The 288,358-nt window shown below is 40.4% G+C and overlaps 4 protein-coding genes and 2 pseudogenes across 11 annotated transcripts; 3 read left to right on the top strand and 3 right to left on the bottom strand.

The window, feature by feature from the left end:
* Positions 1 to 1,450: 1,450 nt before the first annotated feature.
* INPP5F (inositol polyphosphate-5-phosphatase F) lies at positions 1,451 to 87,830 on the top strand. Of its 3 annotated transcripts, XM_087432703.1 has the most exons (20): positions 1,452 to 1,654; positions 22,082 to 22,162; positions 40,594 to 40,730; positions 50,567 to 50,695; positions 50,919 to 51,086; positions 51,203 to 51,259; positions 53,822 to 54,020; positions 54,557 to 54,736; positions 55,656 to 55,723; positions 61,250 to 61,374; positions 62,148 to 62,225; positions 63,466 to 63,586; positions 64,829 to 64,957; positions 71,239 to 71,356; positions 72,638 to 72,836; positions 81,111 to 81,182; positions 82,261 to 82,334; positions 83,039 to 83,167; positions 83,751 to 83,838; positions 85,310 to 87,830. In XM_087432703.1, the coding sequence occupies exons 1-20, from the start codon at positions 1,558 to 1,560 to the stop codon at positions 86,463 to 86,465; spliced, it is 3,405 nt and encodes a 1,134-aa protein (XP_087288829.1). In that variant the 5' UTR covers positions 1,452 to 1,557; the 3' UTR covers positions 86,466 to 87,830. The 3 variants fall into 3 exon arrangements, with proteins under 3 accessions (XP_087288831.1, XP_087288829.1, XP_087288830.1); XM_087432705.1 differs by lacking the exon at positions 83,751 to 83,838 and having other exon boundaries at positions 1,451 to 1,654; positions 85,310 to 85,536; XM_087432704.1 differs by lacking the exons at positions 1,452 to 1,654; positions 22,082 to 22,162; positions 40,594 to 40,730; ... (10 more) ...; positions 71,239 to 71,356; positions 72,638 to 72,836 and adding an exon at positions 79,314 to 79,565.
* Positions 74,832 to 76,009, bottom strand: LOC106801489 (phosphatase and actin regulator 2 pseudogene; annotated as a pseudogene).
* A 678-nt stretch (positions 87,831 to 88,508) lies between the features above and the next one.
* MCMBP (minichromosome maintenance complex binding protein) lies at positions 88,509 to 133,809 on the bottom strand. 3 transcript variants are annotated; one of them, XM_087432709.1, is made up of 16 exons: positions 133,525 to 133,809; positions 114,803 to 114,888; positions 114,058 to 114,198; positions 113,886 to 113,927; positions 111,584 to 111,685; positions 107,203 to 107,332; positions 104,641 to 104,792; positions 102,840 to 102,940; positions 101,068 to 101,246; positions 100,583 to 100,706; positions 99,269 to 99,386; positions 95,937 to 96,102; positions 94,861 to 94,994; positions 93,725 to 93,889; positions 91,013 to 91,101; positions 88,509 to 90,390 (listed from the first exon to the last, which is right to left on the bottom strand). In XM_087432709.1, exons 1-16 carry the CDS (start codon positions 133,580 to 133,582, stop codon positions 90,264 to 90,266), a joined length of 1,914 nt encoding a protein of 637 aa, XP_087288835.1. In that variant the 5' UTR covers positions 133,583 to 133,809; the 3' UTR covers positions 88,509 to 90,263. The 3 variants fall into 3 exon arrangements, with proteins under 3 accessions (XP_087288835.1, XP_087288833.1, XP_087288834.1); XM_087432707.1 differs by having other exon boundaries at positions 107,188 to 107,332; XM_087432708.1 differs by having other exon boundaries at positions 101,074 to 101,246; positions 107,188 to 107,332; positions 133,525 to 133,808.
* Positions 133,810 to 138,251: 4,442 nt separating this feature from the next.
* LOC147916911 (uncharacterized) lies at positions 138,252 to 147,919 on the bottom strand. 2 transcript variants are annotated; one of them, XM_087432710.1, is made up of 4 exons: positions 147,737 to 147,919; positions 141,508 to 141,630; positions 140,548 to 140,610; positions 138,252 to 139,647 (listed from the first exon to the last, which is right to left on the bottom strand). In XM_087432710.1, the coding sequence occupies exons 1-4, from the start codon at positions 147,760 to 147,762 to the stop codon at positions 139,554 to 139,556; spliced, it is 306 nt and encodes a 101-aa protein (XP_087288836.1). In that variant the 5' UTR covers positions 147,763 to 147,919; the 3' UTR covers positions 138,252 to 139,553. The 2 variants fall into 2 exon arrangements, 1 of the variants encoding a protein (XP_087288836.1); XR_015552521.1 differs by having other exon boundaries at positions 138,252 to 140,610; positions 147,774 to 147,919.
* Positions 147,920 to 148,149: 230 nt separating this feature from the next.
* Positions 148,150 to 191,140, top strand: SEC23IP (SEC23 interacting protein). Of its 3 annotated transcripts, none has more exons than XM_087432711.1 (19): positions 148,150 to 148,371; positions 153,480 to 154,012; positions 156,220 to 156,442; positions 157,822 to 158,015; positions 162,129 to 162,218; positions 164,140 to 164,260; positions 165,444 to 165,533; positions 166,702 to 166,843; positions 168,244 to 168,452; positions 168,817 to 168,935; positions 169,340 to 169,492; positions 170,859 to 170,954; positions 175,872 to 176,069; positions 180,405 to 180,560; positions 180,951 to 181,053; positions 182,216 to 182,401; positions 183,072 to 183,234; positions 183,990 to 184,091; positions 190,026 to 191,140. In XM_087432711.1, exons 1-18 carry the CDS (start codon positions 148,209 to 148,211, stop codon positions 184,069 to 184,071), a joined length of 3,021 nt encoding a protein of 1,006 aa, XP_087288837.1. In that variant the 5' UTR covers positions 148,150 to 148,208; the 3' UTR covers positions 184,072 to 184,091; positions 190,026 to 191,140. The 3 variants fall into 3 exon arrangements, with proteins under 3 accessions (XP_087288837.1, XP_014641278.1, XP_087288838.1); XM_014785792.2 differs by having other exon boundaries at positions 190,044 to 191,140; XM_087432712.1 differs by having other exon boundaries at positions 183,075 to 183,234.
* Positions 191,141 to 260,663: 69,523 nt separating this feature from the next.
* LOC101393455 (large ribosomal subunit protein eL21 pseudogene) lies at positions 260,664 to 261,217 on the top strand (annotated as a pseudogene).
* The last annotated feature ends 27,141 nt before the right edge of the window (positions 261,218 to 288,358 follow it).

The following is a 288,358-nucleotide window of genomic DNA, read 5'->3' on the forward strand; positions in this document are numbered from 1 at the left end:
ATCTTCTGTGTCCAAGTCCTATCACAAAGATTTGATATAGCAATCACTGCTCTTGAGCTTTATGTTGAAGTGTCTGGGCAGCCCAGAAGGCGTGGTACTTAGAGATTCCAGGACATTTTGTCATCATGGGACCTTTTGTGCTATGGAAATTCAACAGAGAAATCAGTGTGGGCTGGAATAATTAGTAATGTGGAACTCCTTCCTGCTTTTGGGCCTTCTCACTTTTCTCTAAGCAGGTTAAAAGTACTGCCTCCCTTTTCTCGTCTCCTACCCTGTATTTTTTCTTTCCTTCTAAGGCATTAGAAAAGGCAGGAGATAGGAGTAGAAAGACTCATTGATTTATAAAACGGGGAGTGTAATTACAGGTCACTTAGTTCAACCACCATCTGAGACCAAGAGACTTTCCCAGGATCACACAGCTAGATCACACCTGGAGCTGGGCGCCTGACTCCCAAACCCCATTCTCTTCCAAGATCCCACCTGGCCTTTCAAGATAGCTCAGAGATACGCGGGAGGACTTCCTCCTTCCACGAGAGGTTCTCCGGCCATCTTATACTCCGCAGACTAGATCCCTTCCACTTCATTGACTTATTTTATGAAGTCTTCCCAGACGCGTCCTGCTTAATTTGGGACACAACAGCTTCTGAACTTTGCTCCCTTCCTCCTCGCTATTTAGAGCCCTGTGCTGCTAATGCTTGTGTATTTTCTATTGTTACATCTCCTCGTTGATGTGCATTTATTGAATGCCTGCTGTTGTCAAGCGTCACAGGGTTCTAAGAGGAAATACCGAAACAAGAAGACGCCTCCGCTCGGAGGAGAGCCTGGCCGAGAGCCCCGCAACCAGCCCCTTGGTCGCACTTCCTGCCTCGCTTTTTCTGCTTCTCCGCGGGCAGCTCAACCCGGGTAGGAGGGGTTTCACGTTGCATTTACGGAGTCGGCCTGGCTTCTCCCAGGGCTGGTGACAGGAACGAACAACCCCCAGCATGGGAGGGGAGGCCTCATGAGTAGGCTTCTGCTCCAAAGGCCGCACTGGAAGAGGACGGCCAGCCTGAGTCAGCCGCGGCGGGCTCCGCGCCGAGTCCCCGCTGGTGAGAAGGCGCGCCCGGCTGGGGGAGGGGCCTGGGAAGAGCCGGGCTGGGGGGAGAAGAGGGAGGAGGAAGAGCCGAGGGGAGGAGCCGCAAGTGAAACCCGGGAGAAGCTGGAGAAGGCGGCAGGAAAGGGAGCAGACAGGGGAGAGGGAGGGGGCGGAGCAGGGGGAGGAGCCAGAGAGGGGGTGGGGCCTGAGGGCCGGGGCGGGGCCGGGTAGGGGGCGGAGCCGGGAGAGAGGCGTCCAAGGCCGCGCCGCCGCCGCGCCGCCGCCGCGCCGCGCGTTCTCCTCGCGCGGGTCCGGCCGCCGGGGCGCTCCCTTAGCCGCCGCACCCCGAGGCGCGGGCTCTGGCGGCCCCGGCCGACGAGGACGCCCCCCGCGCCCCCCGCGGGCCGCCTGGGTCGGGGGGCCGCGGAGACGCGGGCGCGCCCGGGCCGCCAACGCCGCCTCCCTCGGCGCCCGGGGCCGGCATGGAGCTCTTCCAAGCCAAGGACCACTACATCCTGCAGCAGGGCGAGCGCGCGCTGTGGTGCAGCCGCCGCGACGGCGGCCTCCAGCTCCGACCCGGTGAGGCTGGCGGCCCGGAGTCGCCCTGGGCCCGGCGGGGCGGGCCGGGGGGCGAGGAGGGGGCGCGGCCGGGCCCCTCAGCCGGGGCAGCCGAGCGGGCGCCGCCTGCGGCCCTGGCGCGCGGGGCGGGGCGGGCGCGAGCGAGGGCGCGCGAGCTGTCATTATTTCCTGCCCCTCCGCGGGGGACAAAGGGCCGGCGACCCTCGTCCCTCCGAGCGCGCCTCCGCGCCGAGATTGCTCTGGAGGTCCGTCCAGAGAGCGGATCCCCCGAGCCGAGGACTCCGAGCTGGAGTCGGCCGGCTTCCCCCACGAAAGTTCGATCGAGGTGCTCCTGGCCTTACAGGCCTCTCATACGTCCTTCACGACAAGTTCTGGGTTCGAATCCCGATCTCAGACCAGAAGCGATCGCGCCAGTTGAGTGGAACGTCCTGCCGGAGCTTCACTCCCTGTTGACCTCTGTGTGTTTCTGGTCCTTTATTATTGAAGGCGTGACTTCCTTCTGGTTACCTCATAGGCACCCGATTTAAAGCACCTCTTCTTTCATTTTAGTATTACAATTAAGCTGTACTGTAATGTTAAACTTCTGGTATTTTTGTGTGACTCAGTATGGTGCGATACAGGGTGTGTTGTGGGTCCATGTTTGGGTGTCATGTAAGCGGTTATGAGATGCCTGAGTCTACAATGATTAGTTTGCGTTAGGAAAACCAGTTCGCGGTGGTGAGTTATAAACAGAACCGTCCTGCCCCTCAGAGATCTCACAGTCCAGGGGCGTTGCCTTTATGAGGGGACTCGGTAGCACCTCCCCCTCTGCGGTTGCCAGTCCTTTTCCTTAATCACCTCCGAGATCTTTCACTTTAGGGGAAGTGAGAATAGAGTTCTTTAAAGAAATAGCCAGAGCATTTCAATGTACTTGTAATTCTTGTATGTAATCTAGACAAAAGGTCTAGGTGTAAATCGAAAATAGAAAAAGTCCAAATGAGCCTTTTCATATCACAGCAGTGAACATTCATAGGATGGTTTTCAAGGACCTGGTCTCTTAATATATTATTCTCAATCCTCACAACAACCTTACAAAGCAGGTGGTGGCATCCTCTTTTTCAGACGTGAAAGGTTGAGTAATTCGCCTGAGGTCCCAGAGAGTAGAGTTGGCCCCCAGAACACTTTCTGGCAGGGCCCACTGCTTTCTTATGAAGTCCTGCTAGTTGATTTGCTAGAGCAATGAAGGAGAACTTATTATTTTTCTTAGGCTCTGGGTGTATTTTCTTGCTGTTTCACCTATTCAGAATGGAGGAGAAACTACTGCACCCAGATGAGGTTCTTGATGGTCTTGGGACGGAGGTTGTTGTAAATAGGCTAATTTTGGCCCGTCTCCAGTCATTCTCTTCTCTCTGTTTTTCTTGATTTGACCATTTGCCTGCCTCTTCCCCCCACTCCTCCATCCCACCCTCCAAAGTTTGGATAAGGCTTCAAGTGCAGCTTGAAGAAAGGTAGATTGCAAAATTCCCAGGCTGTCAAAGAGCCAACTCTGTGGATTCTAAGAGCTTAGCTGTTACAACTGGATGAAACTTGAGATCGTCTCCAACACATTGGACAAAACACTTTTCTGCGCCTCATGTCCTCATCTATAAAATGAGGGTTGGGCTTTTTAGTCCTTATACGTAATGAAAGTGTTTTAAAATTACTACCGATTTGCTGAGTGTTTGTTCAGTGTACGTCTTGGAGGACAAGAACTGACGTGTTTCATGAAAACACTCAGGAAATCTCTAGGTGGTCATCTGTCTATTTGGGCAGTGAATTGAGGCATATGTAAATATTGTGGACTGGGTTGTCTCCATTTCTAGGGCCACTCACTCCTTTCTCTTAGCCCCTAAGATTGACAGAGATGATCCAAGATGGTGGAATTACATGGAACAAGGTATGACCATGGGAGTCCTCTGAATAGGATGGGTTTTAAGTGAATTATATGTCATTCTGTTTGGTTTAAGTTGGTTTCTTGTACACAGGAGGCTCTCCAATCCTAATGGCTGCTTGGGGATAAATTATACCCCTCAAGTGAAGTAAATCAACTTTTCTAGGATGCTGGCTAGTGACTTACCCTTCAATGGAAAGACTTAAACCCATACTCTGAGCTAAAGCAGCTCAGGAGCCTTCAAGGAATATTCACAGAGTCACCTGGGCCTGCATTTTGGATTAAGCCGTATGGTTTGAATTACTGTTTATATATCCAAAGTCCATATCAGAAGTCAAATTAAAAACTTTTTTTCTGAATAAAATGGCTATAGTCTTTGCAGTTCAGTTTATCTCACTTCTTAGGATATAGCAGATCACAGACTGAAGTAGACCACAAATCTGGAGGAAGGAAGACGCCATTATGTTTCAGAAGTAACAGCCTGTTTTGATCTTCAGGTTTTCAAGTACAGCCAATGAATAAAGAACCCTGTGCACTTGACTTTACCAAATAGTTTATCCTATCCAGTACTCTAAGATTCTTTCTAAAGAATGGCAATTTAATAATGGTATTTTAATTGGGTAAGTGCCTTTCAGTTCTTTTTCTAGAGAATCATTTAAACTTCTCTTCATTTTATTGGACCTTTTCCCTCTGCTTTTATGGCCAGTTTTGCTGCTGTTTGTAATGAAAGCATTTAACATCATTCATTGTTTCCTATTGGTTATTCAGCTGAATAGTTACTGACCAAGTCCTTTTCTTTTCCAAAGGGCAGTATTATGAGACCAGGAAAGCCTGCAGGCATTGTGGTTTTTATGTTTGTGGCTATTGAACTATTTGAAGCAGGACTTTTCTTTTTCCTAGAGATATCAGAAGAATCAGTATTGATATTTAAGGTTAAAACGACCATTTCCTTAGCCTGGAATGTTTGTTACTGTTAGCCCCCTTTCCTGCCCAGTTTATTCTGTTAAGACCCAGCTCGGATGCCACCCCACCCTGTGCTCACCCTAGCCCACATCCTTGGGACAGGATTATTGGTCTCCCTTATTGTATTTCCAGGTGCTTTATACACTTAGTACACACTTTGATTATAGCCCTTACTGCATCATATAGGAATAGTTTGCTTCCTTCTTCCCCAGTGGACAGTGCATTCCCCAAGGCAAGGACCGTCCTTTACTCCTCTTGGTATCTCTGGGCTTTAGAGTGCTTAGGATGCAGAGGGCATTTTTGGTTGAGTTGACCTGAATTAAGTTTAAGTCCAAGTTTTTCTCTCAGGAATATCATTGCCATAAATAGGATGTTGTGTTATGCTTATTACTCATTTTAGGCTCTGTTTTGAATATCTTCTAATTGGGGCGGAAAATCTCTGTCCAGCTGAGTGAGAAAATAAATGTGAGGAAAGGTGCATTTCTACTTGTGTTATTTTTCTATCTGATTTAGGATTACCTTTTTTTTTTTTTTTAAATCTTTGTGGTAGTATTTCTTATTTTCTTCTTTAACATTGTTTAAATTTTTCAATTCTCTTTTTCTAAATAGTTGAGTATTATTTTTTCTGGTGTTTCCATTTTTTTTTAGGGGTAGTGAGTAGTCTGTATTCATACAAAGCACTGCTTTGTGGTGGATGCTTATGTCTTTATTGCAAGGTAATGACCACCGGAGAAAAATATTTAGGTGGTTTTATTTTATTTTCTACCAGGGAAAATGATGAAGCCCTGTGTAAAAATTCAATAATCTCTTGAAAGTGAAATTTTACTAGCTGAGAATAAGGATTGTAATTTAAAGATGTAAAAAGGAGTATAATACAGTCCACTGTTGGGGAAGAGTGATATGGTCTCATCTCTTCAGTCTTAAAATTGTTTCCACTCATCCTCGTGGCTTCGTCTGATACGACGGTGTTATATAATTTCCCGCTGCATACTGCTTCATTCTATTCTGAGGCTGAGTGACCACGAAAAGATGGTAAAGCATCTGTCATACACATAACATTCATAAGCATGTAAACTATATGTAGAGAGATGATACTCTGATGAATGCCAGTGAACACTTTTTTGGAGGGCTTATGAGCTATCAGTTAGAATTCACAGAAACATAAAGAAGTGTTCTTGTTGTTCTTAGGGGTTTTTTTTTGTTGGTGGTGGTGAGGAAGATTAGCCCTGAGCTAACGTCTGTTGCCAATTCTCCTCTTTCTGCTGAGGAAGATGGGCCGTGGGCTAACATCCATGCCCATCTTCCTCTACTTTATATGTGGGACGCTTGCCACAGCATGGCTTGATAAGCGGCTCCTAGGTCTGCACTTAGAATCCAAACCTGCCAACCCCGGGCTGCCGAAGCAGAGTGTGCGAACTTAAGCACTATGCCTCTGGACTGGCCCCTTCTTAGTTATTTTTTGATAATAAAATTATTTTTAGTATGTCATATGAAGTTACCTTTTTTTGTGTGTGTGAGGAGGACCAGCCCTGAGCTAACATCCAATGCCAATCCTCCTGTTTTTTGCTGAGGAAGACGGGCCCTGGGCTAACATCCGTGCCCATCTTCCTTTACTTTATATGGGATGCCACCACAGCATGGCTTAACAAGCAGTGCGTCGGTGTGCGCCCGGGATCTGAACCGGTGAATCCCGGGCTGCGGCAGCTGAGCGCACACACTTAACCACTTGTGCCACCGGGCCGGCCCCTGAAGCTAATTTTTTCTAAATGAGAAATTATAGTTATGGAATTGAAGTTCTCATAGAACTTTTATCTCTTTTCAGGAATCATATTTTATGAAACGATATTCAGTTTATTTAGAGTTTTGTGTCATTTGGTATTTACTTTGAAAAAAAGATTTTGAACTTTTAAAAAAAATCATCTTTGCTAAAAATTCAGAACTTAGTGTGACAAAATGTAATAGGGCATTTAATTTAAAAATTAGTTATTAAATATATTGCAAAAATCTTTCTAACCATTTTTGTTGTTGAATATCCAGATTTTTTTCTAGTGTCTTTAAGTCTTCAGTTTCTTTAAAATGGCTTACCAATTTTATACCCTGAACTACTTTTTACCCTATATTTTATATTTCTAACATGGTAGCAGTTGGACTGAACAGGTCTTTATTTTTATGAACATTTATTTTTATGTGTGCAAAATAGAAAAGACGCATGTTTCCAAAGTTTTTCCTCCCCTTCTTTGGCTTTCAAAAAAGAAGAAAGACAGGGTCTTTCTAAGGGGACTGATGACAATTTTTCAAATCAGGTTTTACAGATTGAGGGAAGTTTTTGTGAATATTTTGTTGTCTGCATTGTCAATTGAGATTAATGGTAGGTATTAACAACAGCTTTTATTAATGAGCATTTTTCTGAATCAGATACTGTTCTAAGCATTTTATATGTACTGTGTAATTTCATCCACACAATAAATCTCAGGAGGATTTTATTATTATCCTCATGTAACAGATGAGGAAAGTGAGGCACAGAGAAGTAATTTGTCCAAGTTCGCAGAGTAAGAGGGAGAGACAGGCTTCTAACCCAGTATATGACTCCAAAGCCAAATTTTCCTCAATATTGACAAAAATATTTTATAAACCTTCTACTTTCTTGACTAGAAAATTATAGGATTTATATTTTTATGAGTAATATCTGAAATGTATCTTTAGCGATCATAGTCATTATAGTATAGCCCATATATCGAATAAAATAGCCTCTCAAGGGGGCCAGCCCTGTGGCTTAGAGGTTAAGTGCATGCACTCCGCTACTGGCGGCCCTGGTTCGGATCCCAGGAGAGCACTGACGCACCACTTATCCAGCCATGCTGAAGCAGCATCCTGCATACAGCAACTAGAAGGCTGTGCAAGTATGACATACAACTATCTACTGGGGCTTTGGGGAGAAAAAGGAAAAGAAAAAAAAAAAAAAGGAGGCGGATTGGCAGTAGATGTTAGCTCAGGGCCGGTCTTCCTCAGCAAAAAGAGGAGGATTGGCATGGATGTTAGCTCAGGGCTGATCTTCCTCACCAAAAAAAAAAAAAAAAAACCTCTCAAATGTAAAAGTACACACATTGAGGAAGGATCTATATAGAATGAAAAAGGCTGATAACCGGACTACTGGTTTGTTCTTTGACTCTACACCTGCCCTGATTCCTTTCTTGCAAAATTAGTTTACATAGTTACAGGGAATGTCATTATATAATAGATTGACTAGTTGCTTTTCCAGTTATGGTCAGTTTATCAGATTTCTCTTCTTAAGTTTTTAGAACATCTGCAGTTTGGGAAGGGAATAGATATAGGGTGGATTTTTGAGGAGGAACATTGATGTGTACTGGATGGGAACTATTTCAGCCAATGATGAGCAACCCGAAGCCTTTCCAGTCTAGCTTTGAAAGAGTCCTAGATCCAATTTCACAGGCATCCTTTCAGAGCATATAAAGCAGAGAGGGAATGGTAGAGAAGAAGTCTTTAGGGTGACCACCTTCAAAGAGGGGAGGAACCTTTGTAGAATCACTGAATCCTAGATGCTTGTGTTCTGACCAGGCCATAGCCAGCAGAGGCCAGGACTTGCCAAAGGGTAGCTTCAGAGGAGAGGCAGTATCAGCCTTTTAGGGTAGAGCATGCAGGTGCCAGAAACCAGGGTGTCTGGACAGCTTGGTCTTTAGGGAACCTGGCTGCACTGGTGCTGCTCCAGGATCCCCAGCAGCATGGCTCCCCCTTGTCCTACCTGCCCAGCCTAACTAATTCCACCAGGGCATGGAGAACGTGATGCAGATTCTTCACCATGTCCCTAGCACCTGGCCCACAGCAGGTCTTCTGTAAAAACTGTCTTGAATCAGTTGAAATAATTCTAGTCCCTGGTCGACCCTCTGTACCTTGAGCAGCAAAGGGGTTGTTGGGAGGATTAAATGGAGAACATAAGAACAGAAGACTAGAATGCCGCCTCTCTTGCCAAGTAAAAAAACCGTGCTAATTTCTCATTGTCAATTTATTCACTAAAAGGGGGACTCTAACTTTAAGTCTATGGGATTCAATAAAACTGTTCTCTGTTTAAAATGAAAATAAATGGGACCCGAAGACATTTTTATTTTCCTCAAACTGACCCTTATGCAAAAAAAAACAAAACAATGTTGCTTTTTGCTGATTTTTGTCCATGTCATTTATGACAAAATTAGCTGATGTGTTTGCAGGTAGATGCTAGACTATGGGAAAATCAAACTAGTTTGGCTCTGCTATCGATTCAGTGAATTCTCAGAGCCATAGTCTAGCCTTAGTGTGGTTTTATGGGGATTTAAATGTGTGAAATCTTTATAAGCTGTATTACTATCTCTCTGTGTATCTTTTTGTAAACTGTTCTATCCTGTACAAATATGTTTTAAAATATAACCTTTTAAAATCTAGTCTTGCAAACATAAGTCTGAGAAGTAACAGCAATGTTGTAGAACCTCTAACAAATAATTACTCATTAGCTGGTCTAAGTCATAACTGTTATGCGTTAACTGACCATAATTGAGCCGAGAACATTTGAATTAGAGTATGTTTAACAAAATAGAGAAATAATATTTTTTATAATTAGTATAATTATAATGTTGATAATACATTAAGTAATAATGTAGAAATAGTATTTTGAAAGTGAGGATAAACACTGAACACTTAGCATTATAGTACTATCACAACATATACTGGTAGTATCTTAATTAAATCCCATGCTCTGCTAGGATGACTCATTTTCTGGTTGCTGTGAGACCCTTAAAGGAACTGCTCTCATTAAGAAAAAAGCATCCACTCCGGCCTGCCTTCTTTAGCAAGGCAGGTTGAGTGAAATACAGTTTGATTTTAGGCCCGAGTTGTTTGGTGTTTTTTCTTTTAAGTTACTTCCTTTTTTTTTTGTTTGGTTTTTTTTTTTTTTTGTAAGGAAGATCAGCCCTGAGTTAACATCCATGCTAATCCTCCTCTTTTTGCTGAGGAAGACCGGCTCTGAGCTAACATCTATTGCCAATCCTCCTCCTTTTTTCCCCAAAGCCCGAGTAGATAGTTGTATGTCGTAGTTGCACATCCTTCTAGTTGCTGTATGTGGGACGCGTCCTCAGTTACTTCCTTTTAATTTCAGGTTCTTTCAAGTTTAACCTTGCATTTCTTTAACTTGATAGTGGGATATTTAAAAGTACATTCATTTTCTTTATGAATCTTATTTGTGGAAACAGCTTTTTACTTACACTGAACTTCAAATTCCACAGTTTCTGCAGTGGTCGGTATATGCAGTTTGAAACAGTCATAACATCTGAATGTTAGGAAATTTTAAACATGCCATAATACTTTTAATTTTAGTAGTTTACATGTATAATATTAATGATGCTTCACAGTATCATTATACATTGCCTTTATGCCAGAAATACATTCTCCCTATTTCCAGCATAAGATACCTCCCCCGCCCCGCTCCAGGGAGTGGCTGTGGTGGGCAGATCAGAGTTTAGCAGAGTAATAGCTTGCTAGTCTCCTGGGCAGTCATGCTTCTTGACATCCAAGATTCATCTCTAGTGGCTAGTGCATTTATCCCCTTTGCACCTTTTAGCTAGTACCCCCTTTTCTCAAAGAAGCAGCCCCACCTGCCCCCATCTAACTAATTTGGTATTCTATTTCTTTCTCCTTCTAAATTATATCAAGTCTCAAATTCTGTGAAGTCATTTATTTATTCTTTCAACAAATATTTATTGAAGACCTGTTTGCCGGGCATTGTGCCAAAATAGAAAGACGGATGAAACAGTCTCTACCCTAGCAAGGGTGTGGTCTGATGGGGAGAGACACACACAGGATGCTAGACAGATGCTGTGATACAGCCCTAAGACAGAGTTCAGTGGGAGATTTGAGCTGAGTCCTGAAGTTTGAGGTCTCTGTGGTTTTTTTTTTCCCCCCAAGATGGTGAAAACCTAATGAAGAAAATGGGAAGAAAGGTGCTTTTTTATTTGATTCTGTGAAGTTTCTTCCAGCTGTAAATAGACTGTGATTGTTTCTCTCTGTGAATGGAAAGCCCTGGAAGAAACTGGCTGTACCCACTAGTGGACTTTTATGGACCTTTTTGTCTTACCAGAAATAACTCTGTATGCACAATGGCTTCCTCCTAATTGGGTACTCAAAAAAAAAAAGCTCGTGTGTGATTGGCTATTAGGAATGAATAGTGCCTAACTGGCCAGACTGAAATAGTACTGGTTCTCCTGCATACCCCCCACCCCACCCCACAGGACGCTGTGCTGTGGCCCTTGTTGTTTGATCTAAAAGCGGTTCTTCATTTGAGGCCAACTAAAATGGCAAATCCTAGATCTGATGGCAGGTTGAAGGCAGAGCTTTTTGTTGGTAAGGACCTATGGCAGCAGAATGACTCTGCAAACAATCCTAGATGGAAGAGAGTAAGTTAGTTTTGAGCAAAGTTTTTAGGAAAAGCTAGGAAATTATTTAAGCACTGGCGGGGAGAAAGGTTGCATCTGTTTAATGATGGAAGTACTAGTTTTATGTGTCTTGTTTAAGAGCTCTAAAATGAGTTAAGGAAAATACCAGTTGTTAGCTCATCTATGCTCTGATTTGGCTCTCAGAATCCTATTTCTGAAAGTTATATCAAAAGACAGTTTTGGGGAGAGCAAAGGTGAGGGGTACATCCCAACACATTGCTGTGTTTCTTGGGTGATGCATTATGAATTTATTATCCAAGAATTTATCTAATCCTTGTTTGAACTGGTTATATATTCAGCTTCCTAAGGTAATGAGTTTGGAAAGTTGTAATTTAAGCTATACTCCCCTTCATTTATTCCCAAACCGTGTCTTTTAAACATGTGTCTCCTATGCTGGTATTCTTTTTTTTTTTTTTTTTTTAAAGATTTTATTTATTTATTTATCCCCCCAAAGCCCCAGTAGATAGTTGTATGTCATAGTTGCACATCCTTCTAGTTGCTGTATGTGGGACGCGGCCTCAGCATGGCCGGAGAAGCGGTGCGTCGGTGTCCGCCCGGGATCCGAACCTGGGCCTCCAGCAGTGGAGCACACACACTTAACCGCTAAGCCATGGGGCCGGCCCTAATAATTTTATTTATTTATTTTTTCCCCCAAAGCCCCAGTAGATAGTTGTATGTCATAGCTGCACATCCTTCTAGTTGCTGTATGTGGGACGCGGCCTCAGCATGGCCGGAGAAGCAGTGCGTCGGTGTCCGCCCGGGATCCGAACCCGGGCCTCCAGCAGTGGAGCATACACACTTAACCGCTAAGCCATGGGGCCGGCCCTAATAATTTTATTTATTTATTTTTTCCCCCAAAGCCCCAGTAGATAGTTGTATGTCATAGCTGCACATCCTTCTAGTTGCTGTATGTGGGACGCCGCCTCAGCATGGCCAGACAAGCCGTGCGCCGGTGCGCGCCCGGGATCCGAACCCCGGCCGCCAGCAGCGGAGCGCGCGCACTTAACCACCAAGCCACGGGGCCAGCCCATGGTATTCTGAATATACTGTCACGTCCTCACCTTTCGTAATTTTATGGTCCTTCCAGGACCTAATTACCTTCCACCTTTCATGAAAGTCTTTTTCTTTAGTTGTCCTGTGTTCTTTTTTGAGTTGCAGTGGGTCTTTCTTGAGATGTGACAATTAGGACTTCATGCTTCAAATGGAGAATGATAGTTTTTAGTTTGGATATTGTAGATATTGTAGAGTTTAAAAAACAATTTCTAATGTCCTTCATCATCATGATCAAAACTTTGTGGCCCTCTTGCTGCACTGTAATTAGATCCCCTTTTTAATAGCAAAGTCTAGGAATTCTTAAGATCTGTTTTTCCTAGGTAGTATCTCATCTTTTAAGTATTCTTCAGGTTATTTTTTTGAAATGAATTTTTTATACTAGCTTAGATCAGCTTTTCTGTCAACTCAGTATATTTTGACCTCTTTCTGCAGTTTATGGTACTTTATTATATGAAAGAGTTTAAAGTACATGGCGCAGGCATCTTCTTTGAATCAGATTGATAGGGTAAAACTAAGCTACTAGTACAGGGTCCATCCAGTAACTTATAATCACTTAGACCAGTAATTCTCAACCTGGCTGTACATTAGATTCACCTGGGGGAGATTTACAAAATACCTATGCCAAGGCCCCACCCTAACCAGCTGAGTCAGACTCTGAGGAGTGGGCCCCAGACATCAATATTTTATAAAGCTCCCAGATGATGTAATGAGCAGCCAGGATTGACAACCATTGAGCTGGAGTTCACACTGAGAAATCACCAGCTGCCAGAACTTCTCAATTGGATTAGTTTTTTAGCTTGCTGAATGCTGGAAAGTAATTACCATTAGAGAGTTCAGAGAAAGGTGTATCAAACTTTGCATTTATAAGATGGCACCTGAATCAAACTCTTCCTTAATTTGTTTTCCTGGCCTGATTAAATTCTGAGAACTGAAGCATGGATAAGCTAACAATTGAAACTTTTAGTTCCTCATTTTAGAACCTTTTGCTCATCTGTTTGACTTTGGTGATTGTCTTTTCAGAGCAATAATATTCTTTGTCTTGAGCAGGAAATGAGACTTGGATCTCATTATTTATCCATACCCTGGCACCTTTTTTTCCCCCAAAGGCACAGGTGAAACTTCATATAAACTTCAGCAGCTGTGCAAAACCCAGGCTAGTTCTTGGGCTGAGGGTGCGCCATCTCTCTGGGCTCTTGGAATGAATGACTCATGCTCTGCCGGCACACAGTACTTAATCATTTGTTTTCTGTGTATCAGGAAGAGGAGGGCATATGAAAATAGAAACCATGTACTGTCAAATGGATCTGAAATAAGGGTGGAAATGTTGACCTAATGGGTCAGATCAAACAATTGAGCTTATGACGAAATACTTATGTCTTTGAGTGTATGTTACTCTATTTCACTAATTAAAATTTGTCATTGTTTCTAAGATGTTATACTTTTGTAATTTGTAAGCAACTCTGCTCTCTATTAGATAACTTTGATAATCCTAAATTTTAAAACTTGCTTGCAAATTTCAAATGTTTCTATTTTGAGTTTGTGTGCCACCTTGGAATATACCTTTTGAAGGAAGGATTAGAAAGCAATATGTTTGTGGGGCCGGCCCCATGGCCTGATGGTTAACTTCAGCGCGCTCCGCTTTGGCGGCCAGGGCTCCGTTCCTGGGTGCGGACCTATACCACTTGTCCGTGGCCGTGTTGTGGCGGCAACCAACATACAAAATAGGGGAAGATTGGCACAGATGTAAGCTCAGGGCAAATCTTCCTCAAGCAAAAAGAGGAAGATTGGCAATGGGTGTTAGCTCAGGGCAAATCTTCCTCAGCGAAAAAAAAGAAAAGCAGTATGTTTGTTGGAGCAGATTAATTACATGGCTGTTCTTTGTGGAAGGGTGGTATAAGCCCACTCGTCATTTTCTCTGCCATTCAATACCTTCTGCCTTCAGAGTAGCCATTAATATTGGTGACATGGTGTCTATTACTAAGTGTAGTTGCTACATATGCTTAGACTAATATCATCTACGTACACATGGTGTCTGTACAAACAGACTCTGCTAATGCCAACTTATTTTATTTCCTTAGTGAAGAGTAATAGATTAAAAAACACACACAGGTCCAGCCTGGTGGCGCAAGCAGTTAAGTGTGCGCGCTCTGCTGCGGCAGCCCGGGGTTTGCCGGTTCGGATCCTGGGCGCGCACCGACGCACTGCTTGGCAAGCTGTGCTCTGGTGGTGTCCATATAAAGTAGAGGAAGATAGGCACGGATGTTAGCCCAGGGCCAGTCTTCCTCAGCAAAAAAAGAGGAAGATTGGCAGATGTTAGCACAGGGCTGATCTCCTCACACACAAAAAACACACACACACACACAAACACATTTTGAAGTGTCTATTGTGTTCCAGACAGTGTACCAGGGAGCAAGTCACAAAAACACTTAGAGCCTCCCTTCTTGTGCTGGTTACATTGTTTGCTTCAGGCCTTCCTCTGCGGTCTTTTGTCTCTTGTCTCTATGTTGGTACGAGAAGCCGTGGACACCTGCTAGAGATCTTAAGACACTTTAAAGTTTCCCAGAATTTTTAGGTAAATCTTTCATTGTGGGAAATCACATGCTCATCATTTTTTATATTTATTGAAAGATAAATGCTTTTCTCATTAAAGTGCCTGTATAGCCAAGACTGGTGTTTTGGGGCATCCTTTAAAAACAATAAAAACTTAAGATGTTAGTCTTATTAAAAAGTCAATGAAAATAAGCAATTTGTAGGAGAAATCCATTCTTCGGTTTGCTCGTTCATGCTTGCTTTTACTGGTTTATTCATTTGGTTCAATAGCTATTAAATGAGTGCCTGCTATGCGTCAGACACTGTGCTAGGCCACAGCTACCGTGGTAGACAAAATAGGCATAGAATTAAATAAACTGATAGAAGCATTGAGATTTAGTAGTCTGTCTTTTAATTGGTTAGTTGAAACTTTACATTTATTATAATTATTAATATATTAGGAGTTACTTCTACCTTTTATTTATATTTTCTATTTGTTGTGCTTTTTTCTTGTTTTTTTTTTCCCTACCACCTTTTCCTATCTCCCATTAGATATGTTGAATTTTTGTCAGGTATCTTTCTATTGCTGATTAAAAGTTATGCATTCTATTTATATTCTTCTACGGTTTCTCAAGACTTAGGACTCAGTACTTATTTTCACACAGGTAACTAAAGTTTACCAATATCCGTGTCTTTTGCCAAGCATATATATATATTTTGGTGAGGAAGATTGGCCCTGAGCTAACATCTGTTGGCAATCTTCCTCTTTTTTTTGCTTGAGGAAGATTAGCCCTGAGCTGTCTCTGCCATTCTGCTTCCATTCTGCATGTGGGTTGCCTCCACAGCATGGCTGATGAGTGGAATAGATCTGCACCCAGAATCTGAACCAGTGAACCCAGGCCCCCGAAGCAGAGCACAGGGAACTTGAACTGCTCGCCCACGGGGCTGGCCCGCACAAGCATATTTCTACCTCCCGTTAGACTCTTCCTCTTCTAGAGTCTCCTTCTCTCCAATGCAGGGGACTTAGGGGAGGGGAGAAAGCTGGCCGTCATGCTTGGTTTGCCGTTTGGACGTGAATTCGGTTGCTGGGACTGAGACTGGATTCCTAGTTTTGAGCTGCATCAGAGCTGTAGATCTATGTTTCATATTATGAGGAAAAAAAATCCTGGGGTCGTAGCTTGGCATTGAGGTTTTCATAAAACATTTATTACTCTGAGAAGGCTTTCAGGAATGATGGCCTTACCATAAGATTTAATAAGTAAAAAATATTGAAGTTGTGTTTTTTCTTTTTTTATCCTTTCCTTTTTTTTTTTTTTTAAAGCCGTATGTAGACCCTTGAAATAAAAATCTATGGAGGGGGCTGGCCCCGTGGCTTGGCGGTTAAGTGTGCGTGCTCCGCTGCTGGCGGCCCAGGTTCGGATCCTGGGCGCTCACCGATGCACTGATTCTCCGGCCATGCTGAGGCCGCTTCCCACATACAGCAACTAGAAGGATGTGCAACTATGACATACAACTATCTACTGGGGCTTTGGGGGAAAATTAAATAAATAAATAAAATTTTAAAAAAATCTATGGAGAGATTTATTCTGTGATAGGAACCTGGAATTTTAAATACATATACATTTCCCAACTTGAGCTAAAAGTTGTTGAACATTTATGTGCCAGACATTGTGCTGGACGCTTTCATGTAATTCTCTCATTTAATCCTCATAAAAACTCTGTAAGTTAGATGAAATTCCCGTTTACGAAAGAGGAAGGTGAAGCTGAGAGAGGTTCCGAGACTGTAGTAGAGCTAGGACTCTTCACCTGGGGCACCGAACCAGGCTGTGCCCACATCACACCCGCATCTCTTGACTGTCCAGCCTTCCACTTCCAGAGCCAGCCCCAGGCTGCCCTTGTGCATACTATGTGTTGCCTGGATCTCTGGCTTTAGGCTTGCCGTCTCATGTCCATCCTCTACACACTGGTCCTACCGGTCAATCTCAAATGCAAATCTGCCCTGTCTGGAGATAATGGCTCCTGAATGTACTATCTGTTGTCCTCTTGAGCTAGTCCCTGGTAGTTCTTCAGCCTCATTGTTGGAGCTCCCTGCCTTTTACCTTAGGGTCCCGCAGTACCAAACTGTCTATAGAGGCCTCATTGCATTCGGTGAATATTTGAGTGCCTGTTATGTGTTAAGCAACTTGCTAGGTACGGGGCTGACAAGAGCTTTTTTAATGATCCAGATAGAGGAGGTGTTGACCCTGCACAAAGATAGTGGCATTGTGGTTGGAGAGAAGTGAAATGTTCACCAGGCATTTAGGAGATAGAATCAGTAAGTCTTGGAGAGAAAGAAAAGCATTTTGGATGACCCCAGGTAATGGCTTGTGCAGCTGGAATGATGGTGGTATGCTGAAAGCCCCATGCAAATATAAAACGAGAGTATTACACGTGAGAACATTTTGTAGGGAAACCTCGGTGTTAGAGGTATGTTAGAAAGAGCCCTGGACTGAGAGTGGGAAATGGTATTTTCATTTTGACAAGCTGTGTAGTATTGGACCGTCAGTTTGCTTCTACCAGCCCTGATGCCTTTATCTGAAATAGAGCAGGTGACTTTAGCTTTGCCACTTTAAATAGTGAACCCTTCTAACATGATTCAATGCAAATTATCTGACTTCAACTTGCCTCTCCATTCCGTGTCAAAGGTTCATTCGTCCATTTAGCATTTTGGAGCCTGCTGTGTACCCTGCACTGGGACATAAAGCTGAATGAGACTCAATGAGCTTCCTTTTCAGTCAGGGAGACAGGCAAGTCAATAATTAGGGGCATTAAACCAAAATAAGGTGCTATGATGGAAATATGAGCAGGGTTCACTGGGGCCACAAAAGAGATCCTGATGGGTTCTACTGGGTGGGTGGAGTGGGGAATGTGTGAGGGAACACCCGTGACCCTTGTTCTGAGTCTGGAATGAAGAGCAGGCAGAAGTGGGTGGGGAGGAGCATTCCAGGCCCAGCCTGTGCACACTTCTAGATGACTGAAGGAAGACCAGGATGCTGGGGGTGGGGAGGCAGGAGGAGGGTGGACAGGACCAGCCCATGCAAGGTCTACAAGCCTTCCAAGGAATTTGGACTTTGTTCCTAAGGCTGTGGGGAGTGGGAGAAGTTATACGATTGAATTAGCAATGTTCATATTTATTCCGTGTTATGCCTAATGTATTTCTTTCACAATATTAATGTTAGACAAACTAGACTTTAGGGCAAAGAGCATTAAAGGCAGTTATTACATCCTGATAAACAGAGCAGTTCGCTAGGAAGATATAATAATCCTGAATCTGTATATGCCTGACTGACAACATAGTCTCAAAAAATGTAAGGCAAAAATGAAGAAGGAAAAAATGGGGGAAAAAATACACAAAGCATAAGATTAAAAAAAAAATAAGCCCTCTCTCAAAAACTCTTAGGTTAAGCAGTCAAAAAAATTAGCAAATACATAGAGGAATTGAACAAAATAATAAACAAAGTTGATATAATGAGCCCTTACCCCAAAGTTAAATGTTCAATTTAAGTGTTAAGTTAAAGTGTTCAAGTGTCTGAGATCCATAGTAAGAAATACTTTTAAAATCATGACCTGGTGAACACATACATGTATGTATGTACCAGAAACAAAAGTTTAATGAAATGTGTCCTCTTACTTGGTGCAGTTTTTCAATTTTCTGTTCTGTTTCATTGCTGTTAATGCTGATCTTATACAAAATGCAAAATGGATTTCATGACCCATTAATGGATTGACCTTTTTCTTGAAAATACTGAGTTAAAAAAATATACGTGCTTTTCAAGCACACATAGAACATTTACAAATTGACTTTCTGGATTCCTCTCACCATACCAAGCCTCTGCTGCCTCTCTGTTCCCCTCGTTCCCCCTGCTGAAGCAAAGATAACTTTGACTCCTATTTTTACTGAGTCAAGACCATCTGATACATTCATCTGCTTCTCCTCTCCATTTCTATATTTAGCGTTTCATCTTTTCCTCCAGTCTTAGAAAAAAGTAGTACCCTTCCTTTCCAAGGTTAACTTTTATACCTGTGCTTTTGCTTTCATCATCTTCTGTTTTCTTTTCCTCCTTTAATATCTCCTCTGGTTCTCTTATCTAGACATATCTCCTTGATCATCCCATCATGAACTCAGTCTTAATGGGTTTAGCTGATTCTCTCTCTGGACCTCAAAGATTATCAGTGACTATTATTTTTAGTCATTAGACCACAAAACTTGGTCATCTTTATAGTTTTTTCCTAGTTTAACTTAAATTCTAATTTTCTTGAATGGCTGCTGTATTTACAGGGTTTGAAATGCCAAAGATGCAAAAGGGCATTGAGTTAAGAGGTTCTCTTCCCCTTTCTCCTGGTTGCTGTACACACTGTCCTTCCTTTCTTCTTTGCTCCTTCTTGCTCTTCTCGTCCATGTCCCCAGCTTCCCCCCTCAGGAGAGAGTAGATGTTTCATGTCATCTTTGATGTACTCTCTTCCTGTCCTTGGTATAGCTTCCTTGGAGGTGTTTCATCTTCAGCTCTTCCTGTGCATTCTTCACCTGCTGCCCACCTGACTCCCCAAGCTAGGGTAGCTCCATGTCCTTTCAAGCCAAGACTCTTGAAGTAACCTTCTAACTCATTCCCTACACTCAGTGTCCACCTTGTTTCAATGCTGTCAGCAAATCCCTGGCTGCAACCTTGTACTCAGGTCATTATGTGCCTGCCGTGGTGTCCAGGAAGCGCAGGCTCATTAGTCTTTTATTCAAGTCTCTCCACAGTTGGCCTCAGTTTACTTTTTCCAGTTTTATCAATTCAAATCTCCACCATACCCATAGGTCTTCTGTTCTAGACTGTTCACTCCTTTATTTTTATATCTTCTTAGCCTGATACAGTGCCTGGTTCCTAACAGGTACTTGATAAGTGTTTCTCCAATGAAGGGACGAATTCCAGAACAAACCTGGCACTTTCTTTCCTCTGCATTGTTTTTCTTGCTGCTTTCCTTATGCTTGAAGTTCCACTTCTATGTAACTGTCCCTGCCTGTTTTAGCTCTAACTTTTCCTTCTTCTTCCATATTTCTAGAGCTCATTTAGTACCCAAGGGGTAGAGTCTTACAACTACGGTCTGTTCACCTGAGGTCAGGGTGCAGGGTTACGGGTAGCTGGAGCTCTTTCCTGACCAGGAACATCTGTGGTGGCGGATGGTGAGACTTGGCCTGCCTGATACAGGGATTCTGGCTCCCTATTTGAAAAGAAATCAGGGTGTTTTTAGTCTGTACACCAACATGAATTCCAGCAGAGTTAGTTAGATTTTTAAAAATTAACAAAGAGATGAAATTAATAAATACTTTTGATATTGGGTAAGGAACAACTTTTTAAGCATAAAGGTAATGAAAAAAATGATAGATTTGTATAAAAGTTAAAAACTGTGAAAATATTTGCAAACATCTCAAAGAGTTGATGTCCTTAATGTAAAAAGAATTCATAAATCAATAGGGAATATGAAGAAAAATCATTAGAAGATTTGAATGAGAAAATCATAGTAGAAGAAGAAACATAAGCAACCAATTTTATAATTAAATGTTTAATCTTACCAACAATGAGAAGAAAATAAACATCATGTTAGGCAATGGATGCCCTCAAATTAGAAAAATTAAAAAAGAAATTCTAAATGCTGACGAGTACTTTAAAACTAGTATTTTCATATGCTTCTGGCTGAAATTTAACTTGTTATAACCTTGGTAGAAAGCAATTTGGTAATATTTGGAAGCTTTAAATTTTTTTTGTTTTCACCTACTAATTTCATTCCTAGGAATCTGTCCTAAAGCTATTAATTAGGGAGGTAAATACAATATTTGCATAATGTTCATTTATCACAGTATTTTTTATAATAGGGAAAAACTGGAAATCACTTAAATGCCCAGGAGTGAGGAAGTCCTTCATTAAGTGGAAAATTATGCAGCTGTGAAGTTATAATTTTGAAGAGTATTTTAAAGACATGAGAAAATAGTCATGAAATGTTATAAGAAAAGATCAGCATATAATGCTGTATTTGTAGTATTGCAATTAGGTATGCACACAAACCTATGGCCTGAAATGTAGCAAAATAATGACTTATCTCTTCGTGGTGGGATGGGATAGATAAAATATTTTTTTCAATTTTATTCAGTGTTACTTTTATAATAAGAATGCATGTTATTTAAAATGTAAATATTGTCTAATGGATTAGTTCCAAGCATAGCTTCTAAGGGAAGCGCTATAGGAGGAAGGTTAAGAGCACAGGCCATGAGTCATGCAGACCTGGCTTTGAATCGCAGCTCTGCCCTTGATCCATTGTAGGTCACGTTACTTTTCTAAGGCTGCATTTCCTCATCTGTAAAATGGTACCCCGAATACCCAACTCACACAGTTGTCAGGATTAGAAATGATAATGTGTAGAACACATTAACAAAAAAAGTTAATTGCTTATTTACTTTAATTCTTGCAATAAGAACAAAGAAGTCCACTTTTTTTTTGCCTTCCATTGAATATATCATTAACAACAAAGACGTTCAAGACACAATAGTCAAAATGCAAAGGAATTTGGAGACCAAACTGTTAAGTCTGTAATTAACCCATGAGTTACAGATTGATTATAAATTTCACCAAAACAAAATTTAAATGGTAATAATTAAAATGTAATTTTACTTTCCTGCTAAGAGAAATATTGTTTTCATTCTTGCTAATCTTTTCCAGCTGTTGAGCTACCTCTAGTGTTGCATTTATCTCCGTGTATATAACAGCCTTTTGCAGCCTGGGTTCCACATGATAACTAAGCCCTCATGTCTTCAGGCATCCGTTGTGTGTAATGGATTAGCTTCTCTCCTATGCGTCTAGAGTGGTACCAGTTGTGTGCCATCCTTGGGAGAATTGAGAAAACAGTCATCCAAATCATTGTTCTGTGGTTCAGGTGAGGAACCCTGGTTGGGATGCCCGGCACACAGTAAGCATTCAATACAGGGAAGCCGTTCCTATTGTTTTTGCCCTAGGTGTCACATAAAAGAGCACTGGCTTTCTGGATTTCTTCGCTTGGTGTAAGCTTCTTTGGGAAAGGGTATTTCCAGAGTGTGATCCAGTGAGTGGACATCTCTGTGGTGGTTTCTCAGGCCTTGTCTTTGGGTCTGGGACTGACTGTAGCAAGGCCTGTGGGTGCCTCCTCTCCTTTGCCCTCCTGTAGTGTACCAGCCTGTTCCCTCCACTGCAGGGCGCCAGTGTACTCCCATCTGAGTAGAGTTTCAGAATGTCAGCTCAATCCCCTAACTGGTCTTAGTCTTAGTCTTATTCAGGCCTCAGATTTAATGCTTTTTCACATTGCTTGATAGTAATGTATTCAGTTCTGGATGTTCATAACTGCTTTTTTGGGACGTTGATAATTTTTTAATATACTGCTAGAGATATTGTTTTAATATGTTTTCTGATGAATATTTTCTCATGACTGTGTCTTATTCCATTTTAGCTACTGATCTACTTCTTGCCTGGAATCCCATTTGTTTGGGGTTGGTAGAAGGTGTTATCGGGAAAATTCAGCTTCATTCAGGTATGTTTCTGTAAACTTAATCCTGTCAAATTTAATTTGGCATTCTACGACATTTTCTTCTTTGAGGATAAATGTAGATTCTGTTATGGTTTGATTCCTTTGCCTTAATTTTGAGTCTGCCCGAAGTAGGGATATTTCCATATAAGTTTAATGAAATAAAAATAAAGCTTTAGAGAAAAGGAGGCATAGTATTACAATCTTTTCTTCCTCTTAAAAAAAAACACAACTTATCAAATGCCTACTATGTGTCAGGTATTGTGATAGTTGGTAGGACACAATAGTGAGCAAAAACTGACCCGTTGCCACCCTCGTGGAGCTTACAGTTTAGGAGGGAAAACAGACATCGGTGAGTAATCACTGAAATAAATGTATAGTTATTTGATAATGGTGGTAGGTGCTGTGATGGAAAGATATACCGACTGCACTGATTTCAAGAGAGAAGATAGTAGGAATAAGGCTGGAGAGGTAGGGCAGGTGGCAGACCATGACTGGTTGGCTTTAGGTCAGCTGTCCATTCCTGACACGATGAACTCTGACCAGGGAAGAAGATGGGTCTCTTAGTATGCAGTGTGGTCCTTTCCAGTGCAGGCAAATTGATGGAAGGTCTAGGTCGTTCACCATGCCTTCGCTTGGAAGGACAGGCACCTGTGCTCTGGGTTTAGGATTGTGTTGGTGAGAAAATAGATGTTATATAGGCCGGTCCCAAAAGGTCCTAAAAAAGACTAAATGAAATATTTTATGCACTAAATTTAAATATCTGTTTTCCTTTGGTATCAATTTTAATATGAGTTATGAACTATAGGAGGCTTTACCATTATAGCTTTGTAATTGGGAGTATAGCTACCTCTGTAATATTCCCTTTTTTATTCCTTTAAGATAAAATTATTGAGCATTTGGGAGCTAGGTTGATTTCTTTTTTTTTTTTTTTTCCTTTGTGAGGAAGATCAGCCCTGTGCTAACATCTGCCAATCCTCCTCTTTTTTTGCTGAGGAAGACTGGCCCTGGGCTAACATCTGTGCCCATCTTCCTCCACTTTATGTGGGATGCCGCCACAGCATGCCTGGCCTGACAAGCGGTGCGTTGTTGTGTGCCCAGGATCCGAACTGGCGAGCCCCGGGCCGCTGCAGCGGAGCACACGCACTTAACCACCTGTGCCACCAGGATGGCCCCTAGGTTGATTTCTGGATATTATAAATAAAGCATATATTACAGGAGACTATCTAATTTTCCTTGCTACATTCTTTGGTTGTTTTTAATTTGTTTTTATTGTGAAATACTTTTTAGATATGAAAAGCTGTTTATCACAGATATATGGTAATAGGTTGTTGTAAAACAAACACACATATATCTCCCACCCAGCTTAAGAAATGAAACATGACCAGTGTTTTTGGAGCCCTCACTCTGCCTTTCTTCAAGTGTATCCTGCTTCCTTCCCTTCAGGAAAACCTGCTGTTTTGAATTTTGTGCTTATTCCCTTGATTTTCGTTCTTGCTTTTATTATGTATCCCTAAACAATATGTTGCTAAGGTTTGTATTCTGGGGATTTTATGTAAATGATTTTAAGCTGTTTGTTTTCTTTCACTTCTTTTTTCCCCACTCAACTTTATATTTTTGAGATTTATCCATGTTGATATATGAAACTTTAGTTCCTTATTTACACTATTGTATGAATATATCACAATTTGTCCTTTTTCCTGTCATTGGGTGATTGTTTGTTTCTTTTTTGCTATTAGAAATAATACTGCTATGAACATTGTTGTATATTCTATCTTTGGTAGTTTTTTAATTCTTGCAATACAAAAGAGAAAAGCATTTTGACGTTGTGTAACCATGCTAAGTATTTTAGTAACACTCTCCTACCTGTCCACATTTACATATATTTTTAATTCATTTACATGCTGACAAGATAATTTCTGAGTGTTCTGAGTTAAAATTAATTTTCTATTGTTTAAATGAAGTGTATGAAACTTCTGAGTTATTTTTCTTCAATTTCAGTCACATCTTGGAGCAGTGACTAAATCACTGAAATCAGTCAGGAAACCTGGATTCAAGCTTTATTTATTAGCTTTGGGATATAGGGGAAGTTACTTACCATCTGTTTCATTTATCTATTGCTGTATAACAAGCTACCCCAAAGGCTGATGCCCTAAAACAGCAACAGTGTATAATATCTCACGAGCCTGTGGATTGACCAAGAGGCTCTTCTACTCTCTTCTGGGCTGTGGTCGTTCACGTGGCAGCACTGGGCTGGGGGTTTGCCTGAGGTGTTGCAGTTTTCCTTCACGTGGCATCTCTCTCCATGTGTTTCATCTTACAAGGCCTCTCCTTGCGTCCTCTCTCTCTTTCCTGGATACCTGGGTATCTTTTCAGGGTGATAGAAGACCAGTCCCAATGTGCAAGGGCTTATCGAGCCTCTGCTTGTGTCACTGAGCTTGCTAGTATCCCATTGGCCGAAGGAAGTCACACAGCCAAACCCAGAGCCAGCGTGGAGAGGACTTCACTGGGGCGTGCATCCCAGGAAGGGTTCCCTGAGCCTTTACTTTGTAACTGATAAAATAAAAGTAAAAATAACTGCCCTCTTTTTTTCCCCTGGGGTATCATGAGTCTCAAATGAGATCAATATGCCTGAAAGTGCTTAATAAATTATAAATCACTATTTTATTAAGACTCTTATGATTGCAAATACAAACCTATCAGCTTATGCAAAAACAAATTTTAATAAGGAACCCAAGCAAGAAGTGGACACTGTACAGGATCCGAGATTACTTTTTTGTGGGCAGGTGGTCTCTGACCACCACTTGTCCCTATCCATCTCCTTCATTCTTCTCTTCTTTTGACTTTCTCTGTTTCTATGTATGTAGGACAAAATTTCTGCCCTTATATGGTACTCAAACCAACCAACATCTGATGTACCCTGCAACCACTGGAGACTGACTAGCTATCAAGGATTGGGTAGTGAATCTAGTTCAGACTCCTAGGAAAGAGAATCTTTTTGGCCCAGCTTGGGCCAAGGGCCTTCCCTGGTCACAAAGTTCCAACATGCTCCAGAGGCCCACTCCTCTAGGCAGGAGGGGCAGTCAGAGCAGGAGGGTTTGAACTTGGCAGACAACCCAAAAGTTATCTCCTACAAGCAGTGTACAAATATGTTACTGGTTGATGAGTTTATGATGCTATGAGAGTATGGTTATTAGGAGGTGGTAAAGTGTGGTCATCTCTGTGGTCAGCCACCATTTATGTGTACTTGCACTTTTTGCACTGCCTGCCTTTCTTTGGACCAAAAACAAGTGGTTGGTAGGCAGTGAGGGCACCTGTTATATGGGATATATTGAAAGAGGACTATGTGAGGAATAGAGTGAACTGGAGAAAAAGTATAAAAAAAGGAAAGAAGGGCAGGGAAAGTGTCTCAATTTTTCTCTCCTAATCTCTGTACTTTTTCTTTTTCTTCTTGTCATATCACTCACATAAGATTTGACTGTTAAGAAAGGGAGTGGGGAGGAAGCAAAGGAAAATCTTTTCTGGGCCCTCTGCTGTTCTTGTTTCCCTCACCCACGGAGAGAACTACAGCTCCATCCTGTGTGTGTCATTCCACCCCCAGCTCCTTGCCCTTTGAGCATCTATCTCACTCTTCTGTCTTTCTCTTTCTTCATCCTCTGTCCTGCGGTTGCCTCATCCCCTCCCCTCCCTGCACCCCATTAAAGCTCTTGTTCTGACCACACCATCAGCTTGGCCGATGGAAGGTGTACTCCTGGTATGTATTAGAACTGAGATAATCACTTCAGGGGACTTTTCCCATGGGAACATCTTACCTTCCTGGGGTATAGGATGAGGGGAATAAGATGTCTGTACTTAAACTCACTCCTGTTTCCCTCCTACTTATTCTCTACATATTCATGCACAAATTATTGTTCTTGCCTAGTGAGATGGGAACATAAATTTATTTGAACAGATGTCATTGACAGTCAAAAAACGGTGTGGGTGAGCCCTGCACTCTTCCTGACTGTCACTGAACTCTGAGCTCTGTGGAATGCAAGCAGGTGTGATTCAGGAACTGTCTCAGTTTGCTAGGGCTGCCATAGCAAAGTTCCCCAGACTGGGTGGCTTAAACAACAGACATTTATTTTCTCACAATTCTGGAGGCAAGAAGTCCGAGAGCAAGTTGTCATCAGGGTTGGTTTCTCTGAGGCCTCTCTCCTTGGCTTGTAGATGGCCATCTTCTCCCTGTGTCTTCACATCGTCTTCTCTCTGTGTGCGTCTGTGTCCAAATTTCCTCTTATGAGGACACCAGTCATACTGGATTGGGACCCCCCCCCAATGACCTCATTTTAACTTAGTTATCTCTTTAAAAACCCTATTTCTTTACGGTCACATTCTGAGGTACCTGGGGGTTAGGCCTCCAACATATGAATTTTGAGGGGACGTAGTTCAGCTTATGACAGAAACCTAATGTCCACTGGAATGCTTATTACAAAAGCATGTCAAAAGAATTCCGTCTGTTGCTCCTTACCCTTTATTTCACAGTGACGTAGGCCATTCCCCAAATAGCATTGACTAGGCACCTGCCCTAGAGGTGGACTAACCCTGAAGATCACACAGTTGCCTTGGGATCAGGTTACTTCATTTAAGCCTCAGTTGCTGACTATAAGTCAAAGATGATGACGCCTCCTTGATACAGTTATTGTGAGATTTAATAAAACTCACATAAAGTGCTTAGCATGGTTCCTGATAGTGGGAAGCATTCAACAGATGCTGGCTATTAATTTTTTTCCTTAGTTTTATAATTTTATTTATTTGTTTTTTTCCCCCAAAGCCCCAGCAGATAGTTGTATGTCATAGCTGCACATCCTTCTAGTTGCTGTATGTGGGACGCAGCCTCAGCATGGCCGGAGAAGCGGTGCATTGGTGCACGCCCGGGATCCAAACCCGGGCCGCCAGCAGTGGAGCGTGCGCACTTAACCACTAAGCCATGGGGCCGGCCCTTTTTCCTTAGTTTTAAAAGTAACTTAGAGGTGTCAGATGTTCCACTGGAGAACCACTTAAGTTCTAGCTATACAATTTTGAACAAAAATTAAACTTGGACCGTTTTTCCTAATAATGGGAATTAATATTTGCTGAAACTATGATGATATTAACATGTCACTAAAAGACTACATGGTGGGGATTATAAAAGGTAATGTTTTTAAGTAGTAAAATATTAGTAACATTAGTGAAGGTTCTATTTCATAATCCACACGCCCCTTTTAAAATGTGGTTGAAGAATTTTAAAGTATTATTTGGCTGTGGTATCCTTTGCTGATAATTGCCCTTCCTTTTAGCAAGCACTGCCAAAGATTGTTCTATTAACCCTGGTACCTAGAGAATACCTTTTTAGATCCGTTGGCCTTTCTTCAGTTTGGAAGGCCTCTTCCCCAGATGTTTGCAGGCAAGTGGACTTTCAGTCAGGGTGTAATGTAATTTATCTCCCCCCACTTGAATGTGTCTGACTTTGGTTTGATTGGTTGGGATTTATTAACATGAGGAACATAAAGTAGAAGGGACATGTAATGTGCTAAATAGATGAAAGAATAGTAAAGCTCCATGAAAAATCAGCAGTTTTTATTCTTTGTATCCAGGAAGAAGTAAGAATGATAGTCAAATTCTTATCACAACTGTAATTACACATTAATTTTTTGTTTTCTTCTTTTTTGTCTGTCCCCCCTCTGGAGGATAAACTCCAAGATGGGGGCTGTGTCTGTTTTGCTCCCTGCTGTGTGCCCCTGTGCAGGGGCTATTCAAGAATACAAGAATATTCAGCAAATATTTACTTAACAGATGTTTATGGAGTGCCTGCTGTGTGCCAAGGCCTGCACTCAGTACTGGGGATTACAGGGCAAACAAAACTCAAAGCTTCCAGGAGCGTAGAATCGAATCCGAGACAGACGTTCATTACCCGATCATACAGTTTTATCATTAGACTTAAGCTTCTGAAAAAAAACGTGGGATGTTGTGAAGCAAATGACAGAGGGCCCTGACTGGTGTGAGGAGGTCCTGGATGAAAGGCATCCCTGCAGAAGTGATGTCTGGGTTGAGGCCTGAAAAATGAGTAGAGATAATCTGGACAGGGCCAGGGTGAGGGGCGGGTGGGGGTGCGGGAAGAGGAGAGATGGCTCTTGGCCGAGTAAGCAGCTGTGTGGAAGGCCCACGTGATTGATGTCTTTCCTCTACGTATTTTCTGTGTCATGTTGGGGAGATAGCCTGTTTCACACAGATAACCATGAAGAGGTTGCTTTAGGCTGAAGACTTTAAATGGATCACAAAAGCTCTTTCAGTTAGAGATTTTGAAGATTGAATGTTTGAAAAGAGGATAAGCTCAGTTAGGGTAAGAAGTATCTGAATATAAAAAGCAAAAGTATATATTCCATGATATACTCAGAAATAATTTTAAGAGAAAATTGTCAGGAGTCTTGCTTAATTTGGCAATAGAGGCTCTTGGTTTAGTAATTAAGTGAAATACTACTTGTAGTATTGAACAGCCACAGATGCAGTTCACTCAAGTAACTCTCGTTAAACTAGTACTTGCCATCTGCTGTTTCTCCACTTTTGAAGTGATGAAGATGTCTCAGTCATTAAAATGATAAAGTGTTTTATGTATATGATTTAAAAAGTGTGATTTTAGTCTTTTGTCTATGGAGCCTTTCTTGCTATGACTAATGACGTGAAATATTTTATATATTTTAGTGATGAATGAATTGAGTGTCACTAGCGTTGCTTTAGTACTTTTCCTAAAAAGCTATTGGAAAACCCCACTCCTCCAGGGCACTGGAGAAAAGGGAAGAGGAGCCTGGCAGGGCCCCTGAGGAGCTCTCAGCCTCTGCTGGAGGCCTGCTTCTTGGGGCACACATTTAGATATTTCTTCTTTTCAAATACAAGTTTAATTGTCTGTGTACAACTGCATTGTGAGAGAAGCAGAGTGTTTTATTGTCTACTGACAACTCACATTATTAAAAACATGTAAAGATTGTGATGACGGTGGTACAACTCTGTAAATTTGTTAAAATCATTGGGTTATATACTTACAGTGGGTGAATTTTATGGTATATAATTGTATCTCAATAAAGCCATTAAAAACATTTAAGTCAGAAGATAGCTTTTGTTGTAGCCTGTTGTCATTACTTCTGATTTTTTTTTTTTTTTTTTTTTTGTGAGGAGATCAGCCCTGTGCTGACATCTGCCAATCCTCCTCTTTTTTTTGCTGAGGAAGACCGGCCCTGGGCTAACATCCGTGCCCATCTTCCTCCACTTTACATGGGACGCCGCCACAGCATGGCTTGCCAAGCAGTGCGTTGGTGCGTGCCCGGGGTTCCGAACCGGCGAACCCCAGGCCACTGCAGCAGAGTGCGCACTTAACCACTTGCGCCACCGGGCCAGCCCCATTACTTCTGATTTTTATCTTAATTTTTAAAAAATCTGCTTTTTGGTAGTTTACAGGTGATTTTTTTCATGTACTAAAGTTGCTTTGAGGGAAGTATTCTAAAGAAACAGTATTATTTGTGATATAACATTTCTACCAAAATAGAAATGATCTAAAGTGTAATTCAAATACAGTCATTTTATATTCATTTTGGCATTCATGAGGATCTCAGAAGTATTTATTTTGGAGGTAAGATTTTCATTGGTGACTAGGTTCCTGGTTAACCCTTAAAAGATTCTTTAATTGTAGTTTATCTGACCTGTTCTAGTAATGGCTTTGGGTCTTGCAAGCAGGCAGTAAGTGGTGGGCGAGATTCCTTCCTTTGGCGTCTTCTCACCTCTGTCTTTTGCTTCCCTCCTCTTCCTTTTCCTCTGTCCCCAGGCACCTGGGTGCTGAATGGCCTTTCTCTTTGTTCCCTTTAGCCTGTTCCATCACTCTGTGCTTCAGAGTGTTGCACCACCTCCCTTGTCCCTAATCTGCCCTCCAGTCTCCTTGGTGCAGATGGTCGCACCACCCTGGTTGGAGCAATGCTTGAACTAGACACATGAATGTGATCCGTTGTTCTGAGCTCTCCCAAGGTCGTCAGACAGGCATACTTCTTATTTCTGAGCACATCTCTAACTAGCAGATTTTTATATTTTCAGGCAGAGAGATACTTTAGAGACAGGCCAGTTTGCCTCTTCTGCTATTCTGCTATCATTCCATTTTTCTAGTTATAAACCCATTTGTTCTTAAACTCCGGATGTTTTTCTCAGTGATGCCTATGGCGGTGATATTAAAAGATTTTAGCATCAGAAAGAGAAGAGGATTGTTAAGGTAGGAGTGACTGACTGTATATATGGGCTGCCTATAAAGGTGCTTTCTATATTTGTTTCCTCCTCTATATTCTTCTTAAACTTTCTATCTTATTGAACATTTTGAAGTGACTACAATCAAATTATTATCAGGTCTAATTGTGTTTAAGAAAGGAGATTCTTGATAAATATAGTGCGTTCTCACTTACTTAGACGTGGCTAATATCAGCCATCCAAGCAGAGAATGAAGGTTATTCATTTAATTGGCTTGGTTATCAGGTTGTTACAGCCTGTGGGTTTGGATCCCCATGTCGGGGCCAATCGCCTCCAACCTTGAAGCATGCTTATGTCACCTCTCAAAGTATCAGTTTATCTTCATGATGATAAACCTGCATCATGAATAAAAATCCCAATTGTACTTTGTATACTTAATATACTTAATAGGAAAGTATATAATATATGAAAGTTTTCAATAAACATATAAGAAAACATCTTAGCCCTTTAGGAGGATAAGCTATAGTTATCTGGAAAATGTACTTTTATGCGCAAATTCTTTTTGCCCAATGATACTTTATAAGTTAGACTTTTCTAGTTTTCTAAGACTATTATAGATATAAAAGACTTTGTATTTTTATAGAGTATAATAGGTTATTTCATTTTGGCAGGTCATTATTAGGAATTTTATTATTAGAATGAATTTAAATTCATCCTAAGCATCACAGGCTAAGCTGAATATGTTTCTGATTCTACCGTTTGGTACTTTTGAAATGGAGCCTATTAAAACTGCCTCTTGCCCTAGATGCTCTCCTTATGAGTCATTGTCAGTTTTCTCTAAACCCAGACTTAGGAGACTTTAGTAGGCAACAGAGCAAGCAGTTGAGAAACATTGAGTAGTTACTATGTATGGAAGATGAACAAATTAATAACTGGCTCTTTAGTCACTGAAAGCATTAGAAGCCCAATGTGATGTACTTTTAGCTACCAGCTACCTGACAAGGACTATTGCGGTGGTAGTATTACTTATAATTCCACTTACTTGATGTACAATGCTCCCTGAAATATATTCAGGGATGTATGGTGCTTTATGTCCATTAGGAAAAAAAAAAGCTTTTCTCTTAATGTGGTTTAAAAAAGTAGAAATGGCTTTAAATATAAAACAAAAAACTGGGTTAAACATACCATGAATTTATATCTTTAGTATAAATTTAAAGTCATGTGTAAGTTTGCATAAAACCTACTTTATAGACTCATGCTCGTACTCATTTAAAAGTACTAAATGGCCAACTAATAGCTTACGCAATAGGTATCAGTGAAGTAGGTTTTATGCATACTTCAGACTGAATTTAAATTTCTACCAATGATTTGTTAAAAAAAAAAAAGGCAGGATCCTTTAAATTGGAACATAATTTATCTTAAGATAAGCCATTAAGCTATCTGAATTATTAGATTCTCTTAGAATGTATAGTGTGTTAATATAGTATTATATAATGGATCATTTAAAGATATTTCATATGTTTAAAAAAATGAGATCAAAAGAAACTAGTCAGATTCTGTTTCTGACAGCAACAGACTAGCAGTATTTGAAGAGATAATAGCCAAGAATTTCCCAAAATCTACTATAAATACGAGTCATAGTTTCAAGAAGTACTTTTTTTTTTTTTTTTTTAAGATTTTATTTATTTTATTTTTCCCCCCAAAGCCCCAGTGGATAGTTGTATGTCGTAGCTGCACATCCTTCTAGTTGCTGTATGTGGGACTCGGCCTCAGGATGAACGGAGAAGTGGTGCCTCGATGCGCACCCGGGATCCGAACCCGGGCCACCAGCATCGCAGCGCGCGCACTTAACCACCAAGCCACAGGGCCGGCCCCTCAAGAAGTACTTTTAACCACAAGAGAAAGAATATAAAGAAAATCACACTTAGCCACCTCATAATAAAACTGATGAAAACTAAAGACAGAACATCCTAAAAGCAGCCAAAGAAAAAATACACATTAAATTCAAAGGCATGTAGTAAGCCTTGATAGAAATAATGGAAGCCAGAAGACAATGGAATGATATCTTCCAAGTGCCTGTCTAGAATTTTATACTTTCAAAAATTAAGGAAAATAAAGACATTTTGAGACAAACTGAGAGAATTCATCACTAGCAGTATCTGCACTAAAAGAAATACTAAAGAGAGTTCTTCAGGCAAAAGGAGAATGATTCCAGATGGGAGTGTAGAGATGTAGAAAGGAATGAAGATCCATGGAAAGGGTAAATATGTTGGTAAATTTAAAAGAATTTGGCTTTACATAGGGTTTAAAATTAATACAGAATTAAAATACATAACAACAATAGTAACAATAGGGAGGTAAAAGAGGTTGGTGTTCTAATTTCCTTTCACTGTCCAGGAACTGGCAAAAGTACTAGGCTTTTGTAAGTTAGGGTACATGTTATCATCCCCTACAATATAACCACTGACAAGGGCTGGCCCGGTGGCGCAAGCGGTTAAGTGCGCGTGCTCCGCTGCGGCGGCCTGGGGTTCCCCAGTTCGGATCCCAGGTGTGCACTGACGCACCACTTAGCAAGCCATGCTATGGCGGCGTCCCATATAAAGTGGGGGAAGATGGGCACGGATGTTAGCCCAGGGCCAGTCTTCCTCAGCAAAAAAAGAGGAGGATTGGCAGATGTTAGCTGATCTTCCTCACACACACACACAAAAAATGTAACCACTAACAGAATAATAAAAGATTGTAAAAAGTTAATTAAGGGGGGAAATGGAATATTGATAATTTAAAATTTTAATCTAAAAGACAAAAAAAGATATATAGAACAGGTGGGAGAAATGGTAGATTGATTCCTAACTATATCAATAATTATATTATATATGAATGGAGTCAATACTTAATTTAAAAAACAAAGATTTTCATACTGGAAAACCAATAAAATCCATCTATAAGCTGCTTTCAAGATAAACACCTTAGGGCGCCGGCCCAGTGGTGCGAGTGGTTAAGTGCGCGCCCTCCGCTGCCACGGCCCGGGGTTCACCGGTTCGGACCCCGGGTGTGCACTGACGCACTGCTTGTCAAGCCATGCTGTGGCAACGTCCCATATAAAGTGGAGGAAGATGGGCATGGATGTTAGCCCAGGGCCAGTCTTCCTCAGCAAAAAGAGGAGAATTGGCAGATGTTAGCTCAGGGCCGCTCTTCCTCACAAAAAAAAAGTAAAAAAAAAAAGATAAACACCTTAGTTATATGCGTACAGAACGGTTGAAAGTAAAAACATAGAAAAAAGATAAACCACGCAAATACTAACCGATTGAAAACTGATGTAGCCATCCTAATATCAAAGCAGACTTTAAGGCAAGAAGCACAGAGAGAGACGTTTCAAAAATAACAAAAGCTTCAAGTCACCAGGAAGATAAAACAATCATAAATTTGTATGCACCTAAACATAACTTCAAAATATATAAAGAGCACTGAGTCATTTGGCTTAAATTTATTAGTTCAGACTGTCAGTTTGAAATGACAGAGAAGCATAGAAAGTTTTCTTATTGTCAGCTTGACCCAGAAGAAAGGAAAGATGAGCTGACTATTATCTCCTTTCCTAATTCTCTTTTCCCATCTTTATCGACATATCTCCATCCTCTGATATATCTGGTGCAAATACAGACTCCTCTGTGGCTCTTTGAGGCATGATCTGCAGAAGCCCTTTGAGAATTTAAACATTTATATTTGAGTGTTATGTTACAGACAACTTTGGAGTGCATAGTATCCACCTGTGTCTTGGGGATAGTTTTTATTGGCATGTGGATTAATTATAAATTCTACTGTGCTGGCTTCTCCTTCACAATCTACTGTGAGTGTTAAGGCAGTGGGTGCTCTCCACTTCACCGTTTCCCAGCCGCTCCTCCCTGGAGCTCCAGAAGTGGTGAAGGGAGCGCTCTGTCCTCAGGAATATAGTCTGCTGTTTTGGTGCAAGCTAGAGGAGGTCAACACGTGAGAGTCGATAGCAGACTCACCTTCTCTTTTTATTTTTACCTTTGGTCATATCATGAATGATTAGAGAGAGATGCAGAGAAACGGCAAAGTGTCCAAAAGAGCAGTGAGCACAGAACCTACAAAATAAGTTATGGTTGTATTCTACAAAAATAAGTCCCTTTTTTTTCTCTCAAAAAATAAAGTCTTTTTTTTTTTTTTTTAGTGAGGAAGATCAGCTCTGAGCTAACATCCATGTTAATCCTCCTCCTTTTGCTGAGGAAGACCAGCTCTGAGCTAACAGCTATTGCCAATCCTCCTCCTTTTTTTTTTTCCCCCCCAAAGCCCCAGTAGATAGTTGTATGTCATAGTTGCACATCCATCTAGTTGCTGTATGTGGGACGCGGCCTCAGCATGGCTGGAGAAGCGGTGCCGCGGTGCGTGCCCGGGATCCAAACCCAGGCCGCCAGCAGCGGAGCGTGCGTGCTTAACTGCTAAGCCACGGGGCCAGCCCTCAAAAAATAAAGTCTTAAAAAAAAAATCGTACTGAACCAGTTCAAATTAGAACCAGTCTTTGGAAAAAGCCAGAAAAAAAAAAAAAAAACCAGAAAAGCAAAATCATTTCCACACAAATATTTTATTCACTTCAAGTGTCTGGCACATACCAGTATGTACTGCATATGTATTTCTATCGGCAGGAGCTCTTTTAATTGAATCTCACTTAATCCTGTTTACCAGATTAACCAGCATGCCCCACTGCCTCTGCAAAGCCTATTGGTAGATGCACTGGGTGCTCTGAAGGCTGGCGGCTGGTGGGGGACTGAGTAGGAAGCCCTCTTCTTCTGGTGGATTGTTTGTTGTGTTTGTTCCCAGACCTGTTTTACTCGCTATTGTAATCACATAATTTAATTAAATATTAAATAAGCCTGTCAACTATAAGTGCAACAAGAAAGACTTCTTTACTGAGAACTTTTCTTTGAGAATGAGCCACTGATGAGTATTTGGTGGTGTTTACTCTTTTTTTAATGCCACACAGCTTTATCTAGAACTCACAAAGTGGGATTTGGATTAGAGTTAAAGAATTTGCATGGAGTGGGGAATAATGGTCAAAGGGAACTTTAGTTTTGTCTGTAATATTTACTTTTTTAAACAAATGGAATGTATTCATATATTCCCTATCTAATTAACATTAATAAAAATAAAAAGGATTGCTGGATACTCGTTAAATGCTTATCTTTTCTTTTCTGTTTTTTTTAAAATTTTTTTTTGTGAGAAAGATCAGCCCTGAGCTAACATCCATGCTAATCCTCCTCTTTTTGCTGAGGAAGACCTGCTCTGAGCTAACATCTATTGCCAATCCTCCTCCCTTTTTTTCCCCAAAGCCCCAGTAGATAGTTGTGTGTCATAGTTGCACATACTTCTGGTTGCTGCATGTGGGACGCGTCCTCAGCATGGCCAGAGAAGCGGTGCATCGGTGCGTGCCCGGGATCCAAACCCAGGCCGCCAGTAGCGGAGCACCAGCACTTAACTGCCAAGCCACGGGGTCGGCCCTAAGTGCTTATCTTTTCTATCTGATGGTAAGATGGATAGCTGTGTCGAGAAATAGGTAGATGCAATACTTCCTAGAGGTGAGGTCGTGAGTAGAGTGAAAACATTATTTTTTTTCTAAAGTTTGATGAAAAAAATTTTTGATGAAAATCTTTATCCCACAATTGTTTATCCCCTTTTAATGAGTCAGTTACTGTATTGGGCAAGCAGTTGAATCTTTTCCAGGACTATTGTTTTACTTGCCCTGCTAGTCATACTTTTCAAGATAATCATTTCCTAATCGGTTTTCTTATCTTGCTGGGGAAGTCACATTTCCTTGTCTGTCTTTTCCTGGAGAGCCAGTGTTACAAAATTGACTTTTTCCCCATTGTGATATGTTTAAAAAGTTGAAAATGTCTTTATGCCAAAAGACCTTACCAGACTAAATTGCCTTTGCCACTTGGTTACACTGCGTATCTAGATCTCAGTGTGGCGGCTTTGAGCCAAGTTTCTTTTCCTGGTGGGTGATATAAATGAATACAATGGTCTGTATGGGTGGTTTTAAAAATTTTATTACAAAAGTGTGCCTGATGGATACTGGGATTGCTAAACAATAGTGATGCTATACGTCTACATTTTTTTTTTTGTCTTAAAACTCAAACTATAAAAAATATATTTGGATCGTTTAACTCTGTAACTCACAGGCTCATTCTTGCCGGACTTTCCAAGCTTTTGGGGGTTGTTGTGGTGTTTTGTTTCACCAAAGGCAAAATAATTATAGGAATAGAGATTGCTGTTATTTCCCATGATGTTTTTTGTTTGTTCGTTTTGCTTTGTTTTCTAATCTCAGTGATTTTGCCTGGAAATATCTCAGTGTATAATTAGAAATTTTCATTTTCTTTCTATTGTGATAATTTTAATTATTCCTTTGAACACTACTCCGAACAGCTACGTCTTTTCACTAATGTTGATACATTTCAAGAACTAGTAGGCTATCCTAGCTTAACCTCTGTCTTTGGCAGAGAATACACTTTTTAGTTTTGTATTCTCTGCTCCAGTAGGTAAGACTCCTAACAAGTTCTTTTGTTCTTTAGAAGGAGCTTTTTTTTTTAAAAAAAAATTGAGATGTAATTCATATACCATAAAATTCACCCTTTGAAAGTGTACAATTCAGTGATTTTGAGTATATTCACAAGTTTGTACAGCCTTCGCCACTATCTAATTCTAGAACATTTTCACCCTCCCACCTTACTTAGATTATAACTAGTAGATATCTATTTTCTTATTAATTTTACTCTTAGTTTCTTCTTTTTGGTCAATGTGTGAGAGTGAAAACAGTAAGACAGGAAACTCGATTAAAAGATTTGAGAGACATAATATCCCAATGCAATTTGTAGATCTGATTGGAAGACAACTACAAAAAGATGTGTTTTTTTTGGTGAGGAAGATTAGCCCCGAGCTAACATCTGTTGCCAATTCTCCTCTTTTAGCTGAGGAAGATTGGCCCTGGGCTAACATCCGTGCCCATCTTCGTCTACTTCATATGTGGGATGCCTGCCACAGCATGGCTTGATAAGTGATGTGTAGGTCCACACCTGGGATCTGAACCTGCGGACCCCAGGCTGCCGTAGCTGAGTGCACGAACTCAACCACTATGCTACCAGGCCAGCCCCCAAAAAGAAGTTTTTATCCATGGTCCCCACGCTCGCAGCTGCTAAATCATTTCAAAGCAGATTTTATATACGTATATACTTCAATATGTATTTCAACACCATTTATCGACACACCGTCCTTTCCCTCTCTTTATCATCATTTACTAGATGCCCATATACATGGGTCTGTGTCTGTCTTTTCTGTTCTATTCTAGCATTCATTTGTCCATTCCTATACCCGTACCACATTGTTTTATTTACCATAGCTTTATAGTATGTTTTGCTATCTGGTAAACGTTAGCTCTTAGTAGTAATAACATGAATTATAAAAATTACTGTTTAATCTTCACAGTTACTCTCTGAGGTAGGCAGTTTTATTCACTTCTACAGGTGAGAAAACCAGGAATGAGAGCAGTTAAGTATTGTGCTGTGTAGTACATGGCAAATCAGTGATGGAGCTAAAATCTGAGTCTGAGTTCTGACCTCAAAGTCCGGAACGTTGAAGCCTCGCTGGAGAGGGAGGCTGCTGTTTACAGGATTCTTTCTCTGTTGTTTGAGATCATTTACGTGGTGTTTTCTCAGATTTAATCTGCATTATAACTCCCCAGATATATTGAACTTCAATCTGTAATATTTTTTTAAAGCAGTTCCTCAGTTTCTCACCTTCTTTCTATATGAGTAGCTAGCTAAACTCGAAAAACATGCGTATTTTATTTTAAAATGTATTTGACTTTGTAAGTTGAATTTCAATATTAGCAATACCAATGTTTTTTTGTGGAAAAAAGGATGCCTTTTGGTCTCCCAAGTGAGTTTATGTATGGGACAAAACCTCTGTGTTTGAAAGTTAATATTTTTATATTTTGGTACTTTGCCATTAGATGGTTTATTGGAAAGACGTTTATTCCGTTTGATTATGCACATTGTGTTTTTGTCATTGCTGTAATTTATTAAATCACAATTTGTGGAGTTCATATGAAGTGAATCCAAAGTAAGCGGCAGCAAGAAGGGTGAACCAGGATGAGGGCTTCCAGACGTTGGCTCGTCTGGTCAGCTGCCGATATTCTAGGTTGTTCAGTGTAAAACAGAAATTACTCCTGTGAGGTTGAGAGACCTGTGGTAAGGATTTCTTCTTATTTAACAAAATGTATTGACCTTCAACAGTGCATTATGTAGTATGTGCTTTATTATATGTTAGGTTTATTAAGTGTTAGGTGCTTGGTAACCTTGATCCATCCATGCCTGACACACTTCCCAGCACATGGGATGTCCTTGGTTAATGTGTAATGATAGTGAGTAATGAATTGGCCTATAAGAGCCTTTAAACTTTGGAGTAAATTTCCACCCTACTCTATAAAGAATTATGAAATGTTTCCAAACGTTTGTGTTTATGAAATGCCTAAAGCACATCTTCAAAGCACTATCCCAAAAATGAGAGTTGGTTAATATTGGGGAAAAAATGGGGGAAATTGAAATACTATATATCTTTTTTAAAAATATTTTTTCATATGGGAAATATGTATCCATCATGTTATTTGTCTATAATAAGAAATTCCTGAAACACTATTTCAATTATTTTTATTTTTGGTGCTAATTAGGTATTATTTTTTTTAAGAGTGTAACCTCATAAACTGACAAGTTGCTTTTGCATGCTGTCTTTCATAGACTATTGCTCATTTAATTAAAAGTCTTTTGTGAGAAGTAAAAATTGGAAAGATAACTACTAGGCCTCTGAGTGTTCTCTTTCCTTCTTTCTCTCTCGTATTTATTAAAGATTTCTTTTGTTTTACCATCTCCCCCTGCCGCCCCCATTCTCCTCAATATATTTGCTTATTTGCTCAGTCCTAGTGTTTACACATAAAGTAGTTTGGGAATTGCTAACCCATACCCTTCTGATAAACAAATTCACTAACCAGAGTACAATATTGTGTACAGTTCTTTTTGTCTTTATCTTTACAAAATACTGTTTTCCAAAGTTACTTAGGTGAGTTTTTTCTTCCCTGTCTCGTACAGTGTGGTTACATTTTCCATCTGTAGCAGAGTTGGGTTACTGTTTGCATTTGTTTTGGGTTCCCCCCACGTTCTGGTTGAATTGAACTATTTATTTATTTTTGAGGGGATGTGAAACATTACCATGGTTCTGAGAGTCAGAACTATACAGAAGGGTATACTCAGAGAACTGTCATTTCCCCTGATCCCATTATCATTCCTGTTTCCCCCTTCTTCCATCCCATTTCCGCGTACCCCTGTAGGTAACCAATGTCATTGATTGCTGATTTTTCTCTCGTTTTTTTGTACTAATGAGCAGGTATATGCATGTTTTCTCATATCTTTCTTACATAAAGGGTGGCACATTCTAGATACTCTTTAGTACTTTGATTTAGTAATCTCATTATATGATTGTATTATGTACTTATTATATTTATTAATAATATATCCAGTTTATCCACTTAATATATCCAGGAATCACTCCTTATCTGTTCATAGATTATTTTTTCACGGCTGCATAGTACTCCATTGAGTAGATGTGCCATAGTTGGTTCAGCCATTCTATTTCTGGGCAGTCGAGTTGTTTCCAGTGTTTTGCAGCTACAAATTGCTGTGATGAATAGACTTGAGTGTTTGTGCTCTTGTATTGTGTATCTTCAGGGTAAATTCACAAGAGTGGGATTGCTAGGTTAAAAGGTAAGTGCATATGTTTTATTGTTAGGTATCACTAAATTTCCCTCCAGAAACGTTGCATCTGTCTGTCTTCTCACCAGCATTGTATGACAGTGCCTGCTTCCCCACGCCTTGCCAGCCAATGTGCTGTCATACTTTATTTTCCCCAATCCGATAGGTGAGAACAGTATCACTACAATTGAATTTACATTTCTCTAATTGTGAGTGAGATTGAACATCTTTTCACATGTTTAAGGGCCATTTTTATATCTTTGTCGTGTGCTTTACTTTGAAGAGTTGTATCTGATGCACACTTTGTTGTTGTTAGGTTATTCACCCTCAGCTTGCCAGGTCAGTAGCACTTTACAGATACCAGACATTGCTTTTCTCTTTCAGATCTTCCATGGTGGCTTATTTTAATTCGGCAGAAAGCATCAGTGGGCAAACTTCCAGGAGGTCATGAAGTCTGTAAAGTTACCAAAATTGCTGTGCTATCACTTTCTGAAATGGAACCTCAGGATCTTGAGCTAGAGGTAAGGTGAAGTCGCAGGAAATTTTGTGGAAACTTGATATAAATATGATAGTAAATATGAGAATTTGGTTTAATAGACCAGAATCATATAATTTTGGAGCTGGATAAACATCCTTAAAGTAGTTTAATCCTGTGGTTTTCAAAATTTATTTTAGTAGTGGAACTTTTGTTTCAGAATCTGTGAAATCTAGTATATAAGATACACAAAGCAGAGTTGCTCTGGTTGAGGTGGTGATGGGGGGAGTGAATCCTTGGGGCCCTGCCAGCTTGGCCCCTTCTGCCTCCAGGGAGCCCCAGGATTCTGCATAGTACAGCTTAAAAACTTTTTTTGGGGACGGGGGGGAGTCAAGAAGGTGAGACTTAACTTTTACTATATCCTCTTTTATCTGTATTTCTTGAGATTTTTCTAAGCGTATATTTCTTTTGTAATTTTTTTTTTAAGAAAGAAAAACCACTGATCTAGTGCGATCTTTTCATTTTCCAGGAGGAAACCAAGCCCACAATAGAGCGACTTAAGGCCAAAATAATGAGATTGCCCAGGGCCAGTGTTTTTCACACTGTGCCACCGTCTGGTAGAAGTAACCCACAAAAGCATTTGTATTGTGCCTGTTATCGGTGTGGGGAGGTGGCGTCTAGGGATGTCATTGCTCTGCCATAGTCCTAGCCTATTTAGATCACCATGTGATGTGCCAGGCAGGTCCTGAGGGTTACATGGATTATTATATTTAATCCCTCAGGCCACCATATAAGGTTAGGATCCATGTTGTACAGATGAAGAAAGGAGCCTTGGCAAGGATTGAGGCACCCAGCTCGTGTGTGGTAGGGTCCGAACCTGGACTCAGGCCCTCTGGCCCTGTAGCACTCTGCTGAGCTGTCTCCCTGTGACCTGAACAGCAGGTAACAGGTAACATAGCACCCAATGCCCCACAGCTCAGTACATGTTTTTCCAGGCTGAGTTTTTGGGGAGGAAGTTTGGTAACAGGGTTAAATTGTTGAAAAAACTAAGTAAAAATATAGTTATTTTTATGTTCAGGTTTTACTGGAAGTTTGACAATCTAATTTTAAGAAACCAAAATTAAAACGAGTTTAAGAGGACCTTGATATTCTATATGTTACAGGAATCCAAAAGAGAGTAGAGTATGTACTTCTTATTTCCTTTTATTGGCACTGGAGCCAGAATACTCTTCACTACTGCCGATCTAGAGACAAATAAATTAGCTGGCAATTAGGCCTGTTAAAAGCAAGTGCAGTCAGTTTTGGTTTGCATTTGATTTTAGGGAAGAGCAGCCAGACTAGCAAAAATTGTCTTAGTTTACTAAGCCCGTGAATTTGTCATCAGTGTCTTTTGAATGGCTTTGCTAGTAAATTGAAAGATCAGCATGGCTTTCTGTCATCAACCTTTGCCTTGAGGGTGAGGACCTCTTGGGCTGGCATTCTGGTTTGAGCGTTAAGCCTGGGGCCCTGGCAGTTAGATTTAGAGCCGGGGGCCCGCTCGTCCAGCACCGTGTCCACCTGTCAGTCATCAGTTTGTACATTCAGCACTCCCGACCCTGGGGGAATGAACTGTCACTCCTCATGCAGAGAAGCTTGGGACCCTCGTTGGACTTTTCAGGGAGGTGTTCTGATGCCCTTTGTGGCCACCAGTGTGTAACATTTTGACACTAGTAGCTGACAGTTGTATAAATGGAGAGGAGAAAAGCTTTAGGAAATAAGATTTACATGGAATTTTTAAACACAGAAATGTGAATAGCATGAAAGCTTAAAGAATTTTTTTATTCTTCAAACTTTTCCTTTTCTTTCTCTTGTTACTCTCAAGTGAAAGAGATGATCTTCAAATAGAAATGAAAATGAGATTGAGTATTTTTGCAGTACTATTGGACTGTATAAGCTACGGCACTTATCAGGGGCATTAAAGGTATAGTCTGTGTTAATTATTGAAGCTATGATGACCTTTATTAGTTAGGGGTGAATGTAATTACTGTACTGAGTGTATTTTCAGATCCTATTTTAGTGAATAGTTTGGTACACCTTTCTCTCAGGAGAATATAATTTTAGAAATTTGCATGTAAGCCTTTTTTCTCCCTCTTTTTTATCCTGTTTGGTGGTGAAGGCGCTTTACAACAGTGAACGATAGGAGGAAGGGCACAGAACAGCTACGTTGAAAATCACCAAGAGCTCGCTTATTTTGTGTCCTGTTAATTAAATCTTTGGTATCCTTATTTCAATTTCCATATAACTTTATTTAAAAGGAGCTCTTAAAAGCTTAATTTTTGTTTTTTGATTATACGGTAAATTATACATGAGGAAAAGGAAAAAATCTCACCACTTAGAAATAATCATTGTCAATATTCCAGTGAGTTTTAATGGTTGTTTCCACCTGCCCTAAGCTTTTTGGAGGACCACTATTACTTTCAAATTACCAGAATAGTTGTTATTTTCCGCATTTTTACATATTTTTTTCCTACTTAACCCCTATTTTTCATGAACATACTTTTTATACAGGTAAGAAGACTTTTTTAAACAACACTGATGCTTGTGTCGTCTCGGTGTGTCTTTCTGATTTGGACACCCGTGTGTCACTCTGCATACCCACTGCTTTTCATCCTTCCCCACTGGGACCCTTGGGCTCTCTAGCGTGGCCACTGTTCTCACATTTGCTAGGTCCTCGTCCATCTTCTGTAATTGGAGCAGAAGCAATTTTATTTCAGTCTGGAATTAATAGAATGTCTAGTTTTCTGCCTTAGTTGCCTTTTTACCTCAAGTATATGGCTTGCTTGTCAGTTTTTTTTTATAATTCACATACGACTATACAGTTCACCCATTGAAAGCATATAATTCAATGGTTTTTAATTTATTCACAGTTTTGTGACCATCACCACAATCAGTTTTAGAACATTTTCATCACTCCAAAAAGAAACCCTGTGCTTACTAGCAGTCATTCATTTGCCTTCAAACCCTAGCTCCCTCAATCCTAGGCAACCACTAATCTACTTTCTGTCTCTATAAATTTGCCTATTCTGAACATTTCTTATAAATGGAATCATACAATATGTGGCCTTTTGTGACTGGCTTCTTTTACTTAGCAGAGTGCTTTCAAAGTTCCATGCTTGCTGTAGTATATATATTGGTACCTCATTCCTTTTTATTCCATTATATGGACAGACCATGTTTTATCTTTCCATTCATCAGTTGATGAACATTTGGGTTGTTTTCACTTTGGGGCTGTTATGAATAATACTGCTGTAAACATTTGTGAACGAATCTTTGGTGGACATTGTTTTCTTTTCTCTTGGGTGTAAACCTAGGAACAGAATTGCTGGGTTGTATGGTAATTCTATGTTTAACCTTTTAAGGAACTGCTAGACTGTTTTTCAAAGTAATGTGCCATTTTAAAAAAATGATCTATACAAAGGTATGAAGAATCTGTGGAGTTCAAATAAATGAGAACATAGATCTTCTTTCTTTTGAAAAAACATCCTTTAAAGTTTTATAGGCTTGTGTTCCATGTCTGCATATCTTATGTGCTGTATCTCATTGCCTAAATAGATAACCGCATCATTTTCCATACTTAGTTTCCCATTAGACATCTGTTTAAAGTTTTAACTCCAGGTGGACATAGATACCAACTTTTAAAGTAAAATCATTTATTTTCCTTTTCTTTAACAGCAGCATCAGCTGTTAATCTTGGTTGTGAAACGTAAGTTGCTAGAGTGAGAGAACAAGGAGGGGAGCACCGGGGTGGTGGTGTTCTTTTTGAGGTCCTGTGTATCAGAGTTGTGATAAGAACCAGAGCCTGTGCTATCAGAACTGGCTGGGCCTCTGGAAAAGGGAAGGTGACCCCACTGTCAACACTACATGTTGTAATCCCAAGAGCTCTGTCTAAACAAAGCATCTTAGGACTGGAAGGGATCTCGAGAAGTAATTTTCTCTATCCCTGTTTTTTGGTAGGACTGAATTTAACCTTTTTTTTAGAACCACTCAGCAAAATTAAATTCTGGTTTATTGTTGGGCAACATTGTTTCACACATAGATGAAACAGGCCAAAAAATATAAATAGCAATTTCATAGACAAAAAACAGGAAAAAAAGAAACCCTTTGACCTTTTTAACCATCTCATGCATACCAACTACTTGTAGTACAGCTAAGTAGATACACACAATAAGTTACTGATGCTCAGAACTGAATTTAACCTTTTTAAAAAGATAGTGGTCTATACTTTCTTTTCTAAAGGTAACTATATGGAAGATTCTAAAATATCCATTGAAAATGTTTATATTTAAAGTAGTTTTAAATTTCTGTTTAGAAAAAAATGGTTTTAAGAGACAGAGACTTCCAGACAAGATGGCGTAGTGAGTTTGTGCTTTGCTATACAGATCACAATCCTTATCTGAAAACTTTGGGGCCATATGTGTTTTAGAAGTCAGGTTTTTGGGGGTTTTCAAAAGGTTATTCCATGTATTCTATTTGTACCCAGTGAGTCTGGGGTGTTACCCCACAATACAGCACGTTAAGTTTCTTGAAGGTTATATGAATATTCATACTAGGGGAGGTAAATGATGACTATCAATAGCTTCATATCACTTCAGGGCATATTTTGCCATTAAATGAGTTTGTAACAAACTTGAAAGTAAATTTTCAGGTTTTAGAGTTTTTTGGGTTTTGGAGTTGTCGATAAGGAAGTTAAGGGATATTGGGCCTATATCAACTCTGTTCTAAGCCCAGAAAGGATAGATAAAAAAAAAAAAGGAAAAAGAAGACATTGCCAGGCCTAGAGAGAAGCAGCGTCTTCATGGACTGTAAATGGAACAGTAGACGGAACTGAGACCATAGGCTCCTGGATTCGGGATCCAGAAGCAGACAGTGGCAGGTGGAGATTTGGCCCCTACATGGTAAAGGGAACTAAAAGGGCTACATGGGAGATGGGGGCCTGGAGCCATGCTCAATACTTGAAGCCTGGTGCTGGAGTGAGGCTCCCCAGCTCATGCAAAGGAGGCTGGTAGGTTGTCTGCACAGAGTGGGATAATCATGCATAAAAAATGCTCCTGTCTGTTAAGCCAGTAGCACTTCCCTTGAGAAACACTGATCTGGGCAAAAGGTAAAGGATCTGAATTAACACAATAACAATCAGCATGAAGTAGTTGGGGTCGATAGGAGAGATTTTAAGAGGAGAGATTTTAAGAGGAAGAGTAATGGAAGATGCCTCTAAGGTTTCTTGCGTAAGTGATCCAGTGGGTGGTATAGTCATTGCCTGAGATAGGGCATACCAGAGAAGGAACAAGATTTGGGAGACAGATGTTGATCAGTTTTGGAGATACTGAATTTGAGGGACTAGTGTGTCAGTAGTGGGGAGATGTTATATTTTTGGATCATGAGATCAGAGCAAAAGAATGGAGTTAGAAATGTGGAGTTAAACATAGTGGTAGTTAAAATGAGGAAAGAGTATGAAATTTTCTAGACAGAGTGTGAAGAACAGGAAGAGAGCTAAGGATAGAACCTTGGGAACCACCATAATCTTTAGAGACAGAACGAGATGCCAACAAAGAAGACTGAAAAGGAACAGTCAGAGGTGGAGAAGAACCTGGAGAGAGTGGTGTCATGAGGACCAGAGGAAGAGATGGCAGGGGGTGATCATTAGTGTCTTACTCTTGGAGATAAGGTTTATCCTTTTCAGAGTTGAAGAGGCCCTTGTTTTACTCTGCCTGAACGCTTTCATTGGGCCTTCACTCTTTGACCTACTCCAGTCAGGCTATTTGTTGCTAGTGTCGTTGAGTGGATTCTGACTCCTAGTGACCATGTGTACAGCAGAATGGAACCTTGCCTGGTCTTTTTGCACCATCCTCTAACTTCCAGTGCTGTATCAGACAATGCTCCACTGCTACTCATAGGGTTTTCATCGCCAATTTTTTCAGAACTGGGTGGTCAGGTGCTTCTTCCTAGTCTGTCTTGGTCTGGAAGCTCTGCTAAAACCTGTCCACCATGGGTGACCCTGCTGGTATTTGAAATACCAGTGGTGTAGCTTTCAGCATCACAGCAACATTGCAGCTGCCACAGTATGACAACCAATAGATCGGTGATGTGATTCCCTGACTGGGAAACAAACCCAGGCCGAAGCAGTGAATCTTAACCACTAGACCACCAGGGCTGGCTAATCAGACTATAGTTCTCACAATTCCAGCGACTGTGTCACTGTTTGTACCCTGCTAACTCACAGAGAAAATTCCAGGGTTGAGGAATGGATTAAAAAAAGATTCTGGTAAACTTGGATAATATTAAAAGGTGGTAGGAAAGGGGCTAATTGGGGGAAGGGTGGGGGATGATGGGGCAAGGTCTTGATCCTAGAAGAGACACAGCAGGAAACCAGCCTTGCAGGGAAAAACAGCTCCCCTCCTCTAAGAATGAGGAAAGTGTGGGTGCAGACTAGGTATGCTGCTAGAACATTACTTTAGAATAGCTAGATCTTTAGAATTGTCTTTCATATATTCCTGGGGGGAGAGGGGGATTTTGCTGGCTTGAATGCTCTTTTTTTTTTTTAAATTAATTAATTAATTAATTTTTCCCCCAAAGCCCCAGTAGATAGTTGTATGTCATAGCTGCACATCCTTCTAGTTGCTGTATGTGGGACGCGGCCTCAGCATGGCCAGAGAAGCGGTGCCTCAGTGCACGCCCGGGATCCGAGCCCGGGCCGCCAGCAGCGGAGCGCACGCACTTAACCGCTAAGCCGCGGGGCTGGCCCTTGAATGCTCTTAAGGAATAACTATGTCTGACAATGTATAATATCCTGTTTTGGATATTAAAATTGTAGCAATCGATAACTAGGTTTGGGGCATGTTTTCAGATGTTTTAAAGAAAGTGTTATTAATGGGACTAGATAATTAGTAACATTCTATGTAAAAATGGCTAACCAACAATTGCGCAGTGCCACAAGCAGAAGCAGCAGCAGGGGACTAAAGGGAGAGTATCTTAAAACTCCTTCTCTGCTACCCCACTGATTCTGCACCAAGGAAGGTGGGGATGTATGAGGTGTATTCATGGAAGAGGGGAGTGATGGTTTTCCCAGGACTACTTACATGCCTTGTGTGTGAATCTGGAAGTTGCCACTTATATTTGTAGCATCAGAGCCCATTCATTCATTTAGCAAATATTTATCGAGACCTCCTATGCCAGGTACTGCTAAGGCACTAGAAATATATGAGTCAAAAAAACAAAGATCCCTGCCATTTTGGAGATTACATTATAGTGTGTGTAGGGGGGACAGACAATTAACATCAACATCATAATTATATTATGTCATATATTGGGAGGTAGTAAATGCTATGGGGAATAAAAGTTGACCACAGTGAGGGTTGGAGAGGGAGTGGCCAGGGTTGGAGATTGTGGTAAGGAATCTGGGGAGAGGGTGTCTGGGCAGAGAGAACAGCTAGAACAGAGGTCCTGAGGTGGAAGTGTTCCTGACGTGGTGAGGAACAGCAAGGAGTGGAGGAAACAAGGGGAGGAGAGTAGTGGGAGATGAAGGCAGTGAAGGGACGATGAAGGTCTAGTTTGGGACTTGTTGAGGTTGAGTAGAAATGTTGGGATTTGTGATGCTAGAATTTGGTGAGAGAGCTGGGCCGAAAACATACATTTGGGAGGGAGAGGTTGGCATATAGATGGGATTTGAAGCCGTGAGACTGGATGAAATCACTGAGGGAGTGAATGCAGGGAGAGAAGGGGCTCAAGGACTGAACCTTGGGATGCTAAGACAGTAAGAAAGTCAAATGGTCGGAAAGGAAGCGGTGAAAGAGGTAAAGAGTGACGAGTGGCAGCGGAGTGAAGACGGTGTATCAGAGAGGATGAGGGAGTGATGAATTGCTGTCAGCAGTGTCTATATGCTTTGTTCTTCTGTCCTTCCCCATCAACTCAAGGTCTTGTTACTTTTGTTTTTTTGAGGGGAAATTAAATTAGCTTAGTTTTGGCAGGACAACTGTAAATATGTTTCACTTCCTCTTTAGTTCCCTTGTTGTCACTGGTAGGGCAGGAGCAGTGTAAAGTTGTAATCATGTTGTGAAACCCATGTGAGTAGAGTTTTTGATTATAATAGATAGTTTTTGATTATAATAGAGCCATAATTTTGAAAAGGCTTAAAATCCATAAGATTCCATTACATCTGAATATTTGGACCAATTATCAGTCTCCATTTTCAGTTTTTTCCTCAGCTGTATTGGGATATAATTGACAAGATTGTCCACTTCCAAATTTGATTAAAACAGGAATGCCCCCCCTTTTAAATTTTTTTAAATCAGAGCTTGAACTAGCTTTTGTTCTCCTCATTAAGGTTTTTTCCCCCCATCCTGTTTATTGTCTAGTAATAGTTATTTTGTAAGTAAGACACTAATAATAAGCTTTTAGTAACTATTAGCTCTTAACAGGAATCTACCACTTGGTGTAGCAATGAAACTAGTGTTGAACAAATGGAATTAGTCTGCATATGGTTAACAGAATCCTTGTGTACCTTTCTGAGTATTTGCTTTGTGTGTTGAGCCACATGAAATTCTGTGTAAAACCCTTGACTTTAACCAGGTAGTCATCTCTAGAACCTCTGTGCCCTTCTTTTGTCTTAACACGTTCCCATCCTCTTTCTCCCTTTGTCAATTGGAATGCACGTTTCCTTGCGGTCCCTACTTACTGCTTCTTCAAATTTAACTAACCTCTGGACTCAAAGAGTATATCTTTATGCTGATTTCATTAATGTGTGTGAGGATAGGAGGAGAGAGAGCTGTTGAAATGTCCAGCTTTTAAGATTCCCGATAGAGCAGACTCTTGACATCTTCTCAACCAAAACACTCAGTTAACTAGTGTGAATGAGTATTTAGCACCGATAGCTGTAAAGTAATGCCCCTGAAGCATAGCAAATGTGTATTTTGCAATGTTTTTAATCTTAAATGCCAATTTCAAAGCATTAATAAACCTCAACCAGAGCATTTTATTCTTCAGTTATATTAGATAAGAGCTTATTATGATTACAATCCTAACCTGAATTTTCTGCCCCTAAATCTTAAGTGTATCCTGTCCTGAATTCTTGTTTATCCTCTTCTGTAGCTTTCTAATCATTGAAACCACAGCTGTGTTTTCTTTTCTTTTTTTTTTTTTTTAAGGAAGATTAGCCCTGAGCTAACATCCATGCTAATCCTCCTCTTTTTGCTGAGGAAGACCTGCTCTGAGCTAACATCTATTGCCAATCCTCCTCGTTTTTTTTTTTTTTTTTTTTTTGCCCCCAAAGCCCCAGTAGATAGTTGTGTGTCATAGTTGCACATCCATCTAGTTGCTGTACGTGGGACGCGGCCTCAACATGGCCAGAGAAGCGGTGCGTCAGTGCGCGCCCGGGATCCGAACCCGGGCCGCCAGTAGCGGAGCGCACATACTTAACCGCTAAGCCACGGGGCTGGCCCACAGCTGTGTTTTCTGATTATCAGTTGTCTACTTGTCATTTGACTGACTCATGATACTTTTTTTTTTATTGATGTTTTAGTAGTTTATAACATTGTGAAATTTTTGGTTATACATTTTTGTTTGTCCATCACCATATACATGTCTCCCTTCACCCCTTGTGCCCACCCCCTACCCCCATTGCCCCTGGTAACCACAATACAGTTTTCTCTGTCCATGTGTTGGTTTATATTCCACATATGAGTGAGATCATATGGTGTCTGTCTTTCTCTTTCTGGCTTACTTCACTTAACATAATAGTGAGGTTTACTTTTCACAGTGCATGAGCAGTAGAATCCACTTTTGCACTCATAGCTGAACATTTAACAAACAGATATTGATGATGACAAATTCTCTCTCTCCCTAATTATTTAGCTCTGTAAGAAGCATCATTTTGGAATTAACAAACCAGAGAAGATTATACCATCTCCTGATGACTCAAAGTTTCTACTGAAGACCCTTACGCAAATTAAATCCAATGTGTCTGCTCCTAATAAAAAGAAAGTAAGAATTTAATTGATATGGGCTTGGGATTTATCTTTGATTAGTTTTAAATTGAGGAGTAATTTTCCGCCCAGTAAACGTATTTTCAGACCACTCATCTTATTAAAGCGCTGTCTCTACGTGTCCTTGGGGTTATTTTCATTTCTTCCCTAGGAAGTTGTATATTATCCACATAATGCTTTGCATTTAATTCCTGCAGTAATAGTAGATTCATTTCTTATAGGTTAAGGAAAGTAAAGAAAAAGAGAAGTTGGAGAGAAGATTACTTGAGGAATTGCTGAAGATGTTCATGGACTCAGAATCCTTTTACTACAGCTTGACCTATGACCTGACCAATTCAGTGCAGAGGCAAAGTGCTGGGGAGAGGGACCCCCGGCCCCTTTGGCAAAAGGTACCTCTCACAGATCAGACCAGGGTTTTCCCTCAGAACAACTTATGGACCCTTTGGCTTCGGTAGGAAAACTGAAACAATGTGTTTCTGAACTGTTTATTCTCTACCTTTTCCAGGTTGATGACCGATTTTTTTGGAATAAATATATGATACAAGATCTTACTGAGATTGGTGTGAGTAGTTGTTTCCAAAATATCCTAAGTTATTTATAGTTGCTAAGCAACTATTTTTTAATTGTGTTAAAATAAATTTAAAATCTCACTATAATGTTTCCCCTATAGAATGGAATTATTTAGCTAGGGAAAACCGAGGCATTATTTTAAGGCAGTTTACAGTTCCGCTGCCTAGCCACAGGCCAATCTTTTAGCAGGTTCTCATAGGATAGTAGTAATTTAAGGCTAGGGAATTAATGTCCATAGAGTTCCTATAAAAGAGGTATTTTTTTTGCCCATTGGAAATGTTGAAGCCCAGTTTTCCTTTAATGATACCAAGTCATTTAACTTTCCTGTTTCCTCATCTGGGAATTGGGGCAGACAAATCTCTAAGGACATTCCAGGACTGCCAGTATTTGAATCAAGGAAGACAAGGAATATAATGAGATTATTGCATAAGATTCCTTCTGGTTTGATGATTACTTTCTTCCTTTACTGTCACCTGTTTTGGAGAGTTATGACTGTGCAAGGACAATTAATTCATTTACCCAGTCAATCAACAAACATTTTTTTTTTAAATTTTTATTTATTTATTTTTTTTCCCCCAAAGCCCAAGTAGATAGTTGTATGTCATAGTTGCACAGCCTTCTAGTTGCTGTATGTAGGATGCGGCCTCAGCATGGCCAGAGAAGCGGTGCATCGGTGCGTGCCCGGGATCCGAACCCGGGCCGCCAGCAGCGGAGCGCACGCACTTAACTGCTAAGCCACGGGGCCGGCCCCAACAAACATTTTTGGAAGGCCTGCTATGTGCCAGTTACTGTTTCGGACACAAAGCGGGCAGATAGCTGAGTAGTATCACATATTATCTTTTTCTTTTTCTGGTGAGGAAGATTAGCCCTGAACTAACATCTCTTGCCAATCCTCCTCTTTTTGGTGAGGGAGATTGGCCCTGATCTAACATCTGTGCCCATCTTCCTCTACTTTATATGTGGGACGCCTGCCACAGCATGGCTTGATAAGCAGTGTATATGTCCACGCCCTGGATCCGGACCCTTGAACACTGGGCCACCAAAGCAGAGTGCGCAAACTCAACCACTACGCCACTGGGCTGGCGCCTTTATTATCTTTTTCTTAACCTTTCAGAAATTTCAAACCTTTTTCTTCTTTCTATTTCTCCCCCTTGGTAGTGGTTAGTATAAATGATTTTCACTATCTAGTGGTGCCTAACACTAGATAGCTATCATGCCTCTATTGAGAATGAGGCATGAAAATGTCCTTATCTCTCTTTATGATGCTGATCAAACTATGACCATCAAAACTCTGTGATAGAGGATTGAAAATAAGGGTGTCTAAAACGAGTATTTGTCCTGTTTGCTGACATATTGAGCTCTAATATGTTTTGCAGGGTTTTTTTCAGACACTTTGCATTACCATTTAAAACTGATGACCTGCAATAAAGTTGGCATTTGGCAGCATACATTCTCTGTTCCTGTCAAGAGTTTTGCATTTATTGCTAGAACAAAAATACAAATAATGGGAATGGTGATAAAAATAGTGAATGCAGGTAGACCCTTCACTTCACTGTTTTCAACTCTAACCACTTTCCTAAGATCCTATCTGCAGGCTCCATAAAACAAAAAAAAACTGTGAAGTAGGACCTGGAGTATATGGTTATGGAAGAAGAGGTGGATTTGAAGTTGATGCTGAGATTAAGGCTAGTTACAGTTATGGAGACAGGAGAGAAAGGGGCTAAGAACAGCTCTCTCGAGCATTTTTTATCCTCTGCTCTCCCTGCAAATCGGTTGAGAAATCTGAGTATTCTTAGTCTGAAAGACACAGAAGAGGAAATCTCTAACTTTAATTAATACTTTCCTAATTATGTTGAATGACTTGTTAAAATAAGATATTTATGCAAAGGCCTTTTTTTGAGGGTTCATTTACTGCTTGGACTTTAGCTTGGTGAAGTAAGTTTTTTTCTAAACTAGAAAATAGAGGAGACCTCTGTGTTTCATAATAAAGCGATTAGAGTGATTGTATTTTATTAAAGGCATAATAAAGTTGGGGGTTAAAATCAATCTTTAGGCTTTATTTTTTTATACGAACAGGGATAATCATAATAGCCACATTTGTTAAATACGTACTCTAAGGCAGGCACTATGCTAAACACTTTTTACATTTTACTCAATCTTTAAACAACCTTACAAGGTAGTAATTTGTCCTTTTTCACAAAGCAGAAGGTGATGGCATAGTGAGGTTAAGTGCGTCACCTGAGTGAGTTAGTAAGTGGTGGAGCTTGAATCTGTAGCCCGCAGTCTGGCTCCTGTGCTGTGGTTTCTCTCAGGCAGCTCTTTTTGAATGATCACCATAAAGAAAAGGAAAGGCTCTCCCCACTACACCACCCCCTTCCTCCCTCCCTTCCTCCCTCCATTCCCTAGTGTTCTCCAATAAGCAGAAAATATGGTTAAAGAATGGAAGGTTTCTGCTTCCAATAAACCGACAAATACGTGCTAGCCACTGTTGGGGTTTAAGAAAGTAGCAGTGCTGTACAGAATAGAAACAAGGTGATGTTCATATTATTTTCAGACACCAGATGTGGACTTCTGGATTATCCCCATTATCCAAGGTTTTGTGCAGATTGAGGAACTTGTGGTTAATTATAATGAGTCATCTGATGATGAGAAAAGCAGCCCGGAGACCCCCCCTCAGGAGTCCACCTGTGTGGATGACATTCACCCACGATTTCTGGTGGCTCTCATTTCACGCCGAAGTAGGCATAGAGCAGGTGAGTACAAGGCTGTAATAGTGTGCAAATAAAATCAGGCAAGAATGGAAAATCTGTAGATGTGTTGAAATGCTGATGACAGTAATGGATTTGGAAACAGTTGGTTTCAAAGCGCTCAGTGACTCTGTGATGTACTTGGGGACCAATTATGGGAGAGAGGTGAATGGGGGAGAGTTAGCAAAAGGAGAAAGAAAGGAGGTATATACACGGGGAAGAAAAGAAAGTCGCTTGGGATGTGCTTTTAAATATCAGTGTTCCACTGCCAGCCTGTATCACAGTAATAAATCCTCCCCAAGTGCTGACACCTCTGGGGAAACCCTTCTCTTTCAGTTCACAGGAACAGTCTTAGCTTCAACTTTTAAAAAGCAATGATGCATACAGTTATGATTTTGGGTAAGTTGATACTGTTCTGCCTGACAGTTGCACATTAGATCCCCAGGGCTATTCTGAAAGACATAGATTTGGTTAAAATGCACAATCTGGTTAGACTAAATTTTTTTTAAATGTTGCTGTTATCTGTTTTAATTTTCTTCTAGGAATGCGCTATAAACGAAGAGGAGTGGATAAAAATGGAAATGTTGCAAATTACGTGGAGACTGAGCAGTTAATTCATGTTCATAATCATACCTTGTCATTTATTCAAACACGAGGCTCTGTGCCTGTCTTTTGGAGCCAGGTTGGGTATCGATATAATCCAAGACCTCGGCTAGACAAAAGTAAGCATATCAGTTATTTGGTTTGCAAATGATGATTTCAGAGGGAATACTTTTAAAAATATTGGATATTTTATAGATTTGGATTTGCTTTGCCAGATACTTCATTCAAAACAATAACTCATACAGTGAAATTTAGAAAGTGATATAATAATAGTAAGAGTAATAATGGTTGTTGACAATTTAAGTAATTTAACAATAAAAAAATTCCCCAACAAATAGAGCAAAACGTAGCTTATTTCAGATTTTAAATTATTGTTTCTTTGAAGCATACTCTATTGAATGCTTAATTTTGGAAAAGAGTAAATGCAGCCAATATTTGTAGAAGCAGGAAATATCTTAACAAGACGGCATTGACAAGAAATAGCTAAGATGCCTTGACTCAAATGTCTCACTGTGAAAGGCTTGTTGTTGTTGTTTTAAATATTGGGGATTTAATTTTCTTCTAGTATTTTTTACTTGAGCACTAGAATAGCTAAGTCATGTCCATCTAATTAGATTACTGAATGAGGTTGATTTTAAAAATTGTTTACAGAATATTTTTCTCTCAAAACTTAATTTGTATTTGTGAGAATTCAGTAAAACTTCAATTTTTAATATCCTTTTTTTAGAGGGGTTTTTATTCTTTTGTTATAAACCACATGAAACCTCTGACAAGTAGGCTGGATGTGCAAATAATAAATGTCATAATTTCACAGTTTGCACTTTCCATATGTTTCAGTTTAGTCTAATTGGGAAAAAAAGAAATGAGAGATCTTTGGCTTAGCATTTCATTTTAAAATACAGGTACTGGTTTTAGAGAATCTTAGTTTCATTTGGGCTGTCAATAAATTATTTAAAAGTAAGAGTAAAGATGGAATAGACACTAATATCTGTCTTAAACATGGGAAGGAAAAATAGATTTTGTATCACTTCTTTGTAGGTGAAAAGGAAACTGTTGCCTATTTCTGTGCCCATTTCGAAGAACAACTGAAAATTTACCAAAAACAGGTGGGCTCTGATCTAGTAACAAAATGTTCCTTCATATTTAGAAATGGTTGTGTATCTGCTTCTTTAAATTTCATGAGAATAACAATGTACTATTCGTAATTAAGCAAAATGGCATTTATCATGAAGTTGAAGAACACATAAGCTAAGAGTATTCTTAATATTCTTTAAGAATTATTATTGAGTCAGCTACTTTAGACTGTTTTTAGATAAGAGATTAGTCTACTGTGAATTAATTATTACAATCTGAAAAGTATCTAGAGTTAGAAATGAAAGGCATCTCTCAGTACCACCTACAGTTTCACCTCCTGGAGAGACAACAGTTTGATATGTATCTTTCAATATCTTTCTCTGCCCACCTTTCTTATGTATTCATACACTCATGTGTAGGAATGTGATCATATAAACAAAAATCAATTTAAAACTGTGAGGTGAAATGCAAGTTCAATAAGATGACCAGATTTCAGATACAAGATTAATATAGAAGAGTCAGTAACTCTCTCATCCATTAGCAATGACTAGTCTGAATGTGTAATGCCATGGGATGCATTTTTCTAACAACAACAAAAATAAAAGAGGAAGAAATAACCTAAAATGGAATAAACATGCAAAAAAGATACCATATGTATGGAAGAGAGGGGAGAATTACTGAAAAACACGAAAGAAAACCCAACTAAATCGAGAGAAAATACCATGTTCCTGGAAGGAAAGACTCAATATTGAATAGATTTCAGTCTTCCAAAGCTAAGATATAAATTTTGTGCAGTCCCAAAGAAAGTCCCAGCAGGGAAATAAAAAACAAACCCTCAGATTGAAAGAAATGATACAGTTTGCTAATAAGAGATAAAGGCAGGTATTTGGGGGAAATCAGAACTTGCACACTTTGCTAGAGGGAGCATAAGTTGGTACAGCCATTTTGAGTGGTATTATCAATCAAAATAAAATACACTTATATTGTTAACTCAGTAATTTTGCTTTTTTGAATCTATCCTACATACCATATACAAAAAATCAATTCCAGATGGATATGGATCTAAATATGATAAGTTAGAGGGGCCGGCCCCGTGGCTTGGTGGTTAAGTGCTCGCGCTCCACTGCTGGCGACCATGCTGAGGCCGCGTCCCACATACAGCAACTAGAAGGATGTGCAGCTACGACACACAACTATCTACTGGGGCTTTGGGGGGAAAAAATAAATAAATAAAATCTTTAAATATGATAAGTTAGAGAAAAACGTAGAATATCTTTTTGACCTTAGATCTTAAATAGGACTTAGAAAGCACTAACCATAATGAAAAAAATTGATAAATTTGACTTTATACTAAATTTTTAATTTTTATTAAAACTTTACCATTTGTTATTCATTGAAACTTTATTACAATTAAATAAGACTTAAAAAGCACCAACTATAATGAAAAATTGATAAATTTGACTTTATTAAAATAAGAACTTCTATTTATTAAAAGGCACCGTCAAGAGAATGGAAAGGCAATTCATAAAGTGGGAGAAGATATTTAAGATTTTTTAATACATATATATGACAGAAGACTCATATCTAGAATATTACAAAAAACTCTTTTAAATCCATAAAAAAAGATGTACAACCCAAAAGAAATCTGGACAAAAGACTTGATAAGACTCTTCATGAAAAAGGATATCCGAAAGGCCGATACACATATGAAAAGGTGCTCCACTTTGTTAATCATCAAGGAAATGCAAACTAAAACCACCACTCACACATCCGAATGGCTAAAATAAAAATGATGGGAAATATCTTTTGTCAAGGATGTGGAGCAACTGGAACTCTCATACAAAGAAGTTTTAAATCTCCCTGAGAGAAACATGTTCAATTAAGGAAGCATGTACAAGAACATTCATTGCAGCGTAAAAGCAACCTTATTGTTCATCAGGAGGTCAGTGGGTAAATAAAGTATGGCCCATCTGAAGTGTTGAATACAAGTGTTTCAAAACGATGAGGTCGGGGCTGGTGGTGTAGTGGTTAAGTTCACACACTCCTCTTCAGCGGACCAGGGTTTGCAGGTTTGAATCCTGGGCACGGACCTACACACTGCTCATCAAACCATGCTGTGGCGGCATCCCATATACAAAATAGAGGAAGATAGGTACAGATGTTAGCTCAGGGCCGATCTTCCTCACCAAAAAAAAGAAAAAAAGAAAAAAAGATGAGGTCAATCTGTGTGTACTAACACAGAAAGATCTTAAAATCACAGAGTGAGAAAAGAAAGCAGTAACAGCATATGGTATGTTACTATTTAAAAAATCCCACACAACAAAACTGTATCTCGTACATATATAATTCTCTTCCATATATATGTTCTCACACATCCGTGGCATGCACATTTATATAGGAGTGCTTTAATGTGGGCTGAAAGGGGACAGGAATTTACCTCCAGGCAAGGCTGCGGGACTGGGTAGTTTACCTCCAGGGAAGGCTCCAGGGCCTGGGTTGTGGTCAGGAAGGATTTGACCTTTATTCACATTTGCGTATTTTACAATGTGAATAAATTCCTGTATTAGCAATATGTGTAATTATAAATAACTACAAAGAATAAACCACAATTTAAAGGTAACACATAGGGGCCGGCCCGTGGCTTAGTGGTTAAGTGCGCGCGCTCCGCTGCCGGTAGCCCGGGTTCGGAACCCCGGGCGCGCACCGACGCACCTCTTCTCCAGCCACGCTGGGGCCGCATCCCACATACAGCAGCTAGGAGGATGTGCAACTATGATATACAACTATCTACTGGGGCTTTGGGAGAAAAATAAATAAATTATAAAATAAAATAAAATAAAGGTAACACATAATCATTATAAAAATTGAAACAGTTCTGAGGTGTGTAAAGGAAGTGGAAGAAATAACCTCCTCACCCCCCTCATCCCTGCTCCCTGTTGACTTGCAAGATCTGTTGGTACACTTCACTTTTACAGGCGTGTGTACTGAGCAGACGCTTCCTCGTTTCTGACAGTACCTTGACAGTGTTCGCTCATCCACTCTCATCCTCAGAATTGCTCTCTGGGAGGTGGGCCCACCGTGGCCCTGACTCAGTCGCAGGGGTGCCACTCTTGCTTTTGCCAGTGATTAGTTTAGGTCTGTGTCTGTTCATTGGCATTTTGACCAGTGAGGTCTAATGTGAGGGGAAGTCGGCTGGGGGCGCTTCTGAGAAAGACCTCCTGCTCTGATAAAAAGAGATACAGGAACCTGCAGTCCCGGTGGTGGTTGTGTCTGGATTTGACGTGGTACTGCTGCAGCTATGTCAAGACCGTGAGTGACCCAGCCTGAGGGTTGACCAGTAAGCTGAGGATGGCAGAACAAAAAGATGGAAAGAACTGGTATCAGTAACCACTGAATTAAGCAATTCTGAAACTCACGCAACCTCCAGACTTCTTGTTCTGAGATTTGAGTCAGTGATTTGTCATTTGCAGCAAAAAACATCTTGACACATGCGTATATACATATTCAACATTTAAGTCAAAAGAGGGCTATACCATGTGTGTCATTATTCTGCAACTGTTTTCATTTAATAGCTCATGGCTTATTGTGTAACCATTTCTCCATTGGTGGATCTTTAGGATATAGTTTTGCTATTATAAAAATTCTCCAGAAAACATCTTTTTTATATTTTGGGACACTTATGTGCTTTATAGAATAGATTTCTAGAAGTGAAATGGCTGGATCAAACAGTGTGTTTTCATTAAAGTTGATACCTACCACTCTGTTGCTCCCAAAAAGATTATACCAGTTTACACTCTCAGCACAATAGGAGCCAGTGCTCATTTCCCCATATGTTCACCAATGCTGTCTATATTTAGTATTCAATTTTTGCCTGTGTATAGGTGAAAACTAGTTTTCTGTTTTAAAATTTGTGTTTCTTTGATTATTAACAAAGTTGTAGTCTCATGTTTATTGGCTATTTGTATATTTTCTCTTGGGAATTTCCTCTGTATCTTTTACCCATTTTTTTCTTACTGGATTTATAGCACTCTTTATATATTGTTGGTTTTTTTGTTGCAGGTGTATTCCCCTAGGTAGTCCTTTGGTTTTTCACCTTTGCTTATACTGTCTTTTTTTAATTCCCCCAAAGCCCCAGTAGATAGTTGTATGCCATAGTTGCACATCCTTCTAGTTGCTGTATGTGGGACGCGGCCTCAGCATGGCCGGACAAGCGGTCCGTCGGTGCGCTCCTGGGATCCGAACCCGGGCCGCCAGTAGGGGAGCTCGAGCACTTAACCGCTAAGCCATGGGGCCGGCCCTGCTTATACGGTCATTTGTTATAGGTTTTAAATTTTTATGTTGTCACATCTGTCTACTTTTTTTATGCCCTCTGGTTTTTATTTTATGCTTAGAAAGTCATGTCCCATCCTACAATTATGGAAACATCATCCCAAATATTCTTCTAGCTTTCTGTAACATGAAAAAAAATTTAGATCATTAATGTGTCTAGAATTTATTTTGTGGGGCTGGCCCCATGGCTTAGCGGTTAGGTGCTCGAGCTCCGCTGCTGGCGGCTTGGGTTCGGATCCCAGACGCGCGCCGACGCACCGCTTCTCTGGCCGTGCTGAGGCCGCGTCCCACATACAGCAACTAGAAGGATGTGCGGCTATGACATACAACTATCTACTGGGGCTTTGGGGGGAAAATAAATAAATAAAAATAAAATCTTTAAAAAAAAAAATTTATTTTGTGTGTAATGAGATGGAGGGAGCTAAAGTAAGGTTTTTTTCCCCACTATGTAGAGAGTTATCCCAATACCATTTATAGAATAGTCCATATTTTTCCCAGAATGATATTGTTATCATATCTTAGATTCCTCAATGTACCTAGGTCTGTCTGTATGCTATCTGTTCTGTTCTATTGAGTCATTCATCTATTTCTACACTAGTACCACAGTTTTAATTGCTATGGAGTATGTTTTGCTCTCCCATGGGAGAAGTCCTCCTTTATTACTAGTTTTCAAAATTTTTTCCACATATTTGTCCTTCTAGACGAACTTTAAAATTAACTTGTCAAGTCCATAGAAAGATCCTGATCGAATTTTGATTGAGACTGTTGAGTATATAGATTAATCTGGGAAGACCTGACATCTTTACAGTATTGAATCTTGTCATCTAACACCATGATACGTCTCTGTTTATTCAGGTTTTCTTTATTTCAGCAAAGTTTTATAGTGTCCAGTATGTAGGTCTTGTATATTTCTTTAAAAATTATTCTAGAAACTTTAAGTATTTGCTATTATAAAGGACCTCGTTTTCATTATGTATCCTAATTGGTTATTGAAAATAAACAATGTATAAAACTATGAATGTCATTGATGTAAACAATTCTCATTAACTTAAATGTAACAAAGGAAAATCTAGTTTTATAGGGAAAACAATTGATGCTTGAGTGGATTAATTTCTAAGCATGGCTATAAAATATTTCTAAAACATAATTCCAAATAAATTCCTTAAAAATCACATTATGATCCTAATATCTGATTAAACTGAATTTCTTCTTTTTCTTTACTCTCACAGGTTATTATTAACTTGGTAGACCAGGCAGGAAGAGAGAAAATTATTGGCGATGCTTACCTGAAGCAAGTGTTGCTCTTGAACAGCTCACACCTCACTTACGTTTCCTTTGACTTCCATGAGCACTGGTAAGATGGCTTCCTGAGATGAGTTTTGATCAGTTCCACTGTTTGTGGTAGATGCTGCTACAGGGACCTTAGTCTTTCTTCTCTTTATTGGGAAGAAAAATTTCTTCTCCTCATTTAGAGAAAGTGAAGGAGCATAACTTGCTTACTTACTTTTAATTTTCATATAGGTTTTATTTTGGCTAACAATTTAAGTTAATTCTTCCTGAAATATTTTCAGTCTTTCTGTTCCAAAATTACATGAAGACTTAGAGTTCCATTTTCCCTTTTATTGTTCAGTTAAAGAACTCCTGGAGCTTTTTATTTCTGCTTTAGTCCGAGCCTGGCAGAAATAATAGTTTCTTTACTTAAAAATTATCTTGCTGGCTCATCTTATACTCTTTTAGTAATACTTTGTTCCTGTGGATAGATTTCACTAGAGTTTGCTCTGGAAAAACAACAATCTGTGAATCATTTCGATGGTAACCTGTGTGTATTTTGAAAGCAAGTTTCTTTTGTCATAATTCTGGGTCTAATGTGGGTTCATTTACCTAGGTATTGAAAATTTGGTGGGGAAAGAAACTTCAGATCCCTTGATATGTTTCAGTGTATTCTTAAGCATATTTACTTTCACAATGCGGATTAGTTATAAACATTTATAAAATTGTCTATATAATTTATAGTAATGGTAATCTCATGTGTTGATTTTCTTAATTTTTCCAAGCAACCTTAAATATCATAAGTTTTAAAAAGAAATGCCATTAAAGATTTTTTCTTTCTTTTGGCATGTATTTTAGCCGAGGAATGAAGTTTGAGAATGTTCAAACACTGACAGATGCCATTTATGACATTATTCTTGACATGAAGTGGTGTTGGTAGGTATTTCATAAGTGAGTTTGACAAACTCTTGGTCTGTGAAATCATATGTATTTGTCTAGTACCACTAAGCATTAAAATAATAGCAGCAAGCTGAGAAAGCATTTTTGTTTTGCTTCCCAATTCCTATTCTCCTTTTCAAGAGAGTGTTAGTCAATTAGGCAGTGTTAGCTTTTTTTTTTTTTTTGTTGAGGAAGATCAGCCCTGAGCTAACATCCATGCCAGCCCTCCTCTTTTTGCTGAGGAAGACCGGCCCTGAGCTAACATCTATTGCCAGTCCTCCTCCTTTTTCTCCCCAAAGCCTCAGTAGATAGTTATATGTGATAGTTGCACATCCTTCTAGTTGCTGTATGTAGGACACTGCCTCAACGTGGCCGGACAAGCGGTGAGTTGGTGCGCGCCTGGGATCCGAACCTGGGCTGCCAGTAGCGGAGCGCGCACCCTTAACTGCTAAGCCACAGGGCCAGTCCCCATAGGCAGTGTTAGCTTTGAACAGGGAAAAGGTGTCAGATGGTTGGGCAAAATGGAGTGAAAGGCTCTATGACTGTTCTTTAATTCCTTCTGTTGCTCCATGGTCTGCCTTCCTCTTTCTCCTCTTTCTCACCATCCCTAACGTGAGAAGGAAGGATTTGAGGTACTTGGTCTCAGTTTTCAGTCATTTCAAAATTATCAGAGAAGGAAGACAATTCTCAGACTATAGGAGGGAGATGTAGAAAGAAGAAATTGGCTTAAAGGACAGAAGAGAACATTCGATTAGACTTTAAGGCCGCGAGTGGCCAGAGAAATTAGATGAGCAAGGCCTGCTGCATGACTCCTCACTGGGTGGCAAAGTGAATTAGTCTGTTCAAGCGAGTTTAGATGCATTTCTGTGTGGAGTTGGAAAGGAGGGACAGGATGGTGTTTTAAAGTGCCTTCTGGTTTTAAATGTGTAGAAAAGCATAATTTAGGGTTGTGTCAGCTCTGCCTAGTAGTTGTGTGACTTGGGGCAAGTCACTCTTTCTACACCTCAGTTTTGTTTTGTTTTTTAAATGGGGGTAATAATATCTTCCTTGTCAAGTTATTGTGTAAATTAACAACAGTGTCTACGAAGGACTCAATCATGCCTGCCATGTAATAATATTCCAAGCAAATTGATAACCACTGCTGCTGTTTTTATTGTTATATTTAAAGAAGTATGATTTTGGAAAACTTACTAAAGTATTTCATATTGTAAAATAATCCCATACTATTTTTGAAAAGGGTTGATCAAGCTGGTGTAATCTGTAAACAAGAAGGGATTTTTCGTGTTAATTGCATGGACTGCCTGGATCGCACCAACGTGGTCCAAGCTGCCATCGCACGAGTGGTCATGGAACAGCAGGTAATTTGGAGTCCGTTGGATTGTAAATATTCATTTTTATTTTAATGTATAAACGAATAACTAAAATCTTTGTCCTATAGAACATTTACAGCATACAAACATCCTTCTTGCATTAAAACCCAGAAAGCTTTAACCTTAAGTAGAAGTAAGTTGAATCAAACAGTATTTTCTTAAGTACTCTTTTCAAAAATGTGAGGCCCAACATTTGAAAATTTATTGGGTGGCACCGTGTGGTCATATACCTTTTTTCCTCTCAGCTCCAAACTCTCTCTTCTGTATTTGGGGCTGGGAGTCTGTACATCACATTTCTGCTCGGTCGGCCAGCTCCATGTCAGGCTCTGCCAGTAGGGGGCGCTAAAGGAAGACCATGAGGCTGGAGGAGGAAAAAGGAACAAGCTTCTTCACCTGTGATATATTCCTGTCAGCAGCACCCTCTCTGGGGCTGTTGGTTCCTTTGGCACCACAGAACCAGCCTCTTCCCTTTATACCCCAGTTGGTGGAACTGCTTCCTGCAGTTATGATGTCTGTTACTCAGTGTCCCCTTTTAGATCTTTCAGCCCTCCAACACCTGGGTAACCAATTCTCAAGGTGGAAATTTTTAGCATGGTTTCTGGGTTTTTTTGATAGAACCTAATGACTATCCTTTGAGGATGTGAGTCTGTTCCTTCTAATGTCTCATTGAAGTACCACGCTTTTGAGTCCACGCCTGGGCTCTTCCACACACTAGGTGTTGACCTCATGCAAAGAACTCAGCCTCTCCAAACTTCTGTCTCCTCGTCTTTAAAACGGAAGTAATAAGAGTATTGATTGCGTAAGGTTGTTATGAGGAGTAAATGAGATAATTTATGTAAAAAAGCTCTTAGAACCCTAGACCTAGCGCAGAGTTAACACTTATTGGTCACTGATTGTTCTGCTACTATTAATATTACTGTTGTTTCAATGCGCTTTTTTGATAGTTTCACTCCATAGGCAAATTTAAAACAAAGACAAAATATAATATGAGCCTACACATTAAAAATTACACCAAAACAGTATAAATATTTCATTCTATTTATTCTCCTGTAGCAGTTCATAAAACTCTCTCTCAAGTGGTACTTTATTTTAAAAAAGTCTGAAAACACCATTTCTTTTATTTAAGGGTCCTAAATTGTATATGAACATTCTTCCTTTTTCTGCAATATATATTGGATGCTGTGGTTTCCTGGCTTATATGTAGTTAATCTACCAATGTGTTGATTTTAGCTGAAAAAATTAGGTGTGATGCCCCCGGAGCAGCCACTACCAGTGAAATGCAATCGGATCTATCAGATAATGTGGGCCAACAACGGTGACTCCATCAGCAGACAGTACGCTGGGACAGCTGCTCTGAAGGTAAATAGCTGCAGCAAGCATTTGTGGATCATTCTGTGGGACACAGAATGTGGTTTAAAACCAACTTTGTTTTTGAGAGAAATATAGGTGGGCTACGGGTGGTAGGTCTATGTAGTTGACTCCTTTCTGGAATGTTTAGCTAAGGCAAGGGTCACATATTTGAATTCCTACTGGGGCCAGGTAATGTGACTCAAGCAGGCCACCCATTAGATTAAAGGGAGAGATGGGGCTGTGTGGACCTAAGGAAGAGCATATGTTGTCTCAGGAGGGTGCTGTTCTGCTACTTCCTTATGGGGACAGGGGCCCAGTGTTACTAGATCTTCCAGTTTTTCAAGGGAGTTTGGAAATCTGGAATTTTATGTAAAATAGTTTTTAAAACTTTATACAGACAAAGCAAAACATGTCTGTTGATAGGATTTGGTCCCTAGTATGATAATTTGTCTCCTCTGAATTTGAATCCCAACCCTGCCTTTTACTTGCTTTGTGACTTTGGGCAAGTCACTTAACCTCTCTGTGTCTGTCTCCTCATTTGTAAGACGGGAATAATACTAGGCCCACCTCAAAAGACTCTCATGGGATTATATGAGTTAATGTATGTGAGGGCTTAGACCATTCCCTGGCACAAAGTAAATGCTAAATAAATGCTTTATCATCTTTTTAGGGTTGTTATAAATAGTCTTTTGAGGCTCCAACAGGGCTAATCTTCAAAGAACTTAATTTAAATGTAAAATATAGTCACTGGTCACTAAATACTACCTCTGTGGGCAATAGGATGTGGTTGAATTAGTTTAAATTAGGTTTGTGTTAATTTTCCTTCAAGCTAATAGTTTGTCTCAGGATATTTCTTATAACAAATTTCTTATAACATCAAAGGCTCATTCCATCTTTTGGTTGAATGATAAATATCAAAAAGCTTTTTATTAATTAAGGAAATTGAACTTTAGAAGTCCTTGTACAATTTGTTGTTTAAAGAGATATACTTCTTATGTATCCAACATTGGAGCAACTAAATATATAAAGCAAATAGTAACAGAACTAAAGGAGAAATAAACAGCAATACAATAATAGTAGGGGACTATAATACCCTGTTCTCAACAATGGATAGATCATCCAGGCAGAAAATCAATAAGGAAATAGCAAATTTGAACAACACTATAGATCAAATGGACCTAACAGACATATACAAAACATTCCATCCAACAGCAGCAGAATACATTCTTCAGAGGTGCACACAGAACATTTTCCAGGATAGATCATAAAACAAGTCTCAACAAGTTCAAGAAGATAGAAATTATATTAGGTATCTTTTCCGACCATAGTGGTAAGAAACTAGAAATCACTAACAAGAGGAAAATTCACAAATATGTGGAAAAACACTCCTGAGCAAACAATGGATCAAAGAAGAAATCAAAAGAGAAATCAAAAAATATCTTGAGGGGCCGGCCCCGTGGCTTAGCGGTTAAGTGCAAGTGCTCTGCTACTGGCAGCCTGGGTTCAGATCCCGGGCATGCACTGATGCACCACTTGTCTGGCCATGCTGAAGTGACATCCCACATACAGCAACTAGAAGGATATGCAACTGTGACATACAACTATCTACTGGGGCTTTGGGGAGGAAAAAAAAAAATAATATCTTGAAACAAATGAAAATGAAAACAACATACCAGAACTTATAGGATGCAGCAAAAACGGTTCTAAGAGGAAAATTTATAGCTTATAAATGCCTTTAGTAATAAAAAGGAAAGATCTCAAATAAACAATCTAACATTACATCTAAAGGAACTAGAAAAAGAAGAACCTAAGCACACAGTTAGTAGAAGGAAGGAAATAATAAAGATTAGAGCAGACATATATGAAATAGAGAATAGGAAAACAGTAGAAAAGACCAATGAATCTAAGAGTTGGTTTTTGAAGAGATAAATAAAATTGACAAACCTTTAGCAAGACTAACCAAGAAAAAGAGAAGACTCAAATAAAATTATAAATGAGAGAGACATTACAATTGATACCACAGAAATATATAAAATCATGAGAGACTACTCTGAACAATTATATGCCAACAAATTGGAAAATGTAGAAGAAATGGATACATTCCTAGAAACATACAACCTACCAAGACTGAATCATGAAGAAATAGAAAATCTGAGCAGACCAATGAGTAAGGAGATTGAATTAGTAAGCAAAAACCTCCCAACAAAGAAAAGCCCAGAACCAGATGGTTTCACTGGTGAATTCTACCGAACATTTAAAGAACTAATGCCACTCCTTCTCAAACTCTTCTAAAAAATACAAGCGGAGGGAACACTCCCAAACTCATTTTATGTGAGGCCCTGATACCAAAGCCAGATAAGTACACTATAAGAAAAGAAAATTACAGGCCAATGTCCCTGATGAATATAAATGTGAAAATTCTCAACAAAATACTAACAAACCAAATTCAACAGCACATTAAACCGTTAAACCACTGCATGATCAAGTGGGATTTATCCCTGGGATACAGGGATGGTTCAACATACACAAATTGATAAACGTTATATACCACATTAACAAAATGAAAGACAAAAATGATATAATCTCAGTAGATGCAGAAAAAACATTTGACAGAATTCAACATCCTTTCATGATAAAAACTCTCAAGAAATTGGGTATAGAAGGAACACACCTCAACATAATAAAGGCCATGTATGACAAACCTACAGCTAACACCATACTCAATGGTGAAAAGCTAGAAGTTTTTACTCTAAGATCAGGAATAAGACAAGGGTGCCCACTCGCACCACTTCTATTCATCATAGTAGTGGAAGTTCTAGCTAGAGCAATTGGGCAAGAGAAAGAAAGAAAATGCATCCAAATCGGAAAGGAAGAAGTAAAATTGTCTCTGTTTGCAGATGACATGATCTTATGTATAGAAAATCCTAAAGACTCCGCAGAAAACTTTTAGAACTAATAAATAAATTCACTAAAGTTGCAGGATACAAAATCAACACACAAAAATCATTTGCGTTTCTATACACTAATAACAAACTATCTGAAAAAGAAAGAAAACAATCCCTTTAAAAATAGCATCAGGGGCCAGCCCAGTGCCGCAAGCGGTTAAGGTTAAGTGTGTGCTCTCCGCTGCAGCGGCCCAGGGTGTGCCAGTTCGGAACCCCGGCCGCGCACCAACGCACTGCTTGGCAGGCCATGCTGTGGTGGCGTCCCATATAAAGTGGAGGAAGATGGGCATGGATGTTAGCCCAGGGCCAGTCTTCCTCAACAAAAAAAGAGGAGGATTGGCAGATGTTAGCACAAGGCTGATCTCCTCACCAAAAAAAAAAAAAATAACATCAAAAACAATAAAATACTTAGGAATAAATTTAACCAAGGAGGTGAAAGATCTGTACACTGAGAACTGTAAGATATTGATGAAAGAAATTGAAGAAGATACAAATAAATGGAAAGATATCCCGTGTTCATGGATCAGAAAAATAAATATTGTGAAAATTTTCGTACTACTCAAAGCTGTCTATAGATTCAGTGCAATCCCTATCAAAATTCCAATGGCATTTTTCACAGGAATAGAAAAAGCAATCCTAAAATTCATGTGGAACCACAAGACCCCTAATAGCCAAAGCAATCCTGAGAAAGAAAAACAAAGCTAGAGGCATCACGCTCCCTGATTTCAAACTATATTACAAAGCTATAGTAATCAAAACAATATGGTACTGGCATAAAAACAGACACATAGACCAATGGAATAGAACCAAGAGCCCAGAAATAAGCCCACGGATATACAATCAACTAATATTTGACAAGAGAGCCAGGAATACTCAATAGGGAAAGGATAGTCTCTTCAATAAATGGTGCTGGCAAAACAGGATCTTCACATGCAAAAGAATTAAATTGGACTCTATCTTACATCACTCACAAAAATTAACTCAAAATAGATTAAATGGGCCGGCTCCGTGGCTTAGCGGTTAAGTGTGCGCGCTCTGATGCTGGCGGCCCGGGTTCGGATCCCGGGCACGCCCCAAGGCACCACTTCTCCGTCCAACGCGAGGCCGAGTCCCACGTACAGCAACTAGAAGGATGTGAACCTATGACATACAACTATCTACTGGGGCTTTGGGGGGAAAAAAAATGAATAAATAAAATCTTTAAAAAAAAAAAAATAGATTAAAGACTTAAATGTAAGACTGAAACTACAATTTACTCTTACAAGAAAACATAAGGGAAAAGCTCCATGACATTGATCTTAGCAATGATTTTTTGGATGTGACACCAAAAGCATAATCAATAAAAGTAGAAATAAACAAGCAGGACTACATCAAATGAAAAAGCTTCTGCACAGCAAAAGAAACAATCAACAAAATGAAAAGACAACCTACAGAATGGGATAAAATATTCGCAAACCATATATCTGATAAGGGGTTAATATCTAAAATATGTAAGGAACTCATACAACTTAATAGCAGAAAAACAAATAATCTGATTATAAAATGGGCAAAGGACCTGAACAGACATTTTTCCAAAGAGGGTATACAAATGGCCAACAGGTATATGAAAAGGTGCTCAACATCAGTAATCATCAGGAAATGCAAATCAAAACCACAATGAGGTATTACCTCACTTTGGTTAGAATGGCTGTTATCAAAAAGATGAGATAATGTGTTGGCAAGGATGTGGAGTCAAGGTAACCCTTGTCCATTGTTGGTGGGAACATAAATTGGCACAGCCATCATGGAAAACATATGGAAGTTCTTCAAAAAGTTAATACCATATGATCCAGCAATCCCATGTACAGGTATATATCTGAAGGAAATGAAATCAGTATATAGAAGAGATATCTGCACCCCCATGTTCATTGCAGCACTATTCACAATAGTCAAGACATGGAAACAACCTGAGTGTCCAACAACAGGTGAATGGCTAAAGAAAATATACTCTGTGTGTGTGTATTGGGTGGAATATTATTCATCTATAAAAAGAAGGAAATCCATTTGCAACAACATGGATGAACCTTGGGGGCATTATGTTAAGTGAAATAAGCCAGAGAAAGACAGATACTGCATGATCTAACTTATATGTGGAATCTAAAAAAGTCAAACTCATAGAAACAGGGAGTAGATTGGTAGTTTCCAGGGGATGGGGAAATGGGGAGATGTTGGTCAAAAGGTTCAAACTTTCAGTTATAAGATGAATTAATTCTGGGGATCTAATGCACAGCATGTTGACTATAGTTAACAATACTGTATTGTGTCCTTGAAATCTGCTACTATACTTGAAATTTGCTAAGAGAGTAGATCTTAACTGTTTTCACCACACATGTACAAAAAGAAACAATGTAAGGTAATAGATATGTTAACTAACCTTGATGTAATCATTTCACTATATATATATATACACACACACACACACACACACATATATACATATACACGTTATACACCTTAAACTTACACAATGCTTCTTATCAATTATATGTCAATAAAGCTGGAAGAAAATACTTGTTTTTTTCCCTTTGGTATTAAACTTCTTTGGACACAGCAGTCATGTCTCTCTTCTGTAATAGATTCTTGTTGCTAAACTAATATTTCTTGTGAATGACTTGACTAATTGGCAACATGTTCTTCCTAAATTGTCGGTTTTAGGACAAGCCCTGTTTCTGAGATTGCCATGGATAGAAATAGTGGGGTTGGGATGGGATAAAAAGAGACCGTGCTTTACTTGCCTGAAGTTTAAATCACCACCTCTCTAGGGACTTGCTCTGACACCTTTGTTGTGAAAAGCAAGAGAAACAGAACAATTAAATCTTCATTGGATCGTTCTACAGTGATTGTAATGTGCAGCAAGGTACAGAAACCTCTGCTCTCTCTCTGTATACGTGCATCCACATCCACAGGTTAAATTCCATTATAATAAACTAGGGAACTGTCCACATTTTCCCACGTCAGAAATTTGTGGTTTTTGAATGTCATACTAGTTTGAGGCTTGAAAATGTTTTTGTTGTTTGTTATATAATAAGTTTTGACCTGTAAATTCTAGAAATTCTACAGTTTGCCAAGAATTGCTTTACCTTAAAGCGCCATCTAACTGTGAAGACTTGATGCCACAAATAGCATGTTTAGTTATTTGACTAAAGTACTAATAGAGTAAAGTACTAGTAGATATTCTAATTTAACTGCATTATTTGGAAATTGTAAAAACCTGTAGAATTCTAGTCTTGAATTGAAAGCCCACATTGACTTGGAGAACATTCTTGTGTTTGAATAAATTGTCAAAATGACTTTTTTCCTTGACAGGGTGACTTTACAAGGACCGGAGAAAGAAAGTTAGCAGGAGTTATGAAAGATGGAGTTAACTCAGCAAATAGGTATTACCTGAATCGATTTAAGGATGCTTATAGGCAAGCTGTTATAGGTAAGGAACATAAATGCCTTTCTTTAAAATTTGTTATTCCTTCTGTGACTAACGTTTTACAGAAACCAACTTCATTAACATAGTTTATATGTTTTATAATATACTTGTGTTTTTTGTGTGTGTGTGTGTGTGTGAGGAAGATTAGCCCTGAGCTAACATCTGATGCCAGTCCTCCTCTTTTTGCTGAGGAAGATTGGCCCTGGGCTAACATCTGTGCCCTTCTTCCTCTACTTTATATGGGATGCGCCACAGCATGGCTTGACAAGAGGTGTGTCGGTGCGCTCCTAGGATCTGAACCCGCGAACCCCGGGCCGCCGAAGTGGAGCGCACTTAACTGCTATGCCACTGGGCCAGCCCCTATACTTGTGTTTTTATATTGAGCATCTTACCCAATAAATCAAATTAAGATTAGAATTCGACAAATTTTTTAAGCTGGACTAACGAGAAACCACTCATTTCCATACGTATTTGTCAGTTTGCTATTCCTGTAACAAAAGGCAGGGTTGAAGCTCCTGGAATATGGAATAAGGTACCCTAAAACCTCATCAACTGAAAATTCCATATTCTGTTTGTTTTTTCATTACTCAAGGCTGAAAGATGTAACAAGATTATTTTCTTTCCGCATAAGACATTTATCATATGTTCTTGCTGTGGACAAATACACCATCCTTTCCTATAAACATGATTTAATAGGACGTTAGGGTATCAGGTTTAGAGATTATCCTAACCATTTCTTATCATTATTTAGAAGAGGAAATGGAGGGTAGATTGCCCAGTGGAATTCCTGCCTTGGCATGTTTTTTAATTTAATTTTCATGAAAGTATTACCTTGTAGGATTAATGTAAATGTAGAGTGTTCTGGAGTAGAACCAAATATAACAGCTTATCCTGAGAATATTTTTAAAATCCTATTTTTGACTCTGATTATTTATCATACACCAAATAGTAGAGCCTAGACACAGGCCAGTTAGGAATTTGAGGAGTCTTGTGTAAAGAAGTTTGGTTCATTAGCTACAGATACGGTGTGTTCTGACTGGAAAAACGGATTTTAGTAGTTTAGTCAAAGAAAAATAAGATACCTTTTTTCTGTTTTCATCCAAACCTGAAAACCCTGGATTGCCCAAGCAGAGTACGCAAACTTAACCACTGTGCCACCGAGCTGGCCCTATGCCTATGTTTTCTTATAAGAGTTTTATTGTTTTAGGTCTTACATTCTCTTTTATTTTTAAAAATGTATTAGTAAACTAAAATCATGATAGATATTAACACTTTCTACTCTAGATTTGATGCAAGGCATTCCAGTGACAGAAGATCTTTATTCCATATTTACCAAGGAGAAAGAACATGAAGCTTTGCATAAGGAAAATCAGAGGAGCCACCAGGAACTAATTAGCCAGCTCTTACAAAGTTACATGAAGTTACTGCTGCCTGATAATGAAAAGTTCCATGGGGGCTGGGCCCTCATTGACTGTGACCCCAGGTGAGTTGGAGTGGTGTCCTGGTAACTAACGTGCTTAAATTTCTGATGCCGTTAAGTTGTTGTAATGAATAATAGCAGTTGTCCATAAAGCCGTGGGCATGGACGCATGGTGCATGGCAGTTTTAAAATACAGTGCTGGTACTGAGGCAAGCTGACTGAGGCACTTGCCTTAGGTGCAAAGTTAAGGAGGCACTAAAAAACTCAGTAATGAAAACAAATATTTTAATACAATATTTGATTTAAAAAAATTGTAAAACTATGGTTTGCAGCTGGCTGTGTGGGTTTTCTCCCACCGCCAGAATCTAGGTTTATTGTATTAATGCACATAACTGAGTACAGCAAGAGGTGCAATGATGCTAATTACTTTGATCAGTTGTAAAGTGGTCCTGGCCTTGCATAAAAAAAAAATAGACCAACCAGTGCTTAATACTTTTTTAACAAAAATCATCCAGTTTTAAGTGGTTCTTTAAAATATCAATGAATGGCAGGATCTAAATTTATCCACCAGATTGAATGCTTGCTTTTAGGCTGAAATCTAAAATTATAATTTTCAATATTATGAATCAGAAATATTTCAGAAAATTCTAGACCAAGTTCTGAGAATAAAAAGCTCTATTTAGATTTTAGCTTATTTTAAATTTCATGTGTTTTTAATAAAAGGGGCATAAAACAAGCTTGAAAGAACAATGGAATGAAGGTAGTATTTATATGTTAAAATTAATTTTAAAAATATTGACTCTAGTTTCATAATGAAACCTTCCATGACTTTTATTTCATGGATTATTTTGCTTTTATAGTCAATACTATATGTATGGATGCAATTTGTGGACTCTTAAAATAAGAGATGAGGTTTTCCTTACACACAACTTAGCAGAAAATTTCTGTGCTCTTATAAGCCATTTGGTAAAAAGTTTTTTGATTCATGTACCTTAGTTTTTTTTTTTTTTTAATAGCAGCAGTCCAATTTAATGCAGCACCAAAAAAAAAAAAAAGGTAGTACTCTTAATTCTCATCCAGAAATATCTGCAGGTAGCACACCTGCATTTTGCTTAAGTTTTAACTTTGTACTTCAGTTTTTTAAAGGTCTTGTGATTGTCAGTATCATCTTCCTTAGATTAAGTATTTTTATTTCCACTTTGGAGATAATTGAAATAGGGAACGACCAAAAGATTTATTTCTAAAACTATTTTGTAAGGTCACATTACATCTGATTTGATTTCCAGTCCTGTAACTCTTGTGTAAAGTTGGTATCCTTGTTTAGGAGCATAAAAAAAATGTAAAGTGTGTTTAGCTATGCTCTTTAAAGCTTGCAGCAAAATTTGGTTAAGCACACTTGTTAAGTGTCAGTAGAAGTCTCTTGCATTGAAGAAAAAGATGCACGAAAACACTCAAGCTTCTTTCTGGCAACTGAACTCACTGGCACAACATAAATTAATGGTACTATATTGTACCAAAATAATGCTGAAACAAGACTAGTTTTCTAAGATCACGTCTTTAAGAAATCCTTGTTGGGTAGTTAGATTCCTAAATCCCCTAATAAGTTCCCAGCTACCAAATGCCTACTTCAGAAATACAATTGTGCTTCAGTTTTCTCTTTTCTTCATTAACATGATGAAACACTTCTTGTTTTTTCTGATTTTTCGACTCCCACCCCTCTCTAGTGCCCAGCAATTGCACTCTCATTTTACCTTAATCCTGCACTATAAAATTTGGCTTTCTGATAACAGAGAGCCGGTGACTTTCCTCTGCTCATCTTTGGTTAAAGCTCCTGATGAAGAATAAGTTACATCATAGTACATGCTAGACAGCAGGTGTCACTGCATCCTTCCCTTTTTGCTCGTTGGCCCCTTTGGGTTATAGAGGTGAGGAGCACTGTCCAAAACAGCAAGAGCTCACTCTTCCTTCACTGCAAGTTAAGCTTTCAAATTCCAGTGCATTATCAGGTTTTCAGTAAGTGGTGTTACGCCCAAAGATTATCAATGTCTGTTTGCAGATAGTCTCACATTTCATGATGGATGATGAAACCTTTGTGTGCTTCCATTTCTGTGCTTGTAAGTTCATTTAGTTCTGTACTTATTGCTGCCTTGTCTGTAGGTCTTAACCTGGCCCAGGACTTGTGTGCCTTGTGGTCCTAGTCAGGGGAATTAGTGACCTCTACACACTCATTAAATGCCAGGATCCTTCGTGCTTGTAGCTCTGCCACTGTGGGTCTCAGCCCAAGCTTTCTGCTGAGTTTGCCCTTTAGTTCCATTTTTGCTTCTTGTTCTCCTTCTTCATTCTTTTGTTTTAGGATATCTCTTTGCTCTAATTCTTCAGTTGTGGGCCTCTGGCTAAGCCTCCTATTACCAATTTGTTCTTGGATTCCCTGCCTCTCTTCTTCACTGCCTCTCCTCTTCACTTCTTCAGATGTCACTGCAAGGTGTTTTGTCTTCTAATTCTTTCTTAGATGCTTGGTTGTTAAGTTTGATTGTGAGAGTATCCCTTGGCCTATTTTACTTGCCAAAGCATACCTACCACTGCCATCCTTGTCCTCTTCTTCTTCCTCATGGTCATTGGTGGACAGAATAGGCCCACCAGAGTCAGAGTCATGGGTCTAGTGATATTCTTTGACCTTTGTCTTATGGGACAACGAGCGATACTGAAGATTGTCCCATCAGCCCAGGTCTCCTTGGCTGAGATGCAGCCTTCCCTGTCTCGTTAGTGCTAACATGTAAGCCGATGCTGATGGAGAATGGTTCTGTGTGTTGATTCTTCAGTACAGACATTGACTTGGGCCTAAGGAGAAATGGGCAGGGAGCTCCATTGCTAACCAGGACAACAGGAGTGCCTGAGGGAATGACGTATTGATTCTTAAGAGGGGGAGAGTGGCAGTGGGGCCACAGACTTGTGGAATTTGTCTGTGGTCTACTCCTTGGTGGCAGGGACAGACTTCTCAGGATTGAAACTTTCCACTCTGATCTTGGAAGGATCTCCTCTAAGGTTGACCACACCAGAAGTGGTTGCATTTGACAATAGTTGAGGTCTTAGCTGCTTGCTAGTTTTTTCTTGTGCTTCGTGGTTCCCACTGTTACTGTTTTACTAGAAACTGCCTCCATTGAAGCTTTGGGACAGGATGATGTGGATGCAGTAGATAGTGGAGCTGATGCTTTGGAACCAGTGACTTCGCAGGTCATTTTTTGGGCTTGTTGGCTTGGGTAGAAGGCCGGGGCCTGCCTACCAAGTGTCTTGGTATCTTTGCTTTAATGGGAGGCGCTTCACCATGCTGTGGCTGGCCCCAGTGTGGGCCCCTTTGGGAGGAACAGGTGGCTTTGGGAATTAGGTTTGGGCCTTGGAGGAGCTGGAGCAGGAGCTACCAGTGTTTCAGAGTGGTCTTCAATCTTTTCTCTTCTGCCTTTTCTTCCAGAGGCGGTGCTTTTTCAGATACAGAACTATTACCATCTTCAGATTTCACTACATTTTCCTCTCAGGTGGATTATTCTCTGAGGTATCATGTCCCATTTGAATTTCTAAAGCTAACTGTATGTCTCCATCTTGATTAGACAGTTCTTTAAGAACTCTCCTTCTTATTAGCTCCTCTCTACTTTGTCTTGTGGTTATTATCCTTTCTTTTTTTCTTTTTATTGAGGTAACATTGATTTATAATATTGTATAAATCTCAGGTATACATCATCATTATTATCCTTTCTAATACTGCTAAGAGTTCCTTAAATTTGGTATTTTTCTTCATTTGCAAGGCTTAAAGATTTTCCAAATGGTGGATAGTTTTCCCTTTGTCTTGAAGGGAGATGTTAGGAAACCTGCTCTTGGGCTATCTGAGTTGGCTGTAGAACCTTTGTACAATCTATCAACTGAGCTGGAGATGTGGACCCGGAGCAGGCAGCCCCTGGTGGAGGACGGCGAGAGGTAGCTGGCAGAATGGCTGTAGGGGCTCAGGTCCCTGGACAGCCAGCCATCGGTGGGCTTGGGGGCTTCAGCAGCTGGCACCTGCCTGCCTGCCTGAGCCATCCACTCCTGGGCTTGTGTGTATAGTTTTTTAAAACACATTGAGATATAATTCATATACCATACAATTCACCCATTTAAAGTGTACAATTCAGTGGTTTTTGGAATATTCAGAGTTGTGCAATCATCACCACGGTCAATTTTATAACATTTTCATCACCAAAAGAGAAGCCCCATACTCGTTAGCTGTCACTCCCCTTTCCCCCCAAACACCCCCAGCCTGGAGCAACTAATCTACTTCTGACTCTCTGGATTTGCCTATTCTGGACATTTCATATAAATGGAATCATATGATATGTGGCCTTTTGTGACTGGCTTCATTCACTTAGCATAATATTTTCATGGTTCATGCATCTTGTAACATGTATTAGAACTTCATTCCTTTTTTATAGCTGAATAGTATTCCACTGTATGGATACACTACATTTTGTTTATCCATTCTTCCATTAATGAGCATTTGTTTCTACCTTCTGGCTATTGTAGTGATGCTGTAAACACTCATGTACAGGTTTTTCTATGAACACCTATTTTTCTTTTGCGTATATACCTAGGAGTGGAAATTGCTGGATCATGTGTAATTCTCTGAACTTTTGAGAAACCACCAAACTATTTTCCACAGTGGCTACACCATTTTACATTCCTACCGGCAGTGTATGAGGGTTCCAATTTTTCTGTGTCCTCACCAATTCTTGTTATTTTCCGTTTTTTTATTGTAGTCATCCTAATGAGTGTGAAGGTGGTATCTCATTGTGGTTTTGATTTGCATTTCCCTAGTGACAACTGATGTTAAGGATTTTTTCTTGTGCTTGTTGGCCATTTGTATATCTTCCTTAGAGAAATGTCTATTCAAATCCTTTGCACATTTTTAAAATTGTGTCTTTTTGTTGAGTTGTGCCATGTGTTTTTGTAAATATAAGTTTTACAGGGACCAGGGCTGGGAGTACAAGTGTAGGGTCGGATACTGGCTTTATTTAAAATCTCAATGTTTTGTTCATCATGATATTTTTACATTAATTTTGGTTTTTGAAAATACCGCACTGAAAAATTATCTTGATGGCTGGGTTTTTTGGCACCCCCTTATGTTTTGTACTAGAGACCGCTGCCTCATTCGCCTCACTGCAGTCCCAGCCCTGTTTAAATATCTGGGAGAAAAAGAGTTACGGCAACAGTTTACAAATAGCCCTGCGCAGGGCAGCAAGAAGGGCTGCCGTTCCTTCGGAGCCTCGCAGCCCTCCCCCTGGCACTGTCCAGCACAGCCCCGGCCGGTTGCTTGGTTTCTGCCTCCTCCGTGCATACCCGGTGCCCACTCGCGGCGCCGGGCCATTTTCTGTTATTTCCGAGCAGACAGCCTCTGGCGCGGACCGCTCAGGCCCTCCGGGCTCTCGCTGTCTGTCCCTTCCGCTCCTTTGCGCCCCCAGCCGCCGCAGGCCGAGCTCCGGCTGGAATGACGGCTGATGGGCGCCGGCGGGTGTGCTGCGGCCGGAGGGGCATCTGAGACGCCAAAGGAGATCGGCGCACTGTCCACGTGCCCTCCAGCGTCTTCACAAAGCCCCGTCTTGATCTGTCCTGCTCTGTTTAACCCGCTTTCCTACCCCGAGAGCAGATGACCACTTCTCTACCCGTTGTAGCGGAGTAGGAGCAGCCACGCTCTGAGGCATGTGACAGTGCCGCGGCCCGCCCGCCAGCGTGCCCTCGAGCAGTGGGGACTCTCGGTCACTCTGTGCGTGCCAACGCTCGTGGCATTAGGATCGGCCGGCTGTGCGGGGCCTGCGGCCGGGCGGGGCTCAGTCCCTCACCGGGTGCTGGGGGGCGGGCTGCGCAGGAGCTGCGCACTCGCGTGCCGCGGCGGCGGTGGGCGGCCGGAAGCGCGGCGCGTTCCGGGGCGGGGCTCGGCGCGGCCGCGCTGCGGTCGCCGCGGTTGCCGCAGTCGCCGCAGTGGCCGGGGGCGGGAGGGCTGGCGCGGGCGGCGCTGACGGAGCCTTGACTCGTCGACGGACGGACGGACGGACGGACGGACGGACTGCCGAGATGCCGCGCTCCCACCGGCCTCCTCCGGCCGCTCAGCGGCCCGCCAGCAACGCTGCCGAGCCCAAGCCTGAGGGCAGCAGCCTGGCCACGACTTTCAAGATTTTTCTCCTTTTTGCAGGACTTATGGTTAAAGTTCCTGTGGGGTTGTATTTTTCCTGTAAACTACTCCTTTTCCAGAGTCTCCTGTTGTTGTCCCCTGACGACAGTGGCTTTTACGCGACCATTGTCGCAGTGGTCGGGCTGCACGTGGTGCTGTCCGTTTTTGTCTTCATAGTGTGGAAGGAGGGCTGGCCCGACTGGCGGGAGAACAAGGACGAGTAGAGCGGCTCGCGCGCTGCGGCCGGCGGGGGCGGACGCTGGAGGGGACTCTCTTCTTGCTCGTGTTCAAAACGTGTCTTGTGTTTGTTTCAGGGGGAGGGTGGCGGGAGGGAAATTACTTACTGGCCAGAACGTCAGTAAAAATGCGGGAGGGGCAGGGCTGACGTTTTTCTCGACCGCCTGTTCCGTGCCCAGTGCTTTCCATTCAGGACGCAATATTCTTGACTGAGGATCACGGGTGACTGATGTAAATATTAATACCAAAGTAGGAAGCTAGGATTAAGTTACACTAATTAGTAGTAGTAGTAGAATTTATTTCGTGTAAAATATGTGTCGTGACGTAATTTTTATGGCTTGGCTCCAGCAATTTTCAGAGCGCAGGTAAGTATCAATGTGCAAAACTGAAGTACATTCTGCAGTGTTTTTTTTTGTGAGGAAGATCAGCCCTGAGCTAACATCTGCCACTCCTCCTCTTTTTGCTGAGGAAGACTGGCCCTGGGCTAACACCCGTGCCCATCTTCCTCCACTTTATATGGGACGCCGCCACAGCACGGCCTGACAAGCGGTGCGTTGGTGCGCGGTGGCGCCCGGATCCCACCGCGGAACCGGCCCCGCAGCGAGCGCGCGCCTAACCGCTGCGCCACCCGGCGGCCCCTGCGGTGTTTTCTGTACTCGCAGTGAAGCCCTCAGGATCATTGCATCTGTGGTTTTCCTTTTCCCATTGATTGATTGCTTAGTGCTCGTGTTTTGGATCCGTTTGTGTACTGTCTGGTCCTGGCCTCTTATTATCTCATTCGTAGTATTTTCCGGCATATTTTAGGTGAAAATTTAGGTAAATTTGTTGTTTTAGATTAAGACTATTAGAGTTATGCTGCAGCAAGGTGCCGCTGATGTAAAATACTGCAGTTTAAGAATTTGATCAGTTTTTCTCTGCAGTACCGGTTAAACAGTGACCCAATTGTATGCAGATTAAGTGTGTGGCTTAAAATTCCGTCTACAAATCATTTTTTTCCCTACTGTTTACCATTTGTTTTTCAGTAGCATTTTGGTAAGTCTTGGCAAATAGGTATGAAATTCTAAGGCAGAAATGTCCACTCTTACAGTAGAATTTTGAGACCAATATAAAAACACAGATTAATTTCCACGTTTTGATTGGAAAGGCTGTTATTAATATTATATTAAAAGTTTTATTTGAGTTGAGATTCTGCCTGTTATCTGTTGATTATTTGTAGATTTTATGCATTGACCATTTTCTTGTTAGTAATCTTACAAATATGTATATTTTACTGTAGTTTTGGTTTAATGGTTCATTAGCACTTATCTAGTTTCTAACCCTTATTCTGATATTTGATTTTAGAGTGGAGGTGAAATACGGCAAAACAGATTTAGGATAAGGAAATGTTTACTTGTTCCTTAAAAGCCAAGTAAATTAATCTATAGTAAGAAAAATGCAAAGTAACTTGGGTTTGGTTCCATTTTTACATATGAATGTTGTATTTATGTAAAAGTCTTTCAAAGGATGCATTCTACATGAGTGTAAAAATATCCTAAATATGCAGTGTCGTTTTGAAGGTTAGGTCATGTGAGAGAATCTAGACAGTTTCTCCCTTCTCAGCCTCACCCCCCCCCTCCATCCTATATCCTGAGTCCTCCCTCCTTGGCTGCTTCTCTCTGAGGAAGGACCTCTCTTCAACTCCAGTCCTTCCCTCTGCCTTTCCCCACTCCTTCCCAAACTGGATCGTTTTATTTCTTTTAATTTCCAAATGGATAGATTGTATACATTTAACTTCAGAAGTAGGACTCATTGATGATTTTTTTTTTTTTTTCACCTTGGCCAATCTTTTATTATAAGTGGCTCTGCTGTAGAAATAAGCTTGACAAAAATGCAGATGAAAATATTTAATTCCCTGTGTCATGTTTGTTTAGCCTCATTGATGCTACTCACAGAGATGTGGATGTGCTGTTACTGCTTTCTAACTCTGCCTACTACATGGCCTAGTAAGTTGCTTATTGATTTAAAGCTTTTAATTTTGTTCTTTAAATTTGAGTAAATTTCCTTTTTAGAATTCATAAAAAAAATTCAAGAATATGGTTTTGTACTATATTTTAAGAAACTTCAAGGAACCCCCCCCCTTTACCTTACATAACTGTTACATCACTCTGACTTCCTTTTACTAGGTTGAAAATGTGATTTTAGAGTTATAATCAGTGTGTTTATATAATAGTGTTCTTTTAGCATTTAGTAGTATTTTCTGTATATCTCCCAAGTTTTGATGTACTTCATACATTTTTATTATTAATGACCATATATCATTGTTTTTTTTTTTACTATACCTTAGTTAAATGTTTCCCCATTATTAGGCATTGAAATACTTCCATTTTTTTGCTATTATGAATGATATAGCTATCTTTGTGCAGATAATTGTGTGTGTGCGTGTGCACGCACTTCTCTTTGGTTACAAGGTTATGATGAATTTATATGATTTTTGTGGTTTATTGCCAGGTTGATCTCCAGCAATTAACAATGCCATTAGCAAAAAAATACAAATTCTTCCTCCTAGCCTTACCAGAATTGTTTTATTGTTTTCTAAGTAAATGTTTCCTTTCTTTTTGGCCTTGTGTGAACTGTCATTTTTTTAGTCATTGCCCCAGGTGCCTATTGGCATTGGTCATATGGATTTTTCATTCTTGATTTTGGATATCAGATTTAGCTGCTGTGTTCACAAATACAGAGCTTCAGTGTATGTATGTATGTGTGTTTTGCCTTCCTTTTAGGTTAAGTTTTAGGTTTGTTGGTTTTGTAAAAGTTTTTATAAAACTGAAATTATTTTTGCTTTGTAATTGATTTCTTGTAGTGTAAGATCTATAAACTGATTTTCCTTTAGCTATTGAACTATATAATATGTTCATCTCATTTTATCTAGTTTTTAAAATATTTATTATGTTCTTTACCTCAGAATGTATTGTGCTGTGGACGATTTTAATTGCATAGTAGTTGCTACTGTTATACCTCAGCTGACAAACCAAATATGCTTTTGATTTTAATCCTCATTTTACTCCCTTTCCCTTTATCTAGTTATGATGATGAAGTTGATAAAGTAAACCAGTATCAACGGCTAAGTTTAGAAGACCTGGAAAAAATAGAAATAGGTAAATTTTAACATACTAACCAAGTCATAGAAAGCAAATACTGGTTCTTCCATGAGTGGGTCAAATTTTTTAAGCAACTGGTAACATCTTATTAGAACCAGAAAGGACTGTCTATCACTAGTAGTCTATTCTTTGACTCCCTTCTATTCTTTTTTTGTTTGTTTGTTTGTTTTTTGTGAGGAGATCAGCCCTGTGCTAACATCCGCCAACCCTCCTCTTTTTTTGCTGAGGAAGACGGCCCTGGGCTAACATCTGTGCCCATCTTCCTCCACTTTATATGGGACGCCGCCACAGCATGGGTTGCCAAGCAGTGCGTCGGTGCACGCCGGGGATCCGAACCAGCGAACCCCGGGCCGCCGCAGCGGAGCGCGCGCACTTAACCGCTTGTGCCACCGGGCCGGCCCCCTCCCTTCTATTCTTTAGAGATGCGTGAATATAGTCTAATAATAACTGTATTTTTGTTATTACTTACCTTGTGAAGATTAACCCATCGATCAAGAAAGCTGAAATATTTGAGACTGAAGTTTTTTTGTAATCTCATCAAACCAAATTGTCATGATAAGCTTGTATTTTGTGTGCTTTCATTTAGATTATGAAGAAAATGTGCTAAATACCTGATTGATGAATGTGTGTTGGTCTTTTGAAGATACAGAAGAAAGTGAATGTTATGTGAAAGATTTACATATATTCATTTGGGTCTTTAGGTCCTGAACCCACTCTTTTTGGTAAGCCAAAGTTCTCCTGCATGCGATTGCACTACAGATATAAAGAAGCAAGTGGCTATTTCCACACGCTGAGAGCTGTAATACGTAATCCAGAAGAGGATGGCAAAGGTAATGAAGAGTGATGAAAGTGTTCAGTGATAACTTTTTGTCTGCTCTCATAAGCCCAAATGGAATTGAGGACAGTACCTACCATGACCAACTGAATGATTCAGGGAAATAGTGTGACTTGAGACCTTGGAAAAGCAGCTTTGTTACCAGCAACACAGGGAGATTATTTGAATTGATGATGTAGTTTGGGGCAAGGGAACCTATAATGGGAATCCTCAGTGTTTGGCCGCATGGGTGCCAGGGCTTTTCCCACATGTGCGTCTTGTGAATAGTAGTCAGGGATCATGTCTGCCTCGTTCACGTCTGTTGCCTCGGCATCTAGCACAGTGTTTGCACAGATGAGTTAGAATATTCTAACTTTTTATTCCAATTGATTTTGTTCTTTTGCTCTTTATTTACTTTTCTGTTAACATTTTGAATTAGAGGGGGTAGTAATGAATAAGTAGCAGTTTTCTGTAAATTGTAGCAAATAAATTTGTATCTAATTGTAAAACTACAAATTTCAGTGAGTGTTCTGAATTAGAACTGCTATTTTTTTAGTATTTTTTGGAGAAACTGGCAAGCAATTATATTTGGGTTTCAGATACCCTTCAGTGCATTGCAGAGATGCTGCAGATCACCAAGCAAGCCATGGGATTAGATGTACCTATAATCGAGAAAAAACTTGAGAGGTGAGTATACTACTTTGATTTTCTCTCAAAAATAAAGACATTATTATCCAGTCTTATTTCTTTAAATGTATTTGTAAGGGGAGGAGAAATCACATTATCCTGTGTTGGTATTTAGAGAGGGAAGGATCAAATTTCTGTGGATCAAAAAATAATACTTTTTGTTTAAATTATGGCCACAAGTGATATATTTAAGAACTCTTCGATATACTTTCAAGAGAAGGAACATTCAAATTTAAGTAACTTTGTAGAGAAAACAGCCAGTATGTTTTAAACATACTCTACCTGAATTCAGCCAACTTGGAATGTGTGTAGGCAGCAGCTTCAGTTAAGATGCTGTAGGTTCCCATTTATAGTCAGTGTTGCCTTTGCCGGTTGTTTAGATTGTGGATATGATAGACCTTTGCTGCCCCAAATGACCAAAATTTTTTGGTTTTTGTTTTGAAACAAATTTATTCTCAGAATAATGCACAAAAGCACAGGTTGAGGCTACCCTCGGGAGGCTTTGCTCCCTTCTTCCATGACCTCCTCTTCCTCTCTGAATGCTGGGTGGAACACAGTTGAAGGAAACGTGAGATGACAATGATCAACTCTAAAGACAAAAGTTTGGTCCAAAAGAACCAACATAATTAATCCAGTTACTGTGAAGAGCTTCACTGAATATAGGATTAAGATACTGCGGATGTAGTGGTTCCACAGGGTGGCTCTTCAGTGCACCAGGGGGGCCTGCGTGAGGAAGATGAGGAGGAGACGTCTGTGGCCTGCTTGCTTTGCTTGGCGTTAAGGTCACACAGCCAGGCTACCCAGTCCCACTCAGTGCCTGGGGGGCGACTCGTCAATGTCAGTTATAAAGGCTTCTGCTGCTCTGTTGTAAAATACTACGCATTGGCTGTTTCAGACTTAGTATGAAAAAGAATAAGGTACCTCATTAATCATCTTGAGTGTTGGTTATATAGTCAGCCCTCTGTACCCACAGGTTCTACATCTGCAGACTCAACCAAGTGCAGATCGTGTGCTGTTTTTCCTGTACTGCATTTACGATCCAAGGTTGGCTGAATCTGCAGACATGGAGCCCGTGGGTGCAGAGAGCTGACTAAGGGACTTGAGCATCCGTGGATTTTGGTATCCACGGAGAGTCCTGGAACCAATCCCCTGCAAATACTGAGGGGCAACTGTATGTTGAAGTGACAATATTTTGTATATATTGGGTTAAGTAAAATACTTTTTAAATTAACATGCTTTTACTGTGGCTGCTAGAAAATTTAAAATTACATATATAGCTCACCTATTTCTATTGGACAGTACTGTTCTAGTGTCAACTCAGAGGGGTTATCTGAGTTTATCAGTTAGCAATGCACTGTTTTCAAGAAATTGGGGCCAATTTAAATAGTGCAGAATTTTCACTTACATTAATAATTGGAACTCGTATATTGAATTCCATGGGGAATTAACTTTTTTCTCTTCTAATTTGTAGGAAGAGCAGTAAACCTCACGAAGACATTATTGGCATCAGATCTCAAAACCAAGGCTCTTTGGCCCAGGGGAAAAATTTTTTAATGAGCAAATTTTCATCTCTGAATCAAAAAGTGAAACAGACCAAATCCAATGTAAATATTGGCAATCTACGAAAGCTAGGAAACTTTACAAAACCTGAAATGAAAGTTAACTTTCTAAAACCAAACTTAAAAGTAAATCTTTGGAAATCAGATAGTAATCTTGAAACCATGGAAAACACAGGTGTGATGGATAATAAAGTCCAGGCAGAGTCTGATGGGGAAATGTCTTCAGATAATGACTCATACCACTCTGATGAATTCCTTCCAAATTCCAAGTCTGATGAAGACAGGCAGCTAGATAATTCTTTAGAGAACGTAGGGCCAATAGACTATGTTCTTCCTAGTTGTGGTATTATTGCTTCAGCACCTCGAGTAGGCAGTCGATCCCAGTCTCTTAGCAGCACTGATATCAGCGTTCATGTTCCTTCAGAGATGACTATTCCTCATGGAAGTGGGCTTGGAAAAGGCCAGGAGTCTCCTGTGAAGAGAAGTCCTTCGGCTGACAACATACACATATTGACTGGCTTTGCCAAGCCTGTGGATGTTTACTGCCACAGATTTGTACAAGAGGCACAAAACAAAATGACCCAGCTCTCAGAAACCAGGTCTGTTTCTCAGCAGGCTAGTGAGGAAGGAAATCAAATGACCAATCAAGTTTCTAATGAAGAAACCCAATCAGAATCAATGGAACAGATACCTTCTCGACCATCTCAATTAGATGTGTCTTTTTCTGCAACAGGCCCACAGTTTTTGTCAGTGGAACCAGTGCATTCAGTCGTATCTCAAAAGACCCCCGGCTCCGGATCCAGCATGCTTGAACTTGAGACAGGGCCTCATGTAACTCCTTCTCCTGCAGAGAGCAGTAGCAGCAGAGCAGTCTCGCCTTTTGCTAAGATTCGAAGTTCCATGGTCCAGGTTGCTACTATTACCCAAGCTGGATTAACCCAGGGGATCAACTTTGCAGTGGCGAAGGTTCAGAAGAGCCCTGCAGAACCCGAAGTGGTTAATGAAGTCCAGCAAAATGAACTTAAAAATGTGTTTACACAATGCCAGACACGAATAATTCAGATTTAGTTTTTAGCCACAAAGAATCCTTCTGTGGCTTTTATTTAATCCAAAAAAAGGTTTCACATATTAGGCTATTTTAACTTGTACTGTCTTTAAATCTAGGGATCACAAATTCTGTTTATTGGGAAAGGTTTTAAAAGGAGTCTGAACCTGAGCAGATTTCCAAATTTGAGAGCCAAGACAACAGAAGCACATCATCCTAGAATGTGTAGACCTGAGTAGCTTATACACTACAGAGCAGTTTGTCTCTTTGAAAGTAATTCAGGAATAGGTTACTTTGGGACATAACCTGAACCTTTTTTGGAGTAGGGTAGGTGGATGGAGTGTATGAAGTAGACACTTAAAGGATGGACATGGATACATTTAGGGGATTAGCGTTTTTCATAATTGTTTTCTGTTCATTTCTGTGTATTATCTCTACAAGGTAAGGTTTTTAGTGACTTTAAAGTGTTACTGGTAAGGAGAAGCATTTGAATATAAGAAACTATTTGGGGCCGGCCCCGTGGCTTAGCGGTTAAGTGCGCGCGCTCTGATGCTGGCGGCCCGGGTTCGGATCCCGGGAGCGCCCCAAGGCACCACTTCTCCGTCCAACGCGAGGCCGAGTCCCACGTACAGCAACTAGAAGGATGTGAACCTATGACGTACAACTATCTACTGGGGCTTTGGGGGGAAAAACTGAATAAATAAAATCTTTAAAAAAAAAAAAAAAAAGAAACTATTTGTTTAGTTTTGATGGCTTAACCACTCCCTATGAAGAGTTAATTGAGGGTTATTGGCACTACAGTCAAGAAATGTATGCCCATTTGATCTTAATTTCCCCTGTATTCTACTTAAACAAATTTAAAATATTCTGCCACCTTGTACACCCCAAGGTCTAGGAGCATTAGGACTTGTCAGTCATAAAGAAAACTTGAGACATCAGCTATGAATACCAGCACTATTAAGTTTTTGTTCTTTTTTCAGGAATGTAAGAATGTACACTTATTGGATCCTGGTAATTCTTGAAGGAAGGCTTCAAGTTGTAATTTTTTGCAGGGGATATTAAGCCCTTAATATCTTGTGTAATCACAACTACTGAAAATTTAGTCTGGAGCACACCTGTGCTAAAACTGGTTTTATGACTAACCCTGACCACATGGAACCAGAGCCTCTGCTATAAGCCCATACAGTGAAGAAAGTTGCACATTTTATTCCAAACAAGTATTGGTTTGTCTAGTATCTTTATAGCCTTACTGTTGAAGTGATTCTCAGCTAAACATTATGTCTGTTGTAACTTTGATAAGTATTTCCACTTTTGTTATTTATTAGTGGTATTTTTTTTAAGTGTCAAATCTTGTGACTATTTAAAATAAAATATCATTGTAATTTAAAGTGACAACGTGTATGAGAATTCCTTGAATAACATTTTAAAGATAAAGGTTTGATTTTAAATCAGATTAAAGAATTCATAAGCAAGGTAAGTTTGCTATAACTGAACACTTGGTCCCACCCTTTCCAAATATTTTACTCCCTTGGAGTGTTTTCATGACTTTAAAAATGATGAAATGGATCACAAATCATCAAATTTAAAAACCCAAACATTGAAACTGAGTTTTTTATTCTACTCTTACCAAGTTTTCTTCTGAGTCTCGAAAACATTACGTGTCCTACAACATGAGAGAAAATATAAGCCAAGATCATGTGATAAAACGTGTTCAAGCACCACAGAAATTCCAAAGAGATTTCTGAAAACTAAAGAAGGTTAAGTTTAGTTCCAATCAGGGTAATGGAGATGTCTGTTCAGTTTCCTGGTCATTCAAATAGGATTAACATTGCATTAGATCAACAAACTTTCACATCCACACGTGTAGACAAGGGAGAAAGGGCTTCTGAGGCCCAGCGTGCCAGTCTCCTCCCTGAGTGGGACCTGGGCAGGAGGACAGCATGCTGCACCACCTCGCGTACCTCAGCTGACCTCTGATAACGGTTTTCCACCTAGAGTACACCATCTTTTTCCACAGTGAAGATCACATGGGATGAGTCTTCTAATTCATGAAAAACAGCCCAAAATATTAGTAATTTGGGAAGTTTTATTTATTTGGAAGAGGGTTTTCCTTTCAAGGGAATTTTTCTGCAAGACCAAGCAAATTACGTACTTCTCTTTGGTAAATTACAGTTCACACTGGCACAGTAAACACACGGTAACTAATCTACTCTGTTCAGTTTTATTCTCACAAATCCAGTTAAGCCTTCGTTTTATTTCTAAAAGTTTTAGGAAGGTCTAGGCTATCAGTTATAAAAATGAAAACCAGTTAGAATTCTAAATATAAACAGATTATTTACATTAGTTTATAAAAATAGATTTTAGGAAAAGTTAAACAACTAGTAATTTTCACTTCAGTTCATTAGGCATAATAACTTGCTTGATTTTCAAGGCTGACCCTGTTTCCTTGGTTAGCAGTGTCAATTTTGGCCTTCCAGGAGGGGCAATTTAAGGATTTAAATTTAACTGATCTCTAATGTTTCCAAGTAGGTAAGTTACTAACTAAAAGAAATTAATCTTTATATGTAAATCACTGATAGCTTAAAAAAGTAGTGTTCTAACCTTTCCAAAGATTCCTGATGCCAATATTATACTACATAAATTTGCTTTCTAGCTTAAGGTAATGATACTTTTGTTCCTTTAAAAACTTACTGTTATAGCTGTAAGTGGTCTGGGGAAAACCTACCTACACTTTGATCAGGGGGTTCCTGGACTAGCAGATAAGGTGAGTTGATCTAACACATCTGGAACTAATTGGTAAACGTATAAAAGGTTCAAAATCCAATACAGTCATCAAAGCAACTAAATGACATTTATTAGGAAAAGAATTAAAAACCTTTTTTTCTAAAGAAGGCGTTTAAAAAAAAATTTACTATTTTGCTCTTTTCATATTTGGGCAAAACAACTTCATAGGGCAGCCCCCTTAAGTGAGTCCCATAAAACAGTGGTTCCCAAATTCACTGGGGTGAAATGAGAAAAATAAGGACAATATAGTATTTTTTCAAAAAGCTACATTTATTCCATTTAAAGGACTATTTCTTGTTCTGAATTTGTCCTTTTATGAAAAAAAGGTGATGATAATACAGTGATTTCTTTCAGATTACTTGGCAAAATAAATTGGCAACCCTGTCAGCCCCCCAAATTTTAGGAAATATTACTGGTCCATGAATCCAAAAGTCTGGGAACCACTGCCCTGAAAAAAGAGTAGTTTTGCAGGCTGTTAACAACTGTTAAATGGAGAAAAGCTGCTGTGGTCAAGTTTTTGGGAAATGATACTATAGAATTTCACATGGTTATGTGAATGGCACGTATACCCCATTCCCCAAACTTGGACCACTAAACACATTCAGACCCACTGTTAATTGGAAAGACATAAAAATCTGAAGCGAACAATTCCTCTGACTTTGGAATTGTAACAATTTTCTTCAAATGGACTTGACATTTGCATTTCAACAGAGTCTGGCCTATGACTTAGCTGAAGCTAAGGAAATAGTATAATCAGCAACATTATCAATATTAAACTTTTAATATCAAATACATTTTTGTACATCGTTACTAATTTATATCATTATAAAACAAACTTCAAAAGCTCCATAAAATCAGTAAGGTAAAAGCCCTTACTGAATATTATATAAACTTTAGATGTTACCAGGCTTGATTTCAGGAAAAGTCATTGGTTTTTGATACAAATTATCTACAAAACAATGTGGTATAAATGATATTTGAATTTTACAATAATGTGGCTACCGTTTGCCCACTACTCTTTCATAGGTATCAGATCTTTAGAGTTCATTTCCATTGACACATTTCTGCTGTTGAAGCCTGGTTCTTCTCAAAGACTCGAGCTGCTTTGCTCGTAGCCACCGTTCTCTTGACAGCGTTGTCTGACCAGCACTGAGAGACAGAAACCTGGTTTGAAATACAGAAACAAATTTAAGTCTAGGCCTAGAATAATACCTTTTCCTTTCTTTCTTTTTTTTTTTTTTAAGACCTAGGAATACTGGGTTAGGAGACAAGACTATCTGGCAGCTACACACAAGTCAAGAGCCAAGTTAGGGGCCAGCCCCGTGGCTTAGCGGTTAAGTGCGTGCTCTCCGCTGCCGGCGGCCCGGGTTCGGATCCCGGGTGCGCACCGAGGCACCACTCCTCCAGCCATGCTGAGGCCGCATCCCACATACAGCAACTGGAAGGATGTGCAGCTATGACAGACAACTATGTACTGGGGCTTTGGGGGAAAAATAAATAAATAAAATCTTTAAAAAAAAAAAAAAGAGCCAAGTTAGACTTCTACAAAGGAATCTTTTAAGAGTCAAATTTGGAGGGTGACTCACTCTTTGAAGCTTAAAGAACAAGAAGCATGCCTGTTCCACTGGAGTGATCACTGGCCAAACACACTTCCCCCTCAATGGGCCATTTCACAAGGTGTTTTTAAAAGGAAAAAGTTCATTTCCACTTTTAGAAGTCTGCCTCAGTTATTCCAGCACTTACACACAGCTTACTGACAAAGCAATTATGGACATGTACCACTCACCGAGCCACAATGAGCAACTGGTGGAGATCGTCAGCAGTGATGCTCTGAGGATCGTTCTTGCGCATTTCCACGAAGTCATCTTCAACTGCCTTTATCAAAAGAGTAAACCGACTTACGAACTCTTCCTTATGAGGAAATGACAACTGCATTTTGTAGGGAAAAGTAACATGGTCCCTTGACTGATGTAAAAATGAGGAAGTCAGCCCTGCCTCTTAGACAAATGAGACAATATGGGTGAAAGGACTGAGGACCAAACTTTACACATATAAATACTACTACTGATGAAAGTATTCTAAACAAAAGAACAAAACTCAGATTCATTTGAGAAGGCCAGGCAAACAGATACCAGTCAGCAACTTGCACAGCAAACGTGATGCCTTTAAACACGAGGAAGAGTGACGTCAGGGAGAACAGCAGCGTAAGGACCTCTGAACTTCTCTCCACCAGTAAAGGGAACAAGAACACTAGCAAAAGTTATCAAAATCAGCCTCTTCAAAGCTCTGGCAATTAACCAGACGCTTGCAGCAATCTGGGGAGCATTTATTTGAGAAAGACAGATGAGTCTTGGTAAGAACACTGAGCTTTGAGGCGTTTTAACCTGCTCTAGCCCCTTGCCCCCTAAGCAGCCCTGAGAATGGACGGCCTGGCAAGCACTGGTGAGGCAGTGGGGCTGAGCTCTTTCAAAGCACCGTTCGCAGAGAGCTGTCATTAGAGGCCTGACCAGTGGTTCCCTGGCAAGAACCCACTTGCAAGGCTGTCTTGATTTAATCTGACTGGGAGCTTGCCCGAGGAGAAGTGTCTCTGCCCCCAGGGCATTTATCAAAAACAATCAGAAGCTATTATTGACCATCTTAGCTGCCTGAGGCACTGGGTAATAGTTGGGGCAAACAGCAGGCTAACCAAAACCCTTACAAGGTAAAACTGGAGAATGAGATCTCCACAGGGGACTTCGAAAACCGTACATATATATATTCCTAGGAATTTAGAAGGATGCATGCACAGGGCTGTGCACATGCTCAGATCTGAGCAGGCCCTAAGCTCTCACCTCTGAATAACCTTGAGGCTCTGTGCAAGCAGAAAGTGAAGGCTATGGTGGAGTTGTGAACTGCATAGCTGAGCAGTGAAGGCTTGCCCCAACATGGAGACAGAGCCCCTGGGCTTGGACTGGGAGACATACTGCTTCCAGGCATCTAAGGAAATTAAATTTCTATCTAATCTTTGACTGACCACTAAGCAAAGAGCAGAGACTTCAGTGCCACATACAACAAAAAATACAGACTTTATAGAAGTAATTCAGAAAAGTCACCAAACAAACAACAACAAACCCTAGGGAGGGGGAAGAATCTGACTGCCAGAGCAGAGTTCCCACATTATGTTATTTAAAACATCTGATTTTCAACACAAAAAGTAGGAGACATACAAAGAAACAAGAATGTATGGCCCCTTTCATTGGAGAAAAAGAAGTCAACAGAAATGTCCTTGAGGAAACCAAATACTGGACTTATTAGACTAAATCGGCTATTTTAAATATATTCAAAGAACTAAAGAAAACCATGTATATACAACTAAAAGAAAGTTCAGCCAACTTGCAGATAGTGTGACTGAGATTATCCAGTCTGTGGAACACAAAGCAAAAAGAATGAGTAAAAATGAAGAGAGCCTCAAAGACTCGTAGGACACCATCAAGTATACCAACATACATATAATGGGAGTGCCAGAGGGAGAGGAGAGAGAAAAGGGCAGAAAAAAATTTAAAGAAAAAAGATTAAAAACTTACCAAATTTCTTGAAAACTTCCCCAAAATGTGCATTAATCTACACATCCAAGAAGCTCAACAAACTCCAAGCAGGATAAACTCAAAGAGATCCACACCTAGACACATCACAGTTAAACTGTGAAAAGCCCAACACAGAATCTCGAAAGCAGCAAGAGAAAAATGACTCATGGTGTACAAAAAATCTTCTCATCAGAAACTAGCTGACTTCTCCTCAGAAACCACAGAGGCCAGAAGGTGGTGGAAGGACATACTCAAAGTGCTGAAAGAAAAAGCCTATAAACCAAGAATTCTACATCCAACAAAACTAGTCTTCAAAAAGGAAGAAGTTAAAACATTCCCAGATAAGCAAAAACTTAAAAGATAATTTGTCACAAGCAGATCTGCCCTACAGGAAATACTAAAGAGAGTTCTTCAGGCTGAAATGAAAGGACACTAGACAGTAACTTGAATCCACATGAAGATCACTGGTAACTCTGAAAAGTAGTATCAATGTCTTTTTCTTTGTAACTTTTTTTCCCTCTGATTTAAAGATAACTGTAAAAAGTAATACTTATAAATGTGTTGATGGATATCCAATGTATAAAGATGTGATCTGTATGACAATAAAGCACAAAGGAGGAGAGAAGGCATGGGATACTATTGTGACTAAACTGGCATTAATCCTAAATAGACTGTTACAGTTAAGATGTTAGTTGTAGCCCCCAAGGCAACTATTAAGCAAAAAAGTATTGTAAAAGACATGGAAATTAAAACGGTGCACTAGAAATATCTGTTTCAAACAAAAGAAGACAATAATGAGGAATAGAGGAAGAAAAAGACATAAGACATATAGAAAACAAACAGCAAAATTACCTTATCAGTAATTACAGTAAATATAAATTGATTACATATTCCAATTCAACAAAGGAAAATGCTTTATTTTAACCCAACTATACCTTGGTTATTTCATCAGATATGCTATAATCCAGGAACCTCAAGAGGGTCAGATAAATGCGGAATTTATTCAGCACAGAAGGCAGCACGGTTGAGAGAAGGCTATTCATGTACTCCTCCATGTTGGGTGGAATGAGCTGTGGCTGTAAGTGGATCTGGCAGTCTGCCTAAAAAGAGCAACAGTACACAGTATTTTCCAAGTTCCTAAATTAATCTAAATTTTCAGGAGGATGCATCATCTCTATCAGCCCTTAAGGGAATGAGAAAATACTATTTACTATTGGGGGAGGTCACTTTTTAACATTAATTTACATGCACACATAACCACCTCAGCAACAATTACAAAAGTTAGCCCTTTCTTGATTACTTATATTTCCTCTATTTTATATAGTTTTATATGATATCAGTAAACTATATAAAAAGGTAGCCAATCTGTAAAAAGCAGCTAATTATAATGTTTTAGATGTTTCCTTAATCATGGAATATGTACTCTATCTTACTGACTGCACTTCTAGAAACCACATAAAGCAAACCACACTTTCCCACAGAAAACTTACCAATGGGCCATTTCAGTCTCATTCATAGGCAGTTTCTCATAAATCACAGGTGAACACTATTATACAGAGAAACTATATACCTTTTAAACAACTGGGCATATTTATCATCATTAAAAGACTCAAAATTAAAAGCTTTCTTCATAATTCACTCTGATGACTTACCAGAACATTTCATCATAAAGCATAAAAATAAGTACCAGGTGATTAGGAACATTTTAAAAGGAACTCTAAAATATTTTTCACATAAGATTGGCAGAAAACAATGGGACAGAGGCAGCAAGAACAAAGGTCTGGATGTTAATCAGACAATTTATAGACAGCTTCTACTTTCTATGCCTTGATGTGGGAGTTTCTGCTATCAACAGCTTTCTTCCCTTGTCTTGTGATTTTCTGATATCTGGGTCTTAATAAAGTTTTCATCTCACGGCAGGAAAAAAATAATCAATTACCTCATTAATAATCAGCAGCCATAATTTTGAAACAAGTTTAACTTATTAACAATAAGCAGTACCAAGAAACAAAACAGAAATATAGCTCTCTCTCCCATGTAGCCTCTCTCCATTTTAAATGACCCATCGTACCGGCAGGAGTGATCTCCCCTCCGAAGTAATAATAACATTAATATTGCAGGGGAATTCCATCTGGTGGTAACTGAAGTCATAATCCACCTTCTGCCAAGTTATTAGGTTGCTCAGAGCAGTCACATTATGAACACCTAGAAAAGCAAGAAAGTGATTTTCCAGTCATTTGATTTTAATCACCTAAACAAATTAGTTTTGCTGACATTAATTATAAGACATGAGGTCTCTACTGCTTTAAAAAAAGTCTATGAGGCACTGTCCAATTGACCGAGCTAAATGTTCATTAGGTAACAGGCTTCAGACAGTATCTGTCAAGCTAGACAAACATGTTTTTGGGGCCAAGACACCCCCAAAATCTAATACATAGCATCTGATGTGCAACAAGGCATAAAACAGGTTCCCAGTCAGGATGACTACTTTCTGTGTGGTGTGTCCACAGAGCTAACATAATCTGGTAGAAGTGAAACTACTTTTATATACAGGAATAAGGTTATTGAATTTTAATGATTTTATTCTCACCTCTGCCTCAAAGGTAGCCAGTCTACATTATTTTTAATTCTTCCTTTACCTCTTGAACTTATCACTAGCAAAGTGTCTTCTTAATTCTCATCTGAATACAAAGCAATCTGCTTCCTTGTAACATTATTATAACATGTGCCATAACTGAGGTCAGTCCAAACCATTCAATCTACTCAATAGTTTTTTCAGAGATTCTTTGAAAAAATTCTAAAACTTCACATTAGGTGGTAAAAAATGTTTTATTTGATCTTTTCTACACTTTTCTTTCGAGGTAATATATGACCAAAGGCAAAACTTCCTCCCTTTTCAGCCTTTAAGAAGCTGCTTACTTGTTCTATCACTGCACTATTGTCATGAACTATGACAAAACATAGTGGATGTACACAATTTATTAGTTTATAATATATGCTTTAACCAAATTCATATGGCAAGCCTTTATCTTAAATACTTGTGAAATGTGAAATTTGTCTTTGTTCACAGTTATTCTTTTAAAAAGTTATGACCAGTCTGGATTTAGTGGGAGGTGAGAAACGGAGGGGTCGTATCCGTGCACACACCTGGCGTGTCCAGCTGCCCTTGCTCCAGGAGAGTTTCATCGATGACGAGAGAAGTGTTGCTGGGCAGCTGGAGAAGCCCGCTGACCAGGCGATTGGCTGTATAGTCTTTGTGGGGAATGAACTTCAGATGGTTCATATTCTCTAGAGTCATCTGCAGACGAAAAGACTGAAAAGAGAAATTTTTCAATGAGCAATGAACTAAACTTCCCTGTTTCAAGAAAATATATATTTGGGGTTAAACGCTGTGATTTACATGGAAAGAAGGATCTTATCAATTTCTAAGGGAGTAGTCTCATGGTTTCTTTGAGCTCTTAGAAGCAAAAATCATATGTATATCCTAAATAAGAATTTCACTGATTCTATGAGCTGCTTTATCTCAACTGTCCTGTTCAGTATTCTTATAGAATAATTTTAATTTTACCAGTAAACCAGAAACAAATGATAGACAATTGAGATAACATATATCAAACATCCAGAAGCTTAACTTCTTTAACCTACAACAGGCGAGTAAAACAGAAAACAAAATGTTTATTTACTCATCAAGATGGGGAGAGAAAAGCTTAACTTTCCTCCATGCTCCTTGAATTCACGTCATATTCATTCCTCATTGACTCCTGCAGACTTCTGAACAAATTGTTCTGAGAAAAATCGAGGAGCAGACAGAGCAGCCTGGGCTGCGGCGGGTGCGCAGGTGTCGGGCCTCACTCCCCAGGCCGTGCTGCCTCGGCACCCAGGCGCACCCGAGGGAAACGTCTGCGCCTCCTCCCCGTCTCCCGAGCCCACTGCGCTCAGCGCCCTCTGCACCTGCCTCACCCTCCAATCTCCTCTTCTGTCACTCCAGCCTAAGAAGCAGTAAATGTGGTAGGGGTGGAGACCAGGGCGGGGGAGAAGCGTGTCGAGGAAGAGACAAGATATATTTTCAAAATTTAGAGGATTTTTGTACTTTGGCTCCGTAATTCAAAGAAAAGGGGCAGGGAAATGACCACTTAGAGGGGCAAGCGAACGACCCCTAAGGAAGCAGAGCCTGCTGAAACAAAAGGTGGCACAGCAAGGTCTGGCTCCAAACGAGCATCAACAGGTCACTCACCCGTCATCCACTGTGAAAACTAAACAAGATCTTCAAGAGGCAATTATTTAGAAAAAGTTCAGGGCTAGCTAGACATAAACATAAGAGTAATGTAAGGGAGTGGGATACGGTAAAAATGAAAGAGTAAACAAACCCACTACAAAGTGACATAGAATAAAAATAACAAAAAAGAAATACCGTACTATGCTGTAAGCTTGAGTACCTGCCTCCGGTAACTCTTTCACATTTAAAAATATCATTTGTATTCTAAGCATGTGCTACTAAAATCCTGGGCTCACAGCTTTGAGTGGCCCTGGGCTGCCTCTCTGACCTCGCCTCCCCCTCTTCGCCCCAGTGCTCACTCTACACCAGCCACGCTGCCTCCCTGCTGGCGTTCCTCACAGATGCCTCAGAGCCTCTGCACTTGTTCTCTCTGCAGAGGATGGACACTTCCCCCAGACAGCCATCTGGCTTGCTCCTACGCCTGCATCCAGTCTCTCCCTGAATTGCACCCTATCGAAAGGCCTTCTCTGATCCCGCTGTACATGTTAGCAACTCCACCCTGGCCCACCACCCAGCACTCCAGATCCCCTTGCTCCTGGGCCTTTACTCTTCTCCATGGCACTTCAATGACATACTACGTATTTACTGATTACTTGTTGGTCTTCCACCACAATAATTTAAAATCTATTTCAGTAATTCTCAAAATGTGGTCCAGGGAACTCCAAGGGAATTGCTGAGACCCTTTTATGGGGTCCATGAGTTGAAATCATGCATGGATAAAAGATCCATTCAGTGTGCAAGACGACCAATGAATTTACTATAGCAGAGTGTGAAAAGTTCACTGAAGGTAAGATTTCAGATTTCAGATTTCCAACTAACCTTTAAGAAAATGCCCATGGACAGTTTTGGTCTAGTATCAAAGAACAATACCCACAGTTATCTGAAAAGGCTATTAAATCAGTCCTTCCTTCACCAACTACTTTTCTGTCTGTGTGAGGCCAGCTTTCCTTCATATACTTCAATCAAAACATCATATTACAATAGACTGACTGCAGAAACAGATATGACAATCCATCCAGTTGTCTTCTATTAATCCAGACATTAGAGATTGGCAAAAATGTAAAACAATGTCACTTTAATAATTCTTTGTCAACTTTTACCACTAATTTTTTTTGGGAAAATAGTTATCTTTATAAAATATTTTACTTATGTTCATATGCAATCATTTTTAATGAATATTTTAACATATTTTTAGTTTCTAATTTCTAATGTGGTAAGTTAAAGATAAATACAACCCACATAAACAACACCTCTGAGTCCTCAATAATTTTTTAAGAGGGTAAAGTGAGGGCCTGGCCTGGTGGCATAGTGGTTAAGTTCGCGTGCTCCGCTTTAGCGGCCCAGGGTTCACAGGTTTGGATCCTGGGCGTGGACCTTCGCACTGCTTATCAAGCCATGCTGTGGCAGGCGTCCCACATATAAAGTAGAGGAAGATGGGCATGGATGTTAGCCCAGGGTCAATCTTCCTCAGCAAAAAGAGGAGGATTAGCAACAGATGTTAGCTCAGGGTTAATCTTCCTCGCCAAAAAAAAAGAGGGTGAAGTGAGTCGAGGAGTGTGCAAACCGCTGCTCTATTTGATCCACTGCTGCTCTGAAGGGCCTGAAGAGAGCTAGCACTGACAGACACTCAAGAAACATCGGTTAAATGAATGATCTATTTCAACCTCTTAAATTTGCAAAGTAAGAAGCGACCAACACTGTCAATCACACAATGAGTCAGAAGCACTTCCCCCGCTCCCAAGATCTCCCCACCATACAAACACCGCATTCCACATGCCCAGGCAAATAAAGGTGGCTCAGCTTTCCAAACAGGAATTGAAAGTGGGGCAGTGGAGAGAAAGATCTTTATTACCTCAGCTAAAAGAATTATGCCCCTGTAATTTAGAGTTTATTTAGATTTAAGACTTTAATGCACACAAAGGATACCAAATTGCACAAACAAATTGGCATTAATCGAGAGGACAATTTTAAGCGAGTTACTGTGCTCATGTTAATTGTAGACTTACAGAAATTTGTGCTAAGGCAATAAAAGTGAAATGTTGAGGGGTGAGTACATTTTAAATTATGGAACTTGGCAGGCTTTGTTTCCCCTTAATGAGGTCTATTAAAATCTCAAAGTTAAATATTTGGGTTGAATGAAAGACAATTAGATAGATTTTGAAAGTGTGCTTAGGTTTATAATACATATTTATATTGATCTTACTGCTGGAACGAGATGTTGAATAATCCGATATAAGTGTTCTGTGAAGGTACTATTCCGCGGGCAACCACTCAAGTTAACTGTAAATTTTCCTAGTGGAAGAACATCTCTTCTTGTATATCTAGAAAAAAAAAGATCAACCTAAGATACTCAGGTGATTTCCTGATTTCCATCAAAAAGCAAACAAAGAAAAATTAGCTTAATACTGTCATAAAAATAAAGAAGATTACTCTGATCGGTTATTTTATTTATCAGAATAACAGCAATAAAAGTAACAGCCAATACTTATACTCAAGTGCTAATCATGTGCCAGGGACTGTTCTGAGTGCTTAGATGCTTTCTCATTTAATCCCCAAACACTCTGAGGTAGGTATTATTATCTTCGTTTTACAGATGAGAAATCTGAGGCACAGAAATTCTAAGTAACACGCCCAAGTTCACAGCCAGGAAGTGGAGGAGCTCGGATTTGAACACAGGTTGTTTGTTTCCAGGGTCTGTGCTTTCAACCTTTATGTACTACTGTCTCAAATCCTATCTGAGGAGAGATTCATAGTACAAAGATGTTTACGCAGTGTTATTTATAATAGAGAAAAACTAGGAAAACCTAACATTTAGGGAAATGGTACAAGTGTCTATAATGAAATACTGTGCAACCATAAAAAGTTCATGAAGAGTTATGAGGGGAGAATGTTTAATGTAAGTCAAATGATAAAAGCAAGGTATGGATCTGTGCTTAGAGTATAACTGAGATCCATGTAGGGATGTATGTGTATGTAAACAAAAACAGATGATACGAACATGTACCAAAATGTGTTAACTGAGATGATCTCTGAGTGGTGCGAGTACAGACAATTTCTTTCTTCTTCTTTACGCTCTTGGAACTTGTTAAAGGCACACGTTACTTTTGAAATGAGAAAACAAAGAAATAGAGTGAAGCGAAAGGGAGAGGTGCTCACATCCACATACAAGTGAGATGTGCCCCTGATGGACCTCGCTGACTGCACACACATATAAAGACACAGGGAATTCAGAACGCAAAAAAGGATAAAATAAAATAGCTCATTTTAGTCGTCAGCCAGGTTCTTTATGATTTTGGCTCTTAAAGTTAAGACACAATCAAAATGCTAAATGTGAAACTGAGAAAAGCTGACAAAAGGAATTTGTGATTTGGTGTCACACTTGTTACTCAGAACAAATAAAAACCACTAGATGATGAAGCCTCAAACACACAAGTTACCTCAGAAACCCTCTTGCTCTTTTTCACTTTCAACAAAACACCAAACTTTCCTTAATTCCCACCAGGAATACAGCACTTACACTGTGGAGATGAGATGTAATATAAGGTATTCAGCAGCCAAACTGTCTCCCAAGAGGGCATGAGTGAGGAAGCCAAGCAGTTCTGCTCTGACTGGAGACAATTCGGACATGAAACTTGAAACAACTGCAGAAGGAAGGGAGACCAGATTCAACACACGTGCACCAGCTCCTCTTAAGCGTCTCAGGCTAAAAACACAACTCTGGGGAACAAGGCACTACAAGTCAGTAGCCGACTAGCACAGACTTAGAATACTGGTCAGCAAGTGATGCGAATCTTCAAAATACAACAGCTTGCATACTTTTTTTTGGCCTCATTTTAATGAAGAGAATTAACATAAAGGAAAATGGGGCAAAAAAATGGCGATTATTAGAGACACTTATTCTGACGAATGAGGACCCGACTGGCTCCACCGTGAGCACACGTCACGGGCCGCTCCCGACACACGGGAATACCGGGCTCTGGGTCACGAGGCTGCAGCACTTACACTTACAGGTTTTGCTCTCCTCCTTGTTAAGGCAAGCAGGCAGTAACGGATTGATATGCTGCAGCTTCTGGGCTAACACCACGTGAATTCTGGGCACTAACGAAGCAGGAGGACTGTGCACTCTCTGTTCTTCGGCGGTGTCTGTGCACTCCATCGGATCCAGGAGCGACGAGGCATCCCTACGGAGAGATGATAAAGCTTCGATTCACAGATACATCAGTTGTGCAGATGTAAAAATAACGTACATCTCTGAAAACAACATTAGAACTCAAGCCAAGAACACTTCCACCTGTACATCTCCTTCAAGAACAGAAAATGGCTCCTCATTCGTTACATCACACGGATTTCAGGCTAGCTAGGTTATTTTGTGATATAATGTACATATTCTATTCTTCAAGGACAATAACGTTTTTACTCAGAATGCTGTCACTGCACTAAATGGGATATAGTATGTCACTCGGGTTATTTCAAAACACAGTTACTCTCTGTGGGGCTCTCAGCTGGGACATCAAATACATGACAGCATGTCTCAAACACTGGTCTTTTTCTTTAAAGCTGTCAGGTTTCTATTATTCAGTGTGTGGAGAAGCCACTCATCTCTATCTTGCTGTTTTTCCTGAATTTTATTCTTTCATGATACCTCCCGAGAATAGCGAGCAGACAAGCAGTGAAATACAGTGCGAGTTTTTCAGATTTGCTAAATAAATTAGCAAATGATAGATTTACTGTGAGATGACTAAAACAAATGACTAAAATGTTTTTAGATCTTCAGACTTTACAGGTGAAAGTTAAATGAGGAACTGGATATTTACATAGTCTCAAAGTATCTCCCTTCAAATTACTTATCAATTAAAAAGTGAAAAATAGCAACTTTACAGGAGATAAACCTGGTAGACACCACCTTTTAAACAAGTGATCAAAATGAACCTCATCAGTAACGGGACAAACTAACATCTCATGTCTCCGGATGTAATGCACTAAGAAGGATACATCACTTATGTGGTATTCCTGCCCAAAACACATAACCTGAATCTAATCATGAGGAAACATGAGACAAACCCGAACTGAGAGATATTCTACAAAACAGCTGGCTTATACTCTTCAAAAGTGTCAAGGCTTGCTGCTCTCTGCCATGTGAGGATACAAGAGAAGACAGCCATCTGCGAACCAGGAAACAGGCCTCACTAGACACTGGAGCTGCCAGTGCCTTAACCTTGGACTTCCCAGCCTCCAGAACTGTGAGAAATGAATTTTTGTTAAGTCAAAAAAAACCCATCAAGGCCATGAAAGATAAAGAAAGGCTACAGACTGTTCCAGGTTAATGCAATGAGTGAGCCTATGGATCCCGGACCCAGGATAAAAAAAAAATCTGCCAGAAAATGACTGAGACAATTAGTGAAATTAAGTATGGATTCTGGGTTAGTGTATTGTGTATTCATGGCAAATCTCCTAATTGTGATAGCTGTACTCTGATTATATATGAGAAAGTCTTTCTTCTTAGTAAATATGGAGTGAAGTATTTAGGGTATGATATAGGTATGTTATATGCAAATTACTTTCAAGTGTTTCAGAAAAATGTATGTATGTATAGAAAAATGTCTGTAGATAAGAGAGCACAAATGAATGACACAGCGAATGGGGCATAGCTGTTAAACAACCAGTAAATCTAGACAAAGGGAAAAAGGGTGTTCTTTATAACTCTCCTCCACCTTTTCTGTAAGCTTGAAATTATATCAAAATTAAGTTACCAAAAAAAGAGCAAATAAACTCACCTTTCATCATTGTTCAGTATACTTAGCACAGGATCCACAGACAGTATGCCATACAACTCAAGAACATCGTTTACTTTGAAACAATCCCAGTCTTCATAGACCTAACAAGCGACCACACAAAATCTCGCTGTTAGGACTACATAACACCAAAAAAGCATAAGATGTTAGTGTTGAAGTAATAATAATAATAATAATATCTTGGAATTTTAGATCAAGAAATGGACCTTAAAGCAACTCCTTTATTTTATAAATTGAGACCAAGAGAAGTTAGGTACTTGCCTGGTCATTCTGCTGGTTAGCCAATAAGTTAACGACTCAAACACAGGATTCCCGACTCCCAGACAATGTCTGTTTTCAATATACCACACTACTTCAAAGAAAAGGCTTTCCCCAAAGGATGATGGTCAACTAAAACTAGAAAACTGCATTATCTCAAAATCTATTAACCACACCAAGAGACGGGGGAAAAAACCCAGGATTACTAACTTTGGGGTTATTCACAAACTATGCAACATTAGGAGGATTAATAGCAAACTGAGAATGGCCATTAGGTTTTTCACAAGAAAAAAACAAACATTCAATGTTGTCTGTTGTGATGGACTTTTGTAACTGTCCAAGCCTCCTATTGGTGAGACCTAACTGTGGCACAGCAGGAAAAATGTAATTCTGGCCCCCGTATTACGTAACTGAAGTACCATTTAAGTTAAAATCACAACAAATACGACCGGAAATTCTTGATGATCATTTCTGAAACTTGTATCAGTTATTCACCTATCAGGATTAAAAAATTAGAATAAGCAAGACAGGAGAACAAACTATTACGAATTTTTTTTCCTTCTATTTTATTTTATATACAAGTGAGAAATGAATTTTGATGAGAAGTAAGAATGGTAAAAATGAAGTAGATATCAGGAAGTTAGAAATGATACAGGAAGGAAGTAGACATGAACTAAAAAGCCATTCTACTTTGTGTTTGAAATAGTCTTCAATTCTCTAAAAATGCTGTGGTAGGAAGAATAATTGCCCCAAAGATATCTACATCCTAATCCCTGGAATCTGTACATATGTTAACTTAAAGGGACTTGCAAAAATTAAAGACCCTGAGATGCAGAGATTATTGTGGATTATCGGGGTGGGCTCAATCTAATCACGCAGGTCCTTAAAATGGGAGAATCTTTCCTACCTATGGTCAGAGGGAGATGTGACTATGAAGAAATGGTCAGAGAGATGCACTGCTGCTGGCTTTGAAGATGGAGGAAGGGGCCACAAGCCAAGGAATGTGGGCGGCCCCTAGAAGCTGGGAAGGGCAAGAAAACAGATTCTCCCCTGAAGCCTCCAGAAGGGAATGCAGCCCTGCTGACACCCTGATTTACCCCCAGTCAGATCCATGTTGGACTTCTGACCTAATGCCTGTAAGATGATAACTTTTTGTTGTTTAAATCCACTAAGTTTGCAGTGATTTGTTACACCAGAAAGACAAAACTAATACAAATGCTAAGAGTTTTCCGTTTTAGGGCCGGCCCCGTGGCTTAGCGGTTAAGTGCGCGCGCTCTGCTGTTGGCGACCCGGGTTCGGATCCCTGGCGAGCACCGACACACCGCTTCTCCGGCCATGCTGAGGCCGCGTCCCACATACAGCAACTAGAAGGATGTGCAACTACGACATACAACTATCTACTGGGGCTTTGGGGGAAAAATAAATAAATAAAATCTTAAAAAAAAAAAAAAAGAGTTTTCCGTTTTAATTTCTGAGACATAAAACACATCTATGTCAATGTCAGGTCTGTGAAAGGCTTTACTACCTTCACAAGGCACGCAGGACCCTTCTCTCCCGGCAGTGGAAAATTCAGATCAAAAGGAGATGAGAGGTTCAGGGAGTTCAGCTGTTGCCCAGCAGAAGCTTCAGTTTCTAAACGCTTCGGCTCTCCACACCACTGAAGACCACCAACGTTCCCTAAATTCAAAGGACAGCACTGTGCTTAGTCATGGCTAAGGGCCCCTGGAGACAAAGAACATTCTTAAAGAGGCTGTCATGTCTGATATAAACGATGCTTCTGAGCTCACAAACTTTAAGTTGTTATAGTTTTTAAGGAGATAACACATGCTAACGAAGCTTTGACCTATGAAGAGAACAAAGATTATTATGAAAATTTGAAAATTTAATAATTTCCCCCCCTACAATAAAATGGCAACATATTCCCCCCATCAAAATCTCGTGGAAGTACTTTTAATATTTAATATGGTTACTTTGACATCTTTGACCTAAAGAATACAGTCTACTGAGAACAAAACCACGTTAGTAGAACACACTTCTTTCTACTTATTAAGCATAATAAAACCATATAGCGATAAATTCGTTTACCAAATACTAACATCCACTATACCAGGAATCAGACTAATTGTTCGGGACACACAGATGATTAAAAGACAGGCTCTACCCCTTACATAGCCACAGTATAGGGCTGATAACTAGTTAGAATCAAAATACAGCCTGCCATACCACAGAATATTGCTTAGCAATAAAAAGGAATAAAGTATTAATACACACAGCAATTTGGTTGGATCTCAAGGGAATTGTGCTGAATGAAAAAAGCCAATCCACAAAGTTTACATACTATATGATTCCATTTATATAATATTCTTGAAATAACAAAATTACAGAGTTGGAGAACAGATTAGTGGTTGCCAGGGGTCAGGGACTTGGGGGGAGGGGAGAGGCAGGAGAGGTGGGTGTGACTGTAAAAAGGCAACATGGGAAATGCGGGTAATGAATTGCTCTGTGTCCTGACTGTGGCAGTGGTCACATGAATCTACATAGGTGATGAAACTGCAGAGAACTAAATACATTACACACAAATCCAGATGAAAAATGTGAATTCTGAATAAGGTCGATGGATTGTATCAACACCCATTTCCTGGTTATGATAGTCTACTATAATTATGTAAGATGTTACCATTGGGGGAAACGGGGTCAAGGGTATACAGGATCTCTCTGTATAATTTCTTACAACTGCATATGTATCGACACTTATCTCAAAAAAAGTTTAAAAATATATATAGCCTAAAAGATTGCCTAAAAATCAACAACCAAGATAAAGTTTCCATAAATACTGCACTCAAAGCCCTGCAGTATGACATTCAAACATAAGGAGCAAGAAACAGAAAGGAGCATCAATTGCTCAAGTGATAAGAAAGAGAATTACCATATGTCCTGGATTCTAATATGTCACCTATTGTTATGATATACCATTAATTTTAATAAACATTTGGGGGTGAATGGAGAAAAAGAAAGAATACTACCACATTTGTATATATTTACTGTAAAACATCCAATTTTAAAAACTTTAAAATATGCCTTAGCATTAAGGAAATACAGTAATATGAACTTATAAAGTAGAATAACACGTGGTTAGAAATACAGTAATATGAACTTATAAAGTAGAATAACACGTGGTTAAATAAAATTCATTAGTAAATCTTTGTGTACCACTGACTGTGATATTCGCCCTCTCCACCCAATCTTACAGACACCAATTAAGTAGACTACTGTGTTTTACCGTCTCTCCCTTTAACTTGCACTCTGATTAATGGTGCTAAAGAGAAGTGACTGGTACATAAAAGGAGAAATAAAGACCAACTTATCTACTTGCTTGTAATGAAGAAATTCACTGCTCACAAAAACTGTGATTGGTGAAAGCAATAATGATACATGCCAATTCTGAAATTCTCTCATGCTCTTAGAAAATTTCAACTTTTGGTCTCCTTGTTTTAATCAGAGTTAGTTGGATTTTAAGCATGTTAAGAAATAAACCACTATAAACCTACGTAAATAGGACAAATAGAACTGTGACTATTCTAAGGGTCATCTGCTCTAAACTTTAGGAATGAGTAATCTAGCATACCACAATTTCATGTTTCTCCTCTGATAGTTTCAATCTTACTAAATCAAATAAAAGTACCACTATTCCAAAAAGAAAATAACAGAGGATGTTTTCAGATATAAATAAATCATTTTTAGGATAAAGTACTATGCTTCCAAATCACTTAAGTGCTGAGAGAAAAATAAATACGAAGAGAAAAGACTTGTTTCAGCTAACCACTGGAGACTAAAACTGACAGTCGAGCAGCCCCTTCTCACTAGGTGATGCCTAATCGCTCAGAGGAAGCACAGTCTGACCAAAGAGTACTGTACGAACTCCCCAAACTGCCAAAAAATTCTAGTAAACTTGAAAGCAAGGTTGTCAAATCATGCCAGCTCATAAATCTAGAGCTATATTACACAACAATTCTGAAAATGAGTCTACTGCAAGAGAGCCGAAGTCGACAGAAAGCCTGTTGGCACACGCTACCTGCTTGTCTGGTACCTGCATGTTGGTCTTTCTGTTTATTGGGCTGTAGGTCCATATCTTCATCGTCTTCGTAACTCCTCTTGTGACGACTGGGCGTGTAGGATGTTGAAGGACTGACTCGAGCTTGGTTTGCATTAACATAGGCGTTAAATGAAAGGTTAAGAAAAGACTACCACGAATGGAGCAATATCCTAAGTTATGCTAATTATATGACTGATAAAAGATTACTAGTTTGGCAATTTGGTTAAAATAAAAATGTATTTTAAAAGAAGGCTAGACTTCCAGTTCTGGTCATGAGTAACAGCTCAACCTTAAGACCCCTACTCCTGCTGTAAGGAAGTGAAAAACTGGACAGAGACAGGAAGCAACTGTTTTCAGTCACTGGACAACAGAGAGCATAAGCTCATGATCCTTGAAGGAGGAGAAACATACCGAGTAAACTCCACACTCTCTCTTGGGGGCATTTTCCAATCTGCAACAAAGAGAAGTGGAAGCCCTGCTCTTGTTGGGTAGAGAAAACACAGGACATAGTTCAGGGCTACTGAAGCAACTAGACTTTGCAGGACAGTACTAGAGAGCAAGGAGTTGCAGACAGAAGCCCCAGGAATCTGTGCAGGTTCCATTTGGGTCTTTGGCCGAATACAAAGCTGTGGATGCACAAGTCAAGATTCCTTGAGGCCTAGCAGAGAATAGCTGCTTGTTGGCTTCGAGCTAAATGGAGATTCTGGAAGTTGTGCAACACTAGAACTGGACCCTGCTGAACATCCCAGGCACTCAGGTGAGACCGAGAAATAGCACATCTCATGAGTAAGGACTATGTCCTACACAGCAAGGGCTACTCCATACCCACCTTCACAAATCCCAAAACCAAGCCTCGATAAGATGACAGTGATCCACTTAAATCACCTGCCTGTCAGAACAAAATGCAACATTCTTGAAATGAAGACAAAACCAAACTTTCTAGAATGCTGTGTATCAGCATACAATAACACATTATTAGTTATGTGAAGAAGCAGGAAAATATGACCTATAATCAGGACTAAAAATAGTCAATAGAAACAAACCCAGAGATGACCCAAATATTGGAATTAGCAGATAAGGACACTAAAAAGCGATTATAAAATTTACAATTTTAAGAGAAAAGATGGATATGAGTCAAAGATGAGTAACAGATGAGTAATAATAGCTGAGAAATGAAACAAATGAAAAAGAACCAAATAAAATATCTAGAACTGAAAAATAAAATATCTGAAACAAACAAACAAACAAAAAAACAGAGCCTCAGTCACCTGGAGGACAACAACAGGTAGTCTTAACAATCATGTGACTGGAGTCCCAGAAAATGAGACAATGATGAGACTGGGACAGAAAAACATTTGAAGAAATAAAGGCTGAAATCTGAAAAATATCAACCCACAGATCCAAAAGGTCAAAAAAACTCAAGCAAGATAAACACAAAAAAACCCCATATCTAGGCACATCATAGTCAAACTGCCTAAAACCACAGAGAAAGAGAGAACATTCGAAGAGTGAGAGGAAACTCAGACACTACACACAGGGGAACAATGATAAGACGATGGTTAGCCTTCCATCAAAAAGCAATGGAGGCCAGGAGACGACAGAACTATGGCAGTCAAGTGTTGGAGAGGGAAATACCTGTCAATCAAGAATTCTATATACAGTGAAAAGATCCTTCAGAAATAAAGGCGAGGGCCGGCCCCGTGGCTTAGCGGTTAAGTGTGCGCACTCTGCTACTGGCGGCCCGGGTTCGGATCCCGGGTGCGCACGGACGCACGGCTTCTCCGGCCATGCTGAGGCCGAGTCCCACATGCAGCAACTAGAAGGATGTGCAACTATGACATACAGCTATCTACTGGGGCTTTGGGGGAAAAAAAAGGAGGAGCATTGGCAATAGATGTTAGCTCAGAGCCGGTCTTCCTCAGCAAAAAAACAGGAGGATTAGCACGGATGTTAGCTCAGGGCTGATCTTCCTCACAAAAAAAAAAAAAAAAAAAGACATTTTCACTTGAACCAAAGCTGAGAGAATTCATCAGCAAAAGATCTGTACTTAAAAAAAAAGCTTAGTAAAATGATTCCAGATAAAAAACAAAGAACAAAAAGAGCTAGAAATGGTAAATATGTACACAAATATAAAAGATGTATGTTTTTCTCATTTCTTAATTTATGTGGAAGACAACCGACTGTTTAAAGTAAAAATAATAATATATTGTGGGCTCTATAATTTAAGTACAAGTAAGTGAAGTGTATGACAACAGGACAAAGAATGGGAGGGGTAAATGGAAGTACAGTGTTGTCAAGATCAAGGAGCAAAGAAGTCACAAGGGAAATTAGAAAATATTTTGAAATGAATGACAGTAAAAACAACAAATTAAAATTTGTGGAAAACAGTGATTAGAGAGAAACTTACAGCCTTAAATGCTAATATTAGAAAAGAAGGAAGATTTGAAATTAATGATCTGAGCATCTACTTTCACAAACTAGAGAAAGGAATTAAAACAAAACTAAAGAGGAAGAAAATATTCAGAGCAGAAATCAATGAAACAGAAAACAGAAAATTAAAGTAAAAAGTCGGGTTTTTGATAAACCACTAGCAACAGTGATCAAGAATAAAAGAGAATATTTAATTAACATTATTGGAAATGGAAGAGGAGACCACTGCTAGATATCCCCCACACATTAAAAAGAAAATAAGGAAATAAAAGCTTTATGTTATTGACATAAATTCAACAACTGAGATTAAATAATTTTGAAACAATTCCTTGAAAGATACAACTTATCACAAGTGACACAACATAACTGTTAAAAAAAGTGAATTAAAAATCTTCTCACAGGGCTGGCCCCATAGCTTAGCGGTTAAGTGCGAACCCGATGCTGGTGGCCCCGGTTCGGATCCCGGGCGTGCACCAACACACCGCTTCTCTGGCCATGCTGAGGCCGCGTCCCACATACAGCAGCTAGAAGGACGTGCAGCTATGACATACAACTATCTACTGGGGTTTTGGGGGGAAAATAAATAAATAAATAAAATTAAAAAAAAAAAATCTTCTCAAAGAGACAATGCCAGGCCCCAAACTGGAAACAACCCAAATGCTCATCAAATGGAGAAGATATAAACAAGTACTATCATTTATAAAAAGAAATGAACTACTGATACACACACATGGATGACTCTCAAATGCATTACACTGAACAAAAGACATGAGACACAAAAAATGATGTACTCTATGATTCCATTTGTAGGACATTCAAGAATAGGTTAAAAAACCACAGAGCAAGAAATCAGGATGGTAGTTGCAAGGTAGGGGAGTGGTAACTGGAAAAAGGTACACACAAAGGAACTTTCTGGCCCAAGATCTTTACTTTGACTGGGGTGTAAATGAAATGGGCATATGCATCTATCCAAATTACTGACATGTACCATTAAAGTCTACGCATTTCAGTGCATGTGAATTATGCCGAAAAAAATTACTAACGAAAAAAATTAAATAAAAAAGAGATTGAGATGTTTCCACAATCTCCTCTCAAAAGAACCAACATGTTGGGGCCACCCCGGTGGCGCAAGCGGTTAAGTGCGCGCGCTCAGCTGTGGCGGCCCAGGGTTCGCTGGTTCGGATCCCGGGCGCACACCGACACACTGCTTGGCAAGCCATGCTGTGGCAGCGTCCCATATAAAATGGAGGAAGATGGGCACAGATGTTAGCCCAGGGCCGTCTTCCTCAGCAAAAAAAGAGGAGGATTGGCAGATGTTAGCACAGGGCTGATCTCCTCACAAAAAAAAAAAAGAACCAACATGTTGTTTTCCCTCAAGAAAATTAGAATTAGTTCTAATTTAAAACTTTTTTTTTAATTTTATTTATTTATTTTTCCCCCCAAAGCCCCAGTAGATAGTTGTATGTCATAGCTGCACATCCTTCCAGGTGCTGTACGTGGGACGCGGCCTCAGCATGGCGGGAGAAGCAGTGCATCTGTGCGCGCCCGGGATCCGAACCCGGGCCGCCAGCAGTGGAGCGCGCGCACTTAACCGCTAAGCCACGGAACCGGCCCTAAAACTATTTTTTTACTTAATTATCATAATTCTCTTTTTCAGTACCTTTAAACTACCTCAATCTTTTTATTAGTATTTCACTATAGGAATGTACCATATTATCATTTCTCAGTGATGAATACTTAGGTTGCCTTACAGGTTTTCTTATTTAGAACAAATGAAACACATTTTATTCAAATAAAGCCAAGCTTTGGAAATGAAGAAACATTTTTTTTTCGAGCTAACTTCACTAGAGTAAAAAGACTAAGTTTTTAAAAACTCAAAATGTGAACTATGGTCTTTTCAATTGAAAAAATAATCAGAAAACATTCAACACATAAGAAAGGATATTTCTTTTACCCACGTGGATTCCCCAGGCACTGGAACACAATAGAAAGTCTGTCTTTCCAAAGTACTAGTTCTTGGAGAGTTTAAATCAACTTCTTGTTGAGGCTGTGGTGTACACAAAGGGTATTTTTAAATTTTATTAAGCAAAACAAAATTTTTAAAAATTAGCAACCACATTTTCATATTATTTATAAAACCATAGTAAATATTTCACATTAGAAGTTAATTAACAAGCAACTACTAAAACCAAACTATCATTTTTTAAAAGAAAATTGGCATAAAATCATTTCACATGTAATAATCAATATACTACCTTTCCTGATATCCACAATGCACAGCACTCTAGGTTACAAAATTAAATCCTTTTTAATAAACAGGATACTTTATTTTTTTCAAAGACAGAGCACATGGTAATTTCACTGTCTCTTTCACAGAAAACTATCGGATTCAGCCTATAAAATAGGAATTTAATGAAATACTCATTACCAGGTAGCTCTGAGATGAGATTTAAGAGTCAGATATTATTCCCTGGAAAGGGCATATTCTGTATTTCAAATACACTTAGAAAATCCTAAGAGGTAGAAAGGGCCCAAGATGTAACACTAAAAAATTACTTTAATAAACATGTATTACTTTTATAGTATAAAAAAATCCTCTTAAAAGCAAATAAAATGTATATTCCATTTTGTAGGGAAAAAAAAGGACCCGAGACATTGAGTCTGAGCCTGAAAAAATGTGTAGAAAGCTGGGTTTTCTGTTTGTTTCTTTCTTTCCCCAAGTTCCCTTTTTCTGGCATGGTGCTTTTACTTAAGACTCTTCAGCAACAAAGGACAAACTCTGCCTTTGGTAGTGTCACAGATGGAGAATCACATCTATTTTATTTTCCCATTTCCAGATGCTGAGATTACTGAGCTACAGTGATACTGCACTACTGTGTACTAGAAAAAGTTGTGTATTAATATATTAGCCTAATATGACTTAGGGCTCCTTAAACAAGGGATGCAGTAAGCATTTTTTAAGTTGATTCGTTAGACTTGGCACAACATTTTACCTTATGAAAATACTCTAAAAGAAAAAACACACTGGGAGACCTGAAGGTCATCATGTGTAAGATTAAACAAATCCATCTTTCACAAGTCCACTATTCTAAATAGTTGTAAGAAGTTACATTTTTGTTTAATATAATCTTTGCAGCAACCTTTCCAATTAGAGCTGTTCTTCTGTCCAGACTGGCCCAGTGAACTAGAACACTCTATTCTATCACGAACAACTACTATGAATTAATGGGCTGGTATAGGGGTTTACAAATCAATCTCTTGAGGTTTGGGTAAGCAGGAGTCAGACTCCCAGAACGTAAAAAGCCCTAGATAACCTGATTAAACTGAGATTCTGGATCTGCAAAGCACAGAACTAGACCCAGAATGGAGGTAACTCCACCAAGATCCCACCTTTCTGCTGAGGCCCTGCATAAGCACCTGTTTGGTCAATCCCCACCTGTGATACTTGTTTTCTTTCCAACAATTGACAATTACCGTCTGTGTTTCAATGGAACCACATGAAAAACACACAAAAAGCAAAATATGGGAGACATTTTCAGTTAATATATTTATTTTGACATGCTGATAATCTTTTTTTACTATTAAACTAGAAATAAATTTTAAATTTTTCCCAGTTATAATGCCAGGCATGTCGAACAAGTGTCTGAATGAAATTAAATTTAATTCTGCATGTTGTTCCTCTATTATCAGAAAACCAATAAAAAAAATGCAGACATACTGTGGTTCCTCTATAATTGCTTTTCTAGTAAGTTTCTACCTCAAGACTATCCCTTTCACAATTATAATTATATCCAGTGTTCTTCCTTCCTTCTCCCACTATTGATATGTAAGAGAGTTTCTATTATCAAAGAAAGCTTAAGTTTATTAAAAACTTTTTTTCTCCCAGGAAAAGAGGACAGGATTTAATCAAATTTAATTAAGCAAGTATTGAGCCTTAATCTCCTACTTTCATTTTAAAAGAATTTATCATTACCTGTAATTTTTTTTAACTAAGTATATAGATAATTGGGGAAAAAAAGGAATTAGTTTTGTCATTTACAATATTCCATCGTCTCAAAGATTTTTAGAAGATCAAAATATCCTATCAGAGAAACTCTTAAATAAAAGGCAAATACAGAAAACATTTCACATGACTTTTTAGAACTGATTTACACAAAAGATAAATTTAAGATCAACCAAAGAAGAGTCAAATTCTCTTAGGAAAAAATTCTTATTAAAAATGTTTTATATATCCTAAGGATACGTACCCCACACTCTGCTACATCTCTATATTTTCCAAAATGAAGAACCTATGACCCAAAACAAAGGATAACAGTATTATATCAGTATATCTGAATCAAAACTACCATAAACAACACAAGGACAAAATTAACACCACTAACTATAAACAGCAAGTTTCATGCGAAAAGCAACACATACTCGTGTCTTTGTGTTTCGGTTAACCGTTTCATAAACTCCCATGTAAAACTCAGGGTCAAACATATCCTGAATCATGCAGCGAAACTTCACAAAACTGTTAGGTTTCAAATAATGAAGGGGAACTTCATTCAGTGACGGTACCTTAAAGGAAAACAATTAAGTCGATAAAATATTCTGTCTATAGAACATTAAGCACACATACATAGACTATATATCCAGACCCAAATTGCAAACCACGCACACAGAAAATCAAGCCCCATCAGGGAGCCAAATGATCTCAATGGCCAACATAACAAAATATCTGGACAAAAGTACTTTCTGAGTTCTTGCAAGTTCATATGATAACATTTGACTATTACGTAAAAGGATGCTTTTCCTTCAGAACACTTTTCAACTGGCAGAAAGGCATTTGCTTTGCTGAGCTCTTCTTTTAAAACTAGTACATGTCAGTTCTTCTAAAATAAAGGTAATAAAGATAATTGAAGCTCTCACAACTACTGATTTTTTCTTAGAAAGTAACATGATCAGTTACTGCCACCTAGAGGTACCAATGTAGAAGCATTTAATTGCTTGAATTTAAGTTGCAAAAGAGACCAAACTCTTTTAATAAATATGCACTTAAAGCAGAGGAGAGTAGTCATTAATTTATATATTTTTAAATTATATGTGGATTACTACTCTACTGAGAGAACCTGGAAGTTGCCCAACGCTCGCCCCCCCAACTCCCAAACAGCAACAAGCTTACCCATTTAGGAGCATTATTTTCTTTCAGCTTTTCCTTAAAATATTCAATTACTTTCTTCTCCCAGTCAGGATTAACTCCATTTTGGGCTGAAAGAAAAATACACTTTTCAACGCTAAAGGTACAATATATCACAACAGACTATGCTCAGGTGAGTCACACGTTACTTTAGCGTGCCTGCATCTGAAGCACTGCACTGGACACTCAAGAAGCTGCCCTCCTGGGGGGCTGGTGTTACAAATCAGGGCGACGCTGACCTCCTGCAGTAATAACCTGGCTGAGAGCGTCCACAGAATGAGACAGGAGGCCACCTAGACAAAGCAGCATGTGAACCATCCTTTGTAAAGCACACTGCTCTTTGAAAACATTTTTATACAGATTTTTAAAATCTTTACAACTACCCTGAAAGGAAGAGCAGAAGGTGATCTTTTTTTTTTAAACTTTTTATTTGGGAATAATTTCAAACTTTCAAAAAGGCCACACGAACAGCACAAAGAACACCTGTATCCTTGCCCCATTTGCTTTATCATTTGCACCCTCAAATATTTTTCTAACCCTCTTGAGATTCTTACACACATCATATACTTTTACATTTAAATATTTCAATGTATGTTTCCTAAGAATAAGGATATTATTTTATATAACCGCAGTACTGTTATCAACCTCAGGAAATTGAAAATTGATACAATGATTTTATTTAATCCATCATCCATATTCCAATTTGTCATCTGACCCAATACTATCCTTTATTCCACCTTTTCTCCCTCAGTACAGGACCCAGTCTAGGATCACATAGTGCTTTTAGCTATTATGTTTCTTTAATCTCCTTTAATCTGGAACAGTTCCTCAATCTTTCTTTATCTTTTATGACACTGATACTGAAGAATACAAATCCTTAAAAAAAAAAAAGAATGCTCCTGACTTTGGGTTTGTCTGATGTTTCCTTATGATTAGATTGCAGTTGTGTGTTACCAGTCAGGCTCCTACATAAGTGATGTTGTGTCCTGGTAAGGGTATCATTTAGAGACAAGATGTCCATCTTCCCCTCGTTGATGATGTTAATTTTCATCACCCAGTCAAAGTGTAGCCACTTTCTCCACTGTAGTTACTTTTTTCCCCTTACAACTAATAGTCAATCTACAGGAGACACTTCCAGACCATGCAAATAATTTTCATGAAACTCCTCCCTGCCCCCAGAAGATCTGGCATCCATTGATGATTCTTGCAATGATGACTGCAAAATGGTGAGAAGGGTGTTTTTAACGTCCTGTTAAAGATAAGAAAACCAAGGCTTTGAAAAATTATGGGAATTGGCCAAGATCAAAGAGTGAACTATCAACAGAATTAGGAATACATATTTTCATGAACGAGAACCACTAAACCATAGGTGGTCAATATTTCCACCATTTATATTCATCACACAGGTGCTATGGAGCTGTGGAGTAAAGGAATTTTGTCTATATTTGTTATGGAGCTGATTCTGTTATAAATACTCATAAAATCCTGCTAACACCATGCTTTAGCAGGGCTTCCAAATGCTTTTACTTAAGTGAGCAAAGGCTAGTTCTGAAAAAAGAGCAAAGGGGAAAAACCTTCGGCAACTCCGATGTGCAATGAGCGTTAAGTCCACCAGCAGACTGGCCCTCACAGGTGGTTCCCTGACCAGCAGCATCAGCATCACCTGCGTAGGTGTTAAAACTGCACATTTGTCAGCCCATCCCAGACATACTGAATCAGAAACTCTGGAGATGAGACCTAGCAATTCGTGTTTTAAAATACCCTCCAGCTGATTCTGATGCACTGAAGTTTGAGAACCACTGCTCTACGAGATGCACACCAATAAACGATTATTGAATTGGGGAAAAAAACAAATACAATGGGTATTTTTGCTTCTAGTCAAAATGGATGTTTAAAGAGGAGACTGACATGCAGCCATGATTGCCACACTTGCCACACCAACACTACTATTCTGATGGCATTTGGTAAGAAACACGAATATGCCACCAACAGGTGATGAAGCTACAGCAAAGAGGGACTGGGAAGCGGTAAGTTACTTCTAAGGAGCTATATGTTTCAAAAATGTAAGTCAAAGCCAGCTTACAGATATCCAGTACTGCTGGACAATTAAAGGACTGCAATAGATAATTCCAAAAATATCCAGAGTGCAACAATAACTGTCCATTATTTATTAAGCCTACTGTGTGCCCAGCATTCCTCCAGGTGCGACAAGGACACCTAGAGCTGAAGGAACTTAGAGCTAAGATAAGTTATGGACAGAATAACAGCCAAAAGCAAAGAGGAGAAACCAATGTAGGTCAAAGAATCTCAGAGAGGGCTTCTGAAAGAGGTGTTGTTTGAGCCAGGCCTTGAAAGAGGGAGAGAACTGAATCATGTCGAGGTAGAAGGGACTGGCATATTCTAGACGGAGAGCACTCCAAGGGGAAGGAACAGTAATGGAAAAGGACGAGGATGGACACTACCAGAAATTCAAGTACAGGGAGCAACGAGTGCCTGGAAGAGAAGATAGCCAATGAACAAAAGGAAGATGAGGCCACGCATATCACAAGGAGTTTTCAACACCAGGCTACAAACTTGCTCTCTATTCACAGACAATCAACCTTTACATTCCCAGGGTCTAGCAAGGGCCTAGGACATAAGAGCTCTGGAATTAGAGAAGTAAACATTAAATAAATACAACGTAGAGAAAATATGTTGTTTTGCAAGACTAGCATCCACTTCTCCTTTTTCTAATGACAGTGCTTCTTTTTGAGGGAGGAACCGCTGCACCCTCACTCTCAGTCGAAGGCCTCAGTGGTGATGATTGGTTTAGGGGTGCACCAATCAAAGACAATCCCAGGAGTAAGGTTTAGTAACTGGGTGCAACATTATAGCTTATAATCCTGAAGCTGCCTGTGGCCACTGTGACCAAGGTCCATCTGAAAACTAAGCCATCCCAGAGGAAAGCAGAGTAGAGAGGCAGATTTCTGTAGACATAGTGTAAGTATCTGGCTGTAATTGAGCCTGACATTAACTCGCCCACGAATTCTGTTACCTGAGACAATGTATTGACTTTTTTTGGTTTAAGTGGAATCGAGTTGGGATTTGCAACGAAGAGTCCTGCTCAGCCCACAGATATCACTCTATCGTGTTTCCCATGAATTCTTGGCCATCTGAATTTGAACACCACTGCACTCAATCTTGCTCTAGTTTAGGGGTCAGGGGAGCTGAGGAACAAAAAATAAATAGGCTTTTACACTCTTACCAACAGTTTATGAGGGTTCTAGTTGTTCCACCTCACCAATGCTTGGTCTTGTCAATCTTTTTAATCCTAGTCATTGTGCTGGGTATGCGGTGGCCTCTAGTTGTAGTCTTAACATGCACTTCCCTAATGATTAATGATGCTGTTCCCCTTTTCATACGTTTATTGATCATCCCAGTAAATCCTTTTGTGAAGTGACTACTCACGTTTTTAAAAAATTGAGTTTGTTGTGGCATTACTGATTATACTAATTTTTTGTGTACTCTAGAAGTAAGTCTTTTGTCAGATATACGTAGGGTATTTTCTCCTAATCTGTAGCTTGCTTTTTGATATTCTTAATGGTGTCTTTTAAGAAGAAGTTTTTAATTTGATGAAGTCCAGTTTTTCACTTTTTTCTTTTACAGTTAGTTTCTCCAAGATCATGAAGATATTCTCCTATGTTTTTTATTTTTCATATTAGGTCTATAATCCATATCAAATTAATGTTTTTGTTTATAGTGTGACGTAAGGGTCAAGGCTCATCTTTTCCCAAAAAGATATCCACTTGTTTCGGAATTATTTAATTAAAAGATTTTCTAGCACTGAATTGCTTTGTCACTCAACTCACTATATTTATGTTAATGTATTTCTAGATTCTCTATTATGTTATACTGATCTATTTGTCAATCTTTATGCCAATATCATACTGTCTTTAATCACCATAGCTTGATAATAAGTCTTAAAATCAAGTAGTTAAGTTCTTTAACTTTGTTCTTCAAGTGTGTCTTAATTATTGTAGATCCTGAACATTTCTATATAATTTTGAGGAACAACTTGTCAACTTGTATGTAAAGGCTGCTGAAATTCTGATTAGGGTTGTACTAAATACATAGATTAATTTGAGAAGAACTGACATCTTAAAAATATCAAGTGTTCCAATCTATAAACTCGCCCATGGGAGAGAGTATAGGGAAGCCTACACATGGATTCATCCAGACTCCAACTGGGTCTTCTTCCCTTAGCATCCAGCTGTATATCCTTACCACACTGCGGTAATAAATCTTAGCCAAGAGTACAACTATATAGAGTCACATAAGTCCTTCTAATGGATCTCCAAACATAGGGGTGGTCTTGGAACCCCCAACACATAAGTGTATCAATAGTTCATTTCTTTTTATTGATGAGTAGTATTCCACTGTATAGCTGAACCACAATTTGTTGCTCCACTTACCCGCTGAAGGACATTTAGATTGTCTCCCAGTTTTGATAACTATGAATAAAACAACTACAAACATTTGAATACAAATTTTTGTGTGAACATAAGCTTTCATTTCTAGGGTAAAAACCTAGGAATGAGATAGTTGAGTAAATATATGGTAAATGTATGATTAACTTTAAGATTCTGCCCTTTTCCAGAGTGGCTGTACCATTTTACACTTTCATCAGCAACACATAAGAGATCCAGCTGTTGCATTCTTGCCAGTACTTGGTATTGTCACTATTTTTTTGTTTATTCTAGCTGTTCTAATAGCTGTGTGATATCTCATTATGGTTTAAATTTGCATTTCTCTAGAGGCTAATGATGCTGAACTCTTTTCATGTGGTTATTTGCCATCTTTACATCCTCTCTGGTGAAGTGTCCATTTAAATCTACTTAAATCTTTTGCCCCTTTAAAAATTGAGTTAATTACTGTTGTGTTTTCTTTATATATTCTGGATACAAGTCCTTTATCTGATATACCATTTTCAAATATATTCTCTAAGTCTATAGCTTGTCTTTTCATTCTCCTAACAGTTCTTTTGCAGAACAAAAGTTTTTAACTTTGATGAAGCCCAATTTATCAAATTTTTATTTTATGCATTGTCTTTGGTGTCATGTTTAAGAACTCACTGCCAAATCGTGGGTCATGAAGATCTTCTGTTTACTTCTAAGTTTTATTGTTTTAGGTTTTATACTTCTATGACCCATTTTGAGTTATTTTTTGTATAAGGTATAAGATTTAGGTTGAGATTAATATTTCTGCATACGAATGTCTAACTGTTCCAACATCTTTGTTGAAAAGAAAATCCTTTTCCATTGACTTGCTTTTTGTACCTGTCAAAGACAATTAGGGCAACAGGGATGAACCTTAAAAACATTATGCTAAGTGAAATAATCCAGACAAAAAAGGACAAACATTGTATGATTGTACTTATATGAGGTCCCTAGAATAGCCAAATTCATAGAAACAAAAAGTAAAATAGAAGCTCTGGGGGGACACTGGAGGGAGGGTAGGGCTGGGGGGGAGGGAAATCCATTTCATTTTGAGTGAGTTTGGATAATCTGTGGTTGTGGTAGGCAGAATAATGTCTCCTCCAAAGATGTCTACATCTTCATCCCCAGAACTTGTGAATATGTTACATGGCAAAAGAGAATTTAGGCAGAAGATGGAATTAAGGTTGATAACCAGCTGACCTTACCACAGGGAGATTTTTGGTGGGTCCAAGATAATCACAAGGGTCCTTAAACGTGGAAGGAAGAGAAGACGAAGTCAGAGTGAGAAGAGGTGAGAACTCGATCTGCTACTGCTGGCTTTGAAATAAAAGGGGGCCACAAGCCAAGAAATGGCAAACTCTAGAAGCTGCAAAAAGACATGGAAATAGATTCTCCCCTAGAGCCTCCAGAAAGGAATGCAGACCAGCTGACAACTTGATTTTATCCCAGTGAAACCTGCATCAAACTTCTGGCCTCTCCAACTGTAAGATAATAAATTTATATTGTTTTAAGCCACTAAATTTGTAACAACAGAAACAGGTAACTAATACAATGGTTTTTGAGGAATTGGCCCATTTCATCTAAGGTATTGAATTTATATCCATAGAGCAGTTTGTATTATTTACATCCACACAGTCTATAGTCTATAGTGGTATCTCCCCTTTCATTCCTGATATCAGTAATTTGTGTCTTCCCTTTTTCTTTTTCCTTGCCAGTCTGGCTACAGGCTTATGAATTTCAGTGATCTCTTGTAAACAAACAAATAAACAAGAAGCTTTGGGTTTCATTGATTTTCTTTTTCTTCTGTTTTCAATTTCATTCATTTCTGCTCTATCTTTAGTATTATTACCTTTGTTCTGTATGATTTGGGTTTATTTTGCTCTCCATTTCTAGTTTCATAAAGTGGAAGCTTAAATTATCGATTTGAGACCTTTCATCTCTTCTAATAAATGCTCTTAATGTCTCTTAGCACATCTTTGGCTGTATCCCACAAATTTTAATATGTTGTGTTTTCTTTTCATTTAATTCAAAATATTTTAAAATTTCCCTTGAGACTTCTTTTGTAACCATGGATTGTTCAAAAATTCAAGTTTGAATTTCTTAACTTTCTGTTACTGATTTCTATTCTAACTTCATTATGGTCAGAGAACCTACTTTGATGATTCCAATTCTTTTAGGTTTGTTAAATATTTGTTTTATGACCCAGGATGTAGTTTATCTTGGTGAATGTTCCACAGACACCTGAAAAGATGTGTATTCTGCTGTTGTTAGGTGGAGTGTTCTATAAATGTCAATTAGATCTACTTGATTGATGGTGTTTTACAGTTCTGTACTCCTGCTGATTTTCTATCTACTAGTTCTGTGGAATACTAAGAGAGGTGAAGTAAAATCTCCAACTGTAGATTTTTCCTTTGTTGTTAGGTACATTTACATGTATGTTTTCTTGGTGAAGTGACTATTTTATCATTACATAATGTAACTCTTATTCTTTCTCACACAACTTTTCTTTAAAATATCTTAAAATTTAAAAAGAAGAAGCCAATGAAGAGGAAAACATGGGATCCAAGAAACAACAGAATTAACTCATGAATGCAATGGGAAAAAAAATCCCAGTATGACAACTAAGCAACAAACCTAAAAAGCAACTGGCACAAATTAGAGGAATAACTCAGAGGGCTCACTGAAGAACATCCACAAAAAGATAACAGCTTTGAGTAAATAAATGGTATGAATAAAATGCTGGAAGAATTTAGTGAAAATGATGTCAAATTTCTGTTCAAAAGGCAAGAGAAATGCAGTAATACAAACAAATCTAAGTAAATTAAATTTTAACACACTACTGCTTAAGGAAATAAAATACACACGTACCTGACAACATAGCCTCAAAATACATAAAGCAACAACTTTTAGAACTAAAGAGAAAAACAAATCAAACAGCAATCACAATTAGAGACTTTACCACATCCCTCTCAGAAACATAAATCAAGCACAAAACACAAAGTATGAATAAGATAATTAACAAGCTCTCTAATAAATATGTATAAATATCCAAACACAGAGTACATTTTTCAGTACACATCATTCACAAAAAGTTCTATGTACTAGTTAGAAAGGAAACCTCAAATGCACAATATGTTCTCTGACCAAAATATGACAAGATAAGAACTCAGTAACCAAAGGAAAGCTTAAAACAACAGCACCCTCACATCTATAATGACTTAAAACAAACAAACCCATACTATTAAATAATTCTTAGTTTAGAGAGGAATTTGTAGGGGTAATTATGAAATATTCTCAGCAGGATAATAAAGAAAGCTATACAGGTTAATATTTGTGGAATACTAAAATGATGTTGAGAGAGAAAGTTAAAGATTTGAATACATTTATCCAATGCCAAGAAAGAAAAGAAATAGATGAGTTTATTAGTATTCAAGTTAAGAAGCTAGAAAAAGAGCAATAGGCCAAACCCAAAAAAATAAACAAGGAAAGAATAAAACTAAGGGCAGACATCAATGGAATGGAGAACAAAAACACCAATACAAATAATATTAACATAGACTTTTCCTGGCAAGCCTGTTCAGAAAAAAAAGAAAGACAATACAAAGAAAGAATAAAATCATACAAGTAAATAAAAACAAGAGGAAAGAATTAAATAAAACACAAAACTAAAAGGAAAAAAATAATTATAGGTAATAGAAAAAAACAAAATGAAAAAAGGGGAAATGTTATAAATACTAAAAACGATGTAAAATAATATGAACTATAAACTAATAGTTTTGAAAATTTAGATTTAAATTTAAAGAAAGATTAGCAGACTGAGTTCTTATTTTTATCACAATTTGTCAAAGAACATTGTATGTCCAATATCAATATGAGAGAAAGAAAAGAAACAGTAGCTAATCCTTCCTCCCTATCTCATGAAGCCCCAAGTCCAGAAAATTTTGCAGTTTCAGGCCAATGTCACAAAAGACAAAGAAGCAAAAATCCTATATAAACTATTAGTTAATGGAATCCAAGGAAGTATTAAAAAAGAAATCACGTTCAAGCTGTACTCATCCCAATAATGCAAGAATAGTTCATCATCAGAAAATTTATTAGTAATGTACCACATTAAAAGATTAAAGAAAAAAAAATATGCTCTCAGGGGATACAGAACTAAGCATCTGATAAAGCCAAAGACCTATTTTATTATGAAAAACTATAAATTATGGCTTGATAGTAAACTCTGGAGTATAAAAGAAACCACTTGACTTGATTCTTGAAACACTGTCCTTAAAGCAAAATAATTTAACGACAGGATTATGTTTCCTTCCTTCCCTACTGGTCCAAACATCCTAGTAGGTCCTGCAGGGAAAACAATTATATTATCATAATATTGTAAATGCTGTTCACTGGTTTTTAACCTTTATAATGTGATCAGACAAAGCACACAGAATGTAAATATTACACATTTTGTAATGCACAATGACTGACACAAATTGGGTAGAAGCAATGAAGGGCAGTATAGAGACACTAATTTCCTCAGTGAAAGGCCTGAAATAGTATCTAAAGCTGTTGGAGGGAAAAAGAGATTTTAGAATATGACTTTAAATCTAAAAGGAAAGGAATAGAAGAATTAAAAATAATATAAGTGAGAAACCAGCAGCTTTCCCACCAACCAGGAACAAGGCAAGGATGTTCCCTCTGACCACTCCTTTTCAACGTGGTGCTGGAGTCCTAGCTAATGCAATAAGACAAGAAAAGGAAATAAAAGGTATACTGATAGAGAAGGAAAAGAAAACTCTCAAATGACATGATTTTCTATGTAGAAAATCCAAAAGAATCAACAAAAAAACTCTTGGAATTAATACGCTATTATAGCAAGGAAGCAGGATGCAAGGTTAATATACAAAAGTCAATGATTTTCCTAAGCACTACGAATGAACAAGTAGAACATGAAATTAAAAACACAGTCCTATTTATATTAGCACCCCCCAAAATGAAGTTCTTGGATATAAATCTAACAAAATATGTACAAGATCTGTATGAGGAAAACTACAAAACCATGATGAAAGAAATCAAAGAACTAAGTAAATGGAGAGATATTCCATGTTCATGGATAGGAAGACTCAATATTGTCAAGATGTCAGTTCTTCCCAACTTGATCTACAGATTTAATGCAATCCCAATAAAATCCCAACAAGTTATTTTGTGGATATCAAAAAACTGATTCTAAAGTTTATATGGAGAGGCAAGAGACCCAAAAGAGCCAACACAATATTGAAGAACAACAAAGCTGGAGAACAAAGAACTCTTAAAACTCAATAATAAAATGAACAACCCAATTAAAAAAATGGGCCAGAGACCTGAACAGACACCTCACCAAAAAACATATACAGCTGGCAAATAAGCATATGAAAAGATGCTCCACACTATGCGTCATTAGGGTAATGCAAATTAAAACAACGAGATACCACTACATCCCAACATCCAGAACACTGACAAACCAAATGCTGGAGAGGATGGAGTACAACAGGAATTCTTACTCATTGCTGGGAGGAATGCAAATAGTACAGCCACTTTGGGAGACAATTTGGCAGTTTCATACAAAACTAAACATACTGTTACCATACTACCTACCCAGCAATTGCACTCCTTGGTATTTACCCAAATGAGTTGAAAACTTTTGTCCACAAAAAACCTGCACACACGTTTCTAGCAGTTTTATTTGTAACTGCCAAAACCAGAAGCAAACAAGATGTCCGTCAGTGGGTGAACAGATAAATAAACTGTGGTACACCTAGACAATGGAATATTAGTGCTAAAAAGAAAAGTGCTGTCAAGCTAGGAAAAGACATGGAGGAAACTTAAATGCATATTACTAAGTGAAAGAAGCCAATCTGAAAAGGCTACATGCTGTAGAGTTCCAACTATGACATTCTGGAAAAGGCAAAACTATGGAGACAGTAAAAAGATCAGCAGTTGCCAGGGTTTAGGGCGGAAAGAGGGATGAACAGATGGAGCACAAAGGATTTTAAGGGAGTGAAACTATTCTGTATGATACTATGACGATGAATCCATGTTATTATACATTTGTTCAAAGTCACAGAATGTACAATACCAAGAGTGAACCCTAATATAAACTATGGACTTTGGGTGATGACGTGTCAATCTGGGTTTATCAATTGTAACAAAGGTACCACCCTGGTGGAGGCTGTCGATAATGGGGGAGGCTATGCATGTGTACAGGCAGGGGGTATGTGGGAAATCGCTGTACCTTCCATTCGATTTTGCTGTGAACCTAAAATAGCTCTAAAAAATAAAGTCTTCAAAATCCAGGATGAGGGGGGGAAGTATACACACAGACTCAAATGGAGGTAAAACATATATTTAGAATAATGGTTGTAAATTATAAATTATAACAAAGTATAGTGGCTAATGTTTAACCAACTCTTAAGACTACGGCAGGTACTAATCTAAGCTCTTTATATGCATTATCTCATTTAATCCTTATCACTGTGAAATGGATTCTCTTATTATTTCCATTTTACAGATAATAAAACTGAGGTAAAGAAAGGTTAATTAATTTCACATGTTCACAAAAGTTAGGAAGTAAGAGGGGCCGAGCAGTGACCTACTAAACAAGTGGGAGGAGTGGTCTACCCCAGGTACTAGCAATAAGGAAATGCATTTCCTGTAGGGAATTTAAAAATAACAAAACCGGGGCCGGCCTGGTGGCCCAAGCGGTTAAGTGCGCGCGGTCCGCTGCAGCGGCCCGAGGTTCGCCGTTCGGATCCCAGGCGCGCACCAACGCACCATTTGGCAAGCCATGCTGTGGTGGCGTCCCATATAAAGTAGAGGAAGATAGGCACGGATGTTAGCCCAGGGCCAGTCTTCCTCAGCAAAAAAAGAGGAGTATTGGCAGATGTTAGCACAGGGCTGATCTTCCTCACAAAAAAAAAAAACCAACTAAAACTCAGTCTGCTGTTACCATCACCAAGCATCGGTAATTCTAAACAACGTCAGTGATAAAATACTCCTCCTTGAAAAATCTTTTGTTGGTTTAAATCCTAAACAATTATGGTTACTCTTGAGTTTTAACAATATATGTAGAAGTGTCAAATTAGTATATTTTTACCACTTACCGTTTAATAAACAAAGCATTCTATATAAATGTTAATTCGAAGAATCCCCAGTTACACACTTGGCTCCCAACACAGACTCAGCTACATGTGTTTGTTTAGATGGTAAATTTCTAAGTCCAAACTTGCTTAGGGCACAGTTAGTATCTCCAACCCCTGTGGTAGAGTCCTACATGTACACAATAGATTTGAAATACACAATAACACAGTGATTGTAAAGATGAAGAAAGAAAACTCAAGTTACTTCAATTCTAACCTCAATGGAACAACTTGAGTTAGCTAGTGAGTTAGTTAGGTATGGTATGTATGTACGTATGTATGTATGTGTGTATGTGTGTATGTATGTGTGTATGTAAGTGAGGAAGATTCGCCCTGAGCTAACATGTGTGCCAATCTTCCTCTATTATGTATGTGGGACGCCGCCACAGCATGGCTTGATGAGTGGTGTGTAGGTCCGCGCCCAAGATCCAAACCCACGAACCCAGGCCTCCGAAGTGGAGCACACAGAACTTAACCACTATGCCACAGGGCCGGCCCCTCTTTAATATTTAAAACAGTGAAATTAGTGATATAGTAGGTGCAAAGTTTAGCTCATACATGAAATATTTTACTGAATTTGAATAATATCTTTAACACAAATGTATTCTTCTTAAAATGTTATTTGCTTTAAAACTAAAAAATAAATCAATAAAATACATTAGTAATATCAGTGGAACAATCTGGTAGTTGTCTAATTTGTCTCTTTTGCAGATGTTTGAGTTTTATTAAAACTCATTTATTAGTTACCAGACAACTATTTATATAAAAAATTATTAAACTAAAACCTAAAGACCAAAATTCAAACTATTAGGTAGCTATAAATACTACTGAGTAATAGTTGAGCTTTTTTGTCCTGGAGGAACTTGGGAAGTTATTCTTAATACAAAGAATTACTTAATTATACAATTAATACAAAATTATTCAAATCTGAAGTGTGGTACCCATACTAACATGAAACATCAACACAGTGGAACACAACAAAAAAAAATTCTAAAAAGGGGGGAGGGAAGAAAGTAATAGAAGCCATGTTTAGATCTATTTTGAAATATGTAATACCTTTAGCATTACATATTGCTTTATTTCATGATTATTACTGAAAATAATTTTGTAGTATAAAGAAGGAAGGTATTAAAAAATGATCCACTTAGAGAGCCAAATACCCTGGGTATGGCCCTGGAGTTAAGAAGCAGTCTGGCTCTAAAGTCTGTAATCTTAACCATTCTTTATTATCAAAAGAACTAAAAGCACTATAGATTCAATGCAATCCCTATCAAAAAGCCAACTGCCTTTTTTGCAGAAATGGAAAGGCTGATCCTAAATTCATACGGAAATACAAGGGACCCTGAAAAGCCAAAACAATCTTAAGAACAAACGAAGTTGGAGGACTCACACTTCACGATTCCAAAACTTACTACAAAGTTACAGTAATCAAGACAACATGGTACTGGCATGTACATATAGATTATATGTACATATAGATTAATGGAATGGAATTGAGAGTTCAGAAATAAAGCTCTACGTCTATGGTCAATTGATTTTTTTTCGACAAAGGTGCCAAAACCATCAGTGGGGAAAGAACAATCTCTTCAACAAATAGTGCTGGGGAGCTTCTGGGTTGCTGAACCCAACTACATGCTGAGAATGTAGCACATTCAAGTTCCATGGAGACAGAAGTTCCTCCACGAGGGACCCTTCCGGACCTTGCCCTGTATACCTCTTCATCTGGCTGTTCATCTGTTTCCTTTATAATATCCTTTAAAATAAACTGGTAAACGTAAAAAAAACCAAAAACCAAATAGTGCTGGGACAACTGGATATCCTATTGCAAAAGAATGAATTTGGACCCTACCTCATACTATACACAAAAATTAACTAAAAATGGATCAAAGACCTAAATGTAAGAGCTAAAACTATAAAACTCTTAGAAAGATCATAGGTGTAAATCTTTGTGACCTTGCTTTAGACAACGGTTTCTTACAGATGGCACCAAAAGCATAAGCAACTAAAGGAAAAATAGATAAACTGGACCTCATCAAAATTAAAAACTTGTGTCAAAAGACACTATCAAGAAAGTGAAAAGACAGTCCACAGAATGGGAGAAAATATTTTCAAATCATATATCTGATAAGGGTCTAGTATACAGAATACATAAAGAAATTCTTATAATTCAACAATAGAAAGACAAAACCCCAATTCAAAAATTTGCAAAAGATTTGAAAAGACATTTCTCCAAATAAGATATACAAATGGCCAAAATGTATACGAAAAGATGCTATTATCATCAGTTGTTAGGGAAATGCAAATCAAAACCACAATGAGATACCAGTTTACCGCCACTAGGATGGATATAACTAATAAAACAAGGAAACATAACAAGTGTTGGAAAGGATGTGGAGAAATTGGAACCCTCACACACTGCTAGTAGAAATGTAAAATGGGGCCGGCCCCGGGGGTTAGCGGTTGAGTGCATGCGCTCGACTGTTGGCGGCCGGGGGTTCCGATCCCGGGCGCGCACGGACGCATCGCTTCTCCAGCCATGCTGAGGCCGCGTCCCACATACAGCAACTAGAAGGATGTGCAGGTATGACATACAACTATCTGCTGGGGCTTTGGGGGAAAAATAAATAAATAAAATTAAGAAATGTAAAATGGTGCAGCTACTTTGGAAAACAGTTCTAACATAAAATTAGCATATGACCTAGCAATCCCACTCCTAGGTATATTCCCAAGAGAACTGAAAACGTATATTCAGACAAAAACTTGCACATGAATGTTTATTGTGGCACTATTCGCAATAGCTGAAAAGTGGAAACAACCCAAGCATCCACCAATGGATAAATGGATAAACAAAATGTGGTATATCCATATAAGAGAATATTATTTTCGGTCATACAAAGGAATGCAAGTATTGACACATGCTACAATATGGATGAACCTTGAAAATATTATGCTAAGTTAAAGAAGCCAAATACAAAAGGCCATATGTTGTATGATTCCATTTATATGAAATGTCCAGAATAGGGAAATCATAGACAGAAGCAAATTAGTGATTGTCAGAGGATGGGGGAGGGGGCAATTGGGAGCGACTGCTAACAGATATGGAGTTCCTTTTTGTGGTGATGGAAACGACAGTGGTGAATATAATAAAAACCACCGAATTGCACATTTTAAAATGGTGGGTTTTATGTTATGTGTTATATCTCAATAAAAAAACCGATAATCAGAAACAGTTAAAAATGGTGACCTCAGTGGGAGAAGAGCATACTTTTACTCTTCATTTAATAGCATCATTTTTTAACCATGTGCAAGTTATTATTTAATAATTTAGAAATTCATATATACATATTTATGCCTTTTGCCATGGCCATCCAATCCATTCTTCTTCTCTTGAGAAGTTCGCCCACTGTTGAGGAGTGGGCCTCAACAGTCATGACTGTCCTACATAACTCTGTGCCCTGGCCATAGCTGACTGGTCCATGAGTGGAACCCTGACTCCATGCTGGGCCAATTAGATTCTCTAACCCCGGAATTTGGTATTAAAATAAAGATGCTAGCTCCTGTGGGATGGACCTGACAAGGGAAATCAGGAGCTGTGGAGTAGAGAAAGGTAAGTTTGTGTGCAGAGATGAATATAGCCTAAGGAAGAAAAACTGATAAGAGTTGCTTGGACTCCTGCTGGCTTTCCAGTTCCTGATTCTACTCAGTAGTCTCTTGGGATACCAAGCAACCTCCCCGTCTTTGGGATCTATAGGCTTATAACAATTTTTTTCCAGTGGCCTACCAAGGGTGGTGGGGTGGTAGGAGAGATCCAAGGTGGGTACAGACAAAAGGGGGTGAACTGTCTGTTTAGAATCATGGAGACAATAAAAAGGCAGATGGACTTTTAGTCAATTTTATTATTGCTTTAAACTCTAAAAAGCTAGTGATCACATACTCCCACCCCGCCCTCCTCCACACACCACTGCTTTTTTTCACGAGCTAGTGTAGTTCTAGTTCTGTTAGACACAACCAGAGGACCCTGAATATAACCAAAAATAATGATCTTGACCCAACCAACAACCTATAGAGAAAATAGTGAAAGAAATCAGAGTTGATAAGCATTCCTACTTCCTCTGAAATTAACAGTAGTTATTAATTCAAGTAAAGAAAATTTCCTTTTTTTAAATAAAAAATGATTAAAAGAAAAAGAAGCATACAAAACTTTTTTTTTTTTAAAGATTCCTGCTTTTGTTTAAGAGAAGCAATTTGATATGGGTCACTAAATGAACAATCACTGTGGGGCCTAGGCCATTAGCACTATGAACATAATAGAGCCCAATAAAGTATTCCTATCTTTCAAGCCTTTGGACCTCAATGTCCTGTATATAAAATCTTTCAGAAACTGGAACTAAACATTAAAGGCATTTTATGAAGGCTTACAGGAAAAATTTACATATTAACAACTGTAATATGGCAGATATAAATTTAAAATACAGCTTTGTTCACAAAGACGAATTATGATTCATATGGTTATGACTGGCCACTATGAGAGCTTTAAAGTTTCTTACTTAAACCAAGAAGAAAGAATTAGGATTTGCATGTGAAAGCTAACTCATTCCTGGTATGATCACATGCTCTGAACCAACATAAGGTCCACCAGGACTGTCTTAAGTTTGAGATTTGTGGTCACAGTAACCATCCCAATTTACACCACTTCTGATCGATAATCCGTCTTTCCACTGCCTCTGTTCAACAAATGTTCAGTGAGCATTTTCAATGTACGAGGCGTACTCTAAGCAATGAGGATGTACTAGTGAATAAGGCAGATACAGGCCCTGAATTCCCAGAGTCAAATATAGCAAAGGAACCCAAGCAACAAGCGATTTCAACAATATGCTTTACACGTCCAATTTCCAGGACATACAGGATCCTGTAGTAACGTGGAGCAGGGGGTACGTAACTTAGGTGCTTAAAGGAAGAGTCAGATTTAGCCAGGAAAGTGGAAGTTGGAGGAGAAGGGGGGGGACCTGGGAAAGTTAAGAGCCTATGCAGAAGGCCTAGAAGCAAGGTTCAAAATCAAAGAACTGAAAGAGGGTTCAATAAGAGGGAGAATGTAGTGATGAGGTCTGAGGGTAAGGCAGGGGTAGAACCAAGAAAGGCCTCAGAAACCACAAAAGACTTGCAGCACTTTTCTACCTGGAGAAAAAAATCGATTCAAAAGAATTTCCTACTAAACCAAAGAGTCTACAAGTTTAACACCTGACTTACTTATCACACGAACATACCTGTAATGCTGTTATTATAAAGATATTCAATATATTCACAGTGATAGAAAATATAGTAAAAATATATACTATGCTTCAGAACAGCTTCTACAAAAAATTCATGACTGTAAAACAGTATTAGTTTCTCCTCTATAAAACACAACCTATATGAGATTAAGACAATCCAGGAGGAAACACATCAATAAGGGCCAGGTCCCCTCAACAATTCACAAAATTTACAAAATAGTGTAAAGCCAGTATTTTATATCCAAATTATACCCTTTCAGTACTATAAGGAGATGTGGCCCTTAGGATCACACACTTAGGAGACAAAATCTGACCCAAATACACTCAAATCCATATCAAATATAAAATCATCTCATTTGTCCAGCAAGACTAGGGTATGGGGTAGTTCTCGTAAATAAATTTTCTAAATATCGTAACTGGAACTTCATCTTTTAAGCCCAAGAACTTTTTACTTTTGAAGGGTTTTTCCTAAAAAGTATCTATGCAGCTGCACCCTTGTAAACCAACTGTGCAATTTCATCTTCACTCCACATTTTGGGGCTATGATTTTGGACCTCAATTATGGGTTTCAGTATTCATTATAAAAATTAATTACTAGGATTTAGTGGAGGGATATCTGCCCCTTCCTCAAAGCACCCTTGATGGATATATAATGATTTTTTTTTTGCCTTTAAAAAAAAAAATATGTACATAGGTTTCCACTTCTTCTTTATCAAGTTGTCAGTGTTCACTGGCTACAATCCGGACGCCTACTCAGGCCTTCTTCTAATTTGCTGCCTCTAGTTTCAGCCTGGGAAACCAGATAACTAAACTAGTTCAAATTATAGGGAAAACGAATAAAGAGTTGCTGAGTGAGTCCCTCCTACAAGAAATACATTTTACGCCATCAGTTTTGGCTGCTGGGGACTATCTAGCTTCTTCTTAGGCGTTCTCACTAACATCCCACGACGTTATAAATGAGCTAAAGCCACTCTACAACTCTAAGTTACCTCCAGAAAAGACAGGTGCTACGATCTAATACAGTGATTTCTGGCTGGGTTTGCCTCCACCACACCTAAGTGCAAAAAGACCTGGGGGAGGGGGTGTCAAAATGCCCAGTTAACCACAAACAAACCTAAATTTTCCTCCGTGTACTCTTAGCAGAAAAGTAGCATTAATAACAATTGCAACTATAATTTACTAAGCTCGTCTGCAGCATTCTAAGCTCTTTGTAGGTAGAAACTCATCTGAGCAGGTCAACATTTCTTGCTAGCTCTGGCCCAAGAGATGTATACTAGGCAGGTTTTCAAGTCATCCTAACAGAAAAACTAAGCGATTACACTAAATCTTATCTCGAAAAGGGAGGATGTGTGTAATACAGTAGTTAGAACCAACTTCTGCGGCGAGCGAGCACTCCCCCGGCACACCGGAAGTTTTGAAATACCCTGCAGGCTTCCCCACAGGCAAAGTGCTTTTCCCTCACCCCATCTGTGCGGGCCCCCCGAGGGGGCAAGGAGCTCTCCGAGTACTGCCGCCCGCGGGCTCGGCCCCGGGTGGGGACGCCAAGGAGAGCGAGGCCGTCAATCACGGCCGGCAGCCGGCTCCCCGCCGCATAACCTCGGCTCGCGAACCGCGAATCGGGCAGGTGGGAGGCACCTGCGGCCGGGCCCGGGGGCCCGGGGACCCGGCGTCTCGGCGCCGCCCGGCGCAGGCCCGCTGACCGTCTCGGCCGCGCGAGCCCTCGAGGCAGCCCCGCGTGGGGCCGGGCCCGGGCTCGGCAAACTCGGCGGCCGGCCCGGCCCGCCCCCGGCGCCGCCACTCACCGAAGAAGCCCTGCACGATCCCGAGCGGGTGGCTGAGCCAATCCTCCCCACACGGCATCTCGCCGACGGCCCGGGGCCGGTGCGGCCCGGCGTCCCGCGCCGCGGCGCCTCCTCGGGGGCTCGGCCGCTCCTCGCCCGCGCCCTCCCACGCAGGGCGAGCCTCGGGGCGCCGGCCGCCCGGCCTCCCCGCGCCTCAGGGAACGGCGGCTGTGGCGGCGGCAGCCTAGGAGCTGCTGGCGCCGGGCAGGCGGCGCGTGCGGGCCCCCAGCCTCCACTTCGCACAATGGCGGGAAATAGGCGCCGCCGACCGCGTTGCCTGCGACCTGGGTGGAGCTCGCGCGGGGAGGGGCGGCGGGAGCGCGCTGCGCGGCCCCGCGGGCGGGCGAGGAGGCAGGGTGGGCCGTCGGCCGGGGGCGGGCCAGGCCGGGGCGGGGCCGAGGCGCGGCGGCGGGCCGGCCGCCATCTTGGAGTCGGGCAAAGGAAGGGCATGCGCGGCCTCGGAGAGGGTGTCGCGCGCGGAACGGGGCGTCGTGGGCCGAAGGCGGCGTGTTACTGTTTGTCACCCTGTGCAAGCGTGATGGGGGAAATTCCCAAAATCTGGTTTATTAATTCGTAGTGAGGTCTTGTACAGGTCGGAGGCCGCAGCAGCTCCAAGGCACAAGCCCAAAGAGACCTCCGAGTCATCTCTGGGCAAAATTAGTGGGTGAAGCAGCGTTTGGTCACCGCCCACCACCTCTTGGTGCTTTTTATTTTGGCTGGTGGCAACTGTTTTCTCTGGCGCCCTGCCCGAAACCCTATCTAGCGACTTTCCCTCAGCTGGATAAAGTCTTACCCATTTAGATAAGGGGGCTTTGAAAGACCCCGAGCTCCCTTTGCTGTCATCTCAGGCACTGTGGTAGAGGGCCTAGTTCCTAATTGAGGGGTCAGCTCAAAACTGCGAAAACAGACCGAGAGCAGCGTCTGCCTGGAAGCCTGAACCAGCCAGGGAGCTTTGGCGAGGCTCCTGCAGAACGTGTGTATCAGGATACCTTCAGAATGAAGACGGTGCCATCAGCACACACAAAAGATCAAATCTGCGGTGACCTTTTAATGAGGAAATTTGGAAAATGTGCAAGTACAGTAATGAAACTGCGTGTTTTCCCTAGGCCTAGGGAAAACCCCAGTCTCATCAGCTGAAAATAGGGCCTGTTAACAGGAGGATGATCTGAATGGAGTCTAGAAAGTGGGGAGCCAGAAGAACAAGAACGGAACTCAGATCTCAAGCCCTCTTTAGGGCAAAAAGGTTTAATTTATATTTCTCATTGTGAACTAATTAATTGGCATACTGGATTATACATCTGGCTCTTGTGAGTTTGGGTGAGCTGAGAAAACTGGGTTGCAAATCCGGGGCATTACCACCACTTTGCTCATTCACTCATTCCTTTAGCAGAGAGGGTTGCCAACTCCCTGGTATTGAATGGAGAAATCCCATATTTTAGCTTCATGGCCAGTAATTTGCAAATTAAATGTATGACATGAAAATATCTGCTTTTAAATCATAATAATTTCAGATTTGCTTTATATGCAATTGCAGCTGGACACCAATTTAGCAATGGCTAGGAACACTTCAGCTTTTGGTCTCTCCCTCTGAAGAGTATTTAGTGATTTATTGAACAAATAATTGCTCAGATTTTACTTGAAGAGACACTGTAATCATTCTGAAATGTAATTATAATGTGAATAATTTCACCCTCTAATTTTCCTATGGCAAAATGTGTTGATACTACTACTAAGTAGTTGTGAAAATGTAAGAGGCCAGGGGAGGGTCCATGAGGGTACATCTCCATGGCAAGATTTTTTTTCCCACTGTCAGTAACTGCACTTGCACCCCCACCCAGGAAGGCATTAAGTAACGCTGTCTGCAAGTAATTATTGAGGGCATTGGAGATACTGGGATGAAAAAAGGAGAGACCATCTCTGCCCTCATAGAACGTACAGTCCTGTAGGAGACTTATTACTAAATAATTATTCATTTACAACCATGGTAGGTGCCAGGCAAGAAAAAGTGAAGCTCTGTGAGAGGAATGAACAGCACCATCTATTTTACTGAGGGAGGGTTGTGGGTAAGGGGGAAGGATGCTTTGACCTTTCCTGAAGATGTGACATTTACACTAGGACTTGAAAGATAAATAAGAGTTAGCTAGCTGAAAAGTGTGAGGAAAAAGTGTTCCAAGCCTAGGAAAACAAAACTTGTATAGAAAAATTAAAATAATCACAATTTATTATATGACTTGGCTATTAATAGTGTTCACAAAGTCATAATAATGTTAAAATTTTAATGTTGATCTAGCCACCATTATAATTTAACTTAGGAGGCTAGGGGGATGAGAAGATTTCATATATGTGATAAGGACAAAGATCAAAATAGAGTAAAATCCTCATCTTTTGTGTGGGATGTAATGCAAAGGAGACAAAAAGGAAAAACTGGAAGTGACAATGTAATCATGTTAATTTAAAAATATAGAAATACTGAAAGAATCAGCTGAAAGGATTGAATGTAGTTGCCTCCAGGGTGGGGTAAATGTTTCTTTTAAACATTTGCTAGTTTTCTATGTACTTATTACTAATTCAACCCTGACTGCACTAGAATTTCCACTAGATTGTAAGATCTTTGAAGCAGTGATTTTGGTATTTGTATGCTGTTTTGTTCCCTGGCACCTAGAACAGTGTCTGGCATATCATAGGTGCTCAATAAACAGTTGTTGAATGGATAATGCACACTTCCATCAATTGCCTAGATCTCTTCTCTAGATAATTAGACACATCAAATATTCTATATACTTCATTTTTCTGGGACATCTTTCCCAGAGCCTTTCGACCTGTTCCAACCTGAACTTGCTGCCCTCTACTTCTTGTGCAAAACTGTCTTCCTAGCATCTCCTACCACCATTATCCTAAATATTCTCTTTTCCTCTTTCATCTTTTAATTGAGACCAAAAAAATCTGTTCCCTCCTTCTTCCATAGCTACAGATAAGTTGCCCGGGGAAGAACTGCATTTCCTAGCTACAAAGGTGTAGCGGAAGCTGGTTGCCCAGCTAGGGACTACATCTTTCAGCCTTCTTTGCAGCTAGGTAGGGCTCTGTGATTAGATTCTTATCAGTGAACTGTGAATGAATGAGATGTCTGGAACTTCCTTCAATTTCTTTGGAGAAAAGATTTGGCCCTGGATATGCTCTTTCCTCCTTCCTGATGGTGAGATGGTGATGACTAGAATGACCTTGTGTTAAAGACAGTGTGGATTTTCGTATGAACATTGCATTCTGAAGTCTCTTTGTTACACCTGCTAGCCTTACTGTAAACAATTCAGAAATTGGTATCAGAAGTGGAGTGTTACCATAACAAACAGAAAGTAATGTGGCTCTAGTTTAGTGGTTGGATAATGGGTTGTGACAGGTGAAAGGCAAAATGCCCCAGACAACGAAGGAGAGGCTTTTATTTAGGTTGTTGCAGTAGGGAGACTATTCATTCACGAACATCTCCAAGAAGAGGGTTAAAATTTGAGGTTTTATAAAACAAGGGAGTCCTTGAGGAAGGGTAGAGGTGGGTCTTATGTTGGAATATGCAACAGCAAGGTGGTCCTTTATAGTTATAGTTAGCCCTTTCTTAGAACACAAAAGGGAGAAGGGATTTCTCAACTATTCTTGTTTTCTGAGGAGTGAGTGGGGCCAACAAGCAGGGAAGTTGGACTTGTTGACCGAGTCCTGACCTTTCTGGGCCAGTTCTGCAAAGGTTGTGGGTCAGAGTTCTCTTGTCAAAGATGGTCTGGCCATTGTTTGTATATTCGATATCTCAGAAAAATTGTGCAAGCCACATATGTAATTTAAAAGTTTTTAGTAGTCACATTTTTTAAAAATAATTTTATTTATTTATTTTTTCCCCCAAAGCCCCAGTAGATAGTTGTATGTCATGGCTGTATGTCCTTCAAGTTGCTGTATGTGGGACGCGGCCTCAGAATGGCTGGAGAAGCGGTGCGTCGGTGCGCGCCCGGGATCTGAACCCAGGCCGCCAGCAGCAGAGCGCGCACACTTAACTGCTAAGCCACGGGGCCGGCCCTAGGAGTCACATTTGTTAAACAAAAAATCCAACAGGGTAAATTTAAAGATCAAATTGGCTTTATTCGGTGATTCATGAATCAGGCATCATCCCTTCTGGCAAGTAGAAAGGAGCTCTGCTGAGCTGTAGAAAAGGAAAAGTTGTTAAAGGTGGAAAAGGGGTGGAAAAATGAAATTATTAGCAAAGAATTCATTGTTTCAGGCAAGCTCACCCTCCTAAGAAGAACAGAAGTGGCCTATTGGGTGGATTTCCTCACTAGTGCTGACCAGGTAACTCCAGGTTGACTGGTTAAAGGTTACATTCCTGGGAGAGGCTGAACCTGCAATTAGGTTAGGTATTAAGTCTTGGTTTGCCAATGTGGGGCTTAGCACAAGTGACTCCATTTTGGGCCTATTGTCTCCTTTTTAACAATTCTCTGTTTTGATCAGACTCTCAGCTTAACTGAGAGATGTAATCGAAATGTAAGGAGACATTTAGCTTCTGCTCTGTAGTGCTTGCAGCGTTTGTTCATCCTTTGTGTGGTATTTACAAGTCATGATTTTTTTGCTTAATCTCTGCGATATTCACAGGTCAGAACTTCAGGTTCATGGGGCCGGCCTCCTGGCATAGCGGTTAAGTGCGTGTGCTCTGCTACTGGCGGCCCGGGTTCGGATCCCGGGCACACACCAACGCACTGCTCGTCCAGCCATGCTGAGGCGGCATCCCACATATAGCAACTAGAAGGATGTGCAACTATGACATACAACTATCTACTGGGGCTTTGGGGAAAAAAAGGAGGAGGATTTAGGCAATAGATGTTAGCTCAGGGCAGGTCTTCCTCAGCAAAAAGAGGAGGATTGGCATGGATGTTAGCTCAGGGCTGATCTTCCTCACACAAAAAAAAAAACAACAACAACTTCAGGTTCACAATCTTCAAGTCAGTGTTCCTTTTCTGACGTTCCAATATTAGGGAGATCATTTGCTTGGTGGTTAGTGACTGTGAACATGCATTTAAAGCTTTTGAGAGAATACAACACACAGGGGAGATTACTATGATTATTACAAGCAGGATAATTCCCAATGTATGGAGTGCACTTTGGACCCGTTGTCCCCAAGACCCAAATCATCAAAATCAAATAAGTCAAAGAAAGACATTGTTGAAAGAGTCACCTTTTTGAGTCAAGTGGCTTGCTCAGTGATATTATGTAACTGAGTTTCAACTTCTCCAGAAGTGTTAATCCAGGTGCAGCAGGTGGTATTGGCCACAACACAGACACCTCCTTGCTCAGCTAAAAGAGAATCAAGGGCTATGGCCAGAGAGTCTAAGGATTTCTGTTGGGCAGCTATCGTTTTAGCAGATGATTCCACAGGACTTTAAAGAGTTAAGGAGAGGTTCCTGATCATAGCCTCATTTACATTTACACCTAACCAGGTAAATATGGCCCTGCCAAAGGAAATGAATCCTGAGTCATGAATGCCTCCTGGTAATTCCTGTCTGAATCTGTGGCTCAGGACTGGAAAGGCGACAGCCATCGAGGCCAGTAAAATTTTAAGAGTCTGTAGACAACACAGGTAGTTTTATTCTGGTTACCCTTGCCTTGTGTCCCTTTCTTTGCATAGAGCCTGGACACAAAGTTCTTCAGGTTTGGAGTTATTAATCAGAGACAGGGAAATGGACCAGGGGGTCTCCAGCATCATGGACAGGTCAGTTTCTGATGACAAATCCAGCAATCTGAAAGGTTACCCCCCTTAGCAATGGCCTAGGAGATATGGGTGATGGTGTTATCTTTCCAGGCTGATGCCAGAGTAAAGGAAAGAAAGAGAAGAGAATGAAGTCTTGATCCAGAGTCTTGGGGGGAAGCAGTCTACCTCAATGTCAGCTAGTCCTCTTCCTCGTCCATTTGATCTGGAGGTCTCCAGCATTTGCATAGAACCACATGTCAGGAGGAGCCTTCTTTTAAGGTTCAAGTCCCTGAAGCTTGGCTGCCATCTGGGTAGTGAGGAGGACCTGGTATAGTCCCTTCCAAGGAGATTCAAGGGCAGTCTTTGTTCTTAGTGATTCCAAATCAAAAGTGTAGGAGGAATTGGAAAGGTTAGTTTGGAGAGTTGTAGTCAGATATTTGAGGAAACTAGAAGAATTCAGGATCCAGCCCAGTTTACAGGTAGTTAACAAAACCTTGAATACAGTTAACAAGATCAGAATCTAATATAGACAAAGGTGCAAACATAGTTTTTCTCTCTATAATTATCCCCATTTCTTTTTTTCCAAGGATAATCACAGTAAAACTAAATTGTTTGCATCAGACTTGGCCTGATTATTTACATTTACATAAGAGCAGCAAAAATAGTGATTGACCATAGAAGCTCTTTTAAGACTGCTTTGCTGGAACTTTGTAAGCAAGGTACTAGGTTGATTTTTTCATGGGGCTTTATTCACTCTGTAAAGTCAACCTTAGTTCCTTAAAACTGTCTGGTCATATCTGAGTCTATGCATATCTCCCTCAAATATGACAATCCAGTCAAAGTCTTGGTAATATAGCCAGTGTTTCCAACAGTGTCCTGTTACAAGCAGAACTTATGCCAATAACTAACTGTATTGCCATGAAAAGAATACTGAAGGGGCCAGCCCAGTGGAGTAGTGGTTAAATTCGTGTGCTCCACTTTGGTGGCCCGGGGTTTGCAGGTTCGGATCCCGGGCATGGACCTATGCACCACTTATCAAGCCATGCTGTGGTGGCATCCCATTTAAAGTAGAGGAAGATGGGCATGGATGTTAGCCCAGGGCCAATCTTACTCAGCAAAAAGAGGAGGATTGGCAACAGATGTTAGCTCAGGGCTAATCTTCCTCACACACACACACATACACACACAAAAGAAAAGAACACTTAAGAGTTTCTGAATTTTGGAGGGATCAGGTAGGGAAAAAAAGTAAATGTTTCATTTTTGCTTACAGTGGTATATTTTCCAAATTGTGGCAAGTCATAGACAGTTTCAGAGAAAAGGTTTCCTTAAATCTGGAAAAACAAAACATTAAAGAACCAGCAATGTTTATGAGAACATATGTAATCCATGCAGAAATAGAAGTATAATGATGTACACCTGAAATTTATACAATGTTATAAACCAATGTTACTGCAATAAAAAAAAAAAGAACCAGCAATGTTTTAAACAAGTCATAAAAATTATAATCATCCTCCTCAGTTCATGTTATTAATTCTTGTTCTTTTTGAATCCAGTTTTTTTTCATTACTTCTGGAAATTCTTACCCAGTTCAGTCTTATAATCTTAAAGTTATCAGAAATCTGTACTTGTCAAAATTCTTTCCATAAAGCTCCTTGAACATGAAGCACTTTTGCAGGAACACTTTTGCAAAGCATCAGAATAAAACAATAACTCTCTGTAAATGACAAAAGACTTAGAAGTGCCTATTATTAAAGATCTAATGAGAGTTCATTATAATAGAATTGACAAGGGAGTTTGGTTATTGCTGTGACACACAACATTTTAAGATAGTAACTGGAATTATGACTGATAACATCATACCAGTTACTATGTTGCTGTCCAAAAGAAGGCCCTGTGTGTACCACCACCAATTCCTACTACGGAACCTTGGACTGGCGAAAGGATTGAACCAGCAGACCTCAACAAATGGGGACTGTGGACTGGGGCCTCCACACAAAGGGGAACTGTGAACTGCCACTAAGAGTTCCCATGTGGATCTTGGGACAGAATCAAGGGCTGGGGTTTCCAATCAAATGGGGAATTGCAGACTGAACCAAGGGCTGGGGATTCAGCTTCTGGATGGAACAGTCTGTCAGCTCAAGCTGACCCAGAAAGCCCTGGAATGGAAAGCCAAGTAGATCAGGAGCTCAGTGCAAAGAAAATGGAGCTGAGAACTGAGAGGAATTTACCCATGGCCCTTGGAAATGGCAAGAAAGACAATGCTCAAAGGGTTCCTCAGGTACCACACTTGTTTCTTGTTGTCCCCGAATGCCAGCAAAAGTTTGCTTTGGATCTCGTTGCTTCCACCAAATCTGTTAAAAAACAAAATTCAACTGAATAAATTTAAAGATCAAATTGGCTTTATGCAACAACTCATGAATCAGGCAGAAACCCATCTAGCAAATAGAAAGGAGCTCCACTGAGCTGTAGAAAATGAAAGGTTTGGGGCTGGCCTGCTGGCATAGTGGCTAAGTGTGCATGCTCCGCTTTGGCGGCCCAGGGTTCGCAGGTCCACATCCCGGGCGCAGACCTATGCACTGCTTATCAAGCCATGCTGTGGCAGGCGTCCCACGTATAAAGTAGAGGAAGATGGGCACGGATGTTAGCCCAGGGCCCATCTTCCTCAGCAAAAAGAGGAGGATTGGCAACAGATGTTAGCTCAGGGCTAATCTTCCTCACCAAAAAAAAAAAAGAAAGAAAGAAAGAAAGAAAGAAAAGGTTTTTAAAGACCAAAAGTGGGTAGAAAATGAAATTATTAGCAAAGAATGCAATGTAAGCTGGCCCTCCTAAGGGGCATGGAAGTGGCCTATTGGGTGGATTTCCTCACAAGTACTGACTGGGTAATTCCAGGCTGACTGGTTAAAGGTTACATTCCTGGGAAAGGCTGAACTTGCAATGAGGTTAGGTATTAAGTCTTGGTTTGCTGATGTGGGGCTTAGCACAAGTGACTCCATTTTGGGCCTGTTGTCTCCTTTTTAACACATTAATAGAAGTAAAAGGAAACAGGTAACATCAATTTTAATAATATATTTAACCCAACATATCTAAAACATTCTTTTTTTTTTTTTTTTTAAGATTTTATTTATTTATTTTTCCCCCAAAGCCCCAGTAGATAGTTGTATGTCATAGCTGCACATCCTTCTAGTTGCTGTATGTGAGATGCGGCCTCAGCATGGCCGGAGAAGCGGTGTGTCGGTGCGCGCCTGGGATCCGAACCCGGGCTGCCAGCAGCGGAGTGCGCGCACTTAACCGCTAAGCCACGGGGCCGGCCCTAAAACATTCTAATTTGAACAAATAATATGAATATTATTAAAGGATATTTAAGGTTTTTTTTAACTAATTTGTTTTTAAATCTAGTGTGTATTTTACACTTCTAGCACATCTCAATTCAGACAGCCACATCTCTAGTGCTCAACAGCCACAAATGGCTAGTGTTACCAGATTAGATGGCACGGGAAAAACTGGGGCCTGCCAGGATTGGAAAAGCCAGTCAATTCATTATTCAAATCACGAGAGGTAAGCATCTGGCTCAAAGACATTTTCAAGGGTCCTTTAAGACTTTTCACGTAAACGAAAGTATGTAGCGCTGTGGCAAAGGTCAGATCAAGGACGTAGCTTTGCCACCAAGCCTATTGCTTCAGATGGCCCCAACTTAACCACCATTAGGCTGAGAGAAAAAAGAGCTCAGGGCAGACAAAGAAGTAAAGATCATGGAACTAACTGGAAGTAAGATACCGGGAGCCTGGCCTGAAAAAGACTGCAACTGTTCAAGCCTCAAAGCAAACTCGTACTAGCAGGAAGTGGACTGCCAAACCTGTAAAGTCCCTGAAAAAGACATGCTTCCCAATGCCACTTCAGATATGGCCATGAAAATTCATGGACAAGGAGAAAACTCCCAGAAGGCAAAGCCAGGGCCACGGAGGACTGTGGACTGGGCAGTTATTTTCAGGGGCAGCAAAGACTAAACATAAACGTTCTCCACTGTTAGGGCAGGGAGCATTTTCAATTTATGCCTAGCAGGATTCAATCATTTCTATAGAACGGTGATTGCCATGTTTTCCACTTCTTCTTTTTCCCAGGGGGAGTCTCCATTGCAGTTACCCTGTTCTTGCTCGACGACTGTCTGTTGGTTGTCTTATAGTCACAGCTCACGAGGAGCCACATCCAGGCCCGATGGAAAGGGCTGAGCTGCACCCAGAGATCCCGGATTTTTGAGCTGGATGCAGCTGGCTGCCTCCCTTAGGAAGTGAGTAAATTCTCTATTTGGAAAGAAGGGTTGGTATTTGGTGGTCAGAGGGGCAGACTGTAGTGGTGATTGCCATTTTCCCACCAAAATCTTCCTCCTCCATAGTTATGGAACTGTAATTAGGATGTGGCTACTCAGGTGGGGACTGTATTTCCCAGCTCCTCTTGCACCTAGGAGTGCCTTTTGTTGACATTCTCACAGTGGAATGTGAACACAAGTGACTCCTACAGCTTCTGCTTCACTTGTTAAGATGAGACATTTGTGCCTGAACTGCTCTGACCCCTTCCTGCTGCCTTGGCTGGCAACAACTAGAGAGGCCGTGGAGCTCGTATCTTGAAGATGGAAAGGTGGTCACCAACGTGTACCCTTACGTGAGAGAGAAATGAACTTGTATTTTGTTTGAGTCATTGCATTTTTGGGTCTTCTTCTTAAAACAGCTTGCATTCCCCTGTACACCTGTGTTGGATATCATGTTTCCTGTACCCCACAAAGGAAGACTTTCTTAGCTCATTCCTTTATTTGGGTGGAGCACTTCCTCCATTTGCTTTCTTAGAAGGTGTCCTTGAGAGGTAAATATTTGTTGAATTCCTTTGCATTTGACCTGTTTTTATCCTTCTGGAAACTTTAAGGATCTTCTGTTTGTCTCCAGTGCTCTGGTGTGTGTCTATTTTCAACTATTGTGCTGGGTACTCAACCTTTCAATCTGGAAACTTGTATCTTTCATTTCTGGAAATAAAAATTTTTCTTTGATGAGTCCCTCCTCTGCATTTTGTCTCAATTCTTAGAAGAACTCTTAATAGTCAGATATTGGATTTCCTTGCCTGGCATTCTAATTTTCTTATGTTTCTCTCTTAACTTTCATCTGTTTGCCTTTTTGCTTTACTTTTTGGGAAATTTCCTCATATTTATCTTCCTTCTACTGACTTTCTTTTTCATTCATTGACTATTTCTTTTCTTTCTTTTTTAAATAGCACTCTGATCTTGAAGACCCTCTTATCCCTCTGAGGATATTATTGGTAGATTTTTTAAAGTTTTTTTCTTTCTGTGTGGGTTAAGTTGCCATTTCCTGTTCTTTTTGTGTGTGTCTTGTTTTGATCTCTATCTTTCAAGTTAAAAGATCTCCTCAAGTATGTGGTGATCATATTTTAAGCGTGGGGACTAAAAAAGTGTTTGGGAGCTCACAGCATATAAATGGGGCTTGTTCATTGTGAGCTTAATTATGGGGTGATCTGGCTGGACTCTCTTATCAGGGAACCCTGACTTCAGTATCTCTACGTCTTTCATTCCCATGCCCCAAAGAAGAGTCCTCTAATCTCCCGCCTAGAGGTTGAAGACCCAGCAGTTAGTGTGCTTGGACTTGAGTGGAGAAATTGGGCTGGGGTTGTGGGAGAGATTGTTTTATTATTCAGTACGTACATATCTGCTTTATCTTCCTTCTGTTTTATCCACTCCAAAAAAACTTACAGTCTTTTTCCTAGAAAGGGGATGGTCAGTAGTCCAGTTACTCAGAGTGGGGGAAGGGACCTAACTGCTTCTTAAACAATTTTAACCAATCCTCCTAATTATAGGACCTCTCTCTCCAGCTTCACTGCCACTTCCAGAGGCACCTGAGGTTATCAGGTCCTAAGCTTTTTGGTGATTCTATGGTGCAAATAAAGTTGCCTTTGGGCTTTCCCCATTACTGCTTTGCTAAATCATCTACCATTGGTCCATTTTTTTTTTTTTTTTTTGATGTCTTCCAAAATCTTATTGCTGTCAAATCCTTTCCCATTCTCCTCATCCTTATGGGTTTATGCTTAAAAAAACAAACTCTATTGTGTTTTCAACAGAGTTTCCGGAGGAAGAAAATGAAGATCCATCTGTTCAATCTGACATCTTTCTCTGGAAATTACTCCCATTTCTGTTCATTCCCACTGCAATTGCTCTAATTTGAGCTACCATCATTGCTCAGCTGGTCCATTGCAGCAGCCTGCCAACTTCCAGGCTTGCTCTTTCCTCATCTGTTTTATTACACTGAAGTCAGAGTGGACTTTCTACAGAGCAAATGTCATTATTTCTCCACTTTCCTTTAAACCCTTCTTTGACTCTCTTTTGCTCTTAACTTGTAAGACCCTGCCCATCTGGCCTTGGTCTGTTTTTCACTTTCATTTCCCAACTTTCTCCCAGCTGCTCATTGGGCTCCAGCCATACTCTAACCTTAACACCCAAACGTGGCATCCCAGGGTACCCCTACATACTGTAACTTTAAAATTGTCTCTTACCACTTCCTCCAACCTCTCCCCTCCAAGCTTTTCCAGTTAACTTCTACTCATTGTCTATCAGGTCTTAACTTTAATTTTTCTTCTTCAGAGAAGCCTTTCATGTCACCCCAGACTAGGTAGGTCCTTTGTTGATGGTCTGATTGAAATATTTGCTATCCCTCCCCACAGGAGGGTTATACCTCCCTCCCCAGATGGTGTCAATATTCCATATAACACACTGGGAAATTCTACATTATAACTTTCATCACACTTTGTTGTTATTGCATGTTTAGTTGTCTGTCTTCCCAACCAGACCGTAAGCTCCAAGAAGGAAAGGTCCTGTGTCTATCTTATATACTACAGTATCCCCAGGATTTAGTATACTGCCTTGACCACCCAGAGACATGACAAAGACTCTCTCCTTGACCAAACTCTTGCATGGCTTCTACCAGGTTAAAACCATGTCCCCAGGATGACCCCCAGCCCCTTAAAATGCCTGCCTGAGAAAGCTCAACAGAGCCAGGAGAATTTACTGTGTGTTCTAGCCAAAAGCTGGTGATAGGCATACAGGGCCCTCAACTCCCTCTTCAAGCAGTTACTTCAGAAAGCTTGTGATTATAAATCTTTCCTCTGCCCCCTTGAGATATAAATCTTCTGTCACCCAGAACTGTCTTGGCAAGGACCTGAGAGCTGTCTCCTCTCAGCCTGGTGGTACCTTGCTCTAACTTGTACCATTGCCTGTCATAAAGATATGAGGCGCTTGTTTCTCTTTCAGATAAGTGCCCATTAACAAACCCAGGTGGCCTGGTCACGTGGATCAACACCCCTTGGCACCCTACAGTGCCTTTGCCTTAGTGCAACCCAGTCTTTAAAAAGTCTCTAGCCTTTTGTTTTGGGGAAATTAAGGTCAGTTCACTACATATCCTCTCCCCTATTGCAACAGTTATCACTGAATAAAATCTATGCTTATTGCTTTAACTAGTGTCTGGCTTTGTTTACCTTTGACAGTAAGCACACTAAGTATTACTGAAGTTATTAATAAACAATCTCTATATAGGTATGAACAGCTGTGGGGGGGTAGTTTCATTATTTTGAAGTTTCTTTCGGGATCTCTTTTATCTCCCTCTCTTACCCTCCAAGAAGCTGCTCATCTGTTATTTTTCTTTCACAATCTCTATATGAAAGATGACAATTATGTCCAAATCATCCACAGTGCATTTTGGGATTGAACTAGTCAGATTATTGTAGACAGATATAGAAAGTTATTCAAAAAGTCATACGGCTAAATTTCAATTCCCTGGTTTCTCTTTTTTTTTTTTAATAATTTTATTTATTTATTTTTCCCCCAAAGCCCCAGTAGATAGTTGTATGTCATAGTTGCACATTCTTCTAGTTGCTGTATGTGGGACGCGGCCTCAGCATGGCCGGAGAAGTGGTGTGTCGGTGCGCGCCCGTGTCCGAACCCGGGTCGCCAGCAGCGGAGCACACGCACTTAACCGCTAAGCCACAGGGCCGGCCCTCCCCGGTTTCTCTTTGAAACATTATTTTTTCCTCCCTATGGCTTAAAAACTTCAAAACTTTTACCACTTCTACGTCTGGGCCAACAATAAGAATTCAGTTCATGGGCTGGCCCTGTGGCTTAGCAGTCAGGTGCATGCCCTCGGCTTCTGGCAACCCAGGTTCGGATCCCCAGCGTGCACCCACACACCGCTTCTCCGGCCATGCTGAGGCCTCATCCCACACACAGCAACTAGAAGGATGTCCAGCTATGACATACAACTATCTAGTGGGGCTTTGGGAGAAAAAAAAATAAAATAAAATTATAAAAAAAAAAAGAATTCAGTTCAGTGCAGAAAGTCATGTGGGCGGGTTAGACATGAGTGCCAGAGTGGGTGAGTTTGCCTAAGCCTTGGCTCCACACGGCCCACACACCTCTTCCTCCCTCCATCTACGGACATGGCTCTGCTACCTGCTCTTGCAGGCTTCTGCTGTTCCTCCAAAATCTTCGCCAGTTAAACGCTCCTGTCGGTACTTTCAGGAAGCCCAGAGCGCCCCCCGCAACCTATGCCTCTCAGCGTCAACTTGTGCCTTGATTCCGATCCCACCGCGCTCCCTCTCCCAAGCTGCAGCCCAGCCTCGGCCTCCGCCCCCGCCCCCGCCCCCAGCCACGCAGGGGCAGTGGCTGACGGCGTCACGTGCTAGGACTCCGGCACGAAGCCGTCGCCGCCATGTTGATTTCTGGCGGCGCCCCCTAGACGAAGGGAGAAGGCGGCTGACGAGCCGCCCGGAGTTCCGGCCCTGGTGCGCAAGTGCGGAAGTGTGCTGGCCCCGAGTGTGACTGGTTTCCGGCCGGCGGTGCCGCGCCAGCTGCCCGGAGACGTGTAACGGACGGTGGGCTGTAGCCATGACCGAGAGGAAACCTAACGGTGGCGGCGGGGCCGCCTCCACCTCTTCGTCGGGCACTAACTTACTCTTCTCCTCCTCGGCCACGGAGTTCAGCTTCAACGTGCCATTCATCCCAGTCACTCAAGCCGCCGCTGCCTCGGCCTCCTTGCTCTTGCCCGGAGGTAGTGGGGGGGCGGGGTCCGCTGAGCGAGCGTGTGCGGGGAGGCGGGCGGGGGGCGTGCGGTGATGGGGGTCGGACGGGAGGTTTTCCTTCTGCCTCGATCCAACCGTCTGGGTAGCTTGCCAGGGCCATCAGTGGCCAGGTTTGAGGCTTTGGGATCTTAGAGGCGGGGACCAGGTCCTGAGGCTTGCTCTTCGTCGAAGGAACCTCTGTTCCGAGTGCTGGGCGCTCCTGCGCTGGCATTTCACAAACTTTTATTGAACACCTACTGATGTGCTAGGTGCTTGCAGGGAATGCACATAAATTAGACAGTGCCCCCTCTCCTAGGATACAGTAAGATATCTCCTAGGATACAGTGGGATATCTCCTAGGGTAGGCAGTGTCCTTCTCCTAGGATAGACATGTAATATTTGCAAAGTAGAGGTACAGAATGCAATCCTTGTCTCTCAAGGCAGTGCATCATTTCCTCTAAAAAGCTGTTTCTTGTTCTCTTAGGTCCCTACTCCTATGTGCACCCTAGCTCTTTTTTCATATCTTTATCATTGTTTAGGGAGATTGCTGTTTAACAATTATGTGGCATACCCAGAGCTTGGTGTTTAGGAGCACAGACTTGTTTTTCAGCCCTGGCCCTGCAATAACTTGCTGTGTGACCTCAGGCGTGTTAGTTTACCTCTCTGTGCTTCAGTTTCCATATATTTACAGCCTCATAGGGCTGTAATGAGAAGTGAATTAATTTTTGTAAAGCAGTGAGTATAGTACCTGGCACATAGCGTTATATAAATGTTTGTGAAATAAACATATTTGCCTCTCTGTTTGGATTGTGGGCTTCTTGAGGTTTACAGCTATGACTTATTTACCTTTTTACTTTTAAGATCTTGTTTAGTGCTTAGCACATAGATCCTCAGTAAATACTAAATATTTTCCCGTTGAATAATTTCTGCTTGCTTAGAGGACTAAGGAAAGTTTCATGGAGAAATGAAGGGCAAACCAGAGGCAGCTGTACTTGAAGGTTCCCCTTCCCTTTGGTTATGTTTCATCTTGGTGCTTATCACCAACTGGCATATACACATATTTGTTTATTTTATCCCACTAGAGTGTAAGCTCCATGAGAGCAGGAACTTATACCTAGAACAGTGCCTGGTGTGCTGTAGACCAATTTTTCAATAGGTTTTTGTTGAACCAATGAAAGGATGAGAGTCAGGAATATGTATGTCTCATTTTGACAGTGTGGCTGAAAGGTTAAGTGTTGCCATTTTTGGTGAAGGACTAGCCTGGCTGGAGCAGAATGCTGTGGGAAGTTGCGTGAATAAATAAGGCCATACGTGGGGTTTTTGTATTATTTTCTGCTTCACAAATGTTTGGTTCATGCCTGTCTTCCTTGCTATATAGCATTTGGTTTGTGTGTGTCACTATCAATTAATGCTGAACATTTTCATTGTCAAGTACAGGATAACTGTACCTGTCTTGAAAACTTGTTTCTTGGAGATAGCTTACTTTTTTTTTTTCTTTTTGTGAGGAAGATCAGCCCTGAGCTAACATCCATGCCAATCCTCCTGTTTTTGCTGAGGAAGACTGGCCCTGAGCTAACATCCATGCCCATCTTCCTCCACTTTATATGGAACACCACCACAGCATGGCCTGACAAGCGGTGCGTCGCTGCGTGCCCGGGATCCGAACCTGGGCTGCCAGCAATGGAGTGCACGCACTTAACTGTTACGCCGTGGGGCCGGCCCCGATAGCTTACTTTTTAATGAGGAAATTAGTAGTTTTTAGAGCTAAAATTCTATAACAAATATTTCTCCACCTCTAAAAGAGATTTGATCGTTAGAAACCCATTCAGAGAATTTCCAGAGACGAAAGAAGAACCTGTCTCGTGGGAAGCAACAGTTAATCATGTCAGTGAAAGAGACACATAGGAAGCAGTTTCATTCATTCAATAAACATGGGTTGAGCAGCTTCTATTTGCGAGGCCCCATTCCACATGTCAGGGAGACGCGGAAGAGCAGATAGCATTGCCATCAGTGACTGCACAGTACGCACACACACACTGTACCCAACGGTGTAAGCAGTTGTGATACGGGTACGTAATGGCGGGAAAAAGGGGTTGATAAGGCTGCTGTGAACGCTGTGGCTGACCAGGGAGAGGACATCCCTTAGGCCTGCAGGGCCTCACAGAGGAGATGCTTCTTGAGCTGAGTGTCGAAGGATACATAGAAATTAGGGAGTCTGGAGAGACAGGTATGTGTGAAAACCTGTAGATTTGGCAGGATTTGCTGGTAGGTGCTCACGTTCTCCCTCCCCCTCTCTCCCTGCCCCTCCACCAGTAGATCGGTGTGACTAGAGTGTGTGCAGCGGAGTGGCTCGAGGGGTCAATGGGGACCAGATTACGAAGGGCTTCATATGCCATACTGAGGAGTTTGTAGTTCATCCTTTGGGGTGTGAGGAGCCTCTGAAGGATGTTAAACAAGGCAGTGAAATTAGAGGTGTGTTTCAGAAAGACTGGAGTTTTCTGAGATTGCACCAGAGTAAAGCTGACTGTCACGAGAGCGATCAGTCTGGAGGCCACACTGAGTCAGGCAGGAGTGGACAGTGTTCTAGCCCTAGTCAGCCACATTGGGTATGAAGAGCAGGGAACACGTGTGAGATTTTTAGACTGTAAAGTTGTTGGGACTTAGTGACTCACTGAAGGCCAGACTGTCAGCACAGAGGTGCCTTCTGTTTGTTCAATTTTAGCCCCAAGACCTAGCTCTCTGCCTGGTATATAGTGGATGCCGTGTACATATTTCTTGAATGAAGATTTGAATGATGAAATGAAGGGTATGAGAGAGAGGGATGAGTCTGAGAGACTAGATTTCTGGTTTGAGTGGATTGATGTTGGCAAACATCTGTTGAGATAGTGGTAAAAGGAGCACCTGGAGGGGGACAGTTAAGATGGTAAATTCAATTTTAGGCTTACTAAGTTTGAGGTGTATGTGGCTAAGTCTGCCAAAAGAATTGAGGAAGCAGTTGGAAAATAGGTTCTGGACCATGCGAGAACAGTCTCGATTTGAGACAGAGTTGTGTCGACCCAAAATAACCAATAACTGTTCTATAGATAAGAGAGATAGGTGAGTTTACTTGAGCCAGAGTGAGGATTATAACCCAGGAAGACCTTTTACAGAAAGGAAGAAAGCCTTCCAGAGAAACATGGTTTTCTTACAGTTTTATGTCTTTTTAGAGCAAAGAACGTACATTAAACATGCCCAGGATACATTTTCATAAAAGTTTCAAATAGGTAGGTAGTTGCAAATTAGCAGGTCAACATGACCCTGGTGTTGGGAAAGGGAACTTATTTTAGGAGTACAAATATGGGTGCTAACCAATAGGGCGTAGGAGGGGAAGTATGCATTCTTAAGAGTGTGTTCTTTACTTTAATGGATAAAGCAGATGTACAATGTATGTTTGATAGGCCAAAGTCAGGTTTTTTTTTTTTAGTTCAAGCCGAATCAGTTTTGAATCAGAATACTTATCTCATTTATCCCAATATGTGAACATCTCTTGTCAGTTGGGAGTGTCACAAGTATACAAGTGCTCATTAAAGTTGTGGGTCTCAGTGCCAAATGTGTCCACATGTAATTAGAAAGTGCCCCTGAGATGAGGCTGGCAGTGTGTTGAGATCAGTATTCCATTTGTATGACACTAATCAGAGAAAAAGTTTCATGGATCAGGTTAATCCCAAGTTGTTTAAAGGATAAAAGATACCACCGAGGTTTTTCCATGCTTTTGATTGCTGAGAGATGGACTACAGGTGAATCCAAGTGAGGTTGGACTCAGTGAGGGACTGAGAAGAGAGAGTGGGACCTGGAAATATATCAGAAAAGTAGAATGATATAAGCAGATAAAGGGCCTTGTGCAGGAAGTGATATTTTATTTTTAGTTACAAAGAAACAACTGAGAGGAGTATTGTGAATAGTGGAGTATCTTGGTTCAGTTGATGTATGTGAAATATAATGGGAGCATCCTAGAAGCTCAAGCAAGAGTCTCTGTGAGCCCAGTGGCCCCTTTCTGCAGAGGTCAAGAAGGAGCCTGGACCTTGAAAGAAGGCCCCTGTGGCAGTCTCAAGGGCAGGGATCACAGTGTGCCTGTGTGCTGGCTGTGGGTCCACCCCTCTGGTTGGGCTCCATGCCTCCAGCTGTAGAAGAGGGAATGAGCCAGGAGAAGGAAAAGATTAGGAAGAGGAGGACAAAAGTTTCAACAAGCTAAAGGCTCATAGAAGTTTAGTAAGGAAGAGTAGGCTGGACTTTTGAGGCCATGTGGAGGGAAAATGTTTTTATTTTACAACTTGGTGGCAGAAGAGAAGATAAATAGTTTGGTGTTGATAATACCCACAGTGAAGATCAATTTGGGCAAAGGGAAGTGAGGAGAACTTTCTTTGGTTAGAAAATGACTTTTCTAGCGATTGGTGTTCCCTAACGACTAATTATTGAGTTGTGATACTGTGTGATTTTAGTGATGGCAATTAGTGGTTGACCTACTTTGCCTTGGGAGTGCAAATACCACATGTTCATTTGTACAATGAGTGCTTTGTAGGTAAGAGCCTTGACACACCCCTTCTTGTCAACAGTTAATAGCTGTACTTTAGTTTCTTGTCATTACTGTAGAAATAAAACTATGTGTATTTGGGTAGTAGAATAATATTTGAATTATTTCTTACAGGAAAAAACATTCAAAATAACACGTAAAAATATTAGGTATAGATTTTGTTTCTATTTTTAAACGCTTCTATATAGAAATATGTATAATTTATATTTATTTACAAAATAAATAATACATAAGTATTTATATTTATTTAAAAAGTATGGAAGGGTATGTACCAAGATGTTACCAGTATTAACAGTGATTGTCTCTGGGAGGTGGGCTTATGAATGAATTATAATTTTTCTCTCCTTTTGTTTCTTATTTATATTTTCTAGTTTTTCATTTAAAACAAAAAAGTTTTCAATTTTTTCTCTGTAATGCAGAAATATAACAACAAAATAAGAGGTACAATTGCTAGGTCTGCTGTATAGATTCCTATCTACAGAATGATAGAATACCCTTTAAACCATTTGCCCTCCTGTTCCCTTTCAGAGGATTCCACGGATGTTGGTGAGGAGGACAGCTTCCTTGGTCAGACTTCTGCTCACATGTCTACCCCACAGACATTTAGTTACTTCTCTCAGGTATCGAGCAGTAGTGATCCTTTTGGGAATATTGGACAGTCACCGTTAACAACTACAGCAACATCGGCTGGACAATCAGCATTCTCCAAGTCCCCAACTGCTCTCCCTTTTACAACGGGATCCCAAGATATGTCAAATGCATTTTCACCATCTGTTTCGAAGGCTCAATATGGTGCTCCACCTTGTTCACAGATAGGAATAAATACTTATCTGCCTTCTCAGCCAAGTAGTCTCCCGCCTTCAAGTTTTGGGAGCCCACCCCAAGGAACACCCCAACAAGGATACAATCCATATCGCCATACCCCTGTAAGCAGCAGGGCTAATCCTTATATTGCACCACCACAGCTGCAACAGTGCCATACACCAGGCCATCCCACTCATCCTCCGCCCTCTGGACCCCCTGTTCAGATGTACCAGATGCCTCCAGGATCATTGCCACCGGTAGGGAGATGTGTTTTTATATCCTAAGTGTTCACTCTAATTTTTAATCTCTCTCTCATCTTAGCCTATGTTTTTAAAAACGCTGTGCTTTTAATAATCAATATGATGGCACATTATTTTTAGAGGTATTCTTTGTAAGCTACATGATTTGAAGTAAACATTCTATTAAAGGTAGCACATTGAATGGTTCATATTTTAGTTTATATTGTCTATTTATGGAAGTAGTAATTGATTTTAATGAGTTAACTTATGTCAGTATTTCCAGATTTTAATGTAAGATACCAATAATAAATGTCATCTGGGGACTTGTGAGAGTCGAGGCAATTATTAACAGACTGCCAGCTTCTCATTTTTTAATTATACTGTTCAATCAGAACACTCAATTACAGCGACTAAAATTGATTACCTCAATAATTTCTTTTATTTACATTTGTGGAGTTTGGATAGACAGTCAGACTATCTCAGGAGAGTGATGGAATAACATTTGCATTGGGTAAGTTTGATGAAATTCCCTTATGCTTTTTTCCAGCTAATTATTCAACTGACTTCCAAAGGGAAATCAACTGAATCAAAAAAGGGAAATGATTAAAAGGAAGAATTAAGAACCAACTCAGTGTGGCAGAGATAGCAGTGTTATAATCGGAGTGTAACCTAACTTCTCTCTTGGGGTTAGAGAATGGGCTCCATTTTATCATTTAATTTAAATCATATCGGTACACAAACTCTTGATAATGTTGGATTTTAGCATATTGGAAAGTAACCAGATTCATAGCATGTAGTATAGTTAATAGTTACATTTTTGCTAATTAAATTTTTGAAAAGACTTCTAATTAAGAATTTTTTTTTTTTTTTTTGTGAGGAGATCAGCCCTGTGCTAACATCTGCCAATCCTCCTCTTTTTTTGTTGAGGAAGACTGGCCCTGGGCTAACATCCGTGCCCATCTTCCTTCACTTTATATGGGACGCCGCCACAGCATGGCTTGCCAAGCAGTGCGTCAGCGCGCCCAGGATCTGAACCGGCGAACCCTGGGGCTGCCACAGCGGAACGTGCACACTTAACTGCTTGCGCCACCGGGCCGGCCCTCTAATTAAGAATTTAAGAAGATGATAATTTCAAATTTAAAGAAAAGTTGCAAAAATAAAAATAGCACAAAGAACACCCTAGTACCCTTAAGTCACATTTACTAATCATTAACGTAATACTCCATTTCTTCTACCATTTGTGCGTGTGTGCGCACTGTCACGAGTTTGAGCATTCTTTTTTCTGTCTTTCTCTCTCCCTTTGTCACTCTGTATTTGTGCAATTTTTGGGGGAAACATTTGGGAGTCAGTTAGATATGTTGTGACTCTTTGCTCCTAAATACTTTAGTGTGTATTTCCTAAGAATAAGGATAGTCTTTTACATAACTGCAGTACAGTTATCACCTCAGTAAATTTAACAGTGGTGCAACATTCCAAAATGATTTTTAATTAAAAAATATAAAAATAATTTTATTATGATTTTAAAAATATTTTCATGCAGAAGATTTGAAAAATGCAGAATAATCAAATGAATAAAAATTGCCGCCATATAACCCCTCTTTTCATTTTGTTATATGTCTGTCTTATCTTTTTTCTAGACAAACATCATATGGTGTTTTCTAGCCAAATATTGTATATGGCTTTTGTGAACATATTTGAGATATTATTAAGATTTTTTCTATACCATTTTTAGTGGCTCTAGAGAATTACAGCATTTGAATAAAAGATAATGTATTTAATCAGGTTTCTGTTAGACATTTGAATTGTGTCCACTGATTTTCTATTATGAATAACCTTTTGGTATACATCCTTGTACATAAATTTTTACTTGTTTTTATAATTATATCTTTAGGATGAATTCTTAGAAATGGAATGGCTAGGTCAAGGAATATGCACGTTTTAAAGATTACATAAATTACGGAAGACATATTGCTGGATTGATTTCTGTAAAGGTGTTAGTTGACTTTGCCATCATGTGAGAAAGCCCAGTTCACTTTGTGACTGATTTGGGGTTTTGTTAGATTTAAGAAAAAATTTTAATTGCTTTGGGGCCTACTTATTAAACTAAATAGTTGTCCAGAAATTTATGTAGGATAATTATTATTAATGTCAGTTTGGGTCTGAAGCATATAGAAAATTGTTCCTGTGGATAAACATGAGGGTCCTAACTTTTTTGTCTCCTCCAGATTCCTCCTGCAGTGCAGTCGGGGCTGCCCCCTCCAACCCAGCAGCAGACACTTGCTAGACCTGTGGCTCCCTCTGTGCAAGCGCCACCTCCTTTTTTACTTCAAAACCAATATGAACCTGTTCAACCCCACTGGTTTTACTGCAAGGAGGTGGAATACAAACAACTATGGATGCCTTTCAGTGTGTTTGACTCTTTAAATCTTGAAGAAATCTATAATTCAGGTAAGCACTGGTCATGCATCGTTTGTGTCTGCTTTTAGGAAGAGAAGAAATGAAGGGTATTTATCTATGGGCTACTTTTTGTGAATGTCAGATTCCTTAATCCTTGTAGACCTCACCAGACTCTGTACCTTAACATAGTGATATTATTTTTTATTTATTTATTTTTTTTGTGAGGAAGATCAACCCTGAGCTAACATCTGCCAATCCTCCTCTTTTTTTTGCTGAGAAAGACTGGCCCTGGGCTAACATCCATGCCCATCTTCCTCTACTTTATATGGGACGCCGCCACAGCATGGCTTGACAAGCGGTGCGTCGGTGCGTGCCCGGGATCTGAACTGGCGAACCCCGGGCCGCTGCAGCGGAATGCGCGCACTTAACCGCTTGCGCCACTGGGCCGGCCCCAAGATAGTGATATTAATATAAGTCCTGAGTGATTTGAGCTAGGTATTTGAAGAAATGTTTTTTAATTTTCAACAATTTGAACATTTCAACAATTTAAATGTTTTAGTTATTTTCTTTAGTTTAAAAATGTTTTAAATCAGAGAAATAGAGTAGTTCATATAATCCAGGTGTCAATTTTCCTATTTCCCTTATTTATTTAGTTATGAGGCATTTATAAAGTATTTTCTATGGAACTCTTGTTCCTGAAGATGCTCTGAAAAAAATGTTCCATGGTTAGGTGAGTTTTGGAAATGCTGTAACTTATCCACCTCTTGAGATAGACACTGCACAGGAGTATGTTAAGGCTCTGAGAAATCTTGCGGTAATAGAAATAGATTTCTTTGTGTGTCTTGATGATATCTCGTCATGGGACTTAAAAATCACCAACTAGGATCCTGAGAAATGTACTTCCTGGAGTATTGCTGCTTTGATTTAAAAACAAAATCCATGAGTTATTTGAATTATTTTATGATCATGTTTTTAAATTTTGCCCTGGCTATTTCTTCTTCACTTGAGTCATGGGCCGGCCCCATGGCGTAGCTGTTAAGTGCGCGCGCTCTGCTGCTGTCAGCCCGGGTTCGGATCCCGGGCACGCACCTATGCACCACTTGTCAGGCCATGCTGTGGCGGTGTCCCATATAAAGTGGAGAAAGATGGGCACGGATGTTAGCTCAGGGCCAGTCTTCCTCAGCAAAAAAAGGAGGATTGGCGTGGATGTTAGCTCAGGGCTGATCTTCCTCTCACACACACACACACAAAAACAAAAAAGCACAAGGAAGAGTCATAATTGTGAGTAGCACAGATCAAATTTCTATTTTTAAACAAAAATGAGCTTAGTTCTATTGTCTTTAAGGATTGACTTGTCACCATATTTGTTATTTATTACTTTTAAATATGCTTTGTAACTGTCGGGTTAAAATGTGGGCTTTGTGCTCCAGTCCAGCCAGACCCTGAGAGTGTGGTTCTTGGCACGGATGGAGGGCGCTACGACGTTTACCTCTATGACCGAATGAGGAAAGCTGTGTACTGGGAAGAGGAGCCAGCTGAAGTGAGACGCTGTACTTGGTTTTACAAAGGGGACACGGATAGCAGATTTATTCCCTACACAGAGGAGTTCAGTGAAAAACTAGAGGTGCGTGGGCTTTATTTATCCCTTGATGCTTTTCTTTAAAAAAAATGTAGACTCTTATTCATTGGAGCTTCATGTAACACTACTCACAGTGGAGCAGACTTTATTTATAAGAGAGCCTGTCTTGGTCTTATTGACAAAGAAGATCGCTTTTTAAGTGATGCCATCATTCATGAGGTCCCAGTCGTGGCCTCAGTGTCTTTCAGGGGCACATCACAGACCTAATGAGCTACTTACTTGTGTCAAACCTTCAAAAGAACTTAGTCTTCTGGGATCTGTTGACAACACATGCCAACCATATGGACGCGTTTCAAATTAATACTCAGTGAAAGGCTTGAAATTAACCTCTGGTTTATGATAATAAATACAAAACAAAATAGGAACAAATGTCATGAGACTTATTAGCCATTTTATAACTGGTGGTTCATGTTGTTTTATCTAGTTGTGTTAATTTCTTGTGATAATTCTCCTTCATAGTTGAGTATTAAATATTTGATATAAGTTAAATGAATTCAGTTGCTTACATGGGAAATGAGATATAGAACATTTTAGTTACTGTTTTTTAATGGAGTAGTTATTAAAACTTGGATAACCAACACCAACATTAAACAAAACAACGCTAATTTTAACATTAAAAAGAGCCTCTAAAATCTTGCCTGGATTCATGTTTTGAATAGCTTCAAGCAAGGTTTTGTGTTCTGTTTAGGAGCTGACAGTCAAGTTTAACAGCTGGCTATTAATTACTAAATTTTTTTGTCCTGAGAGAACTTAATAATATAATTAATAGAAATAAGGAAAAATTAAATCACAATCTTGTCATCCTTTCAAATCAAACTCTACATTTAAAAGATATTTTCTTAGACTATTGTCTATCCATATACATATTTTTTATAACAATTATAGATTTTTTGTGGAGTATATTTTACTTTTTTAAAAAAAAAAATTTATAAATGCAATTCTTAGTTGTTATCAATTGTGCCTGCTCTGGAAATGTTAATCTCTATAGTAGTAACTTTGAAATACTATTCTGTAACCAAATCAGCACCAAAAGGTGAGTGTTGGCCTAAAGTAAGACAGGTTAGTTGGAGTTACATAAATTGGAAAAGAAGCTTGTTGAGAGCAGAGGCTTCAAATTTTTCTCATTTCGACCTGTAGTAAGAAATACATTTTACATTGAGATTTAGTACACACGCTTTGCGCGCGCGCGCGCACACACACACGCCTATACGTATATTTATTTACCAGAAACAGTGATATTTGGTAAACTGCCTATCCAGGAAAAAAAGCCCCTGATTTATAGCATTTGCTGATTTCCGTAGTGTAAATACTCCCACCATGGCCAATTTTAAGCTATCAACATGATGTTATTGGACACAGAGTTGAGAAGAGATATGTGTGATCAGCTCTTGTGAGCTGGTGTGAGCCAGCTCTAATGCACCACTAAAAATAAAAGTCCATGGAACAGTCCTTAGCCTTCTAGGTGTCATTCACTTTGATATTTTCTATTTCATTTAAAACAGTGATTTTACATTTTATTACTGGTCATGACCCACAGTTTGAAAAAAACTGATTTAGAGCAGAGTCAGAACCTAGTTAAGAAGAGCAGAGAGTGAAAAGAAGGCATAAAATTAATTTTGTTGTTGGAAATACCAAATGTCAGGAGGCACCAGTCTTAATTTTAGTTATTTGAATAAGGAAAAAAATGTGTAAAGGAGTGCTGAAATCTATAGCTTAGTTTTAGACCTAAATAATTAAACAAACGTGTACTATAATTTTTGGCACCTTTGATAGGACTCTCCTGAAGGTATAACATCTCAAGGCTGGATGTTTAGTCCTATTATTTTAAAGCTAAAGTATATATTTTCAAGTCTAAACAGTATCTGAAAGTATAAACTTTATCCTAACTGTATCTGTTTATAAATGGGTGACACTGGGTTTGAGGTGGGATAGCTATCCATGTACTGACCATCTGAACAGCACATGGCTGTTCTTAACCTAGGGAGACTTTACCTCCTGGGTAGCCACTTCCAGGAAACTCAGACCACATCAGGGAAGAGGAAGGGCAGGTTAGGAAGTAAGAAAGCCCATGAGAAAAAGAGAACCAGATGATACATATTGCTCAGTATTGTATAGGGGATCCTGTCCTATCAGCACTAAGACAAAACAACAGAAGAGTTGGAAACAGAAAACACTTTTAACTTGATGACGACATGATTGTCTACATAGAAAATCAGGAGAACCTCTACCATTAGCATCGCAAGTCTGTGGATATAAAATCAACATATACAAATTAATAACATTTCCATACAATAGAAATAACAAATTAGAAACCATAATGAAAAAAGAAGATACTATTTATAACACTAACAAAACTACAGAATAAGTAGGAAAAAAAGTCCAACAAAAGATATATATGAGCTAAATGGAGAAAAACTATAAAACAGATTTGAAGGACGTAAAAGATGACCTCAAGAAATGGAGCTAATATTATGTTCATAGGTGCACAGTCTCAATATAATAAGGATATTAGTTCTTCCCAAATTATTTTATAAATTTTATGTAATCCCAATCAAAATCACATTAGGGTTTTTTACGTAAAATTTGAAAACTGCTTCTAAATTTCATATGTAAAGTCAAAGTGTCAAGAATAACCAAGACCATTTTGAAGAATGATGTGTGGAAACTTGCTCTACCAGACAAGATTTATTATAAAGCTGTGGATTGAAAGGAAATATGAAGAAGTGAAAATAATTCTTAAAATGGTAAAACTTTTCTTTCTTTAAACATTTTTGTTTGTAATCTTGATTTTAAAAATTATAAATAGGGGCTGGCCCCACGGCATAGTGGTTGGGTTCAGTGTGCTCCGCTTCAGCAGCCCAGGTTTGTGGGTTCAGATTCGGAGTGTGGACCTACATCACTTGTCACCATGCTGTGGTGGCGACCCACATACAAAATAGAGGAAGATTGGCACAGATGTTACTTAGAGGAAGAGGAGGTTAATCTTCCTTAAGCAAAAAAAGGAGGAAGGTTGGCAACAGATGTTAGCTCAGGGCAAATCTTCCTCACCCCAAAAAATAAAAAAAATTATAAATATGTTTAAAATTTAAAAAAGCAAAGTGAGGGAGAGGGTCAAATGGATAGAGGCTGATGGAGAGGAATTGTTACTGAATGACTGTCCAGGAGACAGAAAGAAACATTTCTATTTTGACATGATTGTCAAATAATCATTGTTATTAATCATCTTGACTCTCCAAGAGGCCCTCACTTTTGCCTTGTAGAAAGCAGAGTAGTATATCTGGAGGAAGAGTAAGAAAAGGGTTGAACAGTTAAGTCTTTGGAGTCAGAAAGTTGTGGGTGGGAGTGAACTACGTTCCTGCCTTTGCTACTTACCAGTGTGTAATCTCGTGAAATTGTGAACTTAAAATCTCTACTAGGGGTTGAATTGTGCTCCCCCCACCCCCAAAAAAGATATGTTGAAGTCCTAACCTCCAGGACCTCAGAATGTGAGCTTATTGGGAAATAGGGTCCATGCAGATGTAATTAGTTAAGATGAGATCATACTGGAGTAGGGTGGGCCCCTAATCCGAAATGACTGGTATCCTTATAAGAAGACAGCCGTGTTAAGACACAGAGCAACAACGCCATGTGAAAATAGAGGATTTGAGTGATGTATCTGTAAGCCAAGGAACGCAAAAGATTGCCGGCACACCACCAGAGCTAGGAAGAGGCAAGGAAGGAGTTCCCTGTAGGTTTCAGAGGGCGCATGGCCCTGCTGACACCTTGACTTCGGACTTGCAGCTCCAGAACTTAGACAAATTTCTGTTGTTTTAAGCCATGCAGTTTGTGGTACTTTGTTATGGCAGCCCTGGGGAACTAATAGACTGTCTAAACCTTGGTTTTCTCCTCTATGTAGTGGGGATAATATTATTTAGGAGTATTGAGAGTAATTGATTGAATGAGGTAATGTATGTAAAATGATAAGCAAGTATGGAAACCAGTTAGTATCTGAGAGCTGCTATTACTGTTATTTTTATGACCATCATAGTTATAATTTTCTTTCACACTTTCTCTCAGTGTGGTATAGATTTGTCTTATATGTTGTTTCCATTATTGTAGGCTGAATATAAAAAAGCTGTAACCACCAATCAATGGCACCGTAGATTAGAGTTTCCAAGTGGAGAGACAATTGTTATGCACAATCCAAAGGTAATGATATTAAGATATTAAAGTGTTAGGTTCATTTTCATAATTATTTTGCTGAATGTGTTTGATAAATGTTTATTTTTTATTAACTTCTGCAGTGGGGATATATTTATTACAAGTGCATTGCTTTTAAAACCTTGCTGTAGTTCACATTGATCATAGAAACAAAAATGAAATTTAAAGTTTTCTCATGAAGTTTTTATAACAACGTGTTAGCTGAAGCTTAGTGTGTCCCATTGAAGTTGTTTGATAAATTTTTGTACTTGATCAGGGGTCAGCAGACTTTTTCTGTAAAGGGCCATAGAGTAAATATTTAAGGCTTTATGGGCCACATGGTCTCTGTTGCAGCTATCAACTCTGCCATTGTACCCTGAAAGCAGCTACAGATAATATGTAAACCAATCATTGTGTCTGTTTCAATAAAACTTTAATTATAAAAGCAAGCGCTAGGCCAGATTAGGTTTGCAGGCCATAGTTTGTCCACCCTGCCCTTGATGATGGTTTGTTTCAACCTTGAAAGTAAAAATATGTCCTTCCTCTTTTTATTTGTATTGTCTCCATGAACTTTTCATGTGTTTTTAAGATATTAATTAGTGGTGTTCTGATTCTTTCATTTACCATCCTTAATCTCTCTGCGCTCCAGGTTCCTCACCTGCGATAAGATTTACCTCCCAGCGTCATATTTTAGATAAAGTGAGATAATTGATGCAGAAGCATCTCGCATAGTGCTTGGCATACAGAAGTTTCTCAGCACATATGCTATTTATTTCAGAAAAGTACAAAAGGAAACAAAAATAACCTATAATCTAACCACCTCAATAGTCCTTATCGATATTGAAATAAATAAAAATAAAAGCATATTCATATGCCAACAAAATTTAAGCAGTATAAAAAGGTATCAAATGAAAAAAGCCTTTTACCACTGTATTCCCCCAATTTCTCCTCGTAATGATAACCACTCTTAACCTTTTGTTTTTGTTTTTTTAACCTTTGTTTTTTATACAAACACAAAAATTTTGCATACCATCTTGCATGCGTTCTTTTCTTTTTTTTTAAAGAAAAATTTTTGTATGACACCAGGCTAAATTTAATACAGGCTTGTGCTGAAAAATGATATTTCAGTCAACGACAGATCATATATGCAACAGTAGTCCTGTAACATTTTAACAGAGCTCACAAATTCCTGTTGCCTAGTGATGTTGCAGCCATTCTCAGTTCATAGCACAACGCATTACAGTCATGTGCCGCATAATGACGATTTGGTCAACGATGGGCTACATGTATGACGGTGGTCCTGTAAGATTAGTACCATATAGCCTAGGTGTGTAGTAGCCTGTACCATCTAGGTTTGTGTAAGTACACTCTATAATGGTTGCACGACTATGAAATCACCTAACAACACATTTTTCAGAACGTATCCCCTGGTTAAGTGATGCATGACTATACCATTGATTTAAAAATATATGTCTTCCTAAAATGTGGTGGGTAAATCAGTTTTTGGCATTCAAATTGAATTTGTATATTACTTGGGAATCTTACTATTTAAAAGATTTTGCCGTAAATGTTTTTCTAAGACAAAGATTTCTCTATTCCAGGTAACTTTTCCTTAATTTCTTATGTGTAAACCTAGATTTTTATATTACATTTTTAAATCAAAGTATACTACTTCTGATTTAGTTGTATTATTTTCCAACATAAGCATTGGGAATAATGGTATTGATTTGCTTAGTTTTAATGGTTAATGGACAGTAGCAGGACTTTTACAAAATTGGTTTTGGGAGAACAGTACTGGTACTTGATTTATAGACTATCCATTCTACGAAGTATTTTATTATGTATTGAAATAAATTATTTAGACTGGAGTGGAAATGAATTTGGTAGTGAGCGGTAGTGAGTGTCATAATCCTTCTGTTGTATCTTGAAGGTTATTGTTCAGTTCCAGCCTTCATCAGTGCCAGATGAATGGGGAACCACACAAGATGGACAGACAAGGCCCAGGGTTGTAAAGCGTGGAATTGATGATAACCTTGATGAAATTCCTGATGGTGTGTATAGTTTGTTTAGGACCAAGGTCATTTTTAGACTTCTCTATTTTAGCCTCATTTTTTAGAATGATGAAAAAAGAAACAATTATTAGGATTACCCACCATAACATGCAGAAATCAGCCAGGTTGGCACATATCTTTCTTTTTAATTTTATTACTTTTATATCTGTTTACTTTTTAATTTAAAATTTTGTTGAAGATATACAAACCATGTATTATAGATTCTAAAATATGTATTGTTGTGAAGAAGCACTTTGCTTGTTGAAACTATTAGGCTTTTGGCAATACTTTTGCCCTTGTTTGGTCATGCCTCATCTTGTTTGTATTACTTTAGCACAGAAGTTGGCAAACTTTTTCTGTGAAGGGCCAGATAGTAAATATTTTAGGCTTTGCAGGCCATGTGGACTCTATTGCATCTGCTCAACTTGGCCATTGTAGTATGAAAGCATCTATAGACAGTATGTAAACAAATGGGTATAGCTGTGTTCCAATAAAACTTTATTTATAAAGACAGGCAGTGAGCAGGATTTGGCCCATGAGCTGTGGTTTGCCAACCCCTGCTCCAGTATGTGTGTTTTGGTTTCTCCTATTATACTATTTACAGTATGGATTTTATTTTGACACTTACATACTTCGTTTGTTTCATTGTCTTATGAAATTACAAAATAAATGTACTCATATTGTGAATCTGAATGAAATAACCAGAGTAAAATAGTAGATTTAAGTTGGAGATATTCCTATATAGTATGTATGAGTCTAACAAATTAAAGGGAAAGATTTTAAAGTTTGTATTGGCAAATTGCTTTTCCATGTGGGGCTTAGTGCCCTGAGGATTTCTGAAGAAATCACAGGGTTGTGGAGCCTCTGTTGGTACAAAACTGCTGGTCATCATATGCTGATAGCCTCTGGGTGGCCTCCTTCCTCCACTGCTTGGTTTAGTTCACTGTTATTTGCCAAGATGGACTTTGAGCTGTTATTCTCATTTGATAGAGAGTAATGAGGCTTATTAGCTTTGAAGGGTCATGAATTTCTTTGGCAAGTTTGTGTTGCAAAGGCGATATCTAGAATATTGCTATTCAAGTAAGAAAACCCAAACAATTTCCCACCTCATTGTATGTATGTATATATGTACGTATGTATGTATGTGTGTGTGTATGTATGTATGTGCGTATTTCTTTTGTAGGGGAAATGCCTCAGGTTGACCATTTGGTGTTCATGGTACATGGCATTGGACCTGTGTGTGACTTGCGCTTTAGAAGCATTATTGAATGTGGTAAGTAGTAGTCATTTTATTTCATGGAATGATTTGAGAACTAATAGAAGGACTTTTAAGTGTTCTTTTTTAAAGCCAACTCCTGATTGTTCTGTATTTTTTTATTTTTGAGGAAGATTGGCCCTGCATTAACATCTCTTGGCAGTCTTCCTCTTTTTTCTTTTTTCTTCCCAAAGCCCCCGGATGTAGTTGCACATCATAGTTGTGGAGTTGTAGCTCTTTTATGTGGGATGCCGCCTCAGCATGGCTTGTTGAGCGGTGAGTAGGTCCGTGCCCAGGATCTGAACTGGCGAACCCTGGGCTGCCGAAGTGGAACATGTGAACTTAACTGCTGTGCTACCGGGCTGCCCCTAAGTGTTCATTTTTAAGATAGTTCCAGCTGTATACTACTGACTGAGGGACTGTAAGATGCGATTTAAATGGTCACTGGGAAATATCAATTTGTACTTGATTTGCTCTTATGACATATATAACTCATAAAATTCTAGACTGTGAAGAATTAGAAGGGCTCTTGGAAATAATTTAGACTTTCTGACAGACAGCCTCTGCCTAAGCACTTCCAGCAACTAGAAACACCTGTGTGTTGAGCTGATTTATAGTGAATTAGTTGTGAGAAAATGTTACTGGAACTATGAATCTGCCTGGTTTACTTAGAATTTTGAAGTTTTATTTTTATGTCTGTATAATAATAGTTTGTATTTATTGAATACTTGGTGTGTGCCAAGTGTCTTCCATGTATTACATCATTTAACCCTCACAATCAGCGTTTGGGGCCTAGGTGCTGTCACTGTTATCCCCCCATAGGTGATGAACTGGGGCCCAGAGGGGTAAGTTAACCTCTCCCGTATCACAGTCTGTGGCTTCTGGAGCAGGGATCCAACGGCAGGGAGTTTGATTCCAGAGTGTACCCATAGTGCCCTGCTGACTCCCAGTAGTGGTAGTTAAACTAATGTTTTTTTAGTCATTTATACATTCCTGTAAAATAATGAAAAGTTAAAAAGAGCTTCCAAAAGGTTGGGGTTTAATTTTTTTGGACTAATTTTGTTATCTTTTTTTCCTCAAAAAGTTTGTGATAAAAGTACTGGCATGTTTGAGGGAATTGCTGACTACCTGTCGAGCTAGGAAAATTTAATCAATTTAATTTGTCTTCCCTGATTTTTTTTTTAAGTGGATGATTTTAGGGTGGTTTCTCTCAAATTGCTGCAGACGCATTTCAAGAAAGCTTTAGATGATCGGAAAGTAAGCAGAGTGGAGTTCCTTCCAGTTCATTGGCATAGTTCCCTAGGTGGGGATGCCACAGGTGTTGACAGGTTGGTGGATTTTGATAACTTGTTTTTCAGATTAGTCAAACTTAAAATTTAAACCATAATATGAAATAGTTTATTATGACTTGAACAAATGTATTTCTTTATTTTAATTATATACTTGTTCTGATGTATGATTAAATACTGGCTGTTAGGTTTATATGCTACTTTTCTGTGTGTGTGTGTGTGTGTGTGTGTGTGTGTGTGTGTGTGTGAGTCCATGCATACATATATATGCATTCTGTTTTTTTCTCCCTCCCCCCTCCCTCCAAAGCCCCAGTAGATAGTTGTATGTCATAGTTGCACATCCTTCTAGTTGCTGTACGTGGGACGCGGCCTCAGCATGGCCGGAGAAGCGGTGCATCGGTGCGCGCCCAGGATCCGAACCCAGGCTGCTAGTAGCGGAGCGCGCGCACTTAACTGCTAAGCCACGGTGCCGGCTCATATGCATTCCTATTGTAAAGATTTAAGAGAATCTTAAGATATTTAAGCCAGTTTTAAAATACTATTCTAATCTGTAGTGGTTTAGACAAGGGCCTGTCTTTTACATTGTAGGATGTTTAGCAGTATCCTTGGCCGCTACCCTCTAGGTAACAGTAGCACCCGCCCCGCCCCAGGCCCCCAGATTATTGTTCCTCAGTAGAAACTCTCTTGGCAGGACAATTCTTTATCATGCAATGCTGTTGTGTGCACGGTAGGCCGTTTAGCATCCTTTGTCTAAAGGCCAGCAGCACTCACCAGGCACTGTGACAACTAAAAATGGCCCACTGAATTTTGAATGTTCCCAGCTGAGAACTACAGATTTAGGAAATATTTACACTGGAACACAGGGCTAATAACGTAACTGGATTCTAGTGAATGTCATCATGTTTCAGGGCACAGGTTTAATAAAACAGATCCTACAAACAGCATTCTATGTTATTCCTTGTTAGGCCCTATTATGAGAGTGTTTTCTTTCTCTCTGGATGTTCATGAATTTTACTATGGCCATTCTCAAATCAGGAAAGATTTTCATTCCATGAAGCTCCTTTCTTGCCCCTTGCTACGTTATCTATTGTCCTTTCACCACAATTTTTTGTCAGGTACTCTGATTTCCAATTAATTGGAAGAAAAATGGAAGAGTAGGCTTTTCTCTTTAAAAATAAAATTAGAATCTTGGTATGGGCCTTAGTTTATATGATGACTCTTCAGAGAATCCCAAAATCATAGTACAGTTGTAGGCACACATAACAACTTCTTTGCCTTATCTTGATTTATTTTTAATAACTCTGTCTACAGAATCAACTTGTAATTAGTCTGTGGGCTTCTTTTACTTGTATTTTCAGAAATCAAAATCTAAACTTTTAAAAATCCATAGATATAAGGTGGCTACTCAATGAACATACTTTTTTTTTCTGTCTAAACAGGAATATTAAGAAAATCACTTTACCAAGTATTGGTCGGTTTCGTCACTTTACCAATGAAACCTTGCTAGATATTTTATTTTACAATAGCCCCACCTACTGTCAGAGGATTGTGGAAAAAGTAGGAATGGAGATAAACCGTCTGCTTGCACTCTTTATGAGTCGGAACCCAGACTTCAAAGGAGGGATCTCTGTTGCTGGTCACAGTTTAGGTAAAGCTGTCAAATATCCACATTTTAAACATAATTTTTGTTGAGTTATCACTGCTTTCAGTGTGGGTGACATTGTTAGTGCAAGATTTAGAATTATAGATTTAAGTTTTATAAAGGGTAGAAGTGAATGCTTTGACTTTAGATTCTCCCGTTGGTGTTTACCTCTTCTAGGAATTACCTAGGAATGCTTTATATTTTAATTTATTCTCTGTGGCAAAACAAGAATATTGATTATCAGATCGTAATTAACATGTAACTTTTGTATCACTTCTGCCTACGGACTTGGAAAAAAAAAGTAAGAGACTTTATTTTGTGTTATACAAGTACCTAGTGCTTTATAAAACAAAATCCTTCTTTTTCTTAGGTTCTTTAATATTGTTTGACATCCTGTCTAATCAAAAAGATTTGAATTTATCAAAGTCTCCTGGGCCTTTTGCTGTTGCTAATGGAGTTGTGAAGCAGCCACATTTTCAGGAAAAGCAGGTATGACCCAATTAACATTTAGATTTAGAGTTGGAGCTGAACAGTTTTCCAAAATCTGAATTGTTTCCTGAAATGTTTTTATATGTCAAAGTATAATGAAGTTTACAAGTGTAATGGAATCGTATAGCTTGTTGTTTGAGTTTCTCACTCTTCTTCCTTATGGATTATAAATTTAAATGTGAGAGAAAGTTTGATTTAAAAAAAGTTAAATTATTGTGGGAAATGGGAGCATGAGTGATTATTAAATTTATATACTTTTTTAGAATATTCAAACTTTGGATGACAAACTACCTAAAATTATGATTTGTATGTAGAGCAAAATTGTTTAAAATTTTTTTGTAGATCAGGAGACATTTTATGGGACTTTTTCTGAGCTTTGCAATGTTCCTGACTTTTTTTTTAAGATGCCTGAAGAGCCAAAGCTGACTTTGGATGAGTCTTGTGATCTTGACGTTGAAAATGAAGAAGTCCTAACTTTGCAAGAAACTCTGGAAGGACTTAGCCTCTCTGAATACTTTAGCACTTTTGAAAAGGAAAAGATTGATATGGAATCTCTGGTACTGGTGATCGTTTGATTCATTTTTGTTTAAAATTGTTTTTCCTGTGTATAAGATTGAAAATTAACAATGATTTAAACACTCTTACATCACGATATATTCCAGATAAGGCAGAGACTTAAATGTTTAAAAAATTGAAAAACACAGGAGAATTTTTTTAATATAATTTGGGAAGGCTTTTCTAAGTATGATACAAAACCCAGAAGCATAAAAGAAAAATTGCATAGCGGGAGACGCCATAAACAACACGTAAAGGCCAGTGCTAGATTAAGACTATTTAGAACACGTTATAGACAGAGGGCTTATTTCCCTACTTATTCAAAGCTTCTACAAATTAGTTACACAAAGACCATCAGCACAATGGGAAAATAGGCAAAGCATATGAACAGATGATATATAGGAAAGGAAGTAACAAGTATCGTATCGTATGAAAACTCATGAGAGAAATGCGTATTATCATAAGAAATGCTTCTTATGAAAACTCATGAGAGAAATGCAAATTAAAAGTGCAGTGAGATTTTTTTTAACCTATCAGTTTGGCAAAAATAAAGAATTTGATAATATACTGTGTAACCAGGAGGAGGGGAAGTAGGCATTGTTACATATTGTTCGTGAGAGTGTAAATTGGTACAGCCTCTGTGGAGGGCAGTTTGGCAATATCTTTTAAACTATGAAAAATACCTTTTGCCCCAGCAATTTCACTGGCAGGAATAATTCCTACAGAGAAATATCCGCACAAGAACATCTACAAGAATACTCACTGCAGCACTGTTTGTAATAGCAAACCTTAGCGACACCCTCTGTGTCCAGTAGTAGGGCACTGGTGAAATCATTTATGGTGCCTCCACATAATGGAATACCCTGCAGCTGTTGAGTGAATGAGACGACGTCAGAGATATTGGTGTGAAATGACCTCTAAGAAACGTTATGTGAAAAGAGCAAAGTTCAGTCCTGTTTGCGTAGCAGGCTACACACACGAGGAAAAACGTGCAGATGCTGTGTGTACATAAGATATCTGTGGAAGGAGAGCAGATTGCCAGCAGTTGCTTCTGAGAGAACTGGGTGGTTGGGCCAAGAGTGGAGATGAGAGACTTCGTTGTATGCTTGACTATAGCTTTTGAATTTTGTACAATAAGCTTGTGTTTTCTGTTAAAAATTAATAGAATGATTTAGATTTGGAAGCCTAAGATGTTGCAGTCTAAATTAACCCATGATTTAAAAACAAAAAAAATTAACTTTAAAAAAATTGATTGGATCTTAGATTGCTTTAGATGATATGGTTTCTTGTTATAATTTCCTTATTTCAATTGCAGTTCATCTGTCACTAGATTGGTTAATTAATGTGCTTGTTTGTTTGCTTTTAAAGCTTATGTGTACAGTTGATGACCTGAAGGAAATGGGCATACCCCTTGGACCCAGAAAGAAGATAGCTAACTTCGTAAAACATAAAGCGATTAAACTGGTAAAGTTCATTTCTGCCCTAAAAAAGAAACTAAAACTCATCTGTGACTAGCATATTTTTGTTAATACCACTATGGTTAGGCCAGCTAGTGTGCTCCCTGCCCAAGGGCGCAGTAGTGGAGTTGATGGAAGCCCAGATTTGGGAGTCAGCCAGAACTGGATTTAAATTCCAGTTAGGGTAACTGACCATCCCTGTTTTCCTGGGACTGAGAGAATTCCCAGGATGAAGGACTTTCCGTTTTAAAATTGATATTTGGGGATTTCCCAGTACAAAAACTAAGTTATTCCGGACAAATCGATGAGTTGCTGACCCTAATTCCCAGTTCAACCACTTATTAACTACATATTCATGAACAGTTTGCTTAACTTGTCTGATCCTTGGTTTCCTTCATTTCTTTTATTTTTTCTTTCTTTCTTTTTTTTTTTTTTGTGAGGAAGATCAGCCCTGAGCTAACATCCATGCCAATCCTCCTCTTTTTGCTGTGATCCTTGGTTTCCTTCATTTCTAAAATGGGAGTGATGATACCTTCCTAATAAATGTCAGCTCCTTTTCCCTCTTCCCAATCCTGTTGACCATCTAAAGAGATAAGAACACACTCACTAAAATCTCATTATATAATAATTAAAAAGCAAAAATGCAGTACAAAACAAAGTAACAACTAAAAAACATTTAGAAATAAAACAACTGGGAAAAACTCACAAGTTTTATTTAATTTTCATTTATTAAATTAATTTTGTAGTGATTTTCTAAATACTTAATTAGAAAAATTAGCACTTAGGGTGGCTGTTTTATTTTTGTTGTTATTAACATGGTCTTTGTTGATCCTTCCATCTTTTGAACTACTGTAGTTCTTTTATTTGAGTTATGTGTTTGGAACTTAACATATACCCCCCTATATGTAGTATGACTATCAAGTCATAGGACTAATTTGTTATGATTAGCTTAAGCAGTTGAGTTATTCAGCATTTTATGAATATTTTTTGGGTCAGGTACTGGGCTCAGTTTTGAGGATTTGGAGATGAACTGAGGTCATGTGGTCTAGTTGGGGAGAGATTTGACCACAGTGACGATGCATCAGTCCTGTAACAGTGTGCTGTCCGTACTGTCCGAGCCAGATGAGGGGTGGCAGTTCTGGCCTGGGGAGAAGGGGCTGGGGTTGGTGAGAGAAGACCTCCCCAAGGTGTAGATGCTTGAGCTTGAAGGAGAGGTACCATCAGGGGAAATGGCCTTCCAGCAGTGGGCTGTGTTTTCCTCTGGCTGAAATAGCAGGTGAGCTGGGAATAGGGTGGGGCAGAGGGTCTGGAGGCCAGAATGGCAGATGTGGAAGTTTGGATTTTCTCTTGTAAGGGAGTGGTTCTCACCGTGTTCTTATGGCCATGAAAGTCACGGTGCTTTTAAACAGACATCATGAGATTCTGACCTGCTTCTGTGACAAATCATGATTTAACACCAAGTCTGTGTTCAGTCTAAATTTTAATTTTAACTTTAGAAATTTTAATATTTAAAAATATGTGCTGTGAAGCACATTATAATTTCAGGCATGAGCAAATGTATCTATAGTAAATGAATTTTTGAACATATTGACTCCTTCCTGGTTTTTCCATTAACATTTGCTTTCGTTTGCTGTCTGCTAGGGCCTACTGGCTGATGGAGTACTAAAGCGAAAAAAATTGGAGCACATCTTGAAGTTGAGAGAATTTTGTTAGCAACCTGATCTTTAAAATTTTATTTTTTTGTGAATTGGGCCACAGTTTCATTTTAGCAGCAGTAAAGCTCTTTCAGTTTTTGAGGGGACATTGAGGACCACTGCTGTAGGGCAGTGGAGCAGTGGGGACAGTTCCATGATGGGCTTGTGTTTTCGAGAGTTCACTTGGTTACAATGTGGAGCTGGAGTTGGAAGGGGATGAAGCTGGAGGCTGTTAGGAATTTCTTAGAGTAGGCCTTGTAATTATTCAGTGACTCAGCCAGAGATGATGGGGTATAATAGGAAATGGAAAAGAAGGGTGCAGCTCAAAAGACATTTTAGACATAAATATGTCTTTAGAACATTGTTTTTGGTATGTAGTTGATTGAAGGTAACAATGAAGATTAAGCGTTGAGAAAGAGGATGTTAGCTTTGGCAGTTAAGTTTAATTTCATTTTTTCTGTATATTGAATCATATAATTTCAGTTTACAAAGAGCTCTTCACTTCATCTGAGGCTCACAACAGGCCTGTGAGGTAGATCCCAAGGCATTAATCTCTGACGAGCTCCGTGGTCACACTGAAACCAGGCCCCGAGTGCGCTAGTGTCGTTCCTTTCTGTCAGGCTAGGTTCCCCGTGCCTAAGCACGTTTGTCTCCATGTGCACACCAGTGACACACAAGCCTGTAAAAGCACAAGAAATGAGAAGCTCTGCTTTCAGGCCCTATATCGTGTCCTTGGTTATGTTCTATAATAAAAGGAAAAAAGTAGAAAAGTGTTCTATAGTTCTTGAAAATTTTCTAGAAGGAGCCTGGTTTATACACTGTAGTTGCTTAGATATATAAATTATGGCATATAAGAATGTTTTGAAAGGAATGAAAGTCTATAAAGTGATCTTATTTTTTAAATTCAAAAGTAATTGCCTCTGGATGAACCATGAAACTTTCTCAGCTGTGTTGCGTTGATTGCTCTACATTTTTCACAGGTAACAAGAGCTACCAGATCAATAATAAGATAATACGGTGTGTCCTATTGATTTACTATAACTGAAATAATGGGATCAAAATTATCCAATTATTTTATAATCAGAAGATCAAGTATTTGTGGTCTGAGTGCTTTTTTTCCCCCTCTGTAAACCATTTTAGTGATTTTCATTTAAGGAATAGTTTTTAGTGTTGGGAATATTGATAGTCAAGTATGTGTGTATAGGTTCACTTCATTTTAAAATTATTGTGTGTGTCTAGGGGAAATAAAACAACTGTGCAATAGGACAGTTTATGATCTATTTAGACAGCTCTCTTATCAATTTAGGATATTCTATGAGTATAATGGGAGGTACTTCTGAGTGAGAAAGGAAATTTATTTATTTATTTTTATAATTTTATTTATTTATTTATTTTTTCCCCCAAAACCCCAGTTGTATGTCATAGCTGCACATCCTTCTAGTTGCTGTATGTGGGACGTGGCCTCAGCATGGCCGGAGAAGCGGTGCTTCAGTGCGTGCCTGGGATCCAAACCCAGGCCACCAACAGTGAAGCGCGTGCACTTAACCACTAAGCCATGGGGCCGGCCCAAGAAAGCAAATTTAAACTGAAGCACTCTGCATGTTCTTCATTTTGGATTTTAGGTTTAATCTTTTGCTGCCTCCAAAGGGCAGAGATAACCATGCCTTCCAAAACATTTTTGGTGGAATCAGTTCCAAGCTGGATGGCAGAGAGTTTTCTTTTTGCTATATTGCCTGTTGACTTAACCAATTGGACTTGTTTTCCTGATTTCCTAGTATTTGGAATTCATTAATAGACAAGATTGGTTTGGCCAGCTGTTTTGTTTGGGCACTGTTGATAGCTGTTTAAGCAGAGCCTTGCACAGTCATTCACAGCCTGGGGAGTGAGGGCTACTGGAACATGTGCTTGTGGGGAATGGCCACATCCACCCACGGCAGCTGTTCATGTTCTCCTGCTGCTGCTGCTGTATCAGGGTGTGATCACAAACCAGCGTGAGTGGATTTGATCTCATTACTTCAGTGATACTCCTGTTCCATAGATGCTCCCAAAGCTTTTGTTTACTTATTTATTTTTGGAAATGCGTACATCTTAAGTGTTCAGTGAGATGAGTTTTGACAATTTTTGCGCCTGTGTAATCACCACCTAAAACAAGAAATGGAGAGTTTCTGTCACTCATAATTCCATCATGCTTCTTTCTAGTCAACGCCTCCCACCATTCAACTGCGTGCTATTCTGATTTCTATCACTATTGAATAGTTTTGCCTGTTCTAGAAGTTCATATAAATGGAATCAACACTACATACTCTTTTGTATCTGGCTTCTTTTACTCAAAATAATGTTTTTGAGCTTCATCCAGTTGTTGCATCATTTGCAGATTATTCCTCTTTATTTCTGAGTAGTTATTCCTTTGTATGAATATACCACAATGTGTTTATCTGTTCTTCCCAAAACGCTTTTAAGGAAAACTTGTGAGTGGTTCAATGCAGACATAATGGGTGTAAATGTGTTGAATGAAGAAATTTCTCCTAAATTACACATCTTTATAGGAAGTATGTATTTTACAATTATATAGTACTTCTAAACTGTCTAAAGTTGAGATTGTAAAGGAAGAAGTTGGCATTTTTTACTTTTTTTTTTTTTGGTGAGGAAGATTGGCCTTGAGGTAACATCTGTTGCCAATCTTCCTCTTTTGCTTGAGGAAGATTGTCCTCTGAGCTAACATCTGTGCCAGTCCTCCTCCACCTTTTGTATGTGGGATGCTGCCACAGCATGCCTTGATGAGTGGTGTGTAGGTCTGTGCCTGGGATCTGAACCCACGAACCCCGGGCTGCCGAAGCAGAGTGCGTGAACTTAACCACTGCGCCACCAGGCCGGCCCCAATTTTTTATTTTTTATTATTAAAATGTTAAATTATGTAGAAAAGTAGAGTGACTAGTATAATGATAGCCAATACTTAGATTTAATTGTAGCTGTTTTGCTGTAGTTTTTCTTTGCTTCTTAATCTTTTTTTTATTAAGAATTTTAAAGTACATTATAGACATCATGGTAATTCCTCCTTAAGTATTTAGTGTGTGTCTCTAAAAAGGACATTTCTGTAATCACCACAATGCCATTGTTGTGTCTAAGAAATTACTGATCGTGCTGTAATGTTGAGATAGCATGTTTCGTAGTGATAGCTGATAACTGAACTTTTCCTCAAGGTTATGTTATGAAATGTTGCTATTTCACAGGAACAGAAAAAAGCAGCATCAGAAAAGAAGGCAGTGATGGCCGCTTCTGTGAAAGGACAAGAGGAAAGTGCTCAGAAAGCTAAAGAAATGGCTTCTCTCCCCTCAGAATCTAGTGAGTCCAAGAGGAAACTGCCAGTTGGTGCTTCTGTTTCTTCTGTGCGTGTTGATTATGAGTCTTTTGAAGTTGGCACTGGACAGGTAAGTTTACATGTTGACTAGGGCTGCATATTTTGTGTTGGAATCACGTCTTTATTATTTGTGTTGGCTTTAAATTCTTTAAACATTTATGGGAGGGTGGAGAAAATGGATTTTCTCTTAATAAAAATTGTATACTTCTTTCATAATGTTCAAAATAAGGGATTGAACGTTTTCTGAACATATCATCTAACTTTTGAAATTGTCTTTGTTTCAATTTTTCCACCACTCATAATTTTATAGCATTAGTCTCTCATAGACTAGCAACAGAAATGGTGATAGTTAGAAAATTATGTTCAGAATATACTTAAATTTCTGTGAGAGAAGCTTGCTGCATTCAGTCAACCTACGTTTTTTAGTATTCACAATTCTTCCCTTGGGGAAAAATTCCTATGAAAATCGACCAAGTAGTTGATAATGCTGCATTTAATAATATACTTTAATATACTTGTATCTCAGAGGCTTAGAAGTATGGAAATACTTTTATTTTTTATGTTTTTATTTAATTAATTTATTTTATTTGTGAGGAGATCATCCCTGAGCTAATATCTGCCAATCCTCCTCTTTTTGCTGAGGAAGACTGGCCCTGAGCTAACATCCATGCCCATCTTCCTCCACTTTATATGGGACACCGCCACAGCATGGCTTGCCAAGCAGTGCATCGGTGCGTGCCCGGGATCCAAACCGGCGAACCCAGGGCTGCCGCAGCGGAGCGCGTGCACTTAACCACTTGCACCGCTGGGCCGGCCCCTGGAATCAATTAGACAGTGATACTTTCAGTATATTTATAGTTGTGTGTGTAAGATTCTGTTATCATGAGTGCTTTCATGAATGATTTAAAGAAGGCAGCAAATGGAACTGGATGTTTGCTGTAGCCTGTTAAAGCTTTTAAGCCCAATTCATTGATAAAGAGTGCATTTTTTGTTTTTTATTTTGCTGAGGAAGATTTACCTTGAGCTAACATCTGTGCCAGTCTTCCTCTATTTTATATGTGGGATGCTGCCACAGCATGGCTGGTGAGTTGTGTAGGTCCGTGCCTGAGATCTGAACCCGTGAACCCTGGGCTGCCGAAACAGAGTGCCTGGAACTTGAACCACTCGGCCATGGGGTTGGCCCCAAGAGTGCATTTTTTAAATGTCTGTTTTTGAACATGAGCAAACTTGAACAGACTCTAGCAAATAAAGGGCAGATATTTCCTCACCTAACTGTGAAGGGGCAGAGGGGAGAACGAGATTTGTGGAACCAGGGGCTCCATGCCACCAGGACACTCTCACTGTGTGCCCTCCTCTGGGAGTTGGCCTTCTCCATGAAACTGGAGTCAGGGGTATTGGTGGCTCTGGGCTCATCTCTTTACAGCTTTATGACCATAGAGGAAAAGGAATCTCTCCTGGGAGGTCCATTTAGGAAAATTTCAAGGAGAGATTTTACTTGACTTGGTTTGAGTCACAAGTCCTTCTGGACCAATTCTTGTTGCCCGCGGAATGGGGCCCAGGTTGATTGACCCAGCCCAGGTCATGTGCCACCTCCATGGTGGGTGGGCCACTGTGGGCAGGTAGGATCTGTTACCCAGAGGGTTGTTGGGCAGTCCAGACAACAGGCACAGTGTGCATCATTCATTGCCAGAAAGCCAAGAAGTAGTGATTAAACAAAAGAAGAGTAAAAAAATAATTTCATAATCTCCTTTACCAGAGCTAACCACTGTTAACTGTTTGAACAAGGCATTCTAGACTTTTAATCGAGTATATATTTACGTATATATTTTAACAAAAAGGAGGAAATACTACATGTAATCTTTTACTAAAACATTATACTTGCTGTTTTCAAACAGTATATTGTGAATATATTCCCATGTAAGTTAATATCCGTCTCCAAGTTCATTTTTAATGACTGCTCTGTTTCACTGTTTTGAAAGAATGATTTATTCTGTCATTTACTTGTTATTGGATGTACTGGTTTTCCAGGGCTGCCGTAACAAAGTCCCACAAATTGGGTTGCTTAAAACAACAAAAATTTATTGTCTCACAGTTCTAGAGGCTGGAAGTCCCAGTCCGAGGTGTCAGCAGGGCCATGCTCCCTCTGAAACCTGTAGGGGAGAAGCCTTCCTTGCCTCTTCCCAGCGCTGGTGATTTACCAGGTGTTCCTTGGCTTGCAGATGCATCGCTCTGGTCCTCCATTTTCACATGGCGTCCTCTCGTCTTCACATTGTCTTCCCTCTGTGCATGTCTGTCTCTCTGTCCAAATTTCCCCTTTTTATATTAACATCAATCATATTGGATTAGGGCCCACCCTAAAGAACTTATTTTAACTTGATTACTGCTGTAAAGACCCTATTTCCAAATAAAGTCTCAGGTACTGGTATGTATCTTTTTTAAGGGGAGACATAGTTTAACCCATAACATTGGACACGTAGGCAATTTCTAGTTTTTCACTCTTTGAAGCAATCCAGTGGTGAACAGTTTTAAATCAATTTTCTGTATACATTCTTTATTGTATCTTTCAGTTAAATAAGTAGAAGTGGGATAGCTGGGCTAAAGGATGTGCACATGGAAATTTTGGTAGTTACTTCTGCTTGCCCCTGGAAAGGTTGTGCCAGTTTGTACTCCCACTAGCAGGTTATAAGATTGCCTCTCTCCCCTCTCCCTCATAGTATTGGTATCATCATTCTCCTTTAAAAATATGTCGTGTTCTTACTTTTATAATTTTTTTCTAAAGAAATAATTTTTTTTACATGAAAATAGGAGATTTTTACTTTCTTTTTAGTATTTTGTTTGTATCTCTGGTAACTTTATAGGGAAAATGATATCTCACTGTATTTCTTTGAGCACTAGCGAGGTTAGATATTATCTCATACGGTTTTTAGGCATTTTTCTTTTGTGAAGTGCTAGTTTTACCTCTTTTTCTATTGAGTTCCTTTTTTCTTTACTGATATTTAAGAATTCTTTATATATTAAGGATATTAGCCCTTTGTCATATATGTTGTAAATATTTTTTTCAGTTTGTAAGTTTTCTTAAGTTTTTTTTTTCTGAAGCTGGGGGAAAATGCATAATCTTGAGAGCATCTCCTATGTGGCCCTCATCAGTTGCAGAAACTATTGAATTTGCTAGTATAAGGGCAAGCCAAGGGATGTGAAGTCTAGACTTTGTTAGAAACGGCAGCCTAGGGGCCGGCCTGCTGGCATAGTTGTTAAGCTCGTGTGCTCCACTTTGGTGGCCTGGGGTTCGCAGGTTTGGATCCCGGGCCCAGACCTTTGCACTGCTTGTCAAGCAACGCTGTGGTGACGTCCCACATACAAAAATGGAGGAAGATCGGCACGGATGTTAGCTCAGAGCCAATCTTCCTCACCAAAAAAAAAAAGATCAGCCTAGTGTAGTAGAAAGAGCATTGGATTTGGAATTAGCAGTCCTCATTCTGCCCCTCACTGCTGTGTGCTCTTGGGTAAGGGATGTCACCTATCTGAGCATTACTGCCTTCACGTGAGAAGTGGACATGATGATTCTTGCCGTACCTCCCTCTTTCAGTGGACCTCTACTGAGCACTTGAATTGTGTCATTCGTTGTTCTTCGCTCTCAGGATACTAAAATGATGAAGACACACGCTGCCACTGAGCAGCAAACGAAAGAGCTTTGTAAACTGCAGAGTGCTATACGACTGTCGGTGCTTTCTCTTACTCTAGGCAGTTCTCAGTGAGCTGAGAGGCTGCATGCAAGCTGCCCCCAAACCCAGGCTCTTTTGGGACAAATCATTTTTCTAATGGAAAGAAACTTACCTTAACAAATGAGGATGGTAGTTATAATAGAAGTAACAGTCTTTAAATGCTTAAAATATGCCAAGCTCTGTGCTAAGCACTTTATGTGGATTAGGTTATTTATTTTTCAATCACATTATGAGTTTGGCATTGTTATGATCCCCATTTTATAGATGAGGAAAGTGAGGCTGAGGCAAGAGAGGTTAAGAAACTTGCCCAAGGTCACACAGTAAGGAGTGGAGCCAGGATTCAAACCCAGGCAGTTTGATTTAGAATCTGCAGTTTTAATCACATTTATAACTATAATAAATATAATACTTGCTATTTACTGTATATATTATGCTATACAACAAGTAAAAGTATAGCCAGAGGATGTAATAATCTGTAAAGATTTTAAAGAGAAATTTTTTAATCCTTTAAAGCTAGGAGCAGCTGTCCATGACAGTGATTATAAGCATCCTAAGCCACACCTTGAGGGGCATCATCTGTGTTGGGATGCTTTTAATTAAGTGCAGTTCCAGCTTGAACTTTGGAATTTTGAATTATGTGACATTGGAATAACCATCTTTTATTGTTTTTTGATTCTTTCTAGGTGTCTATTATTTACAGCTCATTAGACTTTGAACCAGAGATTTTCTTTGCCTTGGGGTCTCCAATTGGTATGTTTCTGACTATTCGAGGAGTGGACAGGATAGATGAGAACTACAGGCTTCCCACCTGTAAAGGGTTCTTCAATATTTATCATCCAGTGAGTGAATTGCATTTACTTCCTGTTTTGAAGAAGGTGAAACGCCTGTCCTCTTCATGCTAATAGATTCTCAGAGTATTTCTTAGGAATTAATACTGATTTTGATTCTGTACAACTCAGCTCTCTGTCCTAATAGATACAGTCTGATACTTTCCAATAAGTTTTTCTACCAGAAAGCCTTTGTTCAAGGAAATAATTCTATTGCTTTACTTGGAAAGTAATTTTATTCACAAACTTGAAAGTCGTGTTGTAAATCACTGGTATTTGAATAACGTGTGAAAAAAAAAATCAAAATCTCTGGTTTGCCAGTTATCCCTTTTCTCACCCAACTAAGATATGTAACTCAAAATAAAACAGCTTTTCATAAATTTCCAATTCTTCTATTCATAGCTTGATCCAGTGGCCTATAGATTAGAACCTATGATTGTTCCAGATTTGGATCTAAAAGCAGTTCTCATTCCACATCACAAAGGCAGAAAAAGACTTCATTTAGGTAAAGAGCAAATACTATAAAAACTTGTTTCCTTCCTATCATTTTGTAATCTGTCATTTGTCATGAATTATGAAAATTTTAACACAAAGTCTATTCTGACAGAATTAATGTTATTTAAGTGCTTACTATGTTCAGAACCTGTTTACTGAATATTTGGAGGAGCTATAAAGAAAGTTATGAATGAGTTCCTTCTCCATGATGACTTTCTCCTTGATAACCTTCTAATTGTTGAGATAATTAGGAATGGGGGAAGTTGGTAATAAAGTGATGAGATGCATAGATTTTGACAGGATTTGTTTATAATTTTTGGAATTGGAAAGCAGAATAACATTTGAACTAATGACCAAACCATCAAGAAATAAATTTGATGCTAAGTCAAGTGAGCTGTTATTTCCTTGCTAACTAGACAAACTTTTTCTATTTAAAAAATTCATTAAACAGAATGGATTGATAATAATTCCAAGTGGAGTTTAGGTTTCTCTTATGCCAGTTGACAATGTTGGGTGGGAGGGATGGGAGTACAAAGGAGAAGAGCAGGAAAAGTGGTCATGCTCTCTTATTTAAAGTGTTTTTTTTTTTTTCTTTTTTGTTTACATCATGCTTTTTAAAAATACTTGACTTTTTTGAAGTTAAAATGAGAAATTTGATGCTCAAAGACCTTGAATTCAAATATGATTTATTAGACAAAAGTAGAAAAGGTGAAGGGGCAGGAGTTTCTTCATTTTTAAATTAGAAGTTTAAATTGTGGTTATTTCAGAATCTCAAATTCTCAAAACAATTCCACGTTACAGAATAGAAAAAGTCATCTTTTTAATCTTGGGCCCATATTTTAACTTACATTAAAAAAACCCCACATGAATGGGGTGGGAATGTAACCCCACTTACATTTTTATAGTATTTCAACTCTTTTTTTTGGAGGGAGGAAATTTATAGGTTTTGGCTGGCTCAAGTTTAGTTGTTAAAAAAATGACAGAATACGACTCCTCAAAACATTTTAACATGTTGCGAGTTCTTGGCTGAGAAACTCCATATATTTGACATTTAAGAGAGGAATAAGAGGTCTTATCCTGTCTGAGAATAGTGTTAACTTTTGTTTTAATTTTTGTGGTGCAGAATTTTACCCAGTGACTAATAACTTGATGTGTCATCTTCATCTCTGTAGAGTTGAAAGAAAGTCTCTCGCGTATGGGATCTGATTTGAAGCAGGGCTTCATTAGCTCTCTGAAAAGTGCTTGGCAGACGTTGCATGAGTTTGCCCGTGCTCATACCTCTTCACCTCAGTTGCAAGAAGAGTTAGAGAAGGTAGCCAGTCAGATCAGAGAAGAAGAAGAAAAGCGAGTAGTTGAAGGTAAAGTTGATATTTGAGGCATTTTCCAGTACAAATGTTATTTGTGAATATCACGCTTATAAATTATTTAATGATGCTTTTCCATTCTAGTCTTTTTTGTTAAAATGTAGAGGCTCTTCCTGTGAAGCAAAATCTGTTGTGATAATCTTTATTTCGAAATGCATGTCATCCTTTTTTACTAGGTTTTTGCCTGATAAGTTACTGAACTTTTTACTCTGTAATCTTAAAGTTTTGCTGAGATTCAGAAACCAGAGTGGAGTGTCAGAGTTGAGGACCAAGTTTGTATTCAGGCATTCTAAAGACCCACTCTGAGAAATGATCTTGATGCTGTTGTTGAACTGTGTCCGTTATAGACGTTACAGGCAATGTCAGGTCATTGTGCCTTGATGTTTTTGACTTTTTCAGATTCTAATTCTATTTCCTTTCTTTCTACAATGCTCTCTCACCCCTTTTCTTCAAAACTTCTGTCAGCTCGTTGGCTCTTTCTCCTCTCTCTCGAGTAACCAGCCCCTCTTCCCTTGGCTCTTTGGAGGAATGGGAAGTGAGCCTGGTAGCTCCTCAGGTTGCTACGTGTGTCAAGCAATATTCTCATTGAGCCCAGAGAGTCAGCTAAAGTCAAAGGATAATGATTAAGTGATTGACTTTGACATTGAAATGGTTTAAATTCTAGCAGAAAAGATTGTTGAAAGTCCAGATTTTTCCAAGGATGAGGACTACTTAGGAAAGGTTGGAATGCTAAACGGAGGCCGTCGAATTGACTACGTTCTTCAAGAAAAGCCAATAGAGAGTTTTAATGAATATCTTTTTGCTCTTCAGAGTCACTTATGCTATTGGTAAGTGTTCTCATCTTTGATAACATTCACATGGCCTTTAGGTGCTAGCACATACAGCAGATTTAGTGACTCTTTTGCTGATTTATCATTTGTTATGGAATATTAATTTGAATGCCCATATACTCAAAATCAGTATTTCCCTCCTTTAATTTAGTTTCCAGAAGATGGCAGTATGTCATCTGCCTTTAAAGGCCTTTGGTACTTGCACACTGTTTTGTTTTTGTTTTCTTTTCCTGAGGAAGATTACTCTGAGCTAACACCTGTTGCCAATCTTCCTCATTTTTTTGCTTGAGGAAGATTAACCCTAAGCTAATATCTGTGCCAGTCTTCCTCTACTTTATATGTGGGTTACTGCCACATCGTGGCTGACGAGTGGTCTAGGTCCACACCTGGGATCCGAACCCATGAACCTGGGCCGCCGAAGCGAAATATGCCATACTTAACCACTACATCATGGGGCCGGCCTCTGCACACTGTTTTTGTAGGATGGTTTTCGCAGGATGGGAGTGGTAGGGACTTTGAAAAGCCATCCTTTCATATATCCCCCTGTCACCAAGGAGAATTGCAACACGGCTATTTTGGAGCTGAATGGTATCCATCCAATTTGTAAGGACAGCTCTGAGATTACACTTCTTTTCATTAATGCCCTCCTTAGGTAGAGTCGAATAGAATAAAAGCTGTGTTTTCCACCTTTATGCATAGAAGTTAATTTCTACTAATTGTCTCTTAAGTAAACGTTCTTTTCTTTTTGATAGGGAATCTGAAGATACTGCCCTGTTATTACTTAAAGAAATTTATCGAACAATGAACATTAGTCCAGAACAGCCCCAGCATTGATTGGACTTCAGTTTCACTCTGTGAGTTTATCTTTATTTTGTGTATAAATTCTTTTTTTTTTTTTTAAAGATTTTATTTATTTATTTATTTTCCGCCAAAGCCCCAGTAGATAGTTGTATGTCATAGCTGCACATCCTTCCAGTTGCTGTATGTGGGACACGGCCTCAGCATGGCCAGAGAAGCGGTGCGTCAGTGCGCACCTGGGATCCGAACCCAGGCCACCAGCAGCAGAGCGCACGCACTTAACCGCTAAGCCACGGGGCTGGCCCTGTGTATAAATTCTAAATGTTTCATTCTGAAGTCTTTTTTATGGAGGTGTTATTGACTATAATTTTCTTTTTTCCGTTTCCTCTGAGTGCTTTTTTTAAAAAATTTAGAATAGAGACATTAAAGAAGGGAATTGGTTTGCAGTCTACATTTCTGACTTGTTAAACAATCTTCTTTCTAGTCTGCATAGAATTTGAGTTCTTTTATTTTCCGTTTTGTTTTTTTTTTGTGAGGAGATCAGCCCTGTGCTAACATCTGCCAATCTTCCTCTTTTTTTTTTTTTTTTTTGCTGAGGAAGACTGGTCCTGGGCTAACATCCGTGCTTGTCTTCCTCCACTTTATATGGGACGCTGCCACAGCGTGGCTTGCCAATCAGTGCGTCGGTGCGCGCCTGGGATCCAAACGGCGAACCTCGGGCTGTCGCAGTGGAGCATGCACACTTAACTGCTTGCGCCACCGGCCCGGCCCCCTCAGTTTCTTTTTAAAATAGACTCCTAGGAATATCAGTTAGGAATTCCTTTGGTTGTAGGTAACAGAACTCAACTAACGTTACCTTAAACAAATAGAGGTTTGTTTTCCTTATGTAACTGGATGGGCTCGTCTATTGAATGATGCCCCCAGACAACCAAGTTGTTTGCATCTCTTCACCTGCATCTTGGCTCTTGCTGCCTCATAGTTACAGGATGGCTCCAATAGTTCCAGACATCATATCTACAGTCAAAGCATGAATAAGGGGGGAAAGAGCAGTATCAGTATGTCTATCCCTTTTAATTAGGAAAGCAAAAGCATGTCAAAGAATTCACTCATGCCTGTTGAGTAAGCCTATGTCCCATGTCTCCCCCAACCCCAAATTGCATGAAAGATTATAAAAGTTTTGTTTTAAGCATTCCCAGTCTTTTTATAGAAGGAAGGAATGTGGAAGGGGAAACCTATGATGAATGAGCAATCCTGCAAGTCGGCCACGCTCTATATTGCTGACTGTTCTCCTGAGACACCTGCTACCTATTTTTCCTCACTAGATTATGCATCACTTTAAAAAATAGGTGATGTGTTTTTTGAAACGTTAGAAATTTAGCTTTAGCCTTTGAAAGAGTAAAATATAAATTAGTGAGCTCTCAATTGCTAAAATCAAAAGTAGTTCCTGTAACTTTTTGATTTTCTAATAATATATGATAAGTTCAGCCTCCACCTTCTTATTTTGGAGAGAGAACCACTTTTAGTAGGATTTCCTTAGAGAAGTTTTCCTGGGCATATCCAATCAAATATGTATGCATATTAAAACAGAGAGATCTCATTGAATGTACTGTTCTGCAACTTGATGTTTTTGATCAGCCATATAGCTTGCACAGCTTTCCGTATTAGCTTGTGTAGATCTTTTTCATTGTCTTTAATGGTTACGTAGTAATCCATTGTATGGCTCTATCCTGTCTTATTTAGCCAGTTTCCTGTTAATGGACATTTAGATAATTTCCTAATGTATATTAAGGAGTCTTAGTCAATAAGAGTAGGTAAGAGGTCTAAAAAGCTATTTTATAATCACACTCTTGATGCCATTTTATCAATTCTCAGCATTTTTTGTTTTGCTGAGCAAGATGGGCCCTGAGCTAGCGTCTGTTGCCAATCTTCCTCTGTTTTGTGTGTGAGCCACCTTCATGGCCACTGATAGACAAGTGGTGTAGGTCTGCACTTGGGAACTGAACCCTGGCCGCCAAAGCAGAGTGTGCCGAACTTAACCACTAGGCCACAGGGGCTGACCCCCACCATTTCTGATATTACATTATTAAAATAAACTAAATGTAGCGTCAAAAGCTACCACAGTCCAGATTTTCAGTTATATAATAGTCATTCAGTTGGTTGACACATATTTATTCAGGACCTGCCATGTGCCAGGCGTCAGTTTTCATGCTGCGGATAAGTGGTAAACAAGATTGCATTCTCACATTTAAGGAACTTAAGTTATCTTCTACTGGGAGAAGATTGACAGTAAACCTGTACTTTACTACGCAAGTGAATTTCAGATATTGATAGGTTCTGTGGAGAAGATAAAATAGGAAGATGTGGAGAGTGACAGGGTTGCTTCTAGGGAAGGCCTTGCTGAGTTGGTGACATTGGCGTCAAAATGTGAAGGCTGAGAAGGAGGTGGACATCTCAAGATATGGGGAGAACAATCCAAGTGGAAAGAAGGGCAGCTGCAACGGTCGGTAGTGAGATGGGAGCAGGCGTGTTGTGTTTGAGGGACAGAAAGCAGACCAGTGTAGCCAGAGGGCAATGCTGAAGGGGAGGGTGGAAGGAGGTGAGTCAGAGAGGGGGGTGGGCCTGCTTATGAGGGATCTGGTAAGGTATTTGCATTTTGCTCTAAGTGTAATGGAAACAGTGGAGGTCTTTAAGAAGAGGAGTGAGGTGATTTGGTCTGTACTTTAGAAAGATTGCTCTGGGTGCTGGGTGGAGGGTGGGCTGTTGGGCAAAGGTGGAGGAAGGGAGAAGAGTTAAGAGGCTAGTCGTGACTCTGACTAGGGGTGTAGTGGTAGAATGGTCCAAGATGGTTGAATTCAGGTCTGTTTTGGAGGTAGAATTGTTTCGGACTTACTGAGCAATTCATTTTGGGGTATGAGGGAAAGAAGAGTTAAGGATGACTCGTGGGATTTTGATGTGAGCAACTCGGGGGATGGTGGCACCTTTTCCTGGGAGGGCATGTGGAGGGAGCAGGGCTTTGGGGGAATGAAGGGGATTTGGAATCAGTAGTTGTGTTTTGTCAAGTCAGTAGTTGATGATGTTGGTCTGAAGCTCAGAGGAAAGCTCAGAGCTAAAGATAATAACCGTAGCCTCATCAGCATGTACTTGCCACGTGAAGCCACACGCCGGGTGAGATCACCTAGGAGGAGTGTGTAGGTGGAGAAGAGAGGGGTTCTGTGCAGAAGGAGGAGCCAAGGAAGTGAAAGAAAATCCAGGGGCTTGTGATCTCAGGGAAGCTGAGAGAAGACTACTTCAAGGAGTGAGCCATCAGCCAGGTCAGATGCTGCTGAGAGGTCGAGTAAGAGGAGGACCGAGAGTTGGCCATTGGCTTGAGGAGGACGTAGGACATCATTGGTGACCTTGAGCAAAGCTATTTTAATGTCATGGCAGAGGGGAAGTGGGTTGAGGCGGGGTAAGGGGTCAGAGAGGAAACAATTTTACTGTGAAGAGTAATAGAAATAAGAGAGGGACATTTCGTGATACTAAGGTGTGTTTGTTTGCTGATGACAGTGATCCATTATTGAGGGAGAAATTGATAATGCAAGAGCAAAAAGGGATAATTATTGGAGGAAATACTTGCAAAGACAATGCGGGCTAGGGCCAGGGCAAAGGGAAGGGTTCAGCCTTAGAAAAGGAGCAGGGATGCATCTTTCCTGGTAGTGGAGGAGGGCAGAGTGTGGGGACAGACAGTGATAGGTGGGTGAAATTGGTGGTGAGAAGAGGGAGGTTCTCTGGTTACTTCAGCTTCCTCTCTGAAGTGTGTGAGAGGAAGGTCACCAGTCCCGGGCTTGTGGGAGATGTGAGGAGAGAGGAGCAGAATGATACTCATCTCAGAGTGAGGGGAAGGGAGTTGACCAGCAGAGTGTGGTAGGATCGGATTGCAGGTGCATTTGATGTTTGGTCGTAAATTTGAAGTGAGTACAGTGAGCGCAGTTGCCTGACTTCTCTGGCCACCTGCCGCTACTTGGGTGAGGTTCAGAGTAAGCAGATATTTGGGTTTGCTAGGATTAGGGTTTTGCCAGGTGAGTAAGACAGGAAGAGAAAGACAAGGGAGCTGAGGGGAGGTGATGGAGGGTGAAAAAAGCGAGAGGTCAGTGGTAGGATGAGGTCGGAGAATTCCAGGAGAGAAGAGTGAGCCGAAGGTTGGGGTGAGAGGCGCGAGGTGGGGTCGCTGAGGCAGCGCAGGGCATTGGTGTGTCATAGGATCCGGTGTGGGGTGTTACATTCTGCTAAATAAATACTCTGTGTGCTTAAAAAGCAATTTAAAAAATTATACAATAATAGTGCCTCATAGAGAAACCTTAGAAAATAGGGTATTTTTGTTTGTTATTGATTTATAATTATGATACTTAAGGATATGAACCTTTATCATTGCTAATATTTTTTTTCCAGTTTGACATTTGCCTTTTATTTTTGCTTATGCTTTGGATTCGGGGGTGGTGGTGTGGAGAGCATGTTTTTAAAATATGTCGGCCAGTCTTTTAAGATAAATTATTATTTAGGTAATTACATTTATTTTCTTTTTGTTTTTAAATGGTTTTGTTTTTCATTTGACTTCAGTTTAGAAGAATACAGCATAGAAAAGGATTGAACTTTTTTCTTAAATAATCTTTTTTGCCTGTACCGTATATTGAATAATGTACCCTTTTGTTGTTGGTTTGGTGTTTTTATTATATGCTATTATTTGACATTTTTTATCATATGACCAATATTTGTTTTCTGGGCTTTCTGACATCTCTTATGTTAACTTATTTATCTACCATATTTCACTGATTTCAAGTCATATATTTTCCACTTTTTAGCATCTTTAAATTTGGAGTGCACCTTAAAATCACCTGTTGCCTGGATGGAAGTTGAGTTCTTCCCAAGGTGATTTGTATTTTCTTCTGCCAGTCACTAGGGGGCACTACCAACCTGCGTCTGCTTCAGCTAGTTTCTCTGCTTGAGATTTTCCTGGACTGCACTGGTAGTGCGAATTCAGACCACGAAATTTGTGGGTCTCTTCCCACTGTCAAGGAAGAGGTGTGCCAACTTCTTTGCCGTCGCTTCTGTGAGAAGGGTTATTTTATTTACCCCTCACTGAGGCTGTAGCCGTTCAGTGACCTCACTTTTTGTGAGTCTGTCTCCTTTTAGACTCCCTATCCTGGGCATCTTTTCTTTGCATGGTCCATAAAATAATGGTGTGCCTTGCAGTTGATGGTGTATTAGAGTCAGTGAAATATGGTATTTTATTAATTGTCACTTTATAGTTTTTACTGTCTGACAGTGCAAGTTTTTAAGTATAGCATAGTCTTGGCTATTATTCCAAATGAATTTTGAAATGATTTAATTTCCCCTGACATACTCTCTCCATAAAATAAGCAAAACCCAAACAATGTAGTCCCAGGATTTTAGCATCACCTAATATGAAAAACTAAGAACCTTTCATTTCAGACATAATTTGTTCAGTGTTCATTGTTATATTTCTTCTTATACTTGGTTGTAAAACTTAGTCAAGAATTTAAGTTCCTAATACTGTACTAATATGATAAAATAATTAATTTGAAATATTAACAGTTCTATACGTGATTCATTCAAGCATAGATCAGTTTTGCTGGATAATTCTTTTATGTGTATCTCCTTTAGTCCTTTTTAGAATTGTTCTTTAAAAAGCCTCAGATTAACCTGACAAAAATTTGGTCTTTTGCTTTCTGTGCTCGTTTTCTTATGAAGATTATCATGCTAGTCAGTCTCCGTGGCTGCTCCCTGCTGCACTTGTCCCTCCGGAGGCCTGTCTGAGGCCTGGGGACTTGTGCTCACGGGGTGTGTTCTGCGGAGGTGGTTTACAGGGTTTGTTTAGTAAAGTTGAGCACTTCACAGTGTGTTGTTTTACTTCAGAAAAAAATAACAATGCATTATTATATTATTGCTGTAAGTTTGTGAAGTTCACCAAGGATTCTTTTTTTCTTTTAAAGACTTGCTTGTCTTTCCAGAAAGTTGCAGTATAAATTACATTGCTGAGAAGATCCCCAGAGGACATTCCCAGCTTGCTCCTGTGATGGGTCACAGAGTATTGATTCATCGACAGTTGCTGAGATGTAATTCTCAGATGTAGGGATTCATTTGAAAGAAAACATACTGAACAAAAAGACAATGAAAAAATCAGTACTACATTTGGACAGTATAGATGAGAAATGTAATCACAAGAATTATGCAATTAAAAATTCCTCAGATCAGTTTAGTTTTATAGTTGTCAAAGTAATGTGTGATATCAATGAAGAAATATTTGTAGCATGCAGACAGTTGTTCTGTTTCTTAAAAAATTATTGTCAGTGGGCTATTAAACTTGCATATTTTTTTAATTGATGTAGTATGTTCTTTTATTCAAGTATGGACTTCTTGAGAAACTATAGTAATATGACTTTTAAAAAATTTATGTTCTACTTTAAATGTAAATTGTAGTTCTGACTGCGTTAATGCGGGATCATTTGTATTTGTTAAGAGGAAGTAACCACGAGCACTTGTTCCAAGTTGAATCTGAGGTTGTTATGAAGCCTTTCAAGCTGTAGCTGAGAGCGTAGTTGTGGAAGAGAGTGAAAGGCTCCTTCCTGCGCAGCAGCCCTAGGAAGCATTCTCCCAGCACGTCCATTTCTACCAGGAGAGGGGAGCAAATGAGCGCTTTTCCGGTTTGTCATCTAAGGTAACTGTGCAGTCGCCTCATTGCTGAAGTTCCAATGAATGTGAGAACCAAAGTAGAGTTGTTCTTTTTGCTTTGTATTAATTTTACTTATACCAAAGTGTTTGAAAGTATGAAATGTATTGCTTCTAGACTATAAATCTACTTCATGAAAAGACTGTTCTGTAATATTTCACTTTGTTTTACTATAACTTCAGATTATCTTAAATATTTTCCTAATACTACATAGGAATGCTGAATTTTCTTTTGTTATGCAGTAGAAACATTTTACACTGTTTACATAGTTCTCATGGAACATAGAATTTTTTGAAAGCAACTTATGATACACATTTTTTGTGTATATATTCTAATTAGTGTGAATAAAACTGTAACATCAATGCATTTTTTTAAGCAGCCAACTTCTGTTTTTCTTGTCTTCTTTAAAAGTCTTCCTATGAGTTCAGCGTTTCTTTACTTTTCATTGTGAGTACCTGCTATATATAGTTAATATATAACATTTGCTCCTAATTATAGAATCAGGACAGTAGAGTTTTAGGGCTCCAGTTGACCCCAGATAACATGTCTTCCAGCCACCTCATTCTGTAGCTGAGGACATGACACTAAATGCCGTTCTCAGACGATCTGGGCTGGAGTACAGGTTCACTGACTCCCTTTCGGCCATCGTTTCTCTACACCAGTACTACTACTTTTCACCTAATTTCCCCGTAACTTCCCCAAACTGATAAGATAAAGAAAAATGAGGATTATTTATGTATATTTTAATAAAATCCAGTTTGATTTTTTAATTTATAACTGGTTTTGTCTGCATTATTCAGCCTACGTCTTCTGAGCATTGGGCCGAGGAGAAGGCATACTTGAACCAATGTCCATGGAAGAAACGTGTACCGGCTGAGTTTCAGAAATCTTGGATTTTATTTTAACTCTTGAGGAAACATAAATTAGAGTTTTTGGTGACTCTGCCTGTGGACATATATTTACATCACCCTTCAATTTCTTTAAAAAAAACAAAAACAAAAAAATAGTAGGTCTTCTGAGGGCAGAGTCTGCATTTATTAGCAAGCTGTTCACTATTGTAAACACCATGCCCAGCACAGAGTCTTGTCATGTAGTAAGGCACTTTCCAAGTGTTTGTTGAATAAAAGAATTTTAAAAATCAAAAACATTATTTAACACTTGGAAGAGACCTTGGAAGACCATCCAGATCAGTGGTTTGCAAACTTTTAAAAAGCAGAACCCTTTTTCAAATGAAAACTGTCTCCAAATTTCAGTCCATAAACCAGATGAGAGTATAGCTGCTGAGTAAACCTTGACCTCCTTCTTTTCCCTGGGAACAGCTCATCCCCTCCTGGAAATCTCCTACCCTAGCCCCTGATCTGGATTAATGCCCTCCTTTTCCCCAGATGATGCAAGTCAAGTCGCTAGTTATTCTGAAAGGGTTTCGTATGCAGAGTTTGGGACAAAAATTAAAAAGCATCAGTGTCTGAAATTGAAGGTCAGAGAGTCATCATAAACCTGATGATGATTACCTACGCCTGGTTTGTTAATGTGGTATATAACAAGAGGAAGCTATTTCCAAGTTAGACAGACCTGTGTGTTTCTTGAACCCATCAGATAAGGGTGTTTTCTCAAATCCAGAGTGTGATTATAATAAAAGGAAACTACACAGATTATATTGATTTTTGAGGTAAGTATGTTATTGGAAAGGAGTGATCTACATAGAGCTTGAAAATGAGGAAGTTGGAGAGTAGATAGCACTATCCTGTCAGGGATGATCATCTATTGGAAATAGTTGCTCACAGTGTACAGTCTGATTATAAATAGGGTACTGGAGATCAAGACTGTCCCGGAGAACCCAGGATGATTGGTCTTGATATTTATATTACCATTCTTTCAGGTCTTTATGACTTGTGGCATCTAACTACCTTAGTGCTGGGCCTTAGTGTTTACCAAGCAACATGCTGGTGGTGACTTGGTTTCCCATGTAGATTTTGCCATCGAAGAAGAGGGTGAATTGCACTGCAGACACTGAGTGTTTTGGTTTTCTTCCAAGTTATAGTTTTTTCTCATTGTAACTTAGTAAGTTTGCATTCTGGCTTAGTTATGAGTCTCCTCAGGGCTGGGTCCTCTAAGGGGAGTTGATAGAATTCAGTTCCTTTGTGAGCTGAGGTGCTGACATAGTATTCCTGCTGTGCCAGGAATCTCCTGCAAAGCCTTGCGATTGCCGTTGAGTGATCTCCCTGCAAAGCACTGGATGGATGTCAGCTGCCTTGTCTCCTTGATCTTTCCGTAATACTTGCAACAGGTCATCAGTCTTGTCCTGGTATTTCACCTCTAAATTGAGCTGACCAAACACCTGTTAGTATAATAAAGCGCTCTGGTGCCCACCTGCCTTCGTGTGTGTCCCAGCTCTACCTCTTAGCTGTGGGTCCTTGTGCAAGATTTTTTCCCCTAACCTCTCAGCAAAGTGTTTTTTGTTTTTGGTCAGTTTCCTCTGTCATGAAATTTCTCAACCTCATAGTGTTGTTGTGAGGCTGAAACGAAAACATGAGTAAAGTGCATATAACAGTGTTGGGCACATAGTGAGCACTCAGAATGTTAGCTGCTTCCCATTACGGTTACTGTTCTTTTACCATGAGCGCTCAGGTTCAGGGAAGACCCAGGCCTTCATTGCCAGGTCACCGCCACTTCCTATCCTCCCTGGCTTGTACTTTGGCCCGATTCCTTGTAGCTGAGAGCTGCGAGAGAGAGAGAGGCTGAGCATCTGCTCACAGGGGTGTAAGTGTCTGCAGGTGTGTGGGTGTGGGAGCCTGGAGGAAGTGCATTGAAGATGTGGAAAGACGTGAGGTGGGAAAGAGCATCGTACACCTGGGCAACTGGGAAGAAATGAAGCTGTTTTGCATGAAATGCAAAAAGAGCTATATGAATGTGTTGAGTATGATTTTCAATAAAATTGTTTTGAAGACAACATTTCTAGGGGTACTTTTTGTAGCCACTTAATAGCATTCAGTGTTGTTGAAAGGAGCACAGTGGGGAATATTGGAAAGTAACTTGTTACCTACTAAGCAGCATTTCTTCCCTGCGCCTCTCCAAACCTGTGTCCAGCTGTTTCTCTGAGACCCGTTTGCGTCTCTTTCCAGGGCATATTTATTAGTCAGGAGTTGCAAAGCTGTTTTGAAGAGCACTTCTGGCTCCTGGGGAACCTTTAGGTGGACGAGGCTGTGGTAGTTCTCTGAACATTACTCCCTGGGAAAGAGCTGAGAGGGGCCCTCCTGGTTTTTGGGTGTCGACTCTTTTTTAGGCACTGTGCCAGCTCTGGCTCTCTCATGTAATCTTTACAGAAGCCCTATGGAGGTAGGTATTATCCACCCCATTTTACAGATGAGGGAACCGGGGCTCTTAGAAGCTAACCATCTTTCCAGGGCCACACAGTTAATGGCAGGGCAGAATCAAGTGCCCTTAAGCCTCAAAAATAAAGTGAAGTTTCTATTATAGAAAGATGTGTTTTCACATACTTGCAAATCGACTGCCTGCATGCCTCTTTTTGGAAACACCTAGGCAGTCACAAAGCCCATTTCATATATATGTACATATTTTTGTGCAAGCAAAAACATTTTCAAAGGATACCTTTGAAAGAAAAGGATACGTTTTAGGAGACGTGGATTATAATTTGCTGTGTTGTTTTTGCCTGAAGTATTCTTTTTTGGATGCCAGGGTAAAAGCCTTAGGTTAATGAAGATTCCCAAATATTGGTCTAAATAGGACCTAGAAGTTTGCGTAACTGCCCTTTGAACTGAAAAGGGAGGAATAAATGCAAGATGGTCGTTTGTCCTTAAAAAAGAGTGTAGGAAGTGTCCTTGTCTGTGTGCCCTCCCAGTGTCTCAGGGACACTGCCAGGTTTTATTGTTCCCTGTGGGCTGCTTCTCCGTTCTCACTTCCATCACCCTGGTTTTCCATAAGCCTGGGAAGCCGAGACCGTCCTGCAGTCCATCCTGGAACCTCTGCGCTCCCAGCTTGTCCTCACAAGCCGTCCCTGGCTCACCTGTCGCTCCTGCTCCTGTCCCTCCGAGGGGCTTTCCTTTGTTCAGGATTTCATGTCCTCCCTTGGCTTCTTCCCCGGCCTTTCTCCTGCCTTGCCTTCTGCTGCCTCTATGAGCCATGCCAGTTACTCGTTCTCCCAGTTTGCTTTTCCTTTGTTTGTGCACTGCCTGGAGCCGCACATCCTTTCCCTCTCACAGTATGAAACCAGGGCCTCCAGCTCTTCTGCGGAAGCCCTGCACCACGGAAACCCCGAGTGGGCGCTGCTCCCCCTGAACTGCTGTGGCTCAGTTGATATTGATTTAATATTAATTTTACCCTGGTTTGGTCTCTGTTCAGTTCAGTTCAAAAAGCACAGTTCAACAGGGGAAAATGACTAACGAGATTCCATTCTTTGCTCTCAAAGGACATTAAAGGGAGGCAAACCCAGAGTCCCCAGAAACACTGATAAGACCCCCTTTCTTCTCTTCACTGGCACCTGCAGCCTCTGCCAAGCTGTCCTCAACCTGGCACCCTTCCCCAAACAAAATGGGACCGTTAGAATGAAAGAATTTCTCACCGTTACATCCCGGCCCCCGTGAACATCCATGAGCTAAGAGAAAGGGTGTATAAGGAATGCGCCCCACTCCCCCGCTCTCCCACACCCTAGGATGCCTGTTACCTGGTGAGGAGATTGCAGCGAGGAAGGAGATGCCTGGTTCTAGAACATTCAGTTACCTGGTGCAGTGTCCTTTTTAGGCCAGAAGTTCACCTTCACTTTAAGGATCTGAATTTAAAGCTTTTTTTCCTCTGAATAAAAAAGAACTTTAATATAAAGCTTTCCCTATGGAAAGATATAAAATTCACCTCCCCCCGCCCAACTATCATCTTCTGTCGAAACACTTCTTTTAGTTTCTTTAAATAATACCCACAATAGCTTTTACTAGGTAGACTTTTCTGGATACCATCCAGAAACCCTTCATTTGCCTGTTTTGAAGTGGTCCTTTTTTGTCATTCTCATTGGAACTCCCTTTAGGTCATGTTTGGGTCATGTGTGTGAGAGGAGAGATTTTATTTTTTCGAGCATTCAGGTAGGCAGCTCTTCAGAATCTTGCATTCAAAGCACAATTGTAATGCAAATTTGCTTTTTCTTTTCCTTGAGACTGTCTCATTTCTTGGGTTCAAACATCTTTCACCTAATTTCTTTCAGAATTCATTTTCTGATGCCACTTTTCGTTTTCCAACAAATTTCAGAGTCAAACCTTAGATGTCCCTACATTTTTTCCCCTTTCCCAAATCAGTTTGTCAGTGTCAGAATCTCTAGTATGGCTGTGGTCTCTGTGTGACTCTATATGACTGTCTCCCTCTGTCATCCCTTTTTATTGCCTGGGCCCCGTAGAGTTTTATTCTCTATAAAATGACAATATTTTGTTACCTGAAAATGATAGGTTACCTCAACTCTTGTCAAATGTAGTGAATTTTGAATTGGTGATTTTGAGTCTCAATGAGTCTCCTCCAGAAGAAACAAGTAAAGATTAAGGTTTCTGAATCCTTGGGTGTCTCTAGTCAAACATGTGCTGTTTATATGCAGAATTTTTTTTTTCCTTTTTTTGCTGAGGAAGATTCACCCTGAGCTAACATCCACTGCCAATCCTTCCTCTTTTTTTATGTGGGCCACTACCACAGCATGGCCACTGACAGATGAGTGATGTAGATCCACGTCCGGGAACCAAATCTGGGCCGCCAAAGCAGAATGTGCCGAACTTAACCACTAGGCCACCAGGTCTGACCTTCTATGCGGAGATTTGAATCCAGTCTGCTGGCTGGATTTTTGAGCCATATCTGTCACTGCTTTCTTTGGTGCTAAGAGAATAACATCAACAGTCTACTCCTTGGCATATTTTAAATTTCTGGAAAGCTTTCTTGAATTGCAAGAGTGGTCATGTGTGGTAAACTAGAATTAAATTCCCATTTGTCAAGCCCCAAGGGGAAATGAAAGTTTAAAGAAGTTTTTATTTTACAGATGTTATTTACTTTTGCATAGTGCAAATCCCAACCAGCTTAAAAGTGGTCACTTTTAATTTTTATGTCTAGAATTAAGTCTCCCCCCTTTTTAGCTATGGAAGAAATTGCTTCACAGATTTTCTTATGGCAAACTTTTAGCAACTTAAAAAATATGAAAACGACATGAACAGATACTTCACTAAAAAAAAAAAAAAACTAGTATGCTTGAAATAAAATGTTCATCCTCATTACTTATCTCAAAAATACAAATTAAAATGTAAAAAGAAAGACCTTTTTTTTAGCCGCTCATGATGGCAAATTGAAAAAAAAAGATGAGCACGTAACTTCATACATTGCTGGCAGGATTACTAATTGGTACTTCTTTTCCAGAAAACAATTTGGTATAATACGTATCAAGAGCCTTAAAATAATCTGTACCTTTTAACCCAGTGATTTCACTTTCAGAAATAGTCTTAAAAGAAAAAAATGATAAAGATTGATATACATCGTATATCATCATGGGATGGTGTACGTGCTCATTGTGGGAGAGTTAGAGTAAAAAGTTGGAGACAAATGTTCAGTGTAGTCACACAAAACCAGATGATCAGTTTGGGAAGATGTTGAAGAAGATAGAGGAAGACTCGAAATGTCACAAATTTCTAGTCTTGGCCACAGGGAGTCTTATTGGACAATAAGAGCCCGTAGACAGTCAGTGCAGAGCTGTTTATTTCTATATAAAACAAGCCAGATGGGTCCCTGGCAGTGGCAGGCTGGCAGCACTATCTTTTCAAGGTCAGCATGTCAGACAGAGGCAGTGTCCTAGCGCAAAGTGCCACCAGAAATAGTAGAGTGGTCACAAGTATATAAACACACCAAGCTGGGGGGACAATGGATGTGCATAGCTTGAACTGTGGCTCAAGTTGGGGGCTGGTTAACCCCAGTTAACCAGTCCCGAGCAATCCGAGGACTAGAAGGGAGGGCCTTGGTCACGGTTGCAGATAATGACAAGACCAGCATTAGAGTCCCATCTGCTGAGTCCAAGTCCATTTGTGTCTACCTGGAAAACTGAATGACAGTTTTATATGTTACTTTGAAGTTTATGGCATAGGAATGGCACAGACCCATTTTACAGATGAGGAAACTGAGATCAGAAAAGTAGAGTGACTTGTCCAAGATCACATAGTGGTTAAATGGTGGTACCGTGGTCAGAGTTGAGAAAGCAAAAATTTAAAAATGAGATGAAAATTCAAGATTTTACTTGTAGCTTATGTTCCTCCAATGTTTGCACAAAATCTCTCAACATGTTGATCAAGATTCTTTTTTTAGTGGATTTGGAAGGGAGAGGAGTACATTATCTAAAAAAATTATCCTCTTCTTCATATGTGGATGTGACTCTCACACGTCCTTACCTTGTCTTTTTCTGCCTCATGTAACTATTGATAACATGCCATTGGGGCCTGGGATAGCTCTTTCTTCACTTGAGTGGTTTTCGTAAACATCTCGTTTTTTCTGTATGTTGGCTGGCGCTACCTACCTGTCCAACACTCCCGCTTTGGTGCTCCATGCAGGGTCCCATGTTTGTATTTGAGGGAACAGGTGCATGATGAGGATGGATATTTAATCTGAGGTAAATACAGAGCCTTTAACTTTATAAGCTTGAGTCAGATCCACAAGAACTTTAAGAGCATTTTTAGTAGTTACTGATTATTCCTTTTATTGAATTGTACTTTCCCTATGGCAGAAGGCTTTCATGAGCTTTATTGCATTTGATATTCATGCTAATTAAAGGAGGAAGGCAGGACAGCGATGACCAAATTCATCTTTATAGATGAGAGAACCAAGTTTCCCAGAGGTGATGTGACTTGTCGGCAGGGACTTGGAGGAGTGAATGTGAAGCTGGGACTTGAATGCAAGTCTTCCCATTCCTGGTCCAGTCCTCTTTCTGTGGCACCATTTTGCTTTGGTACGGAAATATATTAGTTATCAATATATTATTGGTAACTCTGACAGGCCCTAAAATGTGTAAATACGAAATAGTTCTCGGCACTGTGTTGAATTAGAAAATTTGGAAAACGTGGAAAGCATAAATGAGAAAATAAAAATCTCACATATTCCACCCTCGTGATTTTGCATTTTTCCTTATAAAACTGGGATCACATTACAATGTTTGGAACTTGCCTGTTTCATTTACTATTTCTCGAATTTTTTATACGTCATTTAAAAAATCTATAAAATCAAATTAATTTTTACTTAACCAATCACCTATTATTTGATTTTTGGATTGTTTCCAATTTTCCGAGTATACATATACGTATATACACATGCATGTGTATTGGTGGAAAGATAGATATGTCAGATAGATCAAGCTTTTCATGAGCCTCCTTTCAGAGAAAGCTTTGTGAACATTTGAATTAGGTTTTAAACTCAATCACTGAAAATGTAAGATTTCTCTGAGGTCAAGTGAAACAGGACGTTGCTAAGGAAATGGAAATAAGACTTTCTTCACTTGATTTTATCTGTCTTTGTACACCCTCTTTGAATCTCAAAACCACCCTCAAGGTTCTGTTCCCTGAGCGGCAGAGTTGGTATGCACCCAAACTGTACATTAAATGTAGATTTAAACCTCATCTACTCAGCTGTGTAGTAAAGTGGTTTTTCTATTTTTCAGCCCAAATTAATTCTACTAAAGAACCAAAAAAAATTTTAAATGAAACATTCAGTTATGGGAAATGTGAATTCCATAAGGCATTTCTCTATTAGAACACAGTAGCCACTGAACTCACCTACCAGGGCTTTCAAGTCGGAATCACCCAGAAGTGGAGAGTTTCCCCAAAGGCAGTATTTTGTGTCTAAATCAACAAACTGGTTTGGCCAGTTGTTGCCATTTAAATGTGGCTTGCACATTTACACATGTAAACATAGTGATCCAGTTTCTGAACCTTTCTGAATCTTCTGGAAAGGCTTTATATTTCGGGAAGTTTTGAATTACCTTGTTTATGCTGTGTATGTGATTTGTATTGCATTCATTTATTTTCATTCAGATGCATATGTCTTACTTTAGTACTTAGTCTGATTCATGTAGCCAGTGTTAGCAATATTTTAAATTCCTTTTGCAGTATCTGTGACATTTCAGTTATTTACTTTTATTTAAAAATGAAATTTTCCCTTGAACATGAAACTCTAATTTCAGAAAATACAGTTTTTGGCGGTAGGTATTGTTTCCTCACAAACCTGTTCAGATTCTCTAACTTACCTTCCTAAGGCTCTTAAATCCAAATTATGCATATGAGAGGGGAAGGAGGAGAGCAGAGTAGCCCATCCAGTGTTTCCTCTTGCCAAGAAATCTCATCTTCCAGAATATGCCTGTTCCCTTGTTGGCTTTTTTCTCCACCCAATTTTCAGTACCCAACTTATCACATTTTTCAACTACTGTGCCATGAGGGGGATTTCCACTTTCAGTAAAGGTAGACTAGCTTATTGTACACCAGTCCTCCCACTAAAAACAACTAGAAAATATAATCTATAGAAAATAATGTTCGAAGATAGCAGAGACCTATCAAAGAAGCAAGGACTTGAGGGACCAAGATCCCAGAGAGAAAGGAAATGCAGCAAAGTAGGTCTGATGTTTGGTGCCACTTCTCCCCTGGAGGTAATCGCCAAAGCAGAAAGTGGCAATTGAGATGCTACTAAAGGGACGGCAAAGCTTCTGGCATTCTTATGGGACTGAGGGGACAAAAATTATAGCTTAAGTATGCCAAGGAGGAGGGATTCTGATAAATACACCAGGATTTCAGCTGGGACTTCTGACAGTCTAGTCCTTCAGATAGGGATGAACCAGAAGTTGAGCAGCCCTCCCAAAACTGAAGCCCGAATTTAAATCAGTTTAATCCCTGATTATATTATGGTGATTTACCCCTATCTGAACTGCCTGTAAGAAGCAGAACAAATTCTTCTGGGAGGAAGGTAACATCACCCAGAGCTTCAAATTTTCTGTGTAATTTTTCATACAGAATGTCTAATCTACGTGACTGAAAACCAAAAACACGGTAAAGACAGACCTATAGTGGATCCAGACACTGGAGTTATTAGACACAGACTGTAAAATAACAGTGATTAATATTATCAAGAAGTTAGATGACTGTTTGGAGACTTCTAGTAGAGAACTGGAGATATCAGAAGAACTGAATGGGAATTCTAGAACTGAGAAATATAGTAACAGAAGAAAAGAATTCAATGGTGGATTCACAGCAGATAAGACATAGATGAAGAGAGGAATAGTGAATTGGAAGGTAGATCAGAAAGAAATAGACTGAAGCACACAGAGGAACAGGATAGAAAACACAGGAAAGAGTGTAAGAGACATGGAATATGATGGAAGATCTAACATATGTGTAATTGGAGTCCTTGAAGGCAAGAGGATGGAGAATAGGGCAGGAACAATATTTGAAGAGATAATTAATAAGGATTTTCCAAAACTGCTGAATGGTTTCAAGAAGCAGTATCAACCCTAAATAATAAATAATATACAAAGAATAATACAAAGAAATAATAAATAAATAATAAATACAAATAAAACCACCTACTAACACACATCATAGTAAGATGCTGGGTGGCTTTAAATCACTACTTAAGTCACTACTTGACAAGAATGTCTTCCACTGAATAGACCTTGACCTAAGTAAGCAAGCACTATTGCTATGAATTTCCACAACTGCTTCCACACTTTTGCCTTGGGAATTCTTACCAGCCACATCTCTCTTTGGGAGAACATTTTCCAAGGACCAGCTTTTGCCCTTAGTAAGGTCCCTGTGCACCCAGAGCTGGTGTTCTCCTCTCGGTGCACCTTTGTCTATAATCCCAGGGGAGAAATCTGGGAGATCTAGCAGATCTCCCACTGGGGTTGGATGGGGTGTAGGGTAATGGCTAAGAGCACAGGCCCTGGAAACAAACTGCCCTGGGCTTGTTCAAGTCTTCGTTCCTCCACTTACTCATCACATAATGTCATCTTTCAAAGCTTTAGTGTCCTAAAATGTACAATAAGGATTATAATAGTCACTTATACTTTTTAGGGTTGTTATGAGATTTAAATGAGCTCATGGATGTAAAATATTTGGCATATAGAAAACAATTAATGGATGGGTTTGTTTTCAAATCTCTTTGACCCATTTCTTCAGCCTGAGTGGCAGCCACATAGTTCTTCCTTAATAATCGCTGAGGTTTCTCCAAACTTTTTGTGCCTGGTTTGCCCCAGTGGAAACTGAATATGAAAGGAGAGGAGGTGGTGCACATTTTATATCAGAGGAGAGAGCTTAAAAATTAATGTCTTTAAGTATGTACAAGAGTTGGTGAACTTCACCCTTCAAAGGAGGAAGTGAACATTAAAGTTTGAAAAGTTTCTGAAGAGCCAGAGAAATCAGACATTGATAGGATCAAATAAACCACCTGGATGGGTTAAAGGATTTTTTTTCTCTTTATAGTGAAGTTTACTACTCTTACTACCCTGACCCAATTTAAATTTGGTTCCCATTTCTGCCTTAAAAAAAAAAAAATCAATGCATAAAATGCATCATTTTCTCTACCAGAAAATTCTTTAATAACAATTTCCATTAACTGAAACTTGTATTTTTGATTCAGCTGCCTGTTGACTACTGTTCACTTCTTGGTTAATGCATTTTTAAATATATTCAGAAATTTTCTAAATTCATAAATATTTTCTATAATTATTTACATGTACACGCACTAGTATTTTTCTCCAGTTTATTTTACTCTCATTGTATTCCTTCTTCCCCTTAGGTAAATACATATTTATACAAATGAAGTTGTAATTTTAACTACATTGCAGAAAATTGGAAATTAAAGTAAATTTCACTTAATGTCAAAGACTAAACCCAACCACTGTTAACATCACCTGTCTGATGTTTTGCCTCTCTCTGTTAGCACTGAAGCTGTGAGCATTCAGAAGAAATGAAAGAATTAGCCAAATATGCCTTCTGTAGAGCACTGACTATGTGTCAGGCACCGGAAGAAGCTGTCACCACACAGGATCTCATCTAGTCCTCTCAACCATCTGGCAAAGCCTTTACTTCAGGCCAAGGGCATCATTTATTCTTTTTTTACACTAGGCAGAAATTTCATTTTAATATGAATATAAATTTGAGCACTGAAATTAGTGCCAATGTTCACTTATGAGGTAGACTTCTCCTTCTGTGAGGTAGATGACCTGGAGTGCATTTATGTGCTGAGATAAAAATTATTGTGAGACAATGTATAGATATACTCTTCTTTCCCAGACTGACATACAAAACTCTGCTGTTGTCCTTTGAGGAGAATCTTGGCTTTTGTGATGCAGGTTTCGATTCATTCATTCATTCACTCATTCATTCTGCAAAGATTTACTGTAAGCCTACTATGAGCCAGGTCCACGCTGGGCACTCGGGATGCAGCAATGAACAAAACAGAGACCGCTGCTCTTGAGAAATTACATTCCAGTGGGAAGAGAGATAGAAAATAAGCAATAAATGTAATAAATAAGTGATATATAGGTATATGGTATTCTAGAATATGATACATGCAATGGAAAAAATAAAGTGGGCTAAGGGAGATTAACAATGTGGGAAGGGTGTTATAACTTTAAAAGGGTGGTCAGGGCTCGCTTCATGCAGAGGTGACATTTGAGCAGAGACCAGGTGGAGGTGAGGGCATGAGCCATGCAGAGAGCTGGGGCAAGAGTGCAGTGGGCAGTGAGCACAGCAAGCAGAGAGCACACCAGGGTGAACGAAGGCTTTGGAGGTGGAGCACGCCCGGCGTGGTAAGGAGGCTGGGGAGGTGGTGGGAAGGGAGCAAAGCGAGAGAGGTCAGGGCCTTGGAGCCGTTATTAGGACTTTGACTTTATCCTGAGAAAAATGGGGAGCCACTGGAGAGATCTGAGCAGAGGTGTGACATGAGGGGATTTAAGTTTAATAGTACCGTCTGGCTGTTTCAGTGAGAAAGGACGATAGGGCGTGTCATAGCTGGATTTCCCCAGAAACAGACTCTGAGAAGGAGAAAAGTGTGCAGGATGTTTTGGGGTGTGCCCTCAGGAGGAACTTCTGTGGGGCAGTGAGGGAGGCAGGGTGGGCAGAGGTCTCATTGCTGCAGTGGCAGCACTGGCTCAACGGGATGGCCTTTGAGGATGTCCCAAGTCGAGGCAAGAGGCCCGGGCTTTATGTCCCTACATCAAGCAGTCGTAGGATGTGGGCTGCTCCCAGGAAGGGCGCCTGAGCTCAGGCCAGGCAGCTTGCTTCTTCAGAGAGCAACCCCTCAGGAGGGACTCAGCTGAGAGCCATTGGCAGGTGACACCCCTGGCAGGTGGGGAAATGAGGCCTTGGTCTGAAGGGTGGATCTGGGTGGCGCTGCACTGGCATCCTCTACAGGCCAGGGGTGGGAGCAGGGAGGCCACACGGGAGGCTCCTACGTGGATTCAGGTGAGAGAAGGGGGTGGCCTGGACCACTGATGTGTCAGGGAATGGGTGAGAAGTGGCTGGATCCTGGTCCCAGTGTGCAGGTAGAGGCCAGAGGATTTTCTGTTAGATTGGGTTTGGGTGGGATAAAAAAGGAGGGGTAATGATGACTCTAAGGTCAAGCAGAGAAAGACCAGACCAGAGAGAAGGGGAAGAAGGAAAAGCTGTCATCTGAAGGGTAGGTCAATATACATAGTAGGAGGGGGCTTCAAGGGCTGGAGGTAGAGGGCAAGCCTTGGGAGAAGGGGTCTACTGAGGGGCTCCAGGGAAATTGGGGTAATGAGAAGAGGTATGTGAGAAATATTGCTGGATGTTACGAATTGGATTCTTAATATTTTTGGAGAGGCTCAAGTGAAAAAAAATAAAAAGGAATTTCTTTTAAATTACTTTTGCCTTTTTGAACTGTGTTTTTCCACCCCAAATGATTAGTCTAACCTAATCATGGCACTTTTCTCTTGGCAGTGATTGGTTTGGGGATGGTCACATCCTCAGTCCTGGCCAATGGATGGGGAGGAGGTAGCTGGCTAGGGTGGGTTGGGATGCTTCTGGGAAGGCTACCCCCTTGGATGTTTTCTTACCCTGATCCTAATCATTGCGATGGTAATAATCACTGCTCTGCCCAGTGCTGGTCATGCTTCATCTCAATTACCTGTAATATCACCCCTGTGACTAGGCATTGTCATTTCATTCCACAAGTGACAAAACTGGGAGTCGGGGATGTTGGGAGACTTGACCATCCCTAAGTCACATATCTAGTAAGAAAAATCACACATGAAGCCCTTAGGCCTGTCTTGGAGTAGAGACTGCGTAAAAGGCATTAGTCATTGTGATACAGACACTTCCTCAGCGCCAGGGAGGGGTGTAGGGTCGTTTGTTCAAATTTATATGCTTTCTGAATTCATTTGTGATTTTTACATTTTTTCTCTTTCCTCCTTCACTGTGCATTGGCATTTTTATCTACTATCACTGCCTCTACCTGAGTCACAGTGTAACAGAAAGAACTTTGAAGACCTGGGTTTGAATCCCAGCTACACCATTAACTAGCTGTGTGACCTCGGGAAAGTTACTTAACAAATCTGAGCATTGGTGTCCTCATTTGTAAAGTGGGGATAATAATAACAACCTCAGAAGGTGGTTTGAAGATTAGATGAGATAATGTAAATAAGATGCTTATTGGCACATTGCCTGGGACACAGTCAGCACTCAAGAATGTTAGACATTATTATCACTGTTATTGTATAGATGGCCCACCTGGGCAGATCCGATGTCTACCTAAGAAGGTTTCTGTGAGGGCCAAGGGAAACGAGGTATGCAAGAGTGCTTTGCAAATGTTACCATATTTTTAGAGAAACTCAGCTACATGGGAGGAATTTGCTGTACATAAAATGAATATATATAACAGATGGTGTGCCTAATGGATTGGAAATCTGGGCGTGGGGAAGAGAAAGAATAGCACGAAAGAGCAATTGGGTGTCATTTTCTGGGAGCTCTGGGCCATGCATGGCTGTGGGTCCTGTAAAGAGCCGAGCATTTGGGGAGGTGCCAAGAACAAAATGAGAGGGATTCTTGCAGGGCATGTGCTCCTCCAGAGAGGCGAGGGATGGGTTTTTTCTGGAGCACCCTCAGGAAACTGCCTGGACTCTTCTCTCACGGAAGTGGAGTCTGGCCTGTCATAGGGGAGGTCCAAAGCTTCAAGGCTCGGTGCCAAGGGGAAGCAGAGGTTGTGCCCAGGGGTGAAGGCAGACAGTGTGAGTGAAGGGTCCATCCAAAGGGCCTGGGTGGGGGGAACCTGGTCTAAGCCACAGGGTCAGACATCGGGGCAGCGACATGGAGCAGGCTGCTGGGAAATGGGAGAGGAAATTGGGCCAAGAGCAATGGCTCTGCATTGAATCATGGTCCTGGGGGCGCCAGTCACATAGAGTACAATGTACTGTGCCCTCCCACCAACTCTGCCCCCGTGCGCCACCTCCATGTGCCACGCCATGGCCCCGGAGTGCAGAGTTCCTAAATCAGGGAATCTTTTATAACAACAGTGTTTACACTGAAGTTCAAGCTCTGCGTGCCTCAGGACCACGGAGGCCTCCACAGGAATTTTAGGTCTTGTGTTTTCATTTTGATGGTGATCTTTAAAAAAAACAAACAGGGTTCATCCTGGGTGGATTCTAGGGTGGTGGAGCATAAAGGAATCCTTTGGATTCGGACTGATTTGCTTTGAAATCCTGATTCTGGACAATTTTTCTTAACCTCACTTTTATTTTAACAGATTTTTTTTGTTGTTATAAAAATTCAAGTTGTACGGAGGTAATACTAGGTGTCCCTTTGACCTGCTATAAAAAACTGACATAGACTGAGAGGATTACAAACAACAGAAATTTATTTTTTACATTTCTGGAGGCTAGAAGTCCAAGATCAAGGCATCAGTAGATTCAGCGTCTGGTGAGGGCCCGCTTCCTGATTCATAGACGGCCATCTGCTCACTGTGTCCTCACGTGGCGGAAGGGGTGAGGGAGCTCTCTGGGGTCTCTTTTTTAAGGGCTCTACTCCCACTCTTGGGGACTCCACCCTCACGACCTAATCACCTCCCAAAGGCCCCACCTCCTAATGACATCACATTGGGCGTGAGGATTTAACACATGAATTGGGGGGAACATATTATGTTCAGTCCATTGCACCAGGTAAAAAGTGAATTTTCTCACTCTCTCCTCTTGTTCCAATCCCTCTCTGATTTACATTTGTTCAGTAGATTTTTACAGTGCTTCCCTAGTATTTTGTAGTTTTGGTTGTTGCTGTGAATGGGATGCTTTTTTTATTTTTTTTGTGAGGAAGATTGGCCCTGAGCTAACATCTGCCAATCCTCCTCTTTTTGCTGAGGAAGACTGGCCCTGGGCTAACATCCATGCCCATCTTCCTCCACTTTATATGGGACGCCGCCACAGCATGGCCTGACAAGCAGTGCATTGGTGTGCGCCCAGGATCCGAACGGGCGAACCCTGGACTGCCACAGCGGAGCGTGCGCACTTAATCGCTTGCACCACCGGGCCGGCCCCGGGATGCTTTTTTATTTTTTATTTATTTATTTTTTTAAATATCCACAAGTATCTGCCAAAGAACCCAGGAGAAGCTGGACCATGGGCCCTCCTGTGGAGCAGGAGCCGGTCCAGCACAGCGGGAACCTCACTGCAGGTCAGTGGCCCTCCACCTGAGGAGACTTTTTTTTTTTTCAATTTTTAATTTTTTTAAAAAAATTTTCCCCCAAAGCCCCGGTAGATAGTTGTATGTCATAGATGCACATCCTTCTAGTTGCTGTACGTGGGACGCGGCCTCAGCATGGCCGGAGAAGCAGTGCGTTGGTGCGCGCCCGGGATCCGAACCCGGGCCGCCAGCAGTGGAGCGCGCGCTCTTAACCGCTAAGCCACGGGGCCGGCCCTCAGGATGCTTTTTTAAAAAAGAATTTCAAGTTGGATATGGTTAGTACATGGGAAGATATTGATTATTTTTCATTTGTCTTGTGTCCATCCGCCTTACTCCTTGCTCTTATTAGTGCTGAGAGTTTTCAGCTGTTTTTCTTGGATTTGCTGAATATTAGTTTTCTCATCTGCAAAATGCAGTTAATGTTGACCTTGCAGAGCTTTAATAAGGATAAAATGAGAGAAAGGAGGAAGCCCAGCATAGTGCCTAGCTCACTGAGGGCTTGATTAATACTAACTGGCGTTCTCACTATTGTCCTCATGATAAGATCTTTTCTGTCTGGCTCCCTTCACTGATGTGGAGAAATGGATCATGGAGAAAAGTGATTTGATCAGAAAAGGCTCTGCTTACAGCTGCTTATACAGAAAGACTGACATCAATCAAGGGGCTACGAATAGTTTTTTCTTTTTTTTATTCTTTAACAAATTTTTAATTGTGGTAAAATACACATAATTATAAAACTTACCATCTCAACCATTTATTTATTATTTTTATTTTTATTTATTTATTTATTTATTTTTTGTGAGGAGATCAGCCCTGAGCTAACATCTGTTGCCAATCCTCCTCTTTTTGCTGAGGAAGACTGGCCCTGGGCTAACATCCGTGCCCATCTTCCTCCACTTTATGTGGGACGCCATCGCAGCATGGTTTGCCAAGCAGTGCGTCGGTGTGCGCCCGGGATCCGAACCAGTGAACCCCGGGCCGCCGCAGTGAAGCGTGCACACTTAACCGCTTGTGCCACCCTGCCAGCCCCCATCTCAACCATTTTTAAATGTACAATTCACTTGCATTAAAGACATTCACGTTATTGTGCAACCATCCATCTCTAGAACTCTTTCTATCTTGTAAAGCTGAAACTCCATACCCATCAAACAATAACTCCCCATTTCCCCCTCCCCACAGCCCCTGGTAACCACCATTCTACTTTCTGTCTCTATGAATTTCGCTACTCTAGAGACCTTATATAAGTGGAATCATATAGTATTTGTCCTTTTGTGACTGGCTTATTTCATTTAACATAATGTCCTCAAGGTTTGTCCATATTGTAGTATTTGCCAGTATTTCCTTCTTTTTTTCTTTTTTTGCTTCCCCAAAGCCCCAGTGCATAGTTGTATATCGTAGTTTTAAGTCCTTCTAGTTCTTCTATGTGAGCTGCTGCCACAGCACAGCTACTGACAGACAGGTGGTGTGATTCCACGCCAGGGAACCGAACCTGGGTCGCCAAGCGGAGCCTGCTGAGCTTTTAACCACTAGGCCATCAGGGCTGGCTCAGAATTTCCTTCTTTTTTAAGGCGGAATAACATTCCATTGTAGGTGTATACTATGTTTTGCTTATCCATCCATCGGTCAGTAGACCTAGGGGTTGTTGGTTGTGAATAATGCTACTGTGTATAGTGCTGCTATGAACACGGGTGTACAAATATCACTTTGAGTCCCTGCCTTCAGTTCTTTTAGGTATATGTACCATGGGTTTTGAAAGCTATAGAGCATTCAGGAAAGTTCCTGTGTGCCCTCCACAGTGTCAGTAGCCCTGGGAAGAGTGGCCTGACTAGCACAGCCCGGGCTTCTCAGGCTGCTGTGACAGAAAGGAGGTGTCTGCATCTGACTGTCACTGTCACTGTGTCTTGAGCTTGCAAAGTCTCCACCAGCTTGCCGTCTCAGCACTCGGGGCTGCAGAAGGTGCTGGACAAACGCGAGATTTGCTGCTGTTGTTGCAACTTTCAGGACTTCCACAAATACACATTTTTCTATTTTATTGTGTAATTCCAACCACTAAAATGACCCTGAACAACGTGCAAACTGCAATAAAGCATTAACATTTGGCTTCTAGGAAAATAAAAATGCAGCAGGAAGAAACAGCAGCAGGAGAAAGAAATTGCTGGGGAACAGTCGTGTAATGAAATGCCTCGGCTATTTTTCACATTTCCTCCCATTGTTTAAACTCTCTATATTATTCAATGCAGCACTGTTTGTAATGGCGGAAGATTGTAAACAACCTCGATAGCTATCAGTGGGAGATGGTTAGATAAATCACAGTCCTTCACACCATGCAATACTGCGTAGCTGTAAAAAAGAATGATCAACCTCTCTGTGGAGAAAGATCTACCAGGCATTTTAAGTGAAATAACAGAGGCGAAATGCTGAGTAGATTATATAGTATGCTGCCCTTTGTGGGAAAAGGGAGCAAATAAGAATATGCATGTGGGGGCCGGCCTGGTGGCGTGTAGTAGTTAAGTTCGCACACTCCACTTCCACAGCCTGGGGTTCGCAGACCTGGATCCCGGGCGTGGACCTAGCACCGCTTGTCAAGCCACGCTGTGACAGGCGTCCCGCATACAAAGGAGAGGAAGATGGGCACAGATGTTAGCCCAGGGCCAATCTTCTTCAGCAAAAAGGCGATTGGCAACAGATGTTAGCTCAGGGCTAATCTTCCTCACCAGCAGCCCCCCATCCTCCCCCCAAAAAAGAATACGTGTGTGTGGGCATATATAATACATTCTTATGCTTGCTTGTATATGTAAAACGAAACTCCGGAAAGATGCATAAGAAACCAACATCAGTGGTTATATCTGGGGGAGAGGAGGAGATTTTCACAGTATTACTTTATATATATTTTTATTTTTGAGCTTTGTGAATATATCACCTATTGAAAATAAAGAAAGGGCTTGTATTTTCCCACCAGCCTGGCCATAGGAGAGGCTCAAAATCTAAATTAAGCTGATTTATATGCAACAAACAATTGCACAGTTTCTTGCAAGAAAAACAAATCTTTGTTACAGACTATTCAGAATTTATCTGCTGGTCAAGGAAGCCAGCAACTTCTTCCGATCCCAACCTGGAGATGCCCAAGAGGAGACAGGGAGGGGGATGATGCTCAAAGCCTCACTTGGCAACTGACCCTAAACTCTTTGGAGAAAGAGGACTGTTGGGTCCCGGGCATGCGGTCTGAAGTTGGGCAGGGCAGGAAACCAAAGCCAGGATGGACTAGGACTGGGTTTTACTCGGGCTTTTTCTCTCCTTCACGTTGCCTCATGTAGCTGGAAAACCCTCTCCAGTGCAATAGCAAACCTCAGCTTGTGTGGCTGGAGCAGAACTCGGGTTGCTCAAAACCTTACAATCTAGAGCAGCTCCCAAACAAGCAGGCAAGTGAACACACTGATGGAATGCCCACCTCCATGAGACCAGAGCTTCTACCACTGCCCATCCCAGAGGGTGCCCTGTCAGGAACCGCTTGAGGCTGGAAAGCCTAGGTAGAGACTTTCTGTCCCCATACCACAAACTCACCTGGAGAAGCACAAGGTTGGGCCTTTTCTCTCTTCTAGAGAGCCATCACTAGTCAAGGAGTAGTTAGTCTTAAGGGAATGATGGTGAACTCAGAAGAACAATTAGGACACATCTGAGGAGCAGGAGCCCTGTGAAAGAAGGGTGACCGCTGAATGTCGGAGACTCTCAGATGGGCTAAAGGAGAGAATCCCAAGACCCAGCAACACATTATCACCAAGTCGCACCTGAAACAAAAGCACACAGGCAAACTGAATATAAAGAGATACACCAGGCAAATAAAGCTCAAGCAGCAATTTTATTATCAGACAAAACAAATTCATGGCAAAAAAAAAAATCGTTGAAGACAAATCAAGGTGTTGCATGCTGATAAAAGGCACACTAGACTGAGAAGGTCTAACAATCATAAACGTATGCCTCTAACATTATATCCTTGAAATATATAAAGCAACATGTGATAGAATTAAGATGAGAGATAGATAAATTGAGAATTATAGTTAGAGATGTTAACACATACTCAAAAGCTGATAATTAAAGTAGAAAAAAATAACCGAGGATATAGAAGAGTTTAATACATGATTACTTAACTCAGACTAGCAGAAATACATTTAACTTTACATTTAAGAAACACAGCATATGCATTCTTTTGAGCACACATAGAACAGGCACAGAACTATTTATGTTCTATACCACAAAGAAAGTCTTGGTGAATTTGAAAGAAATGACTTCATGTAGACTATGTGTTGTGGTGGAAAGATAATAAAATTATTAATTAGTATCAGAAGGTATGGTAAGAAGAATAATGGCCCCCAAAATATGTCCATACCCAAATCTCCAGAACCTGGGATACATTACATTACGTGGCAAAAAGGACTTTGCAGATGTGATGAAGGCAAGGACCCTGAGCTGGTGAGTAGCCTGGATTGTCCAGGTGTGCCAAATATTATCACGTGCGTCCTTAAAAGGGGAGAACCTTTGCCAGCTGAGGGCAGAGGGAGATGTGGCTACGGAAGAACAGTCAGAGAGACGTAGTGTGAAAAGGACTTGCTCTGCCATTGCTGGCTTTGAAGATGGAGGAATGTGGCTACAAGCCAAGAACTGTGTGTGGCCTCTAGAAACTGAGAATGACTCTTGGCTGGCAGCCAGCAAGGAAATGGGGGTGTCAGTCCTACAACAGTGAGAAACTGAATTCTGCCAACAACCTGAATGAGCAAGGAAACAGATCCTCCCCTACGGTCTCCAGAAAGGAATGCAGCCCTGCTGACACCATGACTTTAGCCCAGTGAGACCGGCTGTGTCCAACTTCTGACCTCCAGAACTGTCAAATAATAAATTTGTGTTGTTTTAAAGCTACTAAGCTTGTGGTAATTTGTTACAGGAGCAAGAGAAAACTAATACAGATGACTAGCTAACAACAAATGCCATATGACTGGAAATTTAAAAATATATCACAAAATAATTCCTGGGCTAAATAAGATATAGGGGTGTATTAGTCATTTATTGCTGTGTAACAAATTATCCCAAAACTTAGGGAGTATTTATGTGGAAAGTGTTTTTCTTAAAAAAAAGATTAAAAAAAGTAGAAGAAGAAATAGAAACCCAGAATAGACCAGTGATCATCAAAGACATTTAAATAGCAAGTAAAAGTTTCCCTTCACAAAATAATGAGGACTTGATGGTGAGTTCTACCAAATTTTCAAGGGATAATTCCTATTTTATACAAGTTTTACAGAGAATAGAAAAAGACGAAAAAAGACGGAAAGTAGCCATGCTCATTTTATTCAGCCAGTATCATCTGGATATACAAACCGGATAAGGATAGGGCAAGAAGAGAAAGGCACGCAATTTCACATACAGACATAGATGCAAAAATCTTAAATAAAATAAAAATATTAGCTAACCAAATTCAGTGGTGTATTTAAAAAGGAACACATCATGAACAAGAAGGGTTTATCCCAAGTATGCAAGGATGGTTAACATCAGGAAACCTTATCAAAGTATGTGGTAGACACCCATGGTGTCTCACTCAACAACCATTCCCTTCTTTCTTACTAACTTCAGTTTTATTCATACATATAGGATGACATCATGCTCAAAGGAGATGGCTCTTTCTCCCAGCTGTTTGGGTTGAACCATGATGCTTTGAGCCATTCATGGTAATTCCATTACCTATTACTGTTGATTGACTAGAGTGGGTATATGACCAGTTTTCACCAATGGAGAAAGTCTGCTTGGAAAGAGAAAAGTGAGAGCAGTCCACAAGCATCCCCACCCTTCTTCTTCACTCTTGCTTTCTTCTTCAGGTGAGGTTACGTGAGGAAATGATCTTTGGACTGCGACCACGAGGGGACAGCCGAGAGAACTAATCGACCTTGATATCTTCCTCCTTGGGTCTTATTGTAATGTGAAATAATAAATCTCCATTATTTAAGTTATTTTAGTTATCATTCTATTACTTGCATCCAAAAGCATCCTGATTCAATACATATGCTATTAATAGACTTAAGAAAAATTATGATTGTTTCAATATTTTTTTAACAAGCACCTGAAAATGGGTAGCCACAAAAAAAACTCTACAGTATACATCCCATGAAATAGAACTATAGGTCTTGGCTGACACAATAAGGTGAGGAGAAGAAATAAGCGGCCTTGAAAAATATGACAGCATCTGCCGTGGTCCCCCCCATAGCTGTCCTTTCCTTCTTGTTCTAGAATAGTCTTTGAATTTTAGCTGAGGCAACAGCCATCTAGAATAAAGACTAGATTTCCCACCTTCCCTTGCAGCTAGGTTTTGGCCAGTAGCTTGTAAATAGGAGCTGTGTATGCAACTTCTGAGATGTTTCTTTTGTTTGTCCTGCTGCAGGGAACGTGGGTGTGATGCCAGGAGCAACATCGTGGAACATAAGGATGAGGGACACATTCTAAGGCTGGTGGACTAGCCTGAGACCTGGATGACTGCAGGGCCATCCTACCAGACCCAAACTTCCCACATCCTGACTTTTACAAGAGAGAAAAATAAATTTCTCTCTTTTAGTCACTGTTATTTTCTGTCTCTGTTAGACGCAACTGAACCTAGATCATAACTAATACAGAATTGAAGAGACAAAATTGCCCTTATTTTTAGATGGTATGAGAATTTATATAGTAAAACCAAGAAAGTAAATAAAGCATTAGAACTAATAAGAGAATTAAAAGTTCAGCAAGGTTTGGGGTACAAAATCAATATTAATAGCACCTTCTACGTTAGAACTAATTCATTATAAAATGTAAAAGAAAATAAGATACCAATTAAAATAGAAAAAAACCCCCACAAACCGATAAATTTTCAAGGAATTAACACAACAAAAAGTCTCAAGACCTCTATGAAGAAAAATTTGAAACTTTTATATTAAAGGCTATAAAATGAGATGTAAAATAAATGAAGAGCTATGGATGGGATGACAACATTATTAAACTGTTGATGTTCATGTAATTAATCTATAAATTCAATGCAACTCCAATTAAAATTCCAAGAGCATTTTTAGGGGACTTAATAAACTGATTCTACAAATTGGATAGATGAATAAAGCTTCATGAATAACTAAGAAATAAACTGATTCTACAAATTGGGTAGATGAATAAAGCTTCATGAATAACTAAGACATTTCTGGGAAAAAAGGAACAAAGAAAGGGGACTTATACTTCCAGATATTGACATATAAGACCAGGCATAAAAACAGGCCTAATGGAAGAGAAGAGCATTCAGATATAGACCCTGTCTAGGGGAACTTGGTATTTTATAGAGATAGGGAAAAGATGGATTATTTGGTAAGTAATCTCGGGAAAATTGGGTTATTATCTGAAGAAAAATAAAGTTGGATCCTCATCTCATACTGTATCCAGAAGTAAATTCCTGGTGGACTAAACACCTAAATTTAAGGATAAAAGTGCAATACTATAGACAAAAATGTAGATTATTCTATGCGATCTCGGGTAGGGGAGGATTTCTTTTTTTTTTTTTTTACTTTCAATACAGTTTTATTTTTATTTTTTGTTTTGTTTTGTTTTTTTATAAATTTTTTGTTTATTGCAGTAACATTGGTTTATAACATTGTAAAAATTTCAGGTGTACATCATTGTACCTCTATTTCTGCATGGACTACATCATGTTCACCACCAAAATACTAATTACAACCCATCACCACACATGTACCGAATTATCCCTTTCACCCTCCTCCCTCCCCCCTTCCCCTCTGGTAACTACCAATACAATCTCTGTCCCTATGTGTTTGTTTATTGTTGTTATTATCTACTACTTAATGAAGGAAATCATACGGTATTTGACCTTCTCCCTCTGACTTATTTCACTTTGCATTATACCCTCAATGTCCATCCATGTTGTCACAAATGCCTGGATTTCATCATTTCTTATGGCTGAGTAGTATTCCATTGTGTATATATACCACAGCTTTTTTATCCATTCGTCCCTTGATGGGCACTTAGGTTGCTTCCAAGTCTTGGCTATCGTGAATAAGGCTGCAATGAACACAGGGGTGCATGTACCTTTGCAAATTGGTGTTTTCAAGTTCTTTGGATAAATACCCAACAGTGGAATAGCTGGATCATATGGTAGTTCTATCCTTGATTTTTTGAGGAATCTCCATACTGTTTTCCATAGTGGCTGCACCAGTTTGCACTCCCACCAGCAGTGTATGAGAGTTCCCTTCTCTCCACATCCTCTCCAACACATATTGTTTCCTGTCTTGTTAATTATAGCCATTCTGACGGGCGTGAGGTGATATCTCATTGTAGTTTTGATTTGCATTTCCCTGATAGTGATTTTGAACATCTTTTCATGTGTCTGTTGGCCATCTGTATATCTTCTTCGGAGAAATGTCTGTTCAGGTCTTTTGCCCATTTTTTAATTGGGTTGGTAGTTTTTTTGTTGTTGAGATGCATGTGTTCTTTATATATTTTGGAGATTAAGCCCTTATCAGATGTATGGTTTGCAAATATCTTCTCCCAATTGTTAGGTTGCCTTTTCGTTTTGTTGATGGTTTCCTTTGCTGTGCAGAAGCTTTTTAGTTTGATGTAGTCCCATTTGTTTATTTTTTCTATTGTTTCTCTTGCCCGGCCAGATGTGGTGTTTGAAAAGATGTTGCTAAGACCGATGTGGAAGAGCGTACTGCCTATGTTTTCTTCTAGAAGTTTCATGGTTTCAGGTCTTACATTCAAGTCTTTAATCCATTTGGAGTTAATTTTTGTGCATGGTGTAAGGTAAGGGTCTACTTTCGTTTTTTTGCATGTGGCTATCCAGTTTTCCCAACACCATTTGTTGAAGAGACTTTCTTTTCCCCATTGGATGTTCTTGGCTCCTTTGTCAAAGATTAGCTGTCCATAGATGTGTGGGTTTATTTCTGGGCTTTCGATTCTATTCCATTGATCTGTGTGTCTGTTTTTGTGCCAGTACCATGCTGTTTTGGTTACTATAGCTTTGTAGTATATTTTGAAATCAGGGAGTGTGATACCTCCAGCTTTGTTCTTTTTTCTCAGGGTTCCTTTAGCTATTCGGGGTCTTTTGTTGTTCCATATAAATTTTAGGATTCTTTGTTCTATTTCTGTGAAAAATGTTGTTGGAACTTTGATAGGGATTGCATTGAATCTATAGATGGCTTTAGGAAGTATGGACATCTTAACTATGTTAACTCTTCCAATCCAAGAGCACGGAATATCTTTCCATTTCTTTGTGTCTTCTTCAGTTTCTTTCAGAAATGTTTTATAGTTTTCGGTGTACAGATCTTTCACCTCTTTGGTTAAGTTTATTCCTAGGTATTTTATTCTTTTTGTTCCAATTGTAAATGGGATGGTATTCTTAATTTCTCTTTCTGCTACTTCGTTGTTAGTGTACAGAAATGCAACTGATTTTTGTATGTTGATTTTGTATCCTGCAACTTTACCATATTCGTTTATTACTTCTAAAAGTTTTGTGGTGGATTCTTTAGGGTTTTCTATATATAAAATCATGTCATCTGCAAATAGTGACAGTTTCACTTCTTCCTTTCCAATTTGGATCCCTTTTATTTCTTTCTCTTGCCTGATTGCTCTGGCTAGGACTTCCAATACTATGTTAAATAGGAGTGGTGACAGTGGGCATCCTTGTCTGGTTCTGTTCTTAGAGGGATAGCTTTCAGTTTTTCACCATTGAGGATGATATTAGCTGTGGGTTTCTCATATATGGTCTTTATTATGTTGAGGTACTTTACTTCTATCCCCATTTCATTCAGAGTTTTTATCATAAATGGATGCTGTATCTTGTCAAATGCTTTCTCTGCATCTATTGAGATGATCATGTGATTTTTGTTCTTCATTTTATTAATGTGGTGTATTACGTTGATTGATTTGCGAATGTTAAACCATCCCTGCATACCTGGAATAAATCCCACTTGATCATGGTGTATAATCTTTTTAACGTATTGTTGTATGCGATTTGCTAGTATTTTGTTGAGGATTTTCGCATCGATGTTCATCAGTGATATTGGCCTGTAATTTTCTTTTTTTGTGTTGTCCTTGTCTGGTTTTGGTATCAGGGTAATGTCAGCTTCGTAGAATGAGTTAGGGAGCTTCCCCCTCTTCGGGTAGGGGAGGATTTCTTAATAAGACTTTCAAAGTTGAACAATAAAGGAAAAAATAGATTTGAATACATTAAAAAATAGGCTTTTTGGGGGCTGCTGTTAAAAGGTGAATGCCATCATCAAAGTAAATGAATAGGTGACAGTGGGAAAGATATATTTGGAACACTTATGACTGAAAAAAATTCAGTTTCCAGAATGTAGAGAAAAACACCTAAAAATCAGCATGGAAAAAAATAGAAAACACATTAGTAAAAAAAAACGGGGAGGGAATTATATGAATAGGAAAATTACACAAGGGGAAGACTGAATGAATAATAAATACAAGAAGAGATGCTCAACCTCAATCACAAAAACACAAATTTAAATATTAATGAGACCCTACATCCATCAGATAGCCAAAAAAGAAAAAAAAGGTTTTCATGATGATGTCACTCCCCTGTGTAAAATCCTTAGAGGTTTCCTATTTAGAAGATAAACTATACACCTATATGGCTTGCATGACAAATCACACCTCTCTACTCTCCTCTTTTGCTTCCTCACATCAGATTTGCATTTTAATATAACTCTAATGACTACGGTGATTGGAGACAGAAGATACCAGAAGCAGAAGGATTAGTTAGAACACCATTGAAACAGAAAAGGAAAGGGGTGCCTAAATTGGGATACAGAGGAGGTGTCAGAGTGAAGAAATATTAAGAAGGAAGGATATGCAGACCTGCAGACAGGGGTGGTTGCGAATGATTTCTAAGATTCAGCTTGGACACTTGTTGCATAGCGGTGCCATTCATTGAGATGGAAAGGAGAAGGTACAGTTTGAGAGGTAAGGCCATGAGATCAGTCTTCGAGAGGTTGAGGCTGAGATATCCATAGGAGACGGAAGAGATCGGGAGGAGACGTACAGTCGCAGGTGGCTATGAAGGCTTGGAGTTTAGGAGAGCGATTTAGCCAAGAAGTGTTGATTTGGGTGTCATCAGTCAGTAGGAGGTGGTCAAGACCATCGGATACAGTGAGACTGTTGCCTGGATCATAAAGCACAATAGCTTCCCTTCGTTAATAAAGAAGATACTTTCTAACTACTGTCATGAATACATATTTTTTTTGGAGGAATAGGGTGATTTTTTCCTCCCAATTCAACCACATCCTCATTTTTTTTGGTGACATGATAAAACTCACCTTGTATTTTAGAGTCAGACTTCATAAATTTGAAAAATTACTGGTTGAAGTTAGTGGTGAAGATGGCAGTGGAATGGATTAAAGTAAACTGGTATACCTGCAGATTCAAATTCATGACCTTGGCCCCTTTAGTACTCAGCTTTAACCAGCTGGAGATCCAATATCTGAATATCTGGCATGGAAATAAGCGAACCTGAAAGTGAGAGAACCTTCTGAACATACTCGATTATTAGATGACCTTTTAAATGAGTTGTAGGTTAAACTGATAATTGTTATCACCATAACTTCCAGGCTATTGATATTCAAGGATTTATGATGTAAGGTTACTTTCTCATACTAATGAATATACAAATTCAAGTTGCAGAGGTTCCAGAAAAGTGCCCTGAGCTAATTAGAGGCACTTGATGTATGAACTACTGTGATGTAATAGGAGCCACAGGTCTGATTTTTCCCTGGTTAGTCTTTCAGTGTAGACTTCAGCTAAATTAAGGACCTGGGATTTGGAGTCAGATTTAAGACCTAGCTCTTCCGCTTACCAAATGTGTGTCCTCTTAGGCTTTGTACTCTTGTGGTTCGAGGATGGCTGAGGCAGTTCCAAACATCCAGAAGCAGCCAAAGGGAAGTCTTTCTTCCTGCATCTATGTGAGTTATCAGGAAACCTGTCTCAGAAGTCCAAAGCACACTTCTCTTCGTGTCTCATTGGCCAGAATTGCCCTGATGCCCGGTCCTAAGCCAGTGATTGGGAAGGGGAATGGAACTATGATGTCTGGCTGACCAGGTCTCTCATGTGTCAAAATGTCATGATTCTGTGTCTGGAAGTGGGTCTATTTGTATGCACTGTCAGTTGGCTCTTTCAACCTGCAGACTCATTCTTCAAATTCTGGAAAATGTTGTGAAAATATAAATAAGTTAATTTTCTTCCCTTTTGTTTTTCTGTACTTTCCTTCTTGGCACTCCTGTTATTGGGTGTTGGACTTCTTAGACTGGTCTACTATTCTTATTTCTCTCATATTTTTCACGCTTTTGTCTTTTTGTCTTCTTCTAAGTTTTTCATTTGGCGGTTAAAAATTTAATTTCCAAAAGCCCTTTTTTTCCCTCTTCATTTTCATTTTCATAGCACCCAATTCTTATTTCACAGAGATAAAATATTCTCTTACTGCTCTGAGAATGGTAAATACGGCTTTGAAGCTTTTGTTCTCTTTGTAGTATCTGTTTCTTCCAAACTGCTTTTTGCTGTTTTGAGTGTCTTTCACGTTAAGAGTTTCCTCAGATATCTGGTAATTATTTTTAAGATTGAGGCACTAAAACTCCTTGTGTATGGGACTTGGCTTGCAGAGTGCGAGCCTCACTATAGGGTGGGCTGTTTCACTGGGGAATTCCCCCATCTCCTAAGTATCTTTACATCTTCTCTCTTGAGTTGGCCAGAGAAGAATTTTTAAATCTCCTTCTTGGAGTATAGAAGCCTGATTTCCCCAGTTTCTGAGTCAGGGAGGAGAGCTGAGTGCTTCAACATGAAAATGTGAACTCTTACTTATCTTCCTATTTTCAGTATCTGTCCCTCAACTATGGTTAGTGCCTTGGTCTGTTTTACCCACTCCAGTGAGTAAACCTCCCATTTTCTGCCAGGGTTGGGGAGGGGCAGCTGCCAGAATATACCAAGTTGGGGAGAGCATCTAGAGGATCTCACTACTACTTCTGCTTCTTCTTTTTTAAATATACTCTCTTTTCTGAACAGTTTTAGATTTACGAAAAAAAAAAAGTGCAGATCATACAAAGTGTTCCCATATATCCTGCACTCAGTTTCTCCTATCATTAGCATCTTACATTGGTATAATACGTTTGTCACAATTAATGAACTGATGGTACATTGTTATTAACTAAATTCCATAGTTTATTTACAGTTCGTTAGTTTTTTTTCCCTAATGTCCTTTTTGCATTCCAGGATCCCATTCAAGATACCTTATTACATTTAGAAACTCTTCCCCAGTTTCTGCTGTTGTTAACATCTTACATCACCACAGTACATTTGTCAAAACTAAGAAACTGACATTGGTACATTACCATTAACCAAACTCCAGGCTTTATTTGGATTTACTGGTTTTTCCATTAATACCCTCTTTCTGTTCCAGGATCCCATCCAGGGCACCACACTGCATTTACTTATCACATCTCCACAGCCCCCTGGTGTGATAGTTTCTCAGTCTTTCCATTTCTCATGACCTTGACAGAGATCTGAGCTATATTGAAATTACTTTTGTTTGTTGGGTTGTGTTTCTTTGACTGAGACACTACTAGGAAACTGAACACAGGAACCCAAGCTTTATAAGGTTTACAACACTTATCCCATTGGATAGTTAGTTTTACATTTATTTGTACAATTACTTGGTTGTCTGCTTTCTCCACTAGCCTGTAAAATCCATGAAGGTAGGGACTATGCTTGCTTTTGCAAATCTAGCATGATATCTGGCACGTAGTAGTTGTTCCATAAATATATCTTGAATGAATATATTCATTCATATGTATAGGCACACATACATAGTTAATAATCTGTAAGTATTTTTAACGAATGAATGAGTCTCAGTGTTTCTCAGAGGACTTAGAATTGTGCCTTAATTATGGCAGGTCCTAAACAAATGCTAACTATTTGCCAGACACACTGCCAAATACTTTATCTACATTAGCTGAATAAATATGCATACAATTCAGTTACATAAAATGAGAATTGTAAAATTCTAAGAGGCAATGTTCTACCTCCTCTAGATGAAGAACTCTTATTTAATGCCTAGGAATTATTCATTTTGGTCAAGCCTAATGCAGTTGGAGCAAAAAGAGCTGCCAGAATGGGCCCAGCAGCTGCTCTCCTAGAAACAGTACACTGTGTAAGTACAGTGTGTCTGGGTGCCAAGGAGAGGAAAGAGAAATTAAAGTCAGGTTCTCAGGAGCAGTGCATGCAGAGAAAAACATCACAAGTTAACAACACAAGGGAAGAAAATACAAATTTCCACGACTCACCTCTGCCTCTTTGAAATGAAAGCCTAAGTCTAGAGAACTTTATTCTAATTAAATACAACCTCATTTTAATTCAGTGCAAAACTTTCATCCGTCTCTTTTTTTTTTTTTTTTTAAGATTTTATTTATTTTATTTTTTCCCCAAAGCCCCAGTGGATAGTTGTGTGTCGTAGCTGCACATCCTTCTAGTTGCTGTATGTGGGACTCGGCCCCAGGATGAACGGAGAAGTGGTGCCTCAATGCGCACGCGGGATCCGAACCCGGGCCACCAGCATCGCAGCGCGCGCACTTAACCACCAAGCCACAGGGCCGGCCCTTCATCCGTCTCTTAATATTTGAATTTAAAACTTTCACTCTTTGATATTAATATTCATATGACTATTGGCATTTTAGTTAAAATTCTAAGTGCAAATCATTTCTTGGACTTTTTTATGGTGGGGAGAGGTGGAGAGGGTGATGGCACCATCTGGGAAGTTCCATCTTAGTGGAACTTGGGAAATGAGAAAGGCAGAGTTGGTGACGTCTATAGCCGAAAACAATAATGCGTTCCAGTGGCAGCTCAACTGACATTATTATTAAAGGCTTTATGTGATGCTTTATATTTAATTTAGAAATAATAATAAATTAGAATTGGACTTTTGGCTCTTGTCCCAGATTAAATCCGTTGAATGTTTGTTTATGGAAGATGCAGAAAGAATTAAATTTTAGACCTGTATGTTTATCTAAATACAGTAAGTGACTGTTCTTTTTTGTTTCATTTTGTATAAAGAAAAAGTAAAAATGTAATTCAGAGTAAAATACAAAAAAAGTCATTAAAGTGAAAATTCAGGATTGAGACTCTGTAATATATTTCAGTAGTGGCGATATAGCCCAATAAATCAGATCTGTTTGTTTACTTTCTTTATAATTGATTTTCCATATTTTTCAGCAAGTCACGAAAAATTCAGCTTTAAATGTGTCTGTTTTATCTGTGACCTTCCAGGAGAAGGAATTACTTGTGTCCATATTTTAAATTATTTGCTCTCATGAAATTTTCATGGCCTCACCTCCAGATCGCTATTCCATAAAAGGGCTCATTCACTTATTCATCTTTTGTTTGTAAACGCCTTGCACTGGATTCCTAAAGATTAGCTCAGTGTCTGACATACGGTGACATTTTATCCATATTTGTTGAATGAAGAGATGTTGTCTGCACGCACATAATAGCGTTTTGAATGTCTTTCCTAAGACACAGTCACTTGGGATGGCTAATTTCTTTTACGATATGCTCTCCCTTTCTTTGATTGCAAAAGAACTTTTAACGTGGTTCCACCTTTAGAAGGCAGGCACTGGCCCTCTGCTTGCTGCCTTTCCTCCTTCTTATGGTTGGAATGTAGACAAGGTGTTGAACCATTGTAGACAGATAAAGGCAACCCTCTGAGGCTGGCAGAGTCACAGATGGAAGGTGCCTGGATCCCTACATAACACAGTGGAGCAGAGCCACCCTCCAGCCCCACACTCTGCACCCGTGCCATTATATGAGAGAGAAACTAACTCCCATCTTGTCTAGCCATTGTTATTTGGAGATGTGTCTTACACAGCAGTCAAATCCATCTTTTAACCATACACTTCTCAAGGCACTTAACTCTAGAAGGGGTGAGAAGTGCAGTTCTTGAATAACCATAATGTAAGTCAGGACATGAGAAATTCCACGAAAGAGTACAATGAGTGCTCTGAGGGTTTGGAGGAGGGAGCGCTCACATCCGTTAGGAGAGCAAATTAGGTGCGCTTTAGGAACGAGGACGTCTGAGTTTTGAGAGCAGCCTTACTCTAGAGTCTGATGGGCATGGGTATTATTATTCATGGTACCCTAGCTGCCTGGCTTCTCTTGTCTGTCTGTCTGGCACAGAGTTGCCACCAGACTTGGGAATAAGCAGAAAGATATTCTAGAGGGCCTGGGCGGGGCGGGGGATCGGTCAGTGTGGACTCAGCTCCCACCAGGACAAAGAGGCTGACTGAGCTTTCTCTAAGTAAATGAATTACGGCCTTCGGAAATTATCAAGGTGGGCAACACCTTTGGAGTCAGACTGACATGGGGTTCGAATTCTACCACTACCACGTACCAGCCGTGAAGCTGAGCAGAAGATTGTAGTAGTTCAGCTCTTGGTCTCTGGGTTCGAATCCCTGTTCTACCACTTAGGAACTAAGTGACCAAGGCAATTTGTTAACCTCTCTGTGACCTGATTCCCTCATGTGTGAAATGGGGATAATAGAAGTACCCACTTCCTAGGATTCTTGGGAGATTAAGTGAAAACTCCTGACAATATTAAGTCACTGACACACACTTAATGCTTGGTATGTGCCAGGCTCACAAATATATTTATATGTCTATTTAATGTATATAAAGAGAACAGTGTCTGGTATATAGTAAATACTTAATAAATATTACCTATTATTGTTGTTTTTAATGACCTAACTTCTTGTAACTTAATGGCCTCAGTTTACTCATGTGTGAAACAGAGGTAATAATACTTACCTCCTTGTCCTCATTTATAGGATCATAAGATTGGGTCTATCAAGCACTTGCAACATGCCTGGTAAATAATAGGGTCAATAAATTATTAAGCATGTGTTGAAGTAAGTCTCTAAAAAATATTTACCCCCACATTTTTTAATGTACTTTTAAGGCAAATAAAGAGTTATGTGCAGTTTTGTTAAATGCAGACTTGGGGAGAGAGGAAGCCGTGGGAGTAAGTAAAATAGTAAGTATTTGGGCTTTACACTCTACTGCGTTAGCTGTCTTTGGAAGGATGCTGCAGCAAAGATACAGAGAATTCCAGCTGGCGTCAGGGAGAGGGAAATAGGAAGAATTACATTTTTTTTTGAGGTCTTCTATGTGGTTTACCAAAGCCCTGGGAGGTGACTGCATCTCTTCTGGCAGTCAAGGAAAATGAGGTTCAGAGAAAGTCGCTTACCTGTCAGTGGTCACCCAGCCGGCTCGTGGCAGGTCCGGAACTTACCATATACACCCCCTGGTAATCCCGTTCTGGCTTAAGTGCCAGTAGCAAGGCCAAGAAGCCAAGCAGGAATGGTGGACAGCGAGCTTGGCATATCCTCACTGGAGGCCTCTGCCCACCCGTGGGTGTCAGCAAGCTCCCTGCCCCTCTGACAGCCTCGACTGTGCTAGAAGGTGCCCAACCAAAATAACCCCAGAATTTGTGGTGGTCCCACAGGGGCTCTTCCCTCTGGATTTTCCAGGCCCTGGTCATTTCTCAACCCTTTAGGCACAAACACCCCCTCTCTCTCCTCAGCTAGAGTGGGGGAACCCTCACTACGGTGTCTGCCAGCGTGGGGTGCACCCAGTCTCTTGGTGTCATCAGGAGCATTGAAACTGTAGAGAAGAGGGCTCTGCGTTGACCACGCGTTTCAGGAGCTCTTTGAAAGCAGCTTCTCTTCCTCTCGCCTGTCCGAGTCTTTGGGAGGGTTGTGACAACGGGGAGGACTCTCTCACTTCCAAGCCATCCTTGCTGCCCTCCCTGCTATTTCCTGGCTTTTGTGGCACAAGGGACAAGGTAGAAGGTTCCCAGTGTTCCAGGTGGGACAGGTAAGGCTTGGTTCTCCCCACTCTGGGGTTTCTGATCCATCTGGGTCTCTGCCACTGGCCTTCAACACCGTCTCTTCTGGGAGCAGGGCCTAAAGGCAGACTGCTTCAGTTCCCTCCCTTCCTCTTGGCTCTCTGCCTCCTTCCTTATCTAGCTCCGGGTAGGGGAATGGGTGAGGGGTGGGGAGGGCACAGGATGGGGAACCACTTCTGCTAGATAGCACCTCTTTTCAGACTTTTTCTTACTTGGACTGTGCCTTTGAGCTTAGAAGCAAATAATTTGTTGACTCTGCACTCTGGACATGACCTGGTCACAGCCCCTGGGACAAGAACATGGCCCACTTTTCACGATCCAAAGAGACTATGGGTAGAGGGCATGGGGCCAAAGTGCATGATTCCTATCTCACAAGGTCATCCTGATACATTTCTTTTCTTGGAGGCTGTGTGTGAAGGTGTGTATGTGTGTGTTTGCATCCTCCCACTGCCTCATGTATCCTTAGAGTGATGGGACAAATTCCACCAAGTCACACAACTTTGTACAGAAAGTACCTTGTGACTATAAATTTCTGTTCCTCAGTAACCATTAGGATCTAGCACATAGAATCTTTCTGTGTTAAAGAGTTTTTGAGGAATTTTCCCAAGCACCCACAGGCCATCTTTCATATCAAGAACATTCATCAGAGGTTTATAGTGTTTAGGACAAACCCCAGGAATAAGTTCCATGAGTGAGGGTAGCGCATCCTTCAGCCACGTTATCTAGTGCAGATTTGTCACACATTATAGTCAGAGTCTAGTCTAGATAAAGCATCTGAAGCTCCTCAGCCCCAGACTGGAGGATATCACAAAACAGGACTTCTCTGGAGGGATTTGCTCTTTACCTGATGATCTGTAGTCATCTTCAGTAGGACATACACTTTGAGTCACAGATCTTCTGAACACGGTGGGTGTGGACTTTGGGACACAGAGGGAGCTCCATGAACGTTACATTTAGGAGCCAGCTCCCTCTAAAGGTTTACTTCTGAGCCAGTATTAACACTGAGGTTCTGTTTGAAGTGTCACTTATTGGCCATGTCAGCAGATTTTGTTACGAGATGGATAGCTGTGAGTGATGAAATATTGTAGGGGGACACAAGATATGGAAAACCAGTGGGGCAGGGGGGAGGCAAATGAGAGCTTTCTGTTTTAAATAAAATTTTTAGGGGTGAGAGGATGAGAGTGAGAGATGATTTAAGACACAAAATTTATCTTATAATTTACTGTCAATATTTATTATTTTTCCAGATAATAAAAGTAGAAAATTTGGAAGATAAAGACACAAAGAAGAAAATAATTACCCATCATTCTACCACCCAGAGACAAGCTTTTTTCTATGCATATATTCCTACATACAGCATATACTATATAGTGTAAGAATATCTTATACTTAATATTTTATAAATATTTATTTTAAAAGTTTTTTTTTTTTGGGTGAGGAAGATTAGCCCTGAGCTAACATCTGTTGCCAATCCTCCACTTTTTGCTGAAGGAGACTGGCCCTGGGCTAACATCCGTGCCCATCTTCCTCTGCTTTATGTGTGGGACGCCGCCACAGCATGGCTTGATAAAGCAGTGCGTAGGTCCACACCTGGGATCTGAACCTGGGAACCCTGGGCCGCCAAAGTGGAGCTGGAGAACTTAACCACTACGCCACTGGGCCAGCCCCCGTTTTAAAAGTTTTTATGATTATGAAAGCAGTGCGTGCTTGCTGTGGAAAGCTCAACCAGAGCAGACCCTGTGGGCCAACATCCCCCCGACCACCTCCCCGGGGGTTGCTGTTGACTTTTGCTGTGCATCCTTTAAGGTATTTCTTCACACATGCACTCTCTACAAATTGCTTTTTTCACTTAGATATTCTTTCCCATAGACACTTGGCCATAGATTTCCAACATCTTCCTCTTCCCTGTGCTGGCGCCTGATTGGCTCAATTAATGAGCTCACCATACTAAGCAGACGAGGCACTGGTTCAACACCCGGCTGGTGCCCTTTTGAGCCACAGTCCAGGATGGCATTCCCCCTGGACTGGACCCTGAATGTGGGTGAGATGGTTTCCAGGACACTAGATGAGAGCAAAAGTCTACTTTCCCTTCTGGGAGAGGGGACTTCTCACGGTGAGGTATGTAGAGGACCCCTGGGAGCAAGGTTGGTCCCCTTGGGCGCTGCCACCATGCTCAATAGTTCCCACCCTGTCACAGCAATACTCTGTGTGGTGATCGTGGCTTGCTGAGCAGGTGCTACCTGCACTGAAGATGATTTAAAGACATGAAAGATGTGATATGTCTCACATCTCAACGTTTGTAGTTGCACATTCGTACGTGTTCCGAACTTGCACTTGAACAGCCTCTCAGAAACTCTGGACAGATAGCTTCTGAGTTTGCCTCTAACTTGTCTGAGAAGTTTTGGTGGTGTCTGGAAGCATGGGAGAGTCAGACAGTCTAATCTCTCCCGGCAACACATTGTTTGCAAACACTACCCACCTCCTAGGAAGGATGGTGGCAAGGATTAATACTGGCTTGGCCACTGACAGAAGAACAGGTGACTTCCCAGGGGCTCTTAATCCTGTCACCAGCTGGACCTGTACTTTCTCTCTCTCTGCCTTTCTTCCTCTCTCCCTGACATGTGGAGGGTGAGCTCAGAGTTGCCAGAAATGTGTTTTTAAAGTGTAGTTGGAAATCCGCATTTTTATGTGAACTCTCACAATTTTTAAATGAGGCAATTAATTCAATTTTCCAAAACTCCATGCAGGTGGGAAAAAAACACACTATGGGCTACATCAGGGGTCTGTGGCACTATAGGCGAGGACAGAATTCTAACTACCCATCAGGTTACACTGTCTTTTCATAGATTTTTAAAATCTATCTCTGAAATCCCCAAGTCCTCATTTTGCCTATGTCATGTCATTTATGGGCCAATCAGCTGAGTAGTTATATTAAACTCCCTTTAGCTGACCCTCCAGCAGGACTGATGGGCTGACTTGAAACACTTAAAACAAAAGATGACTTCTGTTCTTCTGGATGTACTTTTAACATATGCTAATGGGATTTTGGTTTATGGAATGAGTTCTGTGGTTTTATAAAGAAAGGCCGAATGGAAATTAAACTTATTATGGATATATCAGTGGTCACGTTTACCTTCCTAACATAAATTCAAGCCTAAATTGATTTAAGAGTGTATGATGTCATTTATCTCTTTGAAAAGACTAAAACGGTAGCATAAATTATAAAACTAAAAAGTTGTGCAGTTCTTTTGCCCATTATTAGAGTATAAAACTCCTTCTTTTTCAATGTGAAATAAAGATGACTATTACAGAGAAAAACATCAGATGCTCCCTGCCCCCCCACACTACGTATCTTTCTCCTGCTTCCTCAGTACGTTCTAGAGCTGCCTACAAGGTCAGCAGGAAATGTATTGTGGCTTCGTGGCTGTTAGCACTTTCTGGCTTATCACCTTTTTCTTTTGAAGGATTAACCAGCTCTCAGGACTCTAAGAACTATGAACAAGTCTGATTCTATAAGGATGATAAGAAAAACGAGTGAATGGAATTTGGCTATAGTTGCTGCTTTCACTCCTTTATGTTCTTGTCACTGGAGTGACACGCTATGATAAAAGCCATTTCTTTGATGAGAATTTCTTTTCACAGGAATCTGGAGGCTCCAAGTCTTAGTAACTTAGTTCCCAGACCAGTGGAGACTTTAAAATCCTGCCCTCCCTCCATTGAACAGTGGGAAGTTTCTCTTCCAAAGTAAACTCAAGATATCTGAAAATTAGAAAAAATTGGTAATTTGGGGGAGAAAATAGAGCTTAATAAGATCTAATTCCTCACAATATGCTGTATTACATTTGATGTGAGGACAAACCATATATTAGAGGGTCACAAAAACTGTCCCATGGGACCATATTTATTTCTTCACAGCTCTTCATGACAATTTTTTTTAAATTTTATTTATTTATTTATTTTTTCCCCAAAGCCCCAGTAGATAGTTGTATGTCATAGCTGCACATCCTTCTAGTTGCTGTATGTGGGGGATGCGGCCTCAGCATAGCCGGAGAAGCGGTGCGTCGGTGCGCGCCCGGGATCCGGGCCCGGGCCGCCAGCAGCGGAGCGCGCGCACTTAACCGCTAAGCCATGGGGCCGGCCCAGCTTCATGACAATTGATTGGAGTTTAAAAGTCACAGATGGTTGGGTTGAACTTGTTCTTGCCTTTATCTCTATTAAAGACATTCTAATAAATACAAGCTTCCTATTATCTTCCAACAAAGATACCTTTTAACTCTATCATAGTTCTAGTAGCCACAAGGTTTTAATTACAGTGTGTCCCTACTGCAGTATATATTGCCACTAGTATAATAAGAAATGATCTTAGGAAATACATGAGTGATTTTTAAATCTAAGTGGCTATATATCTATTTTAAAGTTGAAAAAGTATAATTAGCACACTAAACTAGTGAATTCAAAGATAATATATAATCCTTTTGGAATAAAGTAGATGACTTAAATGAAAGTATAAAGTAAATAATAGTTTGGGTGTGCATGAATACGGCAAAAAACACACAGATGGTACAGAAATGACTGAAGCCTGGGAAACTGAATTAATGGAGTCTGACTGGGTCTTTCAGGGTGATACTACCTTTTAAATTTAAAATTTTAGTCAGTTTAGGATTATATGGACTTCAAAGGTCAACATAGATAATACTAATGATTTAACATCTTGAGGAGAATGTCCAGTCTGCTGTTGACCCTGGTTTCCCCTTTTACTGTCTGCTGTATCTTTGGTTCTATTCTTGCAGGGCACCTTGTTCTATGTAATAGTGTAGGTTTCGGACTCCTGACTCCACCACTTTATTGTTGTGTGAACTCAGACAAGTTACTTAACCTCTTTGAACCTATTTTTCTCACCCATAAAATTGAGAAAAAATAGTACTTAGCTTGGGAGGGTCATCTTAAGATTAATAAATCAAAACACATCAAGGATTTAGACTATCACCTCATGAAGCAGGGAATAAATATTAGCTATTATTATTTCATGTAATGGTTTATACATAAAATTTTATTTATGATGCCACAAAAGAATTTATTTAAAAGAAATGCTTGGTGAGTTCCACTGTGAAGCAAATAATTACTGTGAAATGTACTGCTTTTTAAGGTCTGTATTTTTGGATAGAATGGGTTTAAAGTGAGGCTGTTCTTGGAAACATTTAATTCTCATAAAGTTTGAAAGGAATTTCTTTTCACCGGTTCCCACTGTGACTTGGCGCAAAGAAAGGTACTTCAAAAGGTAATATAAATTAACGCAGGATTCTTGAAGGTAAATATTCCAAACTGTATGTGGAATACTTTAGGATGATAGTCTATAGATCCAGAAAAAGAGCTTTTATATTTCTCCAGTGAACCTTTCAGAGGAACTCTAGGTTAAGGCCCTTGGAAATGAGTTTTTGGTTTCCATTTTCTTGAGCACCGCCTGAATAGAATGCAATTTCCTTCTTAAAACGGTTTGTAAGATATCAAATCCTTTGCAATTAAGTATGTTGTATATTCTTACTTGGAAGAGTTTTTTGATTGTAGCTATTTGGGTAGGGCTATGTGTAGAATCATAGCATTTTTAGAGTTGGAAGAAACCTGAGGTGTTGCGTTATCTTCTCCCTCCTGGTTTTTCCTTTCCTCACAGAGCCCTAGAGAAGTCCACCAACTTGTTCAAGGTTGCCCAGCTGGTTGGTGTCAGGCTCAGCTAGGAAACAAGCGCAAACGACTCAGCAGCATCCCTGACTGAAATCTTTCCCTCGACTACAAGCTTCTTGAGGGCTAGATCTGCGTCTTACCCCACTCTGTGTCTCTCATCTTCAGCCCAATATCTGGTACACAGGAGGTCTTCCCTAAGAATTTGATGGTTTAATAGAGATCAGCTCCTGCCCACCCAGGAGCCCACTGATGAAATTCTAGTGATAATTAGATTAGCAGTTATATGATTTCCACTTTGGAAGAATCTTTTTATTAAAGTCACATACATTTTATTTATAAAGTGCTTTTTCAGATATTTCTAGTGAATCATGTCTTAATGTGTTTTTAAAATTATGCTCTATGGGCTACTTACATCAGAATCTTCTAGAGTTCTTGGTAAAAATGCAGATCCGACCTCAGAATCTTGGAGGTGTCTCAGACTCAGCATTTGGAATTCCCATATGATGTCAATGTTTGTTAAAATCCGAGGACCACTGCTCTAGGAACCTTTAAAAAGAGTATGTATATAGCACCATCTTTCAAATAATTTAGTATCTTGCATCCCAAGCACAGAATTCAGGAGGAGTTCTTTAATATTTTAAATACAAAACAGATGGGCCGGCCCCGTGGCTTGGTGGTTAAGTGAGCGCGCTCCGCTGCTGGCGACCCGGGTTCGGATCCCGGGCTCACACCGACGCGCTGCTTCTCTGGCCATGCTGAGGCCGCGTCCCACATACAGCAACTAGAAGGATGTGCAGCTATGACACACAACTATCTACTGGGGCTTTGGGGGGAAAAATAAATAAATAAAATCTTTAAAAAAAAAAAATAAATAAATACAAAACAGACACTTTCCAGTAGGAAAGGGGGGACTATGGCAGGACATTTTCCTTTCATGTTCCAAGCAGGGGCTGCTTTGAACCAAGTTGTCTGGAGCCAGGCTAGACACTGGTAAGTGCCTCTAGGACAGACCAAGCCACTGGGGACGGGAAGAGTCCCGGCCTTTAAAATGGCCCTTATTTGCATAAACCCACCACTCCTTCTGGCAGTGCTGTGGGTTGTGACCTCTCCTAGGGCTGTACTTCCTCTTGCTGTTGTACCCGTTGCCTTTGGATTCCCGGGACCTCAGGAATACCCACCCCGCCCCCCACATTCTTTATCTGCAGCGCAGACTCCATGGCCACGGCCCCGATTTGCTTCCTGTTCTGGCCCTGGGCCTGGAATATAGGGTCTCCTGTACATTCATTCTTTGACGTTTGGCAGTTCTAGGTGCCCACACTGCCTGCTGATTGGATAAAGAGAGCAGCAAGCATTCATGGAGCACTAAAGGTTTCATGTGCATCATTCACTTAATCCTCACAACAGATCTATGAATTGACTACTGATACTGTTATGGCCATTTTGCAGATGAGGAAACTGAGGTTCAGAGAAGGTCAAGGCCCCTCAGCTGGTGAGTTGCAGAGCTGGGACTGGAATGCAAACACACTCGATTCTAAGACTTGTTTCCTTACCCCCCATGTTAGACTGTTTTGGCTGGCCAGCTTATAACATCCCTACCCAGGGGCTGGGGGACCAGTCCTGCTCCACTCGCAATCAAAGCTGGGTGCCCTCTGCCCGGGAGATGTGTGCTCCTGTTGAGAAGGCAGCCTGGCACCCTGTGTTGAGAGCTACCTTTAGGTGGAGGTGGCCAGAGGGTGCACGGGCTACTCAGAGTGTGCTCTGCAGCAAAGCCAACGGGCTGATGGGACATTCCCTGGGCCTGCAGCTCGGGAGCTTGCACCGGAACTCCCGTGGCAGTTCCAGAAAACAGGTGGAGGAAGGCAGAGAAGAACTGGAGTCAGCCACCAGAGAAAGGGCAGTTTTTCAGGATGCTCCAGCCGTCTGGAGTGAGGGGTGTTCCTGCCCACCACCAAGACTGGAGTGGGTCTGTGAGCAGGCCACTGTGGACCACGGACTTCTCGTCCGGGCCGTGGGGGACCAAAGCCAGTGGATTCACTCAGTTGTGACAAACTGTAAGGACCGTGCAGAGAGCTGCGGCTTGTGGTCTCTGGGAGGGGGCGGCTAGGCTGGCTGTGGAGGGGCATGTTGTCCCCGGCAGAGTTGTCCAGGAATTCACTGTCCCCATGAAGTTTGTGCAGACCACGTTTCTGCTGATTAAACTTAACAAAACCACATGAAGTGTACTGGATCTATGTGTTAGAGCTGTTGGGGTGAATACGACAAAGCTGTTTTGTGCATAAGGGGAGAGAGCCTCAAAACCGTGGAGAATTACCTAGAGACGGAAGGACCTAGATGGCCGAGGGGTTAGGACTTTTATTTCCCTAACTGACTCTGGGTGACGGTGGAAAACTTCTCCAATGAGAATCTGGGGGCAAATAAGTGTCAGAAAAATTATCCTGGGACTTTTCATGAAGAAACGGAAAGGTTCTAGCATGCTAAAAACCAAATCCTTGATTTATAAAGGAGTTGAATTCTACTTTGCTATTGCAAAGGAGAGAGGATAAAAATATCCGTTTCATCAAATCTCTGCACACTTTCCCCATTTCTCCTTTCGTCTCTTGCCCGCAGGTTTAGGTCCCAGCTGCCCTGGTTAGTTCATGACGTTCACTTGATTTGTTTATTTTTGTTTGGTCCCACTCTGCACCACTCCCTGGTCCCAGCTTGTTTGATGATCATAAATACCGATGAGCTCGTCTGTCTTTCCTACGGACAACAATAAAGAGGAGCAGGTATTTGAGTGTTCTCTCTGTTGCTAAATGTCTCCCCAAAAAAGCCTCAATTCACCAAATACAGACTTTGATTAAAACAAGCCATCCTTTGGGCTGTTCTGAAAGGGGAAGTATCAGCTACTCACTTATTAGTGTGAAATACTTAGATTATATTTCTTCCAACGTCAAGTTGAAAGCTACACTGAGGAAGAGATTTATCTATTTATGAGGTGGAGAAGAAGGTGGGGGTGGGGAGGAAGAAGGAGTCATGGCGCACGGGGGAGCTTTTGACAATTCAGAACACAAGAGGGAATTGCTGGTGGTGCTGGGGTGCTGGGGCTGGGAGTGGGGAGAGGAGGCTGAGATTAACTTTGGCCGTTTTGTAATTTAGTCCAGAGTAAGAAGAGCTTCTGTAATTAAAGAATAATTGTATGGACGTTACAATTTCCGCTTCTTCGTGTGTATTTATTAGAAAACCATCCTGAAATAGCCTAGTGGGACCTCTGTCCTTCTTTCATTTAGAGAGCTGTCTAGTGGGAGAAAAGATTGCCCAGCAAATTGGAGTTTTTGCACAGGGAGGTTTTTGCCTTGGCCAGCTGTGCAGCTAACCTTTCATCGGGTGGCTAATTGCCTGCGGATCTCAGAAGCTGAAACTAATTAGAAATCCAGAAATTAGAAATCTCAGTAAATGGGAAATTCTGAAGGTCTTTAGAAAATTTTTGATTTAAATGCCCTAACACGAGTAGGTCTCTAAGATACGTTAGGAGAACAAAATAAGTTCCAGGGCCAAGCCTTGAGTATGACACATTTTATGTTAAACACACACACACACACACACACACACACACACACACTGCTACAGATCCTCTGTAAGTAAATATATGAATATATATATATATGTAAAGTAGTTATTACATGAGGTTGTTGTGAGGATTAAAAAAAGATGATGGGTATAACATGCTTAGAACAATGTCTTGCACAGTGTAAATATGTCACAAGTGTTAGTTATTACAATGATGTAATGCATTTAGAACAATTTGTACTAAGCTTGTAGCCAAACTCATAACAGTGGGTTGGGTGGATGGATGAGTTGGATGTTAGTCTTATCTTTAATGTTTAAATACTTTTGCAATAAAGTAATATGTTCACAAATTACTCATATAATTAAAAATTAATTTAGTAGATCCTAAAAAAAAAAGCGGTTATATTCAGACTAAAAACTTAAGAGAGACATCATAAGCAGTGCTGCCCTTAGACCCAGACAGAGGGGACCCTGCCCTGAGCCCCGTGCCTTAAAGAGATCTGCATATCTCATACACACACACACACACACACACGAACACACACACACACACACACACATCAAAGCACAAATGGGCAGCTCTGTCACTTAGGAGCTGGTACTCAACATGGGCACAGTATGAGTCACAGCCCTAAACTCTGCTTTGTGGCTGCTCTGTTCAGGCCCCAGGGAAATGTTTCTCCAGGTCTCTTGCTCTATGTTCTTGCAACAAAGGCAACTGGCCCTGAATGCTGTGAATGGTGAGGGTTTTGCTGATGCCTATGCTGGGGCTGCTCTGGAGGGTAAGAATGATTTGAGCAGCAGAGCACTGAGGTAGAGAAAAGACAATTTAATTAATTTATCTTTAATTAGCTTATGATAGACTCTTGCATGAAGAGTTATTATTTCCCAGTAGAGACAAGTGTGCATTTTCTTGCTTCTCTTTGTGTTCCAATTCTTGGTTCCAGAGGTCTTCATAAATTAGCACAGTATTTGCCGTAGTTACATACAGAATATTCTGCAATATTAAAACAATGCATATAATTCTTAAACTTGTGTATATGTAGGTCTAGATATAACAGGCATGAAGTGTGCTATTTATTCTTTGTATAGGCAACTAGATGAAAATTGAATGCTAGAATTATGAATAGTTTTACTTCTATAAAATATATTTAATAAGCTTTGATTGCATTTTCAAAAATTAAATAAAGTTTCAGCTTTAAGTACTTTTTTTTCCCCCAAAGCCCCAGTGCATAGCTGTGTATCCCAGTTGTATGTCTTGCTAGCTCTTCTATGTGGGACCCTGCCTCAGCATGGCTTGATGAGTGGTGCGTCTGTCTGTGCCCAGGATCTGAACTGGTGAACCGTGGGTGGCCGAAGTGTGCAAACTTAACCACTACACCACCGGGCTGGAGGCCAGGTTTAAGTACTTTTGATTTAAGTATTTTACATTCATTAATTACAATTTTTATTTTGGAGGCCAGCCCAGTGGTGTAGTGGTTAAGTTCACGTGCTCCGCTTCAGCAGTCTGAGGTTTGCAGGTTCAAATCCTGGGTGCAGACTGGCGCACCGCTCATCAAGCCATAATGTGGCAGCATCCCACATACAAAGTACAGGAAGATGGGCATGGATGTTAGCTCAGGTCTAATCTTCCTCACCCCAAAAAAAAGAAAAGAAAAAAAATATTTATTTTAACTATATATACTCCCTTCCCCTGCACACATACTTGGAATATTTTAGAAGAAAAATAACCTATTTTGAAAGCATAAAAATAATTCTGATTTTTAAATTCTGATGTTTTCTTTTAACTTACATTTTTAAATGAAAATTTATTCCCATTTTGTACATTTTGAAAATTATTACACTTTGGTTATTTAATCATTTAGGTCATTGCTATCAATAACACACAAACTATGTGAAAATCTTGATTGTAAAAATATAACTATGATGTTACTGAAATGAAACCAAGAAAAAATTTCTATCATTATAGATTTGATTGCATTTTCTAGAATTTCAAATATATGGAATCATACAGGATATATATATTTTGTGCCTGCTGAGTAGTTTCCTTTGTATGGAAATACAAAAATTTGTTACCTATTCACCCATTGACAGATGTTTGAGTTGTTTTCAGTATTTGGCTCTTATGAATAAAGCTACTTTGAACATTTCCATGCAAGTTGTGTGTGGACATATGCTTTTATTCCTTTTGGGTAAATAACTAGGAGTTGAATTGCTGGTTCTTATAGAACCAGTATAGTAGCCGTATGCTAACTTTATAAGAAACTGCCTTTTTTCCCCAAAGTGTATCATTTTACATTCCCATCAGTAAGGTACAAAACTTCAAGTTGCTCCACATCTTTGTCAACACTTGTTATTGTCAGTCTTTTTAATTTTAGCCATTCTAGTGGGTGTGTAGTGGTATCTCATTGTGATATTAATTTGTATTTCCCTGATGACTAATGACATGGAATATCTTTTCATATACTTATTTGCCATCCATATGTCTTCTTTGGTGAAGTGTCCAAATCTTGTGCCCCTTTTGTCTTCTTATTGAGTTGTAGGTGTTCTCTATATATTTTGGGTAGATATAAGTTTTGCAAATACTTTCTCTCAGTGTGCAGCATGTATTTTTATTGACTTAGTGTTTTTTGCAGAGCAAAAGATTTAAATTTTGATGCAGTTTGATTTATCAATTTTTAAAAATAGTTCCTGCTTTTTGTGTCTTACTTAAGAAATCTTTGCCTAATCCAATGTCACTAAGATTTTCTCCCATGTTTTCTTCTAGAACTTTTATAGTATTAGCTGTCATATTTAGGTCTGTGATCCTATTTGAGTTATTTTTTCCTTTATGGTCTGAGGTAAAGTTTGAAGCTCATTTTTTTTTTTTTTTGGCATATGGATGACCAATTATTCCAGTACCATTTGTTGAAAAGATTGTTGTTGTTTTTTCCTCCCCAAGCCCCGGTGCATGGTTGTATATCCTAGTTGTAAGTCGTTCTAGTTCTCGTATGTGAGCCATCACCACAGCATGGCAACTGACAGACAGGTGGTGTGGTTCCATGACCGGGAAACGAACCCAGGCCACCGAAGTGGTGAGAGCGCCAAACTTTAACCACTAGACCATCAGGGCTGGCTCAAAAAGATTGTTTTTTACCCATTGAGTTGCCTTGGTGCCTTTGTCAAAACCAACTGGTTGTACGTGTATGGGTCTAATTTTGGACAGTATTCTATTTCACCAATAGCTATGTTTTTCTTTTTGTAAACGCCACGCTGTCTTAAAGGACTGAAGTTTGGGAAGATACTACGACAGGAGAATAAAAAGCCTCAGGTCCCTCGGGAATAAAACTCTATTGAAAGAATGACCAGTGGCTGGTGTGTATTTTGGCGCATCCCAAACCACACTGATGATTCCATTTGCTGTGAAGAGAATGTCTATTGTGCGATTAAACCTTCAGTTAAGTTTTTCTATAAGGTTGCTTCTAGGACACTCTGTGACAGTCAAACTCAGGGGTACCTCTCATTTAGGGGCACCTAAAATAAACCAAACCTTGGACATTTATGCTGGACTTGGAGATATGAAATAGCAGACAGTGCTTCCTGCCCATCAGAGTTGGCATGTTAGGGGTTAAACTCCAATTTCTCCGCAGAACGAGTTCTTGTCAAGTAAAGAATGATGAAGTTCCCCTCTTGCTGATATGAGAAGTAAAAATATTTATTGCTCTGTTTACCAGATGCCTAGGATCCAATTCTGCTGTCTGTGATTGACAGTGTGACTCTTACCCGTGACGCGTTCCACTTTCCGTGAAGAGGACAGCACAATTGTGTATTTATTTGCCACCTGCCTTCCATAAACACCAGTTGAACCCAGGAGTTGAGTACAAAGCTGAGTCAGGTCAGAAGGGCATCAGCGTTCATGGTCCGAATCTATTCCCCAGAGCAGATGGTCTATCTTAGGAGACAAAGATATGATTAACTAAGTCAGCCCTGAGTTCCTTTGGAAAACGCAGAGCAAGAGTCTGGTCACAGCAGGGCACAGGGAAAGGAGTGGGTCACGTGATATACTCTTTGGCTGGTTGCCTGATCCCGGGCTGCCCCCTTCCCCAACATTCACATGGCAGGTGGAGAGTTCACAACCATTTCGTTCTACTTATTAAAGCTGAGCTGTTTATACTTCCGTTAGATTTGCTGAGCTTTGGGCTACATGCTAACAGAGTTTTGTTGACTTGAGTTGTTCTATACCGCACTCCTTCAGCAATCCATCCGACACAAATTCCACCCTGGTCTTCAAGTGGCAACATGGTAGTGCTGTTAACAGGCCTTGTCATTCGGAGGCAGGAGCTCCTGCTGCTTCCTTCCTGTCCTAGCGCATCTAGCCTTCCCAGGGCGCATGTCTGGGAGACAAGGGCACTATTCACGAAAACTATCTTGTGATTTGGATCAGTTAGTTTATTCCAAACGCATTTCCTCTCATTGTCTGTGAAATTGATTAAGACTGGCTGCAGTAAAATTGGGAAACATGAAAATCTAAAAGAACAGTGGTAAAAAAAAGAAAAGCAACCTCGAGTTCGAAATGTATCTTAGAGTATACTTCCAATTATTCATATCTCAAATGAAAAATAATGTGTAGCTTGCTTTTTCTCCTAAATAAGAAAATTTTATACAGGCGTGCATAGATATGTTTGTATAGGGGTATGTGTTTGTGTAGGTGTGTATGTGTGTGTGTTTATGGTCGGGGGCTCTCTCCAACACAGAGGTTAGCACTGAAACTGACCTTAAAGATCACCTTAATTTGAACTTTTAGTTTTACAATTAGGGAACACGGGCCCAGAGTGATGATGTGACTCTTCTAAGGTCCCACAGCCTCCATGTAGCAGTGTCCACAGGAGCTCAATGGTTTTCGTCTTTTGAGGGGTCACTTTATCTAGTGTAAAACGTGCATGGCGTAGGCTTTTTAAATTTTATTCGTTTATTTATTATTGAGGTAACATTGGTTTATAACATTATATAAATTTCAGGTGTACATTATTTATTTCGATTTCTGTGTAGACTACATCGTGTTCACCACCAAAAGTCTGGTTGCCATCCGTCACTGTACAGACATGCCCCTTTATCTGTTTTGCCCTCCCCCCTTTCCCTCTGGTAACCACCAGTCTGTTCTCTATATCTATGTGTTTGTTTGTTGTTGTTGTTATTTTTATCTTCCAGTTATGAGTGAAATCATAAGGTATTTGTCTTTCTCCATCTGACGTATTTTGCTTAGCATAATACCCTCAAGGTCCATCCAAATTGTCACAAATGGCAAGATTTCTTCTTTTTTGTGGCTGAGTAGTATTCCATTGTGTATATTTACCACATCTTCCTTATCCATTCATCCATTGATGGGTACTTAGGTTGTTTCCAAGTCTTGGCTATTGTAAATAATGCTGCAATGAACATAGGTGTGCCTAAGTGCCTGGGGCATGCTGGTGAGTGGGGCAGACCCCTGTATGGCTGGTTGCAAGGCCCAGCGGGGCAAGTCAGCTGCAGGTTTGCTGGTGGTGGGGCAGGTCGCTGGGGCTGGCTGCCTGCGCTGCCTGGCTGTGCCGGATTGCCTCAGGTGCTCTAGTGGGGTAGGGGCAGGCCCCTGTGCTAACAGGCTAGAGGGAGGATTCCACAATGGCGCCTGCCAGTGTTTGTGTCAGTACTGCTGAACTAGGTCTCAAAAATGGCTGGTGCCAGCATCTAATTCTTGGGGTGGAGTGGGGGGTGCGGGGGCAAGCTGCTTCCTGCCTCTCCAAGATGGGCTGTGAGTTTAGTAAATGAGACTCTTTTACCAATGGACTATGCACGTTTCTTTTTTTTTGGGGGGGAGTAAATTTAATAAGAGGGATCATGTAAAGAAATGAATCAAGTTGAAGGACAAAAAACCGAGATCTTACCAAGTTAAAAGACTTCCTAGAGATAGTGAATTATTTTAGACTCTAAGATAGTTATGCACTTTTCTATCTGGTGTTTCTGTGCTGGTTTCCAGATGGAGTGAGCCTGTGCACAGGCCCTTTAAGAGCAGGTTTTCCTTTCCCTGAAGTTCTATAGTTTTCCTGCGCATATCCCCCATTGGTTTTTCAAAGCCAGGTGTTTCAGCATCTCATCTTTCTTGTGCTGGAGTGCCTCATGTGGAGCTCGAATCCCCCACCCTCTGTGAAAAGCTCCGTACCTTTGAGATCGCTCCTGGCTGTGAAGCGCCATGGTTAGGGTGTGGTTTTCCCCTCAGCAGGGCTGTTCCTCTGTCTCTTCCTTCCCTGTCTGTGTTGCCCCTTGTTGTAGAGGTTCTTTTCATCCAGTTTCCAGATCTCTCTCAGAGGAAATTGTTCCACAGGTGGTTGTAGGTTTGTTGTGTCCATGGGAGGAGATGAGTTCAGAATCTTCCTATGCTGCCATTTTCCAAACTCTCCAGAAGCATTCTCTAGGCTTTGTTTTAAACTGTTCCTTTTTAAAAAGCTGTCATTCCATTAGAATCTGACTAACCATCCTCGTTAAAAGGGTTTACAGCTATTCACCTGGATGGTTTTGTCATATGTTTCCTGGTGACCTGTGGCTTCTGGCCCAAACTGCATGAAAGGAGACAGATGACTCTGTTCTACGGCAAAGAAAAGGCAAACTGCATCTCTCTCTGGGTTGTGAGCGTCCAAATCCTGCTCACCTTAACCCAATCCTGTCTGTCCTTCTAGGCCCAGCCACCTCCTTTCCCACCCTCATTGACCACCATGGTAGTCGTGAAACACCTCGCTGATCGATAGACTTCTGTACAAATCATTTCACCATATGCCTTCAAGCACTGTTGAGTATGACTTCATGTGGAAAGGTTTTATCTCATCAAAGATCCTGTAAGACCGTGGAAGGCAGGAGGTCAGATCTCCGTGTCCCAGGCACGTGAAGATCATGGGCTCTGGAGCCAGTCTAGGTTAGAATCCTGGTGCTCTGCACTTTGTTAGCTAGGTGATCTGGGCAAGTCTTGTAACCTCTCTGTTTCTCAGTTTACTTCTGTAAAGTGGTGGATAATAGTACCTACCCCACAGGGGTGTTGTGAGAATTAACTTAATTGATATCCACAGAGAGCATGCAGTAGCCTCTGATACATGGCATGTTAGCTGTTATGAGTAAGGTCTCAGTAGAGTCTATGTTTGTTGACTCATTTGAATGCATATTCATACGACTAATTCCCTTACCTTTAACTTTTGCTTGCAAGCTCCGCACTTTGAAAGGGAATATAGTTGTGGAGAACATTCCTTGCTACCCAAGCTGTTAAAGGATTCTCTCTGTGTGGTTCATTAGAATTCTAAGTGCAGTGGGGCTTGCCTTGAAATAGAATCTTTAAGCACAAGGCCATCTGATAGTGTCTGCTTGAAGATTACTCCTTATAAGTAATGCTTTTCCATCTTTGAACTGACCATTATTATAGGCATGTTATCAATTAAGAATAGTTTAACAGCACATTAAAATGACAACTAATTTCAATTCATTGGAATAGATCTTTATTATGTTTGATGCATAATTTGAATTTTATGGCTGAGATAAAAGGTTAAATCTGATAGGCAACTGAAATAGAATATGTGCTTCACAGGAACTTAACTTTTAAATTTTTATATACCTTGGTGTAATCAATAAAACATCTTTTACAGCAGAATTGCACAACTGAATGAATCCATGAGCTCCCTGACTGTCAAAGCAAATCAAGCTACTTCAATCCTTATTTAAAGCATAAAATTGTTCAAATTGTAGTGGCTTGTAAATTCCTCACTTTGGATGAAGGAATCTGTTCTGTCTTTGGAAGAAGGAATAAACATTTTCTGCAACGCAAAACCATATTCTTTTCTCTTCACTTACAAGGAGTGCAGCCAAAGATGATGATGTGTATATTAATGGTTCTTGCTTCTCTGCTTGAGAGAATCAGGACGGGGTTGCTGGCCCTGGTGATTCCAGTCTTGTGGAGAAGCTTGCCTGAGAGAATGGAGCCGATGGGCAGGGAAGAGCAGAGAGAGGACGAGCCGGTCCTGACGGTGTTCAAATCCCTACATCCAGACACCACTTTCCTTGGTTTGGTCACATGAGCCATTAAACATGTGTTTCCCTTTTTTCCTTCTTAAACTAGTTTGAGATAATTTTTGAGTCATTTGCAACCAAAGGACCCTATGTAATACAATTTAAAGATATTGTTTAAAGGTTTTGTGAGAAAGGGCCCTAAAATGGAAATGCTGTCTCTCAGAAAGGCAAGTGCTTAGCCAAGTTTGCTCCAGCATGCCTGTGTTTACCTGGCAGGCAGTGATGTGTGTGCCCAGGGACAGCTCCCATCTTCCAGACCATGTGGAGAGGCCTGGCTTGCCGTGTGATTTTCCAGGGGAGTGCTCTGGATCGCCACAATCAGCTCTCGCCTCACTTCATTTATTTTTCTTTTCCTCTCACAGGCTTATTCTGACCATCTATCATTTTAATATGAATTTACAAAAGGCAACTTCTCTTGACTTCCTATGAACAAAAGAACAATGTAGAATAACGTGCTTTCTCTAAGATGGTACAAGGAGTGTTGTAATAACATATGAGTATCTCTTCCAGTTGCCTGATAGATTGCAGGCTCGAAGATCACATTGCAACATCACCAAAAAACTCTGCCATCAAGTGACATTCAGCAGGCAGGAGGCTGGCCTCATGTGGTATCTGCAGGAGACTTTCAGCTCCAGATAATAAGACGTGGCTAGAAGGAGCTTAAATAATAAGGGGCTTCTTATCTCACACAACAAGAAATGCAGACACAGGGCTTCAATGACGTCATCGAGTCCCTCTTGCGTTCTGCCTTTCAGCTCTGCCGTTCTGAGCTTGTTGGTAACACTTCTCCTCCTAGTTGCAAGATAGCCTTGGGAGGTCGCCCTTCTGAATGTGACAACATTCAGAGAAGGGAGCAGCGTTTTCTCCCTTGACTGTTTTATTGGGAAGGAAAACATTTCTCCAAATTCCCCCACCTCCACTCCCCGCCGACTTACCCCCAATCCTAATGGCCAGGAGTGAGCCCCATGTTCAGGTCTGTGCCAATCACTGCAGGGGAATTGGATTCCCACTATGGCTTACTAATCAGCATTCACCCCTTGGGGCTGGGGACGGCCTCTGAGGCCAAGGACACTCAATACCTGAACAAAACTGGGGGTCTGTTAGCAAGGAAGGGGGAGGGAAGGCAGCAGAGTCTTCCATAGTATGTGGGGACCATTGATGAAAATTCCAAAGGCCTGATGTCAGCCTTACCCAGCAAGCTGCCCCAGAACTCCTCAGGGTGAGTGGTGCATGAGGAACTGGTAAAATATCAAAACTTATGGAGTGTTGCTTAGAAGGAAATTGATAGTGTTAACTATTTAATATACTATATTTAATAGAATTTAATGTAATATATTATAGTTTATATGATATATTTCTATAATATATTCTATATAACATATATTTAGTATATTAAGACTTAATATACTAAAAATAAGGGCTCAAAATTAATGAACTAACCGTCAAACTCGAATTAGTAGAAGTAGAATAAACTCATAAGAAGAATCAAAATGATGGAAGTAACAACATAAGAACAGACATTAACAAAATAGAAAACATTAGAATAACAAAATCAATAGAAAAACATTTTTAATAGAGAAGATTAACAAAACCAATTTGGTTCTTTGAAAAGACTAAAAAAATTTTCAAACTTCTAATAAGAATGGTCTAGAAAATGAGAGAAACACAAATAATATTAAAAATGAAAAATATTAGAAATGCAGACATTAAAATACAATAAGATAATATAAACCACTTTAAGCCTATAAAAATTAAAGTTTAGATGAAACAGACAAATTTGTAGAGAAATATAGCCTACCAAAATTGGTTCAAGAAGAAATAGATACTGAATAGTCTTATAATCTAAGGAAATTGAACCATTTGTTAAAAATCTTCCTACAAAGGATATTCTAGATGGTTTTTACTGACAAGCTCTATCAGACATTCAAGAAATAAATAATTCCAGTTTTATACAAATTATTCCAGAATATAGAAAAAGCAGGAACAATCCTCAATTCATTTTTTGAATTGGATAACTTTGATTCCACAACCTCATAAGGACTGAATGGGAAAGGAAAATCACTCATAAACATAGCTACAAAAATCCTAAAGAAAATATTAGCAAGCAAAATCCTGTATCAATTAAATGTGTAAATTATGAACAAGTTGGATTTGACTTAACATAAACAAAATCAATTAATATAAATTATCATACTAACAGATTAAAGGAGAAAAGTCTTAGGATCGTCTCAACACATGCCAAAAAAGCACTTGATGCTGTTCACGACAAAAACTCTTAGTGAACCAAAGACCCACAATGCCCATTTGGCTGGCCCATTGGCTAAGGAGCAACTTCCCAGGATGTTCTCTTGATGCTCAATGGAAAGCTGAACACAGAACTCCCCTCTCCTTTGGGGCTCCTTTCCCAATTTTCACCATTGTGTTGTTGTGTGAAAGTCTTGTATCTCTTTACATGTAATGATCTTTTATTTTTTTAAAGAAAAATAGGCACTTTATATACACTTTTACTAAGCTGCATTTGACATACTATAGACATATTTTCCCTTCACTATATATAGATCTACTGCACTCTTTAGTAGCTATATGGAATTTCATTATATATAAACCATGTCATGAACTTTGTTAAGAAAATATAATTCAGCAGCCTGAAGACTGAGTGAAACTCTTAATATGTACAGAATCATAATTGAGTCGGATGGAATTAAAACCATACAATATAAAAAACTGGGCATTCAGTAGATTTCTGCCCTTTAAGGAACAATTTGGACTCCTCTGGGCTGTAAAATCATCACCCTGTGAATTGAGATTTGGGCAAATATGATAAAAGCAACTTTTGAAGGTGATCTTTCTGTATATGTGTCCAAAAGTGAGAGAGGAGAAGGTCAGATGTGATCCAGCAGAGAGAACTTGACTATAAAGTCCATGAACACAAGATGCTTTCATTCTAGAAAAATCTTATAACCACTCCAACTACCCCTACTCCCCCAGGAAATTTGTCGGGATGTTTATTTCAAACAATGTGGTCTGTGATTCCCGGCTTGGTGGACTGACTGTGGGCACGAATGGGCCGGGCAGGCACATTCTGGAGTGAAGGGCATCTGGATGGGTGGGGTGAGAATCCAGGTCCCACGGCACATCACTGCACTCTTTGGCAGGTGACTAGGGCCCTCCTAAGCATTCTTGTCTCATCTTTGAAATGGGCGAGATGCTACACACCTTAAATGGTGTTTGTGAGACAGGACGAGCCTCTCTGCCCACAGAGGGACCAGTTTAAGAATATAGCAAACATCTCGCCGTTTTGGGAATGTGTTATTCCAGGGGAATAGTTTTTACATGGAGTCAGACTGTGTTCTTCCTTGTGCACATGACTTGCAACCAGAGCGATGATAAGTATCGTAATTTCTGGGCTAACCCAGCTGTCAGCTGCTCATTTTTCCTTTTCACTGAGTTGCCCCCACTAAGGTCCTCCTCAAAGCACCCAGGAGCAATGGGTCACTGGGAAATTCCCAGGGGAGACTGAGGGAGGACTTTAAGCACCCCCCCACCCCATAAACAAGTTGAAAATCCTAGTTAATTAGTTAGACACTTCTATCCTGTCCCTAAAGTCTCTTCTTTCTTGCCCTACCACTAGGGGTCTCTCCTTCCCTGTGCAGAGCTCAGCTTAACTGGCTCCACCAGACGAAAAACTGCCGTTAACAGAGCCTGCCCTCACCTGAAAGCAGTTTAGTGACCCCGTAGTTTTACTGTAGCACAACCTTTGGGGTTTCACCATAGTCACCCACACCAAATTCTTAGCAAAATGTCTTTTCAGTGAGAGAAGATGTCATGCTAGTTGCTATGAGATAATGTTTTCCCCCCATATTTTTGCATCGGCAACATTGTCTTGGGCCTATGAAGCTGGCAGGAGCCTCTCCCATCACTGCCAGACTCCTGATGATGTTGCATCTGTCACCTTGGCCACCTCGGCTTTCCGCAGTTACGTGCAGCTGCTACTGGTTACACGGAGATCCCTCTTGGGCCATGTCCAAGCTCTTCACACCCTTCCCAAGCGCTCGCCCTGGTGGTAGGGAATTCAGTGCTGAGGCTTGAGTGCCTGTGTGCTGGGACCATGACTTACCCTTAGCTCCAGGACCGAGCACAGTGTCCATGCAGGGCAGGTAGGAACAAATCCATGCATATCCATGGACCACTGACTGTTACATACTACCCTCCACATAAACCTTCTGCACTCTCTTACTGTGGCAGGGTGTATTAGTTTGCCAGGGCTGCTATAACAAAGCAGCACAAACCGGGTGGCTTAAACAACAGAAATTCTCACCTAGTTCTGGAGGCCAGAAGCTGAAGATCAAGGGGTCAGCAGGGTTGGTTTCTTCTGAGGGCTGTGTGAGAGAATCTGTACCAGGACTCCGACCTAGCTTCTGGTAGTTTGCTGGCAAACGTTGGCATTCCTTGGCTTGTAGACGCATCACCCCAGTCTCTGCCTTCATCTTCTCCCAGTATGTGTGTCTGTGTCCAAATTTCCCCTTTGTATAAGGACCCCAGTCACGTTGGATTAGGGGCCCACCCTACTCCAGTATGACCTCGCCTTAACTAATTACATCTGCAATGACCCGATTTCCAAGTAAGGTCACAGTCTGAAGTATTGGGGGTTAGGACTTGAACATAGGGATTTTGGGGGACACAATTCAACCCATAACAAGGGGTTACCAGTTATAGTTACTTTCCTTTGTTCTCAGTTTTCTGTTGCTTTTTCTCCATTTGTATTAGAAAAGGTTGAAACTCGTATACATTTCTTTAAAGTACGAACACAGCTGAGGGGGAACAAGGAAATGTTCCTCACGTTAACACAGCTTACAGAACTTTGGGTTTTGTCTGAAAATGACAGCTGAGGCTGAGAATCTTAGTGACCAGATAAACAAGGCTCTTCCATCACGACCTTGTGTGTCCATGTGAATAAACCATATTTTCTCTTTGGAGTCAGTGAACTGTTTGCATGAGAATATCTCATTTTTAGCTGTGTCTTTGTTAACTGAAACGTAGTGCTGTCTTGTGACTGGAGGGACACAGCTGACACAGAAGGCATAGAAATAGCAAACCTCTTTTCCAGTGCTTACTCTGACAGGCGCCGCTGTAAGCTCTGGAGTCTCCCGACCGCCCCAGAACCCCGCCGGGAAGGGGCTGTTACAACCATCCCGTTGACAGATACGGAGACGATGCGCACAGAGCGGCCAGCAGGTGGCGCCGGAGCTGGGTTTGAATCCAGGCGATGGGGTTCCAAGCTCGGAGTGACAAAGAGACCTGGGAAGGTGCAGGGTGATTCTGACGCCTCACTCTAATCCCGGCCGTTGCCCACATCCTCTTGGGGAATACGAAGCCCTCGGAGGAGCACGGTTATTTTCGCAGGGGCCTTTGAAGATTATGCTGCTGGGGGCGGAAACTCTTGTATTTGGCTTACATGGGTAGATAATTTTTGCCACCTGCATTTCTGGCCTAAAAGCTGTCCTGATAAGAGGCAACATTCAGTTATGTGCCAGTCAACAGTGCTGCTCCACCTGTGACAGCGCACAGCCTCGGGGTGTCAGGCAGCTGTGGCGTTACCCCCTCCCCCCCGACCCTGGAAGCCTCACCTCTCCCTGCACCCGGTGGAGCCTGTCCCCTTTGGAGGTCCCCCAGCTTCGCTGCCTCTACCAGCCTGTGCTGCCGCTCTCTGGGCAGTTCTCCATTCTTCACAGCTTCCTCACGGTTTGAGGCAGAGAAAATAAAAGGAGCTAATACCTAGTGTTGAATTTGGCAGAGGAGAGGCTGGCAGGAGCAAGATCGGAACCCAGGGCTTCAATGCACAGAGGCGATTTTCTGCGCACCCCGCTGGAGTCAGCGCCCCTGAGCCCTGCCTGGCTGCGCCAGTCGCTGCTCCAGGAGCCTTAAAGACAGACCAACACTGCTCTCCAGTGGGAAACAAATACGAAGGCTTGGTGTCCGAGGTACTGCCAAGATGCACACGTTTTACCTGGGGAGAAAGAGGGAAAAGGGCTGGTTGTGGAGGACGTCTCCTTTCCCTCTGGAAGTGACAGAGAACATGCCCCACGGAACCCTAGTCAGGGACATACCGGGGGAGGGCCAAGAGGATTTGCTTAAAGAAACAGTAGACCTCTGTTTTCTTATCTGCAAAATGGGATGACACTTTCCCAGAATGGCTAGGGCCAGCAGTGTGGGTTTTGCGCTGCAGCACTGCCCCGGGGCTCCCATCCAACTCTGCTGCTTCCTGTGTGAACTTGAACATCTCTAAGCCTAGGCAATCTCAGCGTCCAGTGAGAAAAATACATGGGGGTGGAGAGAGATCTCTATGGGAACTACACGCTGAGGATGGGGACCTGCATTGTCCATGCTGGAACACCGTTTTTTAAACTATGCCCGTGTGACTCAGACTCTCATACTTCCTGGGTTTGTGTGGATGAGGCAGAATCTAGCCAGAGAAGATTCTAGAGAACAGAACTGGTTCCACCTGGAATCACGTGAGGCAAATCAACAGTAGCTTGTCAAAAAATTATATGTGAGACTAGAGTCTTGGGAAACCACAATACGTTAATGGCTTAATTTAGTTTTGAGAATGTCTGCAGACATGCAATGTGAATTTCAGTGGTGACCTTCTCACAGTGCACTGCCTACCAGTGTAGGGTAAACTCAGGGAAGGCTGAAGGGTTTGAGAGGTTTATTCCAACTAAAATTGATCTGAACTCCAATCTCAAGTGGGCCAGGTCAGCTTCGGTCATCACTGCCTTGGAGCAAGCGCTGTGTTCATAAAACATACCTGATTTGGTTTCCTATTGTGAGTTCCCTTGTGTAATGTTTGCCTCATTTTCTGGGACTTGATTTTAAAATTTACAATGATTCTCTGCCCCACCTTCCATTCTGACACATAGTAGGCCCAACAATAATTGGTTGAACAAACCAATGGAGTGAAATTCTACACTTGATCTTAGCGACAAGGTCGAGAAGCAATGTGAAATTCTAAATATGATGAAGATGGCGGCAACTCCAAGGTTGAATCAAAATTAGGTTCTGCTCAGTCATTCAATCTCTAGTGGGAGCCTTTTAAATTAAAGAATCTAGAGCTTTTCTGGGTCAGGGATCTCTCTGAGAGCCTGATGAAATTTTTGACCCTCTTTTTAGATGTTGCACGTAAATAACATTTTGTAAAATTCCAGAGAGTTCACAAACTCAAGTGGTCCATCTCTGGATAAGAATCTCGATGCAAACCTCTGTCTTTCTCACGTTCCTTGATATGAATGGAGGTACTTAAAGAGAGGAACACTGTGTTCATGGCTTGGGGCAAGTAGAGATGGACTGTCAGTATCTTATTATGTTGATGGATTCCCTCCCCCTTTCCCTGCAAAGATGTATAGAAAGTTCTAGAGTGAGGAGACGAAGACAAATAATGGTATCCAATCTTTAGGGCTTGTTTTGTTATCAATTTTCTAATTATCAATTCATTTTCTTGATTTATTTCATTGCTTCTTCTCAAGAAAGATAACAGTAGGAGATTTGGTGGGAAACTCTGAACAGTTCCGAGTGCATTCTGTGCCTGCATCCTGTGAAAATGGCCCCAAGGCAAAGGAGATTTTAGAATAATCACATACGTTTTCCTGTCAACACTCACAAATTAGGTTTTTTTCCCCTTCAACATCTAGGAATTTCTAAATGAAGATGCTGCACAAATGTAGCTTTCAAGTTTGCATTCAGCTCCTGCTTCCAACATTGCATAATTGCTTATGGATTACTTTCTATGTGCACTCAAATATGTCTATTTTCTAGCCACTGTCCTGTGCAAATATCAAACTTGAAAAGAGTGTGTGTAAGGAATAGCAGTGTGTTCAGATAACACTCCCAGATCATCCCATGTGGAAAAGATTGTACTAAGAAACACACCCATTGTTTCTTCCACCAATTTAGCTTTGAACCTGCTTAAGCCAATTTGATACCATTCTGATCATGGTCAGCAGAACTATTTCAAAGTACTGATAAATCATTTTATAACTCAAGCAGTTTCTAACTCCAGGGTATTACTTTCTGGGGAGGGAAGGGATGGGAGTAGTGGCCTGGGATTCGTAATTGATACATCTCTCCGGTACAATACTTTTCCTTAGCGTAGGGTTTGGTGCAGGCATCCTATATAGCAAATCTCATGAAGCCTAAAACAGCACAAAGAGAACTTTCCAGTGTTCTCAGATTTCCTGATTTGGTTAAAACTCAGAGCTCTTTCTCTGTGAGGAGGTTAGAGCCTGAGTGTGGAGGCAGGTTCATGCCTTCAGATGAGCTGTGAGCGCTGTGGTGCACAGTGCTTCCATGAAACTGAGGAGCCATCTCTGGTAGGGAACAGCTTTGATCTCCCACCCACTATGGGTGCAACAAGAGACAGACATAACAACCACACCTTTAAAGAAAGAACCTTGGGAGGTATTGCCTCTGCAATTTTTTTGCATAAAGGATGGTGGGTAGAATATTGCGGCTGGGAGTTTTCCTGCTCAAGTAAACCCACAGTTCTTTGATTAAATCTGCATCTCCTCAGAAGATTATGACCCATCCAAAAAAATTTTATGCTTCACTTTTGAGTGCTGTGGAGGACAGGAGGCCTGCTCTCACAATTTTGATTTTATTAGAAGCATTTATCACACTGTCCTAACTCTTAGTTTTGCATTAAAATTTCCACATGGCCTTTTTGTTAAAGACATAGAGAAAATGCTTTATCTTATTGCAATTTTTTTTATTGAAGTGAACGTCACAGGGCAGAAAATTAACCATTTTAAAGTGAAAAATTCAGTGGTATTTAGTACATATACAAAGTTGTGCAATCGCCATCTCTATCTAGTTCCAAAACATTTTCATCACCCCACAAGGAAACCTTATACCCATTAAGCAGTTGCTCTCTCTTTCCTCCTCTCCCCAGCCCCTGGCAACCAGCAATCTGTGTTCTGTCTCTATGGACTTATCTATTCTGATATTTCATATAAATGCAATCACACTATATGTGGCCTTTTGCGTCTGGCTTCTTTCACTTAGCATGTTTTCAAGGTTCATCCATATTGTGGCGTGTGTCAGAACTTCATTTCTTTTTATGGCTGAATAATATTCTATTGTATGGCTATGTTGCATTTTGTGTATCCATTCATCTGTTGATGGATGTTTGGGCTGTTTCCACCTTTGGTTGAATGCTATGTTTTGGAATTAGACACAAAAACATAGGACATTAATGCGGCAACTCATATGATAGCAGCATTTTTTCTTTGGAAGAGTCATTCCATGGTACACATAGCAAGGGAGTAATGATAATTCTACAGGAGATAGAAAGAAAGGAAAATTCCTGTTAATTGGCAAGTCAGTGGCTGGAATGGCTCTGCTTAATTGCCCTGTAACTCACCGTGGTTCTCAAGATTAATTAGACAAGGCATAATATACACTAATTAACAATATTTCCAACCCTGCCTTGCTTCACAGTTACCATTTTTAAAATTCATCAGTAGTTTAGTAGAGCTTAAACATTTCCTTTCATTTGTGTACTTGCCTTCCATAAGACATTTGTCTTTACTTCAATGGATTTTTTTTCAAGTCAACTTTCCTCAAGCAATCCACAGTGAAATTCTACGAGTAAACCACATTTCCTGTCACTTATGGGGACAGAAAGTCAAAGATGGAGGAAACCCTTAGGCCTCAATTTCAATTCCTCTAAGGGTAATATTTTTCAGTGTGTGGCATATTCCAAGGCCTTACCACTGAGACCTTTTTCTTGAGGAAAACTAGGAGCTGACTTATTTTCCCTCATTAAATTTTTATATGTTCTTTTCATTCATTTAAAATACCTGCCCTCAGCGCTTTTAGGACTTTTCTTTTTCTAACCCAATGGAGAAATCTACCCTGATGAGAACCAGTCAAGCAGATTGCATGCTCAGACTCAGGCTTGGTTTTTTGACCAATCTATGTCAATCTGGATGAAATTTTCACTGGACGTTTGTTAGAGCATAGCAGTCATTTTTAGGGCAGTGTCCATAGGAAGCCCAGGTGGGGTTGCGTATAGCAGCACCTCTGTCCACTGCATCCAGAGGGAGGCCTCAAGGAGTCTTCATTATCTTCATAAGTCTTGGTGATTTATAGTTTGCATTCTGGTCTCAGAGAACGCAGAACTCCTGAACCCCAAGGTGGTTTGCTTTGCTGTTGGTAATCTAGTTTACAAACTTATTGCTTTCAAGAACTTCCTAATGGGGTCTTAGATATATGATCTTATGTCAAATTCCAGTGGAGAAGTGAGGAATAATTCTCTCCCAATCACTTAGCCTCAGGTTCCAATTTTCAGTTTTATGATAGATAACAAGAGAATAATGAAAGTAACAAATATTCTTAGAGCAATAAAAAGTTGCATGGGAACATAATGAAATGTAGTCGCTGGTTTTTAATCAATCTTCTCAGCATCCTTTCGGGTTTTCATCACACCCTTTCTCAGTCCATCTTTTTCTTAGGCACCTATTGATATGGACTATGGGTGATTTAGAATCTGATATCCTTGGTTCTGGGCTCTACCACTTACCATCTGCGTCCTATTGAGCAAATTACTTAACCTCTCTAGATAGCAATCTCCTCACCTATAAAATGACAATCATTCCTGGGGGTTATTGTAAGGATTAAGTGAGGTCAGACATCTAAAATGCTTAACCCAGTCCCAGCTGCTTAAGTAAGGGTGCAGTAAAAGGTACTTATTATTGTCATTTAAATAAATGCCAAGCATATCATTCAACTTCAGTCCTTTGAGAAAAGCATTCTGAGATCTGAAATATCTGAGATGGTTTCTAATTAAGTGTTCATGTCACCAGATAACATCGAGTCCATGATAATGAGTGTGGCCTTAAATTTCAGAGCAACGTAATGTTGATAAATGGAGCAATCCCAAGTTCAAATGGAAAATCTGCTTTGCTGGAGGAGAGTGTGCCAGAGACTCTAAGGCAGGATGAATGTGTGTGAAAATGACTGAAATTGACTGCTGAGAAATAGAATTCCATGGGCAAGAACAAATGCTCAGGAATTTTAAAAAATCTGTGGTTGACAGTGATTAATATCCATTACAAAGGTCACCAGTGGGAATTTACCTTCTTGAATAATTCATGAATGTGTCCAACAGACGTTTATCGAATTCCCAAGAGCAGCCATGCAAAGTACTGACAAAGGGGAACAGAGTCCCTGTCCTCAAGGAGCTCATGGCCTAACTTTGTGCAGCACACGATGGGAGCCCAGAGGTGCGGCACCTAACCTAGCAGGACCCTGAAGGCTTCCTGGGGTAGAGGACCCATGAGCTGAGGGTCAAAAGAACGAAGCGCGTGAATGAGCCAGGTGTGGTTGGAGAGGGCGGTGTCCTTCCATTGAATTCTCTGTCTGCTGAAGGGAGCTTGAGCAATTTTTGCTAGTTGCAGCCAAAAGAATATTAATTAGAAAAGATATCTAAGGAAGCGAAGTTAATTGTTAGAGGGACTTGAAGTTAAAAAAACAAAGTGATATTAAAAAAAAAAAAAAAAAGCAAAAAACCCAAATCTGCACCCCCAAGGAGGGAGACGGGCTAGAGGCTGACCACTGGGAGTAGAGGTGGGGACCATCATGGGGAGGTGGAGAACCTTGAGCATTTGGTGTTGCTGGTGCATAGAGAGGAAGGCTGGGGTGGTGACAGAGGAAGTGGGCAAAGTGGCAGTGGCCACACTTAAGGTCTAGGACTCCGTCTGTAGGGGACAGAAAGTGATGGAAAAGCTTTGCACAGGAACTACGGGGTCAGGTTTCTGGGCACTGCTAATTTTTTGTTTTAGTTTTAGAAGATTGCTTCTCTTTCATTAGTTTCCATCTCTCTCTTTTTGTCTACGTGTTCAATAAGACAATTGGGGGATGAAAATTAAATGGTGGTTTCTCTCCTTCGCACTGGAGGAGTCATTGTAACTTTGCAAAACATCTTCCCATCTGCTGCTACACGGGCTCCTCCCAGGAGCAGTGTTGTTAGCTGAGAGGTCTGAGAACAAGCTTTTGAGCCCTAAGTCAGGGAGGCCACCTTTCGGGCAGTGCTGTTGACTGGGTTTATGTGACCCGTGGCAGGTGTGTAGACGCAAGGTCAAATGTCATTTATTTGACTCTTTGCTTTTCCAGAAGCAAGTCACTTAGTATAAGGCAGTTCTTGATTCCTTCCCAAGCCTCAGTTTTTAAAATTGGCCCCTTTCTGCACATTCCCAAGATACTTGTCAAAGCTAGTTTTCTTTCTCATGGTAACCGCTCCTTTCTGTCATCTTGACATTACTTGCTTTTGGGGAGAATTCTGCACCTGTGGTCCCTTATCTCTTGCCCAGCCTCTAGCACCTCCTTCCTTGTAGACATGGATTGGGTCTCCTTATTTATTTATTTATGATCCTTTCCTCTTCTCATTTCACATTTCTCTACCAATCATCTCTGGCTCATTAGATATCTTTTCTAATTAACACCTTTTGGCTGCAAGTAACAAAAACCATTTGAGCTCGTTTCAGCAAACAGAATTCTTTGGAAGGGTATTGGGGTCTATGCTGAACCTAAGAACTGGCGCATGACTGGGCCTCAGCCAAACTAGAGCCAGGAACCCAGGATCTAGAAAACTGCTGCCAACAGCTCCTGCAACTTATAACTCCCCCACTCCCACCCTGGTAAGGCTGAGCTGCCTCTCTTGGTCTTCATTCCAAATTCCTGGGGTAGAGGCTTTTGGTCTGTGGTCAGGGGCTGGGAGGGAGGTTATTCTGTATGAACATGAGTGTTCCCACTGCAAGCCTATGGACAGAAAGGAGGGGGCAATTCCTCAAAAATGGTACTAGGTGGAAACCAATTAGACAATGGATTTGACCGTGTGAAATTACAGTTTGGCTACGTTTTTAGATAGAGGCTGGAAACTTTTTTTTTTTGCTTGCATATGAGAAGAAGAACTTATGGTCCTTTCTAAGTCTTGTAAAAGTCATTCAAGTTATTATATTTATTCTTCTCTTCATTTTCTTTGCATGGGTCTCCTTCCTCTTGACCATTCCAATCAAAACATTCTACAATCCTTTCCCTTGGTTCTTTTTCATTACTTTAAACTTAGAAGTGCGTGCATTTGTGTGTGTGTGTGTGTGTGTGTGTGTGTTTTCAGACTGAGCTGAACATGGTGTTCAGACATGTCTGAGCATGTGTGACAACGGGTGGGCAGAGGGCTATTGACTGGAAGGGGAGGGAGGAGAGATTTTTGCTTTGGAGCCGAGGGAGAGCCTGGATTGAGGAGGACAGCGAGGCCCATGCCTTGCATATTTGCCTCCAGTTTAGATTCTCTCAGCCCTGTAGAGAGTAGGCTGCTGGCAGAAGCTGTAGGAACTGGTGAGGTTCTGGGGAGCAAGTTGCACTTCAATGTGTGGTGCAGTGAGGGGGTCACTCTTCCCTCTCCTGCATGGAACAATGTGGCTCAGGTGTGGTGAAGACCCCAGGGACCTTCAAGCAGATCTGGCTCCTTGAGGGGAATAGGGCCGAGAGCACCAGGGCATGGCACTCTTCGCACTGACAACTAACTTTATCAGTCGGTTTGGGTACAGATGGAAGAAACCCATATCCAGCTGGTTCCCGCACAAAGGGGGCTCACTGGTGCCTGTACCTCTCCAGTCCAGGGACAGATTTTCAGGTCTGGATGGATGAGGAGGTTCAAACGATGGTGCGTGGCCTCTCCATCTCTGAATATTTGGCCTCCTGGAGAAAGGCTTCCTCCACCTTTAAGGCAACATGCTGCTTGTGTTCCAGATTCACATCCTTCCAGGGTAAGAAACTCAGTGAAAGATGTCTTTTTTCTCCTGTTATTTGTGGAGGAGAACTCTGAGTGACCAGGCTTGCAGCAGTGCCCACTCCTGGACTGATCATTTTTGCTGGGGAACGGGAGTCTATGGTCAGCTGAGTCCAGGGCGAGTGTGCCCAGTCTGTGGCTGTGGGTACTGAGATCACAGTCCTATCAGCACTACAGAGGACAGGGGAGGGGCCCTGAGCAGACAGGACACATTTCCATTACAGCATTATCCACAGGGAGGCGCCACCTCAAGTGGCCTTCTGGATAGCAGATATCAATGAGAGGAGGAAGAGGATAATGTTGAGAGGACTGTACGAGAGCATGTGAGATGCCCTTAGGGAGCCCCAGAAGTGCAGAAGGGGCTAGGGTCCCACACTAGCCTGAGAGATCTGAGTGATTATTGTAATTGGACCCCACTGGTGGCCAGCCACGGTCTGGACAGCTGAGAAATGGTGCTCATTTATGGCCTGGATTATCTTCCTTTATGTAATCCCAAAGAGTGGGAAAGCACATTTATTCGGGAAGTGTAGATGAGTGCCTGTCAGTGTTGAGTGCACATTTGATACTTGTGGTCATAGAAATTTGAAGTGAGTCCAGTCATCCCAGCCATGTGAGTCTCTCTAGAAATGTTCCACGACGTGCTTGAGTTCAACAGGGGTGGGGTTTCGCTAGATGAGTACAATGGAAGGAGAGAGCAAGTAGGGAGTTAAGGGTATTGCAAGGGAGTATTTCTAGTGCTGGACTGTGGAATTCATACTGCACAAGGAAGTGAGGATAGGATGGGGGCTCTGGATAGTGAAAAAATGGTCAGCTCAATGGACCGTATGAGATCTTTGCTAGAGAGGGAGGGAGTACTAGGGAAGGTGAGTGGAAAGATAGAGGGGATGGTCAAAGAGTTGGGTGTTTGACACTGAGATTTTGAAGGTGGCACCATTATTGATGATGATTCTAGTTGTGAGGCTGTGGTACAGTAAAGGAAAAGATGATTGAAACCAAGATTAAAAGAATAAAAATGGATGGTTAGAGTGTGGGGTGGATCATCCCAGTGGATGTTGAAATCATTGAGAATAATTACAACAGCAGTGGGGGGAGAAAAGGCGGGAAACAGTGCCGAAGTCATCAGTGAATGGGGAAGAGTGACCAGGAGGTTGGTAGGCGAAAACCATAAGGAATGGTGAGGTCTGACGATGGATGCTCTATTCCCAAGAGCTTCGGAGCCTCCAGGCTTTGTGGGATATGACGCGCAGAAGGAAAAGCAGCCTCTTGAGAGGGCTGTCTCCTCAGGGTCACGTTTCAGAATGATCATCTTACAACATTGTATCTATATGAATAACACCTTCTGAAATTTTTCAAATTGTGACCTTGACTTCAGGGAAGGGGTATAATTAGAGGCCATCTGATTCCTTGTTCATCTGAGGAACAAGAAGAAAGTGTTCCAAGAAAAGGCTGAGGGATTTGGGGGTGTGTTGATACTGGATATGAGTAGGAGGGTTCTGCAGGGCAGTGAGGGGACAGGTGGGGCTGTGAGGTGGAAGCATGGAATAGAATGTTGAAACTCATGTGGAGCACACCAAAAACAGAGTTGCCCATGTAAGAAGCAGCTCTATTACAAATCAGCAGCTGCAACTTATAGTGCCCGAGCTAATGAGTTTGACTTGGTGCTCATACTGGAAGCCACTGTGTATTCTTTGCTCCTGGCATCATGGAACATCTTTTCCAATAGATCATCACATGGACTTCTCGCTGGGCTTGAGTCTCATTAGTCCTGGGAGTGACGCTAGGAAGCTCAGAACCAAACGTTGGGGTTGCTACAAGGTCTGTGTTTTACGTCACGCCACCCAAATGTGCCCCCCATCACTGTTTTTGTGTAATGTGGTAACAAACTGTCAAAATCTTAACTTTATTTATATAGATTCCCTGCCTTGTTCCAGAAAAGATATTATACCCTCTATAATAGTATATTTACTTTAACAAGATAAAAAAAAAAAAAGATGAGCAAAGAAATTGGGATCAAAGGGAAATAAGGGTATGAAGAATTTGATGAAACCCGAGGTAAGGTTAGCTCATAAAGTGCCGTTGGTATGATCCCAGATGTGTGGCTTTGAGCCTCTTAGCCTCCAAAGCACAGGAATAAACAAGATTAATGGCACATAAAAGATTAAAAACAAACCAGTGGTTCAGAGAAAAGCAGCTATTCTCGTTACTGAGAGCTGAGACATTTCTCCTGTGGATCTTCAATAGGAGGCCCAGTGTGATGTAGCAAATAATATCCTCAAAAACATTCATATGGAATATATAATAATATATAATAATGAACTGCCCAGGGTTGTCTCTCACAGTATCTTTCAATGTAGGTCAAAAGCATAGTGAAAAAGTATAGTTTAGTAAAAACTTTCATGTAGGAAGCAAATGTGGTTCAATTTCTGAGGGTCTGGCTGACTCAAAAGGTTGCATTTAAAATGAAAGGAAAGAACAGATGGCATGTTCTCCGAGCAGTCCTCCATCAATATTATTTCTCGCAACGAAGTGAGAGTTGCTAAATATAGGCTAGCAGTGAGTTTGATGTTTTGTCCTCTGACAAGTAGGGACATAGCATTGATTAAGTCACTCTCTAAGGGCAGATTCCTGAGGTGCAGATAGCGTGGACAACTTTTTGAGAAAACCGGGGAGTCTGACCAGGACTTGTGCCTGAACTGAGGCCAGCCCACTTGCCCATGGAGGTGGCTCACAGAAGCACACCTGTCAGCAGGGCCAGAATTTTCCTTAGAAAGCAATTCTGGATCTGTTCTAATACATGGATAATGGGTGATGAAAGCCCTAAAGTTTGACGTCAGTCTTAGCTGGGAAAACTTGTAAAGCAGGTTCGTTCATTGTGCAGTATTGAGCTCCTCCACTGTACTGAGAGTTAATGTCAGAGACAAACCCTTGGCCTCCGTGGAGCTTGCTTTCTAGTGGGGGGAAGATGGAGAGTAGCGGTGTACGTGAATAAATCAATAACAAGATCATTACGAGTTGTGCTAAGGGCCAGGAGAGAGATGGGATGACGTGAGAGGGGAGGTTGTTACATTCAGTGAGGTGAGAAGGCCCTTCTGAGGAGGGGATGTTTAGGCTGTGACCTGAATAAGACACTGGCCTTGCAAACGTCCAGGAGAAGAGCCATCAGGAAAAGGCAATGACAGAGCAAAGCCCGAGGCAGGAAAGGCTTGGTGGTGAAGGAACGGAGGGCAGACCAGTAGCCCGAGCCCAGGGAGCTGTGGGAAAAGGTGTGAGATGAGGCCGGGAGGCAGAGCGGGCTGCTGGAGGAGGCCTCCGGTGGGCCACAAGACAGTCTTAGTGCCTCTAACTTTAGTATCGTATCTTGTTTGTATGGCCACCTGCCTCCCTACCCCTCTCCTGCCATCCTTAACCCCTTGTTACTGATTTTTAAAAACATGAATTGTTACACTCTACACCTATTGATCCACAGTTTGCTTTTTTCTCTTAACGATTAGGCCTGGAGAGTTCTCCACATTAGCACGGAGATTGATCTGGGAATGCCTAACCACCACATATTCTGTGTGGGGGGGTCAGAACTACCATAGGACTTGACTTTTTTTTTTTCACGTTTTGGCTACTATCAACAAATGCTGCATTGAATATCTTTGTGTATTTAATGCAAGTATCTGTGTAGGATCAAGTGCTATGAGTAAAATTTCTGTGTCAAAGGGTGTGTGTATTTTATCGATAGATACCGTCAAACTGCCCTCTGAAAAGGCCGTGTCAGGGCACACGCCCATCAGTGGTTTGTAAGAGTGGGAAGTTCTGCCTTATGGAGTGCTTATTAAAGGCCTGAGGCAAGTTTTATTTCATATTTTTATTAATTCTCTCCGTTTGAGTGGAACAGGGTCTCAGACAGCACATTGTTACACTGTGGGCAGATTCTTTTCGTAGTTACCTAGCTTTTCTACAAGTATATTGGTTTCCTAAGGCTGCCCTAACAAAGTACCATGAACTGGTGGCTTAGAACAACAGAAATGTATGTATTGTCTGGCAGTTCTGGAGACCAGAAGTCTGAAATCAAGATGACACAGGGCCTTTCAGCCAGTAATTACACTCCGGTAATTCACCAAAATGACCAACACAAAGGGAAAGAGGCGAGGCACCCGCTATGTGTTCTCTAGGCCTTTTAGAAAACATGGAGCTGTTCCTGTGACCATATACATGTCAATCTACAGAAAAGTGACATTGTCGACATCAGGGAATGGGCACTATTCAAAAAGGAATACCCCACCAATGTTACCATGCAAAATGGGAAGAGGCTACAGTGTGACCCCACACACTGTTGGCATTGTTGTAAGCAAACAAGGGCAAGATTCTTGCCAAGAGAATTAATGTACATATTGAGCATATTAAACAGTCTAAGAGCCGAGATAGCTTCCTGAAACACATGAAGCAAAATGATCAGAAAAAGATGGAAGCAAAAGAGAAAGGAACTTGGGTTCAACTGCTCCACCCAGAGAAGCACAGTTTGTGAGAACCAATGAAAGGAGCTGGAGCTACTGGAACTCATTCCCTATGAATCATGGCATAATGGTGTGAAAAAAATAAAAGGCCTCCAGAATGACAACAGGGCTATGCTACCTCTGAAGGCACTGGGAAGGATCTGTTCCAGGCCTCTCTCCTAATTTCTGGTTGTTCCTTGGCTTGTGGCAGTGTTACTGTGTAAAGGGCATGATCTGCTCACTGCAAGACAAAAGCCAATCTGTCAAGAGGCAAGATGGTGACAGAGAGAAAGCATTTTATTAAGTGATGAGCTAGCAAATCAGATGACGGTGGACTAGCATCCTAAAGAACCATCTTAAGAGGGGCACAGAATCTTGAAGCAGTTATATAGGCCCGTGGGTTACAAGGGAGGGGGTTAGGAATGTTGACCCTCTGGTGTTACAGACTGGGAATCGCCACACCAGATCTTTAGTTGTCATTGATGATGGATATCAGCATGGAATCTCTGTCTGGGGGCCAACACATTTCTAAGGAACTCAAAAGAACAAAGTTATCATCTTATCACAGCTGGGAGGTACACACACAAGCAGGGGCACAAAATTGACAGAGCATGTATATCTCCTGGAGGGTGCATATCCAGCTGGCTTAGTTAATCAGAGGTCATTTACGGTTTCGTTTCTACAGTATGGCTTCCATTATGTCAACTTTGTGTGGAGCTGCTATCAGCAGCATAACTCCAGTCTTCACATGACATTCCCTGCGCACATATCTCTGTCCAAATTTCCCCTTTTTATAAGGAAACCAGTCATATCGGATTAGGGGCCCACTCTACTCCAGTCTGACCTCATATTAACTGATTACACCTGCAAAGAGCCCATTTCCAAATCAGGTCACATTCTGAGGTATTGGGGGTTAGGACTTCAATGTATGAGTATTTGGAGTGGGGACACAATTCAACCCACAACAAGTGTCACAAATAAGAGAGCTTTACTCTAAAACACACAACAGAATACTTTCTTGACTCACTCTGGACAGCAGACCTTCCCCACTTGCAATATCTAACTGCAGTCCCACTTTTGACCCAGCCACCCAGAGATAGACCTTTAGTGTTTTCACTTTCCAATTGGTATTGTGACATGTAGCACATTTAGAAAGAAGTAAGCCAAATTGAGATAAATTCAGGAGACTGTGTTCAGACTGGGCAAAACCAGATAAAGATTTGCCTAGAGAATTCTCTCTGTCCAGTAGGGCCCATCTTGTCCAGGTATGAAATGCTTTGGCTGAGGTCTTTATGACAATGACATAAGTATGAGTTGGGACTCACAAGCCCATACTCTGAAACAGCAGTCTTAATAGAGCACTGTTATGTGCTGGGCACTGACCTAAGCACTTGACCTGTATAAACTCACTTAATCCTCACAAAAACCCTACAGAATAGGTGCTATTAATGACTCTAATGTTAAGTATGCTGGGGCACGTCTTTGAGTCATGTTCAGTTCCTGGCCCTTAACTGGTGGGGGGGCCCAGTTCTGTTTTCTCCTCTCTACTCATTTTAACTTATGTGAAGCAATAAAAACTTAATTTCACAACCTGCTGCTAGTGCTAGTGTGAAAGTGGTTCAAAAAAAAACCTGGCCTTTGCACAGTTGGGTATTTGTAAATGGCTAGAGAGAAATCCCTTGGCCAAAGCAAGGTTCTACTTTATAATGAACTCTAATGTGTGGAAATAAATGAAGACCATCCAAATGAGAACAAGCATGGACTATTTATTCAAGGCTTGCTGTAGCCAGAGAGTCAGCCTCCCTCACTTGCGTCTATCCAAGACTCCAAGGTCAGGCAGGGTGGTGGGAAAGTTTTATAGTGAAAAAAGGGGAAGGCTCTGGCTGGAGGCTGTTGGCTTGGTGAAGCCGGCGGCGGGCTAACTAGAAGTGGGCATCTTAAGTAACCGGCTTGAGAAGCATATCTGGCTTTGTAGGGAAGGAGAAAAAAATCTTTTTCCTCTTATCCATTTTGGGTTCTCTGATTGGGGCCCTGTAAATTAGACTAACAAAAGAGAGATTAGCACAAGAAAAACCAACAGTTTATTAATGTGTGCAACACACATCAAGTAGGAGAAAACTCAGTGATGAGTAACTCAAAGGGGGTGGTTAGAACTTGGGCTTATATAGCATCTTTACAAAAGAACAATGAATTTGTAGAGAAATGACAAGACAAAGGAAAAGGATTTTAGACTTCCACGCAGCAAACTGTGGGAAGGTAAATGTATGGGAGAACTAATGGCAGATGAGGGTTATTTGTGCAGATCCACCTTGGCACCAACTTTCCATCTTCTTCAGGGCCATAAAACTTCCTTGGGAGAGGGGATTTATGGCAACCCTCATTTCTCAGAAGTTTCTCCTTTTAGTCAGATAAGGGAAAATCCAGGAAAGCTTCTTTCTGCATCTGTTGATCCTCATTTGCCTCCAGCTCAAAATACTCATTATGCCAACGTGGCATACTTTAGAGTGACATATTCTGTTCTCCTACAGCTTTCTCTGCTAGGTCCTGACTTGGAAGCTGGTGGTCATTGACCAAGTCCTGACAGATCTGCACAGGTTACTGCAGAGGCTGTGGGTCAGAGTTCTACCATCAGACACACTCTGGCCCTTGCTCGTTTGTGTATTCCGTCTCTTAAATGTTGTGTGGCGAGGTCTGATGGTATATGAGGAGTTCTCCTTACTGAGGAGGTAAGACAATAACCCTTAGCCTGGATGAAATGATTTGAGTCTAAGTTGGAGTCTCTTCCTCCTGCATGTGGTTCTGTCTTACGGTGTTTGCTTTGCTTGCCTGGGGGCCCTGATTACTGTGGAGCAACTGGAAGGGCCACACTTGTGTCAGTTTCTTTCCGTGATAGGCTTGGCTTCCTTCCAGTCTTGTCTATAAGAGAATCTTCTCCACAGCTGTGTGATGCTGGAGCTCTCTGCCACTCCCAACCAAGCCTGCTGTGGCTACCGGCAGCCTTTTTCTTTCCACGTAGGGCAACATTCTCCTAGACGGGGTACCGAAGGGGCAGCTTTAGGACCTCTTGGGAGGTTCTCATCCTGTTCTAAGGAAACAAAGATGCCTGAACTTGAAACCGGCAAACAGTTAGCCATTGATGATTAAGCAGCTAGGAACTAAAGTTTTTTTCCTTTTCTCAATTACTGATTGTAGCTTTTAGCTGTTTCCCCCGCCCATTGTTAACTGTGCTGTTGAGGCGATATGCTATCTGACTCCCACTAGGTTCCTATAGATAGCATCTCCTTGAAGCCCGGGTCACCATGGTAATGGAGGTTTGAGCTGTTTTTCAGGAATTAGAACGCCTTGTCCACTTCAGGCCAGTTGAGACCACCAACTCATCAACTGGGCCCTCGCAGAGGTCCGATAAGCAACCTTTTGACGTCAAGAAGCTAAATACTCCACCCTCAGGTCATGCCAACTCCGCCATTTTGTGAACATGCATCCTATGAAGAGGCATGAAATCTGATTACGCTTGCACAGATCATCAGTCACCTCACCTCTCCTCACCTCCACTCATCTATCCCCGCATTTCAGACCACCTTGCCCCCCATCCCGTAAATATCCCTGAGTCCCTATTTTCGGGGAAGTGGATTTGAGACTCATTCTCCCATTTCCTCACCTGGCTGCCTTGTGATTAATAAACCCTCTCTCTCTGCAATCTCGTCATCTCGGTGATTAGCTTTCTGGGTGATGGGCAGAATGAACCTGGTTCGGTAACAAACTCTGGGTTTCATGCACGGGGCTTTGCTGTTAAGTCACACCACGCTGAGTGTTGCAGGGCCTATACTTGCATTTCGTTGTAGGTTTTTATTTTTCCTTCGCTTTCTTCCCTTGCTGTGATGAGTGAGTCTCTCCGAGTTCCTCTGACACCAGTGTCCAGTGTACTGGACAAGCACAGGCCAGGTGTGGGAGCCAGGGAAAGACCCAGGAACATAAACCCTCTGGTTTTGTCCTCTGGTGGTTGTCTCCCCTCAGGATGTAAGGTTTGAATACAGCTGATGCGTTTGAGATTTTCAGAGCTGGAAACTGTTTGAAAATGATTCTGCTTGATGAATAAGTGGTAGATTTAGGTAAGAATGCTTTAATTCAGCCAGCGTTTATTGAAGGCTCCCTGGCTCTGGAGTAAGCGTGGTGGGGATGGAGCTGGCAAGGTAGGTCAGCACCCTCCAGGCCTCAGGATTTGCTTCAGGAGAGAGACAAAAACACCGGTATCTGTGTGACCTTAGGGACCATTGTGTGGAAGAGGGCCAACTTTCTGAAAGCCAGTTTGCTGAAAATCCATTCTCTACGTGGCCAATTAGCCAAAGTCCAAGTGCCCCAGGAAAACAAAGCATTATTGTGTGAAGGTTGGCAGTTATTGTCTTAAGAGTAACTGTTTTTGTTTTTGGCACATGGTGGCCTGCAAGGGCTTTGTCAGTGCTGGGGCTTAGTTTTTGGTGAGATGATGGGACTCAGACACTAGTGACAATGTTGAGTTTTATTTGAGCCTGTGTTTCTAAAAAGCAGTGTGGATTGAGAAATCTCCTGCCTTTTGTGTTCTGAGAAAGGGCTAACTGTAGACAACCACTCTGCTCTCACATATTCTAGCATATTCCGAGATGAGAGCCACCTGCACCCTTCCTCATGACTCCTTTGGGAATGGAGGATGACTCCCTCGCTTACTTGCCTCTAGGAAACCCCAGGCCTTCTTCCTTTTCTTTGAGACATTCCTCATTAATGGACATCTTCCTTGTAGCAATAGCTTGAAAAAAATCATCGCCTTAATTGTTCTGGGAATTCTGTCTTTCGCACTAGGTAGACATCAGCAGAGCCCGGCAGGGGGAGGTAGGATGGTCAGCAGGGAGCCTCAGGCAGCACATTATTTGGAGCATCTGCGAGCGGGTGTGATGTGCAACGAGGAAGTCAGCCAGGGGGCTGGGCATTCAGACCAGAGATGGGCATTAAGTGGAAGGACTTTTGTCTAACAAGACCAGGCAGTGCTCCAGTTGTAGAAAAACCAAGAGCTGAGCTTTCTAATGGGCATTATTCACAGCTGTGCTTCAGCCAAACATCTGGCTAGAAAGCGATTCCAAATAGGTTGGTTCACTGTTAGGCGTAGATACACCATTGAGATGACTCATTGAGTATAACTTTCAGATCTCTACCTGGTGCCAGGTAGATACAGACTTAACAACTTAAGAATTAATTTTTAGTTAGGAGAAAACATGGGATAGAGAGAGTTTTTTTTTTTACTTTTATCAAGGACAATGTTTCCTGGATAATTGAGATGATTCTACTCAGGCTATTGCAATACAGAGAATGCTCGTTAATGAGGGAACGTCTCAAAGAAGAAGTAGAAAGATTGGGGTTTTTATAAAATAAAGGCGTCACTGAGGAAGGGTGGAGGTGGGTTGTGTCTTGGAACGTGCTAGAGACTAGTGGTCCTTTGTGGTTAGTCCTTTCTCAGAACACAAAGGGTAGGGATTTCTCAACCATCACTGCTCTCCAGGAGCACAGGGCTCAGGTAAGGTTTGACACTGTCACTTCCAACCTACATCCTTTGAAACGAAAGACTGCTTACTGGCTCCTTTTCTGGTACTTTCAATTCCAAGTGTCTAGATATCCTTCAGAAAGGTGTAAACATTTCCACAGGGCTGCCATACTATATTTTTTTAAAAGTGAAATTATGTTGTTCCCTAGAAACTCAGTTCTGGCACCTGCAGTATCTTCCAGCAAATGAATCCTTTGTCTCCAAATGCACAGTGATTAAACCTCTTCCCCCACATATAATGATTTCTTTACAAAAACTATCTTCACAATTAACATTTCTTTAGAATTGAATGAAAGTAATTATGGTTAAATTCACAAATCTTTTCTCTAGAGTAGTTTTAACCAGAGTTTGCATCTCTAAATTCTCGGGTCAACAAATTCAAATTCCTTTGTAATTAAAGGCATTTTAATTCACCTTGTCTCTTTGGATGAGTCACAGCCTATTCACCTTGAACCTCTGGGGCATTCACAAAAAAGTCAAATTAGCCAAAGGTACAGGATAACAATGACTAACCCATCCACGGCCTGGGACTCAGCTCAGAAAGCTCTAGTTCTTTATCTCTCTTTGATGAGAATTATTTTAGCTGGGCCAATTTAATATTTAATTTGTGCCCATGTTGGGAATCACTGTGTCCTCATATGGAACTAATATGACAGCTGAATATCCATAGCTCCACCCTTCTTAAATTGAGGACTAGGCTTGCTGCCTCTTGTAAACCCTACTGAAAGGAGGCACAAGGCCAGGAGACAATGTCCGCAGAGATCTGGATCTCGTAAATGTCTCTGCTTCATACTTCTCAGACAGGTACGTGGGAATTGGAGTGAGCTCACTGGCCGTAATGTCCCAAGGCCTGGGCTCTCCTTCAGAGCTCTACTCTTGTGACCAAATAAGGGAGTGAGAATGAATAATGCATGGCATGTGAAAACTCTGAACTCCTCAAGAGAGCGAGAGAGAGTCCAGAGACGGAAATATTTTTTTTTTTTAAACTTTATTTATTTTTCCCCTCAAAGCCCCAGTAGATAGTTGTATGTCATAGCTGAACATCCTTCTAGTTGCTGTATGTGGGACTCGGCCTCAGCATGGCCGGAGAAGCGGTGCGTCAGTGCGCGCCCTGGATCCGAACCTGGGCCGCCAGCAGCGGAGCGTGCGCACTTAACCGCTAAGCCATGGGGCCGGCCCATGAGACGGAAATCTTGTTTGTATTTAAAACAGAGAAAATGTTTAATGAGTGCTTCAACATGTTCAGCGGCACTGGATCAGATGCTGTAAGATGAAGAAGCCCAAGTACTGATCCCAGTGCTCTTGATACTGTGCTGACGGCGGGCCAGGCACTGTGCTGAGTATTTTATATTTAGTAGCTTATTTCCATTTTTGCGTTGTCTGGAGGAAGAAATGTTTCTTCCCCCTTTTCTAAGTTATTCTGGCTGGTCTAAGAATTAAATTGACATGAGACGGATTAATGGGAGAAAATAAAATTTAATTTCATACATATGGGAACACCAAGTATATGAGATTCCCCAGTAGTCAGGCAATTGAGGCTTTTATGTCATCCTGAGCTAAGGGGAAGCAGGCAAGGGTCTGGGATTTCAAAGGGAAGGAAGGCAATTCATTGGAAGAGTGAAAAGAGTAAATGTTTGGTGAACAATTCATTGCTGGGCCATCCAAAAAAAATGTGACACAGAGGAATTTGCCTAAGTTTCCCCCAGTTGACCACACCCAACTCATACACTTTGTAGATATATCTGGTGATAGCTCTTCTTCCTAGAGCAGGCCTTTTATCTAAATTCTTTTAGGCAGTTAAGGGAGAGGTAAAAGAAAAACTTTCTCATGCCAAAGAGATATATTTTGGGGTAGCAAATTTTGCTCCCCTATAGCATCAATGCCATGGAGTGAGTGGATATTATCAATCCCACCTTCAGATGAGGAAACTGAGGCTCAGAGAGGTTAAGTCACCTGTCCAAGGCCACGCACTTAGTAAAAGGCATAGCTGGGATAGGACCCTAGGTCCCTCTGACTCTAACTTCCATTGAAAAATGAAAAAATAGTACCTACAGTTGGGCTGGGGAGTTAAGATGAAGTAATATGAAAAAGTAACTAATAACTCACAGAATATATAATAAATGCTGTGAGAATTCACAAATAGAGAGATAGTCTTGGCTGGGGGAGGTGGTGGCAGAGAGCATTCTACAGGGGGGTGTCTGCACTAGGCTTAGCAAGAGGAGCAGAGTCAAGTGTCCTCTTCAAGAGCAGGAGGTGGGGGACGGATATTGTAAGCCAGTGGTTTTCATAGTTAAACATGCATCAGAATCACTTAGAGGGCTCATCAAAGATTACTGGGCCCCAACCCCAGAGATTCCGATCCAGTCAATCTTGGGTAAGGACTTAGAATTTGCATTTCTAATCAGTTCCCTGGCGACGCTGACATTGCTGGTCCAGGGACCAGAGAACCACTGCTCTAAGTGAAGATAGGAAAGTGTAAAATTATAGAATGTATTTGGAAAACAATAATTTGGCCAGTTGGGTTCCAGTGGAAATTTTGTGCAAGCCAGGGCATTCATGGAGATGAGGCCGAAAAGGTAGTTTAGAGCCACATACATTCCTATCACCTTTAAATAACAGTTTCATAAGTGAAATAAAAAATCAAGGTACTGTGTCTAATCATCAAGGAAATTTCAGTTAATATGCATTATGGGGCTGGCCCACTAGCCCAAGGAGGATGAGAGACATGTGGAGCAGAGCCATGACTAGAATAGTCATCTTTCTACCCCCAGATGCATGAGCAAATAATAACTGATTGTTTAAGCCACTGAGTTTTGGGGTTGTTTGTCTACTCAGCAATAATTTACTGATACCTCCTCTTTAAAACACGTATATGATTTGAATGTGTGTTGTTTTAGGCTGCCTAGTCAAAACACCAAATTCACTATTCATTTTTTTTGTATAAAAGAATCCCAAATGAAACTGGTTACCCTTGCAAAGTTGCTGAAAATCTTCTGCAAAAGGCCAGTGTATCGCCTGGACAGTGCATTTATTAGGGGATCTGCTGCAGCCTCTGAGCTTTTTCACATCTTCCTCTGTGGTTTCCTTGATTTCAGGATCTGGCAGAGCCACCTCACTTGGCTGGGACTTATTATTCTTGAAGGATCTAATGAGCAGTCCCTCATGTTGTCAGCTCATTGATTGAGAGTGTCTTCAGCATGAGAGAAGATCATTGTTATGGAAACTTCCCTGCTTGGTCTGTTTTTCCTAATAAACTGGGTGCAAGTGAGAACCTGAGCTTGAGGAGAGAGAAAAGTGAGCTGTTAAACCAAAGAGTGGTTCAGTCCAAATAGTGGTTTAGCATTTATAAAACATTGCACATTAATTTTTCATAAATACTATTAGGTTGATTTATCACGTAAGTCCTTGATTTGTGTACTGTTGCCGGTTTCAGAGATCAGAGTGTTCTTCTGGTAGGAGCCCAGTTTGTCGCCTATGAGCGCTATCAGCGAGCTCCTTGGGGCTATTGGGGAACATGGTTCATTCTGGAAGCTAAAAGACTTTTATACATTCTCTGTTCTTGCTAACAATTCTCTCCACCCTGGTCTTTCATGGGAGTGTAATGTTCCTGGTTAGCAGCTTGGTTAACTATGTGCGCTCTGAGTATCTGAGTTAAGCTGACCCTCATGGACTTCTCTTTGCCCCTGTGACTGCTGTATCCAAGTGTCCAGCCATGCAACCATATCCTTTGTGAGTTCCTCTTGGACCTTCCTCAATCCTATTTCATAAGGGTGTCCTTCTGCTCCCTCCCGTGGAGGTTGTCAGGAAAACATGACTATTCTCTACACTGGTACTTCTCGAATTTCAGCTCCTCAATTACTTAGAGAGCTTATTAGATTACAAATCCCCAGCCTTACGCTACAGATTCTGATCAGTGGTTCTGGGGTGGGCCTGAGAATTTGATTTCTAACGAGCTCCCAGGTGATGCTGCTGGTCTGCAGACCTCACTTCAAACTACCTGCTTTTTGAATTTTTATCCAAAATTTCTTCTCACTCAGCTCTTTGAGCTGTTTCCTTCCTATTCTCCCATGTTTTGTCATCATGACATACATTTCTGACAGAGGAAGCTCTAACTTCCAACAGGCTCTTGAACTTCCAGTGAACTTTAATCAGAATCTCTCTCAGCAAGTGTCCATGGGACAAGGGCCTCAGTGGTAAGCATTTTTCTTCTCTGTGTAAGGCACACGTCAAATAATAGGAATATTGAGAAATTTATGGTATTTCTGCTCTCAGGGGCTTTAAAATCTAAATGAGAAGACAATTGTTCAGTAAAAGATTAACCTAGCTCAAAGAAATGTTTGGCCCTTTCCTGGCTTCTGGGAGGTGACCTCTAAGGCCTTGGAATAATTTACCTGGTAGGAGAGTCTTTGTTTTCTTGGGGCCTTGGGTCAGACTAGATAGTCTATGCTAACAGTATGATTTGTGGTGGGGCCCTTGAGCCACATGCTATCAGGTTGACCTCTGGAGGAGCTGAAGACTAAGATTAGCCACACAGGTGGTCAGCCATGCATACATGACCAAGCCACAGTAAAAAGCTAGACACCAAGCTTAGCCACACAGGTGGTCAGCCATGCATAATGACCAAGCCACAGTAAAAAGCTAGACTCCAAGCTTTCCTGGCCACCAATACTCTGTGTGTTGCCACACATTGTTGCTGGGAGAAGTAAATGCTGTCCACATGATTCCACTGGGAGAGGACAATTGGAAGCTCACGCCTGGTCTCTCCTGGGCTCTGCCCTATATGTCTTTTTCATTTGCTGATTTTAATCTGAATCTTTTCAGTGTAATAAACTGTAACCATGAGTGTAAACACTTTTCTGAGTTCTGTGAGTCCTAGAGAGAAATTAAACTTGAGGGTGGTCTTGGGGACCTTCCAAACTGAAATAGTAACCATATGTAACAATAATAACCAGAGATAAAATGTGCCAAGTGCCAATGAGAAGAGGAAGCGGTAAGTTTCATGGGGATTCAGCAGAGGAAGTACACCTTTCATAGAAAGGGTTGGGGAGGCTCTTGGAAGAGAGAGGGCTGAAGTTAGCCCTTAAAGGATGGGTGACACTAAAACTATAAAAATCCTCCAAAGCATTCATTTCCTAAAAAATATTTTGATAATATAGAAAAGCATGGAGGAAAAACTGGAAATCACCAATAACCCTAATTCTAAAAACCATCAGCAACTTGATATGTTGTTGAATTTTCATTTGCTCGTCTTTCTATTTGGATAATTGTTTCAAAGTTTTTAGTATGAAAAATTTCAAACATACAAAAAAGTAAAGGGCAGAGTATAATGAGCCCTTTATGTCTATCACCCTGTTCTTAACTTGTGGCCAATCTCATTTCCTTTATATCCCTTTTCATCATACGTATACCCAAATTATTTTGAAGCAACATTATAGCTTTTCATTTGTAAACAGTTTAGTACAAATCTCTAGGAGAAAAGGACTCCCCTCTTTAAATGTACCATAATACCATCATCACCCACGCCCCAAATTAGCAATAACGCCTTAAAGTCATAAAATACTCAAATAATGTTCATATTTTCCAACTTGTCCTATAAATTCTTTTTTTTCTCTCAACGATTTGAATCAGGATCCAAACAAGAGCCACACCTTTCAAGCGGTTAATATGTCTCTTAAATCTCTTTTTCTTTTAAAAAATCAACTTTGCTAAGTGAGAGACTGAATATACAAATAGACAATGGCCAGAGCATACATATAAAAATAGAACTTTGACCCACAACCTCCAGCAATCTGCCCAGGAAACCAACCCCTTATCTACAATAAACAGCACAGGAAGCCAGTCTGGGCCATAGTCAGACTTGCAGGAAGTCAGACTGCTATCTCTAGTGACAGTCCAGGAAGGCAAACAATAACTTCTGAAACAATTGGTCCAAAATGGCCAGCACTTGGTCAATAACTGACAGCTTCCCTAATTTTTGTCCCTACTTCCAACTTAGGACCAACCAGAGAAAGCCAAATATGCTCCCCTAACCTGCTACACAGGATGCCCTGCTTCTAGTTAGCCTGCTTCTAGCTTCCCCAGACCAACAGCCTCCAATCAGGGCACATGTGAAGCTTTCTCTTTTTTCTACCATAAAGTCTTCCCACACAATTGTCTGTCTTTCAGTCTGTGCCAAATGCAAGTGATGGTGACTGACTCCCTTGTTATAGCAAGCTCTAAATAAATAGTCTTTGCTTTTCTCATTTGGTTGGTCTTCATTAAGTGTACAGTCTAATGAGCCATATAACCCCCATCTCAATCAAGATATAGAACATTTTCATCACTCCCAAAAGTTCCCCTGTGCCTCTTTGAAATCATTCCCCACCCTCCCTCAACAGCTCCCAGCAAGCACTGATTAGTTTTCTGTCGCTGTGACTCTGAATGCAGTTCTTTAATAAATCTCCCTGATCATGGCTCCCCTGGCCAACTCTTGCATTTGGTTTTTCTCTTCTGCCACTTTGGAATTCTCTAGGACTCTTGGGATGAGCCTCACTTGTCTCAGGGCTCTTGGGGGTGGGATGTTTTCAGTTCTGATTTCTCTATTATTCTAACTCCCATCTGCTATCTTCCTGGGATTTAAAAAAATTTACAGCCTTTTGATGGCCTTTCTTGTTTTCCTGTTCTATCATGGTTTTGTTGTTAAAATAAAAAAACCTGTAACCTGTCAACCTTGGTGGGGATATAAACAAGAAATCATTTTTATTTCTTTCAGTCATTGCCTCCAGCCATACTTTGTCAGTTTCTTCTTTCCTGTCCCTTAATAAAATCTTGGGCCAATTCCTTAACTTTACTTACTTTCAACTTAGTCTGGTCCTGGTTGGCAGTCTAATCTACAGTTGAATTAACCTCTTCCTCCTCCTCCATCCTGTGGCTCCAGGGACCTGCAGTGTGGTGGGGATGGGAGCTTAATCTGTTCGTGAAGTATGTTCTTCTTCCTTTCTGCGTCTGGTTCTTCCTGAATTGGGAGCAGGTAGGAGGGACAGTGGCTACAGAGATCTGATGTAGTCGATTGCCTGTGAGTGGAGGAAGACGTCCTGACTTTGCTCTAGCTTGGAAAGGTTCTGTCTGGAGAGGGTGGCCTCCTCTAACACAGGGGTCTCCCTGTAGAAAGTGTGGTTTTCTCAAAGGGCAGTGACTTCCTGGAGAGAATGGCAGCTGGATGTCCCTTCAGCCCCTCCTGGTGGTCTAGCTGTATTGCTGGGGGAGGGGGTCAATTTTCCCTAAACACGTGGCTCAGAATTGGAGAGGTGCAGTTCCTCATTGGAAATTTGGGGTACTGTTAACATGAACATGAGGAAAAGGAGGGTAAATCAACAGATGCCCAACACACGTGTTTAAAGACTTTATCTTTTGAACAGTTGCATGTAGAAAAGGAGATGAAATTTTCCAAAAAGAAAATGGTATGGTCTATATTAAAGTCCTGATTTTTAATCTGCCCTAATATGTGTTTTATTCTTCTAGAATAATATGGTTAGCAAAAGGTTTGGGATTTAAGTTTTCAGAACCTGCAGTGTTTTTTTTTTTTTCACACCAACAACGTCCCTTCTTCCATAAAGGCAATGGTGAGAAAACGTTTCGATTTTGTTCTTACAGCTTGAGAGTAATCCCCTGTTTGTATTACAGTTAGTCTCTTCCTGGATTTATTATTCCATCTAGAGTTGACTTGTAAATTGCCTCTAACCGTTTACCATCAGAGACCCTGAGTTGTCTTCTTCTCTCTAGTCTCTGTCATAGAACTGCCTCTGTAGAGACACACCAGCTTTCGTTCTCTATTTCTCAAGCCATTAATGAGTGCAAGACTGAAAGTCTGCCCAACCAGGCTTATGAACCAGGGACGAATTTCTTTTTTCTCAAAAATGAATTATCTTGAGACTTTACCGATGCTAGAAACACATTTAATAAAAGAGCTTCTCCAGATGGTTGAAGGTAGATAGTTTTGAACTCAGAACATTTTTCATTATAATTTCAATACCGTGCACAGATTTAAACTGATGCTTTGGGGAGTTTACAGATGAGATGCACTGCAATCTGCTTCCAGGCACCACGGTCACTAGGTTTTATTGTTTCAGAAATGTCATAATGACTATCGAAAAGCACTAATTGCCTACAGTTTGGTGTGATAGAAGAACATACTACATTTGTTCTGCCCTGCAGACCCTTGTTTCACAAAGACAATTTAAGGTACGTAAGAAAACAATCACATATTGTTCTAATCTCCATGGCATTTGCAAATTATATTTCTTAAATTGAAGGGCACTTAGAAAAATTTTTTGGCATTTCAAATCCTCTAATGAAAGTAGCAAAATGTAGTGTGAAGAGCAATGGACTGGATTTGGATTCCAATTTTTTCCAGCTTCTTATAGGCTTTAGGAGCACAGTCAAGCTGTTCAAACTTTCTGGGTACGTTTCCTTTTCAGTGAATGAGGGAGTTGGACTAGATAAGTTTTAAGGTTTCTTGTAGCCACAAAATCCACTGATTCTATGTTATATATATAAAAAAATCAGGAAATCATTAAATAAATTATTCATATCATCCTTTTGATTATTAAATAACAAGCTTCTGTTTTATTAATTTTATTCTTTAGCATTTTATATGTTTCTTATATTTTGAGAGAGATCTACTATGCCATTATTTTTTCTTATTTCTTATTGCTGGTATAAAGGGAGGCTTTGCTTTTTGTATATTTAGCCTATATCCACTTGTATTACTGAATGCTTTTTGTTTTAATAGGTTTTAAGTTGAAGTGCTTGGATTTTCTGGGAATAAAATCTAAATAATAATTTTAGAACTTCAAGAAGAATGTTGAAGAATAGTGGTGATAGCAGGCATCCTTCCTTATTTTTAACTTGAGTGGCATATCATTGTTTAATATGATGTTTGCTATTGGTATGTGATGAATACTCTACTAAATCTGGGATTTTTTTCCTGTTCAAATTTTACTTATAATTTTTACATAATGTTTTTCTGGCGTCTTTCAAAATAGCCATGTAGAGTTTTTTCTTCTTTAGTCTACTGATATAGTGAATTACATTAATAGATTTCCTGATGTTAAAACATCCTAAAATTAAAAACCATCCTAAAATTCCTGTGATAAACCCCACTTGTCGTTGTGCTTTAAAAATATACTTTTAAATTCAATTTGTTAATATATTATGTAAGGTTTTGCTATTTATATTACTAGTAATGTAGGTCTATAATTTCTTTGTAGTTTTAAAAAATTATTTTTTCAATCAGGATTATGCTTACCTCCCAAAATGAAAGTTTTTCATTTTCTTTTGTGCTCTATAATAATTTGGATGGCATGGGAATTAACTATTCTTTGAAGGACAGGTAGAACTTATGGGCAAAACCATTCAGGCCTGGCTCTTATTGCAGTGGTAGATGCTTGACAATTTTTTTTTTCAATAATTTTACAGTTATTGTTCAGTTCTCTACCTTTTCTTGAGTCTGTTTTGGTAATTTGTATCTTCCTAACAGTGACCAATTTCATCTTGGTATTTAAATTTACTGGTATATGCAGTCATTTTCACTAATTATTTATTTTACTTTTTAAAATTTTTTGCTGAGGAAGATTTGCCCTGAGCTAACACCTGTTGCCAAACCTCCTCTTTTTTTGCTTGAGGAAGATTAGCCCTGAGCTAACACCAGTGCCAGTCTTCCTCTATTTTGTATGTGGGTCACTGCCACAGCATGGCTGACAAGTGGTATAGGTCTGTGCCTGGGATCCAAACCTGCCAACCTGGGCCGATGAAGTGGTGCATGCTGCACTCAACCACTATGCCATGGGGCCAGCCCTCATTAATTATTTTAATTGCCTCTATATTTGTAGTCTCATTCCTGATATTTATTACTTTCCTACTTTCTTTCCCCCTGCTGTTTCTTGAATTGTTTTGCTAGGAGTTTGTCTTTTTATATCAGCTTTTCAAAGAACCTACTCTTGGATTTCCAGACCTGTACTCGAGTCCTGGCTCTGCTTTGGGTAAGTCCTTTTGTTACTGTGTCCTCATCTTCTTGTTTGTTTAGGGAGGGTTAAATGAAAGATGATAGGAAAAGCTTTTAGCTCAGTGTCTGGCCCGTAGGTAACCTCAGTGGTGGTAATGGCAGTGGTAGTTGTTATTAATTTAGTATCTGGTCAAATCATAGAATCTCAGTTTCTCATTTCCAAATGGTAAAGTTCTGTCTTTTGAAGCTACTCAGCAGGCAGATCTAGAAACACTTTCCTTCTAGCAGCGTGAGCTTTTCCCATCCTCTGCCAGAGTAGGGCAGACGTGGATGGCCAGATGTGGGGGAACCGGCATTCCTGTGCATGTGCAGGCTGGTTCATTGAGTTAGGTTCCCTCTGTTAGATAACCTTGTGTCCACATCTCGAATTCAACAATAATATCTGTGCAATAAGGCTGTACAGGTGGAAAATGTGGTATATATATCACTGATATATGCTTCCCCCACCTGGGTTATAAATTTAGGACTTTTGAGGATTGACATGGCAATTTAAGGAGTCTATTATGGTCTTTTTAGAATGGCAAAGGAGGACACAAGGCCTCTGGGCCCCATAAGACAGAAAGATGAGGTAGCAGCCAAATTTTGTCTCCTGAAAGATTTTCTTCCTTCCCTTTCTTTCCCACTCCAACATAAATGGTTACTGCGCTGCATCTGAAGGAGACAAATAGGGAGAGGTCTTGGAAATATGCTATAATGTTGACGCTTATACATCTTCGTGAAATCTTTGCTCCTATTCCATGAGACATGTTACCTGGCCTTCATGTTTCTCCTGCTGTTCTTATTTTCACCTGCTGGGGATTGTTAGGCCCATGGTTACTGGAGCGGGTAAGTCCTAGGGCCATAGCAGGTAGTATAGTTCTCTGGAATTTATGAAGTCCAACACCAACATTCTCTCACTGGCTTCTTGGAATAACCCTATGAGGTCAATAGAGCAGGTAGAGCTATTATCTCCGTTTCATAAGTGAGGAAAGTGAGACCCAGGGAGGCAGAGCACTTTGCCCAAGGTCACACCTAGAAGAACTGAAGCAGACTAGAATTTCTACTGCTAAGTGTAGGGCTGCTTCCACCTACAGGTCAGTGTTTCTTCTGTAGGTACCAAATCTCAGGTCAGAGATCTTGCATCTGAAAGTTCTTAGTTCTTCCTGCCCAGAGTCCCCAACTTGGCTCAATTTCCCTTAATGAAGGAGTAGGAGAGGAGGGAGAGGGAGCGGGGAGGGAAAGGAGAGAGAGAGGGAGAGGAAGAAGAATGGGGGTTGGGGGGAGGAAGGGGGAGAGGGAGAGGAGGGAGGGAGAGGAGGAAGAGGGAGAGAATGAATAAGCTAACTTCCCAAATGACAGAAACTTTTGTCCTCAGTCTAACCTCTTTAGCTGCCCAAACCTTTCCCAGAGATGTGGTCTTTTGGTGCTCCTGATTTCTGATTGTTTCTCAGGAGTTCCCCGTGTGGTTTAGACCTTCACATCCTCTCCTGATAGAACAGACAATATAAATGTAAACTGTCATCATCAACTGTCATCATTGGACTCAGGGGAAAGAAATGACATTTTCTTGTGAGACTGAAGAGGAGCAGAAGCAGATGTGGGGAAGGGTTGTTTTGCAAACCATATGTTGTGGATTGATTTTTACAGTCTAAAGAGAGACAAATGTTTACTGAGAGGGAGTGGATAATGTTCCTCGGGTTGTTCTTTCCGTAAGAAGAAGGAAAAAGCAGATCTAGCCCATGGTCTAGCTTCAGCTTTCAGTGCATTTCCTCCCTGACCCAGATTGGTGCTGGGTTCTATGCTACAGGAAAAGCCATAAAGCTGGCAGTGCCTTTGAAAAAATGTGGCAGTCACTGGCTCATTTCATAAAATGGGCAAACATTAGTTTTCAACCAGAGTGATTTCTCCCCCAGGGGACATCTGGCAATGTCTGGGGTCATTTTTGGTTGTCACACATGGGGAGGTACCATCCGCATCTAGTGGGTGGAGGCCAGAGCCACTGCTAATCATCCTACAATGCACAGGACAGCCCCCACAACAAAGAGTTATCCAGCCCAAAGTGTCCATAGTGCTGAGGATGAGAAGCCTTGGGCCAGAGTGAGACCCAACATGCAGCAGTCACCCTGGAAATGTTAGTTGAATGGATGGTGCTGATATGTTCACTAGTTTTGAGTAGGGCAACCCTGGTTAGCATGATATTTTGGGTCAATTTTTTTGCCTTATTATTTTTTTAAAACCCATAAATGAGACATGATTATATTCCTACTGCAAAAGACTCAAACATCATAGGAGTGAAGAGAGAAAAATGTGACTGTTCTGCTTAATTTCCTCTTTCACTTTTACTCCTTCCCTCCCATTCTCTCTCCCATCTCCTTTCTGGAAGCCACGTTCTAGGTGCCTTCAATGTATATACACATTATTTTCCTTACATATATACGATCATTCCATACATACTCTTCTGTAACTTACTTTTTTCGCTTAACATTTTGTAACCACAGGCCCTCCAGGACCAGTTCAACTGACCCCATCTCTTATCAAGAGAGTGAATTGCCTTTCAGAAAATCTGCAAAGTCGCTGGTAGCCAGGGCATGTGCAAAAGAAGAAATTGTGACCTGAAATGACTGCGGAACCAAAGATGCTCCTTCCCATGGAACCGAAGGACCAGGACGTGACTAGAACTTGAAAGTTGGACACTTATCAGAAGTGAGGGGTCCCTCATTCAGGAAGATCCAGTGTTAAAATTCCTTCTTCACCTCATCAAAAATGTTTAGCACCCTATCATAAAAGTTAAAACCTCATCATAAATGTTTAGAACCCTGTCATAAATGTTTAAAACCTTACCATAAATGTTTGAAGCCCACAATCAAAACCTGTCCCACCAGCATTTCTGTGTGGTAGCCTGTTCTCCCTAACTTCTTTTTTTTTTTTTTTTTAAGATTTTATTTATTTATTTTTCCCCCCAAAGCCCCAGTAGATAGTTGTGTGTCACAGCTGCACATCTTTCTAGTTGCTGCATGTGGGACGCGGCCTCAGCATGGCCGGAGAAGCAGCACGTCGGTGCGAGCCCGGGATCCGAACCCGGGTCGCCAGCAGTGGAGCGCGCTCACCCAACCACCAAGCCACGGGGCCGACCCCCTAACTTCTTAAATTTTGCCCCAAATCCTGAATCAGGGAGACAGACCTGAGGGCTCTCTGTTCTCCCTACAGATCAATCTCTCAGAATAAAGCTGATCTTTTTCCCAAAGGCTGACACTATAATTAATTGGCTTGTTTATGCGCATTGGGCAAGTGAACCCAAATTTTGTGCAGTAATAATTTTAGTTAATAAACTTCCAGGCTGTTCAAAATTTCACGATAAAAAGATAGTCTCATATTGTCAAAGCAATAGAATAGCAATACTTTATGACACTCATTCTATGCCAGATAGGATTCCAAAGGTTTTGTACATACCTCATTTCATCCTCAGAAAACATTGTGAGTTAGGTGTTATTTAATTCCCATTTTATGGATCAGGAAACTGAGCCACTCAGAGGCAGTGTGGCCAAGTCTGTTTTTTACCCCTGCACTATCCTGTCTGTCCAGAAAATGACTGTCTGGGGGTTGGGGAAACTTTGGTGACACCCACAGATGTGATATTGTAATATAATAACAAATATATATTTGGTCTTCATCCCTGGCTTCTGGCACAGAGCTCCTAAAACACTTGTGATTTCCTGAGTCATAGGAGCATCTTTTAAAATAATATTTGGTCTTAGTCCTCGGATCCTGACACAAGAGCTTCTAAGACTTTGGAATTTCCAAAGTGGAAAGAGTGTCTTTTGTACGCTAATGAGTTGACTGGTGGCTGGGGCCCCCTAGATAGCTTCAGGATGGGGCTGGTCTGCAGAAAGACTAATACAAGATCAGAAAGTTGTAACTTTCATCCCCGTCCCCTGACATCTTGGGAGAGGGGCTAGAGATAGTGTTAATCTAGAGTTAATCATCAATGGCCAATGATTTAATCAATCATGCTTGCATCATGGACCCTCCATAAAAACCCCTAAGCAGCGGGATTTGTAGAGCTTCTGGGTTGGTGAAAACATTGAGGTGCTGGGAAGGTGGTATGCCCAGAGAGGGCATGGAAGCCTCACCCCACCCCGCCTCCCTCCGCCTCGCCCTCATATCTTATCCTATGCATCTCTTCCAATTGGCTGTTCTTAAGTAATATCCCTTACAATAAACCAGTAATTGTAAGGAAAGAGCTTTCACGAGTTCTGTGAGCCATTCTAGCAAATTATTGAACCTGAGGAGGGGGTTGTGGGAGCCCCTTGACTTTATAGCTGGTTGCCTAAACTTGTGATTGGCATCTGAAGTGGGGGCAGTCTTGTAGGATTGAGCCCTTAACCTGTGAGGTCTGCACTTAGTGTCAGAATTGATTTGAATTGTAGGACACCCAGTTGGTGTCTGGAGAGTTGAATTTGTTGGTATTAGGAAAAAACCCCACACATTTGGTGTCACAATTGTTGTGAGTAAAAAACAGCTCAGAATGGATATTCATTGAATGCCAGTCAGATGCTCAGCACTGCGCCAGGTGTCCTGGGCCTCCAGGAACTCCTGGTCTCAGAGCAATAACAGACAGGCAGACAGATGACAGTAGGTCACAGCAGCTCAGTGTGGCAAGTGCAGCAATAGGGACAAACTTCGAGAGACAAGAGTCACCATTTGATTTATGCCCCAACTCCAAGAGGGAAGTCCAGAACCATTCCTAATTAAAAACTGTCTGTCCTTATTAGTCAACTTTTGTGTCTCCGACTTTTGAAGCATGCCTAATCATAATTTGCTTTACAATCTTGCTCCTGAGTTTTATAGCAGGAGATGTCAGTAATCAAAATAACTCTTCAGGCTCTGTAAAATGGTAAGGTTTGGAATGCCACTGTCTAAGCTTTTCATATCCAGAGTGGCATGTTAGGCATACTTCTCATTATTTTCCAAATTTCAAATATGTTTTGCTAAATATATCACTCCTTTCCCTCTCCACCCTGTAATGCCATTTTTCTCTTTTACCAATGATGACTTTTCAATAGCCTAAGAGTGCAGAACACGTGGGCACCCACTAGAATATAATCCAGTTCATGAAGCCCTTAGTTACCTCCAGGTGGGTGCCAGGCACTGTGACGTTTGCTGAGGAGGAGCTCACAGGTGTGTTTACAAGATATTGTGACAATGGGATGAGTGAATGATAAAGACAACACACAAAAGCTTATAGGAATCCAAGTAGGACATGGATGTGTGTCCATGCTCTAGGACTGCGTCACACAGAGTGACCAACTGTCCTTGGTTGCCTGGGACTGAGGGATTTTTCAGGCTGCAAGAAGTTTAGGGCTAACATCAGGAAAGTCTTGGCAAACTGGGACAAGTTGGTCACCCTAGCATCATGGATTAGCAAGAACATGGCACTTCCTGTGAGCACTCTGGCCAGGCCACTTAGCTACTGTGCGGAGAGGGAGAATCCCCCCCTGCCCTTTCCCTTAAGGTTCTTATGGCTGGCCAAATAATCAACAAGACAGGTTAGCAGGAGAAAATAATACCAAGTTTAATAACATGTATACATGGGAGAAACTCAGAAAGGAGCGACTCTTCTCTCTGTCTAAGCTGCTTGCTTAAGTATTGTAGCTAAAGGCGAGGAAGGTGTTGGGGGTGGATAGTGGTCTGGGACTTCAGAGGGCAAGAAGACAATTCTTTTCAGGGTCATCTATAGATAATGTGGTCAGGGAGAGATAGAGTTTTTTTGATAAAAGGGGCTTGGTGCCCCTCCCATTGTAACATCTATTTTACATTATCATTACAGCCATCATGATAGAAGATCTGTTCCAGGAAGGAGCCACCATGTCAGATTCTTTAGGCAGCTGGTGGGGGAGGTCAAATGTCCCTCAGAGAAAACAATCAAGGTAAAGAGATATATTTCAGGGTGGCCAAATCTTGATCTCCCACACTACCCGTTGTTAAATGGCGGAAAGTGGACAGATGACCACTGAGGTCTTTGGTAATTATGAGACAGCAGCTCCAGTTATTCAGACTCCTTGAGGGAGTCCTGGCCACACCTCTATTGTTTGTGTTATGGGAAAATTTCAACATCCTCTAAGCCATTTGAGCTACTTTTATTGTTGTAGGGCTGGGTGGCTGGCCCCTGAGTGGACTTCCCAGGCAACTGGACTCTGGGGAACCTGCTTGTAGCCTTGGCTGGCAGGCTGGCTGTGGAAGGCTGACTGCCACTCTCTGGCTGACCGCTAGTGTATTAATTTGTTACAGTGTAATGAATTAATTTGTTAATTCATAAATATGAGTCAGGACTACAAGAGGGATGAGCACTTGTGGCTTCTAGCTTGTGTTCCCTGTTAGGTGAAATTTACGTTGTATTAATGAGGATAGGGGTTCAACTGAAGGAGGCAGAGAGCCAAATTTCGTAGTAGTCCAGATGTGATAGAAGTTTAGTTTCTTTCACGTAAAAGTCTAAGCCCATAGAAGACCTTAAGTGCCCAGTTACCTTTTATTTATTTTTCATCATCTCTTGGGTGTGGCTGCTACCACGCAAAGGGCTCACTCTGCTTGCTGCAAGACAAAGCCAATCCGTCAAGAGGCAGAATGGTGGTAGAGAAACCACTTCATTGAACGATGAGCTAGCTGATTGGAAGATGGTGGACTAGCGTCCTAAAGAACCATCTTAAGAGGGTACGGAATCTTGAAGCAGTTATATAGGGCCAGTGGGCTATAGAAGAGGGGGCTCAGGAATGTTGGTCATCTGGCGTTACAGACTGGGAGTTGCCACACCAGGCCTTTCAGCTGTCATCAATGATGGATACCAGTATAGAATCTCTGTCCAAAGGTCATCACATTCCTAAGGAACACCAAAGAACAGTTATCTCCTTTTTGCAGCTGGGAGGTATGTAGTAAGCAGGGGTCAGAAAACTACAGAGCATGCATATTTCCCAGAGGATGGTTATCAATTCATCTAGACTATGTGCAGGTTCAAGGGTTCCATATGGAGGACAGGAAGCAAAGGTTATAGAGAGTTATAAGATAGCTTCCCTTAGGCTAAGTCTGGTTTGGCCTAAAACATGGCCTCATCCACATAGTCCAAGAATGCCCCCTACCCTGTCTGCTTTACAGCCCGTGGGAGAGGAGAAAAGGAGAAAGGAAAAGGAAATGCATTTCTTCTGGGTGGTGGATCCAGAGGTTGCACATAACTCTTCTTACATCCTGTCAGCCAGAAGTAAGTCACGTGGACAAGCCTGCCTGCAAGGACACCTGGGAAATGTAGTCTTTAGGTGTAGGTGGCCATATATCCATTGAGATGTTTTATTATTAAGAAAGGAGAGGAAAATAAGTATTAAGAAGATAACTAATGGTCTCTACCATATCTAGAAAGCCAAGTTATGACAAGGACATTGTTTACTGAACACAGAACTGAAGAAAAGAGTGCGAGTTAGGTGTTTAACAGCGTTAGAGCCTTTAGCATCCACCCCCAACAGGCATATACCAGCCTTGGGATCAGACAACACAACACACAAGCATGTGGACCATGTTGCTCTACGCCCATGGACAGTACTTGGTACACACTGCCCTCTCTTTCTGCCATTCATTTTTTTTTTTGATTTTTATTTATCTATTTATTTCCCCCAAAGCCCCAGTAGATAGCTGTATGTCATAGCTGCACATCCTTCTAGTTGCTGTATGTGGGACACGACCTCAGCATGGCCGGAGAAGCAGTGTGTCGGTGCACGCCCGGGATCCGAACCCGGGCCGCCAGCAGCGGAGTGCGCGCACTTTACCACTAAGCCACAGGGCCGGCCCTGCCATTCATTTTTGTGTGCTGCAGTCTGCCCAGCTTCTTCCTTTTCAGTATAGAGCCAAGAATCCCTGCCCAACATGTAGGAGCCTGGGGTTTGATTTTTTGATGGAATGACAAGTACTTTCCACTATAAGCTCCATGAAGCCAAAGACTATCACCTATTTATACTATTGTGGATTGATGCCAGGCATATCCCAATTTGTTAGCTATTTGTTAAATTAGCAAATTATTTTCCTCCCCCCCAACCCAGCTTTATTAAACTATAATTGACAAAAATTGTGTATATTTAAGGTATACAACTTGATATTTTGATATATGTATATACATTGTCAAATTAATCACCACAATTGAGCTAATTAACATATCCATCACCTCACATAGTTACCATTTTCTTTTTTTTTGTGGTGAGAACATTTAAGATCTACCCTCTGAGCAAATTTCAAGTATATGAAACAGTATTGTTAACTATAGTCACATTGCTGTCCATTACTTATCTCCAGAACTTATTCATCTTGCATAACTGAAACTTTGCACCCCTTGGCCAGTATCTCCCCATTTCCTCCATCTTCAGCCCCTGATAACCACCATTCTACTCTCTGCTTCTATGAGTTTCATTATTTTAGATTCATACATAAGTGAGGTCATGCAGTATTTGTCTTTCTGTGTCTGGCTTATTTCATTTAGCATGATGTCCTCCAGGTTCATCCACGTTGTTGCAAATGGCAGGCTTCCCTTCTTTATTAAAGGTTGAATAATATTCCATGGTATATGTATATATACCACAAGCAAATCACCTTTCAGCTTCTGATCTCTTCACTCTAAGGAGTGTTAAGCCTGTTCATTCTATGGCAGATATTTTCCCTGTAGACCCAGACTTCATTTGCCCTCCTTCCTCCTTTTCCTGGAAGTTAGTTTCTAAGGTACCCTTCAAATATCTCTGTTCAGATTTCACAGTTCAGCTCTGAATGTTTGGCATTCTCTGCCCTTATTTACTGCTCCTGAAATTTGCTCCTGAATTAACCTCTTTAGTTTGCTCCTGATGCCCTATGTATCAGAAAGTCAAACTTTGTTGTTTAAGAAGCCAGACTGAACAACATAATGCCCCTGAGTTTTTGACATGTCTGACTTTTATTGAGGCGGCTGAATTGGCTGACAGCATCCACAGATCTCTGGGATTTGGGAACATGAGCTTTTTCTAATTTATATTTGTAGGAGTAGCTTGTAAAGGCCTTGAATTTTCTTCCTCAAAGGTATGTTTGGAGAGGATGCTCTTCTTGGTAAGAGAACAACTTTGCAAAATTGTTGGGTAAGCCTAGAGCTTGTTTGAAATGAAATTTTTATGAGATGGTGAGGAAAAGACTGTGATTTGGGCTTATAGAAACAATGCCTGGTGTGAGGCCCACAGACCACATCCTGATGTGGAAGAGAGTGAAAATAATTACCAAAAATTTAGATATTGTTAGCATGGTCCTACACAGAAGGAACTCACATTCCAGTATTCTTTCTAGATTATTCCTGTTAAAAAGTAATTCTCTATTTCTTACAATGGGGATTTCTCAGAGGAGCTGGAAACTGAATATGTGGAGGGGCGGAGGAGAGTGGGAAGAGGTGAACTGGAGGGGTGGGGGCTTACACTTGAAGCACTGAGAAATCTTTGCCAGATGGCTCTTGGACAAGAGCTTGGAGAACTCGGCTTTAATGAATAAGAATGAGGATTGGGTTTCTTGGTCCCTAGTGCCTGGAGACATACTTTTTTCATTTACACTCTTAATCATTGAGTGCTTATTGTGTGCAAGGTGCTAATTAAATTTTGATTAAAAAGTTGCACGTCTCCACTTTCCAGGAGTTTACAAGATAGTTATAGAGAGTGCAAATGACAGACCCAAAAGACTTATTTTCTACGAGCTCATTGAATTTGTTCTGTTTTCTCTTAAAGTTCCATTTGCTTGCTTCAGATCTTGGTTACTTTTAGTCCAGAGCAAGGTTTAGCTAAATGCAGGAAATAATGGGAGGGACAAAGTCTGTTAAGTCATTTATTCTAAATTTAAGACTGAAGTGGACCATTCTAGTGAAGTTGGGATTTGTATCTCCTGTGAGCCAGTGGACAGTCTTCAAATGCCCCTGAATCCGTAGTGATTGTAATGTTCATGGAGCTCTTCTTATGTGCCAGGCACTGTGCTAAGTGCTTATGTGGGTTATTCATTTAATCCCTACAACAGCTTTAGGTGGGAAGTACAAATTTGGGATACACTTTACATATTCAGAACAAAGTTACACAGCTAGGAAGTAGCTGGGTCGGACTTTAAACCTAGGAAATCTGATTTCTGAGATGGCATGCTCAAACACCTTGCTAGACTGCTGTTTCAGGCAAATAAGCAGATCTTATCCATGGTCTTATTATCTATTGAATTATTTGAATGAGCTCATTCTACAAGCTCACAAGTAAACAATAGCAATTTATTCTGAAATGTTAGAAACTATGGCTATAAAAGGAGAGCTAGCTCTTGTTTAAGGGACATAGACCCGTTATGAGTGAAGCTGGGGCTGGTGCTAAATATAAATAAAATATAACCCTTCTCAAAAATCTGCAAGCCTGGTGGGGAAAGCCGTTTAGGACCATGTAAGTGAGGATAAAAGAAGTGAGGAGTCAAAGTGTTTTCAGGCAAGGATTCTACAAAGCCAGATGGAACAAATGGCCCAGAGGTATGCTGGGCATGGTTCAGGGCTTAGCCACCTGGCTGCCTGCTAGGGTGCTCAGCTGGAAGCAGAACGTCTGACACGTCCTTCACTTGTCTGGCTTGAGGTTTCCTCCCCAAGGCCAGAGAGAGAAACACACTGGATTGTTCTCCACATCCCAGTGCTGGGGAGAGATTGGATGGTGAAGTGACAGTGGTGGCAATCTTGAGAAAAAGATGTGAGTCCTTGCTGCCCTCGAGGGTGATATTTGTGTACATAAAAATAAGTTCTTCCTCAACCCTTTAGGTTCAATTCACGCATCTTACTATTTTAAGTCTAGCAAATTCCAATAATTGTGTACTTAATTCTAACCATTCCTGAGATTGAAAGATATGTACCCACTAAGGAAACTATCATGTCATCCCACACAATTTTGGGAGCTGCCTTCTCAAATTGTTTGAGCTGGCACAATGACCAGACCTTGATCTGGACCCTGCTGGAGACTTGTCAGGATCCACTGAACCCTGTGTTTATCGGGATGGGTTGTCAAAAACTCTACAACTCCAAGAAAGATGTGGTTACCTAGCCTGTGTCCCTGGTTTCAAGTTGTGCCTTGTGCATTTCTTCATTCTTCTGTCTACATACAGTCCTACCCAATCTGATGGGCTTACTGGATTTTGCATTTCATTGACTCTTAAAATATGTGAATGTCTTTCCCATCTAAGTCTAAAGACCTTTGACCTTGATGGAATGTTGCTTTTTTTTTTTCTCATATAATTCCTAAGATCACCCAGCTCTTGCAGATTTTAAAATGATCTCTGACTGGCTTTGTCTATTTGATCACCAGGTCCATCCTACAGATATCAGAGAAAGGCAGGACATAAGGTGTACACTGTAGACTTGAAGGAGGTGATTTCACAAGTTTTAGACAAAGCACAGGCACAATTCCTTGGTCAGGCCCCAAGTCAACGTAAGGAGGAAGGAAATGGAAACATCTAAGGCCACCCCAGGGAGAGTTGGTTTTTGCTGACATGGTATTTGAATGAGTAGCCGTGCATAAAAGAGGAAAGGAAAGGCACACAATTGAGTATGACACTAAAGATAGTATCAAAAAGGTCCCAGATGGGCATGAGGAGGGATTCAGGCACCACTTGACAGAGGTGGGGGTGGGGAGCTCAAGAGTCGATGGGTGGACACACCCGTCCCTTCTGTTCCAGAGATGCTGAAGAT

This window comes from Ceratotherium simum, chromosome 6 (assembly GCF_057802395.1).
Source record: "Ceratotherium simum simum isolate JZ-2026a chromosome 6, ASM5780239v1, whole genome shotgun sequence".
Taxonomy (NCBI): Eukaryota; Metazoa; Chordata; class Mammalia; order Perissodactyla; family Rhinocerotidae; genus Ceratotherium; species Ceratotherium simum.

What these genes read in the sequence shown, in the direction of transcription:
- INPP5F (XM_087432703.1), top strand. Translation starts at nt 1,558, where the DNA reads ATGGAGCTCTTCCAAGCCAAGGACCACTACATCCTGCAGCAGGGCGAG. An exon ending in CTGGGACAGCTGCTCTGAAG is followed by an intron (nt 64,958 to 71,238) that starts GTAAATAGCTGC and finishes TTTCCTTGACAG; the next exon opens with GGTGACTTTACAAGGACCGG. An exon ending in CCTGGAAAAAATAGAAATAG is followed by an intron (nt 82,335 to 83,038) that starts GTAAATTTTAAC and finishes TTGGGTCTTTAG; the next exon opens with GTCCTGAACCCACTCTTTTT.
- MCMBP (XM_087432707.1), bottom strand. Translation starts at nt 133,582, where the DNA reads ATGCCGTGTGGGGAGGATTGGCTCAGCCACCCGCTCGGGATCGTGCAG. An exon ending in GAGATGTAGCAGAGTGTGGG is followed by an intron (nt 111,686 to 113,885) that starts GTACGTATCCTT and finishes TGTACACCACAG; the next exon opens with CCTCAACAAGAAGTTGATTT. An exon ending in ATACTGAACAATGATGAAAG is followed by an intron (nt 101,247 to 102,839) that starts GTGAGTTTATTT and finishes ATCTCTCCGTAG; the next exon opens with GGATGCCTCGTCGCTCCTGG.
- LOC147916911 (XM_087432710.1), bottom strand. Translation starts at nt 147,762, where the DNA reads ATGTCCGTAGATGGAGGGAGGAAGAG. An exon ending in GTAGATGGAGGGAGGAAGAG is followed by an intron (nt 141,631 to 147,736) that starts GTGTGTGGGCCG and finishes GTTTTTTAACAG; the next exon opens with ATTTGGTGGAAGCAACGAGA. An exon ending in AATTTGGAAAATATACCACT is followed by an intron (nt 139,648 to 140,547) that starts GTAAGCAAAAAT and finishes GGAATCACTAAG; the next exon opens with AACAAAGACTGCCCTTGAAT.
- SEC23IP (XM_087432711.1), top strand. Translation starts at nt 148,209, where the DNA reads ATGACCGAGAGGAAACCTAACGGTGGCGGCGGGGCCGCCTCCACCTCT. An exon ending in TTGTTATGCACAATCCAAAG is followed by an intron (nt 162,219 to 164,139) that starts GTAATGATATTA and finishes TGTATCTTGAAG; the next exon opens with GTTATTGTTCAGTTCCAGCC. An exon ending in CAGAAAAAGACTTCATTTAG is followed by an intron (nt 181,054 to 182,215) that starts GTAAAGAGCAAA and finishes TCATCTCTGTAG; the next exon opens with AGTTGAAAGAAAGTCTCTCG.